This window comes from Myotis daubentonii, chromosome 2 (assembly GCF_963259705.1).
Source record: "Myotis daubentonii chromosome 2, mMyoDau2.1, whole genome shotgun sequence".
Lineage (NCBI taxonomy): Eukaryota > Metazoa > Chordata > Mammalia > Chiroptera > Vespertilionidae > Myotis > Myotis daubentonii.
The window spans coordinates 41830391-42118748 of record NC_081841.1 but is presented as its reverse complement, the minus strand read 5'-3'; the positions used below and the strand labels follow the sequence as shown (position 1 = coordinate 42118748).

General features: G+C 39.5%; 1 protein-coding gene, 1 long non-coding RNA gene and 1 other non-coding gene across 17 annotated transcripts; all 3 read left to right on the top strand.

Annotated features, from left to right (window-relative positions):
* Window positions 1-47957: 47957 nt before the first annotated feature.
* On the top strand, window positions 47958-195965 carry KIF21A (kinesin family member 21A). 15 transcript variants are annotated; one of them, XM_059682556.1, is made up of 38 exons: window positions 47958-48203; window positions 126002-126224; window positions 126354-126536; window positions 128306-128455; window positions 129157-129291; window positions 130100-130267; window positions 132320-132435; window positions 135649-135844; window positions 136425-136614; window positions 136989-137052; window positions 143125-143328; window positions 149188-149226; window positions 153751-153841; window positions 154256-154373; window positions 154751-154939; window positions 155357-155556; window positions 156994-157101; window positions 160598-160666; window positions 160762-160976; window positions 161127-161280; window positions 161771-161965; window positions 162394-162495; window positions 163448-163613; window positions 164106-164126; window positions 169567-169627; window positions 170261-170315; window positions 172755-172969; window positions 175714-175821; window positions 177555-177683; window positions 179781-179819; window positions 180497-180511; window positions 184105-184241; window positions 185878-186058; window positions 187787-187951; window positions 190567-190684; window positions 191994-192164; window positions 193892-194091; window positions 194681-195965. In XM_059682556.1, exons 1-38 carry the CDS (start codon window positions 48160-48162, stop codon window positions 194772-194774), a joined length of 5028 nt encoding a protein of 1675 aa, XP_059538539.1. In that variant the 5' UTR covers window positions 47958-48159; the 3' UTR covers window positions 194775-195965. The 15 variants fall into 15 exon arrangements, with proteins under 15 accessions (XP_059538539.1, XP_059538538.1, XP_059538549.1 ...); XM_059682555.1 differs by having other exon boundaries at window positions 180494-180511; XM_059682566.1 differs by lacking the exon at window positions 177555-177683.
* On the top strand, window positions 52251-56991 carry LOC132227451 (uncharacterized). Its single transcript, XR_009451183.1, has 3 exons — window positions 52251-56150; window positions 56304-56433; window positions 56517-56991. It is a non-coding gene; the product is annotated as an uncharacterized LOC132227451 (long non-coding RNA).
* A 49551-nt stretch (window positions 195966-245516) lies between the features above and the next one.
* Window positions 245517-245621, top strand: LOC132229073 (small nucleolar RNA U13). Its single transcript, XR_009451638.1, has one exon. It is a non-coding gene; the product is annotated as a small nucleolar RNA U13 (small nucleolar RNA).
* The last annotated feature ends 42737 nt before the right edge of the window (window positions 245622-288358 follow it).

Below are 288358 nucleotides of genomic sequence, written 5' to 3'. Positions count from 1 at the left end.
GAATCTTGCTAAGCAGACAGAGGATGGGCCAAAGAAACCCAAAATGGGACGTTGTGTTATTTATTTATTTATTTATATTTTCCTTTTACACTATTATCTGGCTCAAGAAAATACCAGAATGTTCCTTTCCTGGGATCTTGTAATCCCTGAAGTCATGTTGCTGATTGCTCTACTTTAGTCTTGGCAGAAGGTACCATACCCCTGCTCTACATGGTTTACAGTCAAACAAAGCCTTTTGTTTCCCCCACTCAGTTCTGAATAGGGAGGAACAATTGTTTTTTTGTGTTTTGTTTTTAATTTGAAGGAATCATTCTGAGCAGAAGTCAACACCCATCCCAGGCATGTAGAGTCAAGTGTTTTGGCCAGTCAATACGTCAATGGACAGGGGAAGGTAACATTGGGGTCAGGTATTAACCATGGAGAGGCATTCAGATATTTGACCAATTAGATCTGAAAAGGCTTATCTGTTGTGAAATACTTAAATATGGGGCCCGTGGAAAGAAGTGTGTAAATGTTTAGGTTGCCACCACTTCAAGTGGTTGCTCACAACACAACCGAGGTGTGGCCGTTGTACCACACAGGTCCTATCTTGCTGATTATTTATGGTAATTACACAGGAGGTGAACACACAGTGCAAGCTGGAAAAATAAAGAGAGATTGTCAGAGTGGAGGGAAGGGGAGGGGAGGGAAGGAATGGAAAGAGAAAGGAGTCATGAATAAAAAGGGTGTGGTGGATGTTCTGGTTCTGAAGGTCTGTCAACCATGCAGAAGATATACAACCTTTAGAGCATTAAAATCGCTAGAAATCCCATTTAAGCTTTTGTTCCTAACTATTGCTTTTGAAATGCAGTCCCCTTAAGTATACATCAGAATTGTAAAGAAACTATTTTTCAATTTAAAGCAAAAATAAACGAATTTGCCATTTCTCTTATCTGAATCTTTATGTGCTTATCAGAATGTCAAAAAATCATTATAATTGCTGGTATTTCTGACATGGTTATTTATTACTCTGCTATGCTGCTGAGTATTTTTTTCCATAACCATCTGATATTTTAAAAACATACATTTCAAAAAAGTGTTTTGTTTAAAGGATTTCAAAAACTTTTCATTTACAATATCATGATTTTTTTAAATGAACCTTGGTATGTTTTATATTCTGGTGTGTGTGTTTTTATGATTCATATTGGAATCTATACTTTAGCTTTAGAATGTATTTGGGAAATTTGGTAAGCTGTCTGAACTTCAGTTTTCTCAGCAGTAAAATGAGATTTGAATACTTTCTGAAGATTGTTGAAAGGACTAAGTGAGATAATGTAGATAAATCATCTAGCACAAACTCTGACAGTGGTAGTTTATTTAATTAGTAAATGTATATTATTATGCTGAAAAACACAGTTGAGACTTCAAAATGTTTATTATGTGGATAACAAATGGTCCAAAAGATAATTTATAGATATAAATTTAGAGCTCTTGAGAATTTCATTATTTAAAACTCTGCATCTATTCACATACTAGTAGTTCCCTGTGGTTAAGAAAGGCTTCCCAGTATATGTGGGTTAAAAGACGAGTAGGATGAATTAGAGAAGCTATAACTTGACAAGAATAAACAAAGTTGAGATAGGGATTGGATCAGGGAGAGAAAGTGAATACACAAAGATTTTCAAAGGCTCCCAAACTTGGCTGCATATTGGAATATATAGGGAGCTTAAAAACACTGATTCCAGGCCCCACCCCAGAGGTTCTGACTTAATTGGCCTGGGGTGACAAGGGTAGTAGGAGTTTTTAAAGCTCTCCAGGTGATTGCAATGTGCAGGCAAGGTTCAGAACTATTTCTCTAGAGCAGTGGTCGGCAAACTCACTAGTCAGCAGAGCCAAATATCAACAGTACAACGATTGAAATTTCTTTTGAGAGCCAATTTTTTTAAACTTAAACTATATAGGTAGGTACACTGTTATTAACTTAACTAGGGTACTCCTAAGGCTTAGGAAGAGCCACACTCAAGGGGCCAAAGAGCGGCATGTGGCTCGTGAGCCACAGTTTGCTGACCATGGCTCTAGAGCAGTGGTTCTCAACCTTGGCTGCACATTAGAATCACCTGGGAATCTTTTTAAAATCCTGATTCCTGGGCCTCATCCTCCAGAAATTCTGTTTCTTTTCTTTTTTTTTTTTTTATATATATTTTATTGATTTTCCACAGAGAGGAAGGGAGAGAGACAGAGAGTCAGAAACATCGATGAGAGAGAAACATCGATCAGCCGCCTCCTGCACACCCCTCAACGGGGATGTGCCCGCAACCAAGGTACATGCCCCCGACCGGAATCGAACCTGAGACCCTTCAGTCTGCAGGCCGACGCTCTATCCACTGAGCCAAACCGGTTTCAGCTTCTGTTTCTTTGTTACTAATGTTGTGGCCCCACCCCATAATAAAGAAACAGAATTTCCGGAGGATGAGGCCCCGAAATCAGGATTTTAAAAAGATTCCCAGGTGATTGTAATGTGCAGCCAAGGTTGAGAACCACTGCTCTAGAGGCAAGAAATTAGAGAGCTACAGGAAATAGAGAGAAAGAGTAATAAGGAAGGAGTATAGAGAGGCTAAGATGGAAGAAGCAGGCAGTTTAGAAAATGCTTTGCAGGTTGTGCAATGCTATTCTATGCTGAGCGACGCTAAGGACTTTAGGCTTTTCTCTGAAAAGAGAATAGCTGCAAGAAAAGTTTGTGCTCTCACAGGCTGCAGGGTTGTGAACTGATTGTAGGGAGCAAGACCAGAGGTAGACGAGTTAGATGAGTGAGTTAGAGATGGCAATTGTCCAGGCTAGAGACGATGGTAGGCTAAACTAGAGCAGTGGCAACGGACTAGAGAAAAGTGGAGTGATCTGAGAAATCTTAAAGCAGTGGTTCTCAACCTTCCTAATGCCGCGACCCTTTAATACAGTTCCTCATGTTGTGGTGACCCCCAACCATAAAATTATTTTCGTTGCTACTTCATAACTGTAATTTTGCTACTGTTATGAATCATAATGTAAATATCTGATATGCAGGATGTAATTTCATTGTTACAAATTGAACATAATTAAAGCATAGTGATTAATCACAAAACAATATGCAATTATATTTGTGTTTTCTGATGGTCTTAGGCGACCCCTGTGAAAGGGTCGTTCGACCCACAGGTTGAGAACCGCTGCCTTAAAGGAAGATCTGACAGGAGCTGATCACTGATTAGAAAGCAAGGGTGAGGAAGGAGTTGGCTGCAGGTGCTATTGAGTTAACCCAGAACAAGTAGAGACGTCTGTGAGAAGAGGATACATTTAGTGTTGAAATTCTGAATTGAAGCGCCCATTGGATGTTTAGGTGGAGGTGTTGGTAAGCAGTCAGACATGTAGGTGGAGCTAGAAAAAAACAAGGAGGGGTGAGTGTATTGAATACACAACGCAGGGCTCTGTGACTTGGGTCTGACACAAACTTCCTCCCCCTCCCTCATTGCAGCGCCACAGGGTTGGCCCACTCCGGACCTGAACTTCAGGGCCTGTCACACAAATAATCTTTAAATTTAGCCTGTAGTACTAATAAAACACTGAGGTAAAGGGGAAAACAAGAGGAGAAATCATTTACAGAGAACTACTTTGTCACAACTCCTTCAATGGCGATGGTAAGACATTGCTAAGACCAGAAAGGCAGAATCAAATAAGAGATGGGCTCTGCATCCTACCTCAGGTGCTGGTTCTTAACAACCATATTTTTATCTTTGTGACCCTGTTTCTTGGTCAAACCTTATTGGACCAAGTGTAGCAACTGCCTCCAGTTGGAACAATCTGATACCCTTCGGGAGTCTGAACTGAAAGACACATTCATCACACAGCTCTGGAAGGAAAGCCAAAGGATTTCTGCCTCAGAGTTTGCCTTAGTTCCTTCATTCTTGCTGATAGTTAGACTTTCCTTGGATTCTGCACAATAGACTACACTGGTATTCCCAGTATTATGTCCATAGTTTCACATTTAAAATTGCAAACATCCTAAATGTCCATCCATCAATATAATGCAGCCAATAGAAGGTGAGGAAGCTCTTAACTCTTGAATACTGCCATGGAAAGTTTTCCATTAATTGGAAAGAAACACTGAAAGAGCCAATATGGATAGCATTTGTCTATGTGAAGAAAAATTGTCCATGTAGACATGTATAAAATCTGCAATGATGCACAGTCAAATTTTAATAGTAGTTACTTTTGGATTTGAAATATCTTTTTAGTTTTTTTTTTTAATTCATTTTCTCTTAACCTTAGTTTGAATTGATTTTTCTATCTTGTAACCAAAAGAGTCTTCACACAACAGTTGACAGCATGGAGGTACAAAATGTCCTGCAGCTCAATATTCATCACCTCTACAGTGGGAGAACAGAGGAGCAGGGCATAAAGTTGAAGGGCATATTAAGAAGGGTAGTTGGGCTCCAGGTCATGGTGGGTCTGATATATATCCAGGTTCACCTCCTTATGAAAAACAACCTCAGGTTCTAGAAATAATTGAGCGAGACTCATTCTTCTTGCTGTACAGGCATCTGTTGATAAAATCTCTAAAGCATCCCAATTTATAATAGCAAGAGACTGTTTTGAATATTTGAAGCATTTTCAACTGAAACGCTTGAACCTAGTCTGGATTTAGTGGTAGTAGGTTTAGTAGAAGAATGTTTGTGCTAACTTGTCCTTAGTAAATGCTTCCAACTGATCAGTATCAACTTCTAAGTCTACAGATGCCTCCATCAATCTTTTCTTTAACATGACATCCAGAAGAAAACGATAGCAAGTCAGCAAAGATATTTAAAACATCTAGCCACTTATAGAATAAAAATATGCCATTTAGTTTATATAAACCCCCAGGGAATAAGGAAGCGATCTTATTTTTGTTTAAGTATGTCTACCATAATAGACTGCCAACATTTTTTTTTCCAAACTGCCAACATTTTTAAATTAAGGATTTCCTCTCATCACTAAAAGGTAACACTCCAACTTGCATACTCAAAATCTGTACACTCATATCTAGATTCATGCAGTTATGAGTAATCTCTCAGTTGTATCAGTTTTAAAATGATTTCATATTTTCAAAGCAGACAATTTTAATTAACTGTGATAGTGGTTTTTAGCCTGTTTTTATTGCAAACTGTAGTTTATAAAAACATGCAGATGTGGCCCAGCCGGTGTGGCTCAGTGGTTGAGCATTGACCCAGGAACAAGAGATCGTGGTTCAATTCCTGGGCACAGCACATGCCTGGGTTGCAGGCTTGATCTCCAGAAGGGGGCGTGCAGGAGGCAGCTGATTAATGTTTCTCATTGATGTTTCTATCTCTCTATCCCTCTCTCTTCCTCTCTCTCTAAAAATCAATAAAAATGTATTTTTCAAAATGCAGATGTTACCACCACACAGGTTAGGGAATGGAACAACCCTGGCAACTGAGTAGCCTGCTTCTGTATGCCTTCTGGTGTGTATCCGCCTCCCACCCCTCTAGACAGAAATCATCATGATACTCACTTCCTTGATTTTGTTATAGTTTCTTTTACCAACCTATGTATGTATCCCTTTTCCTGAATTTTATGTAAATGTATGCATACTAATATTTTCCTTTTTTAAGTAGAATTTTTAAATATTTATTTTATTTTTTTATTGATTGATTTCAGAGAGGAAAAGAGAGAAAAAGAGAGACAAACATCAATGATGAGAGAGAATCATTGATTGGCTGCCTCCTGCACAGCCCCCTCTGAGATCAAGCCCAAAACCCAGTCATGTGCCGTGACTGGGAATCAAACATGACCTCCTGGTTCATAGGTCGACACTCAAACACTGAGTCTAATAATTTTCTTTTGTATCTTAAATATTTTGCTCAACATTATGGTTATGAGTTATATCCATGTTTGTGTGTATCTGTAATTTGTTCATTTTCATTGCTGAGTAATATTCCAGAGTAAGAACATACTATTTTTTGTTGTTGTTGTTCTACTTTTGATACACAGAAAAGTATAAAGACTCTTTAAGGCCTAAGGTAAAATATAACTTAGTGTGAACTTAATAACTGTATCCAAAACTTTATTTAAAACAACAACAAAAGAGCATGATACATTTACCAACAGAAGAGAGGTTTAAATGTTAAGTGTACAAAGCAATTAATATGGTGAAAGTTGAGAGTAATATAAAATTTAGATCAATGAGTTTGCTTATTAATAGCAAGTTATACAGAAAATGTGATTGGGAAAACAGAGTTACTGGCTAAAATGTGATTTCTAAAACTCAGTATCTCTACTGATATGAGTAGCCAAGAATTCTCTGTACCTATAAATTTACATCTCATCTTAGTAGAGGGGTTTCATAAGATTGATAGCATAAATGGCAATTTAAATTCAAAGTCCAAGTTCTGTTGGTATAAAGATACAAAGTATGAAAAAGGTAAAATAATAATAATAGCATATAGACAGACATAAACACTTTTAATTTATAAGGAAAGAGCCCACTGCTGTATAGTTAGGTATCTGGTGAGTCTTACAACCTGGGCCTTAATTCCACTAAAACAGTTGGAAATGGTTGCCACTGAGCTGGCCAATTCCCCTTGCAGAGGATGAATAGAACCATCGCAGCTCTAACTGAGCACAAAGATTTCCAAAACAGGAAACAATCTGCCTGGCACATATCAACACCTGACACAGCAATTTCCTTTTCTGAATGCATGTATTTGTATGAAACTGGGAGCCATTTCTGAACCTGGTGTACTGGCTAGAAAAGCATGCTCTTGAGTAACGTTTTCGCAGTTTGCTGGCATTGAATGAGAGCAAACATGACGGTGAAGAACTCAGCTTCAACTGGATCCATTTTTTCACCCTCAACGTTTATGACTAATCAAGAAAAATATTTGCGGTACACTCTATCTTGAATTTCATTGCAAAGGATAAACAGCCACAGGAATTCTGCAGGTTTTTTAAAAATTAAATATATACCGATATTATGAATTGAACTTGATTGTATATTAGGATAGATAATTCAGAACCTCCAAATGGCTGACCATGAACTATTCTTTTTAGATTAAATTCTTTTTATTCCAACACTGCAGATAAACACACTAGAGTGAAGGATTTTGTAAAGCTAAGGTGCTCCTCAAGGTGAAGAGTTGAGGTAATAATCAATGATGGTTAACCAGTACAATCTGTGGTTTATTTATTTATTTTTGTTTATCGCCTCCATTTTTAAGATACATACTTAACAACTGAGGTTATATTGGGAGGGAAAATATTTTAAATTACTGAAGAGCCTAAATTCAAAATGCCATGTGATAACTTCATAAGCAGCCTAAATCATAGGATTAAATTTTGCTTTAGTTCAAAATTTACCTCAAGGTATTTTACATACACACACACACACACACACACACACACACACACACACTCCAACTAATAGTCATATGTATATTTATAATACTTGCTAGTTTTGAGAATTTTTCTTTAATTTTTTCTCATCCTGATTAATCACATAGAATTCATAATTTCAGAGCTTGGTTTATAAGGGATAATTCATTCTGGGCTTTGGCACAAAACTGTATTATCAAAGTACAAAAGCATTCATCAGTAGAAGGATATATTTTCTCTTCCCTTCAGCCTCCAGAAGAAAAAAAAAAATCACTGTGTACTGAAGAATATGGAGACATTTTCATTTATGTGCCAAAGAGCAGTACCTTGACATTTGAGCCTGATTATGCATTACATTAATGATCTGGAAAAATAGACAAAATCCAGGTATCTGATAAAACGAAATTAATTTGGATAAAAGTTAGCTAGTTATCTCAAAGCAGGAAAACCACACCATAAGTATTCAATGATTCAGCAAAATAGACAATGAGCTATTCCTGTAGAAAAGCTAGGAGTATGTGCAATTGTTTGTTAGGTTGACTTGCCCTTCTTAAGCAGTGGGCCCGCCTTCCCTTGTCTAGAGGTACAGTCAACGGGGAATTGTCTGTGGGTGTGGGGATGCATTGCAGCGCAGGACAGGAAGGTGCTCCTGTCTCCAGGCAGATGCTCACTAAGGTACTGTTAGGAAATCAGTCAATGGAAGGGTTCTTTCAGTGTCACAAAGAGCCGGTAATCTAGCTTGTTGGCGCCCACATCCAGATCCTCCACGGATTTGTCCTGTGATAAAACGCTCAGCCCTCAGTTCAGTCGTCTAAAATAAAGGCAGCTTTGCAGCAGGAATGGCACCGGTTTAATTAATCTTCCTAGGGATCTCTGAAATCCCTGGCCAGGTGGCTCAGGGAAAAGTACATAATGAAGGGCCTGCTATTCCAGAGGGAAGCACTAGGCCGCAAAGGCTTGCTGTAATGAAGAGCACGTGCCAGAACTGTGATAACTACGGGCTGCAAACCTTCATAAAAAAGGAAGTTGGAAAGGAAGGTAAATTAGCCTAGAAAGTAATACTGAGAGAATATGACCACCTAATGATCGGCATTAGTTTTGGTCAGTGGAAATGTGAGGATCTGTGAGTACCCGACTAATTGGAAAGCAGGAGTGACTTTTTGTTTGAAGGGCAATACTATGATTTGTGCCATTTATTCAGAACTGGAGGAGTTTATAAATATAACTTTATTTAATCCTTACAACACACTTGAGAGGTAGGAATTATTTTCTCAACATATGAGCAAATGGGGGCACTGTGAGATTCCTCACTTTGCCCAAGGTGACACAGCGTTTAAACCCAGGTGTATTCTGACTCCAAGCCATATTTAGTGGTCACTCAAGGCTACTGAGGGATGAGGTAGTCTGGGTCTTAATACTATTCCAAGAAGAGGACTTGCTTGATAGGCTCTGTACAAAGAAGACAATTCCCTGGAAGCTTTATTCAATGAGATTTTGTCTCTTGGGTTAAGTAGTCAGATGCTGTTCAAAAAGGAAGAGCTCCAGAGAATTCTAAGAGAAACAGAGTCATTTCAGGGGCTGTGCTCCCCGAAGCAGTTAAGGTCATGTGCCCTTCACAAATTCTATGCCATGACAAAATATTGGACTCTATATGAACACTCTTAAAGTAGAATATAGTAACTCATTTAATGGCTAAGGCTGCACAAACTACTTAAGAAGAATTAAATTATAATTTCAAATTATATTTGCATTATTGATATAGTTATTGGAAAAAGATAGGGTTGCTAGTTTGCTGCACAATGAAACAGTTTCCCGTAATGTTCTTTTTTAAAACTGTTGACATTTTTACAGATGTCCTCCATCTCCTCTCCCCCTTTGCTCCCCTCCACACATTTTATGTCTAAGTGTTACTTTAACATATGGGTCTTAAGCTATACTCCCAAAATGAGTAGCTGACATTTCACTGAGTGGCACTAATTTCACTTAGTTTCAGTATTTTTAAAAACTTAAATGTAATAAATTTTACCAAATGACAATTTCTTTGAAAGAGAGAAATTCTAAATGTTATATATATATTTTTTTTTATATATATTATATATGCATTTATATATATTTATTTATATATATTTTTATATATTTTTTTTTAAAAAAAACTAGATAGATACTGTAACGCCAAAAACATAAATGTAACATTGAAGAACTTTCTGGCATGAGAAAAATTGCTTATAAAATTCATTCTTAATTATATTGCAGAAGGAACAGATGAGTGCTCTTAAAGTAAAATCACTTATTTTTACCTTAAATAATTAAGAATCAGTATCAGGCAGTGAAAAAAACAGGAGACCTGGGTTTTAGTTCCAATTCTTCCACCTACTAGAAGTTGGACAAATGTTTTGTGTGGCTCAAAGATTCAATATGTCTAAATTTCCTAAGAGCAAGATGAGTAGCTTACAAAACATTTTCTCAGCAAGGGTAGAATCCTTACCATTCGAGTCATTGAAATGTTCACGGGACAAGCTACTCATGGAGTGACTATATGAGATAGCTTAGTGGTTCGGTTGGTACAGAATGATGTAATGTTTTAATAGGCCCCACCTTAGTCCCGTGAGATCACTTTATCAGTTGAGCTCTGTGCTGACAGCTCTGAGAGAAGGACTAAAGTGAACTGTGGATGAAATTCAAAGTCTTTTTATTATGCTTCATGAGGAATTCGGAAAAACCAACATTCCAATGTATTGAGAACAATAACTGTCATTATCTATCCCCACCTATGGCACTAACTATGGCAGGGTCTGGGCTGTGTAAAACATGCTGTTGGGCAGATAAAGGTTACTTAGCAATGATTTCACAATTAGTGAGGGGATCTTACAGTTCTTACCAGCATGCATTTACACAGTGAGTTTCTTTAAGGAAACCTTCTTGAAACTTTTTCCAAATAATGTGGAAAGACTGGCATTCAGCCACGGCTGAAGAATTACCAAAGTTGTCTATGCAGGTGGAGCAAATTGCTTTGCTACAAGGTCAACTGGAATATTCCCTCAACATAGTAATAGGGTGAAATAAAGTAAATAAACTTCACATTTCTCCTTCTCCCTAGTCATATCTTTCTTTATCTGTATTGCTTTTAAAACCAAAAAGCATATGCAAGGAATAACAGACCATAGACATGCAATTATGCTTGCTTAGCTTTTGCTCGTTTCAATGTTCTCTTTTAAGTTAGAAGACAATTTCTCCTGCCTTTAAAGAGTTGGGCAGCTAATTTTTGGAACTATGGTTTGGAAATATAGATCAGGCAATCAGCCTTTATGATTCATAGTCCAAGTATACTGTTTCTTCCCTACCCACCTCTAAGAAATCAGGAAAAATGAAGAACATTTATGTTTTTTATTTCTCTCGGTAGATCATAAACATAGTTCTGTTCAACAAACATTTACCAAAAATTATGCTAGGTACTAGAGGTACAAAGCTTGAAAAATGATTACTGCTCTCAAGGAGCTTATAGTAAAATAGAAATATAATTCTAGTAGTAGTAATAATGATAATCCCTGGCATTTATCACATGATTCCTATGATGCCAAGCAGCAGTAAATTTTTTAGACAAATTATCTCATTTAATCATCCTTATAACCCTCTGGAATATGGATCATTATTATACCTATTTTACAGCTGAGGTAATTGTATGTTGGGAGACGTTTAGTAACTTGTCCAAGGTCACACTTGTAATGAATGACAAAACTTGGTTCGAATTTTGGTCTGTCAACTCTAGAACCTCATCCTCTTAATCAGTACCCCAAGCCTTCCGGAGCACATCTAATGAGAAAGGAAATGGAAGGGCCCTGCAGTAAGTAACCTATGGCTCTAGAGATGTCCTGTTAATTCTATGAAAGAGGCAGTGAAAGAAGGTAGACGCAGTCTATAAATTTTAGACCTTCATACCTAATCAGAATAAGCTTTGATCAAAAATTAATGTATTCTTTCCCTTCATTTCATTCTCTAACTCAAGTTTTACAGAGCAAGAAAGCACATGGATGTTGTCCCCATAGAACTTAAATCTAACAATACTTACATGCCGAGGCTGACCGGCAGACTCTGAACGACAGATGAATGATTATTTTGACATATGTTTCTGTGAAAGAGAAGCTAAGGGGCTAGTTGGTATCAGGAGCCAAAAAAGACTCACGTGTCTGTCTTGTTAGCCTTTTATTGTCACAACTAGTGACCCGGTACACAGATTTGTGCACATTGAAAGGAAATTAATTAGAAGGTGGCTGGCAGGGCAGGACTGAGCGAGATGGTCCAGACACACCCTGGCGCTAACCTCCCTCGGTCCCTCGCCAGCCAGCCGCACCTGGAGTGGTGCCATGGCTCAAAGGGTGTCTGCAAAGTGAGCAGGGTCCCTCCAACAGGTGGGGTCCCTTGGCCTAGCCCGCAGGGATCAGGCAGAAAGTGGTTCTCTGACATCCCCTGAAGGGTCTGAGAGTGAGAGGGCACTCTGAAAAATTGCTGTCATACAAGGTGTGGAACGCAAATGCGAGTGTGCAGTAAACCAGATTCGGGGCTGACAGTGCCCCAGCAACAACATAACCCATGGCCAAAGGTGGAATCACATGGCCCCGAGAGGAATCAGGCTCCCTCCTCTCTGGTTTGGGGTGTGTCACCCAAGAATTGCCGCTACCAAGTCATTGCAGCTCGGCAACTTCTGCATTGAGCGTCTTCTTCCTGGTGGTCAGTGCGTGTCATAGCAACCGGTTGGACAGTCGGACACTTAGCATATTAGCCTTTTATATATATAGATAGATAGCTTGAACTAAAATTAACCTTTTGATATAATCAGCAGGGTAAGTATCCTTGAGAAAGCACATACTTCTACAAGGTCAGGTCTAAAAGACTAAACAGAGATTTTAGCAAAACACCCGGGGGTTTGGACTTGTTTGGAAAAGTCAAGATAGGGGCTGCTGCCTTCGGCAAGATCCCTTCAAAGGCCCCGACCTTTCGGAGAATCCTCCTTACAGACATACCAACCAAGTCCTGTGCTTCCCCGCATCTCCCTCCTTTCTGTTTTGCTGGCTGCAGAAGACAGAGGGAGGCAGGGAGCTTTCTGCTTTGGAAGGGTGGGGTCCATGGAGCACGTTTACTGCTCGAGTTCCAATTCTGTAGACTATAAGAAAAACAGAGAATTATAATGACAGCAATGGTTAGTCTAATGAAGAAGACAGGATGTCTTCTAGTAAGGTGTAGGGGACAGGATTATAAAGGGGAATGGGCTGTAGTTACATGCAGGCCTGGGATTTGTAGACCTTGTTAGGCGATGAGAGGATGTTGATTCCTGGTAGGTCGGTCTGACCATGTTTATTGGTTTTGCTTCCTGGATTCATGGTTGAGTCACGTTCCTAATTATTTTGTATAGGCCTTGAAAATAAAATTTTAAGAAATTAAAATGTTCAAGTTAAAGTTAACTAAATCATTTTAAAACAGTGTAACTAGAGAGAAGAGATAGATTAGGTTAACACACTTTGAAAACGTTGCAAGTGGGAATACCACACTACCATATTTTCTATTAATTCCTTCTATTTTTGGAATGTCTTAAAGATTTATTCTTTTATTCTTTTAAAAAATTTTTTTTTTCAGAGACATAGAAGAATTGAAAAACTGTCAAACCTCAGAAGGATGGCAGGGGAGGGTGGGCAGGGTTGGGGGTAGAGATCAACCAAAGAACTTGTATGCATATAAGCATAACCAATGGATGTAGACAATAGGCCTGGGCTGGGGGGTAGGGGCAAGCTGGGAAAGGTCAATGGGGGTAAAAGGGACATATGTAATACTTTCAACAATAAATTGATTGAAAGAGAGGAAGGGAGAGGAAGAGAGAAATAGAAACATCAATGTTGAGAGAGAATCATTGATCAGCTGGGGATGGAGCCCACAACCCAGGCATGTGCCCTGACCGGGAATCAAACCATGACCTCCTGGTTCATAGGGCAAGGTTCAACCACTGAGACACACTGGCTGGGCTATTTATTTATTCTTGGTATTTCATATATGAGTTTGCCTATGTCTAACATACTACTTGTTTACTCATTATCTATAGTTACATCCTATATCACAGTACCTAAATTCCTTATGCAATCCCTTAAGCCCATATCCTGTGAGCTTCAACTATATAAGTTTCACCATTTTTCTTGTATTTGATAGCATAGTTTAATATTCTCAAACAATTTCCACATTACAACATTAGAAAGATAATCACAACTTTTGTAAATGCAAAGATCAACCTTAAGGAAAAAAAGTAGTTATAAGAGTAGAGTTTTAATGTTCTCACCACAACAATATCAAAATGATAAATTATGTGAGGTAAAGGCTTTTAACTAACCTTATTGTGGTAAACATTTCACCCTATATATGTGTGTATCAAATCATTGTACACCTAAAAGGTTTTGATCACTCAGTACCATCAGTGGGTGTGAGCAGTGGCTGGTGGCCCTGATTTCCCCTGAGGACTCTCTACCTCCCCCTGCTCCTGAGGGGCAATTGGGACAGCAGCCACTGCTAGCACCCACTGCTGGCACCAGCTGCAGGGACTGGAAGCCATGGTGGGAGAGGCCTGGTGGGGACACAGAGGATGGGCCAAGACCCGCCCCTGTGCCCACTGCAGCTTCACGGCCTACAGTTCTTTTCAAGGTGCACAAATTCATGCACTGGGCCCCTAGTATGTGTATATTTGAATTCTCATGAATTAATGATACTTCAAATTCTCATGGATTAATGAGATGAATTCTCACGGATTAACCCAATTTCATATATATATATATATATATATATATATATATATATATATATATATATATATTCTAGAGGCCTGGTGCACAAAAATTTGTGCACTCAGTGGGGAGGGGGCTCCCTCAGCCCGGCCTGTGCCCTCTCACAGTCTGGGAACCTCGGGAGATAACGACCTGCTGGCTTAGGCCTGCTCCCAGGTGGCAGAGGACAGGCCCAATCCCTAGGTGCAGCCCCTGGTCGGGTTCAGAGCAGGGCTGATTGGGGAGTTGGGGCGCCGCCCCCTGTCATGCACAGAGCAGGGCGGATTGGGAGGTTGCGATGCCACCCTCAGTCCCGCTCAGGGTAGGGCCGATTGGGGGGTTGGGGCACCACCCCCTGTCACACTCAAGGCAGGGTCAATGGGGAAGTTGCGGCACCATCCCCTGTCACGCACAGAGCAGGGTCGATAGGGGAATAGGGGCACCGCCCCCTGTCACACACATAGCAGGGCGGATCAGGGAGTTGGGGCACCACCCTCTATCATCCACAGAGCAGGGCCGATCAGGGGGTTGGGGTGCCGCCACTCTCACACTCAGGGCAGGGCCGATGGGGAGGTTATGGCTCTACTCCCTCTATCACCCACAGAGCAGGGCCGATCAGGGGGTTGGGGTGCCGCACCCTGTCACACACAGAGCCGCATGGCGACCATGGGGTTGGGGAGCTCCCCCTATCAGGCACAGAGCAGGGCTGATCAGGGGGTTGGGGCGCCTTCCCCTGTCACGAACAGAGCAGGGCAGATAGGGAGGTTGTGGCCCCGCCCCCTGTCACACACAGAGCCGCAGGGCGATCAGGGGGTTTGGGCGCTGCCCCCTGTCACGCTGATCCCGGTGCCGGAAGGCCTGTCAGCTCCGCTGATCCCAGTGCTGGGAGGCATATTACCCTTTTACTATATAGGATAGAGGTCTGGTACACGGGTTGGGGCCGGCTGGTTTGCCCTGAAGGGTGTCCTGGATCAGGGTGGGGGTCCCCACTGGGGTGCCTGGCCAGCCTGGGTGAGGGGATGATGGCTGTTTGCAGCTGGTCACACACCCTTCAGGGTGAGGGTCCCCACTGGGGTGCCTGGCCAGTCTGGGTGAGGGGCTGAGGGCTGTTTTCAGGCTGGCGAGTGACTGAAGCTCCCAACCGCTCCTTTTTTTCTTTTTCTTTTTTATTCTGGGCCAGTTTTAGCTTTGAGGCTTGGCTCCAGCTCTTAGGCCTCCGCTGCTGAAAGCAGGTTTCTGGCCTTTGTTTACCTTCTGTATTTGAAACAATGTTGCGATCCTGCTGGCTGAAGCCCGATGGACTAAAGCAGGTTTCTGGGGTTTTGTTTAGCTTCTATATTTGTAACATAGTTGCTTAGAGTTGCAGCTCAGAGGCTGGCAGCGGCAGGCGGGGAACGTTGGAGTTCTCCGTCACTGAAGCAAACAAGCCTCATGTTCACTTTAAGCTGCCTGGCTGCTGGACGCCATCTTGGCTGGCAGTTAATTTGCATATTGCTCTGATTAGCCAATGGGAAGGGTAGCAGTCGTACATTAATTACCATGTTTCTCTTTTATTAGATAGGATTATTGATTTCAGAGAGGGGAAGAGAGGGAGAGAGAGAAAGAAACATCAATGATAAGAGAATCATTGATCGTCTGCCTCCTGCACACCCCCCACTGAGGATCAAGTCCACAACCTGGGTATGTGCCCCAACTGGGAATCAAATTGTGACCTCCTGGTTCATAGGTTGATGCTCAATCACTGAGCCACACCAGCCAGGCTCATATATATAGTTTAAAGTGTAGCATTATGACTATTAATACAGAGCTCTTTCTATCATATGACTTGGGTTCAAAACCAATGCAAATATAAACATGAATATGATGTGGTCTCTGAGTTTGAGTAGTTTAAGTAGAGGAAAAGAAAGAGTAATTATTACCAGAATAAAAATGTCACAAAAATAATGGAAGAGAGAATGCTATCTCTAATAGCATAGCAAAAACCTTCTTACAAGAGCCAAAAAAGTTGGATTTGTTGAATACAAGTTTGCAAGATGGTTAGTTAAGAAGAAAACAGACAAACCATGCAGAAAAGATAGGGAGACATAAAAGAACATAGCACAGGAAAATTTGGAATGGCTGGAGTATAGCCTTTCTTCAGGTTGCATTATGAATAGAACAGTAAGATAACTAGTGTCCACAATATAAAAGGCCTCATAAGACTTTGTTAGGAGATTTGGACTTTATTTTTAGACAGTGAGGAATTATAAAAGATGTTTAAACATGGGTGTGAATTAATCAGATCTGTCTTGACAGCCATCGTCCAGTTTGGGTCTGACAGCTCAGATTCAGATCTTGGTTTCAACCTTGAGTAGCCATTGTTTCCCGCCAGCCTCTAGCGCTCTGTCCAACAAGCACCCTTGATGTGCCAACACCTTTTTATAATCCCCAGTCAACCTCCTCTCCTCCAAACACACACAGAGAAGCACGCTTTGTCTTTATTGATTATACCGTGGGCTGACGTTTCTCTTGTATTTTTCTATATGTGCAAATCTCCAGTATCCCTTTACATAGCCTGAGTCCTATTCTTTCTATAAGGTCCTCTTGAATTTAAAAAGAAAAATTGTAAAGCATGGGCTTCGAAGTCAACCAGTCCTACTTCCTCATTCCCTTCTACGCTGATTTCCTATAAGAATCTTGAAAATGTTTCATATTATTTAGTTCTTAGTTGTATATCCTTATGCACGGTCCCCTTGTAATTTCATTTGTAAGTCTTATTGCCATAAAGATTTTTTAATAACTATATGCCTTTAATATATTTATTTACTTTTAAAAGCAAAACTCTGAGAAGTAATATCATTAACTTCCTAGGCAGCTCAAAATATCATTATTAATCATCAAAATTCAAAGTATGTACATTCATAAGAGTAATTCCAAGAGTTTAGATATTTGGTCAGGAATACAGAACAATGGCTGTCTTCAATTATTCTTGTCACAATTGTTGAAGATATGGCTTGGAACACAGAACAAGAAAGAGTGTTAGTAGAGTCCTGGTAACAGGTGAAATTAATTGTACTCCAAATAGAAGGTACTTCTGTTCATTTCTGAAAGGGCTCTCTATTTAATCTCCAGCCTGAACACATTAAAAGTCTCCTTTTGTTGTGAATGACATGTATTCAGGTGTCACTCAGAATTGGGAAACACCCCTTTTGACTAGTGCCTGGGAACCTTTAGGGCTTCTGGAATGAACAAAAGGGTTCTCTCCAAATACAAAGGCTCAAATGTCTGTTGTTATCTCTGGGCCCCTCAAGAAGCAACTACTGTTCTACCAATGATTAAAATAACAGAAACAAAAACAAAAAGCAAAACAAAAACCTTTGAACTTTGTTAGTAAAATGGCAAGAGAATTTGTTGGCTTAAAATTTTATTTTACATTCGCTTTATTCACTAGTAAAATGTGCCAAATCAATTTTGATTTTAAACTTTGAATTTAAAAAGGGACTTATTTAGACAACCTCAAATGGAAAAGTGTAGAATTTGAACATAAATTTGAAAGTGTTATTTAATATTTACTCAATGGGCTTAAGGACATGGAACTATTGTAGGCAATCTATAAAGCTGTTTTCAAAGAATTGTGTGCAGTAGTTTTTATAATTAAATCAAGAAAAGGAACAGCCAGAACTGACTGTGAAACTTCAAAATTTGAATTATAGGGAAAAATGAATAAAAAGAATTTTCCAAATTTCATAAGAAAAAATATTGATAAATTCAACTACAAAATCATCTTAAACTGTACAACAAAAAGTCCATAGGGAAAGTAAAAAGAAAATAAAAAATATTTACAATATACATATCTGAGAAAAAGCAAATTTTGTTAGCATACAATGGGCTCTTAAAATTTAATAAAAGGACAAAGACTCCATGGAAAAATGGACAAAGGTTATGAAGAAATACTATACAAATGGAAATATAAATGTCCAATAATCATATAAAAGATAGTCAACCTCAAGCAAAATTAAAGAGAGGCAAAACAAAATGAGATTTTTTTTACTTATCAACTGGTAAGGATAAAAAGTTTGATCACAGCCTGTGTTTGCAAGACATTCTCAAACACTATTAGAGGATAATATATATATCATCACTAGAGATAATTTGGCAGATACTCTTTAACCCAATACTCCCACAATTAGAAATGTATAAGTATATTCACATGTGCATATAAAAATATATTCCCAAGAATGTTTGCTGTGGCTCTATAAGAGCACTAAATTGTAAAAACCTAAATATCTATTAATGGAGAATTTGTAATTTACCTCTATAAAATGATATACTATGCAACCATAAAAGGATATATAAGTACAGATACATAGATGATAGATAGATAGATAGATAGATAGATAGATAGATAGATAGATAGAAAGATACAGAAATGTAGAAATGTGGAAAGATGCCAAAGAATTATTAAGAAAAAGCATGTTGAAGAACCATGGATATAGCATGATTGCATTTGCGTTAAAAAAAAAAAAGGTGGAGACACAAGTTTAAGCAACAAGAGAAAAACTAGAGGCTGAACTTCATCAAAATTAAAAAATTGTGTGTTTCAAAGGACATCATAATGAAAGTGAAAATACAATCCACAGAATGGGCGAATAAATGTGCAAGTCATATATGTAATAAGAGATTTATATTCAGAATATATAAAAACTCTTTCAATTCAACAACAAAAGGACAAATAACTCAATAGAAAATGGGCAAAGGATTTAAATAGACATGTTCCCAAAGAAGATATACAAATGGCTAATGAATACATGAGAACATGTTCAACATGGTTAGTCTTTAGGGAAATGAAAATCAAAACCACGATGAGATACCATTTTACTTCTACTATAATGTCACAAATAAAAGACAGGCAACAAGTGTTAGGAGATGCGGCATTGGAACCCGCATACATTGCTGCTGAGGTTGTAAAATCATTCACTCATGTGGAAAATATTAAATGGCAGCCCTAGCTGGTTTGGCTCAGTAGTTGGAGTGTTGGCCCACGGACTGAAGGGTAATGGGTTCGACTCTGGTCTAGGGCATGTACCTCAGTTGCAGGCCCGATCCCTGCCCCAGTCGATGTGTATCACATTGATGTTTCTCTCTCCTCAGTCTCTCCCCCTCCCTTCCACTTTCTCTAAAAACCAATGGAAAAATATCCTCAGGTGAGGATTAACAACAATAACAACAACAAAATGTTAAACACAGAGTTTACCGTTATCTCCTGCAATTCCACTCTTACGTTTATGCCCAAGAGAATTGAGAGCAGATGTTTACACAAAACCTTACACATGAATGTTCATAGCAACATTATTCACAATAGCCAAAAAGTGGAAACTGAAATGTCTATCTACTGATGAATGAATAAACAAAATATGGATTAGCCACACAATGGAATACTATACCAGGTATAGTTGTAGAAAAGATGGAACATGATGTATATTCTACAACATGGATGAACCTTTAAAACACTGTGCCAAGTAAAAGAAGCCAGACACAAAAGGCCATATTTTACATGATTCCATTTATGTAAAATATCCAGAATAGAAAAATCCATAGAGATAGAAACTAGATTAGGAGTTGCCATGGGCAGGGGGAAAAGGGGTGATATGTATAGGGTCTCTTTTTGGGTGATCAAATGTTCTGGAATTAGATAGTGAAGATGGCTTTATAACCTTGTGAATATACTAAATATCCCTGAATTGTAAAGTTTACAAGTTTTAATATTAAAGTATTTGAATCACATCACAGTTCAGCTGTTATTTTTAAAAGGTAAGGAGCTAGATAGACTTATGTATAACCTGGATTTGTTAGTTTATTGAACTTGGTGAAGTGCAAGCAGGAAACTACTCATTCTCCTCACTGGGCTTCAGACAAGCTCTGTATAATCTTCCATTTTGGACAAAATCTCAGGCAGATCCCTTTAACTTTTCCCTGTCACTCTCTGAATGAACAAAAAGCCTCATTTACAGGCATCAAAAAGTCCAATCCAGTCTAATATCAAGGATTTAATCTTATCTAGCTCAAAGCTTCTCTCCGCCTCCTTCATTCTTCACTATTCATCTATCTTCCCCTACCCATTCAACTCCTCTGCCTTTAACTCTACCTCCTAAAACAGGTGTAGTCGCCATCTGGTAGATGTTCAGATACTGGCTCTTCTCTCTCCGGCTGCTTTTGTGAGCTCTCTGGACACCTCTTCCCATTCTCGCCCTCAATGACACTGTGCTTTCTCAGGCAGGCCGGGTTTTCTCAGACCCAACCCACACACCATCGTCTGTTTGGGTCTTCTCACCCTGGGTGGCTGTCATCTTAGGTAGGTTCCTTACAAGGCAATTTAGCCCACTTCTCTTATCTGGTACATGCTTCGCTCACAGAAAACTTCTGGAGGTGCAGGGACTCTGCTCAGGGTTCAGAGGCCAGCCTTTCTCTTTTATCCTTTTTTTTTTTAACATTTTTAAAAATATATTTTATTGATTCTTTACAGAGAGGAAGGGAGAAAGATACTTAGAAACATCGATCAGCTGCCTCCTGCACACCCCCTACTGGGGATGTGCCCGCAACCAAGGTACATGCCCTTGACCGGAATCAAACCTGGGACCCCTGAGTCTGCAGGCCACATGCTCTATCCACGGAGCCAAACCGATTAGGGCTCTTTTAACCTTTTTATACCTTGAGAAATGTAATACCAAGAAAGATTGTATGTAATGGATATGTGCACTACAAAGAACAACAATAGAAATAATAAAATTAACATCCATAGCCCTTGTCGCTGTGGCCCAATTGGTTGGGCATTGTCCCGTGCACCAAAAGATTGCCGATTTGATTCCTGGCCAAGGGCACATGTCCCGGTTTTGGGCTCTATCCCTTGTGGCTGACTGATATTTCTCTCTCTCTCTCAAAATCAATAAAAATATACTTTCAAAAATTAATATCCATATACATACCTCCCATATGCTCTCTTAAGGAGAACATTGCTGAAAGATCCCATCACAAGGAAAAAAAAAACAATTTTTTTTCTTTCCTTTTTTTGGTATCTCTATGAGATGACAGATGTTAATTAAACTTATTGTGGTAATCATTTCACAACATATGTGAGAAGTCATTATGCTGTATACCTTAAGCTGTGTGTCAATTACATCTGGATAAAACAGTGAGGGGAGGAGGAGAGGACATGGCCAGTTTCTTTGAATTCTCTGTCTTTCCCTCCCAGGTTGCATTTCTTTCCCACCCCTACCAGAGATAATTGTGAATTTTGTGTTAATTTTATTATTTTTTACATTTTTAAAATAGATTTTGCCACATATATATTTCTAAGCAATACATTGTTACCTGTGCCTGCTTTTGAATTTTATATAAATGGAATCATACTCTGGACCCTGGAGCCAGATTACCTGGATTCAAATCCGTCCCCTCCCCACTGTTAGACATGAAACCTTGGGCAGTTATTTAACCTTTCTGTGCCTCGGTTTCTGCGTCTGTAGGCCAAACGCAATAATAGTAGTTGTGTCATTGAATTGTTTAGAATACTGAGTGAATCAATAACTATAAAATATCTGGTCCAACCCTACTAATTGTATGCTAAATGTTGGTTAAATAAAATACATTCTATGTATATTATTCTATAACATTAATTTTTTTCTTTAACATAATTTTTAAAATATTTACATATTCAAGGTTGTGTGTGTGTGTGTTTAAATCCTCACCGAGGATATTTTTTCTTTTTTTTTTAAATATATTTTTTATTGATTAAGATATTACATATGTGTCCTTATCCCCACGTTACCCCCTACCCACTCCCCCCCCCCCGTTCATGCCCTCACCCCCCCCGTTGTCCATGTCCATTGGTTAGGCCTATATGCTTGAATATAAGTCCTTTGGTTGATCTTTCCCCCTCACCGCCACCCTCCTCTACCTTCCCTCCAAGGCCCAACAGTCCAATCAATGCCTCTCCGTCTCTGGATCAGTCCTTGTTCATCAGTTTATGTTGTTCATTATATTCCACAAATGAGTGAGATCATGTGGTATTTATCCACTTTCCAGTTCCATCCATGCTGTGGCAAATGGTAAGAGTTCCTTTTTCCTCTTCCTCTTCTTAAAGAATACCTTTCAGCATTTCATATAATGCTGGTTTGGTGGTAATGAACTCCTTTAGCTTTTTCTTATCTGTGAAGCTCTTTATCTGACCTTCTATTCTGAATGATAGCTTTGCTGGATAAAGTAATCTTGGTTGCAGGTTCTTGCTATTCATCACTTTGAATATTTCTTGCCACTCTCTTCTGGCCTGCATGGTTTCTGTTGAGAAATCAGCTGACAGTCGTATGGGTACTCCCTTGTAGGTAACTGACTTTCTTTCTCTTGCTGCTTTTAAGATTCTCTCTTTGTCTTTTGCTCTTGGCATTTTAATTATGATGTGTCTTGGTGTGGTCCTCTTTGGGTTCCTTTTGTTTGGGGTTCTCTGCGCTTCCTGGACTTGTAAGTCTATTTCTTTCACCAGGTAGGGGAAGTTTTCTGTCATTATTTCTTCAAATAGGTTTTCAATATCTTGCCCTCTCTCTTCTTCTGGTATCCCTATAATTCTGATGTTGGTACGCTTGAAGTTGTCCCAGAGGCTCCTTACACTATCTTCATATTTTTGGAATCTTTTTTCTTTTTCTTTTTCGAATGGGTATTTTTTGTTTCTTTGTATTTCAAATCTTTGACTTGATTCTTGGGAACCTCTGGTCTGCTGTTGGGTGTCTGTATAATATTCTTTATTTCAAGGGACTGGTATAAAAATAAGAAATAAAAAGCTCAGAAAGAAAACAGCCACACAAAAAAAGAAATGGCTACAAACAAGTACCTTTCAATAATAACTTTAAACGTAAACGGACTAAATGCTCCAACCAAAAGACATCGAGTGGCTGAATGGATAAAAAAACATGACCCATACATCTGCTGTCTACAAGAAACCCACCTCATTAGAAGGGACTCACACAGACTGAAAGTGAAAGGATGGAAAAATATCTTTCAGGCAAATGGAAAGGAAAAGAAAGCTGGGGTAGCAATACTTATATCGGACAAAATAGACCTCAAAGTGAAGGCCTTAACAAGAGATAAGGAAGGCCACTTCATAATACTAAAGGGATCAATACAACAAGAAGATATAACCCTGGTAAACATATATGCACCCAATGTAGGAGCACCCAAATTCATAAAAAAACTCCTGGAAAATATCAAAGGAGAGATCGACAACAATACAATCATAGTAGGGGACTTTAATACACCATTGACAGCACTGGATAAGTCCTATAGACAAACAACCAGCAAAGATACAGCAATCCTAAATGACTCACTAGATCAGATGGACTTAATAGACATCTTCAGAACACTTCACCCCAAAGCCAGAGAATATACGTTCTTCTCAGGTGCTCATGGGACATATTCAAAAATAGACCACATATTGGGTCACAAGCAAAGTATCCCCAAATTCAAGAAGATTGAAATCATAAAAAGCGTCTTCGCAGACCACGATGGCATAATATTAGAAATAAACTACAATAAAAACAACCCAAAATACTCAAACACCTGGAAGCTGAATAGCATGCTATTAAATATTGATTGGGTTACCAATGAGATCAAAGAAGAAATTAAAAACATCCTGGAAACTAATGACAATGAAAACACAACAATCCAAAACCTATGGGACACATTGAAAGCAGTCCTGAGAGGGAAGTTTATAGCTCTACAGGCCTATCTCAAAAAACAAGAAAAAATGGTAGTAAATCATCTAACTCTACAACTCAAAGAATTAGAAAGAGAGCAACAAGAAAACCCCAGAGTGAGCAGAAGGAAGGAGATAATAAAGATTAGAGCAGAAATAAATGACATAGAGACCAAAAAAACAATACAGAAAATCAATGAAACCAAGAGCTGGTTCTTTGAAAGGATAAACAAGATTGATAAACCTCTAGCCAGACTCACCAAGAAGCAGAGAGAGAGGACCCAAATAAATAAAATCAGAAACGATAGAGGCGAAATAACAACAGACCCCACAGAAATACAAATGATTGTTAAAAAATACTATGGACAGCTTTACTCCAACAAACTAGACAACCTGGAGGAAATGGACAAATTCCTAGAAAAATACAGCATTCCAAAACTCAATCAGGAAGAATCTAAAAATCTCAACAGGCCAATAACTATGGAAGAAATTGAAGCAGTCATCAAAAAGCTTCCATCAAACAAAAGCCCAGGACCAGACGGCTTCACAGGGGAGTTTTACCAAACGTTCAAGGAAGAACTAAAACCTATCCTCCTCAGACTACTACAAAAAATTCAAGAGGAAGGAACACTTCCAAGCTCATTCTATGAAGCCAGCATCACCCTAATACCAAAACCAGGTAAAGACAACACAATGAAAGAGAATTACAGGCCAATATCCCTCATGAACATAGATGCCAAAATCCTCAACAAAATCTTAGCAAATCGGATCCAGCAGTACATCAGAAAGATCATACACCATGACCAAGTAGGATTTATCCCAGGGATGCAAGGATGGTACAATATCCGCAAATCAATAAACGTGATACATCACATAAACAAATTGAAAGAAAAAAACCACATGGTCATATCAATTGATGCAGAAAAAGCATTTGACAAAATTCAACACCCATTTTTGATAAAAACTCTCAGCAAGGTGGGAGTAGAAGGATCATACCTCAACATAATAAAAGCCATATATGACAGGCCCACAGCCAACATCATACTCAACGGACAAAAACTAACACCATTTCCCCTAAGAACAGGAACAAGACAGGGATGCCCCCTCTCACCACTCCTGTTCAACATAGTACTGGAAGTGTTAGCCATTGCAATTCGGCAAGAAGAAGAAATAAAAGGCATCCAAATTGGAAAAGAGGAAGTAAAACTGTCCTTATTTGCAGACGACATGATATTATACATACAAAACCCTAGAGATTCCATCAAAAAGCTACTAGACTTAATACATGAATTTGGCAATGTAGCAGGATACAAAATTAACCCCAAGAAATCTGAGGCATTTCTATACACCAATAGTGAACTTTCAGAAAGAGAGATTATAAAAACAATCCCGTTTACCATTGCACCGAAAAAACTAAGCTACCTAGGAATAAACTTAACTAAAGAGGTAAAAGACCTCTACTCAGAAAACTACAGGACGTTGAAAAAAGACATAGAGGAAGACATAAACAGATGGAAGAACATACCGTGTTCATGGATTGGTAGAATCAACATCATTAAAATGTCCATACTACCCAAAGCAATCTATAAATTCAACGCACTTCCCATTAAAGTACCAACAGCATACTTCAGAGATCTAGAACGAACTTTCCAAAAATTCATCTGGAATAAAAAAAGACCCCGAATAGCTGCAGCAATCCTGAAAAAGAACAAAGTAGGTGGGATCTCAATACCAGATATCAAGTTGTATTACAAAGCCACTGTTCTCAAAACTGCCTGGTACTGGCACAAGAATAGGCATATAGATCAATGGAATAGAATAGAGACCCCAGAAATCGGCCCGAACCAATATGCTCAATTAATATTTGACAAAGGAGGCAAGAACATACAATGGAGCCAAGATAGTCTCTTCAATAAATGGTGTTGGGAAAATTGGACAGATATATGCAAGAAAATGAAACTAGACCACCAACTTACACCATACACAAAAATAAACTCAAAATGGATAAAGGACTTAAATGTACGACAGGATACCATAAAAATTCTAGAAGAATCCAAAGGCAAGAAAATCTCAGACATATGCCGAAGCAATTTCTTCACTGATACAGCTCCTAGGGCACTTGAAACTAAAGAAAAAATGAACAAATGGGACTACATCAAAACAAAAAGCTTCTGCACAGCAAAAGAAACCATCAACAAAACAACGAGAAAACCCACTGTGTGGGAAAACATATTTGCCAATGACATATCTGATAAGGGCCTAATCTCCAAAATTTATAGGGAACTCATACAACTTAACAAAAGGAAGATAAACAATCCAATCAAAAAATGGGCAAAGGACCTAAATAGACACCTTTCAAAAGAGGACATTCAGAAAGCCAAGAGACATATGAAAACATGCTCAAAGTCACTAATCATCCGAGAGATGCAAATCAAAACAGCAATGAGGTACCATCTCACACCTGTCAGACTGGCTATCATCAACAAATCAACAAACGACAAGTGCTGGAGAGGATGTGGAGAAAAAGGAACACTTGTGCACTGCTGGTGGGAATGCAGACTGGTGCAGCCACTATGGAAGACAGTATGGAGTTTCCTTAAAAAACTGAAAATGGAACTCCCATTTGACCCTGTGATCCCACTTCTAGGAATATATCCCAAGAAACCAGAAACACCAATCAGAAAGGATATATGCACCCCTATGTTCATAGCAGCACAATTCACCATAGCTAAGATCTGGAAACAGCCTAAGTGCCCATCAGTAGATGAATGGATTAGAAAACTGTGGTACATCTACACGATGGAATACTATGCTGCTGTAAAAAGGAAGGAACTCTTACCATTTGCAACGTCATGGATGGAACTGGAGAGCATTATGCTAAGTGAAATAAGCCAGTCAATAAAGGAAAAGTACCACATGATCTCACTCATTCGTGGACAATAGAGACCATTATAAACTTTTGAACAATAATAGATACAGAGGCAGAGCTGCCTCAAACAGATTGTTGAGCTGCAGCGGGAAGGCCGGGGAGGGTTGGGGGGCAGGAGGGAGGGGGGTAAGAGATCAACGAAAGGACTTGTATGCATGCATATAAGCATAACCAATGGACATAAGACACTGGGTGATAGGGGAGGCTAGGGGACTGTCTAGGGCGGGGGGATAAAATGGATACATATGTAATACCCTTTGTAATACTTTAAGCAATAAAAAAAAATCAATAAAAAAAAATATTCTTTATTTCAGTCAGTGTATGCTTAATTTCTAGTTGGTCCTTTTTCATATCCTCGAGGGTCTCACTAGATTTCTTGAGGGTCTCACTAAATTTATCAGCGGTTTCCATAAAATTCTTGAAAAACCTTATAAACGTGGTTTTGAACTCTATATCCAGTCGTTTGCTTTCCTCCATTTCTGTCATTTGTAACCTGTTTCTTTGTCTCCGCATTTTTTATGCTTCCCTGTGTTGGTAGAGTGGTTTTGTGTGCTAGGTGTCCTGTAGGGCCCAGTGGCTCAGCCTCCCCAGTTACCTGAGGTGGACACTCTTGGTGCACCCCCTTGTGGGCTTTGTGCACAGTCTTGTTGTAGTTAAGCCTTGATTGTTGTAGGATCACTGGGAGGAATTGACCTCCAGGCCAATTGGCTGTGAGAATCAGCTGTGTCTGCAGTGGGAGAACTTCTGTGCTAGAGACATCCTTCTGGGGCAAGACTTGCTTCAGTGGGGCTTTGGTGCTCACTGAGTCTGCCCCCTGGGTGTGTCCCTTATGGATCTGAGGAGTTGTAATCCGGATGGTCCCCCTCTGACCACTGGGTACACTGGATCTTGGAGGTTGCCTAGCAGGAGCTATGAAGAGAACTGCAGATTCCCCTTCCTTTTTTGGAGTTTGGAGGTGCCCTGATGAGGCCCAGCTGTGAAGCAATGCAAGCTGCTGTGGGACCTTGGGCCTTCTCTTGGAAGTGCTGGGTCTGTGGCCCAGCTGCAATTTGTTAGGTAATTTTCAGGTTGCAAAGGGCCAGGGCATTCATATGCAAAAGCCTCTGCCTGGGTGGGGCGGGGTCTCAGGGAATCAAAGGGCGGAGCAAGGAACTATGGCGGATTCTCAGCCCTGCCCTAAGGGGCCGCGCGCATCTCAGTGTCCCGACAATCCAATTGCTGCAAGCACTTCTGAGAGAAAGCCGCCCTCGAGTTCTGAGTTCTGCCCACTGCCAGACAGTCCAATTTCTCCCCGTATGAGTCCTGGGTCCCCAGAGACTTCCCGGAACCGGAGTTCAGAGCAGTCAGGAGCTTGTGACTCCCTTCCGATTCAAAAAGACAGCCGCGTCCTCAGGTACCAGCCCCTTTCCGCGCACTCTCGAGCCTCTGTACCTTTGCACTTTACTTCCGCAGCTCCTGACCCTCAATGTGCTTTTCTCCTTCCTTCTAGCTATAGAATTTCCACTCCACCAGCCCTCCTGTAAGTTCTGGCTGATGTCCGTTTTGTCTGTTTATTGTGATTTGAAGTTGTTGTAGGAGGCAGCAATTTCAGTGTTTCCCTATGCCGCCATCTTAGTTTCTCACCGAGGATATTTTTTCATTGATTTTTTTAGAGATAGTGGAAGGGAAGGGGAGAGACAGAGAAAGAGAAATATCAATGCGAGAGAGATATTGATTGGTTGCCTCCTATATGCACCCCAGAAGGCAGAGATCAAGCCTGCAGCCTAGGTACTTGCCTTTGACCGGAATCTAACCTGGGGCCTTTCAGTCCAAAGGTAGGAGCTCTATCCACTGAGTCAAACCGGCTAGGGCAAGGCTGTGTTTTTTAAATGTCTCTAAAACATTCCAGTGTACCATAATTTTTTTTGTCTATTCTACTTTCCATTGATATTTGAGATATTTTCAGATTGAGGCTATTTAAAAGTTGTTCATATCTTTTGATCATTTTTTTCTATTTATTATATTCTGGCTTTTTCAAAGTAAATTGTAGCTATACCTTATATACTCTGCATTTAATCCATTGTCAGTTTTATGTAAGCAAATACATTTTCATAGAATTGTACCTTCACTCTTTTGATAGTATTTATTTAATTCAGCAAAATTTTTAACATTTTATTTTGAGATAATTGCAGATTCACTGATGGTGTGTTTTGACAGAGAAGTCCTTAATTTTAACATAGTCAAATTTATCTCTTTGCTTTATGATTAGTGCTTTTTGCATCTTAAGAAAGTCTTCGCTATCTGAGGTCATGAATACGATCTCCTACGTTATCTAATGAAATGTTTATAATTTTGCATTTTATATTAAGATCTTTAAAGCACCTGGATTAATTTTTATTATTTTTAGTATGACATGGGATAGTGGTCCACTTTCATATTTTTTCTTATTCAGAATTTCCTGGTGTCATTTATGGGAAGGTTCCTCCTTCCTCCATATCTCCAGTGCCATCTCTGCCACAGATCAAATGTCTACAGATTGTGGGGGCTTTCTCTGAGGTTTGAAATCATATCTTTCTCTTTAATAAAAAATTGTATTGATTTGTTGCTGGGATACAGGGATACTATTGACTTTTTAATAATGATTTCTAGCTGGCAACCTTGTAAATATTAATAATTTGTCCATGGGTTATTTTATGTTTTCAATGCCAACAATCAGCTGCAAATAGTTACAGTTTTATTTCTTTTTTTCCAATCTTGAAACATTCTTTCTGATCTGGCCTGACTGCAGTGGTGAGAGCGCCCAGGACAATGTCCAAAAGAAGAGCCATAATGGACAGGCATCCTTTCTTGTTCCTGATTTTAAAGGGAATGCTTCTAATGCATCACTATTAAGTACAATACTTGCTATATTTTGTTTGTGTGTATATATGTAGATATCTTTTATAAAATAAAATTCCTTTCTTTTCCTATTTTACTAAGAGCTTTTATCAAGAATAGTTGTTAAATGTTATGCAATGATTTTTCTGCACCTATTGCAATAATAGTGTTTCTGCATTAAAATTTTAATAAAGATAATATTTTAATATTGAACAAACCTATTCCTATAATAAAACCAACTTGAACTTGATATTTCACCTTAATAATGCATTGTAAGGCTTAATTTGCTAATATCTCATTTAGGGCTATAATTTCCTTTTTAAAAATATATATGTTTATTGATTTCAGAGAGGAAGGGAGAGGGAGAGAGAGATAGAAACACAATGATGAGAGATAATCATTGATTGGATGCCTCCTGCAAGCCCCACACTGGGGATCGAGCCTGAAACCCAGGTATATGCCCTAATAGGGAATTGAACTGTGACCTCCTGGTTCATAGGTTGATACTCAAGATGGCTGGGCTAATTTCCTTTTTTTGATGTTGTTTTTCTTTGCATTCTTGTCTGAATTTGGCATCAAGCTCATATCATTTTGCCTCTTGTTCCTGTCCAAGGAACTATCTGATGGGCAGACAGATGTAAGGCAAATGCCATTCACAGTTCTCTTACTCACATAGACTCACACTTTTGTTGTTTCTGGCCTCAGCTCACTCATGTATTTAAAATTTTTTAATACACATTTTGTTTTAAAGACTTTTCCCCCCTAGAGCAATTTTTGGTTTATGGCAAAATTGAGCAGAAGGTACAGAGATTTCCCATGTACCCCCTGCCTCCATACATGTATAGCCTCTTCCATTATCAATATTACTCACCGGAATGGTACATTTGTTACAGTTGATTATCCTACAGTGACACATTATAGTAACTCAAAGTCCACAGTTTATATTAGGTGTGTACAGTCTATGGCTTTAGACACATGTATAATGACATATACCCATCATTTGAGTATCATAAGAGTTTTTTCACTGCCATAAAAATTCTCTGTGCTCTGCCTGTTCATCCTTTTTTCTCTCCCCTCTACCCCCCGCCTCCCAACCCCTGGAAACCACTGATCTTTATACTTTCTCCATACTATTGCCTTTTCCAGAATATCATCTACACTAATAAAAGAGAAAAATGGTAATTGGTGTACGACGCTACCCTTTTCATTGGCTAATCAGGGCTATATGCAAATTAACTGCCAACTAAGATTGGCAGTTAACTGCCAACAAGATGGCGGTTAATTTGCATATGTAGGCACAATGCAGGGAGGTGAAAGGGAAAGCAGGAAGAAGCCCCCTGCCACTGACAGTGATTGGAAACCCAGGGCGGAGCTAAGAGCTGGGGGGCAGGGCAAAGGCGGCCCTGGGGCCGCCTTTGCCCTGCCCCCCAGCCATGATTGGAGAATCAGGTGCCTTTTCCGCCCTGGCCAGTTATAGCAGGAAGTAGGGGTGGAGCCAGCGATGGGAGCTGGGCACGGTTGAAGCTGGCGGTCCCAGGAGCTAGGGGTCCCTTGCCTGGGCCCAAAGCGAAGCCCATGATCGCGGGGCCGCTGCAGCTGCCAGTCCCTGCTGCCCGGGCCGGACGCCTAGGCCAGAGGCGTCCTGCAGGGGCAGGGGCTGAGCCCGCGCGATCGTGGCGCTCCCCCGCTGCCACTGCAGGTCCCCGCTGCCCGGGCCAGACGCCTAGGCCAGAGGCGTTAGGCCTGGGCAGGGGCGGAGCCTGCAACCGCGGGGAGCTGGGGGTCCCCTGCCCAGGCCTGACACCTCTGCCGGAGGCCTCAGGCCTGGTCAAGGGGCCGATCCAGTGATTGGTGATCGGAGGGTGATGAGGGTCAACTCCTCTGGCTGAGGCATCAGGCCTGGGCGGGGGGCTGGGGGTGTCCCCCGCCCAGGCCTGATGCCTGGGCCAGAGGCATCAGGCCTGGGTGGGGGGCGGAGCCAGGGATTGGGGGGATATGATGGTCCCCTTGCCCAGGCCTGAAGCCTGGGCCAGAGGCGTCAGGCTTGGGCGGGGGGTGGAGCAAGCAATCAGAGGGAGATGGGGGTCCCCTGCCCAGGCATGATTCCTGGGCCAGAGGCCTCAGGCCTGGGCGGGGGCCAGAGCCAATGATCGGGGGGAGATGGGGGTCCCCTGTCCAAGCCTGACACCTCTGGGGGAGGCGTCAGGCCTGGGCAAGGGGCCGATCCTGCGATTGGAGGGTGATGAGGGTCAATGCCTGAGGGCTCCCAGTATGTGAGAGGGGGCAGGCTGGGCTGAGGGACACTTCCCCCCACCCCCCACACCCAGTGCACGAATTTCGTGCACCGGGCCCCTAGTCTACAATAATAAGAGAGAAACATGCAAATTGGTGTCACTCCACTATGCCCACCAGCCAATCAGGATGAGTATGCAAATTAACCCAATAAAGATGGTGGTTAATTTGCAAACACAGGTGTGAAGTGAAGACTGAAGGCTCTGCCGGAGTGAAGACCGAAGACTGAAGACTGAAAATTGAAGAGGCTTGGCTTCTCCGCTGCGGCCAGACCAAAGGCCTGGGTCCTGGGTGCTGGAGGTAAACCAGTGATGGCAGCCAGGGGAAGGAAGGCCTATTGCACGAATCTTGTGCAACAGGCTTCTAGTATAATTAGAATCATATAGTATGTCAGCGATTTTCAACTGGTGTGCCACAAGGATTTTTTAAAATTGATTTCAGAGGAGAAGAGAGAAGGAGTGAGAAATAGAAACATTAATGATGAGAGAGAATCATTAATTGGCTGCCTCCTGCATGCTCTACACTGGGGATCGATCCCAAAACCTAGGCATGTGCCATGACTGGGAATCGAACCATGAACCTTCTGGTTACTAGGTCAACGCTCAACCACTGAGCCACACGGCTGGGCCTGCAAAGATTTTTAAAGCATGCAACACCAGACTATTTGGTTAAAGGCACTAATCTCTTTTCCCTTAGATTCAAAAAAGAAAAAAAGACAACCACCAACACAATAGCTGTCTGGTGTAAATGAATTAAAATTATACTTTTTTTTTGGTCAGATCAGCAAAAAATATAAAATATTTTTTGGTGTGCTACAAAATTTTAGTAACTAGTTTATATGTGCCATGAGATAAAAAGGTTGAAAATCGCTACAATTTATAGCCATTTCAGATTGGCTTCTTTTACTTAGTAATATGCATTTAAGTTTCTTTTATGTCTTTTCATAACCTGATAGCTCATTTCCTTTTAACACTGGATCTAACACAATTATGGTTATTCATTCACCTACTGAAAGACATCTTGGTTGCATCCAAGTTTGGGCTATTCTGAATAAAGCTGCTGTAAACACCCATACACAGATTTTTTGAGTGCACATGGAAGTTTTCAACTCCTTTAGGTCTATACCAAGCAGCACAGTTGCTGGATCATAAGTATGGTAACAGTATGTTTAGTTTTGTAAAAAAGCACCAAGCTGTTTTCCTTACCATTTTGCATTCTGAGTAGCAAAGAACAAGAGTTCCTGTTGCCCCACATTCTTGCCATCATTTGGTGTTATCAGTGTTCTAGATTTGGGCCATTCTAATAGGAGTGTAGAAATACCTCATTGTTGTTGTAATTTGGATTTTCCTGTTGACATAGTATGTGGAACATCTTTTCATATGCTTATTTGCCAACGGCATGTCATCTTTGGTGAAGTGTCCTTTAAGGTGTTTGGCCCATTTATTAATTGGGTTGTTTGTTTTCTTATTATAGAGTTCTTTGTATATTTTGAATAACAGTTGTTTATTATATGTGTGATTTGCAAATATTTTCTCTTGGTTTGTGACTTGTCTTCTCATTTTCTTAACTCTGTCTTTTGCAGAGGTGCAGGTTTTTATTTTTTAACTTTAATGAAGCCCCGCTTATCAAAATAATTTCTTTCATGGATTATGCCTTTGGCTGAAAAGTTTTTATCCAGAATGTGTGATGATTTGTACCAGGAGGGTGTTCACTGAACCTCAAGTATGCCATGCAATTGGAAGCAGAAATTCTCATTGGCTTTTTCTAGGTAAGAATTAAGCACTTACTTCTGTCTACATTATTCCCAGTGGACATCAGGTAACTTCTTCCATGTTTTGTCACCAGCTCCACTTCTGTCCTGCAACACTCAGTCAGCAAGTTCTGCAGCCCATGTAGGTAAGCAGGGTGGGGAGAAAAGGGGAAAAAAAAAAGACTGTAGGACATAGGTCTCCCACATGGCAGACCACCCCTATTTTCTTTTGCTTTTTAAAACAATTTATTTATTTTGTTGTTTAAGGTATTACAAATAGTAGTACATACGTCTCCTCCCCCCCCTCCATTGGCCTACCCCCTGGCCTCCCCTCCCCCCCCCTCCCTGCGCTTGCCCTCACTCCCCCTCCCCCTGCCTTCCAGTGACCACCCCTACTTTCAGTAAGTACATTTCTTGGTGCTCTTCTCATTCAGATTGTTGTAAGAGAGAAGTATACACTGTAATACTGCTCTTATAACGTAGTTTTACTTCCCAGTGTCTCTGGGCAGTGGGAGATGGCTACAGAACTAAGCAGAGTCTCCAGAAGGCATCTCGTTAGATCAAAGGAGTACTAATATTGTTCATCTATGGTTTTCAACTCTGGGGCCGTAGCAGAAACACCTAAGTTCTATTTAACTTCCTGTTAAATACAGATGCATTAGCACATGAGTAGGAATATATATGCCTAGCAAGTTTCTGAAAGGAGAAACATAAAACAGATCATTGTGGCTATCGCTGGGAAATGGGAATCATGAGTTGGTGGGGAAGGGTTGTTGTTTTCCTTTATATTATTTTATATTGTTTATTTTTTAACCATAAGCATATTTCAAATTTATTGTTTAAAATGTTTTGAAAAAAACACACCCTGATTTTTAAAATTTAATGATCATAAAGAAGTAAGTTTGAGAATGATTGAGAGGTAAAGGAGCAAAAGGAAACTTTTTTACATGTTTTGTTTATAAATGTTCATTGAGCAGACATCTATTGTCCATTCATTTGCGTGGTAAGCACTGGGAAATGTAGAGGTAACCTTTAGTCTACTGGGGGAAATGAACACTAACATAAATAATTCAAGGGAGTAGACGAAGGTGTGGAAAATGGGAACAATTGTGAGTGTGTCTGAGATTTCAAATTGGAAACTATGTCTGCTCTGCACCAAATATTCTATTCCACCAGTACACCTTCCATACCATAAAGATGTTGAAAGTCTTTCCAAAACAAAAGAAAATCTTCCCACTGATGGCTTAGATTTTCTGTAACTATTCGTCAAGCCCTTCTCTCTCATCTGTGTGCCACACTGATGTGAATACTTGCTTTGTATTCTGCACATGAGTAATTTTGCTCAGTGCTATTCACATCGATGATTTCATTCAACCATGTGATGATACTGATATTAACTGACATCTACCTTTGTTATTTATAAAATACTTTCCAGTAGCTCAGTACTTCCCATAAATGATTTTGTAGGTTTCTCAGCCATGGTGTGATTTATACCAGTAAATATTTTGCTTTAAAAAAGGCAACTTTATGGAAAAGGCAAAACTTTAGAGACAGTTTTAAAAGATAAGTGGTTGCCAGGAGTTCATGGGGAAGAAGGAAAGGGTAAACAGGTGAAGCATGAGATGTTTAGGGCAGTTAAACTACACTGTATGATACTGTAATGTGGACACATCATTATACATTTATCAAAATCCATAGAGCATATAATACAAAGAGCATACCCTAATGTAAACTCCAGGCTTTGGTTGATAACAATGTATTGATATTGGCTCATCAATTGTAACAAATGTATTACACTAATGCAAGATGTTAATGCAGTACATTTGTTACAAAATAAGAAACTTAGGTGGGTTGGAGGAGGCATACAGAACTCTCTTTACACTCAAAAAAGAATCAATGTTGCTTTTTTTTCTGGGCAAACCTTTTTTTGTAATCAAAGGAGGTGCTATTCTTTTTTGAAAGTGTGACCAATTTTTTAGCAGTTTGTGCTCTGTTATCTAATGCAAATAACTAGCTGGAGCAGCATAATCTAATCTTCACATATTTATCGTCAAAGTGCCTATTATCATATTTAAATTTTGGCTGCTGGCGTGGTCGCTACATTCCCCGATTCATTTATCCCAGCACGTAAGATTCCCATTCTAAAAGAAAATATTTTGGAAGATATCCTTTCTAGTCTTTCTCTCTTAAAATCTGTTTAAAACACATTTCTTCTTTAAAAAAACAAAAACAAAGAAGAATAACAACAAGAAACTTCTGACACTGCACATTACTACACTACAAAAACTTGTGAATCACTCAGATTTTCCGAAGAGTGCTCACTCTTCAATTTTTATTTCTGTCTTCTCGTTGCATCTAGCGATAATTGCATCAACACTTCATGCCAGATGGTGTGTGTGCTCAGCACTTACATCTATTCAATCTCCAAGATAACCCTTCTTAGGAGGTGGTGTGATTTCCATTTTAGTAAAACTGAAGAGAATTGGCTTCAGTTTTATTTTATTATACATTAGGCCTTGTCGGACACCAAATAGCCTTCTGGTTTCAAGGACTTTACTGTGTTTTTGTGTTTGGTTTGCACTATTTTAATGTGAGCCCTCTTACACATTGCTGCACTATTTTGTGTCTAAGTTATTGTCCGTGTGCAGGCTGTGTAGCCAAAGGGAAAGGGTAAACTCTGGAGGGAAAGCACTGAGTCCTTTTTCCTGTTTCAATGAATTCTTAGTCTGGGACAGGGGTGGGCAACCTTTTTGTGAGTGCGTGCCAAAACCAACAAAATCTCTGACTCAAAATTCTTCTGCGTGCCAACCCTAATTTTTTGAGAACATGTTACGCCTACTTGATATCTCTTAAGGTGTACGTTGTGAAGAACCTTGAAGAAATAATAAAATTCACTCGGGCGACAAAAACACAGTATATGATGATGAAAAATACATTTATTTTTTAATGCATACATGTACACTGATAGTCCGACAGAAAACTTTATGACTCCATTTGATATTATCAGTGGGATTTTGCTGCTGCATCACTGATGACAGAGATTTTACATCAGGTTTATATTTCGTGACCTTCAAAGATATGCACGAACTACTACTTTCATCCGTCAGGCTACTCCTATTACGAGACTTAACAAAATTCATCACGAGAACAAAGATTCACAAGCGTATGTGGATGAAAACATGGAGAGTAATGCTGTTGCAAAGGTTTTTAAACAGAAAAAATTTTCTGGAAAATTTTTATATATATTCTGAATAATAATCCTTTGTAGTAAATATATGTGTTTTTCTTTAGTTGTTGCATATCTTTTTTACATTCAATTTTTCTTTTTTGTTGCAGTTTTAATTTTTATCTACTCAAGTCTATCAAGCTTTTCCTTTATGGTTTTTATTTATGTTATATAGTTTACAATTTATTCTAATATTTATATAGTTTTTGTTTTTATATGTGGGTATTTAATATCCAAGAAATTTATTTTTGTGTATGAAGTGAGGTGAGGTTTTCCTGCCCTGCCCCCACACAAATGAGTAGGCATCTCCACATGAATAATTTAGAATTTAATTATTGTTCAGTCTTGAGCACTTGTACAAATCTACTTTCTTGTTGCGATAATGACTTTTTTAATAAAAAGAAAAAGGGATATGAATAGTCTGATCAACTCTTTCTGGGCCTTGATTTTCCGCCCTGAATCCAGAAGTTGACCATGGGGAGAGACATGGGCTGAGTACCACTGAGAAGTGGCTTGAGATGGGAAGGTGGCAATTCAGCCTGCAAGCAGATCTTAAAGGTCGCTCTTTTACTTAGCTTGGCTGCGAAAACAAAACAAAATGCCATCGACTAGGAAGCTTAAACAACAGAAATTTATTTCTCATAGTCCGGTAGCTTGTAAGACCAAGATGAAGGAGCCAGCCAATTCAGGTGCTTGGTGAGAACTCTCTTCCCGGCTTGCACATGGCTCCCTTGGTGCTGTGTGCTCACCTGACTCTTCTTTGTGCACACTGGGAGAAAGCAGCTCTCTGGTACCTCTTCTTATAAGGGCACTAATCACATCTTGTGGGGCCCACCCCCATGACCTCATCTAAACCTTACTATCTTCCAAGGCCCTATTTCTGTATACTGTCACATTGGGTGCTAGGACTTGAACACAGAATTTTGGGGAGACACAAACATTTGGTCCATAATAGTCACAATCACAGGGCAGTGATTGGTCATGTTTTCCATCCCAGACAGCCTTCAGAACTGAGATTCAAAAGAGGGAATAAAAATCTTCCTGACACTTCCCAGCAACCTCACACAGACTGCCATCATCATCTGCCACTCTGAGATTAGCCCATAGGAAAGCAGAATCTGTGCCACTTCAGTGTGCCCACAGCTGCTGGTCCAGTTGAAGCAGTGGCACCCCAGTGGGTTTGAGCATAACACTCTGCTCCACTCTCCAGCAGAAATGGCAGGTAGTACACATTATGGCTGGGATAGAAAGAAGCATTATAACCATTGTTATTCACGGTCACCAGCTGGATTCCCCTCTCCAAGTCCATCTCCTCCAGCATCTGATGCATGCTGTATGTACCACACTCTGGCAACAGCAATAGGGGCTCATGCATATGGCCTGGGCACTGCCTTGGCCTCCACATCAGGGCTGGAGTCCCACATGGGAGATGGTGGTGGTGGGGCAGCTGGTAGAGACATAGCATTTTTAAAGCACTCCACCCACAGGTAAAAACAAAACAAAATAATTTGGTACTTAGATTAATTAAGAAATTAAAATAATTAGAAAATGTTATTATCCATGTATGATTTTGCCAAAGAAAAGCATCAGATATGCATTAATGAGGAGTATGCGAAGGTGTGGGAAGCAACGAAAAATAATAACACATTATAGTTCACAGATCAGTACTTTTTTCTGTGCAAATGCATAAAATCTTATTTATATTTAGCATTTGCTTCTAAGTCTAAACTCTTAGTCCAGAATATGGTAGCTGGTGTGATGAAACTTCCTATCTCTTCTTTGCATGTTATCCTGAGCTGTTTCCCTATCATTTCTCTCCCAGATTTAAAAACAGCAGCATCAAAAGAAAACCCCTGGGCCCATCTATATACCCTGTATGTGCAGTAAAAGGTGCTGCAGTTTTATTGATGAAACTGTACCCACAAGGAGTAGCTAGTGTTTCTTTAACTGAAGTTCACGTTAGTTAACATTTGGACTTGCAGAAAGTCCTGCTCATTCATCCTTTTGTTCAGTAAATATTTCTTGAACATCTACTTGTGTCATTGTGTCATAGCAGACACTGGGCACAAAGTAGTGAAGAAGACATCTGATCCAAGCCTATTGGAGGTTACTGTCAGGTGAGTGAAGTTTTCAGCCAAAGAGGAAAGAGAAAACAGACTATATTAAGATACAGATTTGATAAAGAACAAGGATTATGAATGTGATGTAAATTGAGGTAAGTTTGAGCAGGAGGCCTAAACTGTTAGATAAATTCTGAAAAGGACATGGAAAGCTTTAGGTATGGAGATGGCAAATACAGTGTCTCAGAAACATAGACATCAAACTATTCTTTGATTTTAACTTGGAAACCAAACTATTCTGTAGAATCCTTATCAGGTTAAAATAAATATTTTAAAAAAAACTGATTGTTTTTGGAAGTTGTAGCAAAACACATCTTCTTTGTTGTGGTGTATGCACAAGAAAGTGTGTTTAGGTGTTGCTATTATTGTCTTGTTGGTCATTTACTGCACATTGACATCTTATTGTGTCCATAGCTCTGTTTTTACCTTTGCTGTCAAAATCAGAAGCGGGAAGAAGTCCCTTAAGTAATAATTTTGATAGATAATTGAACTAAAAAGGGAATTTAAGGATTTTTCTATCAGAAATGGTTTTTCCCTTTGCACTTCTGCAAAAATTGGAGGATTGACTTGGGATCATAAAATAAATACAAATGTCACCAGTTTCTCCTGTCAGGGAAGCCTTTTTTGGTGGTCTACTGAGAAATAACTGTTCTCAGGTCAGAGTAAATGAATGAGAGATAAGTTGTATACTGATATAGGTAAAGCATCTTACAAACATAAGCTATGTGTTTTTTGCTCAAAAAGCACTGATTCTACCACATGGGTATCTCTATAAGAAGAATTAGGGATCTAGATGTTAGGGCTTTGTATTCTGTTTTTTACTGTAGCTTTGGGCGGGGGCAGTAAATCTAAGCACATGTGCATTGTGGAAGCTGGTGAAATAGTTATTGCAAGGAATATTAGAGACAGGACAGGCAGGTAGAGAAAAGGTGATGGTGGGGGCGGTCCATGGGAGAGGAAGGCATATGCGATGGGCAGACAGCTACAAGCCATAATGCTTATTTCACAGAGGATAGAGAAATGTTATAAAATAAGGGGAAGGGGAAGGGGAAGGCATACATTCACAGAGGATAGAGGAATGTTACAAGATTAGGGGAAGAGGAGGAGCAGGGCACCAGGTGGGCTTTGAACTCTGAAACTCATACCAACTAGGAGAGTGACCAATTAGGAAAGTACGGGCGGGCTCATACATTAAGGAAGGGTCCAATTAGAAAGGCTCATGTTCAGACAAAGAGCTGCCAGCCTTTATAAACCCTTACATAAAGAAACTCAGAAACTGAACTAGATTTTTCCCATTAGAGAGAGAGAGGGAGAGAGAGAGCGAGCAGGTTTTTCCATTTAGGGACCCCTCCAGGAGACCCCTCCCCAGTGGGAGTTTGTATATGCCTACAATAAACTTCCACATTTTTATTTAAAGTCTTTTAGTCTGCGAATTTTAGTCTTCAAACTTTGTAGGACAAGAACCCACAGGCAGAGCCCGAACACCCCAAACTCCACATATCAATATTATAAATTATAATTAATTTCATAATATTAATTGTTATAGGTTTTCTGAAATTAAGTAAGAATGAAAAAAGCCCAGAGCTTTATTAATTTTTTGGTTCCAGGGTATCAGGAGCCATCAGAATTTGAAAAATATTCTTTGCAGGAACAAGAAAAGAAGAAGATTAGAAAAGTGAAAATGAAGGCAAGAACTTTAATCAACATATGGAAAAAGAATGGTGGTATTGATGAATAAATAAAAGAGGAGGGATAGTAAATGGTGAAATGTTCTAAATTAAAATAATAAAATTATTTTTCGGTGATTCAGTTCTATAACATTCCAAACACACACACACACACACACACACACACACACACACACACACACACACACTGAAGTTCTAATGAATGAGTGTTCCAACTGTTTATCAAGTTCAGTCCTGCACAGTTAGAAAAAAACCAAAAAAAAAAAAAAAACACCACACTCCTCTTACAAACTTGGCTCAAGTCTTTGGCACAAGACCAGTGTGACTTAATAGCTGTAATTTGCATTTGAATGCAATTAACTGGGCCAGTACTTTGGGGTAATCAAGCTGTGAGCTATACCCATATGCTACAAACTCGACTGGAGAGAAGGTCTTTATTCTTTGAATTTCCCGTAGATTTGTAACTCAGGTCCAGGACTCTACATGTAATTTTTCATTTCAAACTCTGATTTTAATGATGAAGCATGAAATGTAACTTTTATCTAATTGTTTACTCTTAATTTAGAAAAGTAGAACTACTTGCCATTTTTTCCTGAGAAGAAAATTTTCCTTGTTTTTATAAAAGTGATTTATATACATATTTTTAAATCAAGCAATATAAAAACATACAAAAAAAGAAAAAAGAAAATTCCTCAAACCCTAAATTTACACCCAGAAGTAACTCCCACCTATATTCAAAATAATCATAAATGAGAAAATGTGTATATCATTAAAAGTTTGGTTTTCTAGTAATGTTCTCAGTCATTAAAAAATCTACATGCTGTTAACAAACTGCTTTTACTATAAGGTAAACTGCTACTGCTATGATAAGTATCTCAGCTTGCCTTCTGTTCCTTCTCAGTATATATTCTTCATAAGCAAGTACTTGCAGTGTAGGCTGACATTTTCTAAAGCCCAAAGAATAAAATGTTTTGTAAAGTTAACAGTGAAGAACAAAGAGCCTTGAACACGGAGTCAAGATCCTAGATTTTAATTTAGCTGTGCCACTGATTGACTGTGGATGTAAATATGTGTGTGCATGTATGTGCTGGGCAGATACCTGGTGCTGGTGGTCAAGTCCCCTCTTAGGAACTCTGTCCTTATGTGTCAAATGAAAAGGATGGACTACAATTGTATTATGTCTGCCATCTCTAGAATTTTGGGAGATTTGCTTACATTTTCTGTTTTACAGAATCTCGGGTGCTTTGGTTTTCCTTCCTGATACTTTGAACACCACCTTTCATAGACACTATGGTAAAGAAACAGTCTCTCTGAGAGCTATAACCAGGGGGAACAGGTTACCTACAATGAAAATTTATTTTGGGTTGAAATCTAAGCATAGCATGGCCTTCTTTTGGGAATCACTGATTTATTCAGTAAGCAAATATTGACTGCACTCCTTCATTTTCCACCAATTCTGCTTTTTAGGAATATATAATCCACTTAAGTAAAAAAAATGATCATTACAACAATAACAAAGATATAAATAAAATGTAACAGAGATTTGGCAGAAGAAAAATTACATATCTGAAATCAGGAAAGGGTTAAAGAAAGAGGTGATTTTTGAGTTGGACCTGAAATATAGAAATGATTTTAACAGATAGAGGTTGTTGGGAAGGCTTCTGTTTTTTCAGATGTAAAACAAATAATAGAAATTGTACCCACCTTAGAGTCATTGAGAGAAAGAATTAAGTGAAACAATGCATGTTAGCATATTGCACTGGCGTCATAGAAGAGCCCTAAAAATGCCTTTCATTGTTATTAATGAGGAAAATGTATAAAACAAAAAGAATCACTGAAGGAAAATTGATATTTCTGATTGAGGTAAGACGGGTTAGTTTCCTAATGATTTTTTTTTCCCAGAAAGATTTCTGAGGAGATGTTTGTCGAGGCATGCTCTTCCAAAGCCAGTTGTTTGCACATGGAGTTGTAATCAGAACTTTTTCTTTTAATCTTTTTGCTGGCAGCAAAAAGGAAGAGGCAAGTAAGTTTTAATGACTGATTAGAATGTGGAGAGCAGAAAGCACAGCGTAGATTGCCTGGAGGGAAAAACTGGTGAGATAGTTGCCCTAATGCATGCTGTAGCTTCTTTTTGGCTGCCTGTTTAGGGTGTGCTAGAATGTACCTTTCTTCCAAATGTACCTCAGACAGGTGCAGCTATGGCATGAGTAACTGTTTTTTAAAACACTTTGTACTTACAGACATATTGATAATAAAATTAGCTAATTATACTGTGTACTTATTGCGAGTTAGTGCTGTGATTAACATTTGATAAGCAAAGCTCTTTTAAGCATCAAAACAATTCTATAAGGTAGAAGATACATTTCTTACATATAAGGACTGAGATTTAGGTCTCATATCTTGCCCAAAGTCACATAGTCATTCAGGTAATATTTAATGATCCATCTATGCGTCTGATACTCTTGTGGGACCTACAGATTTATGTTAGTGAATGAAACAAAAAAGATCCCTGCTATCTTGGAACTCACATTCAAATGAAAGGAGGCGAACAATAAACAAAAAAACAAGAGAATATCAGCTAGGAACAGGACTGGGATGAGATAAAATAGTGCTCTGGCCGGTGTGGCTCAGTTGGTTGGATGTTCTCCAGTGCACCAAAAGGTTGCTGATTCCATTCCTGGTCAGGGCATATGCCTGGGTTACGGGCTTGATCCCCATTAAGTTCTGCTCTCACATCAGTGTTTCTCTTTCTCTCTCTCTCTTCCTTCCTCTCTCTCTAAAAGTCAATAAAAATATTTAAAAAATAAAAGTGATGGGATCGTGAGTAACTGGGAATATAGTGGGTGAGTTGTCAGTACAGTCACAGCCCTCTGTGCTTACAGGGACTTACTCTTGATTTAATACTCTGTTATCACTGTCTTGAAACTCTCAATACATTTATCTTTAGATTTGTGTTTTGTAAGCAGGTCTGATAGAACACTGGAGCATGTGGGTAAGCTGAGGACACACGTCCTCCATTCTTTGTCACACCGTTTTAATATGGCTTTCTTGATGTTGAAGCATAGTAACCTCCATCTTGGGTAAAAATGCTATTTAAAATTTTAACCCTGCTATTCTGGCTTCTGTAAACGTTTGCTTTCTTAAATAATAGGGAAAAATAAGACTACTCCCATTCCAGAGAGGCCATAAACTATGCCCCAGAGTTGTCAGTGCTGATGCCAGGCCAGGCCTTGAGATATGGTCTCACGGCCCTGTCCCAGCACACAGGACTTTTTCTCAGAAGGTCCGGAAGTCTCGTTCCAAATTTGGAAAACAAAGAGTTAAAAAATGTATAAATAGGAAAGACTTCCACCATGTTGGGCTCCAGAATTTGAGAAGCAATATTTCCTCTGGGCCCGCTAGCGCTAGCGAAATGAAAAGACTCCAAATTAATTTGGCTTATTGATTAAGGCGTCTTCTGATTTACAGTATAACAATGTCCTATGAGCACAGCATCCTGGTTGCCTCATGATGTGCGGGAGTGAAGTGCGATTCAAAGCCAGTACAAGAACTGGGTAAATGTGTGATGTCTACAGCTAGCTAAGCAGGGATGCCGACAACTTGAGAGGCCATGTTTCCCTCAAACCAGAACTTGATTTCAAATGCGAAGAGAAGGCAACAACATTTTAAGAAACACAATGACCCAAGAACCTTATCTTATCCTTTCTTACTCATTACTGCCCTGCAGCTGCCAACTACTTACTCTAAGAATGATGACTTAGAAAGAAGGCAAAGACAGGAAGCGGTAGTTCCTCTTCCTTTCAGTTCTTCCTGACTCATCTATAAGCCAAAGGTAGAAAGTGTTAGTAGAATGTAGGTGTACCAAGAAGTGAAATAAAAACAATTGAGTTAGTTTTGTGCAATGTCTTTACAGTTCAGTTAAGAACGGAATTCACAGGTGTGTATGAAGTACACAATAGGGAATTGTATAATTATGATAATTCCGCATATGAATCAAATGCTCTTCTATACATACTTAAAACTGGCATTGCACAATATGAAGATGAATGGTAAAATCATGCTAATAGTTAACATTTCTCATTTTTCTTTATGGAAAACGACATTAAATAGCAAATAAGAAAACACCGTGACAAGCTGAACAAGAGAGCTCAGAAGAAAGAAAAAAGCTTTACAGATCAGTATCGTTTTTATGTTACTTTTCTAACAAGACACTGCATTTTCCTTTTGCACTGAGCCATGCGAATCATGTGGGGGTGCTATTTTAGATCGATTAGGAGAGGTCTCTCCAAGGAGATAGCACTTAAGCTGACACCTAACAGACCAAGAGGAGCTAGACTTGGGGAAATCTGGGGAAAGAACATTTAGGTAGAAGGAATGGCTAGTTCAAAGGTCCTGAGGCAGAAAAGAACTTTGTGTTCAAGGAATAGGAAGAAGGGCAGTGTCACCAAAAAACCGTGGTTAAGACTTGGCGTGGCAAAAGATAGATTAGAGGCTGGAGCGGCCAGAGTGTGAAGGGCCTGCAAATCTGGAAGAATGTATTCTATTTCTGTTAGGTGGCCTTTGGAAGGCTTCAGGTGGGAGAATGGCACAAATGACATGTTTTAAAAAGTCACCGTTACTGCAGTGTAGAGGCAAGAGTGGTTTCAGGGAGATCATTCTGAGTGGTCTATACCTGAAGAATTCTGCACCTTTCCCTATGGAATTAATCATACTCTTGTCATAAATTCTGTTACTGCAACTATAGATTTTCAAAAATTTCTCCCTCAACTAGACTGAAATCACCTTGTAGACACTGACAGACTTTTTAAAAATATATATATATTTTTATTGATTTCAGAAAGAAAGGGAGAGAGAGAGAGATCATCAATGATGAGAGAGAATCATTAATCAGCTGCCTCCTACACTGGGGGTTGAGCCTGCAACCAGGCATGTGCCTGACCAGGAATCTAACTGCATAGGTCAATGCTCAACTAGTGAGCCACCCTGGCCGGGCTGACACCGACAGTCTTAATCCTCTTCATATCACCACAGTGTGCAGCACTGTCTGCATATGGCAGTTGCTTATGAAATATTGAGTGAATAATTGAAATCGGATTTAAACCCCTCTTGTGGTAAGAGGTTTTCCCTTGGAGTTTCTTTCAATTTCAGATACTTATTAGATGAACCATAAGGAAAAGAATTATAGCAGCTATAAAGGAATCTAAAGTAAATACAAAAATAGATAATTAATTTACAAAGTTTGAAATTTGGAAGAAAATTACTGGCTCGGTCATCAATGGGAATTTTCATTTTTATACTTCCTCTTCCTGAACCTATGTGTAATGTACTCAAAGACACAGCTGTAGTGGTGCCAATGTTTTGGTCAGAAGTTCCAGCCTGATGTCTTGGGACTGAAGTGGGCCCCAGACATATTTTGATTGGTTTGCCTGGTATATAAATATGGTGCTGAATTAGTTATTGATGTTTATTTAAAAAATCGAAGGAGTTTTCACATAAAGGTCTGATTTTTCTCTATCTCCTGAGAAGTAACAAACACGCAAGCAAACAAAAGCTTGGCAACAACGGGCCTGCATCCCAGCAGTCAGAGCTGGGGGTGGCCACCTGCAGAAGGGGCCTGTGTTTTCTGTTCCACTTTGGTCCTCACCCTCCTGCTCCACTCACTAAAGTTACCAGTCAGGCTCCTGGCGGCATTTGTGTTCGTAAGGGCTCCTACTGAGATATTTATGTACTAGTGCTATTTGAAATGAGGTATTTTTAAAAAGAAAGTTCTTAAATTATACAAATCTCTCTTTCATTTTCTTGCTAAATTTGCTCGGCTTTACTTACCTTTGTTGCAGTTTTTATCATTCCAAGAAGCAAGGTGGCCAGTCCAGATCCACCCAGCTGTCGGACTACCAGGGCAGGAGGAAACGGGCTGGAATTTGTTGATAGATAAATACAAAAAGGCAGCCAGAGGAGAACTTCGCTACCAATTTGTTCAGCAGACGGATACTCACCATCACTGCTCTCTCTACTTCCCAGTTATGTTATACGTTAAGACTCAGGGGTATCAAAGTGAAGGGACAGAGAAAGTTTAAACCTACCTATAATTATACATCACGTGGACATTCACTTAAGAAAACACTTCTCCTTTGTCCCTGAGTATGCTGCCGTATCTCTGCTGGGTAGGATATTAGGTGTGCGATTTTCGATTGTAGGTACCAGGCATAGTGCCTTTGTTTGGATGGTGACATCTAATCTGTCCTGTTTTGTGTGTCCCCGCATGTCTATGTAGAGAACTGTATGGACAGTTCACAAAAGGTACTAATACAGGGCCGTTTCCCCAGAGCTATCCGAAGGCATGTGGGAGCACAATAGTCAAAAGCAGAACCCACAATGGGTCAATGTGGATAGAACCCTGGGTTTGGGAGGAGCTTTCGAAGGCCAGAAGGAAAGAAAGTCAGTTTGGATATTCAGTTCTGGGAACACTTGGCAGTACCAGGGTGCAGTTCACTCACCAGGGCGCAAGTGATAGAACAGAAACGCAGTCAGAGTCTCAAGAGCCCATCATTCCCACATCCCACCACGGCTGGCACATGGGCGCTGCGGCACAGGCCAGCTGCCCAGAGACAGTGGCCAAAGCGGGAGCCAGTTTAGCCCGAGTGACCGATTCCCGGGAGGGCGGGCATTCGGCGGGGGCGGGGAGAGGGGGTCAAAGTCCAGGCCGGAGAGGGGACGATAAGGCCAAGGGTGGAAACAAAGCCGAACGAACAGCCGCGCGGATGGCTGATTCCCCGCGTTCCGTTGGTGAACGAGCTTTGCTTTTAGCAAAGACTCGGGCCACGGGGCGAGCGCCGCTGCTGCGTTCTCCCCGCAGAGCCTGGAAGGGCGCGCAGGCTGGTGGCCCCGGGGCGCGGGCAGCGGCGGCCGGGCACCCTCCCCCGCGCCTCCCGCCCAGCAGCGCCAGGCAGTGCCAGCCGAGGGCCGGGGGCGGGCGCCGAGGGGCCGGCCGCCGCTGACGCCGTGCGGGCCACCAGCCCCGATCGCCCGGGCGGCGGGAGGGCGCCGGGCCCCCGCAGGCCGCGTCCGCGGGGGCAGGGCGCGCGCACACCGCCGTCTGGAGGCCGCGGGCGGCCTGCAGGCTCCGCCGCCGCGCTCGCCATTCAAGCGCGCCGTGTCCCCGCCCCAGATCCCGGGGGGTGAGCGGGGGAGGGGGCGGGCGCCCGGCCGCTGAATCACCTCCCCTCCGCGCCCGCCCCAGCGCCGCCGCCACCTTTCCATTCAGTCGCCAACATGGCTGGAGCGCGGCGGAGGTGAGCCGGCCGCCCTGCCGCTCCAGCCCCTGCGCCCAGCGCCCCAGCGCCTCGGGCAGCGCCTCCGCTCCGCGGTGCCGAGGCCCCGGGGCCCGGCTGTCGCCCGCCGCCAGCATGTGGGGCGCCCCGGACGAGAGCTCGGTGCGGGTGGCTGTCAGGTGAGGACGGACGCGGCGGCGGCGGGAGGGCTGCGGGCTGCGGGCGCGGCCGGGACCTGCTGGGGTTGCGGGCACCTGAGGGGCGCCCCGGCGGGGGAAACTGAGGCAGCGGGTCCCCGCCGGCTTGGCACGCACGGCCGGACGCTAGCGGGGAGACCCCGGCGGTCCCCACGCCGTCGGCGTTTGCAGGTGGCTGGCGGCTGCGCGGCGCCAGGTCCCCGGGGGCGCTGACTCCGCCGGGTCTCGCACCCGCCCGGGGCGATCGATGGCCCGTGGGGCTTTGCCTGCAGGAGCACCCTCTCTGCTGGGCTGGGTGCTTTTAAAAAATTTATTTCGAGAGCGTCTGTCAACGTGTCCATGCAACCCTGGCCTCCTGAGGCAGGAGACAAAGCATCGGACTGACAGCGTTTCCACCAGCAGCTTGGGGATGTCTCTGCAAATGGGAGCCGCCTTAAGCATCACTGCGAAGTGGATAATGGCACGAGCGTGTGCGTGTAGGAGACACATCTGGCCTCCAAGGCATTGGAATGGGAATTATTTTTAAGATAAAAATCACCGGGGGTGCGGGGGGGGGGGGCGGGTAGGTCCGCAGAAGGAAGGAAACCCTTCAGCAAGTGGAAGGGTTTAGGATGCATCCCAAGGTTGAGCAGGGTGGATGCAGAATGACATTAGACATGCCTGGGTGCGAGTTTGGAAACACGGGACGCCTCAGAGCTGCATTTTGGTCAATGACAGACACACGAGTGTTGAATGTAATTTAGACCGTTTTGATACGTGTCAAGAAGCAGAGCCCTGACAGTTGCTCATGGAAAATTGCAACATCATCCCTGAAATATTAATGAAGCATTCATGGTGGAGTAAGTGCGTTGCTTACACAGCTCGGATAGACTGCTACTGTGAATCCACTTCTCTTTATGGGTACTTTCAGGATTATAAAAATAACCTGTTTTCCGAGAAATTATACTTTAAAATCCTCCCCTCTGTGGTCTTTCTGGAAAGCCATTTTGCAAACCCTGTCATGTCTGCATTTCTAAGTTATTTTAGTGACAAATCTTGGTTAGGCATAGAAATGGTAGTTTTATATATATATTGTATCTTTAAGCAACTTAAAGACTAAAATGAATTTTAAAGATCTTTTTACATGCCCTTTAAAGACCAGGAAATGACCACCCATGGAAGTGACAGTTTTATGACTTAGAATCACCTGTTATAAAGCTTTTGAAGTTTGAATTTGGCCTTGGTGGTTATTCTACACCTACTTATCCAATTGTTGGATTAGTTTGTTTCTCCTATTTACTGCTACTATGTCTCTTTGGGTCTTTTAATACTTACTGGTGATGGTACCCTGGCAGAGGAAGGGAAAGGGAAAAGACAGGGAAAGATAATTTACTTAGTTAGCTGATCTGGTCAAGCAACATGACGAAGGAGCATAAAATAAGTAATGGAAACATAAAATTTGGCTGGGAGAGAAGCCATTGTTACAGATTTAAGATTTTTATCTGTGAATTCTCTAGAACCATCATGGGGCCATGTATTGGCCATCCTATTAAATCGGATGCTGCTTTGCAGTGGAGGTGAGCAGAGCCATGGGTCACCCTGAAGTGGTTTTGACATGCATAATAGCATTTTGCAAGTGAATAAACGTGGTTCTGATTGTTGGTAAAGGCTTTATAAAACATTAGCAATTTCGTAAGCCACATTGTGAAGATTTGTGGGTTTTTTTCTTCATTAAATACATTGAATAGATCCACTCTCTAAACTTATTTTGCATAGAATCGAAATAGCTTATATAGCACTTTGGTATTAATAAAGTGCTTGGCCATATATTTTTATTTACAACAAATATTTATTCAGCATATATTCCCATCTCTATTATCAAGGCTTCAGAGCTAAAAATAGCAATAATTGTTGGACACATTCCATGTTCTAGGATCAGTGCTGTGTGTTCCGATGTTTTATATCCTGTGAAATCTCATTTATTCCTCATAATAATCTTTGACTTAGGTCCAGACCTGTTATTATTATAGCCATTTTACAGATGAGACGCAGAAAGATTAAGTAACCTGAGAGCAAGTGGCAGAACAAGAGTTCCAACCCAGACAGCTTGACTCTATCTGGCCCGAATGGTTAACCATTAAGCCTACAGAGGTGAGAGGCAAAGACATGCTTTGCAAAGCTTTACTTAGCATAAGGTCAGTTACCTCTTCCTGGTTCTGTACTAGTTCAACTACAAATGAATGGCTCTCACAGGTTATGCATACCTAGATGCTGCTAGAAAAGATAGAGATCAGAAAGAGAGGACCTGAACTTAAGGCTAAAATATTTCTTCCAAGTCTTTGATCTTTCCAGTGTCCTCCTAGCCTACCTCCGGTTTGTGATAAGCTTCCCCAGCAGGGTAAATAAATCAACAAATGGACCCACACCAGCAGGGCATTTAACCTGCTTTCCCCCTTCAATGTATAATGTAATAACAGGTAATAAGTAGAGTTGACTCTACCTGTGTAAGTAAACAAAAATGTCCTAGAGAGTCTTGTGTTTTATTAGATGGAGAGACTTACCAGTATGCCAAAGCGAATGACTCTATTTTAGGTTTCTCAGAATAAGCGCATGGGTCATATAAAGCTTTGGGGAACAGAAGGTGAACAGAGTGTTTCTCATTTAGGGAGAACATTTTAAATTCAATATCTGAAAATACCTTTTGACAGAGTATATCCGAGGTGTTCTGCAAGGTATCTTTCATTGTGGTAGATGTGGATTCAGGTGACAGCTGGCACCTCATGTTGCTGATGAGCCCTTAAAGTGTGATTAATGCTACTGAGGAACTAAATTCTAAAGGATTCTAAAAGTTGGTCCTTGATTTAGTTTTTGGAAATATTTTATGTATGCTTGGAACAACTTGGTATGTGGATCTACTTTTTGACTGTCAAGTTGATGAAATCTAAAAACTGATGTAGTATTTCTGATGAATAGTTAGTGTGCTAATTGACATGTATGTAAGTGTAATATATGCATTGGATTGCAAAGACTTATGAAAAAGTATGAAAAGAATGTAAATATATCAATAATCTTTGTATTGATTACATATTAGAATGATAATATTTTAATATATGGAGTTAAATAAAATATTCCTAAGGCCGACTGGTGTTGCTCAGTTGGTTGAGCATCAGCCCATGAACCAGGAGGTCATGGGTAGGGCACATGCCTGGATTTTGGGCTTGATCCCCAGTAGGGGGCATGCAGGAGGCAGCTGATTGATGTTTCTCTCTCATAGATGTTTCTATCTTTCTGTCCCTCTCCCTTCCTCTCTCTAAACTCAATAAAATATATTTTGAAAAATATTGTTAAAATTAATTTCATCTTTTTTTATTTTGCTTTTTAAAAATGTGGCTACCAGAAATTTTAAAATCAAATGTAGTGTTGTTCACATTATATTTCTATTGGATAGTGCTGCTCTATAATTTAAACAAGGTGAATAAATATAGAATAAAACTGTTCAAGCCATCCTATCATAGACTAAGATCAAGAAAATACCAAAATATTAGGCGCCTGTTTTTAGAGTGGATACACACACATACACACACACACACAGGATTTGATTTATTAGCAACATTTTTTTCCTCCCAGTGCAGAAAAGTTAGTGTAGAAAGTTACTAACTATGGGCTCCATACGGTAGCTGATTCTAAATCTAAGACATCATGAGATGGCGTGTCCTTGTCCTTTCCTTGTTGTAATGCTAACATAACATTTGAAACTTTTTTCCTTTACAAGAACTTTAGCTCGCAAAAGATATCAAGAGCTGAATGAAAATGGAGACACACAGCCAAAACCGGTTTGGCTCAGTGGATGGAGCGTCGGCCTGTGGACTGAAGGGTCCCGGGTTCGATTCCGGTCGGGGGCATGTACCTGGGTTGCGGGCAAATCCCTGGTAGGAGATGTGCAGGAGGCAGCTGATCGATGTTTCTCTCTCATCGGTGTTTCTAACTCTGTCTCTCTCCCTTCCTCTCTGTGAAAAATCAATAAAATATATTTTAAAAAAAAGAAAAGAAAATGGAGACACAGAACTATCATGTTTTCACATCATTGTTAATAGACAATATGTCAGTGATTTTCAACTAGTGTGCTGCAAGAATTGTTAAAACATGCAATTCCTATTTAGTCAGGGGCACTGACCTCTTTTCCCTTAAATTGTCAAATTAAAAAATGACAGCAACCAACACAAGCCATCCAATGTGAATGAATAAAAATTATACCTGTTGTGTTTTTTTTTGGTCAGATTGGCAAAACATATATTTTTTTGTTGTGCTGCAGAATTGTAGTAATCACTACATGTGTCACAAGATGAAAAAGGTTGAAAATCATTGGCCTGTGTGGATTTGAGCTAAAATTTCTTGGCTTGGCTTTGGCAGAGAACAGTACATACCCTTGGCAGTGAGTTTGGATGTTGTCTAATTTACTGTGTTTCACCTTACTGGAGCACTTTTTAAGAAGTAGCATTGCTCAGCAGGCTTGAGGGCTCATTGGACAGTCAAAGCTTTGTTACTAGGCCTGTCCCTGGCACTGATTTGCAAAGTGAACTCCCTGAACTCTTCTCTTTCCTCATGCTGAGGTGGCCATGTAATGGCATTAAGGGTTGCACAAACTTTCCATATTCAGTCTATTAAATATGTGATTTTTGTTGTTGTTAGTCGTACTGTTGACACAAATGGTGCCTCCCTATTGACAGGAAGGCACTATTTTACCATTTCAATCTTGACTTTTCCAACAATATGTTTGCTCTGGGTGCTCTGGTTATTAATAGGAAACACTTAGGCTTTTGCGGTCTCTTTGTTTCATCCTGGTTATAATATAAATGTATTATATTTTATTTAATCTACATAAAGACCCTATGAGGTAGGCTGGACAGATGAATAAACTATTATACAGATGAATAAAATGAGTCCCAGGCACACTGGCAACCCCTTTAAGATTTCTCAGCTGCTGTGTATGAGAACTGGCACTCAAACTCAGGTTTCTGATATCTATTTCTGTATTTCTAAACATATTTCCACATGTTTTCGAGACATTTCACATACTAATTTCAATGTAATAAAGATCTTTCAAGCTGACACACGAATATACATCTGGGGAAAATTATCTGAAACAATTTAACGCTTAGAAAATGTGGAGGTAGCTAAGCAAGGCTCTCAGAAATATTTACTTTATAGAAATAGATGGGTTATCTGGTGTTTGGTCATTTGTTTATTCCTTCCTTAATGCAACAAATATTTATAAAGTGCCTACTATGTGTTGGATGTTGATGCTTTCCTACCACTGAGGATACACACACGTTACAGCATGATGCCTGCCTGATGGAGCTTAGCCCTAGCCAATATGAAGCTTTTCCAATGCACAGACTATGTTGGCACTAACAAAATATAGTCAGCAGCACCAACTAGACATGAACAACAATTGTTGCAGTTTAGTTTTTATTTCTCCCTTATTTTTTCAATAGCGTATATTAGTTCATACGTTTCTCAAGAACAGTGCGTTAAGAATGAAAGGGTGTCCTGCTTCCAAACATATTTCACATAAAAATTGAACTCCAAAGCTTATGCAGTAGGATTTTATTTATATCATGTCCCACTTGATATAAGATACATGCCCTACTTGTATTTATTTACTTTTGGATCAGGAAGTAAAGGAAAGAGAGGAGTAAAAACTAGCGGATGATGTGAGCTGAAAAACAATGAAATTATTTTATTTACCAAATGAGTTGATACGTTTTCTTCAGGTGTATTAAGTTTGTGGAGTATGATAGACCTGTTTGTTTTGAACTCCTTAGAAGTTCAGATTTCATGTCTAATTATCACTACCCCTTGAGCTCTTACCTCTTTCCTGCTAATTGGTTAATATTTTGATGCATGATTATGGGGTAGTGAATGATGCACTAGAAATTCCGGTTTAGTGAAGCCATGGAAGCAGAAATTATCTTGGCAGTTAATTCCATAATCTGCCTAATCTTCCAATTCACGTCAATTTCTCCTCAAAGAAGGGGACTTGGAATTTTCATTATTATGGATGTTTTCCCCCAAGACAAGTTATAACTCACCTGTGAGACTCTGACTTATAAATGGTTGTTTTCTGTCAACATTAGACATGACCTTTATCTGAGTTTTAGATCAGGAAGAAAAAACACAACAATGAAAACGCCTGCCAAATAATAGAAAGTATTTGTATGCAGTATATCATTAGAATAATTTTACGCAAAATAAAAAAAAAATGTTTGCTATTTTCAATGCTTGTCTCTGGGAAGCGGATTTGTGAATTCTTTGTTTCAACATGGTTTCCCAGTGGATTAACTATTTAATCTTCTCAGAGTGTTAAAATAGTTTTCCTCTGGCTGAGGCTTTATTTGAAGCAAATGACAGCTAAGCCAAAGGGGTAATTTTCATGATACCTCACAATTATTATGTAGTCTTTCTGAATGTTTAAGAATTATATCTGAGGTTCCTTTGTCCTTCGTTTCTTTTGAAATTATTAGCCATTTTATATATAGAACATAATTTTTAGTACTTCTATAATTATTGACAAAATTGATTTTAAAACTTGAAGGGGACCTTGATGGGGCCAGCTGGTTGAAACTTTTTTTTTTTTTAAGGCAGTTGAGGCAATAGCGGCCCAGACAAGTTGAGAGAATTGCTTGAGGACCCACAACTAGCAGCTCAAGTCTTCTTTGTGCTGTGGATTTCGCTGGCAGACATCCCAGAAATAAAATAAACTTAAAAAACTGCAGTTTTAATCCCTTAAGCCCTCCCTATAAAAGTTCATTTTGACATTTTGGTGAGTTCTTCCATCTCAGTGCCCATTATTTTGGCTTCTAGAAACTAGACCAGTGATTCTAGTGAGCAGGGGACCCTGGAGTAGCTATCCAACTTTATATTCCTGGTATATTCAAATGTGAAGAAATTGCCAAAACTGAGTAATAAACATAATATAGACAGTTTTCAACATTGGCATGTAACACATGGATGCTCTAACAGCAGCTACAGAAGGACAATGTGGGAGCAGTCTAATTTTGAAATAATGATAAATATGTACTGGTAAACAGCAGGATTTTGTAAATGCTCAGCCTGGAATGTGTGGCCTCTCCTCCTCCCCTCACCTCGATTCTTACAACTTTCCCTCTCCTCCTGTAGACTTGAGGATTGTACCACATTGCAGCAAAAATGGCAGCCGCACTACAAAGGAGGTGGCTGGAGGGTGGGGTTGAGGTAGAGGTCAGATGGGGTGAGGTGAGTTGTATTTATTGGGATCTGGAATTGGAGACTGAGGTAGAAATCTGAGTGGTTTAAAAAGACCCCTTTTGAGTATTACTTAACTAGATAGATGGTTCTAAACTTCTAAATAATATATCAGCCCTTCCCATCCTTATTTTAAAAGGAAATAAAGAATAAAACACAATTTGATCATAATGGAGACCCATCATCCAAAAAAATATCCTAAATCTCACCTCTTCACAAAATCTTTCTAGACTGCTCCCACGCAGGGACATTTCTGCCTTTTGATGGGATTGGTCTTCTTTGTATGATTCTTCTTCCACTCTCTCTAAAATCCCAATGGGAGGGGTACACACAATGTAGTGGTTTTCACTGTTTGGCTTAAAATGTTCCCCAAACTCAGAGAACATTTAATGCTTTTTTGTTGTTGTTCATTTTTTGTAGAAGATGCTAACAGTATTCACAGCATTATTACAATAGAATATTTGAAGGGCATTGGGGTTATTGAATCGAAACAAGCTGATATCTGTAAATCTAGTTTGGAATGGAGGTCATTCAGGATTTAATCCCAGGATCATTTAATTTGTGTAACTGTCCTCCATGTGCTTCTTCAGTAAGAGCAAGAAAGAAAAAAAAAGTCACACTTGGTTGTGGAGAGGTGGGCAGCATGTGCCCAGGGACTGAAACAAGGTCAGCTCAAGGTTTATCCCCTACTCTTTGGATCGCTTAGTGTATAGTAACATTTTAGTTTTTGAAATTATTCTCAACTTTGGGAAGCTGTGTCTGTCCCTTAGGCACGACAATATCAGTTCTCTAAATATGATAAATTATATATTTTTTCAGAGTAGATATTCACATTCTTTGACACAGCTGCACAGTCAGTTTGGAGTTCTAAAGAAGAGACTTTTTCTTTCAGCAAGCAGGAACAAGAAACCTTGGAGAGGGTCAAGCTGTAGTTATTCATTACGATGCGGTATGTTGATCACATGGTGTACTAATGAGGCACAGGGCATTTCTACCCTCAATTGTATTCTAATTTTATTTACTTATTTTTAGACAATTTTTTTTTGTTTATCACATAATTGTTGAATGTCCACTGTGCCCTGGAATCACAGAAGTTGGAGGCATTAAAGCAATGGGAGGTGCATGATTGAATGAACATTGGATGGTTAAAAAACTTTTTTGGTCTGGACTCTTACCAATGATAAACTTTGAGTAGGAGTTATCCACTTAACCTCAGTGGACTTTGGAAAGGATTAAAAGAAATAACCATGTGAAAGCATTTGGAAAACAGTTTTTACACAAACATAGGCAGTAATATTATTAGAGATGAGTTTGAGATAACCAGGAATGGGCATGTTGGTTATATTCCAAACTCTAGCAATTGGATTAGTCATTCTCTAATATGTAACCCATAACTTGAATTTGCAAAGTGCTTGTAGCTGTTTGTATTTTTTTGTTTTTGAGTGTCTATTACTTGCATCACTATGAATGAAACAAAAATGTGTATAAATACTTTTAAAAAACCTTACCTTTTCTAGTCTCCTCTGCTTTTTTTTCAATATGTAAATCACATGCCTTGTTGCTCTATCTTACCAAATTCCTTCTTTTATAATTTAGTAAAATCCGCTATTTTTATTCCTACCTTTCTCTTTCCACAAAGACTTTCAGTTGTTATGGTTTTTAGTGTTTAGTAAAGTTACTACCTTATACTTTGTGAGATTAACAATAGGATTGAGTTATATTTCCCACTAATGGCTTAACCTGTTGTAAGAGGAAGGTGATTAAATTGGTTAATAAAAATGTGAATTTTCCTTCTGAATTGGCTTGCACCAGATTTTTGAAAATGTTGCTAATGCTTTCCTTGCTTCCTCTCATCAAGTATGGCAATAATACACTAAACCAGGCTATAGATTAAAGAGAGCTGCAAGGAGTAAACTGAGTAAAAATACTAGAAATAATAGTAACATTGGATTGAAAAATAAATTTACATTTTTTATAAAAACTGTCTTCTAGCACCTGGAGCTAATGGGGCAATGTGCCTGTAGTATTCATTGGTGGCGCTAAGGGAAGACTTAGCTGAAAGCATTTTAAAAGAAGATTGATACTTAGAAGCAGGAAATATATCTTTCAAGCCTGGTTTCAAAATCAGCTTTTAATTTCATTTTATTTTTATTTGATTTATTTTCTACTATTGAAATAATGTAATCAGATTAGTAAAAGTACCCAGGAAAAGATGAGAAAAATATCATAGTTCATCACCATGATATAATTACTATATATCTGTTTCAACGCATATCTACATTTTTAAAATTGTTATAATCTGGATACACTTTTATAGCCTGATATTTACAGTTTAGAGCAAGCATATCAAACTCGTAGCCAGTGGGCCGCGTGCTGCATGCAGCCCATCAGATGCGAGTTTGACATGCTTGCTTTAGAGTATAGTGTATGAACTTTTCTATGTCTTTATATTAAAGAAGGGCATCTTTTAAATATATTTTTTATTGATTAAGATATTACATATGTGTCCTTGTCCCCACGTTATCCTCTACCCCCCTCCCCCCGCTCATGCCCTCACTCCCCCCCCCCCCCCCCCGTTGTCCGTGTCCATTGGTTAGGCCTATATGCTTGCATATAAGTCCTTTGGTTGATCTTTCCCCCTTACCCCTACCCTCCCCTACCTTCCCTCCAAGGCCTGACAGTCCAATCAATGCCTCTCCGTCTCTGGATCAGTCCTTGTTCATCAGTTTATGTTGTTCATTATATTCCACAAATGAGTGAGATCCTGTGGTATTTATCCACTCTCCAGTTCCATCCATGCTGTGGCAAATGGTAAGAGTTCCTTTTTCTTCTTCCTCTTCTTAAAGAATACCTTTCAGCATTTCATATAATGCTGGTTTGGTGGTGATGAACTCCTTTAGCTTTTTCTTATCCGTGAAGCTCTTTATCTGACCTTAAATTCTGAATGATAGCTTTGCTGGATAAAGTAATCTTGGTTGCAGGTTCTTGCTATTCATCACTTTGAATATTTCTTGCCACTCTCTTCTGGCCTGCATGGTTTCTGTTGAGAAATCAGCTGACAGTTGTATGGGTACTCCCTTGTAGGTAGCTGACTGTCTTTCTCTTGCTGCTTTTAAGATTCTCTCTTTATCTTTTGCTCTTGGCATTTTAATTATGATGTGTCTTTGTGTGGTCCTCTTTGGATTCCTTTTGTTTGGGGTTCTCTGCGCTTCCTGGACTTGTAAGTCCATTTCTTTCACCAGGTAGGGGAAGTTTTCTGTCATTATTTCTTCAAAAAGGTTTTCAATATAGAAGGGCATTTTTGAATAACATGTTAAATATACATTATCTGCTTTACTTGAATAATTCAATTCAATATATATTAAATTCCATATATCAAACGAATTTAATCGACAAGCCTTTATTGTCTAATAAGGACATTAACTTCATTTTTCTAAGAGCTGTGCTGTGTCCTATGATTCTTGGTAATGTTTTCATTTCCACTGATGAGCGCAGACTCTACAAATGACTATTTCCCGGAACTGAAGTCTCTAAATAAGAGCTTTTTTGCTCTCAGCAAGCTGGAACAAGAAACCTTGGGAAAGAGTCAAGCGTAGTTATTCATTATGATGTGGTGTATATTGATCAGAAGGGGGAGGAGAGTGCCATTCACCAGAATATATGATTAAATGTTTCAGCATCTTCAGTACCATAACATTAAGCTAGATATATAGCAAGATATAATGTGTTAAGAGAATACACACATTTGCTCAGCACATTAGTCTTAAGCTACTGGTGGTAAACCAAACACAGGTTCATAACCATGCCACGTTCCTTGAAAATCAGTGCATTTCTGCCCTAACCGGTTTGGCTCAGTGGATAGAGCATCAGCCTGAGGACTCAAGCGTCCCAAGTTCGATTCCGGTCAAGGGCATGTACCTTGGTTGTGGGCACATCCCCAGTAGGGAGTGTGCAGGAGGCAGCTGATCGATGTTTCTCTCTCATCGATGTTTCTAACTCTCTATCCCTCTCCCTTCCACTCTATAAAAAAATCAATAAAATATATTTTAAAATAAAGAAAATCAGTGCATTTCTAAGACATTTATTTGTGTTCACCTCAGTTCAACACAAAATATTTTTGTTTGAGCGGCCTATTGGCCACCCAGTCTGCTTCTGTTCTGTCCTAAAATGGAAGTTGTCAACTGCTGATTGATTAAACATGAGAGTACAGATTTCATTCCTCATTATTTGACCTCCCATTTAAGGTTCCTTAATCCAAATGTGACATCTGTGACATTTTCAGGTCTCCATTTAGGCAGTACAAATGATGCTTTTGAATTTTAGTTGGCCAACTTGGCCTTAAATTGACAACACATTCTCTCTGTCCTTGATTATGTTCTTATCTGTTTTGTTTCATAAGTGTAACTGGACCTTGTGTTACCCTTGTAGCAGATTTGGTTCTTGTTTTTGAGTATAGGGTTTCTTTAGTTATCTTTGATTCTGAATTTTGTATTAACTTGGTATCACTCGACATAACTTTTCATTTCTCTTCTTCAAGTGTTCTATGACTGCAGTTCTCAACATAGAGTAACCCAGACTTGATGATTTCACAAATCTAAATTTGAGCATGTTTTGACATCAATTGTGTGGTCTCATTTTATATATTTCAATGTTAGGATTCTACCTTATTCTATTTTAAAATAGGCATAAAGAGATTATGTGGTATTGAGTGCTGTGGGTATTGGTGATTTTTAAGTCCAGTATGATGCTTAATAATAAAGCCAAGATTATGAGTTTGATCCCTGGATGGACTTGGGAGCTTTGCTGCTGTTTTAATGTAACCTTTGCAATCACAACACATACTGTTGTTTGAAGCAGCGACTGGATATTAGTAAGGATGAATCAATACAAATCAGTCAACACTGGTGTAAACATCTCCAACCATGTTTTAGAATTCTCATTCCCTTTATTAGATCATTATGCATGAAAATACTTTTAAACTCAAAGTTTACAGGGGGCTCAACTAGAGAAAAAGATACCTACCTCAGATGTTTGTTGTGAAATTAAGATAATGTACATAAACCCTTATCATAGTACTAGCATTAGTAAATGTTTTATAGTTGCGTCCAGCCAGTGTGGCTCAGTGGATTGAGCATCGTCCCATGCACCAAGAGGTTTGATTCCTGGTCAGGGCATATGCCTGGGTTGTGGGCTCCATCTCCAGTAGGGGGTGTGCAGGAGGCAGCGGGTCTATGTTTCTCTATCATTGATGTTTCTATCTTCTCTCCCTCTCCCTTCCTCTCTTTATAAAAAATCAATAAAAACACATTAAAAAAAAAAGAATAGTTGCTACTGAGGGGTAGGAGGAAGTAAAGAGGGCATAGGGGGAACAGATGGTGATGGAAGGAGACTTGACTTGGGGTGGTAAACACAAAATACAATATATGGATGATGTATTATAGAATTGTATACCTGAAACCTATATAATTTCATTAACCAACGTCACCCCAATCGATTCAATTAAAAAATAAGAAAAAAGAATAGTTGCTGCTTTCATTTTGTTATCATTACTAGAGGCCCAATGCATGAAATCGTGCACGGGTGGGGTCCAGCCAGCCAGACCCCAGTTGGCAGATCAGGGCCAGGCCAGCTGAGGGAAAGGGCTGCGGGTGATTGGCTGGTGGGCCCCACCCCTGATTGGGGGGGGGGGGGCTGATTGTGGGCGGGGCAGGCTATGGGGAGGGGCTGTGGGTAGTGTGCCAGCCAGCTTTGCCCCCAGATGGGGCTGGGGGGCCGTGGGAGGTTTGCCAGCCAGCCCCACCCCCAATTGGTGTGTGTGGGGGCAGATAGGGGGCGGAGCTGGCTGGGGGGAAGGGCCGCAGGTGGTTGGCCAGCTGGCCCTGCCCCCTGTTGGGGTAGAGAGAGTGATCAAAGGCGGGGCCAGCTGCAGGGAGGGGCTGTGGTCCAATCGGGGTGGTGGGGGCCCATTGTGGGTGTAGCCGGAGGCCAACCTCCCTCGGCCCCTCCTCCTGGCCAGCCCTTCCTCCTGTTGAGATAGGCTGCGCAATTGGGAGCAGGCCACACCCACAATTGGGCCAGTTCACTGGCTGCAGTGGGTGTCATAGCCACCGATCATTTCGGTTGTTTCGGCATTCCGGTCGCTGGCTTTTTTTTATATATAGAAGATTTTTGTCTGCTTCCTGCCTCTGAGTTCCTGGGTCAGTCCTAAATAAAGTCACTAGTAAATCAGAGCACTGTTGTTTGCCTTGCCAGCCCATTAGTCTGAAATTTGTTTTGCTGCTTCAAACTTACATGCATATGCTTTTAGGATCACAGCTTTTCCTGTCACTTCCTATCACTTGCCTTCTGTCTTGGTTTCCTGATATATAGCCCCACCATCTTGAATACAAATCCACTTGCTTAAGTGAAATTATTGGAAGTCCCTTTTCTGTGGAGGAGGAAACTTATCCCCTTATTTTTCCAACTGGGATCTCCTTCAACTCATGTGGGCCACTCAGAACTGGAAGCTGCCCGGCTGGTGTGGTTCAGTGGTTGAGCATTGACCTGTGAACCAATCGTAGGTGTGGCCTGCTCCCAGTTGCCCTCCCCCCCCAACCTCAACAGGGGGAGGGGCTGGCCAGGGGAAGGGGCCGAGGGAGGTTGGCCTCCGGCTACACCCACAATGGGTCCCCACCACCCCGATTGGCCCACAGCCCCTCCCTGCAATGATTCAATTCTTGATCAGGGCACATGCCTAGGTTGCGGGCTCCATCCCTAGTGCGGGGTGTGTAGGAGGCAGGTGATCAATGATTCTTGAATCCTTATCACTGATGTTTCTATTTCTCTCTCCCTCCCTCTATGAAATCCATAAAAAATAAAAAGAACTGGAAGCTGCCATCAGATTGAATCCACTTGCACACGTGTTGGCACTGACCAAATCTGGGTTACTCTGGACCTCCCTTCACTTCCACATCATCCAGGCCTCTGGCCAGACTAGTTTTCAGTCCAGCTTTCTTCCTTAATTCATGCCAGCTTGGAGACCCCACTATGTTTTGAGAAAGATTTTACCTGAGATCAAGACACTGTGATTTACATATGGGATTAACATGAAATACGTGTGTATACGGGTGCACACGCACAAAAAAGGAGTAGATGAATCTGGACAGTATGGTATAAAATATATTAATGTAAATAGCCCAGTCAGTATGGCTCAGTGGTTGAGTGTTGACCTATGAACCAGGAGGTCATGAACCAGGAGATCATGAACCTGGAGGTTCAATTTCCAGTCAGAGCACATGCCTGGGTTGCGGGCTTGATCCCTACTAAGAGGCAGATCATTGATGACTCTCTCATCATTGATGTTCCTATCTCTCCCTCTCCCTTTCTCTCTGAAATATATATATTTTAATTAAAGCATGGACTTTAGGGTCACATAGATTTGAGTTCAAAATTTTAGGACAGTTTCTTAAACTTTATGGATCTTAGTTTTCTTATCTGTAAATGGAGTTAATACCTATCTTATAGGATTGTTAAGATTATATGAATGTTGTAAATGCCTCGCATTTAGAAGTGTTTGAGAAATGTTAGATTCTTTTATCTTTTTTAGTTTTCCCTTTCTCTTCCTCCCCTTCTTCCTATTACCCCCTTTTCCCTCTCCATTTATCTCTATCTTTTTAAAATTTGTATTTTCCCTCTTCTAGGTAAGACTTGCAGTGACTAACCATACTTCTTTTTTCCTAATCACGTCAAGGTAGGGATAATTTCTTTGGTGAGTTTTTTTTTTTTTTTTAATAAAATTTCACCATCTTGGATTTGTCTATGAGGTTAAGATAAAGAGAACTAATCTCATAGGATTGTCATGAGAATTAATTGGTATATTTATAAAGCACTCAACATAATGCTTAACATATAGCAGTCCTCAATAAATGTTTGTTGTAGTCATTAACTTGTAAACGTTTATTTTTAAACAAGGATTCTCTCAAGTCTTCCCTTGAGGCCCCTTTTTACAATTTACTATTTATGTCTCTAATGATGAAGAAGAGGGAAGATGGTGGATGGGAGAAGTAGGAAGAGATTGATAAAAGGGTATAAACTTTCAGGTATAACAGGAACATAGTTTGAGGATCTAATGAATAATATAGTGACCATATATAGTTAATAACACAGTATTGTGTAATTGAAATTTGCTGAGAGTAGGAATTAAAATGTTCTCATTAAAGAAAAAAGAAGAAAAATATGTGAGGTGAAGGATTTGTTAATTAACTTGGAGAGGAGAATCCTTTCACAATGTATATTATAAGAAATCATCACAGTGTACACTTTAAATACCACATAATTTTATTTGCCAGGTATATCTCAATAAAGTTGAAAAGAAGAATGATAATAGTGCATTTTATATTGGGTAATATATGACCATGATATTACCAAAGTTATCAGTATTGTATTTATGTGATAAAATGGATGTCTTGGTTTGTCCATATAAATACAAGTTGTGAAAGTCAAGATTGAGAAAATAATGCTTTCTTGACCACATTGAATAACATTTTTTAAATCTTTGTCCTCTGTTAGTATGTATACTAATGTTATTACATTCCTTCCTGTGTATCTTTAAGGGCATGGGAAAACTTATTGATTTGCAACTGCTTACCTAGCAGGGTGAGCTGACTGACATGTTAATCCTTAAACCTCTTAAGTATATTGCTTGGTGTATCATTAACCTGGGCACACTTCTACTTATACCAACAGAGTTTTTAACCAAGACTACAGAAATGATCTGAAACACACACACACTCACACTCACACACAATTTTCATGATCAACATGAAGAAATTAAAAGATTTGAAAGAGTTGAGTTTTTCGCTAACTTAGAAAAGTCATCTGGTTAATTTTGTCCTTTTTGTAGTTCATATGTCATTTTGCATATTTTTAAAATTGATTACCATGATTAAATAAAAAACAAATTTGTGACTTTTTTTTCATAAGACCGTACTCAATAATTAGGTCTTCCTTGTTTATACAATAGTAGCTGCTGAAATCTTTGACTAGATGACTAGTTTTACTTGCATTGAAAAACAAGTTTCTGAGTGATATGGCATCAATAAAGTCTGAAACTGAAATTATTCTGAAAAAAAATTACTTTTTAAACCTGTTTAGAAAACAAACTTGATTGAACTGGTGAAAGAAACACTTTTAGTGTCCTTCACAAATTGGTTTACAGTGAAATGAAACACCATGAAGACAGATCAATTTAGAAAATATGTGATAGAAAATTAAGTGGACTGTTCAAGATGCCTAACACAGTGCTACTTGCTGTCTATTACAAGCAGAAGAACGCTCCCATATTAGCTATTAAACTAATAAACACCGTGGTAGAAATAAAGTAATATAACTATGACTATCCTTCAAAATCAATCATCAGATTCCCTCTCCTCATACCTAAAAAACAGATGCTTATATATCTGCGTTGTTTTCTGTATATTTTGATGAGAACCAGATACATTTTTCAATATCTGTTTACTTGAAAAACGAATACAATAACAGGAACACGTGATTCAAAACCCGTCATCTTTGTACTTTTTTTTTTTTACTATCAAATATGTTTATTTTCACAATCAAATATGTTTATTTTCACATTACATACTTTTTCTTTTATGATTGCATATTTAAAAAATGAACGTTGATGGTGAAAGTAGTGCTTTTGGACTCTGAGTGCAGCTCTCTTCTGTTTCGCTGACTCACTTTGGGGTGGCGATGGTATAAAAGTAAGCCTGTGGAAAATAACGTGACACCGCTCTATGACTCAAGTCCTTCTACATGGAAAGTGGGTTACACTTCTGCTGAGGACTTTATAGCCTCTTTGTAAAGGGCTGTCAAGGTGTAAAAAGAAAGCAAAAGTTACATAAATAGGTAACTTTTAGATATTTTGGTCTCTTATGTAAATGGAGTTAAAATAAAAATGAATTTGTGAGGACAATAAGTAGGTCTTATCCCTGACCATTGCAATTCACCTTGGCTCAGATCAATTTAATATATTTCAATTTAATTCAATTCCATTTATTAGTTATTGAGGCCCTCTAAAATCAAGTGCTCTCCAAACACTTTGCTCGGCATTGGGAAATGCAAGATGAATAGATATGGCTCTTGCCCTTGAGGAACTCAGTCCATTTGGGAGAGTCGTTCAGTGTCCTTGCAGGACCTGATAGCTGTCCCATGAAATATGCTATAAATGTAATGTGAACACATATGTACATATTATTGGAATAGTCTACCACTATAGCCATTGTAATCATATTAGCCCACTTTTAAAGAAAGAATAATGACTCCTTATTTTCCAAGATAGTAATGTAAACTGTTCTTAATGATTTGTCTCATGACACCTAATCTTTCCAATCTCCTCATCTATAACATAGCTCTATTGGTTTATTTGCTTTTATTCTTTTCCTCTATACTCATCCTCTCCTGATTTTCATGCTCATTCTATGAAAAAACAATCCCTGTCCATAAATTTCATTCTATTTTCATCAGATGTTATTTGCAAAGATTTATTGACAACTGCTCATTCACTCATATAAGGACATGAGTATATACACATAAATACATATGTGAGCACAATTAAAGACATATTCTTTTCCGACATCATTAATAACATTCCTACAGGATGGCCAGCTTGGATCTGAGTGAGTCAGGAAGCTTCCATGGAAAGTTCTCTAAAATATTCCATTTCTAAGAATAGTTTGAATAAAATGTAAAATCCTTTTGTTAACTGCATATCTATTTCTTATATCTGCTTCATCAATCCCAAGGTCCTGTGGGTAATACGCTGTGTTTTTTCTCAGGAGACTAATGATCTGTTCTATCTTCCAAGCCCCAAAAGCCCGTAGGCACTTTGAACATGTGATATTGGTAGAGTTTATGAGCTTCTAGATGTCCTTGACAGCTTCGTTTGTGATTATCCAAACTTTTGATAGATAGACCTTTCAAAGTATCCAGGTTTGGTTATAAAGAAATGGCAGAAATGATTTCCTAAGAGGAAAATGGGCTTTGACATCAAGAGAGTTGTTTGAACCTGACTTCTAGTTTTTAACCTTGGGTGAATTGTTTAAGGTGGCTAAGCCTCAATTTCCTTATCTCTAAAAAGTATTGTAATAGGTACTTCATAGATTATTCTCTCCTAACGGTGCCTTTCCTGATTAATTCTATCATGTTCACATGTGTAAGTATAATTTAGAGTATATGGCAATGCTTTGTAAGTAGTTGTCTTTAGTGTCTTGGGTTTATGTTATTTTTTGTCTTCCTCAATTAATTTTTAATTATTTAAGAGCACAGGTAGACTTTTATTTCTTCTTTGTCCTTCTCTGTGAAGTGATCAATATATCAGTAAGCATGTCAGATCTGGTTCTCCACACCAGAGGAGAAAATATAGTATACTCCTGATTATTCTTATGGAGACTTTAATCAACCTGTCAAAAAGTATTTGATGACTACTGATGTTGCAGGAAGGGTGTTTAGGGTCTGGAGGATATAGATGTGAGCAAGATAAGATTTTTCACTTTCAAAGAGCTAACATTGGGTAAGGATAGAGAGCGTAAACATAAAATAATAATTTTAGGTGTTGATAAGTACTATGGAGAAGATGTAGCTAGCAATATGCTTGAGAGTAATTGGTTCTGGCTGGGAGGAGACATTTCAGTTGAGACCTGAACCATGAGAAGATCTCAGAGGAGGGCATTCTAAACAAAAGCAAGTGCAAAAGCCATGAAAATAAGCTAGCCTGTTAGTGGAATGGTATGAAGAGCAGTACAGCCAAGTATAGCAAATAAAAGGTAGGATGGAGGTAAAAACAAAGGTAGGCAGGAGCCAGATCATTTAGGGCCTTTTAGTCTAGAATGGAAATTTTTTACTTTCATTTCAATGGGAAGGATTTTAGGGAGCTTTAAGTGGGGGTATGACATGATCTGATTTACATCTTAAAATGATAACTGGTTGCTTGCTATACAGAAGATGAACTGTGTTATAAGAGTTCAAAACAGAGGTGGGAGGCCACTGAGAATTCTATTATTGTGTTCCAGAAAAGAGATGGGGGAGCCTGGGACTAAATAATAGCAGTACAGATGGTGAACAGAAGGTTTTGGAGATAGAGCTGTTAGGACTTGCTGATAAAGCATGTGATGACAAGAGAAGAATCAAGTAGATACTCAGTTTTAAGCATTGAGAAGAACTTGATTTTTTGGAGAAAGGGGATCTATAGTTCTACTTTGTGTTGTGATTGCTATACTTTTTGGGCATCCTACTAAAGATGTCAAGTTGGGTATTGTATATATGAGTTTGGATCACAGGGAATATATCTGGGCTGAAGATAAACTTTTGAGAGGCAACAACATTTATGTGATTGAAGAATGGGACTGTATGAGGTCACCCATGAAGGAAAACATTTAAAGAAGACTTGTGCGGAGAAAGCCCTGGGACACTAAAATTTAGAGGCCAATAAAAGAAAAAGATTCACCCAATGAGATTGGACAAAAGTATTTAGTGAAGTTAGAAAAAATCAGGGGGATTATGTTGTCTTAGAAGCTGGTCAACTGTTTTAAATGTTGCTGGGAAGTCAAGTGAGATGTGAACAAAAATTGACCATTTGCTTTGGTGAGAGTGTATTGGTGGCTCAGATTTGAGCTGTTTCAGTGGAGTGGTCATTTGGTGTGGATTAAGGAAAGACTGTGAGATGAGCAAGTGGAGACAGTGAAATCAATAATGCTTTTATTTTATTTTATTATTATTATTATTTTTTTTTTTTATCAATAATGCTTTTAGAAGATTTTGCTGTGAAGAGGAGCAGAGAAATGAGATGAAGAAGAACAAGGTTAGGGGAGATTGTTTTAATAGGTGATCATGAGCAATACTTTTGCCTGACTGGAATGATCCAGGACAGGGAGAAATTGATGGTGATAAAGAGGAGATAGTTGTAGGACTGAACCTTCAGAAGGAGACTAGGGGTCAGTGAAGAGAGAAAGTGGAGGGAAGTAGCCTTAAGTATAAGCAAGGAGACTTCTGATTTAACAAGATTCAGATAATTTTTTGGTGTAGATGCATGTGGTTTGGAACTGGGAGTATAAAAAATGAAGTAGTTCTCATCTGCTTACATTTGAAAAAACAAACCAAAAATAAGAATGTTTCTTGAGGTCAAACTGTGAGATAATGGTGTTGGGTGTATCACCGAAGGGATTTGAAGTTGCCAAAAAATGATAATAGAAGTTGTGGTGAAGCGGATACTGTGAGATCAATGTATGAGGCAGTGTGAGGAGGACAGCAATAAAGGACATTGAAGGTGGTGAGGTATGATGATGTATGCTTCAAATAAGATGGAATCTTTGGAAGAAGAATGAGGAAAGACAAGTTGAAAAGTGCACTAAGGAGCAAGAAGGAAACTAACCTCCAGGCAATGACTTATATGTGATAAGAAAGAAAAAAAAAATAGCCTTACTCAAGATTACTTCAGTAAAAGCCATGTCCTCAGGGAATGGGCTGGTCACATTTTAGGTTGAGGGAATAGGTGAATTTCTAATCAGAATAAATGAAATATCAACATTCAGTTTATAGCAGAAGCAAAAGTTCTAACTCTAAGCACCACAAAGGTTCGGGTCCTACAGCAGAAGCAAAAGTTCTAAACTCTAAATCATATAGTAACTCACACAATTCTTACAATCGTATATAATAAAAGGGTAATATGCAAATTGACCCCAACAGCAGAACGACCAGAACAACCTCTCAACCAGTCACTGTGAGGCGCATTGACCACCTCTTGGTCCCTTCCCCTAGCCGGCAGGCTCCCTTTGCCTGATGGCAAATGGGGAATCGGGGATGGGTGTCGGGGGATGCAGGCAGTGCCAGGCCAAGGCCCCTGGCCCGCTGGTTGCCCCACACACAGAGAGTGACCCATGACGGGGGCAGGGTCAGTGAGCAGGTGGGAATGGCTGACCTCTCAGTCCTTCCCCCCCTCCCCCCAGCCAGCAGGCTCTGATCACCTGATGGCAAATGGGGAACCGTGGGGGGGGGGGGGTGGTTGTGGCAGGGGGCAGAGCCAGCTGGCAGTAGCCGGGGAAGATGGCCCTGATCTCAGGCCAGGCCTAGGGACCATACCCGCGCATGAATTTCGTACGCTAGGCCTCTAGTCAACACTAATAAAAGAGAAAAATAGTAATTGGCATACGAGCTACCCTTTTCATTGGCTAATCAGGGCTATATGCAAATTAACTGCCAACTAAGATTGGCAGTTAACTGCCAACAAGATGGCAGTTAATTTGCATATGTAGGCACAATGCAGGGAGGCGAAAGGGAAAGCAGGAAGAAGCCCCCTGCCACTGACAGTGATCGGAAACCCAGGAGGGAGCTAAGAGCTGGGGGGCAGGGCAAAGGCGGCCCTGGGGCCGCCTTTGCCCTGCCCCCCAGCCATGATCGGAGAATCAGGTGCCTTTTCCGCCCTGGCCAGTGATAGCAGGAAGTAGGGGTGGAGCCAGCGATGGGAGCTGGACACGGTTGAAGCTGGCAGTCCTGGGAGCTAGGGGTCCCTTGCCTGGGCCTAAAGCGAAGCCCACGATCACGGGGCCGCTGCAGCTGTGGGTCCCCGCTGCCCGGGCGGACGCCTAGGCCAGAGGCATCAGGCCTGGGCTGGGGGCCGATCCTGCAATTGGAAGGTCATGGGGGTCAATGCCTGAGGGCTCCCAGTATGTGAGAGGGGGCAGGCTGGGCTGAGGGACACTCCCCTCCACACACCCCCAGTGCACGAATTTCGTGCACCGGGCCCCTAGTAATCCTATAATATAGGAACAGTAATGTGCTGCATAATGACATTTCAGTCAACGATGGACCACATATATGACCATGGTCCCATGTATTATAATGGAGCTGAAGAATTCCTGTTGCCTAGTAACATTGTCATGCTGTAGCACAGTGCATTTACTCACATATTTTTGGTGATGCTAGTGATGCTGATGTAGGTTATAAACAAACCTAATCTGCTGCTAGTAATATAAAAGTATTGCACATAGAACTATGTCCAGCATATAATACTTGATAATGACAACAAATGACTGTGTACTGGTTGATGTATTTATTATACTATACTTTGAATCATTACTTTAGAGTGTATTCTTTCTACTTACTAAAAAAAAAAATAAGTTTGCCATAAAACAGTATGCCGTGTTATGCTGGTAGCAGCCTCGTACATCTCATGTTTACTGCATCTCTTCATTGCATACTTTTCTCTTGTGCTTGATTTAATCTCATCTTGTTTGGTACAGTAACATGCTGTACAGGCTTGTAACCTAGAAGCAAAGGTTCTGCCGTATAGCCTATGTGTGTAGTAACCTACACCATTGAGGTTTGTGAAAGCCCCCCCAACGACACATTCCTCAGAATGTATCTCTGTTGTTAAGCGGCATGACTATACTACTGTTAGTCCCACTTTATGAATGAGGAAATTGAGAAGTTAAGCAATTTTCTTGGGCTCACACCTACATCTATAAGTGAAAGGGCTGGATTTGAATTCTGGCAAATTTGGTTCCAGCCAGTGTTCCAAGTTGAACCACTTGTCTATCCTTCTGCTTTTGGACCACAGTTTCTAAGTGACAGTAGAGAGTGTTTAGGAAGGAAGTGAGAAATAGATGATGGGGCCAAGTTTGAGGCTATCTAGAGAGTAGTAGTGAATGAATATTTTTTTTTGAGTGAATATTTTTATTTTAAAGGATGATCTGGGAAGTTTGGACTTCTGATGGTGACTTTGGTGAACAGGAGTTTGATGAGCTTTTTCTATATTTTAAACCAAAGAGCAACTTGAAGATCTTAGATGGCTGGTTTTGCTGGGGGCTGGAGATGTTCTGCTAACTGGGAGAAAGTGGGGAATGAAAGTTTTGAGGTGGAGGGTGACATTACTGAGAGGAGGTAGAAGGGTGATTGATCTAAATTCAGGTAGCAGTTCCCTGCCATGTTATCATCTTTATAGAGAACTCATTTGACAGTTCTGAGTGAACATTTTATTGACCAGTTTATTTTTCTGGCCCTGAAACTCAAGCATGTTGTAGTTCTCATCATCTGATATTATGAAGGAAATTTCTTTTAGTTGCAAGATTTGGAACAATATTAATGACACTAAAAAGAAGACAGAAGTTGATTCAATGTAAGAGTTAAAATTTTCATATTTTTGTCACAACTTGTGACAGCCCAGTTGCTAATGCAAAGAAAAAAATTTTAGTAGTGTATTTTTTCTGATTATAAAAGTGTTAACTGTTCATTTAAAAAATTAATAAGAATTTCACACCAGATAAGTAGAAACATTGTATTTCTGTCTAATATATATTAACATAATCTCATTTATGTAGTATAATAAAAAAATTGAATCCTATTGCATATACAGATTTCCATTATGTTTTTTTCCACTTTACATTTTTTATTTCATAAGTATTTCCCTCGGTCATTAAGGTGTCCTCTCAGATATGATCCCTAAAAATTATATAACTGGTTGAGTGGGCTGAATTTGGTAGCTTACATCTAGCTAAGCTTTATCAGAATTTGTCTAGTTTTTCTTTTCAAACTCTTGGGTAGGTCTCATTACTTTCAGCTGTAAGAATGACTTCATTTTTAGGAATTAAAGTACGGCCCAATTTAAATCTAAGACATTCAATTCATTGTTCTCTTCCCATCCAGCTCAGTCCTGACCTCTTTTTATTTCTCCTTCTAGGCCCACTCTACCTCTGCTGGGTTTTCCAGAGGGCGTGGGGAGACATTTAAGGAAGCAGAGCCAAATTTCTTTTTACTGCATGTTCTTTGTTTACTTGGTGCTCTTTCGCAGTTCTCTCTTGGCTCTTACTAGCTGGTGTTGGATTCTTTGAAGAGCCTCCTGAGGCTTGCTGCATCTGTAGGAGTGGCGCTCTCTGCTGACCTCTTGGGAACGCTCTAGCTCCTTTTCCCTCTGCCGGGGTCCAGCCCCAGCAGGTCCAGGGGTCCCCAAAGGTGTGGACGGAGTCGGCAAAGAAGGAATGACACGGAGACAGCGTTCAGTTGATCAGCAGCCTAGCCAGGATCTCCAGCCAAGTTCTGGTCTTGATCTCCAGAGAGGCTCTGCTTAGGATCTCCAGGACAGAGTCGGCAAAGAGGGAGAGACTCGGAGGCAGTGTTCAGTTGATCAGCATGGTTGGGTTCTCTTGCCTGGTTTTATTGCCAGGTTCTGTAGGTTCTCCAGCCAGGTTCAGTCTGAGATCTCAGTCCCTGTCCAGGATCCTCCAGCATGCTCTCGCCAGCGAAGTTCTTCTGTCTCTAGAGAATGTTCTGTGTAGGTTCTGTGCCTAGGCTCTGTCTCTCTTGGTCCTGTCTTCCAAGCCCTGTCTCCTGAGTTCTGTGTTCTGAGTTCTGTGTTCTTAGTTCTGAGTGAGTCTGTCTTGTTACAACTGTATTTATACCAGTTGATTCAATCCTATCAATCTCTATTACAAAGGTTAGGGCGTTTCTTATCTCCATTCCAGGGAGAAAAGATTATGTAGTTTAAGCATGATTGTTCATAGTTAAAGGGATTAATTACCCGCCTGGCACTTGGTTGAGGGGTTTTATTCCCTCCCTAACTTCAGGGGAAAATCCCTACCTGGGGATTCAACCTTTCTCGGAGAGGTGACCTTGGTTAAAACACAGTGCCAAGAAGGTGAGCAAACATATTAAGAACAGTATTCCATATATGCCAGGTCCCTTGAAACAGCAAGGAAGGACCGGCTCCCTGCAAATTCCCCCTTTTTTATTTTTTAAAAGCAGGCATTAAAAAGAAAAACCTCAAATGCTCTCTTATATCCATTTTAAGAGTAGGATTGGCGCTTTCTGCTATTACCTGAGTCCTGATCTATCACCCCAGGGAGAGCTTGCCAATCCTGCACTTTCCCGGGGTGGAAAGGCTGCAGTGGGGTTAAGGATAAGGCTCCTTGGGCCTACCTTCTCCCATGCCTCTACATTTACCTTTCTGGCACCTTTCCTTCCTCAGAAAAGCATGGACGTATTTCTTGTATAAAATGTTCTGTCTGACTGGGAGTAACCTTAATTCCTCTGCTAGCAAGCATATGTGTTAAAAGATCAATACAGAGCCTTATTTCTTTAGACTCAGTATGGCACATCTTCTTAATCTAAAGATCAATACAGAGTCTTCTTTCTTTGGACTCAGTATGGCACATCTTCTCAATCTAAGAATCAATACAGAGTCTTCTTTCTTTGGACTCAGTATGGCACATCTTCTCAATCTAAGTTCTGTACTATCCACCTTCTTACCCTACTTATCCTCTATAGGGGGGTCTGTAGCACCCTGGTGGAGTCCTATCCGTCCCGAGTGTGGGGTTCTCAATGGGGGGGGCTTACCTAAGGGAATCCTGTTCCAGGGGTTCCCAAAGGTGTGGACGGATTCGGCGAAGACTATCCACCCTCTTCCTACGGTGGAGTCTGATCCGTCCCGAGTGTGGGGGTTCTCAATGGGGGAGGGGGGCTTACTTAGGGGAATCCTGTTCCAGGGGTTCCCAAAGGTGTGGACGGAGTCGGCGAAGACTATCCACCTTCTTCTTACGGTGGAGTCCGATCCATCCCGAGTGCGGGGCGCTTACCTAGGGGTCCCTGTTCGGGCGCCAGATGCCGGGGTCCAGCCCCAGCAGGTCCAGGGGTCCCCAAAGGTGTGGACGGAGTCGGCAAAGAAGGAATGACACGGAGACAGCGTTCAGTTGATCAGCAGCCTAGCCAGGATCTCCAGCCAAGTTCTGGTCTTGATCTCCAGAGAGGCTCTGCTTAGGATCTCCAGGACAGAGTCGGCAAAGAGGGAGAGACTCGGAGGCAGTGTTCAGTTGATCAGCATGGTTGGGTTCTCTTGCCTGGTTTTATTGCCAGGTTCTGTAGGTTCTCCAGCCAGGTTCAGTCTGAGATCTCAGTCCCTGTCCAGGATCCTCCAGCATGCTCTCGCCAGCGAAGTTCTTCTGTCTCTAGAGAATGTTCTGTGTAGGTTCTGTGCCTAGGCTCTGTCTCTCTTGGTCCTGTCTTCCAAGCCCTGTCTCCTGAGTTCTGTGTTCTGAGTTCTGTGTTCTTAGTTCTGAGTGAGTCTGTCTTGTTACAACTGTATTTATACCAGTTGATTCAATCCTATCAATCTCTATTACAAAGGTTAGGGCGTTTCTTATCTCCATTCCAGGGAGAAAAGATTATGTAGTTTAAGCATGATTGTTCATAGTTAAAGGGATTAATTACCCGCCTGGCACTTAGTTGAGGGGTTTTATTCCCTCCCTAACTTCAGGGGAAAATCCCTACCTGGGGATTCAACCTTTCTCGGAGAGGTGACCTTGGTTAAAACACAGTGCCAAGAAGGTGAGCAAACATATTAAGAACAGTATTCCATATATGCCAGGTCCCTTGAAACAGCAAGGAAGGACCGGCTCCCTGCATCCCTCCTTACCCTCCTCACAAGTTCTGTAGCCTCTCACAGTGACTGTCCATTTACCCCGATGGTAGTTAACTTTCCTTGCCCAGATTCCTATGAAATGGCTTATTGTCTGGCCACTCTTATCTTTGTGCGCTTGGACAACGAGAAACATCACATATATGTGACTTGTGAAACTTCAAAAGTGCAGCTTGCTTGCTCAGTTAATTGCCCTCTAACTTTTTTTTTTTTTACTTCCTATCTTCAGACTTTTCCAAGGGTATATATATACTGGACTCCAGAAAGCATGTCATGTTTTCCCAGGGAGGGGTGAGACACTCTGAGCTGGGCCTGTCCTCTGTGAAATGGTCATTTTGAGATGGGACACTGTGTTCTGCGGAACACAATCTCCTTCTTAAAGCTCTTCAATCTTTAAAGTAAAGAAACAGCCCTAGCCGGTTTGGCTCAGTGAATAAGAGCATTGGCCTGCGGACTGAAGGTCCCTTGGTTGCAGGCTCCTCCCTGGCCCAGGTCCTGGTCTGGTCGTGTGCAGGAGGCAACCAATTGATGTGTTTCTCTCACATTGATATTTCTCTCGGTCTTTCCCTCTCTCTTTAAAAATCAATGGAAAAATATCCTTGGATGAGGATTTAAAAAGGAAAAAAAAAAGAAAGAAAACCTTAGATCAATCCCTCACTTTGCTTGATAGAGGAGAGACATTTTACTTCCTTATACTTTGCAGAGGATAAGATAAAGAGAAAAAAAAGTCTGCTTTATGCCTATGAATTATCTTCAAAGTATCCCCAATGTGAAATTTTAGCCTTATCTGTTATAGCCTGAAGATGAGAGATAAGGATTGATAGTTGAAGAGCCAGTTTGGCCAACTCTTGGTAAATGTGGGGATGTGTCTAGAAACTTCTCTTGAGGCTTGTAGTTAAATTAAAAGGCAGTAAGAAAAGTCCCATTCCTTAATCTTGCTATAACTGCTAATATTTTATTATATGAATTATTAGTTCAAATGATTTCCTAGCAAACATTGCTGGTCAATATGGCCCCTTCACAGCGGTGCCCCATCAGTCCCCAAAGGAGTGGCAAAAAAGAGGAACTCTCAGAATAGAGCCAGTGCCATATCATAGTAGGCCATTTCATTCTTTTCCAGGTCACGCCATTCATTTCTTTTCATTTTTTTCTTCATCAGTTGATTTATTTAACAAATGCGACTCTGTTTACTCTCATGCATCCATGCACCAATTTCACATACAAGGTAGGTAATGTACTTTTTTCTCTAAATAGAGGAGAAATAATCACAGTTTGAGCAAATAGTAAATAAAATAATAGATGCAGCTTCTAAGTATAGTTTCTGGTACACAATAGTTGCTTAATAAGTACAATAGGCAATTAAGGCAGTTGAACATATCCTGGGGACTCCACTAATTGTGCCATGTTATTGCTAAATTCTTGGTGATTTGTGGGTATACTAAGTACTTTATTAATAAACATAATTATGTTACATCATCATCATCATGACAGGCATTTAACAATTTGCTCTTGTTGCAATACCAAATTGTTCTTTTACAGGCATACCTCGTTTATTGAGCTCTGCTTTATTGTGCTCTGGAGATATTGTTTTTTACAAATTGTGGCAACCCTATGAGGAGCAAATCGATTGGAATTGCTCACTTTATGTTCTATGTCATATTTTAGTAATTCTTGAAATATTTAAGACTTTTTTATTATACTTGTTATGATAATCTATTAGCAGTCTTTGTTGATATTACTATTGTAATTGTGTGTTTTTTTTTTTTGGAGGGGGGTGCCATGAACCATGTAAGATGTCCATGTACGATGGTGAACCTAATTAATAAATAAATGTTGAATGTTATTGCTCCACTGACCAGCTATGTCCATCTCTCTCTCTCTCCTTGGATCTCCCTAATTCCTGAGACACAAGAATATAGGCCAATTAATAACCCTACAATGGTCTGTAAGTGTTCAGGTAAAAGGAAGAATCACATTTATATCAAATGTTAGAAATGGTTAAGCTTAGTGTGGAAGGCATGTCAAGAGCTGAAAGAGGCTGAAAAATAGCCTATTTGTTGATAGCCAAGTGGCTAATACAAAGGGAAAGTTCTTGAAAGTCATTAAAAGTGCTACTCTAGTGAACATTTTATACAAATGATAAGAAAGTGAAACAGCCTTCTTGCTGACATGGAGAAAGATTTAGTGGTCTGAATAGAAAAATCAAAGCAGACAAAACATTCCCGTAAGCCAAAGCCCAACCCAGAGCAAGGCCCTAACCCTTTTCAATTTTATGAGAACTGAGAGAGATGAGAAAGCTATAGAGGAAAAGTTTGAAGCTAGCAGAGGTTGTTGGTTCATGAAGTTTAGGGAAAGAAGTCATTTCCATAACATAAAAATGTGAGATGGAGCAGCAAGTGCTAATGTAGAAGTTATCCAGAAGATCTAGCTAATACAATGAATGAAGTTGGCTGTACTAAACAACAGACTTTTAATGTAGATGAAACGGCCTTCTATTGGAGTAAGATGCAATCTTGGACTTTTATAGCTAGAAAGGAGAAGCCACTTCTTGGCTGCAAAGCTTCAGGTGACGGGCTGATTCTCTTGTTAGGAGCTAATGTGGCTGGTGATTTTTAAGTTGAAGTCAATGCTCATTTACTCTGCCCCAAATCCAAGGGCCCTTAAAAATTATGCTAAGTCTACTCTGCCTGTGCTTTATAGCTGGGAGAATAAAGCCTGAATGACAGTACCCCTGTTATACTGAATATTTTAAGCCCGTCATTGATACCTACTGCTCAGAAAAGAAGGTTCCTTTCAAAATATTTGTGGTAATTGACAATGCACCTGGTCATCCAAGGGCTCTGGTGGAGATGCACACTTAATAGACTGTAATGAAAACATACTTTTTATTTACATTGGGAAATAAAAAAGATGTGAAACTTGCTGTATTGTGATAATTGCTTTATTGGAGTGATCTGGAACTGAACCTGAAATGTCTTTGAGGTATACCTGAATGTATTGAGTAATTCTCACTGATGCTACTATAGATGCTTGAGTATTCATTGCTCATTGAAGAACATTCTGATTTAAATGGCTTTGGTTCATCAATTCTGTTGCCTCTGTAGATTAACAGTATTTTCCAAGCACTGATGTTATGTGTTCGGGTGAGGTATCATAATAAGGTATTAGGATCAACAGGTAATGAACTCATAGAGGACTCCAGGAAACCCTATATTGTTTTCATATATCAGATGTCCACGTGAAGAAGCATTTGGATTGTTGGAGAAGACTGATCAACAATATGTGCTATGTTTTTTATCAATATGTTACTTTATATGTGGATCATTCCTACTGAATTACCAACGAGGCAGGCCTCAAAACATACTAATCATCTTTGTCCAGATATAGACTAGACTAGACTAGACCAATGTTTTCTGGATACTATTTCGTCTACGGCTTATCCTTTGATCATTTCAATGACAGAATTAGAACTTGCTCAGAAAAGGAGCCATTTGGATTCCCACCAGTATAATTGAGGTGGTAGAACCCTTGTTCCATATTCATGTAGGGAGGTGTTTTTGTGACTGTCTTTTGTGTCTACACTATTTTTTCCCCATTTCTTTTGCCACCTCCCTAGTTCAAGTTTTAAATTATTTGATGCCTGAACAATTACAATAGTGTTTTAATTGATGATGTGGACCAGTATGATATGACATTTGCAAAACCTTCCTCCAGGATGAGCAAATCTAGAGTCACTAAGGGTTGGTTTTGTTGGCTGTAGCCTTTACGGAACTCCACAGGTGACACGATGAAGGAAGCAATACCTTTTCCTTGTCTACATTTGCAAAGTAATACAAAGAAGCTTCACAGCACTTTTCCTTTACAAGTTCAAAGTAACCAGCTGATACTTAAAAAATTATTTGTCTGTTTCATAATATAAGCAGAGAAAACTTTATTAAAATCTGAAAAACTGCAATTGCCAGTATTGTTGATATTTGAAAGTATAATAATGACTGAACAAAGTTGTACCCACTTGAGCATTTTATACCATCTTTACATGGATTTGGTACTATTAGATGTCATGCTTAATTTTTTTTCACAATTCAATACTCTAATATTTTTTTTATCATTCTCTCCCATAACACTTTTCCTGGTACTTATGTTTTTAAAATTTCTCTCTCTCTCTCTCTCTCTCTCTCTCTCTCTCTCTCTTTACTTACCCCTAGTTGTTGCCAAATCCAGTTGCTTCTTTCTTCCAAATGTCTTTTATATTGTATTTTTCTCCGGGCCTGGAACCTGATAATTCACACTGACTTCACTCTAGTTCTGGTGTTTACTATTTAATGACTGACCTTTTGCTGTAGTCTCTTTACTAATAATAGTAATAACTCACATTTGTATGGCTCCTTGAAGATCAGTGAATCCTCATGTTTTCTTACTTGAGCCTCTTAATCCAATTGTTGTTATTCCAATTTTAAAGGTGACAAAGCATAGACTCTGAAAGTATCAGAAAGTGTTAAGAGCAGGGACTCAAACCAAATTTTCTGACTTCAAATCCCATGCTCTTTCTGTTATGCTTTCTGCCTTATTTTAGGTCTCTCTCCAATCTCTCTGTTTCATTGTCATCAGATGAGTTTTCCCTAAAGCATTGCTCTGAACTCATCTGTACTGATCTCTTTGTCTTCTTGCCACTGCATATCTCTACCCTTTGAAGTGAGTCTACGTAACACTTGCAGATCTGTCTTGAACCCAGACTCAGACAGATACTGTTCTTAAACACTAGTCTACTCTGAGCTCCAGTGGCTCAGAGGTCAGTTTTGTCTTGTCTCTTTTATTTTTTCATTTATAATTCTCAGTAGAGACACAACATTTTTTTTTTTTTGCTAAATGAATTCAACCTCCATTACTGGGCCTTTAATAGCTTAATTCTAGGAACTGAACTTTTGGCCCTGCCTTGTATTACTATTCCAATAATTTGTTCTCTGTCTTGTTGCTCCATGAGCCTTAGTTACTGCCTTTGTTTACTGCTTAGTTCATCATTAAACTTTCCCGTGAACTAACATCAACAACAAAAACAACACTTGTAGTCACAGACCCTTGTAAATAGTAAATAACCTTCTTTGTTTTATTCATAATTGGATTGCTGGAATCTAGAACAGTGATTAATTCAGAAGAGACTTTCAATAAATATCTGTTGATTGACTATACATTTCTGTTATCAAGTAAATCATTGTTATTAAGTTTCTCATACCTGCCAACATACTCTCCCTGATACCGATTATATCTGCGTAGACATCTGCCTCCTGCTCAAGCATTCCTGATGTTGTTTTCTGCCTTCTGGTAGGCATACCTATTGTCACCTCCTACATGCATGGGTTTCTTCCTATTGCATAATACCCCCTGATTGTCACTCAAGACCCGATGAGTCTATTTGGTCTTTAGATCTTACATTTAGCCTGCGTAGAATTCTTTAAGAGCTGTTTAAAGCTTTTAAATTAATTTTAAAAAAGGATTTTCTAACTGTATTTGCAGTACATAGTTGTCAACCAAATATCAGCTAAGTCTTGTGACAGTAAAGTACCAGAGACAGTGATGTAACAGCAGTTACTGGCCTCATAGTGATCACGTTTGGTCTGCTTTCTGTCCAGCCGCACTTCTGTTATTGAATAAATTGTGGGGTGACCTCTAAATTTTTGAGTGAAACGTATTAAGTATATACAATGATTTAGAATGTTTCTACTAATATATAAAGAAAAAGAAAATATCAAGTCAGTTTGTTATATATAGCAAGTTAGTGTTCTTTTAAGTTTCTTATATGGTAGAGATTTATTTATTTTAGAGTATATCTGAACCTTTGCGAAATCAAAGCATTTCTGCCCATTTTGTGGGTGTTGGTGCAGTACTTTTATTAGCTCCAACAAAATACTTTTAGTAATTAGCTTTAACAAATAGGTTTATTTTTGTTGTCTGGCATTTTGTTGATCATACGTGTCAGACTGTCAAATATTACATTTGTCCCATGGGAAAATAATTTTGCTAAATATATTTATAGATTTTTTATTTTATGTTATCTATATGGTATTTTTAGTTCCTATTTCACAACCAGTTTTTTAAAAAAAATATATTTTTATTGATTCAGAGAGGAAGGGAGAGGGAGAGAGAGATAGAAACATCAATGATGACAGAGAATCATTGATTGGCTGCCTCCTGCACGCCCTCTACTTGGGATCGAGCCGGCAACCAGGCACATGCCCTTGACCAGAATCGAACCTGGGACCCTTCAGTCCTCAGGCTGATGCTTTATCCACTGAGCCAAACCAGCTAGGCCAGGCAACAACCAGTTTTGAAGTAATTCAAATTAATGATTTCTTATAGGACTTCAAAGTTATTCATCAGGACTGCTTTTGTTCTCTTAGAACAAAGAAGTGAGGTGTGACAATGGGCATCTGTCTGTACACATTTTCTTATTTTCCCTGAGGAACCCCTTGTGAGTATTCTGCCTGGTTAGAGGGACTCAAGGATTAGATGTTGATGTTTTGCTTAATTGGAATAGCATTAAATAGGTAGAATCAGGAAGAATCAACCAATTGTTTCTAAATGGGGGTAAGAAACTAGGCATGCAATGTAAGCTACTAATTTATTTGTTTATACTAGAAACTGATTTTTAGATACCACAGTGTCAATAAAATTTTACTTTCTTTATGGTATCTTTTCAGGTGCCATATTAATTTTTTTCAAGAAATTCAGATAGGTCAAGATTGATATTTGCCCTGATAAATAGAGAAGGTATCTCTAAAAGATTTGCCATATTAGGAGTCTCAAAACAAAGGACTACAATATATGAATGCTTCCAAATTTAAATTTCAAAACCATTATGTAGGTTCTCTAAAATGACAGAAAGAGAAATTCATATTTGTTTGTTTTACATGATATATTAATTTTTCTCATTTAGTAAATGTATTAGAGTTTTCAGCACCCTGGTAGAGAGATTCAGGATTGTTTCTTATTTTTTATGTCATTGATCCTTGTATTAGTTTTCTACTGCTGCTATAACAAGTTGCCACAATTCAAAACAACACAAATTTATTATCCCCCTGTTGTGTAGGTCAAAAGTCCAAAATGGGTTTCACGGAGCTGAAACCAAGGTACTGCAGAGGATCCAGGGGAAAATCTCTTTCCTTGCCTTTTCTAGCTTCTACTACTATAGTCCTTTCTTCCTTGGCTCTTGATCCTTCCTCCACCTTCAAAGCCACCAGAGTGCGTCTTTAATCTCTCGGTTTTCATCTTCACAATGCCTTTTCCCTTATACAGACCTTTGCGATTAAATCATATATCTAATGTAGATACCTGATATCTGATAATGCAGGATGATCCTCCAACTCAGGATTCTTCATTCACATTTGCAAATTCTCTTTTGCCATATCAGGTGACATTTTCACAAGTTTTAGGAATTAGGACATGGACATCTTGGGGTAGGAATAATTCTGTCATTATTCTGTTATCATTATGAAATATTCCTCTGTATCTTTAGTAATACTTTTTGCCATAAACTCAATTTTATTTGCTTATCGGGTTCACTGAGTTTATGTCTTTCAGCAGGCTTGGAAGTTTCTCGCGCATTATTTTTTCAAAGTGCTTCTACCTCATTTTCTGCTCTTTTCCTGAGACTCCGATTACTCGTATGTTGTATGGTGAGAGTGTCCCACTTCTCCCTCTTTCTCTTCTCATTATTTTTTCTTCTTGTACTTCAAATGGATATTTTCCATTGATCTTTTTGAGCCAAACATGTCTTTTTCGTCTAAGCTATTGTTAAACCTATTCAACTAGTTCTTAATTCAGATATTGTATTTTTCAGTTCTAGAATATACATTTTTCTAGATTCAAATTAAAATTCTTGTTTTATCCATTTGTTCATCTTTTCTTTAATATATTATAATAGTTACTTTATAACTTTGCTAACTCCAATATCTTGATCATCTGTGGATTTGTTTCAATTATCTGCTGCTGGTTTTTTTTTTTTCCTTCTTAATGACAGATTACATTTTCCTTCTTCTATTACATATGTCTTCACTTCACTGATTTTATGCCAGATATAATGTGTAAATGATCAATAGAGGGATTTTTTTTTTCGGGGGGAGGGATGAGGCATGGGTTAAAAGAGATTGGGAATCATTCTGAATAGAATAGTAGAGACATAACCTCTACTTAACCTCTTGTTGCTTGTGAAGGAACTGGGAAACCGATTTGATACAATGATTGGTAGAGTAGAGCCAAATTACAGGATTTTCTCTAGAACTTGCTGAGAGATTAAGTAAGTTGTGTGATTTTTATTTTTTATTTAAATTATTTATTTTTAATGTCAATATTTTATTTATAGCCCAAACAGAACTTATCTTCTTTTTTAAAAAATTTATTTTTTAATTACAGTTGACATTCAGCATTATTTTATATTAGTTTTAGGCATATAGCATTGTGGTTCGACAATAGTTAAGTTGTGTGATCTTGAGCAAGTTATTTAACTTCTTGTTATCTAAGTTTCTTCTTTAAAATGAGATAATTATAGTATCTATTCCATAGAGTTACCATGAAGATTAAGAGATTATGTTGGGCAGCATAGGAAGCATTCAATATGTATTATCTATTTGAGGATAGTCCATTAGTGGTCTTTGTCAGGTGGGTATTTAGAGTTTGGTGATGACAAACCTGAGTGGAGGAGGTTCAGGAGAGAATAAGGAATTGGAGAGAGGAAGAATAGGCCACTATTTTGACATAGCTATAACAGGTATTAGAAAGAAAATGTGTAGCCAGAGGGGGTCATGAGGTTAAGTGATGGATTTAAAACATGATAATAATTATAATTATAGTAATCTTCACAGCAACTCTGTAAAGTAGGTGCTATTTTTACCCCCACTGTAAAAAACGAGGAATCTGAGGCATAAAGAGAGGAATGCAATTATAAAATGTTTGTACACTGAGAATGGTCTAGCAGGGAGGGAAGAATGCAGTAGCTGAGGGATAATGCCGGGAGTAAAGTTTCAAGTGGGTGAGAAATGATGGAATGCAGCCACAAGTGGAGGATCAGGGAATGTGTATTCATTTTAACCTTATTGAAAGCAAAGTATAGGAGTAGAATTAAAGTGGGGGAAAAAAGTTTTATTCTGATAGTTTGTCCTTTCTCACTGAAGTAAGAAGCAAGGGTGTCAGTTGGGAGTGGGGTTAGAGATGCTAGAAAAGAAGCAGTGAAATCATTGTTTTGGAGAGTAAAACAACCTGGGATATGGAAGAGCTTTTTGGTACTGCTAAGGGCTCATTTGAAGATTGTGATAATAAATTTAAAGTGGGGGTTACTGAGGCTCAGTGTCTTTGAGAAGGAATAAAAGATGAATTAATATGGAAAAGTTAAGAAAGGAATAAAAACAGTCTTTGCCCTTGAAAATCTTAAAGTCTACCGGCCATGTAAAGTGGTGCTCACCTAAAAGGGTACATTAGTAAGCAAATGATAGATGCCGATTGAATCACCTAACCACAGACTTTGTCCCTTCAAAGGAGAGAGTGAACACTTTGGGCAACATGGGTGGCTTACGTCAAACATGAGCATTGATTGGGCAATAAAGTGTTTGTAGATGCCAAAAGGATAATCATTTAGCATCTCTTTGGTGATATATATGTTTATTACATATGTCGTTTGTGTAATTTTTTTTACACACTATGTTCTATAACTTCAAATTTCTGTTAGAATTTACAGAAGTTTTTTTTTAAGTATTCTGAGCTTTCTTGGCTTGAACATGAAAAGTGGCCAGGAAAAGAAATATATAAAAACATGCTTTACATATGAGCTAAAGGAGAGATTTTTTTTGTATACAATATAACATGCTAATTTGTCACATAATTGATATAATGATGTGTTTGTAACCGTTCTGTTACTATTTTGTTCATTATTGAGTGAATTTATTATTTTTTCTTATTGCATATTTTTTTTCTTATGGCCTAGTTAAGTGTGACCAACTCCGTGTTTTCAGTCCTTTCAGGGAACAGGCGGCCTTCTGTTTCAAACAGAGAAACGTCTGTTAGTAAGAAACATTCAACAATAATGTGGGGCTTTTCTCAGTAGTTTGTTTTGGAACTTTATATACACTTTTATAAAGCAGCTGCGAGGAAAAGTGTGTGTAGGTTTCTGTTTCTTAAATGTTAATGTAAGGAATGTTTACAGAACTGTATGAAGCTTTTCAACAGTCCTTTTTATGACTGTTACTCTTTATTTATTTATTTTTTTGCATTTCAGTTTTATTAGATGGCTGTAATTTTACGTAAGACCCTAGATATTTTTATTACCTAAACAAATATATTTTTACATAGATATTCTCTAAAATGTTGCAGTTATTTTGGTAAAGATACCTTTGGATAATGAATTCTGTATATTTTTAAATTAATTTTTTACTTTTTAAAATAGCATTTAATATTAAAGACAATTTAAAAGTAAATTCTCAACTATAACGTTATCACATAAATAGCTTTACATTTTCCATTAAATGTTTTAATAGCATTCATTATATATTTTTTAACTCAAGAAAAAAAGGCTTATGAAAATTTAATCTACATAGGTATAATTTGTTTAATAGTGTGCATTTGAAATTGTTGCAGAACTATTGACTATGTATTTTTATATTATCTGTATTATGAAACATGGTGGCAGTATCACATTGCAAGGAATAGGAGACATTTATGCCAAGTTGTGTTATCCAAGAGAGAAGAGAATTTTTGGATTAATGGCTCAAAATGCTTATTGCATATTTCCCAACTGCTTTTGGATGTGTTTGTTAGTTATGACAAAGAATAACAACTTAGATTATTTTTAGCACTACATAGGGTAGTGAAACTAATATCTAGAACATTTTATCCTTTCTTAATTTAAAAATATTTTAAAGGAGCTAGAAAATGCAGTAAAAATTCTATGAGATCTTTTATTTTCTAATCAAGACATTTTTTCTTGATCTTATTTGCTAGTAAGGTCAGAAGAATGAGGTGATCGTTTGCCATAGGTTATTGCTCTTAGATTTATTATGTGTAAAAGTCTCCTGGGTGTTTGATAAATTGGCAAATATCCAAACACAGCCCTCCAGAAATTCAAATTTACAAGTCAGCATGTTTAACAGGCTCCTAGGTGATTAGGTAGAGCTGGTCTACTGAGGAACTGGGCAGGTGACTATTCAACATTAACGCTCACTAATATTAATTCAATGTTAATTTCAACATTATGTCAATTTTTATTTAAATTATCAACAGTAGTATATATATATATATATATATATATATATATATATATATTTGATTTTTTACAGAGAGGAAGGGAGAGGAATAGAGAGTTAGAAACATCTATGAGAGAGAAACATCGATCAGCTGCCTCCTGCACACCTCCTACTGGGGATATGCCCACAACCAAGGTACATGCCCTTGACTGGAATCGAACCTGGGAACCTTCAGTCCGCAGGCCGACGCTCTATCCACTGAGCCAAACCGGTTAGGGCAACACTAGTCTTAAAAGGAGTAAGCCTTTGCAGTTGAGCTGAACTTGTTTCAAAAACATGGAAGTGTTTTAGCTACTTTAATAGCTTTAGAAGTTAAAATAAGTTCTCATGTTTCGGGTTGTAATAACATTGTATATTGGTAGACGTCTACAATTTAACATCACTATTACATCTTTCTGCCACTTTATCTCCATAATAAGCCTGTGACACTATTACATCTTTCTGCCACTTTATCTCCATAATAAGCCGGTGAAGTAGGTAAAACAGGTATTATTATCTTCATTTTATGCCTTGGGAAATAGGCTAATGAAAGTTAAGTGACCTGCCCTGTGTCACGTAGCTAATAAGTAGCAGAACTTGACTAGAATGTAAGTCTTCACTCCTAGACCAGTGCTTTTCCTATGGTATCACAGCATATAAGCTATCTAAAAATTAAGTTAAAAAAGTATGTGTGTGTATATATATATAGTCACAGACATCTACACCATCAGACACGAGTCAAATTTTCCAATGAGAAAAGTTAGCATGCTTGATTAGATTTTAGTATATTTTTAGGTAGTAAATATGCTTTATCTTTCAAACTCTAGACTGTGAGTTGTGTAAGGGCATGGGTTGTGTGTTATAAATCTGTGTTCTAATTGCCTAGCAGCCTAGTCTTTTGCACAGTATACCCAGGTAGTCCACAACTGTGTGATGCATGAGCAAATGGATAAATGAACGACCTTTAGGCTTTTGTGTCAACAGGGAGCGTTTGCAGTTTTTTGATGTGTATTCTTGTCTTAAAATGGGAAAGGCTCACTATTGGGCTCTTCATATTTAAATGGGGATGACACATTCCTGGATCCTGAATATACATGTAGTGCCAGTTCTCACAAGCAGATGCCAAATAGTGCTTTGCACAACAATGATAAGAAGGGTGTTGTTGTTTCTTGTAATGCATTGTAGACTATTTTATAGGTCTAGGTCCTATACACACTCCCTCCCCCCAGTAATATAATGTATGTTACCATGGTAGAACTAAATTCTCAGGAGAGATGAAAGAGGTTCCATTTGTTTTCGAAATATATCAGAACCCCTTAGAGAACATCTAAAGAAAGTATTTCTAAGCCTAACAAACCTTTAAACTGCCATTATAACTTCTTCCTTGCCTGTCCAGAAAGACATTGACCCACCTTCTGCTCTACTAAATTGGTTTTGGTAGTTCAGGAAGATTTCTCATATTGAGGTATATATCTCGTAGAGCTCTTCTTGTGTTGTACAAAATAAAATGTCTTTAGTGTCTCTTCCTAAGTGTGTATAATCTCCTAAAAGGCACAGTCACCTTTCTTTTTCTAGGACCAGATTATTTGTTATGCCAATTATTCAGAATGTCCAAATAGGCAGTGTTTGTGGGCCGCTAGTTTTGATTTTGTTTTATTAATATACTAGAGGCCCAATGCATGAAAATTCGTGCAAAAGTAGGCCTTCCTCCGGCCGCCAGCAGGTACCTGGGACCCGAGCTGGCTTCCCTCTAGCCCGGGCTTTGTCAGGAAGGACGTCCGGTTTAATTAGCATATTACCCTTGTATTATTATAGATATACTTTTCTGTTTATAGGAGTAGTAGGAAGGATGAAAGAATCAAATGTATTCAGTGTATTTCTCTGCATAGTTGCATATTTGCAATTCATAACCAGCTTGGCAAGGAAGTATACTGAGTCAGTGGTTTTAAAAGACAGTTTGGATAAACTGTGGTTTTCATGTATTTCTACAGGTCCTATTTTAAAACATTACATATAATTAATAAGTACATTCATTTGTTACTAATCCTGACATCCCATTCCTAAAAGGTGTCTACCAAAATATCTTTCTTGGAAAAAAAAAGTGTGGAGAATGTAAGAAGAGGAAACACTTGAAACAGGCCGCATGAAGACATGCTTTTGATTGATATTCTGGGCACTGGTTTTGATTCAGTGTTTGGCGCCTCGCCAGGTGTTCCTCCCATGCACTCTCAAGTTCTTTGAGTTGCCTCAGTAAGTATCTGTAGAATCATGGGAACTTGGCCTTTACTGTTGTTGATAGCATTTTACAGTGAACACCCTTTAATCCTTGGTATACTGAACTTTTATCTAAAGCATTTTTGTTTTCAGTGTAAGAAATGCTTTTCAAAACTTGTCTTTACAAATAAGGCAATTGGGCAAAGGATTTACTTTGAAAATTTTGCATTTTAAGCACTCTACTTTCCCATCTGTTACTGTGTTGTTTTTTTTCGCCTAGAAAGAAGTTTATTTTCCAATATAATTCTTTCATTCTTTAGCTCTTCTGAAAATTACAGCTCCCTATTGTAGCAACTATTCCTTACAAATGTTCTGTTTCTCCTTCCATGCTATACTTTCTGATGTGTTCCTGATTTCCTTTTGACAGTGGCTCCCTTTGGGTTCCCAGAGCATTTTTTTTTTGGTATTCCCTTGTGCAGCACTTATTTTATCCTGTATTTTTTCTTTTAAGGAACATGTCTGAATTCTTTGAAATGCAAGTTTTGTGAGGGTAAACTATTCTCTTAATCATCTTTGTCACCTGTGCCAAACATAGAGATTTTCAAGAAGTGCCAGCTCAATAAATATTTATTCTTATAAATTAAATTAATCTTTTAGTCTGGTTCCCATGAATGTAATGCTATAAAAACCACATGTCTCCAGGAGCCTCTGACAATGTAGGCAGCAGATGGTTTTCTCCTTTGGTGTAAGTAGCCATTTTCATTTAGATTTGTTGGTTCTGACTTCAGATACACCATCAGAACTACATACCTTTGGTGGTACCTTGTTTTCCTTAGGGATAGGATAGCCTCAGAGCTCCATTCTGAACCATCATTTCTCTATTTGTGTACCTAGTTAATACTGCCTGATACTATTAGCAAACCGCAGTGATGAGCAAGAAAGTAGCAGCATTTGGAGACCCTCCCCTTGTAGCATTAAAAAGATCCTGCACTCTCCTCTCCTTCTACATCACTGAAAGTAGGGCTGAGCATTCAGCCATGGGTAAGGAAAGCTGCGAACAGTGGGAGATAGTTTTAAAGCCTTGGGTTGGGGCTTTTCACTACAATCAAGCCATCAGGAAAAGCACTTTGCTGTATCACATTAACTCTGCTTTGTTTCTATACTGCTGTTTTCACTTATTCGCTTTAAGCCAGTACTGTAGACAGGAAGCATAAATAGTAAATGCAATATATACAGAAGTGATAAGTGCTGCTATTCATGCCTATTCTTTGCCTTCGATGCCAGTAAGATTTGGAATAAGTTAATTGGGGTGGAGTCACATAAGAGCATATCTAAAATCCTTTAACTTCCACTAAATCAATGCTTTTTACTTTCGGTTGTCAGATGTGAAATCCATCTTTCAGAAGAGCCAATTAGTGACTTATAGATAATCGTTAAGAACAACAGTGTGCTTCCTCTGCCTTCTATACATCAATCATCTCAACCTAATTCTGTCCTAATGGGAAATTTGATTTTCATTGCTGAAGTCATCACAATTTTCAAGAAGTATATTTCTACATTGCAGACGATATACTTGCTGGCCAGATGACCCGGGATAAATGGCCTCTCAGAGCTTCTGTTTTCTCATTAGTTAGTTGGGGGCACCCAGCTCAAGGTCCTTATAGGACCTGCCTTCTTTTCCTGGCCTAGATTAGTAATTTCCTTCTTGCTTGGCTCCAGCGATGCCTCCAAGTTTTCTGTGTATCTTGTCCCATCCCCCTCCTGTCCAGAGCAGGTTGGGATTAAAGCATCCTGTGGTTGCTAAGCTCCCCTGGAGCTCTCCTATGGAGCCTCTGCTCCTTATTAGAGCCAGAATTAGGACTGAGCCTGGCTGCCTTTGCAGCTGAGGGTCTCAATATCCCTCATTTTCCGCCCTTGCTTTGTACATTGCCTCAGGATGCTCCTGGTCTAGGGCCCCGGATCTAAGCCTTCTTTATAGTGAATATGCACATGTAACTAATCCTCTTGACAACCATAGAAGGTAGGTACCTTTATCCTTATTTTAGGAACAAGGAAACAGAGGCACAGGGAGATTCTATTATTTGCCCAAGCGCACTGAACTATGGCGTGGCAGAGCCACATTTCAAGTTCTGATTATTTAATCTGATACCAGGGTCCAAGTTCTTTACCACTTCCCTATACCAACATTTTCTATACACAGAGCTCGTGTCTTCTTTTGTGCAGGCAAGTCTGTATATGGGTTTCCAGTGGCTTTTCCTCACCTCCTGATTACGTAACCTAATGCATATCAATACCTGAATTTTGATTGAATCGCTAGTATTTCTTGAGAGACTGCCCAAGGACCTAATTACCTTCAGAGAGAGCAATCTCATAATTGTAGGGTTTTCTCCTGTCCTGACTTTAAGTCCTTATCTTTTCTGTGGTTATTGAGGCATATCATCTGGAGTTTGAGGCCAAGATGCCCATCAATTTTAGTTTTAAGGAATATAGAATATATACAAAAATGTATAATTCTATTCTCTCCTTAAAACTTGTTATCATATGTATTTAGAACCTTAAGAAAAATATATGAAATTAAAAAAGAAGATAAAAAGTGTATATATTCCAGCCCAGGACTACTACTTGTTAATACGGTATGTACTTTCTTTAGACTTTAGACAAATACACACACACACACACACACATATATATATATGCCATGTACATAATTTCTATTCCATATTTTTAATTCATTGAGGGTAATTAAGTAGTTATACTATTTTATACTGTTTTTATTTTTTTAAATATATTTTTATTGATTTCAGAGAGGAAGGGAGAGAGAGAGAGAGATAGAAACATTAATGATGAGAGAGAATCATTGACTGGCTGTCTCCTGCACACCCACCCATGGGGACTGAACCTGCAACCTGGGCATGTGGCTTACCACGGAATTGAACTGTGACCTCCTGGTTCATAGGTCAACACTCAACCACTAAGCCACACTAGTCAGGCTATGCTTTTCTTTTAAAAAGAGGGTAATTCCATTTACATGGACAGTATCGTAAATAGATTTGATAGCTTATTATTGGTGGTGTCGTGACTCAGACCAAATTTCCCTGTTTAGTCTTTATGACATGTGTCTTTCCATTCCTTCTACTCACTAGTTGCTTAGGCCACTCATCCTGGATTTTCTGAACTTTACAAGTCTGCTATTTATACAGTGATACTTTTAAGAGAGACCTTAGAGCATCTGACTCTTCTGCTCAAAACACTACCATAGCTGCCCATCTTACTGAGGGTGAAAAGTCAAAGTGTTTACAATAGCTTACAAGGCACTACCCGAGGCAGTCTTTAAAGATTTGAATTCCTATTCTCTCCTTTTCTCTCTCTTACTCTGTCCATGCCCCACTGACACCCAGACTGTTCTTTTAACCTGCTAGGAGTGCTCTGCCTGAGGGCCTGTTGTGTGGGAAATGGTAGTCTCCAAGGGTCTTACCAGGCAGCCTATCACAGAGGTCATGGGAGAGGACTCCTAGGGCGAATTAAGATACTCAAACACATGCTTTATTAAATATATAGGGTGAGGCGAACGTAGGTTTACAGTTGTTTGTATGGAAAATTATGCAATAATTAATAAATAATAATACAAGAGTAGACTGTTTCGCTACTCACAACTGTAAACCAACTTTCACCCTACCCTGTATATATTTAAAACACACTGAGAGGGAGGGGAAAGAAATGGGGTAAAGTTAACACTTAGGAGAGGATGTAAGAGAGTGAAGGACCATGATCCAGGAATCTTGGGTTACACTGTTTTCATGTTTTTCTCTCTGCTTTGGCAGAGAGGACCAGAATTGCAGTGAGAGGCCCTGATAGAAGATGCCTGGTAATACCAGCGACACAGAGTTGCTCTATCAGAGAAACACAGGGGCAAGTAAGCCTGGCCTTTCCTGTAGCTTGTCAGTTAGCTTGCTGAGCAGCTATGGGTTTTGTTTGTGTTTCTTGAGCAGAGAACATGTGGGATAACTAGCTTAAGATCTCATACAGAGAGAGTGCCTCATATGTCTCATGTTTATTTAGTGTTCATGAATATTTAATGTATCAAGTGTCTTATGTTTACAGCGTGTTGAATATTAGGTGCCTCTTGAATTTAGGTTTCTCTTGGCCCTTCCATTCCTATCTGCTCAGTGGCATATGCTTTTCTTACTAACTTCTTCCATGTATATGTTTAATATGTCTTATGAATTCTGCGTATGTCTGACAAACTACTCACTTGCTGCTTTTCTATGCTTAGCGCATCTTAAAAGTTTCACCTGTGTCTTATTAGCTACCCACTTGTCCAGCTTCTTTTGCAGAATTAAATATTCTGAAAAGCAAATGCACATTATTGGAGCTTTACACTTGCCGTTGCCACTTTTGTCTGTGGCACTCCTCCACATAGCTGCATGACTTCTTTCTTCAAACCCGTGGCTCAAATGTTATTTCAGAGACCATACCATTGATACTGAGACCTTCTCTGACCACCTCATATAAAATAGCAACCTGCTTGTTCCCTCAGCCCTGACACTCTGCTCCCCTTTCTGCTTAGTTTTCTCCGTTGCTTTTATCGCCATTGAACATATTATACACTGACGTCTTCCTCAGGGCAATAATAACTTTCTTAAAGTTTATCTGAGAGCAGAAGGATGGTTAACTTTGGTTACCATTTTTGAACCTGTGGTTCCATGATAAATTAACTAAAAAGAAATTTTTACAATAATTGGCATGCCTTTTGACAAATATTTATGGAATATATGCTCTTTCCGAACAAGTACAAAGAGTGGATTTTGGGATTAAAGATGTTACCTTCTATATGGGAAAACAGATACATTCAAGAAACAGGAAAGGGTAATGTATGGCAAGCTAAGATTTAGCTAAAATGAGTCAGAGCCAATTAAAGAGTCAGGAGTTCAGAGAACGAAAAGGCCAATCAGTGTTGGTTAGAATGCTAGGGAGGTCACCATCTGGGCCTTGGAAGCTGGACTGGATTTGTAGGTAGGGGAAATCTATACCTGGTGGCAGTAAGGAAAACAAAATGCTGAAGGCTTATATAACGTGACCGCAAGAATTTGAATCAAAAGTTTTAAAATTAGCGGGTAACAAGATCAGATAAATATTTTAGAAAAACAAAATTTGTGTTGTACGGAGAATGCATAAGGGCAGAGATGGTGGCTCCCGCAAGAATGCAATGAAGGAAAATAGCGAAGGCTGTTGTAGTAATTCAAGAGAGATGATGGTGGTCTGAACTCAAGTAGAGTCAAGTGGGGTTTTTGTTGTTGTTACCTTTTTTTTTAATATTGTTTGTGCAACTTATTACTCTCTCCTTCTTACCAAGGTTGTGACGACCTACATATCGGTTTTGGTTATTTTACATAATACACAATATTGAAATTATTTATTTTCATGCTTCTCTCCTCTGCTACTTCATAGTCATCTTGTGTCCCAGACATGTAGTTCACTGTTCACAAAATATAGGACATGTACATGAGTTTAGTGAACTCCTAAGCTGTTGGGGATGCATGGGATGCATCTAAGCTGTTAACTTCTTAAATTTAGCTCTCAGAACGTTTAAAGATTCCAGTCTTACATTGGGGGATGGTCAAAGGCTGTTCACATAAATACATTAAAGTAGTTCAGGTGGTTGGCACAAAATTTAAAAAATTTGCGTCTGACAGTGCCTATAAAAGACATATTCCCCACATTTCAGCTCCCTCAAGCATTCTGTTCTCCTTTTTACTCTTATAGTTTATGTATGCACTAGAGGCCCAGTGCATGAAATTCGTGTACTCAGGGGCGGGGGCGGGAGGGGCAGTCCCACAGCTCGATTGCGAGAGGGCGCAGGCCAGGATGATGGACCCCACTGATGCGCGATTGGAGCTGGGGGGGGGGACACGGGAGGTTGGCCAGCCAGGGAGGGACCGCCGGAGGGATCCAGGTTGTGTCTGACCCACCTCGCTCAGTCTCAATTGGCAGGACCCCAACAGCAAGCTAACCTACAGGTCAGAGCGTCTGCTCCCTGGTGGTCAGTGCACATCATAGCAACTAGTCAACCGGTCAACTGTCTGCCCCCTGGTGGTCAGTGCACATCATAGTGAGTGGTTGAGTGACCTTAGCATATCATTAGCATATTATACTTTGATTGGTTGAACGGAAGACTGGATGAGTGGACCCTTAGCATATTAGGCTTTTATTATATAGGATGATTCCATTTCTTGGTTATCAAATTAAATGAAAACATTCATATATAGGGAGTGCTAAGATGAGCAACACATTAGATTTAACCCCTTGAGTCCCGGGTAGCGTGATTGCGCTCCTCCTGTCTTTCGCCAAAAGTGCCGGGAGCACTATCAAAGCTTTGAAATGGCGTCCAGTTCTAAGTCTGCTTTTATTAGTGATGATGATATTGCTAAATATGTCAATGTAGTAAAGGTTTCCTTAAGTTTTTGAATATGTAACTTCATTTATTTGTGATTCATAATATTTTTCCTAAACTGCTGTAAAATCAGGAAAAATGCCTTGTCAATTTTAGCATAGTTCCTAGGAAATTGGTTGGCACGCAAAGGATTAAAGTTTAAATATAATGGAATAAAGGTAAGCATCTTGCAGAGAGAAAAAATACTTTTTAAAAAAATATATTTTATTGATTTTCTACAGAGAGGAAGGGAGAGGGACAGAGAGTTAGAAACATCAATGAGAGAGAAACATCGATCAGCTGCCCCCTGACCCCCCCCCCCCCCACTGGGGATGTGCCCGCAACCAAGGTACATGACCTTGACCCGAATCGAACCAGGGACCTTTCAGTCCGCAGGCCGATGCTCTATCCACTGAGCCAAACTGGTTATGGTGAGAAAAAAAACTTTTTAGTGTATATATATTATTTTGGGCTCTTTAAGTACCTTTTAATGATCTTTTTCCCCCAGCCTCATTACAACCTGAGTTGATAAGCAGATTAGATGCTGTTTATTTCCATTTGACAGATGAGAAAATGTGGTGTTATCTCCCATCAGCAACCTGTTTTTCCTTATTTCCTATGTCTCTGTGCATGATCTCTTGTAAAAGAGCCTCTTCATGAACTACCATTTGATACCAAACATAGCTACATTAACCAAAATTCATGACCTCTCCTTATGATGGTTTTTTAAATGTAGAGTGTAAATTTCCCAAAACAGTCTAAAGTGCATATTTTGAATAGAGTGTATAGCATCATTGGCACCAGAGATAAGAATATGTCAGTTATTTTGAGTTTGCAGTGAACATTTCAGTTAGAAGAATCCCTTTTGGTTGTTAATTTGAACCTATGGTTACATAAAAGCCCCTTGGGATTCAATTTAAAAGTCTGGCTAAGAGTATTGTGTTAGATTTGTGTGGGTGGCTGTGGTTGAGGCAAAACTTTGTTATGTCATACTCAAAATCTGAGGAATTTGATCCTCACTTCATCTAACATTGTGCTAAGTCTGTAAGCTCAGCATACAGCTATTTATATCTCTGTGGACAGTGCTTGCCATTAGACTATTTTTGCTCCCACTCAAGTTGCTATGGCCATGTGTGAAGGGCTGTGGGCCAGTGGATCCTACATGTTAACTTGCCATTATTTGGGAGAACTGGTGAATATGTAGATTCCAGGGCCCCACTCCAAGGGTCTATTTGGTAGATCTGCAGTCAGGCCCAGGAACCTAAATTTCACTCATTCAGTAAATATTTGAGTATCAGGAACTCTTCTAGGTTATGGGGTTATGTCAATATATTCTCCCTTGGAGCCTTCTTGCTATTGTACATGTATGTGTGTGGGAGTGCGGGGATCACAGCTGGAAAAATGCAATAACATAATAAATAAGTTAATTATATGGTGTGTTAGAGGGTGATAAAACACTGGAAAAATGGAGTTGGTAGAGATGGATTAGCAGTGTAGGGAGTGGTGTGTGTGGGGGTTAGGGGTTGGAGATGGAGGTGGGAGTGCAGTTTTGCAGGCTCTCAATATTATTTTGATTATGTGGTTTGACCACACTTTGAGAAACACTACTGTTGACATTATAATTTAAAATGGTAATTTATTATGATTTCTCATCAATGTGGGACTTCAAATTAAAAAAAAAACAACAACTTAATATTGCCCTACCTGGTTTGGCTCAGTGGATAGAGCATCAGCCTGCCAACTGAAGGGTCTTGAGTTGATTCTGATCAAGGGCATATAACTCGGTTGCAGGCTCGATCCCTGCCCTGGTCCGGGTGCATGCTGGAGGCAACCAATTGATGTGTCTCTCTCACATTGATGTTCCTCTTTCACTCTCTCTCTGTTATCTATTCCCCCTTCCATTTCACTCTCTAAAAAAAAATCAATGGAAAAATATGCTTGGGTGAGGATTAACAAAACACACACACACACACACACACACACACACACACACACACACACAAACAAACCATCTTAATATTAATCCCAAACATTATGTTGTGAATTATAAAGAACTGAAGGAAACATTGCCTACAGTTTTGTGAGTGTTTAGTTCAGTTAATTTTAGTGTATTTATGCAGTTGCACAACTAGCACCACAATACAGTTTTAAAAGACTTCTGTTATTCCAAATCTTTCTGTGCTTTTTTGGTGTCACTCTCTCTTCCTGTTCCCAGTCTCAGGCAGTCAGTATCTGCTTTCTGCCTCAATAGTTTGCCTTTTCTAGAGAATTTTTAAATAAATGGAATCATATAATATTGTCTTTTGAGTCTGATGTCTTTCACCTAGTATTATGTTTTTGATATTCATCCAAGTGGTTTATTTCTCTTTATTGCAGAGTAGTATTGCGTTGTCTGGGTATACTGCACTTTATCTCTTCACCAGTTGGGGAATATTTGGATTGTTCCTAGGTTTTGGCTCTTTGAAGTAATGCTGCTCTGAACTTTTGCACACATTTCTTTGTGTGCACATTGCTTGCATTTCTGTTGGGTAGATATGTAGGAGTGGATTTACTAGGTCTATGGTAACTGCTGTTTAACTTTTTAAAGACAGTGTCAGTTTCCCAAAGTATTTGTACCACTTAGTATTCTCCCTGTGAGGTTCCAGTTACTCCACATCCTTGCCAACAGTTGGTAATATTAGTCTTTTTTATTATAGCCATGCTTTTTGATATGTAATGGTATATGTTTGTGGTCTTAATTTGGGTTTCCCCAATGAGCAAGGATGTTGAGCATCCTTTCATGTGCTATTGACCATTTGTATTTCTTCTTTGGAAAATATCTATTCAGATTCTTTTCTTATTTTTAAATTGATTTATTTGTTTATTATTGAGTTGTGTTTTTAATATATCCTGGATATGAGACCTTTTTCTGATATATGGTTTACAAATATTTTATCCCATTCTGTAGGCTTTCTCCTTACCTTCTTTATAATGTCCTTTGATGTGCAAAAGTTTTCAATTTTGATCAAGTCCAATTTATCTATATTTTTCTTTTGTTGCTTGTGCTTTTTGGTATCATATCTAAGAATCCATTGTCAAGTCTGAAGTTATAAAGATTTACCCTTATGTTCTTATTATCAGGACTGACCTCCTAAAGGAAATGGTGCTGGTCAAGAAGGGAGTGGGTAGGATGGGTGGGCTGAAGGTGGACATTTCAGGCAGAGGACAGAACATCCCTAAAGCAACAGAGAGGAAGAGAGCCGGAAGTGTTTGAGGGTAGAAACTAGGTAGCCCAGCTTTGAAGGTGATGGGGGCTATTAAGAGATTTTAAATAGAAAAATTAGCATTTTTACACTGATGTTTTTAAAAGACATGTGTGTCGAAAGAGTTTAAAGTGGTGAAAGGTAGAGTCCAGGGAGATGGGCAGACTGGAGGTAGTGAGAACAGTGAGAAGACTGTTGCTTTTGACCAGGTGAGAAATGACATGGATTTGAACAGTGGCAGAAACAGTTAGAATGGAGAAGATGGTTTTGCTGCCAGAGGGTTGGTGGGTGGAATTCCTCCGTCACTAGTGGGAGTGGGGTTTTTGCGATATCTTCAGAAAAGGAATTTTCTAAGACTCACACAGGAGAATGAATGGTTTTTATTTGCCTGGAATTATATTTATCAGTTTGCAAAGTCTCATGGCCTTAAACCAGTCCTGGAAAATATGCAGCTGGGGGTTCAGTAGAGCTAAAAGCAAGGCCGGTGTCCAGAATTTCTATTCCATGGTGTAGTTGAGTCTGATGTAGCAGCAGGCTAGATTCAGTCCATTAGTTCATTGTGTGGGTCATCACATGGCTTTGGGCCACTTTGGCAAGTACAGAGCATGCGAGGCCTGCAAGGCTGACTCACAACCCAGGAGTCAAGCGCGAGTAGAGAGAGAGCTAGAGGTTGAGAGAGAGGCAGACAGAGATGCTTTGTTCAGGAGTTAAGTATTTCAGATTTCACACCCTTGCAGTAGCCATGTCTATTCTAGCCACTGAATTGCTCCCAGGTGTGACTGACAAGTAAGCATCTTCCCACATCACCCAAACCTTACTGGCAAGCATCTAACAGTAAACTGCCTTTGTCCAGTCCATTTCCCCATCGATCTGCAGGGAATAGACTTGGAGACTATTAAACTGTAGTATAAATGGCATACCTATATTATGTAGTCTTTTCTTTACTCTTTTCCTATTAATAATAACCAGGTTATTAATGGTATCAGTTTAAGAGATTTTACCCAGACCAAATGAACAGATCTTGATAGTGGATTAGATGTGAGATGAGTGAGAGAGAAGGAGTCTAGGATGACTGGGATTTTTCACTAATAGAACTTGGGATTGGTGTGAGAAAAGAAAAGCAAAGGTATGCTAAAAAGACAGTATGATTAGAATTGGGCATGTTGAGTTTGAGATGACTATAGGACTAGGAAGGAGATTAGGATAGAGATGAAGACTTGGGAACTGCAACTATACATAAGGTAATTGCAAGTATCAAAGGAAATGACATCTGAAAGTGCCATACAAATATTACCTAATTAATTACCTGATGACTATATGGTAGACCAAGCTCTCCTGAACTTCAGCATGTGACTTATTCTTCTCAATAAAGTATATTACCATTACAATATAATGGAGGATGTTTAAGTAGTAGTTGGGGGTTGAATTTACATGAAATATCTATGTCTATCTATCTATCATTTTTTCAAAACTAATTTATTGATTTGAGAGAGAGAGAGAGGAAGGGAGAGGGAGAGAGAGAAACATCAATTTCTTGCTCCATTCACCCATGCATTCACTGGTGGACTCCTATATGTGTCCTGGCTGGGGGTTGAACCCACAATTTTGGCGTATGGGGACACTGCTCTAATTAACTGAGCTACCAGCCAGGACAAACTTACAAAATCTTTACGTTTTTGAGTTTTCTAAGTTCTAGGATTGAATGAGTTAACAATGCAGAGGCAATAAAACAGTGTCTGGCACATAATATGTGTTGCATAAGTGTTTGTGGTTATTCTGTAAATCTGTACAATCTTTGTGGTTTCTGTTCATTTGGATACGAGTACTGTTTAGGTACTAGAGGCCTGATGCACAAAATTCGTGTAAGAGTAGGCCTTCCTTCCCCCAGCTGCTGGCACCAGAAGGAAGATGGTGGGACCCGGGCTTCCCTGGTAGCCATAGCCCTGGCTTCGTCTGGAAGGTCATCCGGAAGGACATCTGGTCTAATTAGCATATTACACTTTTATTATAGGTATCAATACTGTTTGATTGTAAAATGTCTACAGAAATAGCAAAATTAACAAAAATGCAATCCAGTGTTTTATTTATGTCTAATCATTTGTAAATAGATTTGCCAAAAGCCATAAGGGTGATTGCTTGGCTAGAACCACATGCAGTTTCTGTAATGACCTGGAAAATGAAAGAAAATTAAGTTTGCATTAGCTGAAATTCAATAGGTTTTCTGTTTTCAAAAAGGCAAATAGACAAAGACTGTGACAGTTGACTGGAAGATGGCATCCGTATTGAATACTCTTCCCAGTTTACAGAAGCATCAGCTTAGGAAAAAGTGTTTTCCGGCTGCCCTCGGGCTTTGATTAGCATCTGAATGGAGCAATGAAAAAGATGAAATCAAGCATTCAGAAATAGGAGGAAAGAACTAACGGATTTCCTGCAGATTGGTTCATTATTGTAGGTACTCAAGTTCTGGAATATGCCTGCCCTGATCTGGCTGACTGCTACACTGAATCCCAGCTGTTATGCTCGTATTGCAGTGCTGAGCTCAGTATTATACATGTTAAAAGCTTAACCACTTTTTCTCTATTTCCTTGTTTTTTCTTGATAAATTAGGATGGTTTATTGTGAGGGCTAAGGGAGATTAAATGAAATAACAACAACAAAAACCCCAGTACAGTGCCAGGCATACTATAAATGCTAACCCTGTGTTAGCCCTTGTTCTCCTCACTCCACTGCAAGCACTGTGATGCTTAAAACCTATTCTTTCTCTCTGATTCCTGTGGGGAAGGTGTTACTGGTGGGGAGAGGTCCTCATGCCCACCTGTTGCTTGTGGGAGTGGAATTCTTGTGACACCCCAAGAAAAAGAATTTTCTGAAACTCGCATGGGAGAATGACATATTGTAGAAAGCCTTATTTTTGTGTGGAATCAACTCCCTGAGCTGCCAAGATCCCATTTCCATTGCCCCTCTTCCCCCCAAGGAAGAAGTTTCATTTTGCCTTTAACAGGGCTAACATCACAGCCAGTGTCCAGAGCTCCCACTCCATGCTGGAGCAGTCCCATGCAGCGTCAGGCTAGCTCAGTTTTTGTTTCCAGCTGCAGTCCATCCGTCCATTTCAGGTGGGGTTCGCAGGGCCACATGGTTATGGTGGGAACATGGGCAAATGCAAGGAAGCAGAACAAGAGAGCCAACTCCTTTGTTTGGGGGATTATGTGTTCCCCAAATTTTGGCCAGCCTGCTATGGCCCTGCCTACTTTAGCCAATCCATGGTTCCCCAGGCTTACCGACTGGCACTTTCCCTAGTCATTCTGACTCACTGCGCATGCGTTCATCTCCCCTTGGTTGGACCCTTCCCCCAGGATCTGCAGGGAATGGGCCGGTGGTTCCCTGGGGAGTGTGATATTACAGCTTCCTGTTGAAACTGCCCAAGTGATATGCCTATAATGTCTGGCCTCCCTTTTGCTCTTTTTCCGTTATTAATAACTAGCTAATTACAATGACATTCCTTTGGGGAAAGGATCAAAAAGTTCCCTCAGTTAGTTTAATACTGACTATTTTAGCCTGGGTTTCCTAGACAACAGAGCCTGAGGCAAAGCCAAGGAGCCAATGCTATACCAGGAGTGCAATCCTAGAGCAGCAAAGTGAGGGGGAAATGAAGCCGGGCGGAGAAGATGGGATAGCAAACACAAAGTGCACATCATTGAGTTGTAAACACAGCACTGTCTCTAGGATGTCTCTGGACAAGCCATATGGAAGCACTCATTTCAGAACAGTCTGTTGGAGGGAGGAAAGGGGGATAATTTGTGTGTTTTTTCCTCTTCGTATCTCTTGTCTTTCAGTGGTCAGTGTGTACCCCTGGCCTACTGTGTTCTGCTGCTCAGCCTTTTGGGCAGCTGCAGGGAAGCCAGATTTTGCCACCTATGGAGCAGCCCTTCATTTGAGTCTGGAAGCAGTGTAAGTTGCCAGGGCCTCTGAGTCTAGTCAGACCAGGTCTGGTGCCAAGTTGCTGCAGGCAGTCCCCGTGCAGCACGAGGAGCCCAGCCCTCTCTGCAAGGAAGCCTGAGACAGCTGACAGTGCAAGGAGGTGATGCAGGTGTGGCTGAGATATCTGCAGACCATCAAACTGGCTTCAGTACACAGCAGGCTCTCTATAATGCTACTGTTCTGGAAACATCTCCCTTTAAAATGTTATTTTTTTGTATGTAACATTTAGTACATTTTCTGATAATCTGAATTTTATTTTACACTAGAGGCCCGGTGCACAAAATTCATGCAGGGGGTGGGGGGCGTCCCCTCAGCCTAGCCTGAACCCCCTCTAATGTGGGACCCCTTGGGGGAATGTCCAATTGCCAGTTTAGGCCCGATCCCCGGCAGTCGGACATCCCTCTCACAATTCTGGACCACTCGCTCCTAATTGCTCACCTACCTGCCTGCTTGGTTGCCCCTAACTGCCCCCCCGCCGGCCTGGTTGCTCCCAACTGCCCCTCCCCCCCGCCCCCCCCGATGTTGGCCTGGTTGCCCCCAACTGCTCCCCCTGCTGGCCTAGTTGCCGCTCACTGCCTCCCCTGCTGGCCTGGTTGCCCCTAACTGCCCCCAACCCCCCTGCTGGCCTGGTCGCCCCTCACGGGCCCCCCCCCCCACTGGCCTGGTCACCCCACGTAGCCTGTTTGTTCAGTCATTTGGTCGTCCCTCACTAACTCCCCCTGCCAGCCTGGTCATAGGCAGCCATCTTGTGAGGGTGTGAGGGTTAATTTGCATATTACCTCTTTATTATATAGGATTATTACCATCAAGAGCCAGGACGGCAGGTGGTGTTGAATTTTTACACTGCACAATACTACAAATGCTCTCAGCTGAGGTGAGCACCAATTGCCTCCTCGAGCTGAGGGAGTTCTGCCAAATGTAACGCACTTCACTTTGTTCTGTCCACTGACGTGGCCAACTTGATTTACCAAAGGTGTGAAAGTGCTGGGTCTTCCACAAAGAAACAAAGGACTAACCATTGGATTGTAAATGCAGGTGATCCATGAGAGACACTTCAAAGAAATGCTAAGCAAATGGAGGGTAACCTCCTTTTCCATCTACACTAATAAAAGAGAAAAATGGTAATTGGCGTACGACGATACCCTTTTCATTGGCTAATCAGGGCTATATGCAAATTAACTGCCAACTAAGATTGGCAGTTAACTGCCAACTAAGATTGGCAGTTAACTGCCAACAAGATGGTGGTTAATTTGCGTATGTAGGCACAATGCAGGGAGGTGAAAGGGAAAGCAGGAAGAAGCCCCCTGCCACTGACAGTGATCAGAAACCCAGGGGGGAGCTAAGAGCTGGGGGGCAGGGCAAAGGCGGCCCTGGGGCCGCCTTTGCCCTGCCCCCCAGCCATGATCGGAGAATCAGGTGCCTTTGCCGCCCTGGCCAGTGATAGCAGGGAGTAGGGGTGGAGCCAGTGATGGGAGCTGGGCACGGTCAAAGCTGGCAGTCCCGGGAGCTAGGGGTCCCTTGCCTGGGCCTAAAGCCAAGCCCACGATCGCGGGGCCGCTGCAGCTGTGGGTCCCCGCTGCCCGGGCCGGACGCCTCAGCCAGAGGCGTTAGGCCTGGGCAGGGGCCGATCCTGCGATTGGAGGGTGATGGGGGTCAACACCTGAGGGCTCCCAGTATGTGAGAGGGGGCAGGCTGGGCTGAGGGACACTCCCCCCACCACACACACACCCAGTGCACGAATTTCGTGCACCGGGCCCCTAGTTATTAATAACTACCATCATACACACTTGCCACTGGAGGACTGGCCAGCAGCTGTGTGAACAGGAGCTGGGAGAGTGGTGATAGAGGCAACATGAAAAGCCAGGCCTATGTATGTCAGACTGTTCTCTTCACTCTTCTTTGAATACACGCTATTAATTCCCATATCCTAATTCATGACTCTCCCCTTTGGCTGGAAGTATCCTGTTTTTTTTTTTTTTTAATGCCCAGATCCTGCCAATTCTTCCTTTCCTCCCACAATAAGAGCTATTGTATCTTAGCCCCTGACTTGTGCTTTTGTGATTATCATCTTTATCAATCTTTGCTTTTGAAATTATTGCTCTTCTACCATTTGATTTAGATTTTACTTTGTACATTATTTTAGACTTGACATTTACTTACATACACACAGGTGTGACAGACTTATTTCTCCAACTAGATTATAATGCCTTGCCTTGTGCATCAGAGTTCATGTTTAAGCTGCCTCTGTTTGCCCCACTGCATTTAGTGCAGGACCCATAGTAAGCAGACCGGAAACCTATTCCGAAGGCTTCTCCTGTCAACTGACCTCTAGCTACCTGAACTCAGGAACTGAAATAATTCTGAAAAATTTTGAATGAATCCTTTAGTATTCACACTGTTGCTATTTGCCATCCCAAACTTAAGAACCACATAGATATGTAATTTCTTCTTATCAGTGTTTGCAATCAGAACTCTTTCTACCCAAGCTCAGGAACCAAATGGACTTAGATAGCAGAGGATACCTGTCCTTCTGGATTCATGTTGTGTTTCAGTGATGGGATCAGCAGTTATACTGAGACTCTAGCTACCGCTTCTTCTACCATGACTACAGTACACAAATATAATAATCATATTGTTATTGTTATGGGGGCTGTGACCAGGAAGGAATATGCATAGCTTTTGCCTTGAATTTTGGTTCTGGCACTTAATTCTCTATGCACTACTCTTCTCACCTGTAACATGGTAAAAATTATATGTATTTTTTAGTATTCTTATGCAGAATAAAAATTATGTGTGTAAAGTGATTGGTATTTATAGTAGGCTGTTGCTGAATCACAGATATCTTGCTTTGTCCATATTATTAATCATCTCAGTCAATCCTGACATATTGCTTTTTTCTCTTCTTTAAAGCAACCAGTCAGCTAATATGTATTGAATAACTTCTGCGTTAGACACTAAAATGTTCTGACTTTACAAATGATCTTATCGTTTTGATACTCTTTTTATGTAGGTTGGTGTAAGATAAATAAAATTATACCAACATTTTGTGGTTGAACAAAATGTACAAGGTGTACATCTTGGGTCTTCTTTGTCTTTAATTTTTTAAAATTTGAATAAACTAGTCTTTTAACTAAAGGGTACCTTTAAGAAAAGTAAACCTAGTGTGTAGTAATCCTGCCTATCCCCAGTTTTTCTCAGAAACTTGAGTCTTTACCTTCTTCCTTGTTAGCATATGTTGTCTGCTTTTGTCTGATTAAACCAGAATTTTCTTGGCTATTACAAATTCTTATTAAATCATTCACTCATAGGAAAATGTAGTAGGAATGACTGAATGCCCATAATGTGTAAAAGTCTTACAGTGAGTGGACCGCACGGCTGGGAGAGAGCTCGGGTGATTTTTTGTTTTGCTACCATTTTGAATTGTTTCCTAAGTCTCTCTCCCACTAAGACTCTGCCAGATGGAAAGCATAGTGTTAAATGGGAGAAGAGATACAAAGAGATGAATCAGAGAAGTTTTTACAGCCCCCTAAAACACAATGTGAGTGGCAGCGTGTGTGGGAGAGAGACAGATGTCCCATGTACAGGTGAGGTGTGTAGTGGGAGTGGGCGTGGCAGAGAGGAGAAAGGTGTTAAGCCTTCCAATCTCAGCATGACATCCCAGCAAATCTAGGGACAGAGAGATAGGCTGTGTGCTGCAAACTACTCACAGATCTCTACAACATGTAGTGAGTAATGGAAATGGAAATAATTTATTGAAACAGCTGTGAATTAAATATTTAAGGGATTTTCATCTTCCTAACAATAGATACCTGAGAAAAGAAGTGCCCTGCACTCCAAGAGAGTAATCATAGGTACGGGTGCATTGGGAATGATCTGCTCCTAGCAGAGGGTGCTCATTCTCCCAGTTGCCCCAGAACCTGGGCATGGCCTGAAGACTAAGGTAAGACACCTCTGATTATGGTAAACTCGTCTTCCCTAAAGCTCTTTCACGGTTTAAATCCTTACAGACGTTATTTAGCTTATGAGGATTCTCACTGTGGCAATGTGAAGCAGACCCCATAGACAAGAAATCCGTGGGGAGCTAATATTTTAGTTGCCAATTAGGGCATCCAGCTAGTGTGCCATGGAAGTCATTCTTTATCAAGTTATGTCACAATTTCTCTTTTGAAGGCTGTGTTATGGATGATACAATACTGTATCTTTTTATTTATATCTAACTTTTGAATGAAAAAATTTCTATATGTGAAGATACATGAAAATCATGTGAACAACATTAAGCACAGGTTATTACCTATTTTGTTCTCGGACTTTCAGGATATATATTTAGTAACTACATGTTGAATTAATATTAAGTTAATATTAACCTGTATGATAGATTTTTTTATTTGAAATTACTTTTTTAAAAATTGGAGAAAACAAACTGATGAACTCTTAATTCTAAACAACTCTATAACACATATATGCTAATACAAAGTTTACATTTTAAGAAATGCCACCTTCACAAATGAGTTTAAACCCAAATTTTGTAATTCAAGGCATTCTTGCTGTGTTTACAAGTTTCTTCTACAAGAATGCCTTTCATTTCAGTATGCTTAGTGGTTTCCTAAATTTTTTTTTAATAAGTGGTAATTTAGCACCGTGTTTTAACTACTATTATTATCTTGTAGCAAATGGTTTTATAAAACACAGGATTACCATAGTGAGTCACAATCCAAATGAGCAGTTTAGTTGGAATAGGGTTCTTAAGCCATTTGCTGTGTCTCTACATATATCTCTTCATTAGATTGAAAAGTTCCCTGACATATTTTTGTAAGCATGTGTAAGTTATGATGTAGGCTTGGCTGCTACATTCATTAGCCACCAGTGATGGAATATCAAGCCCTGATATTACTTGTTGGCTATAACAGAGATTTAAAACACCAGTTACTTAGATAAGATAGAAATTATAATGCTAATCCCGGGTTAATAAGGACTCTGACAGTGTTGGGAACCCAGGCTCCTTTTACCTTTTGGCTTAGCTGTCGGGATATTGATCTCATGTGTGAATGGAGACCACCATGTTTATATCTCAGCAAAAAGCTCCCCCTTTCTTTTAAGAGACTGACCTAAAAGTAGCACACATCACTTTTCTTGCATATTTTTATTCAGAACTCAATCATCTCACTATATGTAGTAACAAAGGAGGCTAAGAAATGTAGGACGCCATTTACCTGGCTAAAATTCCTATTACTGTAAAAGAAGGAGAACATGGAGTTGGGAAGACATTCAACAATTTCTGCCATGTGCAGTCTGTCTCCCAACCATGACACATGCCCATTCCCTCTCCAAGGTTTTATTCATCTCGTAGTTTATTGTACCTGGGTGCTACGAAGTCAATTCTTTCTCTCAAGTCCTGACATTACTTATTATGTCTGACACATTCGATCTGAAAGACAGTTGATCTGCCATCTGCTCACCCCCAAGTCCCCTACATGCACATCTAATGCACAATGGTAAGGCTGAGGCAGGTAACACATCCAAAAGGCAGTGGTAGAGGGGAAGCTGGTCAAGACACTCCCATTTGGAAAAGGGGACGAAAGGAAACCCAATCGTCACTCAGCAACGGCCAAATCCTGTGTGTAGGAATCATGAAGATCTTTATCCTGGAAGTAGAAAAAGTTCTTTGTTGTCCCTCCTGGCAAGCCTGCCCCCTTGCCCTCAGGGAGGAAATCACCTGTGCTCCCTGGTTCCTGGCTGTGTCCTTTGGGAGCTTCTGTATTGTTTATTATATTCTGTGGCCAGATCTAAGGTGGATGTTGGAGATATACCCCTTTCTTGTGGGGAGAGAGCCTTCAAAGCTGGCCTCCTGCTGCAGCAGGTAAAGGAGCCAGAGGGGGTTGTCTTTGAGTTGAGCATGTATAAGCTTTCACAGTCCCCACGTGTGTAATGCAGGAATTTAGTGGATTTCCTGAGTATTTTCACTAATTAGTTCCACGTGCAAGGAAACATAGCCAAACATTAATCGAGACATAGTTTCGTGGGGTTTATGGTTGGCCTCTGTGCTCTAAATCCTTCGGTTTCTAAATCAAGGATAGTTACCTTGATGGGTACAGGAGTTTACCTTTGTATAAACCATTTATGTTCTGTGAAATCAGAGTTGCTGTCTACATTTCATAAGGATTCTGAGTATTCAAATATTTTAAGAAGGAATATTAAGAATAGCTTTGTTCTGCGCTGTGGGGGAAAGTCAGTGGGTATTGTTTTAGGCTCCTGAGTTTATAATAAAGTGTTACCCAGCAACAGAAAATGAAAATCTACCTTCTACATCCTTCCACATGGGTGTGGCTGTCAACATTTGGGGCAGCCTTGTCCAAGGGTGTTGGGGTCGGACATACAATCCAGGGTCAGCTTTATGGGCTGTTGAGCTTTCTTGTTGAGCTTGTCCTGTGAACTATCACGTACAACACCATAGTGCTAAGCTGCTGGACTGTGCAATGTCTAGAGCCCTTAGTTATTAGGAATGGCATTGTAACAGAATTCTGTCCATTATGTTTCTACAGGCAATAGAAGATAGCTCTTTTAAAATAATAGAAGTAATAATAATTATTAGAATTTATCTTAAGTGAAAGCACACTGTTAGTAAAAAAGCACGTTTTTTTGTTTGTTTTACATTTTATTTCTTTTTCCACAAAACCCTACTTCAGAGGCCTCTGAAACATCAACTTCCCTTCCTGTCGTGACTGTAGTTTCTTCCTTTTACTAATGTAGCGTGATGTCTTCCATCTCAGCATCACCTGTAGGCTTACAGACATGCAGCACCTCAGCTCTTACTCAGACCCTCAGGATCAGATTCTGCATCCTTATAAGCTCCCTATCTAATTCATATGGACATTAAAGTTTGAGAAGTCCTGTTCTAAACCTCTTTGATGCTGTTTACTAATATATCTTGTTGAATTACAGTTATTTTTGTGTTGGCCGTATTTCCTGCATTGGATGATAAATTCTCAGGAGTCAGAGTGTTAAATTTTATTCATCTTTATTTCTCCAGCTGTGTCTAGCATTGTATCTTACATATAAGGGTATAAAAAATAATTTACACAATAAATTATTTATTAAATTGATTTGACCGTAGGACGATTCCTATTTTCTTTCATTCTTATAATTAACCTAAAATGTCTGTTACTTAGGACTTCATTTTGTTGTTGGTAATGCAGGAACCGTCATAATCCACTTCTGGATATTAGGCATTTGCCAGAAAGGGAAAGCTAATGGCCTGGCGAGCTCTTTGAGGCTCAGAAATCTCGAATGACATTTTTATTCAATTCCTGACACTCAGCTTGTTTTCTCAGAATGTACAAATGTGGTTCCTAACTCTTTTAGTATCCACACTAATGGATGAGATTTATCTATTTCCTCTGACCTTCAATTCAAGAAGAGGATTAAAGTGCATTCTGTGCATGTATCAATGATACTTTGTTCTCCAATGTTTCTTTATTACATTGACAGCCTAAAACGTTTCAGCCACAGCCAGCTTTCTGTGATATCTGCCCATGCCCACTTGTCAGGGATCTTTTCACTTCCTTCTGGCCTTGTTCTTTTTCAATCATTTGTTCTTTTTCTTCTCAAAATTTTTATATAAAAAAACCCCACACACGTTAAGGGAATAGGCTAAATACAACTGATGAGAATTTTATGGGGAATTCTAATTTTTATGTTCCATTCCTGTTTCTTCCTGAACTACTATAAAGCTGCCTGGATGATATCTGGGGACCTTCTAAAATATAAATAAACTGTAAAAAATGAAGCAAGGGTGGAAGTTTAACTATTAGAAAAACAACTTCATTGATGGTTAATTTCACTCCACATGCTGTACTGTGTGTGTGTGTGTGTGTGTTTAGAAAAATATGGCTTGTTAATTGTACATTTGGAGAGGCTGCCAAGATTCGTTTTTTTGTTTGTTTTTTTAACGAATCTGTATCCTGAATCCCACTGAGACTCATTCACGGCCAGTCCTGCCTCACAGCACTTAGCAGGCATGACTGTGTAAGATAGCAGAGTTGTCTCATAGAGTAAACCCCAAAACAGTGTTTTAGTCAGCTCAGGCTGCTATAACAAAATACCGTAGATGGGTGGTTTAAACAGCAGACATTTATACCTCACAATTCTGGAGGCTGGAAAGTCAAAGATCCAGGTGCTGGCAGATCCAGTTTGTGGTGAGGGCCCGCGTCCTGGCTTGCAGACGGCAGCCTTCTCTCTGTGTTGTCACAGGATTGGGAGAGAGGAAGAGAGTGAGCTCTGGCCTCTCTTCCTTTTATGAGGACACTAATCACATCATGGAAGGCCCACCCTCCGAGCCCATCTAATCCCAATCACCTCTCAAAGGCCCCACATCAAAACGCCATCACATTGAGAGGCAGGGCTTCAGCATTTGGAAGAATGCATTCAGTCTATAGATATGAAAGTAATTTTTAAAAATCAAGGTCTGCTGAATCTGTTACATACCCCCTTGGAGTGAAATCTTTTTTATTACCTAAAGTTGACCTGGGAAGTTAAGAGACATGGGCAGCTCTGCCCTCTGAAACAAGATCCATGTTTTTATTTTATTGGCAATCATATTACCTGCAGTTGTTCTTAAAATCATCACAATAGGAAGTTTTTAGAATTTTACAGCTGATGTGTAAGGGGATTTTAGGATCATCTAGTTCATCTCTTATCATATGCAGGAATTTACTTGATAAAAATGGTTTTCAGACTTTTATGAAGTCCAAATTGTCTCCTTTTAAAAATAAAATCCTACAAGTAAATAAGGGGCTGAATCTGCCATGCTTTAAAGGGACTGATGAAAAACGAATAGGTTCTTCACCCTTCACCTGCACCTCAACCTGAAGTATCCTCAGGCAGAAGAACTGAACACTGAAGAAAGGTAATATTATAAAGGTGGATGACAAGGCCCAACTTATGTTAATTGAGACAAACGCCAAATACATAAATTTTAAAAACAGTAGCTTCTCTGGGTAGTTACAGTAAACTGTGGCCATCCTGAAGATGCCTACTTGCAATGATGGAGGCATGGTTTTCATAGGCCTATCCTCTGAGGGGCCCTGGGTTTCACAGGGGAGCCCAAGGGGCTACTGGGGGCAGAGAGTCCAGTGGTGTGGGATTCCTGGGGTACCTCCAGTAGAAGTGACTTCAATTTTATATTTTTTGCAGATTGTGTTTGGGAGAGAAACGGGTTGTAGAAGTAGCGGCATTATTATATGTACGTGTGTATGAGGACCCTAAGGTGGTAGGGTCCATTACCAAAATAAAGTGCAAATATCACTGCTCATCACTGAGCTGGCACTGTGTTAGAATCACTTGGAGAACTAATTAAACATACATATTCTGCCTCTCTTTCTCCCCACCCCCTAGAAATTCTGATTCAGTTTGTCTGGGGATATGAATTAAAAACAACGAAACAAAATCAATACACTGAAACATATGAGGTGATTCTCCATGCAGCTTGGTTTGAGATTTTGTCCCATGTTATCTGTTGTCAGTAGCCAGCCATTGTAGGTACCTGCCTACCTCCTAAAGCAATCCATCTTCTTCTTCTTCTTCTTCTTCTTCTTTTTTTTTTTTGATGGATTAATTGTTTAAAAACGTTTCCCTCATTTTGAGCTGAAATACACATCTTTACAATTTGGTTGAATTCTCTGCTATGCATGCACCATGAGTAAGCTGATCCCAGTTTTCTGGGGACAGCCCTAATTCTGACTGTTGTCCTGGGATGGTTATTAAGTGTACCCCTTTCACTTTCAAAAGTATCCTGGTTTGTACAGTGTGCCAAGCCAGCACGGCCATGGCATACTCGGCCCCACGTTGGGCGCTATATGTACTGCGCCAGCTCAGCCAGGTTCGGTAAGCCTGAGAGGGGGCGGTGAAGGAATGAGAAAACAGACAAGAGAAAAAAGCTGGGTCTGGATGGGACGCTGTCCTTTTCTGACGGAGAGCTAGGGACAACGCCACAAGACTACAAGCCGAGTCTTTATTTATTTATTTTTTTTAATATATTTTATTGATTTTTTTCAGAGAGGAAGGGAGAGAGATAGAGAGTTAGAAACATCGATGAGAGAGGAACATCGATCAGCTGCCTCCTGCACATCCCCTACTGGGGATGTGCCCGCAACCCAGGTACATGCCCTTGACCGGAATCGAACCTGGGACCTTTCGGTCCACAGGCCGACGCTCTATCCACTGAGCCAAACCGGTTTTGGCGAGTCTTTATTTTTATAGCCAGATTCCACGAGGCAAAGTAAGGGCATGGTTACAACATTCTCGTGAGTTTCGAATCTACTCAATTACATGCACCTGATCAAGCTTTGTTTACTTGCTGCACCTCCCGCAGCTATATCACTTAGTCACGTGGGGTTACAGGTTCGGACCATAGGTCAAGCTTACAACCATAGCCTTTGGCTATAATTGTGCTGGGAGGGCTTTGCCCTGGAAGCTAGGACTTGCACGTGGCTTTGCCACGAGAGGACTGTGCCCTCTCATTATTCCGAGGCTTGAACCTGTCCAAACACTGTAGCCGCTCTCTACAGTACAGTAAGTTTTTTGGTCATGAATTCTCTGCTCAGGTCTCTCAAGGCTGTAACTGAAGTGTCAGTTGGAACTGTGGTTCTCATCTGGGCCTCAATGCCTATTTTCTAAGCTCATTCAGTTTGGTGGCAGAATTCGGCTCCTTGTGGTGGTATGACTGAGACCCCGTTTTCATACTAACTGTTGTCTGGAGACATCTCTGGTGTCCCGAAGGCATCCTTTGAGGTATGCAGCTAATGACATGGTTGTTCTCTTCCTGCAGTCCAGCAGGAGCAAGTCTCTTGATACTTGACCTTCTTTTAAAAGCTCACCTGCCTGGTTAGGTCAGGCCAACCCAGATTGATTTCCTTTTTTTAAAACATCAAACCAACTGGTCAGTAATTGAATTGGAAGTGATATTCTGTCATATGCACAGGTTTCATCACACTGAAAGGGGCAAGAACTAGTATATCGGTGTCGGTAACTGGGGATCATCTTAAAATTTGACCTACTACGCTTTCCTTAAAAAAATGTGCTCCCTGCCTTTGCTTTGACCTGTCACTTTGGGTTTATTGGGAGATGACAGAATCATGGCTTATTTTAGTGTTTGTGGTAGAAATGATATTTTCTTGATGGTAAACGTTGGTATCAATAACTTGTGTTCATTAGTTTAGAACCAGATCTTAGTCTGCACAATATCATCCATACTTATAAATATTACTTTCATTTCTAAGAAATAGCTGAAATGATAGGTCTTTCCCCTTCTATGGAATGTTGTAACATAGATAATGTACATCTGTGATCAAGGATGTGGAACTGTTATTATATATAGTCATAATGTCAGTTTTTCTCATGATAAAATAATTTAAGCATTATTAAGCATAGAAAGAGATCCCTTTATTTCTCCCAGGAAGACATGTGGTTGCATTTAGAAGGGGCTTTATGTGAATATTTTTGAAAAATTTGTATATAAATGGGATGGAGTATAATAATAAAAAAGGTATTAGAAACATTGATTTTGGAATGGGAGTCGAAATATCATCTAGTTATAAATTCTCATTCTGAGATTACTTCTCTCTTTACTCCTTCTCTCTTAAATCTTCTTTCACCTTTTCTTTAAGTTTGGAAAACAAAACTGAAGTGTTAATTTTTTTTATTGAAAGAATTTAGAAAACTAATTCTCTTGACAAATAAAGAGGATGCCTTTTAATCTTTGTGTTATCACATATTTAACAATAAAATCCAGTACATGTACCTCAAACTCCAGCCCTTCCCAGGAAACAGAATGGCTCAATGGCTTGCTTGTGAAGGGCTAGAGAATTGGAGGGACTTTGGTGGCTCTGTATTCTTGGTCAGTATTGATACCAGAAATGGGGTGGTGACAATGGTAGTGCTAAAAAAGGCTTGTTGTCATTTTCTGAGACTAACCCTGATTCTGTCAGGATCATGAACAGGTAGCAGATGGTACATTCAGACAGGATGACTGGGGAGAGTATGGTAGAGGATGGGCAGCATTAAGGGAAACTCCAAGGGATGAGGCAGTACTGTGGTGTTAGTGCTCTACTGTTGGAGATGTCCTGATACAGCTGTGGCCCCCAGTAGAGGGACACAGCCCACAAAAGGACCTGGTGGGGAAGGAACCAGGAAAATCATCCCACTTCTATCTTACAATGTTCTGAAAGCGGAGGGCAAGAACCCCACTGGAAGCTGTAGGGATCCCACTGTAGCCAATGAAGGTCAGTCTACTAGGGAACAGGGTAAGGTGAAGATGAGTGAAGAATTGATCTAGAGAGGAAAACAAAAAAATATTTGGCAGAGATCTCTAGTATGGCTCTTGTATGCCTTTTGGTTGCATCTTTCATTTTGCAGAGACCAGGATGTTTTTATTTTTATTAATTTATTTTTTATTGATTTTAGAGAGAGAGAAGAAGGGAGAGGGAGAGAAAGAGAGAGAAACATCAATGTGAGATAGAAACATTGATCAGTTGCCTCCCACACACCCCAACCTGCGACCCTTAGGTGCATGGAGTGATGCTCCAACCAACTGAGCCACACTGGTCAGGGCACCAGGGTGTATATTTTAGAGAATAATGTCTTAGGTAGGATGCCTACTTAGGTGATATCACATCCCTAAAATTTTAACAACTCTTGCTATCCTGGTGCTTCTGCCCCAAAGAACTATGTTGCAATCAGGAACAAATACACTTCAGGTATCTTTGCCTGTTTTGCCTGAACTGACCTTTTCTCCCTGCCCATTCTGGGGAATTCTAATCACCTTTCCACATCTAGATTACATTTCCCATTTAAGGTTTTTCTGTACCAATGCCATTTTCCTCTGACTAATCATTATTCCATTTCTCCTTTGTACATAATATTCTTTTGAGCACATGTTTAATTTTCTTCTAGCTCCCCTCTCTTCCCTTCCATCCCCTCCTCACCCCCACCTCCCATGGCTACCCTACTCAAGATTTTTGTTTTGGCTTTTTAGGTCCTACACTGTTTGACATTTAGTAGGTGTGCCATAGGAATTTGTTGACTCAAGTTTTCTGATGGCCTTGAGTTATAGATAAGCCACCACATACAGCCACCAGCAACAGTAGACATTTTCTGAGCACTTACTTAGGACAATAGGCGAATAGGTCATGTTGTCACTTAAAGTTCCCTGTTCCCTAATCCCTTTTTGTTTGTTTGTTTGTTTGTTTTCTTTTCTTCTTCTTCTTCTTTTTTTTTTTTTTTTTTTTGAGTGGAAGCTCTTGATTTTCTGTAGAGAAAGGTTAAAGAAGAAAGCCCCAGAGTTTCCAAAAAGGTTGATTAGTGACGCTGAGAATTGCACTTTTCTCTAAATCCAGAATTTGGCTTCTTTTTATTTTTTATTTATTTTTGGCAACTTTCTTCTTTATTTTGTCAACTTGTGTGTACTATTTCATTGTAGTTTTCTGAACTTCCGGTATTCAACAGAGAGAGTGACACGATGCTACCCTCAATGAGAGATACTAGTGTCCTCACCTAAGAGAGAGCTTCTCTCACTGTGCTGCAGCTCAGGTGGGCCACGGGGATCACAAGGTCTGAGACATGAGAGTGGATGTCAGAGGAAGGTGGCGCCGTGGCCTTCATCTTCTTACCCCCACTTCCTTTCCTTGTTGCCAGCACGGAACTGCACTTGAGGAGAACAGATTTTTTTGCAAGTGGAGTTGCAAACCAGAGACTGAGTAGCTTAGTCTAGAATCACAGCCCCAAATTTTAACAGCGCACACTGTAAATGAAATGTTTTAATTGAAAATAGGTATGACTATGAATATCTTTTGGTGATCCTGGGTTAGAATAAACTTGAATCAGGTGGACCATACAGAGATGAGGCAGTATATCATTGGTTTTACAGATTAGGATACGATTTTGGGGTAATTTTAAAAAAGTGATTCATTATTAATGGATTCAGAAGTGAAGTTCTCCTCTCCATCTCTGTTATTCATAGACGTATATGCTTCCTGATCCCTGGTATACAGTGCTGTGCTTTACTTATTTATTTTTTAAATATTTTTATTGGTTTCAGAGAGGAAGGGAGAGGGAGAGAGATAGAAACATCAATGATGAGAAAGAACCCTTGATAAGCTGCCTCCTACGCCTCACACTGGGGATCAAGCTGCAACCTGGGCATGTGCCCTGACTGGGAATCAAACCTTGGCCTCCTGGTTCATAGGTCGACACTCAACCACTGAGCCACGCCGGCCAGGCTGCTGTGCTTTATTGTTCTCAGGCTTTTTACAGACTTAATGGAGTTACTGAGATTCCCCTTGAATGTCTTGAAGAAATACCTTTCTGTCCATCAATCATCCTTGTAATTAAAGATCCATTTCTGGGAGGGGGGTTTCTTTTTGTGGACCTGTGTTACTTATGCAGTGTCCGGTCTCTTAGGAAAACAATTCAGTAAGTCCACACATGGTCTAGCCAGTTCCTGTGGGGCATCAGAAACGTTGTTCTAGAGCAGAAGGTGGAGAGGGTTAAGTAGGGCAGATCCTTACTTAACGTGTGTCTACTAACTGGAGTGAACTAGGAGAGGATCAAAACAGGGACCTGAAACTCCAGTGGCTCAGTGATAGGGACAAAATGATAGCTGTCCTATTTTGTAAGAAATGGAAGGGAGGAAATTAGTAAGATAAAATTAACATGAAGATATCAAATTGGACACCAGTAAGTAGCATCCAATATAATGACCATCCAAAAACGGTGACAAATGAGAAAGGCAAAGGATCTTTGCAGGGGATGGATTTATTGGTGTCTGTGTAGGAAGAACAAAGGTGTTAGCAGGGTGCCAAGTGGGCTAGTTACAGATAGCTGTCAGTAAGAGCCACACAAAGTGGGAATCAGGTCAGAATATTGAGTGAACTGGAGAACTACAACCATCGCGTGGGGATGAGGTCAGAATAACTCAAGCAATAAAAAGAAGAGACAGTGTACAGCGACTTTGAGGTAATGGAAAAATTTGTCACATTTATGAACCATAGATTAAGGACAACAGTGTTTTCTAACAGGGCAAGTAATTAGCAATGACCTGCAGCAAAAAGGAAGATATTTTGTAAGTTATTCCTCTTCTCTTTGTGGGGAAAAATAAAAATAACTTGTCCAATCCGTTAGCAAGAGGCTTTATCCCTTGTGAAGCTTTTAATGAAATGGGGAACAATAGGGGAGTTGAGGGTGAGTGAGAAAGCCTGGGAGGTACTACGAAACTACGTGTTTAAAAATATGTGTGACTAGCAGCATCCTTGGATTTAGGTTAATGAGTGATGCTAGTGCTACTCTTCTAGTTTGGTGGGGGAGAGGGGTGTACAAGTCTTGAGAGGTTATAAATTACAATGCATGTAGTTATTTATGTTTCTGAAGTCAGCATCTTTTCAATAACTACAAATCATTGATTAGTCATTTGTCAACATTCTAGTCATTAGTATTTAATCAAATTTAATTCAGTATAAGGAAAAATTGTACTATAACAATTTAATTCCCTTTTAAAAGAATCTGTTACTCAGGAACTTGGTCCTCCATTCGAACGAAATTTCTTTACTGGCTATATGGAGATAGTGAACATAGTAATATTGAAAGAATCCCACTTCGGCTTTTATAATATTCACTTCTGATATGAATAGCAGGATGAATGAGGGTTTGTTATTTATTACTATTAAAAGGTTAACTTTAGGATTATGACTTCTCATTGAAAATGGAGGTATAATATCATTCAGTTTGATTATCTTTGCACAGCAACATAGGTGTGCATATTCATATGTACACATATATCCGAATAACAATGTTCACTATTGTGTTATCCTTCTATTCCTGACAAAATAGTTTTACCTTTACTTGCTTTAAAGGTTCAGGGCATCCAAAGGCATTTTGAAAAACATGGCTATAGTGTGGGGAAGGCAAAGAGTAAATTATGCATTCCTTAACGTGGTGGAAGGCCCAAATGAATTTAAGGTGTTAAGGTGCCTCACGAAAGAAGTGATTTGGAGAATTTTCAAGTGGTGCTGAAACAACAACACTTTATACCTACATAGGCTTTTATTGCCACACATTTTCTCATTTGTCCAAGATGCTGTGATTCGGATGTGGCAGAAATCACATTACCATTGTACATATGGTAAACAGGATGAGTGACTTGCTGAAGGACAGTTAGTCCATGTTAGGTGAGACTGTGAGGAACCTGAGATTTTACACAAGCGAGCTTGTTACTGTTTCATGTATAGTGGCAGAAACAGACTCCTGAGTAAGAGGTGAAGGACTTTTCTTACTCACAGTACGATAAGCATTGTGAACTTCATGTTGATTTAACAGCTTTCCCCCTCAATCCAATAGAGGCAGTGCAAGTAGACCAATCCTTGTATGGATGCTGTGCAGGCAGTGGGATATGAAGAAACACTTAGCTTGGGAGGTCACTGTTTGTATGGAAAGCAGAAGCAAGCCAACTCTTGGTCAAGTGGAAGGTGTTCTCTCTAAAGTTGCTGGCTGCAAATGTAACCTTGAGAAAGGTTCCATGAAGAGAGCTGTCAGGGGCTTGCATTCTTTTTTTTTAAAAAATATATATATATATATTTTTATTGATTTCAGAGAGGAAGGGAGAGGGAGAGAGAGATAGAAACATCAATAATGAGAGAGAATCATTGATTGGCCCACTGCTGCATGCCCCACTCTGGGGATTGAACCGGGACCTCCTTGTTCATAGGTCAATGCTCAAACATCGAGCCACGCTGGCTGGGTAGGGTCCTGCATTCTTGGGATGCACAGCAAGAATGTGCAGGAATGCTCAGGTCTCTTCCAACAATTAAAGGTTAAATGCAGTTTTGCTGACTTTTGTGACTAAAACTCTAGCTGAAAGGGTAGCAAGTATAAGCCATTCCCCCTAAAAAATGTTTAGCTTCATATTTCTCTGTCCTATCGAGGACATCTTGAAAGTAATCCTTTGGCTTATTTGATATTCTTGATCACTAAAACCAGTTATGGTTATGAAGAAGGTGGAGAACAGAAAAGAGGCCCCAATTTAAGGACTGGTCTCAGTCCCAGAATCTACTCTAACCTTTGCAGCTACTGCCACTGCAAGGAGCCCAGATAATGTTTTCACCAGTGAAGTTTCTTGTGCTTCTGGCCACAGGAACATTTACTATAAAAATTGGAGCACATAATAAGAACCACGGAGAAATAAAGAACAAGTGATTTCACTAATAGTAGATATACAGTATGAAGGAAAAAAAGGTCATTATTGATGCTTCTTTTAAGTCAGGATTTAGCTGTTCTTAAAAGAATAATTATAATATAATTTGAAGTTAGAAAGAACCTTACTAGTAGGAACCTTAAGAATGTTAAATCCAGGCTCCTTATCTTATCGATTAGAAAATTGAGACATAGAATGGTTAAATGATTGCTCAAGATCAAGTTTCTAGTAACAGAGTAAAGTGATGGAGCACAAGTTACATTATTGTGATGACTGCATACTTGGTATTGGAATGTCACCCCATTTAACTAGAGCAGGTTATAAGATTCAGTCAATAAAAATTTGTTGAATTACTTTGTCTTATAAATGAATAAATATGTTCTCTGTCTTCAAAGAATTTAGTTAATAATGTAACAGCAAGAATTCAAGTTGATATATACTATTCTAAAATCATGTGTAAATTGCCTAGATTAATTCAAGCTTGGGGAAAGGAGGCAGCACTTTAGAAAAGTATGTAGAGACTAGAGGCTCAGTACATGAAAATTCGTGCACTCAGGGGGAGGGACGGGGGATCCCTCAGCCCAGCCTGCACCCTCTCACAGTCCGGGAGCCCTCAGGGGATGTCCTACTGGCAGCTTAAGCCACAGTCTGGCCTCCCTCTGCGGGAGGTTACCAGGCGGGCCGATCAGGGGATGGCGCCACCCCCATCACCTTGCCGCTGCTGCTGCTGCTGCTGGCCTCCCTCTGCGGGGGGCAACTGGGCAACTGATCAGGGGATGGCACCAGTGGGCACAGCACCGCCCCACACCCCATCACCCCTTGGCCGCTGCTGGTCGCTGCCGCCTCCCCCACCCCTATCGCTGTCCCCTCCCTCTGCCTGCTGGCACCACCTGCTCGCCAGCTCCGCCCCCCTGCCGACTGGTTGTTCCGCCATTCGGTCGATTTGCACATTAGGTTTTTATTATATAGGATGTTTGAGCTAAGTCTTAAAGAATTACAAAGAGGTTTCTAGAAAGAGAAATGGAGGGAGAGCATTCCAAGCAGAGAGAAAACCACTGGCATGATGGATGATATGTACAAGTTGACCAAGACATGGTCAGTGGTTTGGTGTAGCTTGGTGTGACTAGACTTGAGAATGGGCTAATAGGTAGAATTCTAATTAGGAAAATCTTAGAGACCATGCTAAACAATAGGAGCATTTTGGGGTGAAATAGACATTTTAAGGTAAATTGGCATATGAGGTATAAGGGGAAAAGATGGGCTCATAAATCAGAATCAGTTAAAAAAAGGGATGTCACAAAAACCATCTTGTTATAAAGAATTGAGAAATAAGATGTTTGAAGGGCAGCAGTATATGCCATCCCCAGGTATGCCACTTTGAAATATTTTCAGTGAAAGGCAATTAAAAAGCAGCAACAAGAAAATATCTGTCCTCCCCCTATTTGCCTAAAAGCAGGACATGTATTTGTAAAGGTGTTAACCCTCCCCCCTCTCTCTGGAAGCACAGAAGTTAATCACTGGATATGGCATCAGAAGAACCTACCTAACAAACTCTAACTAGCCCTGATCTTCCATTAGTTTCTCTCTATATTTATGTATTTTCCCACAATTTGCTGTCCTAGAAACTCAGTCCTTTTCCCTTTTGTTAAGATGTTATAAAAAATCCAAGTTCTAACCACCCTCTGAGTTGCTCATCACTCATTCCCATGTGTATGCGTGTTAATAAACTTCATATTGATCAACCTCAATTTGTTTTTTGTTTGTTAATCTTCTGTCAGTCTAATTTACAGGAGAGCCTGGGAGGGTAGAGGGAAACGTTTTTTCTCCTTTACAAGTTGTAAATAGGATCAGTGCTTAGGAGAGATCAGGTAGGATGAAGCCTAAAAAGGGTCTACTCTATTTGGAGATAGAGAGGTCGTTGGTGCCTTCTGCCTGAGCAGTTTCACTGGAGTGAGAGAGCAGGCGGAATGGGTGCTATAGTCTGAGGGAACGATTCAGATGTGAGAAAATGGACACAACCTTGGTTCATCTCCTCTCATCATAAAACTGAATAATTGACAGCTCAAGTCATGTTCTGTTTCAAACTTCTAACCTTCACAGACTGTTTTAACAGATTTTTTTCCCTCTATGGCTTTCCATGGGCTTTTCCTTTCAGATGCCATGCCATTGCTCGATGGCCCACAAAGGATAAAAGGTTCCATACCTCATGCTAATAAAAAAAACACATTCTCTAGCAAAACTGTCACTATTTTCCATCACAGCCTCACCCTGCCTACATTCATTTCCAATGTGTCATTTTTCAAAAACCCATCTCCATTAGCAAGTTCATATGATAGATAGAACCCCCATTGTTGTTGTCCTTTATAATATAATTTTAAAAAATATATTTTTATCAATTCTTAAAGAGAAAGAAAGGGAGAGGGGGGAGAGAGAGATATAGAAACATCAATCGACTGCCTCCTGTACACTCCCTGCTGGGGATTGAGCCTGCAACCCAGGCATGTACTCTGACCAAGAATCAAACCAGTGACCTACTGGTGCATGGGTCAATGCTCAACCACTGAACAACACTGGTCAGGTGATAATGTAATTTTTCTATATAATATTAGAATGTTATCCTAAATATTTATGACATAAGTTTTATGAATGATTGTTTTTTTCAAGAAGCAGTCAAATATACCTAGTTGTATGATTACACATTTAAAAAGCCTTCAAGGATTTTTCTTTATTGCTTGGTGTTGATGCTAGCCAAAATGTTAAACTGATTATTTCTTAGTGTTGGGATTAGGTGTTTTTAATGTTCTTATTTTTATGTAAAAATATTAAGAAAGAGTGTATCTCAAAGTATTTAGAGGAATACATGTCTGATTCAATTTTTAGTCTTCTCTTTCTGAGAAGCGTTGGTGTATTTTGTCTGCACATAAGCTCAAATTATAGTTTTGAAATTGAGGTTTGTAGCTGTACAAACTCCTTACATTATTAAAACAGGTGATTTGGGTTGGATTAGAATTTCATCTGAGAATTCTTGACTGGAGTATAAATGTAGGTATTTGGAGAGTTTAACATGCTAATTTTTGAAGGGGAATTGAAAAAGTGAATATAGTCCTAAACTTTGAAGTATAGTCAGCTTCCAATTATATACATGTAGGGGAGACCATCCCCTCTAGGTGGGAGTGTGTCAGACCTGCTGGGCAACTGCCATTGCCTGGTTGCGGTAGAAAAGGATTCTGCCCACCTTGTTGGTTTTTAAAGCCATTCTCTCTCTCTGCCCATGCAAATGAATGGAACTGCACATCATCGCTTCAAATGCAAACTCCTCCCCATTAGCAAGGATTATAAATCAGATGAATGGAGGTTAGGAGATTAAGTTCTGAATGACATTGGAATTCTAAATTGGCTATTATATCTGCAGTTCAAGTGGCAACTATTCTTTGTTCTGTTGAAATGAAATTGAAAGTATCTCAGCCAAACCCTGGCCGGTGTGCTCAGTGGTTAGTGTGGTGGCCAGCACACCAAAGGGTCTCAGGTTTGATTCCTGGTCAAGGGGACACGTACCTGGGTTGCAGGTTCCATCCTGGCCCCAGTCAAGTGGGGGAGGCAGCCAATCAATGTATCTCTCTCTCATCAATGTTTCCCTCTCTCTTTCCTTCCTTTCTTTTCCTCTTCCTCTTTCCCTCTCTCCCTTCCATGCTCTCTACAATTCAATGGAAAAAAAATATCCTCAGGTGATAATTTAGCAACAACAAAAAAGAAAGTATCTTAGTCAAATAAGTTAGCCTATGGTTATAACTACTTATAATTAATACAGAACTGATTTCAAACTTTTCATTTAGATAGTGTATTTATTTTTATCTGTCTTATTACATGGGATTTATTAAGCTTCATAGTAAAGCTATTGGTCAAGCAGGGAGAAAGCAGAATCCTGGGGTAAATGTGGTAGCTTTCAGGAAAGAGAACAGCCTGGGCTCAGATATGACTTTATGTTGGAATGCAAACCATTCGTGGCATCTTCTGAAAGAAGTGAAATCTAAACAGAGATTGTGAACATGAGATGTTCAGGCTGGAGAAGGAGTTGGGAACTGAGAGGGTGGAGAAGAGTAAGCCAGGAACAGAGAACAGCATATTTTAAGACATAGAGGCCAAAGAGGGCATACCTTGTTAGTGAAACTGGTTTAAAAGAAATCATCTCCACCAAAAATCCTTTCATGAAAGCATGGAGCATGGCAAAAGGAGAGGCTGCAGAGAGATTTAGGGACTTACTGAAGGGTTTTAAGTAAGGTAGCTACCTGATCAACTTCATATTTTATAAATATCACTAATATCACAGGGTGTGGAACAGGTCAGGGGGCCAAGACTAGATGACTACTGAGGAGACTTTTGCAATAATCCAAGTAAGAGATAATGGTAGCTTTGATAAGGATGGTGCTGGTGAGGAAGGAGAGAAATGTGTGGGCTCGAGAGCGATTTCAGAGATAATTAATAATAGCTCCTGCAGACAGATTAGATAGATGGAGCAGGAGAGGGAGTCATTGAGGTTGACTCTCCTGTTTCTGACTTGGCAACAGTCGGAACAGTGATTCCCCTAGGAGATGGGGTTTGTTTGGGTTTCCTCCCCTTGGCTGGGTGAAGTGAGATAGGAGCAGAGGAGTTTGGAAAGAAGAGAATATTAATTTTGAGAAAGACAGGAAATGTGGAATCAGAAAGCTCAAGTTGCTACTACAATGGGCTGTTTTTATAGTTCACAACGTAGCTCCTTATAAGAAACCCTTTGTTTTGTATATATATATTTAAATATTTAATCTGTGTAACAGTGCATAAATATTATTTTTCTCTCTCTCCTTTTTATAATAAACTATACTGCAGTCAAATCATGTTATATCTAAAAGGAACCTTGGAAATGACCCTTTCTCTCCACAAGTGAGGAGACTGGAACTCTGAGAGAAGACCATGTGTTATGCAGTGGTTCTCAACCTTCTGGCCCTTTAAATACAGTTCCTCATGTTGTGACCCAACCATAAAATTATTTTCGTTGCTACTTCATAACTGTAATGTTGCTACTGTTATGAATCGTAATGTAAATATCTGATATGCAGGATGGTCTTAGGTGACCCTTGTGAAAGGGTCGTTTGACTGCCAAAGGGGTCGCGACCCACAGGTTGAGAACCACTGCTTTAGAGGAACAGAAGTAACAGAACCCAGGTCTGCTAGCGGCCACTCCATTGCTCTTTCCATTGTACCTAGCTAGCTCCACAATGAGCATTGCAACCCATTACAACAAATACACGAAGTTAAAGACTTTATACTAGTAAAAGAAAAACACCATTATCCTTGAGGAAAGGGAAAATTGCATTAACAAATATACTCATTTTTTTGGCAGTATCGAATACTGTTTTAGATAACCAGGGTTGCAGATGCCTAGTCCCTTTTAAGTATTGTCTTTCCTCTCCTTCCATTGACCATTCATCCTGATGAAGAGGAAGGGGCTGAAACTCAGGAGATCTGGGTGTAGGTTTGACTTTAACTCTGAAAAATAGGTGAACTGGTTCTACTTCCATAGGCCTGTTTCCATATCTGAAAAAATTAAAATGTGGGACCAGAATCCTTTAAAATACTTTCTTTGCTCTGTCTTTATCATTTCATATTTTCCATCACTGGTTGTCTTTCCTTTTCTTCCTCAAACTGCTTCTCCTCCGTGGCAAATAGAAACTTCTTAAAAACCCAGGTACAAGAAGTCAGTGATGGGAGTGTTCAGGACGGTCCTGTTTACAGCATGAATAGAAGAGGGCCAGATTTTGGGTTATTATGTTCACATGTCATTGTATTTACTGTCCTTCTTTGAAAATAAAAATAGGCCTTGGCATTAGGAAGAGAGGCAGAAGAAGACGCTGGAGTAGATCGGGGTGGGGGTTGGGTGCTATGTTCTTCCAAGTGCAGTCAGGAAGCCCGAGGAGCTGTACCTGGTGATTCATGGGTTTTGGAGAGAAAATACTGTATTTATTTTGTAGTAAATTTGAGAAATTTGTTTTTATTTTTAATTTTAAGTAAAATCTGCTTTTTGTGTATGCCATACTATATGGCAACTCAATATCGTACATGCATATCATTTGCAAATGAATACACATACACATATGTTGTGGGAATATGCGTAAACACGTTAAGCTGACAGAAGGATGTGTTCAAACAAGCTTGGAAACCACTGGTGAAGAGACCTTGCTTGGGGCGATGGGTGCACGGAACAGTGCGCAGATGGGGTTTTGTTGAGATGTACACTTGAAACCTGTTTGGTTTTGTGAACCAATGTCATGAATTCAGTTAAAAAAAAACACACAGGCGAGTAAAGGGCATCAAGGTATCATCCATCTTGGAAATAAGAAAAATAACTCTAAAAAAAAAAAACCAGCAACAAAGAGTATTTTGGTAGCAGAATTATTTAACTGAGTCTTTTATCTCTTACAGAGTTGAGGAAACATATTCACCCACAAAATATGTTAATTTAATTTACTCTTGTTCCTGATTTTTGGTATTGCTAAGTAACTGACACTGAAATGGACTCAGTATAATTTATTTAAACTTTTCAACAGAAGAAGCAGGCATGGATTACATTAGTGTTTTTTTAAAAAAATTGGCCAGGATTTTTTGTCCTATTTCTTAGTTTTTTTTTTCCCCCTTCAATTTATTATATCTTCTTTTATTTTTTCTTGACTATTTCTCACAGAATAAGACCACAACTTGCCAAAGAAAAGATTGAAGGATGCCATATTTGTACATCGGTCACACCGGGAGAACCACAGGTCTTCCTAGGGAAAGACAAAGCCTTTACTTTTGATTATGTGTTTGACATTGACTCCCAGCAAGAACAGATCTACACTCATTGCATAGAGAAACTAATTGAAGGTTGTTTTGAAGGATACAATGCTACAGTCTTTGCTTACGGACAAGTAAGTACCAAATTATTTTCATAGAGTTGTAACTGTTCAGAAGTGTCAATTCAGTTGCACTTTCATTTTTGTTCTTTGAGGTTATGTTATTATGAGCAAGCACATATTTTTCTCGATTGCTTTATTCAGACTGGAGCTGGTAAAACATACACCATGGGAACAGGATTTGATGTGAACATCATCGAGGAAGAACAGGGTATTATTTCTCGTGCTGTTAAACACCTTTTCAAGAGCATTGAAGAAAAAAAACACACCGCAATGAAAAATGGGCTTCCTCCTCCAGATTTTAAAGTGAATGCACAATTCTTAGAGGTAAAGGACTAATTGTGTCATTCGTTTACTTTAAATTTTGTCCTTGAGACCATAGACTTTATGATTTTATGCTTCTGGCTTCTGGTACAGTGTTTTGCACAGAGTGCTCAATAAATGTTTGAGTAAATGAACATTAGGTCATAGGTAGCAGGAAGAATAGACAATAGATAAGTATTCCTTACTTGTTGGCTCTTAAGATTATAAACACTTGGCCAGTGTCCACAGAGTAAAAGAATTAATATGGTTTATTTCAGAATCTCTCTGGCCCCTACCTATAATTACTGTTATAATGTAGGTAGGCTCACAAAGTGCTGGAAACTTCAGTGATTAAGACTGAAAGGGAGGGAGAGAACATGGGGAATAATAGGACTAAGGCTGCAGCACTAGTCTGGCTGCAGAAGCTGGTATTCCGCAAGGACAGGCAGATGTTTTGATGCAAAGTCCAAAGGTTGGGGCAGGTTTGGATTCATTTAGATCAGTGTAGTCTGGTGCGAGGGACATGACAATCAGATATGAGCAATATTGCAGTTAGGTGAATGGTGGGTGACATTATAATTCTGGGTGCTTCATTCAAAGAATGTTCTAGTTTAATTCTAGTCTGGATAACCTGAACTAATATTTGGTCATTGATGAAACATTTTATTTGACATTATACAGCACAAAATAGAAAACAATTCAAATTAACAGCAGTTACCTTACTGCTGATTTTAATAGCCATCCCAGTTTAGTAAAAACCAAAGCAAGATAAGTAACTGATGGGAAAAGAAAACAAAAAAGTTCTTCCATCTTCCCTTTTACTCTCCAAAATGCTGTTGGGCATTGAGACTTTAAAGCATACTGATAGAAAAATGATGTGTGCATCCTCTTCCAAGGAGTAGCTCAATCTTGTCAGCCTCTATTGACACAGAAACACTAATATCATTGCCCACCTTGCAAAACATTAAGTATTAATTTTTAGATACATTAAGAAAGGCTGTAGGGCAATAAGAAATATATTTTTAGCTTAAGTAGTAAAACCTCTTAAAATCTTAATTAGGATTTGTCTACATTTGGTACATATTTCCTAGAGTTTGCTTATATTTATAAACTAGAGGCTCAGTGCATGAATTCGTGCACAGGTGGGGTCCGGCTGGCCCAGCCCCAATTGGAGTGGATAGGGGCCGGGCCTGTTGGGAGGAGGAGACGGAGGGAGGTTGGCTGGCCGGCCTGCCCTGATGGGGGCCCGATCAGGGCCAGGCTGGCTGGGGGGAGGGGCCGAAGGCGATTGGCTGGTGGGCCCTACCCCCGATTAGTGTGTGGGGGCCGATTGGGAGTGGAGCTGGCTGGGGGGGAGGGGCAGCAGATCTGGGGTGGGGCTTCCAGGGGGAGGGGCTACAGGAGGTTGGCTGGCCGCCCCCACCCCTCAATCAGGCCGGCTTACTGGCCACAGTGGGCATCATAATGACTGGTCATTACAACATTTCGGTCACTGGCTTTTTATATATATAGATATTTATCACTTGCAAAGGATTAATAGATCATTTTAGCTAGCTCTCAACTTATCAGTCATGATTACATTCTTTACTGTTCTTACTCTTATAAAGAAACCTGACATTCATTTGAATTTGTAATAATAATTGCCTCATTTATTTTTTACCTATTTTGAAGAAATATATGTCATTTTGAAGAACTTTGAAGATATATTTGAAAGATAACATTATGCGCTACAGGTTGTTAAGCCATGAGGCAATTTCTTCTAAATGTAAACCTGCAATATTTCTTTTTGATAGCTGTACAATGAAGAGGTCCTTGACTTATTTGATACCACACGTGATATTGATGCAAAAAATAAAAAATCAAATATAAGAATTCATGAAGATTCAACTGGAGGAATTTATACTGTGGGAGTTACAACACGTACTGTGAATACAGAATCAGAGGTGACATTCATATTATAGTTAAAATAGGGCATTTTTGGCTTTATTTAATATTCAGCTTTGCTTATAGTTTGCTTAAGATCAAATTCTTAAATTTGTATTTTTAGGTGTAACATCTTGTAAAAATGTTGCCTTTTTCCCTCATATATTTTATATCAGGATTTTATTCTTAAAAATGTCACAGCTATGATAAAGCCAATTCATTTATTGTAGCATCAAAAGAGTCCAAGGCAATGTATATATAGTTTTCTTTCACAGCTAGGAAAAGAGAGTTCTGTCATTAAAGGTGAAGGCTGGGACCACAATCCTTTTGCACCTTTTGCCTTCACATATATAGGATTTTACCATGGCTCCTAAAGGGAGACTGTTAAGAAAAGTTATAAAAATATTTTGACAGACGATTCAGAGTAGCCTGAGTAATTCAAGATTTTGCTCAGTTTGTTCCCAAGTGTTCCACTGTAACAGTTTGGAATAAAAGCTGCAAATGTCAGCAAAAGGCAAACAATGGAATCTCAGTGTTTTCTCCTATTTAAAAGATAATACGCTATTATACTGAGAAGTTCAGCTCAAAAAGTGCATGTAACTAAAATAATATGAAATTCCACATCCTTTACATCCCTCAACATAGTGGGTTTTAGCGTTAGCGCAGACTTCCGATTGCATGGTATCTTGCTTAAACATTGTTCTTTCTTCCCCTTTTCCAGATGATGCAGTGTTTGAAGCTGGGTGCTTTATCCCGGACCACAGCTAGCACGCAGATGAATGTTCAGAGCTCTCGCTCACATGCCATTTTTACCATCCACTTGTGTCAAACCAGAATGTGTCCCCAAATAGATGCTGTGAGTTACTAGTTCTGATTTCTTTCTTTAAAAAATATATTTTATTGATTTTTTACAGAGAGGGAGGGAGAGGAAGAGAGAGCTAGAAACATCGATGAGAGAGAAACATCGATCGGCTGCCTCCTGCACACCCCCGACTGGAGATGTGCCCGCAACCAAGGCACATGCACTTGACCAGAATCGAACCCGGGACCCTTCAGTCCTCAGGCCGATGCTCTATCCACTGAGCCAAACCAGTTAGGGCACTAGTTCTGATTTCTTAAACTTTCAGTCATCTTTTCCCTAAAATCACATAAATCCCAGGAGAAGAGTACATTTGAACCACATTTAGTTTGTTTAATTATTTCCTTTCCCAATGAGATGTCTCTGGTCCTGTTAAAGCTGAAGCCGGATAACTGTGTAAGGTTTGAAGTAAACATTTGGATATGTGTCTACGGCAGCCGGAAGCAAGCTGCGGCCATGTGGTGATGGAGGCAGTCACCCGAGATGCCTTGCTTTTGAGGACTGTGTGCTATAGGGGTTCTTTTATTAATATCAGCAGCATCTTAGTTCATAACACCTGCGTTCTGACTGTCAAGTTTCTTTCTGACTTTGTTGTAAGCGTCTAATGCCAGCCGACATTTTTACATTTATGATTATTTGGCTCTATGCCTCTGTGTGCGTGCGTGTGTGCATGTCTGCGTATGTGTGTATATGTGTGTGTGTGTGTGTGTGTGTGTGTGTGTGTGTGTGTGTGTGTGGAAAGGGGTTAGAAGATATTTAGTGTCACTTTAATAAAAATATTTTCAATTATTGTCCTCAATTGCAGGAAAATGCTACTGATAACAAGGTGATTTCTGAATCATCGCAGATGAATGAATTTGAAACCCTGACTGCAAAGTTCCATTTTGTTGATCTGGCAGGATCAGAAAGACTGAAGCGAACTGGAGCCACAGGCGAGAGGGCAAAAGAAGGCATTTCCATCAACTGTGGACTCGTAAGACTAAGACTGAGGCTGTGTGCTGAGAATACATCAGAGATGTTCCATTTTTCTTTTCTCTTTTGTAATACTTAATACCCAAGTGGAAAGTCTTCATGCACTAAGTTGAGAAATGAGAGTTACAATAAACTCGTAAGCTTAGGCATAATGCACTGAATTTTGATCTCCTCATGATTTTTTAGTCTTTCACATTTCAAATTCTCTTCATGTATGTAAATTTAGTTGGATTAATATTTATGATATGTTCAGAAAATAGTATATACTGTTGAAGGGAGTTACAAAATTCCACATTTAAAAACATTTCATCAGTATCAACATTTAATTTTTATTATGGCACAGGATGACTTTCAAAGTAACATTTTTTGCTCACATTTTGTGACAGTCACTTTATTTTGGGAATTATAATCAAAGTTTTTTAGGAGATTTTTTCAAAATGAGAACTTCTTAGATGTTAATAGGAATTAACTTTAATACCCTGCCACCTAGTGGTGCTTTTTATTGGAAAACACCTTGTGTTTATTAGCGTAAAGTTTCTGTTATATGCAAGGAAAGGAGAGGAGGAAAGGAAAGGGGCCTTCTGGCACGCCCCCTACTGGGGATGGAGCCTGCAACCCCGGCACGTGCCCTGACTGGGAATCAACCATCAACGGGCAATCTTTTGATGCATGGGATGACGCTCAACGACTGAGCCACACTGGCCAGGGTTGGAAGAAAAAATGTTTAGAGTAACTTTTTGTGTAATAAATCTTTTCTTCTTAGTGACTTCATTGTAAAATTGAACATTTGTTCCTACATAAATGTAATGACATACTTCTGTGATGCTCACAGCATCAGGGCAAGTGTTTTCAGCTTTGCTTCCCTCCCTAGAGCTGGGGCCTCCAATCACATGTCCCTATTTTGCCGTTGCCCAATATTTGCTCCTGGATGATGACAACCCTTCTGTGGGGGAATTGACAATTGAGGCTGATTAGACAGAGCCAGACCTCCCAACTCCGTCTTGATACCCATCTTGATGCTCCCATCATATGGTTGGATTTTGTGTTTAAGGGAGTGACCTGGGTCCTGAATTTTGTGTTTTGTTCTGAATTTTTTAGGAGATAAAATAATGGTGGTATTTACATTTGTTCTATCAGGAAAAGACAAAAGCCACTGGTCTGTTTTCTGGTTAGGCTATTGAAGCATGTTCAGCCATATCTGGTCAAGTTTCAGTGCGGCCAGTAGTTCAAACTGTAGCCTCTCTGGGAGAGAGGGGCAAGGAGACAGTGTGATGTGGATGCCATGCTCCGTTGGCCCTAACAAAGACATGGGTAGAGATGTTTGCATCACTGAAGGGAAGTGTGACCCACATTTAGGCTAATGCTTATGCTGTGGGGGCTAGTTCAGTGACAGCAAGAAAGGCAGTAGGGGTGGCAGGAGGAGTGACTAAAGAGTTCTGTGATTTGACATACTTCCTTTCAATATTGGATGCTTAGCTCGTAGAGTCATTGTATTTCTAAAGACAGCCGTACTTACATTAGGAATACCTTTTTCAGAGGAATCATAGTGATATGTTTATATTGGTTAAAGGAGCATTTGTTTCCCCACAGGTAGCTGTATTTCAACAAGATACTGTTATGAAACTGTTGAACTACTTAAACGTTTTATGTCTTCATTGAGTGGAGGAGAAGAATTTGCAACATGAATTGACAGTTTTCTGGGGACACAACCTGATGGTCTGATAGTTCTAGGGATGGTTAAAAGTCACCAATCTTTATTTATTTCTAAAGAAAATTTCTGAATAGAAGTTTAAGTATTTGTGAATTATGAATATATAGAATACTAAATTTTGAGTCAGTTTTAGTCAAATTTCATGTCAGTTTTTAATAGTTAATAAGGAAAACTTTGAGGTTTAGGTCATACTTCAAAATATAAATGTAAAAAAAACCACACAAACCCAGACCTGAATGTTTTCAATTCTGTCCTGTCTCCATACTATTCTCTATAAGCCTTGGTTATTTAAAAGTGTTATAATTAGTACATTTTTATCATTTTCCTGTCTTTCTCTTTTAGTTGGCACTTGGCAATGTAATAAGTGCATTGGGAGACAAGAGCAAGAGGGCCACCCATGTCCCCTACAGAGACTCTAAGCTGACAAGACTGCTCCAGGATTCCCTCGGAGGTAACAGGTATGCATACGTGATTATCAGTATTTGTGAATTTCAGTTATCCATTATTATTAATGTAAGTTTGTAAAGCAACTTATGAAAACTGGTTTTATTATAAAGCAAATTGATAGGATGAGGAACTAATAATTATTAACTACCTAAAATGTGTGAGGCTTTCTGTGTTGTTCTGCACATAGTCCTTACAACCTCCCTTGAACTAGGTATTATTATTCCTATTTTGTAGATAAGAAAATTGAAATTCAGAGAGTCATTGATTCACAGTCACTTAGCTTGTAAATGAAGTCCATAGCACGTGCTCTTTCTACTTTATCATTGTTTCTGCTTCAGTGCTTGTCACGTAGCATATGCCTAATACAATTTTGTTGGAAAACAAATGCTGTCTAAGTAAACACAAAGTAATCTAAATATGCTTTATACTATTTTACAAAGTCTCCTAAAAATTAAACTTTTTTTTTGCATGTGGAAAAACTTTTAAAAATGTCAGTTGAATGAAATATAGGGTATTTGCTGTTTATGAACTTTGTCAGCATCACTGATATTCCCTCCCTTTTCATATTTTGAATTATTCTGATATTTCATCAGCTAAACACATTATTTTGTAATGCATTCCTTTTTATAAACATCAACACATTGGCTTTATGAGTAGAAACATTTTTGGCATTTAAATTCAAACAGTACAATTCAGCAAGTTATAGATAGCCGTTACATTTTTATTTATTCTTTTACAGTTAACAGAGTCTATTTCAGTGTTTTCAAGCTAAAGAATCTCAGCTTCTCCTCATCCATTTCCTTACTAGCTGGTAACTCTTCAAACAAGAAGACCTCTTTAGCGAGCATCAATTCCTGCTTAAAATTCTAAGACTGAACTCAACTTAAAAACATTGCACTTTGTATAAGCTTTGGGGAATAGAAGACCTTCATTTTGTGACATTAGTATAAATTATCTCAAAAGAAAAATTAGATCAAAGATATTTTTGGACACAAGCTGCATATATTTTTATGCACAATCTGGTGACTTTTATTTTTAAAAGTGAAGCTGGATTTTATATATGTATAAAGTTATAACAAGATTATAGCAAAAATTCTGAAAAGTGCAGAAAAATATAAAGCATGAGAAAAATCAGTTATATTTCTATTACTTACAAGTAACTACTGTTAACATTGCAGTGCCTTTCCTCCCTAATGTATAATATAATATGGTATATGATATAATAATATATGATATATAACATAATAATATAAATGGTATGGTTTCGTTTAAGACAGATATGTGGCTTTATGTAAACTTTAAAAGGAAACAACTTTAATGTTTCCTTTTGAGCTTTTCATAAACACAACCATTTTTGAATATGTAACTTTTGGATTTTATTTAATGACCATTTCCCTGTATAATAGATCTTGCACCTCTCATTCTTGACTTTCTCCATTCTCCTTAAGCACTTGATCCCAATGCTTTTCAAGGACAAGTTCTTTTCCTCTTCCACCCCAAATTTGTGGCGGGTTAATATTGTGCATGACTGTACTCAGCTTGCTCCATTTGTGACTTACTATGTGAATTCAGAAACACTGGAACTGATCTATACTCTATTCAGTGAGTTCATTGATTATAGCAATCTCAAAGGTTGCAAAATTTTAAGACACTTATTTTTCATTTCTATACTTATTATGAACTGTTTTCAAATAGTTTGCAGACTGGCATTGGACTGGGGTCTATACTTTGAGTATTCCTGTTCTCTAAACAGTGTCTATAACCATTACTCTTACTTGATTACCTTATCTTCTTCATCAAAAGAGAGCTAGAGGTGCATGAATTATCTTAACTTTCAGATGTCCAATAAATAAAAATTATGTGCACATGACATACTCCACAAACAATTATTAATGGCCTAGTATGTTCCAAATATTGTGCTATGCAAAATATACTGATAAATAAAAGTTGATGATTCTTGACCCCTAGAGTTTAGGGTGTAAGAGCTGGCATCTATAAAATTTCAAAATAATAATAATAATATAACCAATAAAAAAGAGATATGCAAGGGGTATGAGGAAGCAGAGAGAAAAAGTACAGTCAGATGAGGGTTGGATTCTTGGATGAGATGATACCTGAGTTGAGCCTTGAATAATAATAAGAGTGAGGATAAATAAGGATGAGCAACAGTCAATAAAGGGAAAAAGATGGGTGGAATGGGAGGTCTTTTAAAAGGGTTACTAGCATGCTGTGTTGAAATTATTGGGGGAAGGCAGAAGGCCAGAGTGGAAGCAGGAGACTAGGAGGTGACTGATTGGAATTGATGGGCATGAATTCCCTCCTGGGGTGGGTAAATTCGCTCTTTCGGCGTCAGTGCCCATTAGAATGTCCTTGTCTGTTTCATTGACAGACATAATAGCTGGGGCATACTAAGCATTTTACTGTTCTATTCTTTGGTTGGTAAAGCAATTCATCATTACAGTAGAGTAATGTTTCCCATCTCTCCTGTGTAATCTGGCCTGCACTTTGACCAATCAATCACAAATGATGTTTCTTATAGCATATGGATATACTATACCAGGGGTCCTCAAACTTTTTAAACAGGGGGCCAGCTCACTGTCCCTCAGACCGTTGGAGGGCCGGACTATAGTTTAAAAAAACTATGAACAAATTCCTGTGCACACTGCGCATATCTTATTTTGAAGTAAAAAAACAAAACGGGAACAAATACAACATTTGTATTTGCATGTGGCCCGCGGGCCGTAGTTTGAGGACCCCTGTACTATATACTTGTTCAGGTGATAGGATTTCAGTGCGAAATTTTTGCTGACAACAAAAATCAGGTTACAAGTGATTAAATAAAAAGAAAAAAGTTTAAATCCTCAAATATTAAGTAGATAATGAAAGAAATGATTTTTGAATTTCAATTTGGAACATAGGTAGATTAAGTTTTAGAATTATTCTGTGTGCATTGCCTCAACTCTTTTTTTTGTAAAGAGGTGAGAAATAAATATATGTACTTATTATACTTTCTCAAAACATTGTGGGTCAAAGAAGGATAATATAAATTCATTTTCTTTAAGATAGTCGTAAAGCATAGGGGCTTTTACATTTGCTTTTATTTTTAAGTTATCAGTCTCAATATTTTGGTATCTCAACGAGAAGATATTATTCAAAAGGCAGGAATTTAAAAAGTGTTTTATTTGCTTTTATCTGTAAACCTAATTCTTCTTTGTCACTTTCAGCCAAACAATCATGATAGCATGCGTCAGCCCTTCAGACAGAGATTTTATGGAAACTTTAAATACCCTCAAATACGCCAATCGAGCTAGAAATATCAAGAACAAGGTGATGGTCAATCAGGACAGAGCTAGTCAGCAGATCAATGCACTCCGCAGTGAGATCACACGGCTTCAGATGGAGCTCATGGAGTACAAAACCGTAAGCTACTGGGTCTGACTTTGCATTTTGTGATACGTTTTGTGAACACAGCGATGCCTTTTGTGTTGCCTTGCACACGTGTTTCTCTGGAGCCTCCTGTCTGTCATGATAGTGGTCTCCTTCCTTTTGATGGTCGAATTCTCTAGTTTTCCTTGTGGGTAGCCTTTAATGATGGTTAGCCTATCTATCGACCTGTTTCAAAAGGCTTCCTATTTAATCAATCAATTTATTATTTTTTTTAAAGTTGATTTTAGAGAGGGAAGAAGGGGGAGAAACATCCATCGGTTGCCCCCTGAACAGGCCTGACTGCAACCGAGGCATTTGCCCGGACTGGGAATGGAACCCACAACCCCAAAGAACACTCCAACCAACTGAGCCACACCGGCCAGTGCTCAATCAGTTTCTTCAGTGACAGAACTGCCACGGAGGGGTGCTGTAGAGCAAAAGGATCGCTTGCCTTGAGGCTGTTGAGACAAAGGGCTCTTGGTTGTAGAACTGCGTAGTCCTGTGATAGCCTTAAACAAATCTCTTGTGTATTTAAGGCTCCTCAACCAACAGGGACATCTTTTTTCTTTTCTAGGGTAAAAGAATAATTGATGAGGAGGGAGTGGAAAGCATCAATGACATGTTTCATGAGAATGCTATGCTACAGACTGAGAATAACAACCTGCGTGTCAGAATTAAAGCCATGCAGGAGACGGTTGATGCCCTGAGGACCAGAATCACCCAGCTTGTCAGTGATCAGGCCAACCAGGTTCTTGCCAGAGCAGGTAAGCCTGTAGGGTGGGACGAGTAAGGGGTTCACCGCGGGAGAGCAGGGCACATTCTTTGTGTTTATTCATTATCTCGAGCATTTGAAGTAGTAATGTCAATCTGTGTACAACGAAGTAGAAATATACAATCCATGATGTTCAGTTAAATGCTTAATTTGTAAATAATACATTCTTACAGGAACAAGATGTGCCCTTTACTTTGCTATTTTATCTTGCTGTCTGCTTGTGTAGTGAAGGGTGGAAAATTGGCTATAGGACTTGTGTTTTAAAGCATTATTATTTTGTTTCTGTAACTTAGTGTTTTTCTCCCATTCTGTTTTGTTGAAGTTTTAATTTAAAGGAAATTCTGAACTTCATGTTTTATCTTGCAGGGGAAGGGAATGAGGAGATTAGTAATATGATTCACAGTTATATCAAAGAAATTGAAGATCTCAGGTACAGTTCATGGTCTGTAAGATTTAATGCACATTTTGGGGTTTTCAGTGCAGTAATATTGCTAGTTGTTGGGTTTGTTGTGTAGTCATTGTTCACGGTGATATTTCTGCCCTTTGGTCAGGTTAACTTTAGGGGAATAGGTATTTGCCTTTCCATAATGTCACTTCCCGAACAACTTTCCTTCCATCTCTTCCCATACTATGTCCCCATGTTATCTTCCTGCTCTGGTTGTCACACCCTCATGGGAACTTACCTAACCTGACACACAGGACAGGCATGTGGATGTGGTGACCTTTAGTGCCTTCCCTCACCATCATCATCAATGAGTCATCTCTAATTTTTTATTGTTATTGTTAATCCTCACCCAAGGATATTTATTCATTGATTTTTTTTATGATTTTGTTTTTTTTAGAGAGGGTGGAAAGGAGGGAGAGAGGTACATGCTCTTGATCAGAATCGAACCCGGGACCCTTTAATCTGCGGGCTGACCTCTATCCACTGAACCAAATTGGCTAGGGCTCATCTCTAATTTAAAAAAATCTCTGATCACTCCGGTTCCCTTTTGCTTTTCCAGCTACACCTTATGTGTGAATCATTGCATCCCTACCACTTTGCCTGCCTCTCTGGTACAGAGGCTCATTCATCATCACGTTTCACACACATGCTACAAATGCTCACTATACTATGTATCAGGCACCAGGCCATGGCTGAGCAAGTGACATAAACAAGGAGTTCCCAGTCTAGGTGGAGAACTTACATGTAAATGGACTGATAGAAATCAGTAAAAGGAATGTCATTGCCTGAGCCCAGGCTGCGGGAAAAGGGATTGAAAAGAAGGTCAGGGACACTAATCGTCTCTATAGTATGTTCAGGTTCCGTGGTTTGTCCTGATGGCTCAGCTACTTTCTCTTGCAGTAAAACCACGGTCAGCTCCATGGGGAGCATCTAAGTCGCTCGGATCTCATTTCTGTACACATTTGCAGAAAATAACCAAGCGGGAAATGTTTCACAGCTACCCTAACACGTCTCCATCTTGTATTTGTGTTCGCTTTCCCTTTCTCTTCCTCTGACTATTCTAGAGATTTTTTTTAACTTTAAAAAATATATTTTTTAATTGATTTCACAGAGGCAGGGAGAGGGAGAGAAAGATAGAAACTTCAGTGATGAGAGAGAATCACCAATTGGCTGCCTCCTATACGCCCTCTACTGGGGATGGAGCCCACAACCTGGGCATGTGCCCTGACTAGGCATCGAGCTGTGACCCCCCTCGTGCATAGGTCGATGTTCAACCACTGTGCCGTACTGGCTGGGCTATTCTAACAATTCTTAAACAGAGAAGAGTAATGTTTCCACTGTTCTTGCTTCTACTAGGCACATTGGATCCCTTAAGTGTTTCAAAAGCAAAAAACAAACAAATGAGCAGACATCTGATGTGGCAATAGAGTGACTCTATTAACTGTTACTTTTTTTCTGTAGACATGTCTCCAAGCTTTACCTTTTTGGCAGGGACCGTTGGGCCACTGGGTACTGGTTCTGGTCAGCCCCCAAGCTGGGCCTGCATTTCCATCCTGTGTTGGCAGTGCTCATTCCTGCCTACTGCCCAAAACGTGTCTTTCTTCACCCTGTAGCACCCATCTTATCCCCTGAGACACACCTGATATCTGCCTTTCAGTTCCTGGGGATTCTCCTCCTGCTCCTAGCCTGCTTTTCTTTCATTTCCTCGGCACCGGCCTACAATGAAGGCTGGTCCCCTGCTCTGGTTATTGTGCTCTGTTCCCTCTCTTCCACGCTGTTATTCTAGCCCAGGGGTCCGCACACTATGGCCCGCGGGCCACATGCAAATACAAATATTGTATTTGTTCCCATTTTGTTTTTTTACTCAAAATAAGATATGTGCAGTGTGCATAGGAATTTGTTCATAGTTTTTTTTTAAACTATAGTCCGGCCCTCCAAAGGTCTGAGGGACAGTGAACTGGCCCCCTGTTTAAAAAGTTTGAGGACCCCTGTTCTAAGGCCTTACCTAAGCTTGATCTCTCCATTGGACAAATGGCTTCACTAGTGGTACTATTTCCTAGAAGACTGATGCGGTCATTTCCACTCCTCCCAGTGACTGAAGCAGCATTAAATATCTTCCTTCTAGTTCTCGAGTTAGGACCATTCTTTGTTTTTTGTTAATCCTCACCTGAGGATGTTTTTTCCATTGAGTTTTAGAGAGAGTGGAAGGGAGTGGGAGAGACAGAGAGAGAGAGAGAAACATCGATGTGAGAGAGACACATGGATTGGCTCCCAGACCAGGTACCTGCCCTCAACCAGAATCAAACCCAGGACCTTTCAGTCTGGGAGCCAATGCGCTAACCACTGAGAAAACCGGCTAGGGCAAGACCATTCTTTAAGCCATTTAGCGAACAGAGATCAATCAGTGATCAAATCTTTCTTGGTGTAGGTGAGCAGCTTGTTCCACTTTCCCAACTTTTCTTTGATGGTTCTTTAATTAGGTGTGTCCCACTCCTGAGGAGTAGTCCTGTAGAGTCCCAGCACTGTAATTTACAACATAAACGTGATTTACACATGGGATAAGCATAAATGAGCTTTGGATTTAAATTGGATTCCTTGGTTTGAAACGTAAGCTGCTATTTCTTAAGAAGAGTGTGTCCTTGGGAAAGTTACCTAACATCTCTGAGCTTTAATTCATCTGTAAGAATGAGGTCATACCTGCTAGTTTCAAAGAGCTATTATGGGGCTCAAATAAAAGCACGGGATATAAAAGTTCTTAAATTCAAAAGTACTCTAAGGATCTGACATGTGATCATTTATGTCCAAGTCCGCACATTCTGCTTTTATTTACCAAACCCTGCTCCAATTCATACTTCTATCAAAAGTTGGTCTTAGGAAGACATTTATTCACAGCTTCTTAACACAAATTTATATATTGTCACTTGGAAATGTATATATTTCAAGTCCTATCATTCTAATTATAAAATAATGCCAGTTATCTTTTAATAACTTACATGTCATATTATTTTTGTGCAAAATAATAATAGTCACTAATTAATCAACTCTTATTTTGGTGGGATTTATATTTTTTGTAGAAATTTCTGAAAATATAAGACAGTATAAACAAAATTAAAACCACATTCCTACCATTTCTATAACTGAGGTTAACATTCGATGTATCTCTTCAATATTTTTTCAACATATGCTTTAGCAAATTGACATCAGGGTATATATATTGCTTTGCTATCTATTCTTTGAAATTTGACTAGCTATTATGAGCATTTAAAAAATGTTACTGTTTTTCTAACATGATTTTTGCATGGTTTTGTATAGTACTCTCTTCTGTTTTTAATTGATTTAACGAATCCTCTGTGTTAGATGATTATATTGTTAGCAACTTTTTGATAAAATAGTTATTTGTTAAATGCATTATCAGTCAGGTGAGTTTTAAATTCATTGTATCATTGATCCTCACAATAATTCTAGGGAAGTATATATTTTTCATCTCCATTTTACGGAGGAAACAGTGGAGGCTTTTAGAGATGAATGGTCCAAGATTTAGTGAATAACAGAGCTGAGAGGCAGGCCCTCAGCCAGCTCCTTCCCAGGGAAGTCTGGGTACTTCCTTTCATGCCTCACTGCTTAGTCTCCTGTTAAATGAAATGCAGGCAGCAACTAGTGGATGGGTGGGTGAGTGTGAAGGGAAAGAGGCTGTCTCTCTACAGCCCATGAAAAAGAAATCAGGTTCTGCTGATGTAGCATGGGATTTGTAGAGATGAGCCCTAAAGGTTTTAGCCTTAATCAGCACCAAGATTGAAGAAGCATTGACTATGCCCCTACCAAATGCAAACTTTCTATAAAGCCTAATATGCTAAGTGTCTGGTCATCCAATCGTTCGTTCAACCAATCAAAGCGTAATATGCTAATGATATGCTAAGGCCACTCAACCACTCGCTATGACATGCACTGACCAACAGGGGGCAGACACTCCGACCGGTAGGTTAGCTTGCTGCTGGGGTTCGGCTGATCAGGACTGAGAGAAACAGGCCGGACATGCCCTGGAACCCTCTCGCAATCTCTCCCTGGCTGGCCAACCGTCTGCATCCCTCCCCGGCCCCAATCGTGCACCAGTGGGGTCCCTCAGTTTGGCCTGCACCCTCTCGCAATCCAGGCTGAGTGACTGACCACCCCCCCCCCCCGAGTGCATGAATTTCGTGCACTGAGCCTCTAGTTTAAAATAAAAACACAAGTTGTCTGACTATTATATAAATCAGCCAATTAAAATACAGATCATTATTGACAGTTCATTTATTATATTTTCATTTATTATAAATATTCATCATTATGCACCCAATCTTTGTGATAGATATTGAAAATACAGAAAAGTATAAATTTTGACTTTGAGTTATTATAGTTAAGCTGAGTTTTTATACTTTGGTTGCCTTCTGTTTTTGTATTTTCTTGTCAATCCTTACCTGAGGATATTCTGTTCATTGATTTTTAGAAAGATTGTTTAGAGAGAGTGAAAAGTGAGGGAGAGAGAAACATTGATGTGAGAAAGACACATTGATTGGTTGACTCCCACACATGCCCCAACTGAGGCTGGGAGATTGAACCTGCAACCCAGGTATGTGCCATTGACTGGAAATCAAACCCACGACCTTTTGATGTGTAAGTCGATGATCTAACCACTTAGCATACCAGTCAGGACTTCAGTTGCCTTCTTATTTTAAAAGTGACATTATTATATTATGACTTTAAAATAATTTTGAAGTCACTTAACCTATAAGTTTGTACATAGCTATTTAACCAGTTAAAAATATTATAATTATTTTCTGCTCACATATGACACCAGATATATAATTAAATAATTTCATTAAAAATTAGTAGGACACTAACTTGAAACATATTCATTCATTTCTTTACACTCTATCTCTAGCCGGTTTCAACAGTGTCATGAATAATTTTGGTAGGTAATGAAAAAAACACTGAGCTGACTATGCCTTTGAGAGCTTTAATAGTTGCAAATAATTTAGCATTTTTCTCTGAAATATTTGTACTTATGGCAAAAATGCTTAGTATTACAGTTTTGAGGTAGAGTGTAGTAAGTAGCATTTTCTTTTTACAACCCTCTCTCAGTCACCTTTGCCAATTGTCCTTGGAAATGTATTATATTGAAGTAGAGAACTGTGTTCTTGATGGTTTCTATCAAATCAAAATAAAGGAACTGGCCTGGAGGACTCTCTGAATCTCTTTTAGTCTTAAATCCAGGATCATTCTGTAGTTTTGCATATTACTGACAGGACATTCATTATTCTCCTGTCATTAGTAGAATGACTTGAGCAAACAAAAGAATTCTTTCAATTATCAGACTCAGGTTTCCTTGGAGATATCATCTTTTCCCATGACATATTCAGGAGCCAGATGTCTCTCAGACAGTTAGGGGCAACTTTGACTAACTGTTCTTTGCAAAGATTTGGGAATGCTATTATAGCTTGATGAATGAGGAACTGAAAGGTTGGGAACCATGCTGCTTGCGTAGGTTAAGTTTAAAGGATGGCTTTGCAAAGCAAGGATAACTAATGCCTAGTGGCCAGAATGCAAGCAATCTAATTGCTCTTGGCACTTTTGAGCATGAAGAGTGTGATTTCAAATTTGTAATCATACAACCAGGGAATTAAAAAATATCCTACACATTAATGTTTGTGGACACAATTATTTAAAAATAAAACCTACCTTGTAGCAATGTTGAAAGACATTTTGGAAATATTTTTTTAGCATGCAAAACAACTCATTTAAAATGCCTATGTATTCCTGCTGTAGTCAACTTTGTGGAGGCAGAAAGTAGAATGGTGGCTGCCAGGGACTGGGAAGACAGGGGAATGAGGGGTTCGTGCTGCATGGGTACAGAGTTTCAGTTGGAGAAGATGAAGTTCTGGAGATAGATAATGACAGTGGTTGTAACAACAGTGTTAATATACTTGGTGGTGCAGAACTGGTTAGGGTGGAAAATTTTATGTGATGTATTTTTGCCACAATAAAAAATGTTTCCTATTTAAATATGTTTTTATTCACTAGGGCAAAATTATTAGAAAGTGAAGCGGTAAATGAGAACCTTCGGAAGAGCTTGACAAGAGCCACAGCAAGATCACCGTATTTCAGTGGACCATCATCTTTCTCTCCTGCTATACTCTCCTCAGACAAGGAGACCATCGAAATTATAGACCTAGCTAAGAAAGATTTAGAGAAGCTGAAAAGGAAAGAAAAGAAGAAGAAAAAAAGGTAGTGTTTTAAAATCACTGGTCTATGGATCCCTATTTTTTATTTATTTTTTTACTTTCCAGGACATTTTAATTTGTGATTGCAGTGAGTATACATTGTCTCATAAGTATATTAGTAAATAAAGTGCCATTTAAATTAGCTGACAATTATAATTATGCTTCTAATAGTTTATCTCTACTTGTATGTAAAAAAGTTAAATTATGATATTATGGTAATGAATTTTATTTAGACTACGACAAGGTAAAGTTACTATTAGAGACTATTTTATTATTTCTTCAGATAGCTGCTTTTGCATTCCATTCATCTTTCTTTTCTGCAAAGCTTGCTGTACCATTATGACTCAGTGTTTTCATTTTCCCCCCCATTTTCTAATGCAATTAAATAGTCTCATGGATACATTGTAGTTCCTGTCTAGATTAGTTTAACTAAAGGCTAAACTCATCCATCAGGCTGTCATTTAATATTATTTGGTTTCTTAAATATTTTCTTTCGGGCTTCCAATTTATTATGTGACAGTTATTTATTACCTAAATCTTCCAATAAGGAATTATTTACCTTTCACCACTGTTCTAGGTTTTCTTTTCCTTGCATCCTGATAATATTCCCTTCTGAAATCAACTGGGTGCAAAGAAGAGGAGAAAAATAAAAATTTGACCATTGGTAGTGTGTGCGTGGTTAAATACTCATAAATTCTTGACATGTTTGCATATGGATTCTATGGTGCAGTCAAATATATTTTGAACTTGCCAGTCAAAATAATTTTAAGCATTTTTGGCTAGATATTCAAAAGGAAGTACAGCTATCTTGTTTATCAAATGTTTGTTACAGGGGATGCACTTTGTAGAATTATTATTGACATATAGGCTACCTACTGCTTTGCTCAGTTTGTTTAGAAATTTATTTAGGCAACCAGCATTTCTTCCATGAAAAAAACAGTTAGTCAAAGTTATTGGAGGTAAAATTCTTCATATTAATTCTGCTTGTGTCCTTGAGTTAAACAGGAATTATTAAAATAATTAAAGCAAGGAGTTACACATCTGTAGTTAGAAGGCATTGCAGTTGAAGTTGCATTCTTAAGATACTGATGTCTTAGCAGGTGTTTTTCATGGAGGCTGATTATGGCAGCATTAAGAAATATATAATAATGCCCTAGCTGGTGTGGCTCAGTGGATAGATCATCAGCCTGCGGACTGAAGGGTCCCAGGTTCAATTCCAGTGAAGGGCACATGCCCTGACTATGGCTCATAACCCAGTAGGGGGTGTTCAGGAGGCAGCCAACCAATGATCTCTCTCATCATTGCTGTTTCTATCTCTCCCTCTCTCTTCCTCTCTGAAATCAATTAAAAAAAAAAAAAATATATATATATATAATGACTCCCTCTTATGCAGAGCAATTAATAATGATCATAGAATTATCAAAAACACTGTGACCCAACAAAATGAGACTTATGCACATGCCTTACAATTTACTTATAAAATCTAATTCTGTTGTTGGTCACAATGTCAAAGGTTATGATTTATTTTTAAAGGATTAGGTGGTTTGTGTTCATGAATAATAAGTACAACCATGGGTACATTTCTCAAGGTTCTCTTCTGTTCTTTTGAGTTAAATTTAGAAATGTTACTGTATCACCTGTTGGATATAAATAAATGAAAAGAGACAGGGATCCCAATAGAAACATAGGCTTTTTTGACATTCTTGTAGTGATCATAGATAATCCCAAATCAATACCTCTGATGCAGGTCATTTTTGTGACAACGCAGAGTTGTAAGCATTTTGACTGGTAAATAATATTAAAGGAAAAACATTTTATTATTAAGATTTGTCTCTGTTGCTTTACTATGGAACTCGTAACTACTTCAAGATAAAAGTTATTTAATAACTTCAGTGATTCTTTTAGATATAATAATTATTAAGGTAAAAATAATAGCAGATTTAATACTAGGAAGAACTCACCAAACAACTGGATTTAAACATAAAAATACAAGTGGGGGGGAAAAAGTTATTTCCTAACAAAAGTGGTATGATATTTAAAAAAATTTTTGAGGAGAAAAATAAGCCAGATAAATGGAGAGATATTATTTTAATCTGTGAAAAAAGGGGAAGATAGCTTAGAATTAGAACAACAAATGAATACTTACTAAAATTAATAACTCCTATAAGTGTTTTTCAAAATGCTTTATAAAGCATTTTCACACACATGTTAGTGTGTCTTTGTAGTGGGCACCCAGAAAAATTTTTCTTGTGTACCACAGACTGTATAACTGTAAAAGCCTTTGGAACCAGTTTATGGATTTCCTTTACCACAAATATAAATTTGTTAAATTTAATAGAATTTTTGTTGTTTGTGTTTTTTACCACACGATTCAAACATTGCTGTGGATTAAAAAATGAAAACCAGTACTATTTTACTAGGTTTGATAAAGATTTTGTTCACCATCAATAACTTTTAGCTATAGAACCAAATAACTTTTAGCTGCATGTAATCTTCCTATTTTTAAAATGCAGGTAAGCCCTCATTTTAGTCAAAGGGTTTGCTACAGGTTAAAACAAGTAATAAACAGAGATTTCCAGAAATGTTGAGAAGGACGTCAGGTTTACTGAAGTGAGTGACAGTCTTCAGTAGGAACTTGATGGAGGCGTTGATTGGATATGTTGATTTTGTTCGAGTTGAGTTACATGCCTCAGGTTTATTTTACTTATCAGAGAGACATTACAAAATTTGGGTTCTGCCTCAGTCTTACATATACAGTAAATTCAGTTAAAAATTGTTTGGAACTGGACTAATTTTTCTCCAGAAAGTGTTATAAATACATAGTGTCCAGGTTTCCTAACTCACACAAAATGATTTTTACCCATTTTATAGTGTGGCAAAAGCAAGTCAGAGGGAATAGGAAAAGACAAGAGGGGAAAGAAACTTTCACTTTCATGGGTGTAGCCAACCTTTGGCTGGGGAGGAGCTGGGGGGGTGGAAGGGGGAATGTGGATTTCTGCCTTAGTTGTTTTTTCTTATTCCCATCCACTGACTTTCTGTGTCCTCCTGCTGCCTCAATCCCTGCTTCCATTACACAGTCAGTTCTCATGTAAGTCTCCAAACGACTCCCAATTCAAAAATCATCTGTTTTCTTCTCATTTCTTTAAATTCATACTTGGGAGCGAAGCCAGCTGACAAAAGGAATCCATGCCAGTGGAAATGACTTATCACCAGTAAGTTTCTTTTCTAGGGATGTCTGTAATTTTGCAAGAGGAAACGTTAATCCAAACACTAGAATTCGGGGCAGCAACCCCATCAAGGAAAAAAACACACCCAGTCATGTAGGAAAGAATTGTTTTATTACCACCTTTTGGCTGAGAGCTCCCAAACCTGCCCGGGGCCCAACCTTTGGGTTCGCATAGCTGCTTTCTTCCCTCCCCACTGAATCCACACTTTCTTTAGAAGCTCCGTGTCTTTTAATTTACTTTGTTTTGTGCTGTTAGTTTTTGCTTTCAGTGGCTGCTCTGACATTGTAAGTGTTGGTAGGAAGAGCAGCAACTGGGCCATTTTTAGGTGAGCGGCATTTGTGTTCAAGGTAGACATCCTACGTCCCGTTTTACACGCAAGTTTCACCCTCTTCGGCATCAGAGTCTTTGTCAAAGCTACAACCAATAGTTGATATGTGGCGTTTTAAGGATTGCTCTTCTGCCTTTGGGTTGATCTGTAAAATAGGTGAAGATAGTAAGAAAATAAGGGCATATAAGAAAATAAGGGAGCCCTAGTCGGTTTGGCTCAGTGGATACAGTGTTGGCCTGTGGACATCCTGGGTTCGATTCCAGTCAAGGACACATGTCTGGGTTGCGGGCTCGATCCCCAGTAGGTAGGGGTTGTATAGGAGGCAGCCAATCAATGATTCTCTCTCATCATTGATGTTTCTATCTCTCTCCCTCTCCCTTCCTCTTTAAAATCAATAAAAACATACTCTAAAAAAGAAAAAGAAAAGAAAAGAAGGAAGAATAATTGAATAGACTATATTGCCTGCTTTTCAGTTACATAGACATTTTAGAATGGTTAATGAGATTTGTACCTGCCTCTCTGCCTGCCCCACCGCCCACTCATATAGAAATATTGTAATGGAACTAAATAAAATAAAATCGAAATTCCTTTAAGTTATGGAGAAGTGTCAGATTACTAGTTTATTCTCTGACCCTCCATTGCCTTTTTGAACTGTTGATTGCAAAGCTTTTCTAAAAAGGCAATTGGGAAGGCATCTAAAGTTTAACTCCTTCTTAGCTCATTTCATCCGTAGATTTTAAATATAACTCTCTTGTGTAAGGCAAACGAAAATTCTTCGTATTGCAAATAGAAAATTTGGTCTGTTTGCCAATGAACCCTATCTTTTGAGCCATTATAGCTCATTATCATCAGTATAAGCCTAGATTGGAAATGAAGTATTTTTGCATTTTTTATGTATATGGATAAAGAAAGTCTGTGATTCACACATTTATCCCCATGTTTTTGGATATCTAGCTTTAAATGACTTGCACTGTAAAAGAACCAAAAACTTCATTTACTCATCAGACTGTATTATATTTGCATTTCGTGGTGTCAGGTTGAAATTCTAGAAACACAGATTTCTTAGGCGATGGCTTTCCTTTTCTACTTTAGCCATCATACTGGACCTTTGAACCCTGGTGACTACCACTCTGTTGATGTATTTTTCTCAGAAAGATTGCTAGTCTATTCTTGTAATAGCAGTAATATAAGTATATAAGCAAAACAATCACAGGCCAAAGATCAAAAATCACATGTAAGCACCACGTATGTTACAAAATTAAAACGAGAACTGGCTTGGTAATTCATATCTAAGACTCAGTCTCCTTATTGTAAAATATTGATGACTCTGGAAGATACTTTTGGAATTCTGGGCAGAAGGGGGATGTATCAAAGTTGCTATATGCTTCTGCAGAGCCTAGTACATCTATCCTTTTGTCTACATGACAAATACTGGTATTCAGTACATTCCATTGAGTAAAGATGCCCAATTCTGCATATTCAATATTCTTTACATTTATTTCAAAGCCTTTAAGTACATACATATAGTTTTTTTTATAGTTTTCTTATTAAAATATAATCTTACTAATGGAAAGTACTACATTTCTCATTTTATTGCCACCTTTGCATTAGGCGTCCTTTTGTAGTTAGTTTTTAATAATTAGTACAGTGAGATTATGAGATTTAATTTTAATTAATAAAATTAAAATTTTTCACTAATATCATAACAATCATTCATTTGACCATAATACCATTTCATGTATAATTTTGAAATAGAATTTTTTTGGATGTAGTGATATTCACATGTAGTATATTAAAATAGAAAACAAGTTTTAAAAGTAGTATTCTAGTGTGTAGTATTAATGGTAATTTCATAATATGGTATAAAGGCATTACTTTTTGAAGTTTTTTAATGATGCCATAAAAAGTTCTTCTGTAAAGATTTAAAAGGCAGAGGATATCATTGAAAGTAGGCCTTTGTGGGAAACTGAGAAAATTGATTCATTTCAGATTTAAAAGAGCAATGGCATCGAAACACTCCTACTATTTATATAAATTGAGACTTTACATTTAATTGCTAAATAATTTCAACTGATAGTCTATATATTCTTCTTTGATATAATGCTGCTTGTTTTTCTACTTACTTTTTATTCTTACAAAATGTATTGCCTTTTTACTGTGTATTGTCCTTTGATGATATCTTTTAAAATTTATTTTAAAGTCTTCAAGCTCATGTTTCATTTTTACCTCCTTATCACTCTCGCTTTTTACTGTCTGGTTTGTCCTTCATTGGCTTGGCCTTCCAATACTGTGCCTCGTGGTTTTGAAGGCTACAGAAACTTGAGGAAAGCAATCGAGAAGAAAGAAGGTTGGAATATTTCCCAGGTTTTTTTTTTTAAATTAAAATGTCATTTAAATTCTTAGTTGCTGTTCAAAAGGAAATGTGTTATAGAATTATAAATTGTTTCAGACTAGATTAGCTTGGTGCTTCTAAAAATGATGTTGATTTTGTAAAATTAAAAATACCACATATATTTTTGAAAATACTTTTTAAGTATTTACATCAATTAAAATTCAGGCAATTTCATGTGATTTCAGAATAAACTATCATAATTATGAAGCAGACTTACTTTTTTAGGTTAAGAAATGATCCTCAAATCTCATTTGGCTTTCAGAATGTATCTTTTCAGAAACTTGTGAGCAGACTGGGAATTATTATTTGGGTGGGAATTGTCATTTTGTTGCAGCCCATGCTAAATCATGGGTGGGATCTCTTCCTTATTTGGTATAATCTTTGTTGAAAATATATTAAAATGTCAACAAAGCAAAAGGAAACGGTGGCCTTACAACAGATAAGATTTACAAAACAGTTTTAAGGTTGAATTAAGAAAACATGTTTTAAAATGTTCAAAATGTATTTGAAGTGAGCATCAAAGACAAGAAATCTCTGGGGTTTTTTCCATTTGGAATTTGAGCAACATTTAGAAGTGCATTTCTCTATGTAATAAACACTTGCATTTTAGCTCATTCAGAATTATGGTTATTTAAACCAAGGTCAAGTAGTTTTTTACTTCTTAGAAGAATTTCTCTTCATAGATTTTTCTAAACAAATCTTCAGACTATACAGTAAAAATGATTAAGAAAATAAACTGGTTTTAATAATATTTACGTATTTTAGAAGCACCACTCTAAAATGTCATCTCTTAAGCCTTTTGAGAACATTTGCTATGCAATAATGAGATGAACGAATATCTTACTTTAAACATGAGAGCTTAAAAATTATAATTCCTTGAAATTATTTGGTAATTTATGTCTCACCATTATATCCTACACATTATACAGTATTCTAACGTTTCTGTAATTCTATTCTATAATTTTGTAACTTATTTAAAGTATTCTAAAATGAGTCACACTAGAACTTACCTGATTAGTATATATATCTAGGACATTATGTTTACCATTGGAATTACACTAAGGGCTTAACAATGTCAAATTTCTTCTATTTTTGAAAATAAGTTGCATAGTTCAAGTAGTGCATGGAAGCATTTTCCCACCTGAAAATATTTAAGCCCTTTAAATGTACTTAGCGGAGTGTTTGCTTCCAACTTTTATATCATCCAAAGAGGAGAGCAAAAGCAGAGCAGTTTGATGCTCTAGGACAGACCTTCTCGAACATGCACATGCATACATCTGGGGAGTGTGATGAAATGAAGGTTCTGGTTCTGAGGACTGAGGTGGAGCTGAGATTCTGCATTTCTAAAGGCTCCTGGATGATGCTGATGCTTCCCCAACTGTGGACTGAACCTCGAGTGCAGGATCTAGAATACTGGCCTGGAGACTCAGCACCTGGTTCTGGTCTCCTTGAGTGGACTAGTTTACCCAGGCCACAATTCCTTCTTTGGTTGTCAATAAAAATGTTGACACTGGTTGCCAAATGTTAAAGGGGTTCAACCACATGAGCACTTGTGTTCCTTCTACTAGTAGCTCCAAGATTCTGATTCTGTGTAAAATGGAGACTTAAATATCTTTCGTTGCTGTTGAGATAGTTATTTTACGTACAATTTGCCCAGTTTATTGAGGAAAACTGGAATATTTGAAGTACAATAATTATAGAGCATCAACTTGTACTTTGAAAGTTTAATCCTTAAACGATTTATAAGGGTAAATTAATAATGTAAAGTTACAACGGATTTTTCTGCATCAGAATTGGCACAATCAGCGAATAATATGAGTTAACTTTATACTAAGTAAAAAGTAACATTTGTTCAACTGGATAGTGGAGGAAGGGAGAGGGTGTGTTGGGTCAAGAGTTTGGAATAAAGTGGTTTTATGGCTATACCTGAGGAAAAGATAATTTGGGTTAGAATTTGAAGTAATGAAGGAACCAACAATAACAATAATAACATAGGCTGCAACCGTTGTAGGTGAGGAAAGGAGACTGCATAGGTGAGAGAAAGGGGAATGCTGATGGGAAATATCTTTTGTAACACATTCTCCTTTTCTAGCCCTTAACTTTAGTCCTCTCTCTCAAGTATAACACAACAGTGTTATGGTACTGACCTTTGAATGGAATGACTGGATGAGTTTTTTTCCAGATTTTCAGCTTGAACTGCATGGTGGTCCTACTATACACTGAGTGGCCAGATTATTATGACCACCTGACATTTGCTAGGCAAGTTAGCTATAATTTCGTGCTGAAGTTGCTAGAGGGCCAGATCATTATAAATGTCTGAATAGCACAACATACCTAAGTATCGTTGCTGATCAAGTTCATCCGATCATGTTGATGGCGTATCCCAATGGAGATGGCTTCTTCCAATGCGCCATGCCATGGTGCTCGTATTGTGCAGGAGTGGTTTCAAGAACATGAGGGAGACTTTACCTTGCTTAGGTGGCCCCCACAATCACCAGATCTCAATCCAATTGAGCATTTGTGGGACGAAGTTAAAAGAGCCATCAGGCAGCTGGTTCCACAACCATCAAATCTCACAAAACTGGACAGTGCTATTCATCAGGCATGATGTCAGATTCCTCGCATCACCTTTCAACATCTCGTGGAGTCAATGCCAAGAAGAATTGCCACACTGAAGGCAAAAAGTGGCCCAACGAAGTACTGAGGGGGTGGTCATAATAATCTGGCCACTCAGTGTATATAGTAGAAGAGATGCAAGACAGGCATTCGGTATATTTCACTTTCCCTCTCACAAAATGGATTTAACAACATTCATGGGACCCTGTTATAATTTACTTGGTTCCTTTCCAGTTAAGATTGTTTTATTGACATGGCTACTGCTCGTTTCTTCTCATTCTAGACATCTGTCTTCCGTGCATCTCTATGCATCTTGCAGTTGCACTCTAAAATAGTGTGCGTGACCCTTAGGCAGAGGTGCAAAATGGAGGTGTTCATGCACAGTCATAGGATTAATGTATTTAACACTTACTGCACATTTATTATGTATATCCTCTAGGCACTGGGAATATAATACTGAGCCAAACATACATGATCCCTGCCCTCACGAGGCTTACAGTCTAGTGGAGAAGAGAGAAATTAAAGAGATAATCCATAAATAAGCAAATTAAGAACTCTGAAAAATGCATACAAAGGAAAAGTATTTATAATTTCTCTTGTCTGAGTACAAAAATATCAGTGAGAATTGGGATTTAGAGTTAGAAATTAGAGTTTAATGATAATAACAAAATCTAAATAAGATTAAAATTTTAATCTAGACTCTGAAAATAAATCCATGTATTAGGGCAACTATTTACTATAACAGAATACCTGAAAGAAATGCTAACTGTTATAAAGTTATTCTGATAGAGTTTTTAAGCTCATGCTAGGGGATATTTTATTTGGAGAATATTGCCTTATTCGAGTATTCTTTTCTTAATATTTGGAAAATGTTATTGTTGTACAAGAGGAAATTTTTCACATGTAGATTCACATAAAGTTCACTTTCTTCATATTACTTAGCTTGATTAAGTAATCAAGTCTAGTGTGCAGATGTGTAATGTCTGTGCATAATTGATTTTGATTGCTAAACCCCTAAAAGGGTGAAGTGATTTAAATGTGCAAAAACTTTGCCCACTATAGAGTCTCTCTTTTTCTCAGGGCTACCAGGGCTGACCTAGTTTAGTTATAACCATTAACTGACAGGAGTATGTAGTTAAGTGTGTAGTTAGTACTCAATGACTGAAGAGAAGGCTTCTATTTGTATTGCGCATCTTGTGGCAGACGCTGAAACTTTATGTTCACTCAGAGTTCAGGCTGGCCTTCAGACAATTTTGATGTGATAATCTGGGAGATTATCAGAAACAGACCTGTGCTGTAGGTATGGCCTTGGAAAAATAGCATCACGTGCTATGTTATGGGAGGAGACCTGAACGCTGATGGGTGCAGCCAGTGTAGACAAATTTACTGTGAGCAGATTTATTCTGGATCTTCAAATTTATTCTTAAATGTATTAGATAAATATGCAGCTTTTGTATCTTTGTATTTAGATGAGGAAAGTTGTATATGTTAAGGTGAGAGAACAAAAATATTTATTTCTATTTCCTTTTAATTTAAATTGCCTACCTTCTAGTTAAGTGGCTGTTCCTGTGACTAATTCTTAGCTGTTTCATCTGTTCTCGTGCTCCCAGGGTATGATCTGTTCCTCAGTGTTTCGGGAAAATAAGTTTCTCCTTCATTAATATTAATCACTGCACTATGGGTTGAATGGCAATTTCTATTTTCCTCTGAAGCATCAGACATGATAACTTTGGTCAGTAAAATGATCAATTCTTCTAGTATGTTTTCCCAAATAATTGATGATTTTTAAAAATCTGAAAGAAAAAAGTAAACCATTTTTCTCTCTACTTTAATACCATACCCTTTTATTCCTTTTTCCAAAAGTGTGGCTGGTAAAGAGGATAATGCAGACACCGACCAGGAGAAAAAAGAAGAAAAGGGTATTTCAGAAAGAGAAAACAATGAATTAGACATGGTAAGTATGGAAAAATGAACTTGTAAATTTTAGTCCCTGGATTAGGTTGTCCTTGGCTGCAGTAACTATACTAAATTACATGTGGAAAAGAGAGATGGTTATCGTGCATCCATTTTAAACTGTTTTTTTTTTTTTAGAACCTCCTTTCTTTAGATACATGAACTATAAATATTGGTAACTCTCATTTTTGTGCCTTGTGAAAACATTGTGTGTGGGGAGACAGAATACCATGAACAATGAAGTACTCTTTGATTTAACACAAAGTCGTTATGTAAATAACCTTAAAATGGTGCAATGATTTTTGAACTGATGAAAAGTGAAATTTTTGTACTTTTGCACTTTGTACTCCAGTAGTCTCTCTTAATGAGGTAATCAGTTTGCTTTGCCATATTGTGGTCACAAACCACATTTTAGGAAGAAAATCAAGAAGTGAGTGATCATGAGGATGAGGAAGAGGAGGAGGAGGAGGAAGAGGATGACATCGAAGGGGGTGAAAGCTCTGATGAATCAGATTCTGAGTCAGATGAAAAAGGTACTTGCCTCTTGGTACAAGGACAAAAATTCACTTGGGAACTTGATTAAAACATGACAAAAAAGTCTTAATTTTCTCAACTTCATTCTTGATGAAACAGCTTTTATGACTGTTGACCTATGTATGCCCTTTATGGCTCATGCTTCTCCCCTTATTGGGTTTAGTCATTGTGCGATTTCCATTCTTATTTAGTACAAATATATCTGTTGTCCCTGATCAGTGTGAACACTTTTTATTTGTTTTAGTTTTATCCAGAACCTGTTTTTTATAACTGCTAAGTGGATACCTGTGTATCATGGTTTTCACACTCTTGCTTGAAAGAGAATTATGATACATTGGTCTATCCCAGCATTTTTATTTTCTTCTTTTATAAATAGCCAATTATCAAGCAGACTTAGCAAACATTACTTGTGAAATTGCAATCAAGCAAAAGCTGATTGATGAACTAGAAAATAGCCAGAAAAGATTGCAGACACTGAAGAAGCAATATGAAGAGAAGCTAATGATGTTACAACATAAAATTCGGGACACTCAGCTTGAAAGAGACCAGGTGCTTCAAAACTTAGGTAAGAATTAAATCTGATTCAAATTAAAGTTCAAACTAAGTCATCAAAATGGATTTTTATCATCTCTTCCTTTAGAAAAGAAAATTATATTAGAAGCCACATAAAATATCCATGCTTCCCATAAGTTAAATATTTTTTATTTTGTTTATTTCCCTTTGGTACCTGTCTAGGCTACTTAATTATTTTGTCTGACGTTGTGGTTAATTGTTTTAATGTCTTTGATTTATTCTGGAAACATTTCTAAATTCAAAAGACTTCAATAATTGTTAAACAAGTTAAGAGTAGATAATAAAAGAGAAAGTGATTCAAAGACACCTGGTTGAGTTTGGCAGGATGTTCTTCTCTAAGGTCATGAGTTGTAAATCCGTGAGATAAAAATCTGCGACTCACAGATTCAGATATCCTTTGATCATTTAGGCTCAGTGGAATCTTACTCAGAAGAAAAGGCCAAAAAAGTTAGATCTGAATATGAAAAGAAACTCCAAGCTATGAATAAAGAATTGCAGAGACTTCAGACAGCCCAGAAAGAGCATGCAAGGTTGCTTAAAAACCAGTCTCAATATGAAAAGCAATTGAAGAAATTGCAGCAGGATGTGATGGAAATGAAAAAAACAAAGGTATTGATTATTTTTTGCATTAAAGTCTGATGTTGAAGATGCTTGTGTCATTTGGGACAGAAATATGATTGTGGTTCTTTCCATATTCAATAAAAGTTAACTATGTCTTCCAAATGATGCACTTCTTTGGGCAATTAGAAGTTGTTTCCTGTTGTCATCCATTACCAAGCCTTTCTTCAGAGTCGCTGGAAAGCATGTGGTCAACAGGGCTTCTGAGACCTTGTTGGATATTTCTCTTCTTAAAACCCTTACACAAGGTTGACAAGAATATAAAATATTTCAAACATTCAAAAAAGCATAGAGAACCTGGCTGGAGAACCTGGCTATGCTGATCAACTGAACACTGTCTCCGTGTCGTTCCTTCTTCGCTGACTCTGTCCACACCTTTGGGAACCCCTGGACCTGCTGGGCTGGACCCCAACAGATAAAGCGTCAGCCTGCAGACTCAAGGGTCCCAGGTTCGATTCCGGTCAAGGGCATGTACCTTGGTTGCGGGGCACATCCCCAGTAGGAGGTGTACAAGAGGCAGCTGATTGATGTTTCTAACTCTCTATCCTTCTCCCTTCCTCTCTGTAAAAAATCAATCAAATGTATATTTTTAAAAATCAATAAAAATATATTTTTTAAAAAAACAACAACAAAAAAGCATAGATAATAACACAATGAACATTATATCCACTGTCCTAGTTTAAGATATTAAACATTACAGATTTACACAAAGCTTCCTTTATATTAAGTTCCTGATCATGTTCTTTCCCTGAGAGGTAACAACTATCTTGAATCTGATGTTTATCATTCCCATGCATAGAAAAGTACAAACTGTCTTCCTTGACTGAAGAGAGTATTTGAATCCTGATCTGTTACCTGTTTTAGTTGTGGGATCAGTTATTAACATTTGGCATAACAATTAATGTTGTTTCTTTAAAATAGCAAATGTGGAAATGATTTAGGAAGTAGGTTATTATGTTGTGTATTTGCTGATGACAACAACAGTAGCTAAAATTATTGGGTGCTTATTATATGGCAGGCACTGTTATAAACTGTGCACAGATATTAACTCATTAAATTGTCTTAACGGTTCAGTGCCACAGAACTATTATCTCCCTTTTGTATGTGAGAAAACCAAAACCTAAAGAGGTTAAGTAACTGGCTCAAGGTGACACAGCTCCTAGTAATAAGTATCAAAAATTCATTCATATAGAAACTAAATATAAAACGCATAGAGCACTAAGCAGTTTGATATAAACATATTACCAATGTATTAGAAATAGAAATGTACTTCACTAAAGTAAGAATTGACCATTTGAAATGCAGCAAAACTCCACATTTCCATGTTAAATTTCTGAATTCTCAGTAATTTATTCCACACATGTGGTTTATTTAGTGAATGTTGTGATAGGGTAATTCCAATAGATATATCTTCCTATTTTTTTTTAGGTTCGCCTAATGAAACAAATGAAAGAGGAACAAGAAAAAGCCAGATTGACAGAGTCTAGAAGAAACAGAGAGATTGCTCAATTGAAAAAAGATCAGCGTAAAAGAGATGTGAGTGACTTCCTTATGTACGAATGTTGTGCATGGGACAAAATTGTTTAATAAATGGAAGAAAAGTTTTTCATAATTATAACTATTAAAGACAGGCTAAGGGCAGTAAACACTACTTATATTTGATGTTTATTATATAGTATGTGGATTATAGTTGTTTAATATTAAAGTTTATGAAAAATACTATAAATTTTATTGAAGGCTTATTTCCTACATGATGAGATGGAAGAAAATATCAAAGAACAGCTGGTGATCTCTGGGAGATCAGGGAACTATTATATAAGAGAACAATTTTAGGATGGTTCTAAAGATAGTTTCATCCCTACAGATTCTTAGAAAAGTTCTTGGAATAACAACCAGGTTTTACCAGAAAAGGCTTTATTAAGATATACAAAAATGTTCATATTCTTCTACTCAAGAATTTTTGTTCCATGTACAAAGACTAAGAAAATATTCTAAAATTAAAAAATTGCTGTATGTTACCATCTTCACTTTAAGGATATTTATAATAGTGAAAAAGCTAAAAACAACCAAAATGCTGACAGTAGGAGGAATATATAAATAAATTATAGCTCATCTAATTTAATAGGTTATTATTCATCCATTAATAATTAGGGTTTGGAAACCACATAGTAAAATGAAAAATGACTATGATTAAGTGTAAAATAACATTTCATATATGCGTGTCTGATTCAAATCATGGAAAATTTTGAAGGATATATACCAACATGCTAACTGTAATTGTATTAGGGTTATAAGTTATAGTTGATTGGGTTTTTCTTCTTTCCAAATTTTTTGGCAATATAGTTATTTTATTTATGAATTTTTTTCCTTAAAACAAGAGGTTATCACCTTCTTTTCCCTATTGTTGGTTAGTTTCAGCCTTTGGTCCTTTTTCTCTCTCTTAACATTTTCTAAATCATCCTTGGAGAAAACTGAGCATACAGCATATTTCAGAAAATAGAAATCTACTTTGGGAGATAAAAGGAAATTTAAGGAGGTAGAGACGACAGAATAATGAGGTTGAAAAGTAGATATTTGAGCCAGATGATTCCCATAATTATAGCTTTTTTAATTTCATTTATTTCTTTTTTTCTAACATATTAATGGATTTTAATAATCAGTATACTTTGTCACTTTCAATTCCTGGGCATTTTAGAACTTGTTTATACTATTATTTTATTACTAAAATCAAGTAGAAGGGCATGCTCATATTTTGCCTATTCCTTTGTTTCCCTATCTGGTACTTTTTTTAAAAAAAAATGAGTTAAATTCACTCTTTTAAACTGTATAATTCAAGTTTTAAATATATTCACAAAATTGTGCAACAATCATTACCATCTAATTCCAGAAATTTTTCACTTCAAAAAGAAACTTATGCCAATTAGCAGTCACTCTCCATTCTACCCTCTCCCTGGCCCTTGATAACTACTGATCCACTTTATTATCCTGATGGATTTGTCTATTTAGGACATTTCATCTAAATGGAATAATGCAATAGGTAGCCTTTTGTTTCTGGCTTCCATTTAGCATGATGCTTTCAAGGTTCTTTCCTGGTAAGCATGTATTAGTAGTTCATTTCTTTTCATGGCTGTATGGATAGAGCACATTTTGTTTACCCATTCCTCAACTGACAGACCTTTGTGTTGTTTACACTTTTTGACTATTTATTTTGTTTTTCATGAAAACTTTTGGACAGGAACACTTGCCTTACAATATTTGCTACTTATTTCTTTATTACCATTTCATATTAGGTATAGAGAGATCAGTATTGAACAATTAACTCTTGGGAATATTATCTGACACATATGATCATAAATGATATACTATCTATGTATATGAAAGCCCAGCAACTGAAACGGTCGAATGACTAGAACGACCGGTGGCTATGATGCGCACTGTGGCAGCCAACCAGCTTGACCCCTGATCAGCCTCCCACCCTGATCAGGGGCGGGGCTGGCCGGCCAACTGCCCACTGCCCCTCCACCCTGCTGGCCCGGCCATATCAATATGCATTTGCGGGTCCCCATCAGAGCAGCCTGGCCAGACCCAACCTGTGCACGAATTTGTGCACTGGGCCCGTAGTTCTATTATAAAGATGTGAGGCTGGCTAATCACATACAAAACTAACACTCAGACATCTTCTCCCTTTTTTATTGTTGCTTTGTGTATATATTGACCCCCTTTCTAAATTCTTTCTTGTCACATTGATCTCAGAACCTTTAGAGAATCAAGTACATTTGTACACCACGCAAAAAATATGGATGAGCTTGGAATTTGACTTTTAATAGGAAGAATTGTAATGTAATAACAAGTTTCAAACTATATGTAAATTTTAACTTTTGGTAATTTATTCATTTTAAAAAGATTTATTAACTTTGCTTCTATGTCAATCATTATAGTCAATAAAATATGCCTGGGGTAAGATAGAATCCTTTTCTCTAAAAATTCTTATCTGATGTCATAGGACTATGCCTAGCATGAGATGAATGACCTGTTTAAATTTGGGATCCAAAACATGAAGAGTTATTTTTTATATCACAAAATTTAAGTCCTAGAAGGAATGCTTTGTATCAAGTTTAATTCCTAAGCTTTGTCCAAGATCATAGAGTTGAATAAATGACGGAACCAGAATTAGGATCTATGTTTTTTTTAATCCAAAATTCTTCCCTAAATTATAGTCCTGTGAAATGGCTTAAAGTAGTCCATAATTAATTGTCTTTATTGTATAGAGCCATGGTTGGCAAACTGCGGCTCTCGAGCCACATGCAGCTCTTTGGCCCCTTGAGTGTGGCTCTTCCTAAGCCTTAGGAGTATCCTAATTAAGTTAATAACAATATACCTACCTATATAGTTTAAGTTTAAAAAATTTGGCTCTCAAAAGAAATTTCAATCGTTGTACTGTTGATATTTAGCTCTGTTGACTAATGAGTTTGCCAACCACTGGTATAGAGTATCTAGAAACAAATTGATAGGCAATAATAACATGTTTCATTGTCCATTTACTTTAAACAACATTTTTAAAAGTTATTATAAGGTGCTAATCCAATTAATTTATATTCCCCCCATATTTAAAACAGAGTTTGGAATTACTGTATATATTGTAAGGTACATCTATTTAAACTGGTCTAAACTGTGTTTCTTCGTGTGTGTGCCTCAGCCAGCAAAACAAAATGTCTAACAAAAAGGAAATGAGAATATTTGTGAAGCATTTAGAAAAGTACTTGTATATAGTAAGCACTATTTGAGTGTTTGTTAACTAAAAGTGTATGTCACAGAGATAGCCTTTCAGAGAGAGAGAGCCATATCAATATGCATTTGTGTTTATTGGAATAAAATACCTATATATACAATAATGGATGCAAGGTTGTTGTTAGCTCAGATTTTGCTAAGAACTCTTACAGTTCCCAGCAGGATGGGGAATATATTAATGTAGGATGAGGAAGTATTGTATTTCCCAGTTTACTATTTTAACTTATTCAATATTCTTTTATAGCATCAACTTAGACTTCTGGAAGCCCAAAAAAGAAACCAAGAAGTGGTTCTTCGTCGCAAAACTGAAGAGGCAAGTTGGCCATTTGGAGGAAACATTCTGGCTTTGAGATAAATGATGTATTTCTATCGACAAAGGGAATGAGTCAGTCTCTGTTGCTATTTCAGGTTACAGCTCTTCGTCGGCAAGTAAGACCCATGTCAGATAAAGTGGCTGGGAAAGTCACGCGGAAGCTGAGCTCATCTGACACCCCCGGTCAGGACACAGGTTCCAGTGTAGCTGCTGTAGAAACAGATGCGTCCAGGGCAGGAGCTCAGCAGAAAATGAGAATTCCTGTGGCAAGAGTCCAGGCCTTACCTACGCCTGCAACCAATGGAACAAGGTCAACACAATTCTTCTGTTCCTCCTAACATAATCTGTGTGGCATTATTACTGAACGTTGGACTTACATGAAAAATAGCATATTACGTGCTAGGGCACAATCCAATAAGCACATAAGTAATTATGTTTGTCTGTTTATATATGATTATAGAAAAATATATCAGAGAAAAGGGTTGACCGGCCGGGTGTTTACTTCCAAGACGGCACGCATGAAGTGGCAGCTTCTTGAACGTAGGGTCACGGACATCATCATGCAAAAGATGACCATTTCCAATATGGAGGCTGACATGAATAGACTCCTCAAGGTGTGGAAAATAGCAAGCAAATATGCTCTCCCTTAGCTGGCTGTGAATTTTCAGTTTTTCAAGTTTGTTCCGTGGGTAAATTTAATACTTACTAAGGATTTTCCCCCTAGTGAGCTTTGATTGCATTGTGTATGAATAAATGAACATCCTTTTAAAAAAATTGTGGTAAGAAAAGGTAACATGAGATCTGTACTTCACACAGTTTTATATGTATAGCATAGTATTGTTAACTATAAGCAGAGTGTTGTACAGATCTCTAGAACTTACTCGTCCTGTATAACTGAAACTTCATACCCATTGAATAGCAACTCCCCATTTCCCTCTTCCCCAGCCCCTGACAACCACCATTCTACTAGTACTTACTGCTTCTATGAGTTTGAATCTTTTACATACATCACATAAGTGGTACCCTTCAGTGACTCACTTATTTCACTTAGCATAAAGCCCTACATGAGCATAATTTCTTAAAATCCAACTCTTTTCTCAATAGCAACGGGAAGAACTCACAAAAAGAAGAGAGAAACTTTCCAGAAGAAGGGAAAAGATAGTCAAGGAGAGTGGAGAGGGAGATAAAAATGTGGTCAACATCAATGAGGAGATGGAGTCATTAACTGCGAATATAGATTACATCAATGACAGCATTTCTGATTGTCAAGCCAACATCATGCAGATGGAAGAAGCAAAGGTTTGTAATTTAAAAAAACGTGTAATGCCTTACTAAAAAAATTGTTTATTATTTTTAAAAGCATTTTTAATTTTTATGTGAAGGAATTATTTATTTATTTATTTATTTATTTATTTATTTATTTATTTATTTATTTATTTATTTATTTAACATGCTTCTTAGGTTTTGTATGTATACCACTCCCTGGCTGCTCTCCCGATAGCTCTGCTCATTTTGTAATATTTATTACTTGTAAAAGACATATATCATTTATTAATCTACCTTGTGCCTTATCTTTTCACCTGGACTGTGTACTTTTGGTGTGGGGATTATAGTTTACACTATTCTGAGGAGTCCCGGTGGTTAACCCAGCGAAGCAGGGGGCTTTGCCTTCTGTTTAAATGCAGTTAGCTCCCAGTAATGTTACATCATCTGCTGGTTTGACGTAGGAAGAAGGAGACACCCTGGATGTCACTGCCGTCATTAACGCTTGCACGCTCACCGAAGCCCGGTACCTGCTAGGTCACTTCTTGTCAATGGGCATCAATAAGGTAAGATCAGCACTGTTATTGGAAACCCACGTTTTGATTAATTCATTGTAGTTTTTATGTCTTTCTCCAGTGACCCCTTCCTTTGTTCTAAGGAAAAAGATTCTTTTTACTTTTATTTATTTTTTTTAAAATATATTTTTATTGATTTCAGAGAGGAAGGGAGAAGGAGAGAGACAGAAACATCAATGAGAGAGACACATCGGCTGCCTCCTGCACGCCCCCCACTGGGGATCAAGCCCGAAACCTGGGCATGTGCCCTGACTGGGAATTGAACCCGAGACCTCTTGGTCTACACTCAATCCACTGAGCTATATCAGCCAGGCCCTTTTACCTGTGTTTTAGAGTGATGAAGCATCAGCAATATGTAGATTAAATCCACCTATTGTGTTTGTGTATTAGAACAGATAAACAACTTAGGGAATAATTAATTCCTCGTTTGCTTTAGCAAAGGAAGAATGAAAAGAAAATCTCTTGGGTTGCAAACAAATTTGGTGTCATAACTTTGCTTGCATACTGATTCTTTACAACTCAAAAACATAAAATTAGAAAGGAAAAATATAGTTTCATTCCCATCCTCTTTGAATAGGAATGCATTACTCTGTCACCTGTAAAAAATGCTGAAGGTGATAATGATTTCTGACTCATTTTTCCCCCTCATGTTGCAGTTGTGCCTAGACCCTTTATGTTCTGTTCTCTTACTTAATTTTCACTAGTGCTAGGAAGTAGGTATTGTTCATATAACTTTGCATATGAGAAAACTGAGAATCAGGAAGATAAGGTACCCTGGTCAAGGGCACGAAGCTAGTAAGTGGAGGCCCGGAGATGAATCAAGGTAAGGTCTATTTGATGTCGAAATCCATGTGCACTTGCTATTTGATTCAGATCTTTGTTTGGTAGATTCTGTTTTGTGTGACCTAACATAATTTTATTAATCTTTTTGGTGGTGTTACAGGGTCTTCAGGCCGCCCAGAAAGAGGCTCAAATTAAAGTACTTGAAGGTCGGCTTAAGCAAACGGAAATAACCAGTGCTACACAAAACCAGCTCTTATTCCACATGTTGAAAGAGAAAGCAGAGTTAAATCCTGAGCTGGATGCTTTACTGGGCCATGCTTTACAAGGTAATCTAACTAAATTTTAGTTAAATAATTGCATGGGAGCTTTGCTCTTTGAGTATGCTATACTATACTCTTTCCCCTATAGCTTGACTGAATAGATGCTGTATTTACTTACATTTGTATTAGTTATTCCTTCTTTAATTTGCATGTATAAATTTGGGGGGATGTAATTCATTATTGTCATCCCAAGAAATGATTACCAACTTACTGGTAAAAAGGCTTACTTAACCTTATTAAGGAGTTAGTTTTCATGGATAAACAAGATCAACCAAGTTTCTGAATTGGTTATTTAAATTATTTATAATATTAACCAACTGTCATTTCTTGACTCTGCATATCTAACTGCCTTTAAAAAATTAATGTTTTTGTTATGGCATCTATTCTACATATCTTATAAATGGTACCATAATCTTGTTTTATGTGGGAGTTTTTAACATTGGATCTGTTTTGATTGGAGTATTGCTTTTTGTTTCCTTTTTGCTATTATTTACACAGATCTAGATAGCGTACCTTTAGGTAAGTATGTTTAGCTTTCTGTGTACCCTACAAGCTGCATGAATTACTAATTGTTCATGTGCACTAATTGTGGTACATCTTATTTTTAAAATGTTTATTGGCAACCACTGTTTTTTGCATGATCCTTTTTGAAATGTATCTACAACCACAAACATACTAAGTCTTTTGTCTTTCTCATACACGCTTGATTTTAAAATTCTTAAAATGTTTAAAGAAATATGCTTTAGTGAACTTTTTTCTTTTATTACCTGAACTGCAACTTTGGCTCCCGTTTTGTAAGCCCTTTTTTTTCTCTTTCTTGTAAAAGGCAAAAAAAAAAAAAAAAAAAAAAAGGAGTACATATTTCTTTTTAATTTTTAAATATATCTATTAACTTACATCTGTTGTTTTAACATCATAAATAACTTTCTTTGGTATATATCTTTGGTGTATATCTTTAGTATATGTTTGCTAGATTCTCAGCTATTCTTAATGTTTTGTAAAATTAAGCACATGTATTTTAATATTGTAAATTGAATAAAACTATCCAAGGATCTTATATGAACAAATTGAGACAATATTTAAGATCATAACATTTTTAAGTTAGAAGAGGCTTTAGTGATTATTGTGTACAGAGATTTTCAACCTTTTTCTGTTGCCACTACAGCATTCATATGAACTACCCCTACCTGTCAGTATTATTTTTATTCCTCTTGGTGATCATACACATGAAGAACCAGGAGTATCAGGGCAATTTTATTACTTGCAATTTTTCTAAATCTTATTTTGGAGCCATTTTTATTTAATCAAAATTATTTCACAACCTGGTCTGAACTTTCTTTTTTCTAATCATACAGTTGTCCAAGTTTTTAAAATGTTTTTACTTTAAGGAGAGGAATGTAACCAAAAGATTAAATGTAATTACCTCTGTGTGCCACTAGAATAAACATACTCTATGAATATGAATTTATTTCATTTTTATTTATTTTAAAATATATTTTTATTTATGTCAGAGAGAAAGGGAGAGAGAGAGAGAGAGAGAGAGAGAGAGAGAGAGAGAGAGAAACATCAATGATGAGAGAGAATCATTGAGCAGCTGCCTTGAGCCCGAAATGCGGGCATGTGCCCTGACTAGGAATCGAACCGTGACCTCCTGGTTCATAGGTGGATGCTCAACTACTGAGCCATGCCAGCCGGGCTTAACTTTATTTAAAATAATGTCACACAAATAAAATACATATGAGCTATATGGTTTTTGTAATGTTTATACTTCGTGTTAATCTCAAAGTAGTATTTCTTTGATATCAGCTGCTAGTACTTTTACATTGCTCATGCTATAACAAATAAAGGTAAAAAAAAAAAAGTAGGATTGGTTATATCCTAACCAAATTTCTGGATTATAATCAGAAAATTTGCAATTCCATGTGTTAGGGCATTTCTTTTCCTCCTTATATCCTTCTCTCTCTTTTCCTTCTTTTTGTTCTTTTTCTTAGGGGCTCAACTTATAACAATAAGTAAATTCTCATTAAGTCCATGATCTCTTTTACTTTGGAAGAAAAGTGCAATGCCCTCTTTGATATCCTTTTGTGCAGAAAATGTTAAGCTGCTAATTTCACGAGCAGTGTTACTTTTCCACAACTTTCAAACTACTTTCAGTTATCTGTAGCTGGAAGCAGAGTCAGAAGCAGAGAGTTGGAACCCATTTGACTGATGTAACTTATGTCTTATTGCAGAAATTTGCCCCAGGTATTGGGGCCATAAATGTAGCCCAGAGGTGCTTGGAGGAAAAGTATGGAAGAAGAAAAAAATGGGAGTGAAATCCACATAAGCTGGGCAGGGATATATACATCGCTAAAAACAAAACCACATTAGCACCAATGTTATTTCAAGCATTGGGTGTAGTGCTGGGATTCAAAGATGTATAGGACACAAAATTTTGCCCTTGTGATCTTGATGATGAGGTTGAAAGACCGTGAACAGATTGTGATACATTATAGTGAGGGCAGTAATTGACATATATGCAGTATGGGGATTATGAGAGGGCAGAATGGGGCCACCCAACAGGAACGGAGGAGTCCATGAAGGCTTTCCAGAGGAGGTGACATTTGAGCTGAGACATAAAGAAGGAAAAAGAGTTAGCCAGGTGGAAGAAAAAGAATTAGCCAGGCCAAAGACAAGCTGGAAGGGGGGCTGGGCAGAGTGAATCCAGGCAATGACTAAGCGAAAGCATAAGCGTTAGCCCCAATATTGTGTGCACAAGGTGTTCAAGCAGATCGGTGCCCTAGAGCAACAAGTACAATGGGGAACAAGGCTGGAGGGTGAGCCAAGGCCAGCACCTCATGCTAATAGGCTTGTAGTTTTTGAAGAACACCTTTGTTTTCCCTTCTCTTTCCCCGACCTACGTTAGAATCCCAACTTTGCATATTTGCCAGAAGACTCATGGGGCTCTCAGTATTGTATCCACAGCAAAGATTCACGAGACTAGGAAGGGTACACGGCTGTGTCTGAATGAGAGAAGACACAGAGAAGTCCATGTCCAGGCTTCCTTATGTTTCACCCTCCCACGAGAGATTGCACAGAATGTCCTTTTCTCCCTGGAATGAAAGCGCAGCGCCGTTTTGTGATGTTTCTACACAGGGAAATCCATTAGAGAGTCAGCGCCCGAGGTTTTTCCTGGGGACTTCTCACACAGATACCCTCTGTCTAGTTACAGTGATGGCGAACCTATGACACGCATGTCAGAGGTGACACGCGAACTCATTTTTTTTGGTTGATTTTTCTTTGTTAAATGGCATTTAAATATATAAAATAAATATCAAAACTGTAAGTCTTTGTTTTACTATGGTTGCAAATATAAAAAAATTTCTATATGTGACACGGCACCAGAGTTAAGTTAGGGTTTTTCAAAATGCTGACACGCCGAGCTCAAAAGGTTCGCCATCACTGGCTCTAATATATACCTGGATCCCAGACTCTCAGAGGAAAGCAGGAGTTTCGCTGAAGCCAGATTGTTTGTACAAATTCTAGGTACAATGAGCCACTCTCATTAGTTCATTGGTGACTGGGGCCCCTCTGCCAGCCAAGTTTCCAGATGCCAGACAAAGTTCGACCTTGCAAACAGGCCTGTCTAAGGATAGCAGTCTCTGGGCTGCCAGGCGAACTCTTTTCTGTACACTACTTTGAAAAAAAAGTTTTTATTGATCTTAGAGAGAGGAAGGGAGAGGGAGAGAGAGATTGAACATTGATCAGAGAGAAACATTGATTGGCTGCTTCCTGCATGTCCCCCACTGGGGGATCAAGCCTGCAACCCAGGCACGTTCCCTGACCAGAAATTGAACTGGCGACCTCCTGGTATATGGGACAATGCTCAACCACTAAGCAACACCAGCTGGGCTGTTTTATTATTTTATTATTTTAAAAATATATGTTTTTATTGATTTCATAGAGGAAGGGAGATGGAGAGATAGAAACATCAATGATGAGAAAGAATCATCTATTGGCTGCCTCCTACACACCCCACACTGGGGATGGAGCCTGCAACCCTGGCATGTGCCTTGACCGGGAATTGAACTATGACCCCCTGGTTCAGGTCAATGCTCAACCACTGAGCCGTGTTGGCTGGGCTGGGGCTGTTTTATATAACTTTAAAAAAATAGCTTAAAAATAACTTCACTAGTTAACTTCCAGTGAAGTGAGATTGTGCAACTTTGCACTTACATGAATGAACTTTAAGGTATTCAGGAGTAATAAATCTCTGCCCTTAGCTTTAATTCCACGGTGATGAGAAAAGAAGCTGACATTGGCTGGATTTATGTTCTCGGAGTTGAGAGTGTGACAGTGAGGTGATGGTGTGTCCTGCAGCTCATGTGACTGTAATGCTCTTACTGAGCTCAGTCCAGAAGAGCGGTCTGATTTGGTGACTGAATGGGCGGCACCTCTAACCTTTGGCTAGGTTCATTATGTCAAATATAATTATCTCTAGATAAGGCATACATGCATAGGCAGGAACTAAGTAGTTTTTACCAAGCACTCATACGATATTTACCATACTAACTGATTTCTCCCTACAAGAACACTAGCCAATCTTGGTCTGCTTTTATTCATGGGAAAATAAAGGCTAGTTTATCATTTCTTTTAACCCCATTTTCTACATTATCAATGAATTCAGTCACCTTAGTACTCAAGAATTGTGTTGTGAAGCAGGTCCTTGAGCCTCCCTCTAATGGTGAGCTTTGAGATACACATTGCCATGAAGACTACCGTTTTCTCCACTTCAGAAAGTAAACTCCCTTGTATGGTTCCCATATGGGCTTCTTTTTGTTTTTTAATATTTTTATTGGTTTCAGAGAAGAAGGGAGAGGGAGAGAAAGATAGAAACATCAATGATGGGAATCATTGATCGGCTGCCTCCTGCACACCCACATTGGGGATCGAGCCTTCAACCTGGGCATGTGCCCTGACTGGGAATGGAACCGAGACCTCCTGGTTCATAAGCCAACACTCTACCACTGAGCCACACTGGCCGGGCGATGAGCTCCTTTTTAGATAATACTATCAAATATCAAGTATTACTGAATATTCTATTGTACCTGCTAAACAGTGAAGAAAGAAAGGGAACATCAGAGAAAGAGATTAGTTGACTTATATACACAATCCACTTGTATTATATAAAATCGAAAGCTAAAAGGGGATGACTCATATATTTTATTAATATATGTTATTTATAATTCTGTCTTTAGTTTTGTGGAATGATTTTATAGTACAATGTGTATGTTTTTAAAACCTGAACCTATTGGGCTCACTGACATTTTAAATAGTTCACTTTTAGTGGCTGTTTTATTTACTGACTTTCTGAGAGTTTGTTTGCTTTTTCTTCTTCTTCTTTTTTTAATAGCCTGCTAGAGTTGTTCTGAAATAGCAGTGGTTTATTTGTGTTCATTTCTGAAACAATTGCATGCAAGCCTATTGTGTTTGTCTTCCATGTACACATGAATGAGCTGCATGCTGATGTATAATCTCTAGATACCTACACACACACATACTCTCTCTGCCTGAAAGCAAAAATAAAGGGCACTCATGAGCATTTTCTTTACTCTTATATTTTATTCAGTGGGGTTTCAAACATTTGGATGGCATGCGACAAATGCATACTACAAAAAAAAAATAATATAGTTACACATGCTCTGATAAGTACATGATTGCAGTTCTATCCTATAAATGTTGTTCTATGGTTTATCAAACCTGTGGTTTTCCTATTTTGAACATGTTTTTCCTCATCCTAGGACATGTAGTCAAAGCATTTTCTTAGATATGTTTTTCTATATTTCTATTTTGATTCAGTTACTAAAACCAAAGTGCCCATATTGAACCCTTGGGCTGATGTTTATTGTAGTATAGGGATTACAGTCACCATTCAAATTGCGACGTGGATAATACATTTTGGACATTTTTTATTTTATAGAAAATGTAGAGGATAGTACTGATGAGGATGCACCTTTAAACAGCCCGGGATCAGAAGGAAGGTAAGAGAACCTTTGGGAACTTAATAGATTTTACTTGTTTCTATAATATTTTTAATACTTTATCTTGATGCTTCAAACAATTACCCTTATAAAACAAATAATTTTGAATTTTATGGCTAAGTGAATAGCACTAGAAACAGTAGTATAAAAACCTAACTCAGTTATGCTTAATTACCACACAATTTAAAATAAAAATACTGGAATATTTAAATAAGGAAAATGAAAAAAATTTAAATTCGTTTATTTTCATTTTTTAAAAATATATTTTATTGATTTTTAGAGAGAAAGGGAGAGGGAGAGAGAGATAGAAACATCAATGATGAGAGAGAATCATTGATTGGCTGCTTCCTGCATGCCCCCCACTGGGGATTGAGCCCGTAACTCAGGTGTGTGCCCCTGGCCAGAATAGAACCTGGGACGCCCCTCCCCCCCGCCCCCCCACCCTCCAGTCTGCAGGCCGATGCTCTATCCATCGAGCCAAACCAGCCAGGCCTATTTTGATTTTAAATATTGTCTTTCTTTGTTTTCCATAGCTAGGCATATACAATTCTTTCCATAGTTGTAAACATAGAGGACATGTAGTTTTGTGTAGTAAGTTCACTTATAATCTTGTGGTTATATGTTTGCATGTAGCACACTGTCTTCAGACCTGATGAAGCTTTGTGGAGATGTGAAACCTAAAAACAAGGTATGGGGGATTGAAAACGCTGGGTGAATATTCTTTTTCCCTCTGTCCTTTGCTGTAACTATTAAACACAGCGGCGGCCTCAGGCTTGACCCCGGGTAGTTTATCAAGCAGGCATGCTTCTACCGAAGCTTCCATGTATCAGAAAATTAGTCTTTTATCATATTCCCCTTGACAAAAGTTCTATTGAAAATTTCTCTCTTGTGAAATTTGCATTTTACTGTATTCTCACACTTTTCTCACTAGATATCATTATGGAGACCAAATTTTTTTTCCATCCCTCCTCCCACCAGATTTCTCCTAAAGGTTTATTACCCATTAAGGAAGTTGTGTGTTACTCTATTAAAGTTGCCTAAATTTCCTAATAATATAGGAGATAGTCACAAATTACTAGACAATAGTAATTTAAAGCAGTTGGCTAATCAAGTTGTAGACCTGTAGTTGGCATCTAAAATAAATCATTTTGATTGGTGAAAGATTTTTGAAATTTTAACATTCTGGTATGTTTTTAAGTATTTCTTTCTTACTTTAACTATATCCTTAAGTGGTTTGAATAATAAGCCAACTCCTAATCGTTATCTTGTACTAAAAGCAAATATGCTACAATATATGTTTGTCAAGTTTTTCAAAAAATATAAATGATACATGCTGTTAAATGTGTAAGAAACACGTGGGACTTTTCAGATTGAGAGTTGGTAACATTTGATACTAGATGAATTAACTAAGCATCTTAAGATGTTTGAAAACAAAGAATTCTTAGTAAAGATTCGTTGAATGAATGGATAAAATCAGAACCACAAAGAATAATGCAAATGGACAGGACAGGTATAAGGCCCCAGGGGTTAGTCAGGTAAGGTCAATGAGTAATTTGGCTGGATGTGAAATAATGAGTCGGAGTCATTATGATTACCTAAAGAGGGCGTGCCCAATTAAAGCAAATAGCCAGCACTCAACTCTTGCTCATTTTTGCCATGATGGAATATGGGCCTACGGCTACCAGATCCTTCGGTTTTTTTAAGAAAAGCCTTGAATATGGATTTCTAGGTAGAATTTCCTTATCTTAAAAACATTGGGCAAACCGATCAAAAAACAACTTCAGGCTCTAGGTGTGGTCCTTGCGCCACATGTAGTTTGTGACTTATTATTCTAAGTGACTAAGCAGAAGTTACCAACACTCAAAACATACTAGTGTAGTTTGGATCCAGCCTTAAGCAGAGGCGAGAGTCTCTTAAGGTAACTTTCATCTTTCAGGCCCTGTGACAGCCTGGTTATCCCAGCTCTTAGGATACCAGAAAAGAGCTGTAAAGTAGTGGCCTAAAGGTCATCTCCTAACACATCCACTTTTGTTAGGAATTCCCAGCAAAGTGATTTCTCTCTGCCCTGGCCCCTCGGCTGTGCGGAGAATTGACAGTGGACAAAACTGGCTGCAGGCCTTTCTTTTCCTAAATTCTCTGAAGTGCTACCTGCTTTTCCCTTTGAACTGCAAAAATGCCTGGAGGAATCTCCAATCATTTATTTTTCCTCACTGAAAAAAATGAAGTTGACCTTGTATTTTAAATCGGTATGTACCAACGCTCTGTGAAGTTTGGGGATGTAAAATTGACTAAACAGGGTGCCTGCCCTTTAGAGGCTTACCGTCTGGTAGACACAACGATTATTTGTTAATTCCTCGTGATAACAGCGACTCTGAGCAACAACAGGATAGTCATTTGGTTTTTAAGAGTAAAGAAGGACATGCTTATGGTGAGTTTAGGCTCTAGGAAAATAATCTTCGCCTGCCTCACTAGGTTGCCAAAAACTGGTGCAAGCTGATGCTGAATTATCCAGCAGGTAGATTAAAAGCATCAAGGGAGCAGGGTAATACAAGTTGAGAAACATGTGTAAAAATTGATATTAAATAAAGCATCTCAGCAAGGGAAAATTTTTGAATTTAGTTGAGCTTCCCTAACAAAATTATATTTTGGTTTGATTTCTTTCTTTTTCTTCTTCTTTTTAAATTATATGCTGAGGGAGCTGGCCCTGAGTGCCAGGATAGCACAGTAATATTGGAGGCAGATTGCTTAGTGTTGAACCTTGGCTTTGCCACTTCCTAGCTGTGCGACTTTGGGCAAATTGCTTAGCTTCTCTGTGCTTCACTTATGAATTAGGATAATAATAGCACATGCTAAGATAGCAGAGTGTTTAGAACAATGCCTTGTCACATAATACGTACAATACAAATGTTGGTTACTACTATGTCCTGTAAAGATCTTATCTGGCTATAGCTCTGGCTTGTCACTCTCTTACTGCTACGTTTGACACACTTGCTAGGAAAAGACACACTAAATGTTTGTTTGTTTGTTTTGTTTTACCTATTTCAAACTAATATTAAATCTCTACTCTCTAATCATCTTCTGTACAAAAGTTGGCTCCTGATTGCGTTTCCTCCCATTTTCTGACTAGGCCCGAAGGAGGACCACCACTCAGATGGAATTGCTGTATGCAGATAGCAGTGAACTAGCTTCAGACACTAGTACAGGAGATGCTTCCTTGCCTGGCCCTCTTACAGCTGTTGCAGAAGGGCAAGAGAGTGGAATGAATACAGAGACAAGTGCTACTTCTGCTAGGGACAAAGAGCTCCCTCCCCCATCTGGCTTCCCTTCTAAGATAGGCAGCATGTAAGTCTGGCCCCGCTACACTAACTTCCTTTCTTTTGGCTTTTCTTTTTTAATATGCATGTTGCTAATTTCTTATTTCTATTTTTTTAAATTTATGTGAATAAGATCTCTGGTTTTCAATGTAATTTCTGTTAGGTATTATCTCACCTAAGTTTTGGGGCACTCAAAATGACTTGAGATGGGAAATGTTCTTTGTTGAATTGCATCATCTTGTTTCTCAGTTTTAGGGTCTTTCTTAGAGGATTATAATTTTTATAAAGACTGAGTTGTGAACTGCAGATAAAATTTATTTAGCAACTGCTAAATTAGGTTAATGCTATACCTATGAAACCATTATATAAAACAACAACCTGAAAGTCTCTTAAATTTAGCTCTAAATTATGTGTGTCCTAGTTCTAAGAGCCTGGTCAGGATACTAAACCTTGCTGACCTTTCTAAAGAAAAATGAAATATGACATACAAGCATAAAACACTTGGGGCTTTCCTAACTTTTTGCCTTAAAGCACATTACATGGCTGACATGAGTGTTTGCACAAAATATTTTTATTGATATTATTAAAGATTTGAAGGAAGACATATTCTCTCTCCCATCTATGTTGATCTGAACAAAAAAACATTCTCAAAACAAATCTTATTTAGAGATTTAAAAAATTATTTTCTGGAGGAAAAAGAAAGATTTCCTTATACAGGCCCATGTGTGTGTGTGTGTGTGTGTGTGTGTGTGTGTGTGTGTGTGTGTACATGGTGTGATTATGTGTGTTTTGAAAGTTATATTAAAATTAGACCAACCATTTACTGGTAAAGATTTAAATGATATTTTTCAAACGAAGCCTCACATATACTCTGGCAAATGATTTATGGGATGAATACATGCCAGCATTGAGATATACTGCCCAAAAAGCAGCACACTTCATATGACTCCGCAAATAATAAAATATAACAAACTTCCCCCCTTGAATATTTCTGTTTTCCATAACTTTATGCATTGTATGAAGATATTTTTGTTGTCTTACATTCAGTAAGCCCATCTGCAACCTTTAGTTCCAAAATTAATTTGAATGATGACAGAACTTCCTTGCATGTGCTTGAGGCCTATGTAATTAACTATCAGATTTGCTACTAGAGATTGCTAACCAGTAGATAGCTTATGGCTTCAGTGCTTTTTAATAAGATGATAGTAGCAGAAATGCTTTGGATGAAGGTAGTGAGATAGAAGTGATAAAGATGTTAGGAACCCACATGTGTTCAGCGTAGTCTGTCAGATGAGTAGAGACTTTTGGAACTTCAAGACTAAATCTATGACCTGGAATCCAGATTCAGGTAATACCTTCTTTTTGCCTTTCTTTTTTAAATGTTAAAAATGTATCCTTTGTAACAGGTGGTAGACAATATCTTTTGGAATCTCTCTTTTTGCATGATTTATTTTCACGTTTTCATGAATGCGGATGCTTGTGTAATCCTGCACAAATTTAAGAGCTGGTCGTGTGCTTGGTGCAGTAACTTTTATAAACCATTACTGCATGATTTTTATTACATAAACTAGAGGCCCGGTGCACGAAATTTGTACACAGGTGGGGTCCTTAGGCCTGGCTGGAGATCAGAGCCTATAGGGTCTGTCTTGCCCAGTCCCTATTGGAGCGGGGCCTGCCAGCTGCCAGCTGGGGCCTGTCAGCTTTGGCCTGCCAGATGGGGGGAGGGCCGGGGAGAGGGACTGCGGGAGGTTTGCCAGCTGGCGGGGAGGGGCCGGGGGAGGTTGGTTGGCTGTGGGAGGTTAGAGGGAGCAGCTCCTGCATTGAGCGTCTGCCCCTTGGTGGTCAGTGCACGCCATAGTGACTGGTCGACCGGCTGTTCTGGTTGTTCCAGTTGTTTAGTTGTATTGGTCACTTAGGCATATATATATATATATATATATATATATATATATATATATATATGAAATAATTTACTCTAGTGGCCCTTATGATTTAAAGGATGCAGAAGCTCTAAAAATTGATTTCCTCCAATTAGAAAAAAGTTTAATTATACTTAATTTTTGCTTTCAAATAGGAATCAATATCCCCTTTCTGGGGATATTGCTTTCTAATTATTTAGTGAATTTGTATTTTTTTTTATTAATATAACTAGCTAAGAATAGCAGAAATTCATTTTTTTCCATTAAAATGTATTGCATCATATAAAAAAGTCATAGTCTTACATAATTACTATTCAACATTTAAAATTTATAAGGCAAAAATATGTTAATTACAAACATTTCTGAGTTACAAATTAAGTACTATAGCTAATTTAAATAATTGTGCATTTTTGTGTGACTAAATATAATTAATTAAATCTCATTGTTTCTCATATTCTGATAGTGTAATATTTTTATTCTACAAAACTGTAATGAGAATTTTTCTTCAACCAAAGCAATTCTGATCAAACGTAAACACTTACGTTTAAAATAAAATATTTTATTTTGGAAATATAATATTGATTTTTTTATATTCAAAGATAATGGGTTTGCACATATTTGAAAGGGTTGCCAATTTAAAAATTAAATATATGCTTGTTAAACTTCCATTAACTAAAAATAACTCATAATATTTTCCTATCCTAGTTTTAGTTTTTATTTTTTGTTTCCAAGTAATCTTTTTTGAGTTCTAGTTATTAATCTATTAAAAAAATTTAGGTTAAATGTCTACCAAATAAAGTTATATGTACATATTTAAAATTAGATGACCACAGAATCTTTTTCTATTTTTTAGTACCAGATCGTCATCTCTATCAGAGAAAAAACTACCAGAGCCTTCCCCTGTAACCAGGAGAAAGGCATATGAGAAAGCAGAAAAATCAAAGGGCAAGGAACAAAAACAGTAAGTTAACTCATGCTTTTTATCTATTAGATTGTATAAAATGTCTGCTACACTTAGATGCTAAAGGACAATAGTGAAATTACTTCCCAGATTTTAGGCTGGTTCTGTGGTTATGACAGATTTGACTAATCATGACAATCAAGTCAGCTATTGGCTTGGCTAAATGGTCTTTAAATTCCTTGTTCACACACACCTGTAAAAATATTGAGCACTTGTGCCTGATCATGTGTACTCATATATTTTCCAATTATTTGTGCATATTATTATAAGAGTTAATATACATTTGAGGAGAGACTTATTAAATGTGAGTCCTCTAGAAAATTTTGAAATGACTCTTGGTTATCATCTGATAAAATTACATTGACTTCACCTCTTTAACAGGGTTGACAAAAAATTAGTGTTGGAGGGTGTGTGAGTTGTGCCATTTTCTTGCTGTTCTTTTATGTTTAAATTGGTGTTATCCCCAATTGTTTTTTTGTGGGGTTTTTTTGTTTGTTTTTTTTGCTAAAATCGTTTTGTTTGTTTGTTTGTGGAAAAGCAAGCAAGAATTTATTGACCACAGCCAAAATATACATAGGAGAGTGAAACAAGGAAGGACATATTTGAAGAAGCAATAGGAAAGCCTAGGCTGGGCTGCTTTGGCTCACTGGGAAGTCAGAGAAAAGGGGCCTTGGAGACAGGCCCTGGGTTAGCCCAGGACGAGCTGCCACTGCCCATTGCTCCTCTGGTTGCAAGGCTCACGGGGTCCCTTAGAGGTGAGGGGATAAGTGCCTGTGGTGGAAGGAGGAGCGGAAGGGAATAGCAGGCATGTGCTCCCTGGAGAGAGAGTGCCTGCTCACATCTTTTAAAAGCTGTTTGTGTGTTTTGTGAAGGTTAATTTACTGAACGATACATAATATAATCTGATGACCCACTGGGTAATGCAATGCCTCAACATGCAGAAAGGTGATGAATGGGTGAGAGTCCTGTCACCCTTCTACCTTGTGTGTGTGGCCTAATGCGCTGCAAGTGGCAGGTGGATCTATGACTCAGCCTTGAGTGAGAATATCAGTGCCAATCTACATTTAAATATTGGTAAAGCTAATTTCTTTACCATAAAAATAAATATGGTAATAAGTTTTTATATATTTTCTGTACCTGAGTGGACAGTGTTGTACCACCCCCTTCCCTGGACCAGCATGCACACGCTCGGCCTTGACCCCTGGCTTAGCTGACGTGAACGTCATGGAAATTATCCTTCTAATCATCCTTGCTTCCTGTGTTTAAAGATGTAATTTGTTGCTGCTGAATCAGACCTCTCAAGAATGATTGGGAGATGGGGGAATGGAGCAAATAAGTAATTTAAATATAAATGAATGGATCAATTGAGTAGGCAAATCACTCTTAAACTTTCTGGGTCTGTTTCCTTTTGTGTAAAATGAACATCTTGGTCTCAGTTATAAAACTGTATAGTTTTAAATTTGGCTTGCTTTATTTGTACCGACTTTAGAGTTCAGCAGACAGAACTCTTTCTTTAGTGCCATCTTGTGGCCAATGTAACAAAATTCAATGGGACAATTTTAAATTGTTCAGAGTGCATGTTATCTTACAATAAAGGAAAAGAGGAAGGAAGGGAGTGAAGAAGGAAGGATTTCACTAATGAAAAGCTTTTTTAGAAAAGCATGTTTCATATAACATTCCTAACAAAGCATAACCAATTAAAGCCACCTATTTAATGTTCTTTTTTCTTGTAGCTCAGATTCTGGAACCTCAGAGGCTAGTCTTTCACCTCCTTCTTCCCCACCAAGCCGGCCCCGTAACGAACTGAATGTGTTTAATCGTCTTACTGTTTCTCAGGGAAACACATCAGTTCAGCAGGATAAGTAAGTCATTATGGAAGAGAGCCCCAACGATTTATTACAATTTCTGAACCTGTCAATACTATCTGTAGAAAACACTTAGCCATCTCTTTGTATGGGAGATGGAGTCTGACTTGTGAACTCTTGCCATCTTTTGTGTGTTGTTCCAACAGGAAATGAGCCATAGAGGCAATATTACAGAAAATTATTTTCCTGCTGAACATTATTCCCTGCTGTAGATTTGCATCGCTATACTTTCAGCACTTGTCTTGCTCTTTCTTTTACAAGTACATTAGATTTGAAATATCTTTGAGACCACCTGAAGTTTAAATTTCTTGGGATTCTTCAGCTTCTGTGAGCATACAAAAATCTCTAATCCAGACTGCCTGGATTTTTTGAAATATGCAAATTATTTTACCTTGGGTGAATAGAACAGCTTACAAAGACCACTGTTATATGTGGAACATGTTATCATCACTTGGCTATTCTATACAAATCCACTAGTAAACTTCAATAATAGTTTTTGGAATAAAAAAGTAACTTTAAGGGTGAAGGGGGTAGGTTTGAGGGTGGGTTCTGGGGGAAGAGTGGTTGGAGGGATGTGGAAAATATTATTTTCATTAATTATTTATTGAAAAAGTATTCTCACATTGAGCCAGAATCTCTCTTGCAAGAATTCAATACTAACACTGCTGCCATAAGGTGTTTGTTAACTCTGACTTATCTGCTTTGATTTTGAATGATAGCATTGTATGTGTATGTACTTGATATCCAGTCTCCCACCCCAATTATTTGTTTTTTATGCTATAATTTCTCTGTATAATTCTACAATTTCTGAAATTTATAGGATTTTGTTTAAGATGTCTGGCATGTTTAGATCATGCTAAATGGCTCTGTAACTTAGAGAAACACTACCATTTTGAAATAACTTTAATCTACTTAATTTATGATACAATTCTTGATCATATTTTAATATGGTTTAATCAGCTGATGACATGTCTTTTAAATTGATCTAGATAGGCAACTATTATCTGTTACTGAAAAAGACTCTAATATTGTTATATCATATCTCTTATGTAACTGAGAATAGAGTAGAACATTAGGGATGCTTTTGGGAAGTCCATTTTCACTAGTGATATGACAAATTACTAAATCTTCTTTACCATGCATTCACAGTCATAAAATTTTCTGCCAATCTTTTGATGATCTTGACAATCTCATCATAGTTCCACATTTTGTACTGAAATTTTTATCAGTTACCAACAATTTGACTGTGTTGTCGTCTCTGAAAGTTGTCACTTAGAATAGACTTCTACACTTTCAAAAGCTCAGCCACCTTCTGGATCACTTTTTTGGGGGACTCCTTTTTGAGACTAGTGTGTTTCACCAGCTACATATTATTTCTGGTTACATTCCATGCCAGCAGCACTCACCCTCCCCTCATTCTCCCCAAACTTATTTTACAAGTAAATAGATTTTCATAATAGCCAGACTCACTGCCGGACTTGGAGGTTTTGGGATAGGGCTGACAGGAGTGGGTCATCTATTAGAAAAATCCTGCTAAAGTTCCCCAGCTATTAGCGAGGGACTCCCTAGTCAGAATTCCATATTGTTAAGATAAGTTAAAACAAAAAATTATTAAATTGAGTGATTTGCTCTCCTTTCAAACATGTAATATATTTTTGCAACAGCCACAGTAAAGAGTCCAAATCTAAAGTAATTATCAAGATGAATAAAATTCATGAATAGTTATTAAAATGGAAAACATTTCCTGGTACTAGTCCATTAAATAGAAAGAATCTTGAAGTGATGTATTTTACTTATTTGATACTGTTCCTCTTCAGGACCTAAATTTTAGAAGTAAGGATAGATAGACTCTATGGATCAGTAATAGAAATATTTCTCCCAAAGTCTTGGTAGAAAACATAAGAATCGAATAGCTTATCTGACTTAGCTAGACATTGAATTTGCTGTTATCCAGTACAAATAGAGAAGCAGGGCACAATAAAGGAAGTGTTTACTATATTTCAATAATACTGTTGATTTTCATTTCAATCTCAGTGTCTGTATCTATTGACATCTGTATTCTTTCTCCTCATAATTCTAACTCTTTCGCTGTAGGTCTGATGAAAGTGATTCCTCTCTGTCGGAGGTACACAGGTACTTTCTTTCCATCTTTTCTATATTCTGGCATTTCGTGGTGTTCTAAAATGCCTTCCTAGAAACTAAGCAAATCTCATTTTTGTTGCATGCATAACTTGTTGTAAACCATATAGATGCACTAATATTTTTTAACATATTCATTTTAATGATGCACCTTTTAGACAAAAGTAGTGGCACAGTTTTTTTGTATAATAACATAAAGACTTGTGATATTTGTTTTCTATTTGTAACCTAGATTTTAAAAAAAAGTAATTAAGTTCTATGAATACTGATTTCAAGAAATTTTGCTCCTCAGTGATTTTTTATTTCCATTAAAATTTGTGGGAGGTCAGTATGGTGATCTTTTCTTGTTTGTTTAGCATTTTAAAGAAAGAGTTTATGGGAGGTTTTGTGATTTTTTAAAAAAAGGTATGCTAGAAAAAGAAGGATACTATGGTACCAAAAAAGAGAGAAAGAAATAGAATGTAGAAGGGCTTTTAAAAACAATTTTTTTCTATTGATTGATGCTATTTTAAAAATAACAATGTTGCATTTTTTCATGTTAAGGATTTCTCTTTTTTTGGACCCTTAATTTCTCTTTCATCTTTGCTATCATTTCTTCTTCCCACTTATCATTTGTCTTCTCTCTTTTTGCACTCGTTTCCCCTGTTTATGGCCATTTTGCTGATCAGCAGTAGATCCTCCAAAAGGTAGGCAGGGGGAGGGAGATGAAATTAATCTCATTCACGGTATTACAGACTTTACTGGTTTGCATGGAACAACAATAAACTTGTTTCTCTCCTTCAAATCAGGTTTGTTTTACAAGTTTGCAACACTTAACCTTAACTTAAAGTAATTATTTTAAAGTTGATTCCTATATTTCAGAATGTGAATAGATTAATTCTAATAGAAAAAAATACCATGGATGTGTTTCCAATTTCTATTTTTTTCTATTATCTTTGGTGTTAAGGTAATATATATAAAGGTATATATGTATGTTATATATAATATATTAACTCTAATACTATGAATATCTGAGAGCATTTTTCAGTGTGTAATTAATAAAATGCTATGTTTAACATTGAGATTATGTTTCTTTGAAGTGTGACTAACCAATGATATTAACACACATAACAATGAAAGAGACTCCAGGAGCTGTGCCATACAGAAGTCACTGTCTAATGGTGGCAAATATTTACTGGATCCTTTTGTAATACTACAGCCTTTGACATGACAGAGTTGTATTGGGTGTTATATCATTCGGGAAGACTTAGTAAATTCTTAGGATAAAGCTGATAATTTGAAGGAAGGAAATCTTTTGGAGACATAGTGTCACATAATTGAGGCTACTGATTTTTTTCCTTAGGATGGTTTGTGTCATTAGATGCAAATCAGAAACAGCTCTTAGACTGTTCCCATGATTTTTTTTCTTTATACTCAGTTTGTTGGAATATATACACATATATTTTCTGTTTGAGATGTAACAGTAGCAGTTGACTGTGCGTTAGATCACATTTGTGAACGTGTGAAGCAATACTTTGATGGCGTCAGTTCATCGCTAATAACCTAACAGCCACAGGCCGATTCAAATGCCAGAGTCAGACGTTTGAGGAGGTATTGCTCCCATTTCAGTTTTAATCTGCATAAATTCTTACTTTACAAACAAGTTACTGAGCATTAGTTTAAAGAATCTCAGATTGACACATGTGTGCAATTAGTAGCATCAGACTGTGCACTTATATATCTAGCGATAACAATTCCTGGTATTACTTTTTTGGTGATGAGGTGCTTCTTTTATTTTTTGAAATCATTTTAACTAGACCCTAAAAATAAAGTTTTAAATAAATTCTGAGCCTAAATTTACCTCCTTTAAATTTCTATTCATTGGTTTTTCACCAGCCCGCCTGAGCTATACCAGAATTAGCCTAATAGCTCTTCTTCTGTGTATGTGACAGTTCTTTAAATATTCAGCCCTTCACTGTGCTATTGTGTCCTCTCCAGTGAATGTTCTTTTATCATCTGAATAGGCCTAGTTTCATCATCTGTTCCTTATGTGATAGTCTACAGACCCTTCATTCTGCTTCACTGTTTTGGAAAGCGTCCAGCTTTTCAATGTGCTAAAAATGTGTCATCTAGAACTCAACTCCATTCTAGACATGGCCTTGGTAGAATATAGCAGCTCTATTACTTTCTCCTGAAAATGTTGGGAGAGGAACCATTAATTGTCAACCCATTAATCATCTATTCAATAACTAAATCACTTACACCACTTTCCTACTTTGAATATTCTATTATATCTTTGACTTAGAGGCCCGATGCAGGAAATTTGTGCACTCAGGGGGGGGGGTCCCTCAGCCTGGCCTGTGCCCTCTTGCAGTTCGGGAGCCCTCGGGGGATGTTCGACTGATGACTTAGGCCCGATCCCTGTGTGGAGCGGGCCTAAGCCTGTAGTTAGACATCCTTAGTGCTGCCATTGAAGCGGGAGAGGCTCCCGTCACCACCACTGCGCTCCCCAGCCGTGAGCCTGGCTTCTGGCTGAGCGGCACTTTCCCTGTGGGAGGGTACTGACCACTAGAAGGCAGCTCCTGCATTGAGTGTCTGCCTCCTTGTGGTCAGTGTATGTCATAGCGGCCAGTCATTCCGCAGTTCAGTCAATTTGCATATTAGCCTTTTATTATATAGGATTTCATTCAGTGATTATTTTCATGCTAAATACATACTTAGTAATAAATGAATTTTGTTTCACTCATTTTTTTTCTAGGCAATACAACACAGTAGCCAACTTATTAATATTTCAGTTTAATAAACATACTATTTCTGTCTTTAGGGCTAGAAAAAAACATGACTAGATTTTGAAGACCTCCTTTTAGACTGACAGGATCATTGACTCATTAGGTGTGACTCCAAGTACCACTGAAACTACCTACTACAATAGTTTTGTGCTAACCCATGTCCACAAGGATTGCTTTTGAAAGGCTTATTAGAGTCAACGTATCTTGTGAATATGACTTTCCCCTATGTTGCTGCCTAGTAACCCCATAAATAACTTCCTTCATGAGATCAATGAGCTCGTTTGTCTATTATTGATGAGTCTTTATTTTTAAGTGTTTATAATAATTTTATTCATCTCTAATTTCTGAAATCTACTTTTCCTCTCCCTTCTGGAATTGGGTCTGCATGACTTGTCCCCTTTATTGATCTTTTTAGAGTACCAGTGGAGTTACTCTATTGATTTTTGTCCCACAGGCGTATACGTTGAAAAACCTATGATATAGTGATTTAAAAACCGAATTCATCAGATGTCTCCATTTGTTAGTTCTACTTAGTCTGGGCTTGTATTTCTTCTTGGTCATTTCTGCCGCTTGTATCTCTTGAAAATTGTTTTCTTTCATCAAAAAGTAGAAACAAACAGTATTGTTTTATCCCTGTATTTGTCCTAATATTATGCCATTTGTCTTATATAATGGACATACTTCAATATAATTTTTCTTCCTGCTTTAAACAAAGAAACTTCTGACTGATATATTTATCATGTCTTAATTCATTCTCATCTTTAGTCTTCCTGACACAATTATTTTAATTCAGATCCTGCATTAAACTCCTTTAGGATAGGAATGATGTTTTGATAATCTGTGCATTTCCATAGCACATAGACCAGTAGCATAAAGCAGAAACTCCAGAAACATTAGAACTCATGGGATAGACCCCTAAAGATTCTTACTGTTCTTTTAAATTCTCAGTCTTTTTATCTTGTTTGATATTGTTAGTGTTTTAAGTTTTTGGTATTTTTAAACCATTCACCCTTTAGAATTTCTGTCCATGCAATCTTGTCTTTTTTCAAATTTGTTTGAAATTTGCTTCCTCAGTATTTTAGGTGGTATGTGTTATACTTTCTCAAGAATGTCCTTTTTGACACAGAGTCACGTCTTCCAAGTGCTATCCTATATACTTTCTTATTTGTCAGAATTCACGACACTCAGCTCCCAATATTGCTTCATTAAACTCTGAAGAGATGAAATTGTTAATAAGAAAATCCAAATGTATCGTAGGCTTTGCTCTTTATAGAATGCAGCTGTTAGCTGATGCCTAATGAGTTGATGTATTCCATCGCTACTATTGCTACTTCACACGGTGTCTCTGTCCTTTGGCTTAAAAAAGAGATGAGGGAGCAGCCTGAATTTTATTACTAATTAGTTAGAAAGACTTCTTAAAGTCAGGGAACAACTAAAATTAGTCTCATGGTATAGCTACTGAAGTCAGTCTTATTTCTTTGTTTTTGTCCTCCCCCCACCCCCCAACTCAGGGGCATAATCAACCCATTTCCTGCTGCAAAAGGAATCAGAGCTTCTGCCCTTCAGTGCATTCACATAGCTGAAGGGCACACGAAAGCCGTGCTCTGTGTGGATTCCACTGATGACCTCCTCTTCACTGGATCAAAAGGTGCTAGTAGTGGTTTCATGGGGGTATTTAAGATTTTTAAAAATGACTGCGTTTTTAACAAGCTTTGACCAAAAATAGGTGAAACTGCTTAAGACCCATAAGGATATGAGAGAGAATCTAATTTAATCACTGAATTGTATAAACTATAACATCATCTCATAGTTGGGAAGAAAGTCAAACTCTTTGTTGAATTTATGTAAATAGAATATTGAGAGACTACATCTCTGTTTGGTAATTGAGTACCTAATGCATGCAGGGCCCTGAGCTTAGTAGTGCAGTTTATATGACAATGTACCAGAGGCCATTACAGTGTACAGTGTGGTAAAGAAAATAAGATGGGTGGCAACCACCATTTCTTGAATACTTACTATATTTCAGAGACTGTGCTAGACAATACAAAAGTTATATCTCATTTAATTCTCACTATAACCCCAATGAGATACATGTTACATCCTAATTTTACAAATGAAGAAATTGAGGATTCAAGCTATTAAATAATTTTCCCAGAAAAGCTTAGCTAGGAAGTGGAAGAGCCATAATTGGAAACCTAGGTCTAATCGTCTCCAGAACTGCAATCTTAACCCCTTTGGCACAATTGCAGGTAGCTAGAACTCAACTGCATATGCTTTGAAGTGTTGTTATACACCGAGAGTTTTGGGGGTTTCGAAAAAGGGAGAGATTTGGCAATCTGTGAGAAACAGGAAGGTTTTGACAAGGGGGCATTTAGAATGAACCTTATAGGATGGTTTACATATTGACAGGTAAGGATTGGCAACCAAGATTAGAGAACAACATGAGCAGAGACATGGAGGTAAAAGTGGGGTATGTTTGGAAACGAAATCCAGTTGGGTTGAATAGTAGAATATTCGTAAGAGAAGTAGTAGACAATGAGGCTAAGAACGTAAGAAGGAAGCCTGGTCAGGAATTTGGGGATCTAGTAAAAGTTATTTAGTATTTAGGGATATTATAAGATTCAGTTCAATCAGCAAACATTTGTTGCTCATTATCTACAAGTGACATATAAGAATCTTGCTAGAACTTATGAACTTTAATAATGGCGAACAGCTCCCATTTTAGAAATAATCTGCTCTGTGAAAATATACTTTCCTAATGATTCCAATTACCTTGATCTCTCCATGATAATTAGATGGTCATCATACCAAAACAAAAACAAAAACAAAGAAACAAAGAACACAAAATAAAATAGTTTTAGGCTTATGCTTGTGATTCAAAAATAAAATCCATCACACAGTGGCCCCTGGAAAAGAAAGGTGTTTGTGTTTACGCATTCGGTGTGTTGTGGGGAGGTAGAAATGTGATCAAAGTAGAATGTTTTGAAGAAGCTGATTTATTTGATATGACTTTCAAAGTTTTGTGGAATTATTTTTTAATACCCACATACTGCATACACCAGACATCCCTGACTCTCATCTAATCCTTTACTCCTACTTTGCCCTTGAACCTGCTGCAGGGTCAGGGATGGAGTCAGGGATGGAGGCAGATTAATGGGATAATTACTGTTTTCTTATCCCATTTCTGTCTCATAGGAGAGAAATTGTTTAAATAATTTTTGTTAAGAGAACCTAACTTAGTTAATATTGACAGTATTTCCCCTTGTTTAATTTGTTTGTTTTAGATCGTACTTGTAAAGTATGGAATCTGGTGACGGGACAGGAGATAATGTCACTGGGAGGCCATCCCAACAATGTCGTGTCTGTAAAATACTGTAATTACACAAGTCTGGTCTTCACTGTGTCAACATCTTATATTAAGGTGTGGGATATCAGAGATTCAGCAAAATGCGTCCGAACGCTGACGTAAGTAACTTAAAGATAACTAGAATAAGGGGCGACAGTTGCTGTTTACAAAATATAAGAAAAGATAGCACTATACATGCATTTTTATTTACTTATATCTGCCTGCTTCCAAAGGATGGTAAAATGTTTATAATAAGAACACAGATAAAGTAAAAGGAAAAATACTATTGAGAAAATAAAATATGATAGCCTAGTATTAAACAAGAAGGGGTAAATAATTTGATCTGTGACTAAGTACATGTTTTATAATTCCATGCTCCCAAATACCAAGATATCACATTTCATAGTGTTTACTGTGTGTTGTAGTTAATGGCTTACATTGCTTGCTTCAACTGAATAATGCTCCTTGGAAAATGGCATAAATCACCATTGTAGACAGTTAAGAAGTATTTGTAATCTTTAATTGGCATGTACTGATTAATTGACAGGTTTATTGGGTTGGGGAGGGACTTACAGTGCTTTGGTAGTTCATAACTGCAGGTTATAGTGGACAATTGGAGGATGGGATTGTTTTCTGTGTCTATCATATATGTCTATAAAATGTGGAGCAAATAACGATTTCTTTTTGCCATAAGATTGATTAACTGTTTTATAATTGGAATTGAGGATGAACTTTGATTATTTAAATAAGAGAAGGGAGCATAGGAAAGATTAATTTTTACTAAAATTAGGGATTTAGAGTAGGGGTTAATAATTTGTAGAGTTGGGATTATTAACCTTTAATTGCTAATTTGCATTTGGAGAACTACTAATTATTGCACTGAATACAAGTCTCTTAGGGAAATTTTATTTAAAAAGATGTTAGAAATTTACCAATCCAATTGACTCCCTAAAGTCAAATTTAAAAAGATTAATTATAACTTGATATTTTAGAGTTAGCTAAGAAAGAGTTTCAAATTTTTTTAAAAAATATGCTTACTCTTTGGAATTTACCAGAGGAAATAGAAATAAGTTATGTTTGAGTTTTTAGCGCATAGTAAACACTGCATGTATGAATGGGCTAAAGTAAACAAAAATAGAAAATAATTTTAAAAGTCCTCATAGGCTTTAATTCAAAAGGGCACATCCTATGGACGAAAGCAATATTGGTTGGCCTGGCCCTCAGGGGGCTTCTGGAAACTGCAGAAAAATGAATCACCTTTATGACACTCATTTGTTGAGGGATTTTTGTTTTTTGTTTGTTTGATTTTTTTAATTTTTGTCACCTAATCTTTTCTGAATGATATTTTTTTAAAAATGTATTGTATTGATTTTTTACAGAGGAAGGGAGAGGGATAGAGAGTTAGAAACATCGATGAGAGAGAAACATCGATCAGCTGCCTCCTGCACACTCCCTACTGGGTATGTGCCTGCAACCAAGGTACATGTCCTTGACCGGAATTGAACCTGGGACCTTTGAGTCCGCAGGCTGACGTTCTATCCACTGAGCCAAACCGGCCAGGGCTTCTGAATGATGTTTTAATCATTCTTGACTCAGGGCTTGTAATTATTAACTTAATAATAGAATAGCAACTTAAGAGTCTTAAGCCATGTCATCTTGTTTTATTCATTCAAAACATTTAAAGTGCCAATTATGTGTGTGTGTGCCGTGCTGGATTCTGTGCAAACGGGGACCAAAAAGGGCACCGATCTTGTTGCTTATAGCAGGTTCTCAAGAATTCATGGAACTTTAAGTTGAACTCATGGCAGAAATGGTGACTTTTTTTGTTTTATTCTGTCTCTGTTAAGATCTTCAGGTCAAGTTACTCTTGGAGATGCTTGTTCTGCCAGTACCAGCCGGACGGTAGCTATTCCTTCGGGAGAGAACCAGATCAATCAAATTGCGCTGAACCCAACTGGCACTTTCCTTTATGCGGCTTCTGGAAATGCTGTTAGAATGTGGGATCTTAAAAGGTAGGATGTATAAGAAAATGTACTTCTTATACATGGAAAATGCAACATTCAGACATTACTAGTGCCGGGGTCCAACCCCAGCGGGTCCAGGGGTTCCCAAAGGCGTAGACGGAGTCGGCGAAGAAGGAAGGACACGGAGACAGTGTTCAGTTGATCAGCAACCTAGCCAGGATCTCTAGCCCGGATCTCCAGAGAGGTTCTGCTTCGGATCTCCAGTGAGGTTCTGTAGCCATGTTCCCTCGCTAGGTTCTCCAGCCAGGTTCTGTCCAGGCTCTCCAGTCAGGTTCAGTGTCCAGGTTCCAGTCAGGTTCTCCTGCCAATCTCTGTAGTCAGGTTCAGTCCAGGATCCCTTGCCATGTTCTCCCGCTAGGCTCTGTCTCTAGGCTCCGAGGCCAGTCCCTCTCCAGGATCCTCTGGCATGCTCTCTCCAGCAAAGTTCTTCTGTCTCTAGGCTCCGTGTAGGTTCTGTCTTCTTGATTCTGTTCTAAGTTCTGAGTGTTTCTGTCTTGTTACAACTGTATTTGTACCAGTTGATTCAATCCTATCAATCTCTATTACAAAGGTTAGGGCGTTTCTTATCTCCATTCCAGGGAGAAAAGATTATGTAGTTTAAGCATGATTGTTCGTAGTTAAAGGGATTAATTACCCGCCTGGCACTTAGTTGAGGGGTTTTATTCCCTCCCTAACTTCAGGGGAAAATCCCTACCTGGGGATTCAACCTTTCTCGGAGAGGTGACCTTGGTTAAAACACAGCGCCAAGAAGGTGAGCAAACATATTAAGAACCGTATGCCATATATGCCAGGTCCCTTGAAACAGCAAGGATGGACTGGCTCCCGGCATACTAGTGCATCTGAAATCTAAATTTTATAACCCCAGAAGTTACTATGAAAATCATAGGATTTTCTGTTCCCCCCAACACCCTCAAAGGTCTCTTCTGTTCTCTTTACCAGACTCACAATTTTTTTTTCCTTTTAAGTTACATTGATGGGGAAAAAAAGTATATGAAGGAAAATAGGATTAAAACCTTAGCCTTTCTTAATATTTGTCTACAAATTGTGTTGTTTTCTAGGAAGAAGCCAGGATTCTCATCCTAGTTTTACCAGTACCTTTGAAAAAATTATGTTTTGCAATATTATTTAAACATTTTATATCTATAATTTTTCTGTTAATAGATGTAAATGAACAAATGTGGGCCTAAAACCTTAGAGGGTTTCTGTGAATATCAGGAAGAGAAAGTGGTTAAAAAGTAAAAAAAGATTGATAAATTGAAATGTAAGGCATTACATCTTTGATTTGATTTTCAGTTGCCATGAAATATGAGCTTTTATCCTTTAGTTGAGTGTTTATTTTCATTTCGTTTCTAATTATTAAAATGTTGGCAGCAAGAGAGCATTCACTTGTTAGTTAAATACTTACTCAACATCAGCTAAAGCAAGCAGTGCCCCAGCACTGTGTTGGGTCCTGGGAATAAAGATGACACCAAGCAAATGGGGCATCTGCCTTCGTAGAGCTCATGTTATAATGGAGGATAAAGGCCATCAAATAGGCTGTTATAGATGGATGATTGAGAAAGAAAGAGGGACACCACCATCCTCACTGCTGTTTTAGAAATAAAGTGCTGAAGAAAATTAAAAAAGTGAGGAGTTAGTTTATTCTTGAAGAGAGCACATTTGACTCATATTAGGAATACCAGAGAGGAAGATACACAAATCATGACATAAGGCAGGAAAGACGTCAGCTTTTGAAAATCTTCATACTTTTTATGTTGCTAAAGAGTTAGATCCTGTGAGACCTGGTTGATTTCAGCAACATGATTAAATATAGATTCATACTAATAAAGTAATGAACAGAATAGTTTTCGAGACACTGATATCCCAAAAGCCAAATACATGTCTGTATTCTGGCAGTGGGATTTAAGATATGACTATGAAATGAAGGTTTACGGTCACTCCTATTAATTGACATCATACATTTTCCTACCAACCCGATATATGTTCTGGTCATTTTCATGTCTTTATAATAACTGATAAAATGTACCAGCTATTTTCTGATGTACATATATACACAAATATGTGTGCATAGACATATGTATGTATGTATATATGTGTATATGTGAGTGTCTATCTATGTTTTTGTATATGTGAGAGTATTTGTGTGCCTGTTTAATAAAATAATCTTATTTTCTCTATATTGTTATTTATTAGACAAGTTATTTTAGTGATATAGTTGTTTTAATCAAATTTCAAATTGGATCTAATAACATCAGTAATATGTCTATTACATGTTTAGAAATTTAACAGATTAAGGTTTATCTGGACTTGGGTTGGGAGTTAAAATTAGTCATTAGCAATTTTTTGGACTTTTGCTGCCTTTTTGTTTTCTACCAGATGACATTAGTCAGCTTTTGAATACCTTCATTAAGATTCTTCCCATTTCTTTTGGCCATTTTTAAAAAACTAATTTGAACAGAGTTGAATAGAAGTGGAGCTAAAATAAAAAAATATATATTAGTGAACTATTTTATCAAAGAATATAGATTATTTATATTGAAGCTTAGCCTCAGCATGCTAAGACATATTTTCAAAAAAAATTTCTTTTTTCTTTCTTTTTAAAGGTTCCAATCTACAGGAAAGTTAACGGGACACCTAGGCCCCGTGATGTGCCTTACTGTCGATCAGATTTCCAATGGACAAGATCTAATCATCACTGGCTCCAAGGATCATTACATCAAAGTGTGTATAATAGAATTGTTGAATTGTAGTTTGAAGTATTAAAAATCATTCACCCTTTCTCTTAATCAATTTTCTTTTTTCCTATTTCTAGCCTTTGCTTTTTCTTCCTGATCTTTTCCTCACTCAGAATTCTTGATTTTATCATCTTATTTAATCATATCTTCCCATTTTTGATAGAAGATAGGTTGAGAGGGATTTTAAAGATTTTTAACTCAGTCATCCAACTAATACTTGAGTCTCATTGTCACCATCTTTTATACTGAGAATATTATGGTTTTCAGATTTTATAAAATTAGCAGATAAGCTGAAGAAAGATGTATAGTTTGATTCTGGAAATGTTAAATTTGAAGTACTAACAGAGGACATCCTCATGTAGGCCAGCCAACTATTAGAAAGGCAAGCCCAGAGTTTATGATGAGTTATAACTGGAGATGTAGTTTTGGGAGCCATTCAAATAGAAGCAGATGTTCAAGGAGTTTGAGTAGATGACATGGCCAAAGGAGAGGAGTTGACAGGACTCAGCCTTGGGAAATCTCTGTAAGAACCAATAGGAATAAAAAGAGGGTACAGTAAGAGAGAGTGTAGCTTTGAGTAAGAGACAAAAAATGGGTTAGTAACTTGAAAATCGAATGAATAAGGGGAGAGGATTTTTGTATTCAATAGACTTGAACATGTTTATATGCTTAGGAGATGGGCTTAGTGGAGAAGAAAAGTGTAAGGAGAAGAGTGAAGTGGCAATTGATGGAGGTGGTAGGAGGAGTTAGAATCAGATCAAAGATGTGAACCTTGGGAAAAAGTAAGTGTTTGAAGATAAAAGGAAACTTTGGGATGGAGGAAAGGGTCCAATAATATATTTTTGATCATGCTGGTCTTTTCAGGAAATCACAAGGTCAATTGCTTAGAGAGATAAGGGCAACTGAGGGGTATGAAAGGTTTTGAAATAAAGGGAAGGTTTTAAAATAAATGGTTAAGGGTATTTGAAATGGCCACCAGGACTGCAGAGCTTTCTAATAGTGTTTAAATAACAATTATGTTATTTATTTTACTTTCAACTGGATTACACATGAAAAAATTGATTGTATTTCTTAAAAGGCATGTAAGCATGTGACATGTAAGCAAAATAGTGTGAAAGTAGGACTCAGGTTCATCCTGAGTGGAACAGACCAGGTAATTTAGTTAACTTAGTAAGATATTCTAACAAAACAAATGTCTGATGAATATACGTGTGTATGCGTTTCTGTGAATGAACACATATGGCTGCTTATTTTAAGTTAAATATGATGACTGCTTTCTTTTTGCTATTTTTTAGATGTTTGATGTAACTGAAGGGGCTCTTGGAACTGTGAGTCCCACCCACAATTTTGAGCCCCCTCATTATGATGGCATTGAGGCGCTAACCATACAAGGGGATAACCTATTTAGTGGGTCCAGAGATAATGGAATCAAGAAATGGGACTTAGCGCAAAAAGACCTTCTGCAGGTAATGTAACACCTTTTCACGGAATGGAGTGGGTATTCAGAGCCACTCAGCAGTCTATATAAGAATCTGAAGAGCCTCTATGTAGATCTTCATTGCTTAGGAATGATATAAATAAGAGCTTCCTCTTAAAGGAGTTTCTCACCCACCTGAGTTACTAATTATGAGAAGGGCAACATTCAACATTTACTAAATACCTCATCAACAAGAGAACACTAGACACTAGAAGATCTGGGATTGTCTCATGTATGTGCTCATTGAATAAAATCAGTCTTGGTGTAGAGTTGTTATAGTTTCTCATTTTGTTTTGTTTTATGTACACATATTCCACAGAGTAATGTGTTTAGCTAAAGTCAAAGTAGTGTAAATGATTCCTCACCTTACAAGAACATCGCCATGCATCTGAAAGTGTTGGTTCTCTCATTTCCTATGGAACACTAGTTTGATTGAAATGTTGTGTCATTACAATCAAATATTGTTCTATTTCCCTAATTCCCAGGGGAAGAAATTAGCTAACAGATAAAATTGTTCTCAGTTTCAAGCTTTCTCCTGTACATGTACAGGTGTGTATGTATTGCAGTTGCTACTACTTTCCTGCCTGCGACTAGACAAAAACAAAATAAATAAGCATGAAATATTAATAGAAAAAAACAGTAACAGATGCATATATTGCATTCAAAAGCTCTTATAGACACACATTCATGGTGTGACATTTATATTGTGTATATAAAAATATTTATGCATAAAATATAGTCATATAGTCTGATCTTGTAACTGTTGTTTGCTTATAATATACTAGAGGCCTGGTACACGAAATTTGTGCACTTGTTGGGGGGGGGGGCGGTCCCTCAGCCTGGATTGCAAGAGGACACAGGCCAGCCCAAGGGACCCCACTGGTGCATGATCAGGGCCAGGGAGGGATGTGGGAGGTTCAGCAGGGGAGGGACCACAGGAGGGCTCCAGGGCATGTCAGCCCATCTCGCTCAGTTCTGATCAGCTAGACCCCAGCAGCAAGCTAACCTACAGATCGGAGTATCTACCCCTTGGTGATCAGGAGTATCTACCCCTTGGTGATCAGTGCATGTCATAGTGACTGGTCGGCCGGTCGATTGTCGGCCCCCTGGTTATTCGTGCACATCATAGCGACTGATCGATCAACTGCCTGCCCCCTGGTAGTCAGTGCATGTCATAGCAAGTGGTTGGGTGGCCTTAGCATATCATTAGCATTTTACGCTTTGATTGGTTGAATGGACGACCAGACGACAGGACGCTTAGCATATTAGGCTTTTATTATATAGGAAGGGTAGGTTAGCTCTGGTCTTCTACAAAAGTTTAAGTCAGTGATTTTATGAGACAGTCCTTAAAGTCTACATGCCAGGTTGTAGTTTTTAAATTTGTTTTATTAAATACATTTTGGGAAAGGTGAGATATTTACTGCCTATGAAGAGGATGTAATGTTTGACAAATTTTGTATACTTTCTAGGTCCTATAGATTCTATAGATTTTTAACATTATAAGCCTGTAATACTGATATTACTGATGATAATTAGTGAGGCAAATTATAAATTTCTTTAAGTCCCTAAGAGTGATTGCATAGAAAATGATTTTTACAGCTCCCAGGCCATTCAGCATTCCAAAAAGTGAGTTTTATCAATAAAAATGTTTGTAACTTTTTTGGGTGTGAAAATGTATGTCCTCTTAAGCTTCTGATTTCTCTTTTTTCCTCTCAGCAAGTTCCAAATGCACACAAGGATTGGGTCTGTGCCCTGGGAGTGGTGCCAGGCCATCCGGTTTTGCTCAGTGGCTGCAGAGGGGGCATTCTGAAACTCTGGAACGTGGATACCTTTGTGCCAGTTGGAGAGATGAAGGGTCATGATAGTCCTATCAATGCCATATGTGTTAATTCCACCCATATTTTTACTGCAGCTGAGTAAGTTTTTCCTATGCGATTTTTTTCTATGTTAGCTACTTGTGTTCAGATTTAATAAATACTGTAGGTTGTAAATATCTGGAAATGTAGAACATGAAAAACCTTGGACCTCAATTTGCTCATTAATAAAAAGGGAATAATAGCATTATCTACTTCTTATGTTACTTAAAGAGAATTAAATGCATTAATGTATTTAAAGGGCACATGTAACAATGCCTGGCACATACTCTTGATAATATGAGCTTTTTTTTTTTCCATTTTCTACTTAGCTTTTTTTATTTTATTCAAATTTTTTATTGTTTAAAGTACTACATAAGTCTTCTTTTTCCCCCATTGACCTCTCCCCAGCCACTTCCACCTCCCAGCACATGCCCTCACCCCTTTACTGTCTGTGTCCATTGAATATGAACTATTTTTAATATTATTATTATGATGCCCTATTAGATATACTTATGGCACAAGCTATATTTTTACTTACATCTATTAAAGATCTATTCATAAAATGTTTCCATGATAAGTAATTGTAAGAGCTATTTCTTTATCTTTCTGCCTCTTTTCTCATGTTCATTTTTAATTTATTATTTTGTAGTGATCGAACTGTGAGAATTTGGAAGGCTCGCAATTTGCAAGACGGTCAGATCTCCGACTCAGGAGATCTGGGGGAAGATATTGCCAGTAATTAAACATGAATGAAGATAGTCATAAACTGAATACTGTGATAATACTCTGTATATTCTTTATGGAAAATGTTACCCTACATATATTAGGCAAAAACTTATGAATGGGATTAACTGGAAACTATATATCTGAATCCAACTTCTGAATATAAATGTATTCTAGTATAATTGTGTACAATCCTGTGTGCTTAATAATAACATCTCTGAATACATATATGTCCTACTAATTAATAATACTGCTTGATTCGCACTTTTATTGTGGTTGGATTTTTGTGACTAGCTATTAAAAACACACATGCTTTCAAATTATTTGAATTATAAAATGTCTGCTTTTGTGACAGTCAGAAAATACACTTGGAATATTATGCAACCCACTGATGGTTTACTCATGTATAGTCCGTTCAGATGACTTACGTATTTAAATATATTGGAAATGTAGTCAAATTGTGGTCTGTTTGTCTGGCATTTATATCAGTCTACGGAGGGTTTCCAAATTTCAAAGTTCCCAAAAAGTAACATGAATAGTGTTGATGATTTTTCATAAGGTGGAATTGACCGTAATCTACTAACAAAGAATGTTAAACAGTTTGTGTTAAATGTTGACGTTTACTTGTATTGACCAAAGTTTTGCAGCTGTGCTATATATATATCCTGTGTTCAGGACTAAAATGCCGTTAATTGTTGTATTAGTGCTGTGCATACCTTCTGTGATGGGAAAAATTTTTGATGTCCTAACAGAAATATATTTTGATCTATTTTCCTATGGAGTTGTTTCTATGATTACCTTTTAATTTCATTTTTATTTAATAGTAGTACTTCCTCCCCCTTTATCTAATTTTTTATATGCTGCTAAATATATTTTAAATACACTATGTTTGCAAACTTGGTAGCTATGACGAAAACTGTATCATCTGTGGTGGGAAGAGCTATGTAAATAGGTAGAATGTAAAGAGAGAATGTCTTACATTGTAACTGTATGAATTTTTAAATGCTGTAGATTGGATTTTGCAAGAGGATGTATAATTTATGTCTGTTCAGAATATTAATTTGTAAATTCTGCAAGCTTAATTTTTATGTAGATGGTATAACATTTGAAAATATTGTCTTGTGAATCCCACCCTGTTCCCCCCACCCCCCGAAAATGTTTGCTTGTAAATGAAAGCTTAGCTAGGGCTTAAATAAATACATTGCTATGAATTATTTTTATTCTATTGTTTTTTCTAATTATACTAGAGGCTGGTGCACAAGATTTGTGCACTGGGGCGGGGGGGAGGGGCTCAGCCCAGCCAGTGCCCTCTCGCAGTCTGAGGGCCCTTGGGGTATGTCTAACTGACAGATTAGCGAGCAGTCAGACAACCTTAGCATTGCCGCAGAGGCGGGAGAGGCTCCCACCACCGCCGCTGTGCTTGCCAGCCGTGAGCCCAGCTTCTGGCTGAGCAGCACTCCCCCTGTGGGAGCACACTGACCACCAGAGGGCAGCTCCTGCGTTGGAGTGTCTGCCCCCTGGTTGTCAGTGCGCATCATAGCGACTGGTCGTTTTACCATTCAATCAATTTGCATATTAGCCTTTTATTATATAGGATGAAAATGGCCAATATTTGTAAAGGTTATTTTACCTGTGTGTGATATAAGAAAAGGCATTTTTTATTGTTGTTGTCTAGCACTTCATATGCATTCCTTACTTTGCTCACTAGACAAGACATATTCTTGAAAATTTAAGCCATAAATGAATCTTGATGAACCAAGGAAACTCACTATTTGAGGGAATTAAATCAAGCTATAGAATTTAGGCATTTGAACACAGACGGTAAAACAAATAAAAGTAATTCCCATAAATTTAGGACAGTAGTGACTTTGGTTACTTGAAGAAGTGGAGGGAATGGTAACTGGAGGTGTTGAGGAGGTGAGTTGGGGTGTTGAGGGGTGTGGAGGTACTCCTGGGGTCCCAGCAATGTTTAATGCTTGACCTGGGTAGGTGACTGAACCCAGTTAAGGCCTCAATATAAATTTTTAAGAATATGGCTGGCAGGGGCAGAGATCTACTTATCTTGCGATCACCTGAGACAAGACTCATGTAAGTTCCCGTGCTTATTAAGCTTGCCACCCACTGAAGGGACAGTGGTCTGTTCCTTTCTTCAGTCATTCCTTGCCCTACATGTGGGAGAAGGGACTAATTTACGAACCAACCAAATGTAGCCTTAACCCCTAAAGATCCCACTCAGGATGGTTAACAATAACTCAAAATAGTTAAAATAGTGCCTCTAAAACTTACAAATGGGTTATTCCACACTACGTATTAAACATACAGTATACCTTATCTGCCCAGAATAGCATCTTTTTTTTTGAAGATACATTTCTTCTTACAAATTTAAATCTCTGCATTTTATCTAAAGGTTTGTCAATTATTATGTCCATATTTATTTATTTAATTCCCAGCTGCTGTGGACTCTTTTATAAAAGTTTAAATGAATGTCAACATGTAACAAAGTTGTTTGATGCTGCTGTTAGTAATTTTCATTAAGCATTGACTATACCTTACCTCGAAATCATTTTAAATTCTGCCTTTAGCCTCAGAATAAATAGGTTGCATTCCTGCTATGTTGTTGAGGATTTCATTTGCCAACTACTGTGCAGATGCTGATAGCTGGAATTTTGTATTTGCAAATTACAGGCATAACAAAATGTACAGATTTCTAAATTTGAGCATTATGGTACAAAAGTAGGAGTTATCTTTCTGGTTTCTGACCATAAGGAGATGCTCAACCAATTTTAAACTGTAACAGCTGCCATTAAGCGCCCTCTTTTTTGACGAGGTTCTTAATTATAATAGCTAACATTTGCTGAACATTCACTCTCCCTTTTTGTTTTTGTCTCGACGCCCCCTGATATCGGGGAAATCTAAGGTGTCACCAATGGTCAGAAACACCCCATTTCAGTGATGTTTAAGTGTAAAAAGGAAGTGGCATCCTAGAATGGGTGAAATAGGTCCTAGAACTGGAAAAGTACAGTGTTGTGGGGAATTCTGCCAGAAGACAGTGACAAATGTCCACTACATCATATGTGACAGATGATATTACTCCAGGCCCTTCTACTATGTCATTGTGTGTGTTAGATTTAGGAAAAGTATGGTCCACCTTTTTCAGACTTGCTTTCAGCTTGGGTTCCACATTTAACCTGGTTTCCACCAAGCCTACGATCCCACAGGCTATAATTTGCCAACCCTTGTTCAAGATTGTTACATGGAAGAGAAAACTTCTTTTTTGAGCTATTACATTTTAAGATCCTTTGTTAGAGCAGTCTAATTAAATGATATCTATCCATGTAGTTAATGATTTAACAAAATATGTTCTAGAAAAGGCTTTCTGCAAAGAGAGAGTGGTTATCAGACAATTTTACATATTTATTCAAACAAGTTTAGGGTGCACGGCAGTAAATATCTTGTTCTTAAAAATATAAGAATATGCCGAAACCGGTTTGGCTCAGTGGATAGAGCGTCGGCCTGTGGACTGAAAGGTCCCAGGTTCGATTCCGGTCAAGGGCATGTACCTGGGTTGCGGGCACATCCCTAGTAGGAGATGTGCAGGAGGCAGCTGATCAATGTTTCTCTCTCATCGATGTTTCTAGCTCTCTATCTCTCTCCCTTCCTCTCTGTAAAAAATCAATAAAATATATTAAAAAAAATATATAAGAATACAATGATAATTTTCAACATATAGGAGCAAAAAGTGTATTCAGAAAGGCATTTTTTCTAATTTTTTTTAAAAAAACATGTTTAAATAGAGAGGAAGGAAGAGGGAGAGAGAGCGAAACATCAATGAGTGAGAGAAACATTGACTGGCTGCCTCTTGTACGCCCCCTACTGGGGATTGAGCCCACAACCCAGGCATGTGCCCCGGCAAGGCATGGAACCAGTGACCTCTTGGTGTATGGGATGATGCTCAACCAATTGAGCCACACTGGGCAGGGCGGCATGTTTTCCAATTTGAACAAGGATGCATCGGGGAGTAAAAGCCAGCCCTGTGGGTTGACTCTTTGATCTCCACTGCCCAAGATGAACACATTCTTCATTAAGTAAGGTCAGTTCAAAACCAATACATTTCTTTCCTTAAAAATGTTAGCTGTTCAGGAAATTCTGGCTGCCTGTAATTTTCATTAAAAATTCCAAATCTGAAGCACCGCAGTGTTTTCTGTCACATAGGCCTCTTAAATAAAAATGACAAAAAGTCAGCTATTTAAATGGAAGGATTTGGACAAGATGGCATATTAACTGTTTCTCTCAGATTAATAACTCATTAGTCTATGAATAACTGAACTTTCTGTAAATGACTGCTTCCTGGAGATTTTCTTATGTCATCTCTGAGGTGCAAGGGGGTAGCATGCAGCCATTGGGCAAGGCACTGAGGGTACTGCCTTCTATGATTTCCACTAAGACGGTGCGTAGTCCATAAGGGAGCACTTGGGCAGTGTGTACCTGCTGTGTTTGCCTCCTCCACCTACACCTGATGGTGAGAAAGTAGAATGGAAGACGAGTGTAAACTTTTAGAGGATCCTAAGTCTGGCTCTAGTAGGTATTTGCCACTCTTGGATTTCTTTGAAAAATTTTCTATGTTAGGAGTAGTCCCATCTTTTGAATAACACCTCTGTAGATGCTAGTTTCTCATTTCTGCACCTAGTCTTGTGGCCAAGGTGTCATGGGACTTAGATTTGGTCCATTAGAGCCACTGGCAACAGACTTTGAATTGGAAGTTAGGGACACAGAAATGTTGGCACTTCCTTGAATCCCTGTGATGGGGGTGGGAGCTAATGCCATTTCCATGGACGCAGTGGAAGAAGTTTGAGTTCAGTATAGGTGTACAAGCCGTGGAGGCTGTACCTAGTGCAGGAAAAAGCAACCAGTTGTGAAATACGATTCTGGACATTGTTCCTGGTTGCAGAGCCGCCAAATCTCTTTCTCTGGCCACTCCGGAAACTGTACACAGTTCCTGATAACCCTCCAGTAAAAATTTTTTTCTGTTTGACCTGGCAGAGTGTTATTTGTAGCTAAGAAGCACCGCTTATAAACTGGATCAAAGCTCAAGACAAATGAGGAAAATCTGTTAGAAATTGAGTTTCAGCAACAAATAACAATGACTGGAGACCATTTTCTTTTTCTGACATGTTCAGTTTAAACATCTCCTTGGATTAAAGTAACATTATCTATTTTACATTCCTATGAGAGACTCAGGAAAATCTCCAGAAGGGTCTGAAATTTCAGGTCCTTTCAAGGCATGTAAAGATCACTGTGTCCTTAGTAGGTGACTGCCTGCTTGGATTGAGTATAAATGCACCTGCAATATTGTGCTTAAAGTGCCTTTATTTGGTATTATTATTTCCTTGCTATATTTGATGTACAATTTTCCAGAAATGGGTCAGAAAAATCTTGGATGTTTTTGTATTCTAAGTAAGCCAAAGGTTGTAATTGGATTTTTTCCTGAGCCCATCCTTTCTGCCTCAGGGAGAGTATCCCATAGGCCGGGAACACTGCCTTTGTTTATGGGAACAGTCTGGTAGTTCCTTGCAGCGGCTAGCTGTAGGGTGGGGGTGAGAAGTGGTCGAGTGACCCCTCATTGTGTGAGCAATAACATCTTGGCAGGTCATTTGAATAATGAAAGATTCCCACCTTCAGGTAGGTAGCAAAAAACTAATAGCTAGAAAGGTGTTTTTTTGTTTGTTTGTTTGTTTTTTACATTGCATTTGATAAGGAATAACCAGTACATGAAAACTATTTGACTGGTCTCAGTGTTCTGAAAAGTTCATCTTATTACATACAATAAAAACGTATTAAAGTACAACCTAACTTAGAGAGGAGAGGTAGTCTCAAGTTGGGTAGACTCTAAGACACAGTATAATTCAGTTCATTCTACCCTTGCATAGTCCATGCGATTCAGGGAAACCCCATGAATTGTTCTGATTCCTCTAAGCCAGTGCTTCTCCATCAGCATGCAAGAGTCAGAACTACCTGGAGGGCTGGTCAAGGTGAGATTGCCTGGCCACACCCCTAGGCTTTCTGACTCCAAATAATTTGCATTTCTAACAAGTTCCCAGGTGATGCTGAGGCGGCTGGGGAAGAGCTCTGAGAAGCACAGACCTAAGCCGATCTATTCCCCTTTGTAGTGTGGGTCAGGAATCTGGTTTAAACGAAATCAAAACCAGGTGTTCACCTGGCAGTGATTATTGTCTAAGTAAGGTAGTTCCTGGGTCTGTTGAGGGAAGGATCACCATATACCAAGACTGGAGGAGCTCCTCAAACACTCCCTCTCCCCCCAGCAATAAATAAGCAAGCAATTTAGCAAGCAGTGACGCTGCAGGTGCTCCTGGAAGCCACCTATGCCCACAAAGGGATGACTACAGCAAGCACGTCAAACACTAGGCCCGTAGGCCGCATGCAGCCCACAACAAATATTTTTGCAGCCCAGCTGATCTAACGGTATGTAAGAAACGTTTTAATAAAAAGTTTGTAACTTAATTTTTACAATAGCCTGTTATACATAATTAGTAATAACGAACTACAACGTTTGCTAATGACTGATTACTACAAACGTGTTGCAGTCATTTCCCTTACGCGCAGGCGCACCATTTCTCTCCACTAATACTAGCAGCGAATGTTTCAGCAGTCGATTGCCACGTCATTAGTCTTGTGCTGACTTGTTTGGTGTGCGCAACAGGAAATATTTTGCTTTCGGAGAACAAGAAATACAGGTTTATTTGCATTACTTTTTATTAGTTTGTGCAGCTATTCAGTATCTGGTAAGTTAATGTTCAAGAAAAAATACTAATTTTAATCAAAATGTTCTATTTTTTTATGTTAACGATTACTCATTTATTTCAGCCCTTTGTATTCAGCATGTCTCTATCGCAATAAACCTACGTTTCTATGAAAATTGAAGCTTTTGGTTTTTTGCGGCCCACATAAATGTAAACCTTGTTTGTTTGGTCCGTGGTTGCCTTTGAGTTGGACATGCTTGGACTACAGTGACATGAACGGCGGAGCAGGCTGACCTGAGGTCTGCCGATATCGGGGATGCCCCCTCCCCGTTCTGTGAGATGCTACTTTTATTGATAAGCATGTCTGAGCTGGGGCTTCTTTTCCAGCCCTTGAAAATACCCTAATTGAAACGATGTTACCCAGGAGAGAGGTGCCTCTGTAGCATTAAGTAAGAGGCAGTTGGAAGGAATTTGAGGCGGGGTCAAGCTAAAAACTGTCTTGAAAGTACATTTGACCCTTGAACCACGCGGTTTTGACATGTGCGGGTCCACGTGTAAGGGATTTCCCCCGCAATAAATACAAGGCTTCCTGTCCACGGCTTTCGCACCCCAGGATGCAACTAACCACAGAGTGAAAACTGCTTTTGCATTGCCAATGTCAGATTCCCAGCCGCTCATCCAAAATGCTGTGTTCAGCCCGTGTTGCATCTGCAGATGCGAAGGGCCCTCTGCAAAGTCAAGGCGCGTGCAAGATGCTCCGGGAGGCAGTGGCGCCCAAGCTCCGAGGTGAGCGTCCGCTGTAACACCTCCAAACGCTGGGGACTGGCTTTGTTCTCCCTTTATCTCAGGTAAACAGAAAACTGCAGGTTGTTCTCTCTATTTCCCTGAGAGATGGTGCTTGAGTTTCAGTTGAGAGAGGCAGCGTTAGGAATAAAAATAGGAAGGAAGGGAGAGAAAGAGAATTCCGGAGAGCCCTGAGTGACAAAGCAGGGACAGCTCACAACAACCTCCAGTGCTGAGTTAAGGAGCTTGAACTGTGGCCCCCACGGTGAGGCCAACCAAGGCTTCTAAATATGGTAATAACAAATTACTCTGGATTACTTTTTATTTTTTTAATAAAGGGACCTCTGCCGGAGACCAATTACAGCATGTCATAATTTCAAGAGTTTCATCAAAAGGTTGATGAGACTTGGGGACTCAACAGGGTTGAGTCACACATGTAGTCACCTGCATCTGGGAATGGCTAAAGGCATTTCCCCAAACCTGAATGGGATACATTAAATTGATTGTGGCTGCCAGACAGCTAAAAGGCATCTTAATCTACATGTTATTGCCTCCTACTGGCCAAACACCTGAACAGCCGTAGGCTAATTCCCCCATTCTGACAATGGACTCTGTACTAAACCCTGACCCTTTGATGTGTATATCTCTGACTCGACCCAGGACAAATTGTTAATAAAAAGCATAGGGTCCTGGGGACGGGGAGAACCTAAGACCTTAGACTTAATATCTTGGATCTTAGCTCCTTTAGTTAAGCACTTCTGACCCCCAATGCCTTTCAAAATTATATCTCATCTCCGGACTCTTTATTAGTCTCTGGATTCCTATTAAATCTACGCACAGCCTTCTCCAGATTCCTGAACCTTTTTGATGCTGGGCCAAGAGCACCAACAATAGACCTCTATTTATTAAGTCCTGATATATGCCAGGCAGTGGAGCAACAGTAATACTTGATCCCCAAACTCGGGGAGAACCCTATCTTGTGGGGAAGATCGACATATAAAAATGAAGGCTATAGCTGATAAGTGCTAAAATAGACTGGCCAGGGCATGGAGAGAACCAAAGGACAGCACAGTGCGTCTATTGGCCATGAGATGGCGATAGAGGTAGGTCAGGATTTAAGGGGACAGGTGTTGTACACAGGAAAACTCCTGGGAGAGAGTGGGAGGAACCCAGGCGAGAGGTTTCAAGGCCATGAAGTGAGGCAGCAGCCTTGAACATAAAGAAGCTCATGAAAGTGAAAGATCAAGACCTCGATAAAGGACCATTGGGATGCTGGGTAAGAGAGAGGAAGGCTCCCATGGGCTCCTGGGGGTTGGTTGGATGGATGTGGTACCAGGATGGATGGAGGTCGAAGTCAAAGCCTAGAGGTCATCCTTGACCCCTCCTTCCTCCTCACCGGCCACTCAGCTCTTGCACCAAATCCCTCACATCTCTTAACCCTCCTCCAACCCTACTGTGGCTTCCTGCCGTCATTTCTCTGATCAGGGCCCCTGCCATATAGTGTATTTTTTTTAGTTTATGAATACAAACTTTTGCCTTGTTTGAAAGTGGGACCATCCTTGAAACCATCTGGTGATGAATTGTAGGTGCCTGAGGCTCTCTGGGTGATGGGGCTGATAGGTTAGGGAGGGGGAACAGGAAGTGGGACAACACAGTCACTGGGACCCCAGCTCATTTTTCATTTATTATTATCCTCACTGAGACGTGAGGATATTTTTTCATTGGTTTTTAGAGGTGGCGGGGTGAGAAAGAGGGGGGAGAGGGGGTGGAGAGAGGGAGAGCAAGAAACGTCAGTGTGAGAGACACATTGATTGGTTGCCTCCTACACTGGATTGAACCTGCAACCCAGGTACCTGGCCTTGACTGGAAATCGAACCCAGACCCTCTGGTGTGCAGGCTGAAGCTCTAATGACTGGGCCAGGCCAACCAGGACCCTGGATCTTTTAACTTGCAGGTTTTTCAAGTTAGTCTTTTCTTGATAATCTTGAAGAGTGTTCTTGTCCTGCAAATGTTTTAATCTTTATGTGAACATTTTCAGGAGCATTTTTTAGTGTTTCCACCAGGGGAGAGTAATGTCCTTTACAACGTTGGTGCTGTGAATAGGGAAAATTATCATTCTTTTTTTGGGCTTGAAGTGGGTGTGAGTGGGAAGAAATGATTAACTTTGGCTGCCAGTGGACATTAGTGTGGATTTGGAGCCAAATTCTAGCAGATGACAGAGCAGGGAAAGTTAAGTAGCCTCTACAGAGCTAGAGTCTTTTAAACCAGAGCAACCACTTGATTGAATCAGCTGCTGCAGTTGGTTAAATTGAGTAGCTATCTTAAGCCTGAAAATTCATAATTCTTCAGTCTCCTGTCTGGCAGCCTTAGGAAATTTGAGGACTTTGATTTGGCAAGAATTATACGTCCCATGAAACCATAAGAAACAAATATTGCCAAACAGAGAACAAGGGAGAATTGCTTCTGAAGAACTCACTCTTAATGAATTCTGGCTGTTTTGTCACTAATTCCACTTTAGCTTGTCAGAAGAGATTTGGCTGCTGGAAGAATAGAACTGTTTCCACTGGGTAAGTTTAATGGGCTTGGCCTTTAGCTAGATGGACGAGCCATCATGGTATTATGGTAGAAGGACTCCGAATCAAGGGAAGACATTTGAATCCTGTCGCTGCCCTTTCAATGAATGTGATGGGTGTGGATTAGGATCCTGTTATCTGGGCTTCCCCCCCCCCCCCAGCTCCGTCACTAACTCTGTGTCGTCTTAGCTAAGTCACTTGGCCCCGTTGGTCCTCACAGTCCACATCTGTAAAATGACTCAGTTGGTCCAGGTGAACTTTAGTATTCATCACAGCCACAACATTCCGTATTCTATGAAAACACAAATCCATTCTCACTGTAGGATTTAGCTACCATCTGGACAGTTCAGGGTAGTTCTATGGAAGAGGTTTTCAGAACGACATGGACAGGGCACCTTTAACCAACTTCATCCAGCAGCACAGAATTTGGACTTAGTTATATGAAACAAGGAGGCGCATGATTGTATTCAATGGGCAAAGAGCTGGGAGAAATGGATCCTATAAAGTTTCATCTAAAAGGCAGTACTTTTCCTTCCTCTCCATTACTTTACAAATGAGGAAGAGGAGATGTAGCAAGATCCTTCCAGAATCATTTATGCAGATACTGTTTTGGGTGGAGCTACAGAAGCAAAAGAAGCAGTCTCTGTTCTCTTGAGCTTAAGTTTCAGCTAGAGGAGCACCAACGGGCAGTGTCGTAGATGGTGATAAATGGTTAAGATTAAAGTGTAGTAAGAGGCAAAGGGCATGCCAGGGCTCCATTTCATTTAGCTTCTCTGGGAAGGCCTCTCAATGATAAGACATTTGAGCAGAGCCCTAGGGAAGATTTCTGGGAAAAAGATTGTTTCAGATAAAACAGTAAATGCAAAAGCTTAGAGGCAACCCAGAAATAATAGGCAGAACCAGGATTCACCTATTCACTGGTTCATTCATTCATTCAACTAATACACAGTGTTACTCTGTACTATGCACTGTTTCAGCTCTAGGGTTAGAATCTTGTTGAAATTCAAAGCATTTGTTTTCCACCACTTTAAATGATGCCTCCTTGTAGTGTCCTGTTGCTGAGCACTGTCTAGGCATCTCATTGAAATTAGTCTTCAAAAACAATTCAATGAGGTTGTTTCATGACAAATAAAGATAAGTGGTACTAAAAGATGAAGAAAAGTGAAACAATATTATTTATTCTAGTTCTTATAAAATTAGATGGAAAGACTCACTTCTTTGTCTTGTGAATAATTCGTTGTCTTGTAAGTTATCAGAGTGACTTCATTGATATTATTCATTTAATTCATGGGAACATTTATTGAGCTTTTATGTTGTGCCTGGTGTGGTGTTAGAAAGATGAATAAAGTACAAACTCACACAAAGAATTACAATAGTTGTGAAAAATTTTTTAAGTGTTAGGGAGAAGTCAGAATGAGCTAAGTGCCATTCTAGCTGGGGAAGTCATAAAAAGCTTTATAAATCAAGAAAGGCTGGGCAGGAAATTGGAAATTCAAGGTATTATGCCGAGGGTTATGGATACACACCATCAGCACTGCATGGAGCAGATATTTTAAAGCAGTGGTTCTCAACCTTCCTAATGCCACGACACTTTAATACAGTTTCTCATGTTGTGGTGACCCCCAACCATAAAATTATTTTCGTTGCTACTTCATAACTGTAATTTTGCTACTGTTATGAATCATAATGTAAATATCTGATATGCAGGATGTATTTTCATTGTTACAAGTTGAACATAATTAAAGCATAGTGATTAATCACAAAAACAATATGTAATTATATATGGTCTTAGGCGACCCCTGTGAAAGGGTTGTTCAACCCCCAAAGGAGTCGCAACCCACAGGTTGAGAACTGCTGTTTAAAGGGTATATTGGTGGTGGTGGTGGGGGGTGGACTTACAAGCAGAATTAATAGAGCACATGTAATAGGCTGTTCTTTTATTGACCCATTAGAGGACTGGTGCACAAATACATGCACAGGTGGGCGGGGGGGGGGGTCCCTCAGCCTGTACACCCTCTTGCAATCCAGAACCCCTCAGGGGAAGTCAGACTGCTGGCTTTGGCCCTGTGGGGATCAGGCCAAAACCGGCAGTCCATCATCCCCTGAGGGATGTAGCAGTGTGCGAAGTTGCAGGTGGACAGGGAGGAGCCCAAGCTGGGGCCGGATGCTGCTCCCACTCATCCTGGCCCCACTGTGCCTGCTGCTGCTACTGCTCAGCTTGGTAGCACTGCTATGGAGGCAGTAGAGGCTTGCACTACCACAGCTGCGCTCACCAGCAACAGCTGTGACCCCAGCTTCTGGCTGACCAGCGCTCTCGCTTGTGGGAGTGCACTGACCACCAGGGGGCAGCTCCTGCATTGAGTGTCTGGCCCCTGGTGGTCAGTGCATGTCATAGTAGCCGGTCGACCGGTCATTCACTAGACTGGTCGCTTAGGCTTTTATATATATAGACTAGGGGCCCGGTGCACTAAATTCGTGCACTGGGTGTGTGTGGGGAGGGGAGTGTCCCTCAGCCCAGCCTGCCCCCTCTCACATACTGGGAGCCCTCAGGCGTTGACCCCCATCACCCTCCAATCGCAGGATCGGCCCCTTGCCCAGGCCTGACGCCTCCGCCAGAGGTGTCAGGCTTGGACAGGGGACCCCCATCTCCCCCTGATCACTGGCTCTGGCCCCCGCCCAGGCCTGAGGCCTCTGGCCCAGGAATCATGCCTGGGCAGGGGACCCCCATCTCCCTCTGATCGCTTGCTCCACCCCCGCCCAAGCCTGACGCCTCTGACCCAGGCTTCAGGCCTGGGCAAGGGGACCATCATATCCCCCCAATCCCCGGCTCCGCCCCCCACCCAGGCCTGGTGCCTCGGCCAGAGGAGTTGACCCTCATCACCCTCCGATCACCAATCACCAGATCGGCCCCTTGACCAGGCCTGAGGCCTCCGGCAGAGGTGTCAGGCCTGGGCAGGGGACTCCCAGCTCCCCGCGGTTGCAGGCTCCGCCCCTGCCCAGGCCTAACGCCTCTGGCTGAGGCGCCCGGCCCGGGCAGCGGGGACCCGCAGCTGCAGTGGCCCCGCGATCGTGGGCTCCGCTTTAGGCCCAGGCAAGGGACCCCTAGCTCCCGGGACTGCCAGCTTCGACCGTGCCCAGCTCCCATCGCTGGCTCCACCCCTACTTCCTGCTATCACTGGCCAGGGCGGAAAAGGCACCTGATTCTCTGATCATGGCTGGGGGGCAGGGCAAAGGCGGCCCCAGGGCCACCTTTGCCCTGCCCCCCAGCTCTTAGCTCCCCCCTGGGTTTCCGATCACTGTCAGTGGCAGGGGGCTTCTTCCTGCTTTCCCTTTCGCCTCCCTGCATTGTGTCTACATATGCAAATTAACCGCCATCTTGTTGGCAGTTAACTGCCAATCTTAGTTGGCAGTTAACTGCCAATCATAGTTGGCAGTTAATTTGCATATAGCCCTGATTAGCCAATGAAAAGGGTATCGTCGTACGCCAATTACCATTTTTTTCTTTTATTAGATAGGACTAGAGGCCTGGTGCACAAAAATTTGTGCACGCAGGGGGGTCCCTCAGCCCGGCCTATGCCCTCTTGCAGTCTGGGACCCCTCAGAGGATGTCCACCTGCTGGCTTAGCCCACCCCCTGGGAGATCAGGCCCAAGCTGGCAGTCAGACATCCCTCTTGCAGCCTGGGAGTCCTTGGGGGTTGTCCACTTACCAGCAGGGAGCAGACCTAAGCTATAGTCGGACATCCTTAGTGCTGCTGAGGAGGCGGGAGAAGCTCCCGCCATCACCGCTGTGCTGGCAGCCATCAGCCTGACTTGTGACTGAGCAGAGCTCCCCCTGTGGGAGCGCACTGACCACCAGGGGACAGCTCCTGCATTGAGCATCTGCCCCCTGGTGGTCAGTGTGTGTCATAGTGACCAGTCATTCCCAGTCATTATGTTGTTAGGGTCAATTTGTATATTACCCTTTTATTATATAGGATAGAGGCCTGGTGCACGGGTGGGGGCTGGCAGGTTTGCCCTGAATGGTGTCCTGGATCAGGGTGGGGGTCCTGCTGGGGTGCCTGACCAGCCTAGGTGAGGGGCTGATGGGTGTTTGCAGGCTGGTCACACCCCCTTCAGGGTGGGAGTCCCCACTGGGGTGCCTGGCCAGCCTGGGTGAGGGGCTGAGGGCCGTTTTCAGGCTGGCCAAGCCCCCCAGTGATGGAAGCTCCCAGCCTCTCCTTTTTTTCTTTTAAATTCTGGGATTTATTTACCTTCTATAATTGAAACTTTGTTGCTTGGAGTGGAGCTCAGAGCCGCCACGGCAGGCGGGAAGCTTGGCTTCCTCCATCTTTGGGGCAACCAAGCCTCCTGCTTGCTCCAGCTCCGTGGATGCCGGCTGCCATCTTGGTTGGGTTAATTTGCATATAGTTGCTCTGATTGGCTGGTGGGTGTAGCCTAAGGCATAGCAAAGGTATGGTCAATTTGCATGCTTGTCTTTTATTAGTGTAGATAGTTTAGGCCAATGCTAGGCTACACATATTAAAGCCAATATTCCAGTTGAAAGGGGTTCCAATCCAATAACTCTACATATTTATCAGGTTAAAAGAACAGGGGCATGCCTGTGACTACGTAACAATAGGTAAGAAAATAATATTTTTAGTAAAGGACAGTTTCTGAAGCCTAGCAGCTGGTAGTTTTTTGTGCTGTTGAGCCAACTCCCTGCTATCTACCCAGATTTGGAGGAAATAAACCTATAGACACATCAAGATTTGTCTCTTCTTGCCTGGATGGTGTGGCTCAGTGGTTGAGCATTGACCTATGAACCAGGAGGTCATGGTTTGATTCCTGATCAGGGCACATGCCCAGGTTGTGGGCTCGATCCTCAGTGTGGGGTGTGCAGGAGGCAGCCATTAGGTGATTCTCTCTCATCATTGGTGTTTCTATCTTTCTCTTTCTCTCCCTTACTCTCTGAAATCAATACAAATATATACATAAATATTTGTCCAGATGAGTAGGAGTTTAAAGGGCAGTCCTTTATGGAAGGAACAGTGTGTGGAACTGGAGGGAAACTAGAGATCATGGTGTGTTTGGAGAACTGCAGCTCTTTTGTCATGATTAAAATATATATTGGGAGGCCAGGAGGAGGTAGGCATTAGAAGGTAAGAGGCTATTAGGAAGGAAAGATTTCAGAAAGGTCTCCCCATGGAAGCATATCCAGGCAGCTTTATTTGCCATGTTAAGGTACTTTAAGTTACCTTTTTGTCCAATAGATCCAGTCCGATAGTCTATGTGAACCATGTGAGCTGGGTAGACTGTGGTAAAATGGAGCTCAGGACATTCACAGTTCACAGGAAGTAGGTGGTATTCAGCTCTACACTGCTGCTACATGGAAATTTGTGCCCAGTGTTACCAGAGCTTTGGATTTTTTCAAGCAGATTTATACACAAAATATTTTAATTTTAAATGTTGGAAACAAATTCAAATGTGTGTAACACATGTATAGGCCAAACTAAACATAGACTGGACTGGCCTTTGGTTTCTGATCCTTGTGGAAGTTGAAAGGGGCCATGTGAAATCTTAATAGGATGGCCGATGGGGTCAGTTTTGCTTTTTAGGAGGATTATTCTGGAAGCAATGAACAGAATAAATTGAAGGAAGCCAGGATAGACTCAAGAAGAGTAATTATGAGGCTCTTGAAATAAAAATTGAGGCACTGGACTTAATACAAAGGTAGCAGGAATAAAGCTGAGGGGCATGTAGGAGAATGGCAAGACTTGGCAACCAAGGAGATACCAGTACTGCAGAAAAAGGAGTGTAGGGTGACTTATAGTTTTCTAATGTGGATGCCTAGGTAAATGGTCTTTCCAGTCACTGAAATAGGAAATGAGGGGCCGACACTGGTTTATAAAGCAATATCAAGAGTTCTTTTTGCATAGATTTAGTTTTAAGGTATCTGTGGGACATCTGAATGAAAACATAGTCAGTTCGATTAAATCTGAAGCTCAGGGAAGAAATCAGATTGACATTACATCAATGAGTGGCTCATATGCATTCTTTCAGCAAATGTAAATATTTTCCTTTGAGGGAAAGCAGAGTTTGCCACCACAAATTATGCCGTTTGGGGATATTGATTATTTTAAGCTGGTTATTTTTAAGAAATAGAAGACTCAAGAGGAGCCTTTTATCTCCCTATTACCTGCCTACAAGAATTCAGGTAGAAAAACTGGCTCCAGGAAGGAAAACCAGCTTAGCGTAATATGAACTAAGTATGGCAGACAGGGAGTAATCTAGCAATGTCTGTGGTTAGACCTCCCTCTGTGCCCCATTGTTTCTGTGTGGCCAGGCAAAAATTTGTTTACAAAATGTTTGCTTTTTCTCATCTATCTGTGAATTGTCTACTTTCACCTTGAAATACCCGATCCCTGCGTCCCTCTTCTTGGTCCAGAATGGCATTTAAACCTCAACTACCCCCTTTGTCCTTGGGCCCCATATTCTTATGGAACCCCTGCATGTACGTATGAAATAAATTAGGTTTTTTCTCCCCTGTTAATCTGTCTCATGTTAATTTGATTATTAGACCAACCAGAAGTTCTTCTGGCTACTTTCTCTAAAATTACAACCCCAAATGCTTAAACTCCTTATTTCACCTACCCTGCTTTATTTTTCTTTATCTAGTTATCATTTTCTAGTCTACTAAATTGTTTACTTATTTTTTCTATGTCCTCTTTATAATGTAAATTCCATGAGATATCGGATTGACTGTTTCATCTATTGTGGTGTCCCCAGAGCCAGTAAGAGTGCCTGGTACACCATAAGATCCTAATAATTATTTTTCAAATGAGTGACTACAGGGTTAGGGGACCAACAAAAGAGAAACCAGGTCAAGGGAAATTTAATTTCAAGGAGGGAATGGCTAATAATCCCAAATGAACAGAAACATCAAGTAAGATAAGGGCAAATATCTTGTATTTAGCCAGCAAGATGCTACTAGTAAGCTTAGTGAGAGCAGAAAGGGTGGAGGTTGTTGCACTACAATAACAGGATCAGGAAGAGAGGTGAGGAAATAGAAATATGACTTGCACACCTTGCCTGTGAAGCTGGTACATTAGGGCAATAGCTGGAGAGTTGCAGAGTAGAACAAGAGGACATGAGAGATGTGAGGTCTTAATGTTTCTTACGCTAACAAGATTGGTCTCTCAGCTTTGATTGTGCTGGACTGTATAATTGCCCATATTCTTTAACTTTTTACCATGGTAAGGTGATGTGGGGTGGAATTTTCTAGTGCTTTCAGGGCCCATGTCACTCCTGTCTCTTGCTAAGTATTTCAGAAATATGTCCCTAAGTCCCAGGCATTTTAAGGCTCAATTCTAGTCAATATGGTATTTTAGTCTTTAATTGTTCTCTGCTTTCATCAGCATATGAATATCATCTATATATATATAAAATGAAGGATAATATGCAAAGTGTCCCCTCAGGAGTTCAATCAGGAGACCGGGAGTTCGATCGCTAGCTATGACGTGCACTGACCACCAGGGGGAAGAGTGTAACAGGGCGGGCAACCTGCGGGGGTGGCGGGGGACTGAGGGAGCGAGGGGAGGAGGAGGTGGGGAGGTGGGGAACTTGATGGCCCTGATGGTCGGCCAGGCCTAGGGACCCTACCTGTCTATGAATTTCATGCACCGGGCCTCTAGTCGTCTCAATAACATTGTTAGCCTCCTAAACTCATTCTTATGCTCTTTCAGGATTTTCCCTGGTCAGGACTTGGTGAATTGCCTCTAGAGCTCTTCCTTGAACTGAAGAACTTAAGTTGGGTTGATTAAGAGCCTAAATTAAAAATAAATAAAATCCATTACTTACTGACAATTGCTTTTCAATCTCTTATGTCAGAGTACTTTCCCACCTCCCAGATTGGTCATTAAAAGTCATTTTCTAACCTTGAAAAACCAAGAGGTATATTAAAATAAGATCAGGCTGCTTTTATTATCTACGATATTTTCATTGCAGAGTTTAACTGACATGTTTTTTTTCTTGCTTATTCTTTTAATTTTTATGTCTAATACCCCATCTGCATGTGCTATGCTGTACTGCTTGATAATATGACTCTAGATAATAGAAATCCTTAACATCACTAACATATCCTCAAAGGAAATTTTTAAAAAAAATTGCTCTCCTAGGAATAGAGGGGAACCCAAGGAAGAATTCAATCTTTGTTAAGAATCAGCATGTATTTTTCTCCAAAGAAAGAAAGCAGAAAATGAATAAAAGGTAGAAAACTAGACCCCAGAATTATAGTTTCATGCTGCTGTGTAAAATGAACCCCGTATGGCAGAAGAAAGCCTGTCAGTAATCCTATGGAGCAGATGGATTTTGTTCTTTCAAGCGGAAAAGGAACCTGCATCTTTATTCCTAAAATATCTTGAAGTGGAAGTAAGCAAAGTTTATTTCCACCCTTATCATTTTCTATTTCAGACTGATATTTCTAACAATCACTAGAAATCAGCAGGAAACTCTTGAAGAAATTAGCGTTAAAAGGCAAACCTCTGTCATCCACTCCATAGGAAACACTTAATTGTTCGTTGTTTTGAAAGTGCATTTAACTCTTCATTTTCTCTTATTAATTTCTGTGTTTTTTTTCTTCTGACTAATTTAATTTTTAAAATTGATTTTTAGAGAGAGAGGGGGAGGGAGAGAAGGAGGAAAGGAGGGAGGGAGCAAGGGAGGAAGAAAGAAAATAGGGGAGGAGAGAGAGAGAGTTGTTGTTCTACTCATTGATTCTTGTAAATGCTCTGATTGGGGATTGGACCCACAACCTTGGTGTATAGGGATGATGCTCTAATCAACTGAGCTACCTAGCCAAAGTTAAATTTTTTAAAAAATTAATTTCTTATCGTATAATGAAAAGCAATAAACTCTTGTTTCACCCTGCCTATTCTCCAAACGTACACCAGGGGCAAACCCTTTGGATAATTCCTTTTTATCTTTTGGTGATTACTTCAGTAAACCAAAAAAATGTGATTATATTTTTGTTTTTACTTTATCAATAGATGGTTATCAATTTAGATAAAAATGTAAAATAGATAATGTTGAAGAGTCTCCACTGTGAACGATGGAGCTTTGGTTTCACTGGCCTTCTGGTCTTGCCCCCTCTTCCTCCTGTCTGTGTCCAATGGTTATATTTCTCGCAGTTCCTCTCCTTAACTTTGTAACTTTAAACAGCAACTTCAATCCCGTTTCTTGTTTATTACCTTCCATAGTGTGTCCTGGAGCCCCAATTATATAAGATGAAAACATCAGCATCCTCCTTTTGTCTGTTTTTCTTCTCTCCTCTTTGATCTACTTGATATAAAGTAGGGTTCTGCTTTTGTGCTATCAAGGTTACTAAAATTTGCTTTCTGTTTAGAACCTACACCCAAGTCTTTTGTGTTTTGTCCCCATATTAAATCTAATGCTGGACAATGACACAGAAAAGAATATTATTATAACAATATATAAATAAAATTCAGTTTATGTCTAGAGGATGCTAAGATTACATTTCTTCTCCTCTTGCAAAGTTATGGTCCAAATTATTTAAAATAATACTGCATTTTAATTTCATTTTTAATCTGGACATTGATATTTTTTGTAATGCCTCCCCCCACACCCCCTCCCTTCCTCCCTCCCTCCCCATTTTTCCTGTGTTTCTAAATATTCTTTCCCCCTTACATTTGCCTTCGTCATATGCTTAATTTTTTCTAGCTGCCCTCTTTTTCCCTAGATCCTTCCTCTCGGAACCCTATTTCCTCTCCAAAATAGACGGGTGGCTCTCTAGGCCTCGTCATCGCGGGACTTTCCTTCCCTAGTTTTGTCATCTAGTATTCTCTATATTTTCGTTCCCTGCTTTACTCTCTTCTTTGGCTATAGTTCATCCGCAAGAAACTTTTTAAAGAAAGATGGATTGAAGGAAACCTTCTGAGTCTATTCTAACTATGGCTATCAAGTATCATGACACTTGATTATTGAATTGACTTGGTATAGGACAGTGGTCGGCAAACTCATTAGTCAACAGAGCCAAATATCAACAGTACTTCTTAAAAATAGACTCGCCCAGGCCGAAGACTGACTTCTGCGCATGGGCCACGAAGTTTCAATCGCACTGTATGTGTGGGTGTACGTGGTATTTTGTGGAAGAGCCACACTTAAGGAGCCAAAGAGCTGCATGTGGCTCGCAAGCCGCAGTTTGCCAACCACGGGTATAGGATTTTTAGTAGAAAATACTTCTTTTCTCAAAAGTTTGAAAGTATTGTCTTAACTTTTCTCTATCATATTGTATTGGTGACAAGAAATATTAATGCCTCTCTACTTCTTGTTACTGGAGATAACTTGTATTTTCTTTGAAATGTTTACTTTATTATTGATGGTCTGAAATTTCTTTATCTATATTTATATCATCTATATCTATCTATCTATCTATCTATCTATCTATCTATCTATCTATCTATCTAAAACCTAAGCGACCGTTTAACTGTTTGACTGTTCGACTGGAAGCTATGATGCACACTGACCACCACAGGGCAGATGCTCAAAGCACAGGCATGGAAACATGGAACAGACTGATGAATCTCAGAGGGAACAGGGGAAGGGGGGGGGGGGAGAGATTATCCAAAGATCTTATATGCATACTAGAGGCCCAGTGCACAGATTTGTGCACTGGTGGAGTCCCTCAGCCTGGCCTGCAGGGATCGGGCCAAAACCAGCAGTCCAACATCCCCTGAGGGATCTTGGATTTTGAGAGGGCACAGGCCAGGCTGAGGGACGAATCCGTGCACTGGGCCTCTAGTACATATATAATCTTCCATGTCTTTTCAGAGGCTGTTTTAGTGTGAAGATGTTTACCTTCGTCACTGCTGGAATATCCCTTTTCTGTCATTCTTTGGAAAATATCTCCCCTTCATTTTGTGTTCTCTCTAGGACTTTCCTTAGTTTTGGGAACTTCTTGCCAAGCCCTGTATTTGTTTTTTTCATATTACTAGTCACTGTCTTTTTGCTATGTGTCTTGGAAAATTTCTTGGATTCTATTTTATAGTCTTTGTTTTGAAATTTTGTGTAACCGTATGCAACTTAACGGTATCCAGGAATTATAATCAGATGAATGTTAAAGAGGATAATAACACCAGTGACCACCTTCTCATCTCTCTCCCTTTCCAAACTGGGCTAACTCTCTCTCAAAACTCAGTGCTACTTGCAGAAACAGGGATAAGATGGATCTACTTTGAGAGAAAAGAAAAAAGCCTTTGAAGAAATTTGAACTTTGATACTTTAAGTATTTTTCTCAGAAGAGAGAGCATCCCCAAGTGATTATTTAAAAGCAGAAGAAACAGAAACAGAAATAACTTTGTCAATTTTTTATTGAAAATGAGGCTTGAGAACAAAGTGAACTCAGGTTTAGAAATAAACATAACTATAGTACTTCTTTTGCACATCTGAAACTCAGTGAATAAATTTTGACTCCATTATAATGACTTTGAGTATTTGAATATTTTAAAAAATTTACATACTTTTAAGGTGAGAGTAAATTAGTCTTTGGAGATGAGACCCAGACAGCAGTAACTTTTAAAGCTCCCCAGTGAGTGAGTCCAATGTGCAACCAGGTTTAAGAAGTAGTGAGCATGCATTATGGCAGAGGGAGAGTCTGCAAAGTGGTTTTATTTGCAGTATACTGCTCACTAGATATAATTACTCTAAGCCTATTCAAACCTTTGAGGGCAGAAAATAAACCTTGATTTTAAATAGCTTTGCTAAAACCCCCCTTGCATGAAATGTTACTTATAGGCTAGGTGAGTTAGATGTTTGAGGATAAACAACTGTACCAAGTTGATTGAAGAGTAATCCCAAATCTTCAGTTTGGGATTGAAGAGCAATGGGTTAATAATGGGGGAAAATCTTTATATATAAAAGCCTAAGCAACTGTTACGACCGGTCGACTGGTTGCTATGACACGCACTGACCACCAGGGGGAAAATACTAAATGTAGAAGCTTCCTCCTGGTGGTCAATGCACTCTCACAGCCAACCTCCTGTGGCCGGCCAACCTCCCGCGGCCCCTCCCCCTGAACTGGGCGAGATGGCCTAGATCAGCCTTGATCAAGGCCAGGCCGAGGGACCCCACCCGTGCACAAATTCGCGCACCAGGCCTGTAGTGGAGTAATAGTTTGATAAAGTGTTCCTGGAGGTCCAGTAAAGCTGTAACTTATATCTTTGCTTTGGAGGATAAAATTAAAATTTAACACTGGCATGAGGGAGCAGTAAGTGGTATTGAAACACTGTATTGAAAGTGACTGATGTGTTGGGCAGAGGTGAAATCAAGGGTTAATAGGGCAGTGATTTTTAGGGAAGCCGGCTTCTGGTGGCAAGCTCCTGCAACCACTGAGTTTTTTCCTATCTTTCTGTCCCCTTTCTACTAAGCATTTTACTTTATATTGGTTGGCAGGCTTAGGGAACTCTTTCTACTTTGGATTCTTTTTTTAAATGCATGAATAGTTTAGGGTCATGTGCTCTAAGCTTAATTCCCTTTTCTTGCTGCTGATCTTAGAGGGTACAGTTGATAGGGGAAGCCTTCTTCCAGAATTCTCTGTGGTCCTTATTAATAAGCCATGGGCCAGGAGAGGTTTTAACAGCTAACGCTCATTCAGCTCCTGGTATACGTGCTATACTATCTGATTCCTGTAGCTTTCTCTTTACTTATGCACTATTACCAACGACCTATGGACGATTCTCCAAGGTTGTCTTTTGAGTCCATTCCCAGCTTCTAGGCAGAAAAATATTTTTATACAGAAGTAATGATATCCTTGTGTGCAAAGGCAATTTCCATTGTAGTTTACAATTTAGAAACTATCTTAATGTTGTATTTCTGGTCAAGTTAACATAGAAAGAATTCTCATTTTTAGATATTGTAGATCATTTGAAAAAGTAACTGACAATACTATTTTAGTTCTTTTCTTTTTTTGTAGAGTAAGTTCTTGGCTTTCAAAATTATTGGCAACATCTCTGTTTGCAAGAGACTATAAGGAAAACCCTAAGGAAAAATATGGAGATATCTGATTACATAAAACAAATATTTTTGGAGGCAAAAGATTCCACAGACTCAAAAGACAAAACCTAGACTGGAAAAAATAACAAAGTTGTTATTATTTTTAATATACAAAAACATAAAGAAATGTGAGGAAGGAGACCCATCAAGCTGATAATTATTAGTTTCTCCACGGAGATGGAAATTGGGGATGGTGGTGGCATGAGGCTAGAGGCCAAAGATGATGGAAAATTACCTTATACATATTTGGACTTTTATTATAATGAATGTATAGTACTTTTGTAATAAAAACTTAAAAACTGTAACATGTTAAAATAGAAGTTTCAAATGTAGTATTAAGATATGATACAGCCTGGCCATGGTGGGTCAGTGGTTGAGCATTGACCTATGAACCAGGAGCTCACAGTTTTATTCCTGGTCAGGGTATATGCCCGGGTTGTGGGCTCGATCCCCAGTAGGGGGCTTGCAGGAGGCAGCCGATGGATGATTCTCTCTCATCTATAATAATAAAAGCATAATATGCTAATTAGACCTATGTCCTTCCGGATGTCCTTCCGGGAGTCCTTCCTTCTGGGCGTCCTTCCTTCTAGGCATCCTTCCTTCTGGGTGTCCTTCTTTCTGTCCTTCCTTCTTGTCAAAGCTGCAGTGGGTGGGGGCTGAAACAGAGGCGGCAGAGGCCTCTGGCTGCAGGGCGGTGGGTGGGGGCCGGGGCCAAGGCCCTTGCACAAATTTTGTGCATCGGGCCTCTAGTCATTGATGTTTCTGTCTCTCTCTCCCTCTCCCATCCTCTCTGAGATCAATAAAAATATATATTTTTTAAAAAAATTTTTAAAGAAATTATACATATCAGAGTCCAAAAGTTATTTAGAATATAGACTATGATGCAAAAATTTCAAGTAGATGTCTAGAAACGTAATAGATTACTTGAAAGCAAATTAAACGGTTGGAATGATGGATTTAGAGGAGATTTGAAGATTTCTTTGGAGAGAACTGCACTGGGGGTAGAGAATGTCCATCCTGCAAATCAAGTAGAAAGGGGGACTTCAGTGTGTGTGACCTTCCCGCCTTTTTATTAGAGCTCCTTAAATGTTGTGTGTCTGGGGATTCTCATGGCAAGAGAGAAGGCCTCTTTGGAGGCCAAGCAAAGAGTTCCTGCTCTCCCGGACTGCTGGGTGAAGGATGGGCGATGGAACTCCAGCAGGGAGCGTTCCATGGGGTGAACTGCGGGAAACTGAGGACTGGTAGGTGGGAAGCAAGACTGGAATTCATCAACAGCTTTACAGGATTTTCCGTTGGATAATTTTCCCAGAGAGTAAGAATTAGCATCAAACAGGATGCTCAGATTTTTGGAAAACCAAGCCGCCTTACATTTTAAATGACATAAGAACTTTCTTGCTACTCTTTCTCCCTTCCTCAGCAGCAACCATAACCATGGCCATGGGTCAGAAACCATGGCCAGCCACCTGGGCTGAGAAAGAGATATTAATTTCAAAACTAGTTTGGTGTTTCGATCCTTATCTGGAATTAGAGCATTATGTAAATGCATTGAGACTATGTTGGCAATTTGAACTTTCTATTATTTACCAGTGACTGTAAAACAGAGGGAGCCCGGTGGAGAAATAACCCACTAAGTAGGTGTAACTGGAAAATAGATAGAAATTAGTCATTTAATTGAGTCTCCTGTCCAAAAGTAATTAAGATGAGGCTGAATATATATTCCCTTAATCTGCTTAGCTTATTATTTGAAATCTTGCTGACAGAAAAAATACTGGTACATATTCATTAATGAACTACTCATGGTCATGAACTATAGTCTATTTCTGAGATTTTTAATTTGTTTTGATATTGGATAATCATTTAAGAGCTACTAAGTAATAACAGACATATCACTGAGCTGCAAGACATGGGATTTCCATGTCGAGGTTAAAAGCCAATGATGATAGAAAGGTGTGATCCCGAGTACTGTCTCATGGGTGATACACATGAGTCCGTACCTGCTCTTTCCTCTCTCCCTCTTGTGTTGAGTTTGGAAAACTGTCAGCATCTTCCACTGAAGCCACTGGTTCTATTGCTATACCTGGAGGGGAGAGGAAACTCAGAACTTTATTCCCCTTTGGGTTTCACAGAAGAGGGGGAAGTAATGCAGGAAGAACTGGGGAGAAGACCTGGGTTGCATGGCACCTGGAACATGGGGAACTTGGTTGTCTGAAACGCATGTCCTCCTCCTTCATTCTTTTAAATTCCAAGGACCAATTATTTCTGTAATGAGGTCAGTGCAGTACCAAAGGGCGCCTCTCTGCTTTCCCCAGTGATGCAGCTTCCTTCTGGAATCGTCAACTTTTATTTGCTTGGCGATTGCAAATAACTGGGAAGACAGACACAACACTCCGTACTCATACCCTGGGACTCCCACAGGGACCTGTGTACAGCACCTTTATGAACCTGCCTCCCTTTCCCCACCGCTGCATCACTTCTTATAGAGAAAAGAACAATATCCTTTCCACCAGGGATTACCAGTTGTTGCTTTAGATTGTATGTGATATTTTTGTCCTTTGGTCTCCATGGCAGCCAGCACTGACGCAGAGCCTCTCATCACCAAAAATTCCTTTGTTTATAGCAGAAACTTTTTTTATTGAAAAACTAAAACCTTTTCCAGAACAATTCAATATTTCAATAGAATCATGGGTCTAAAATAGAGCTATAAAACGACTCTACCACAATGCTGCTATAAATTATAAGTAATATATTAGTATTGATTAGTTTTTTTCTCTACCTAGTTTTAAAGTTCAGGTTGATTCCCTTTATAGAACAATATTGAATTGGAGAATGAGAAAAAAGCACTCTTGCCTGCCGTTTGAGAACAGCATCCGAATTGGGTTTCATGCACTGGAGGGAGAAGCCTCTGTTGCTTGACTGCACATGTTGGCATCAGAGAATTACAGAGAATTGGGGTCAGAGAGTTTCTTTAGAGAAGAGTTTCTTTAGAGATCATCTCTTCAACCCTGTAGGTTCACAGATAGAGACACCAAGCCCAGAAACACCAAGAGATCTTGTCCAGTGAACTGTTGAAACAAGTTCAGGATTCAAGCCTCCCAACTTTCAGTATTGAAACAACTTCCACTATGGCCTCCGCTGCTGCCTGACCTTTTGGAGAATGTCCTAGCGGAGCACCCCTGTGCTATTGTAGTCACCAGGTACTTCCCAGCTTCTTTTAGTTAAATGGAGCTTGAGTCATGTTTGTGTTGGTGTTCAGTGTTATGTGCTGTCATGTTCAGGAGCAAATGACAGTGACGTTTTATTTGATACAATTCCTTTCTGAATTATAAAACGTTACAGGCTTTCTCCTGTGTGTTTGATTGCTTGCTGGGTAGGTTAACAGACTCAGCTTTGGCCTTATTTAAGCCAGTTAGTTCATTTCTTTATTTAAAGGTCTGGTGAAATTGGTTTTATTATTTGATGGAGCAATCATATAATTTTGGATTTGTTAACAAACTCGAATACAAAGACCTTTGCCATTCTGTCTAGACATATGCAAGAAACACTGGTCTATCTAAAGCCTCCTTTGTGTATGTGATCAGGGTAGGGGAGTAGGGAGAAACCTAGGTTTGAATCCTTGCTTTGTTGTTGCTGATGACTTTGAATAAGTTACTTTAGGTTTCTGAGCCTTAGGTTTCTCCTCTATGTAAGAGATAATCCTATTTCAGTGGTTTATGGTGAGGATTAAGAGAGCACCAGATGCTAAGAGCCAATCACAGTTACTAGTGTTAGTAGGTGCTGACAGTACTAGTTTTCTACTCCCCTCTGATTATCCTGTCCAAAAAATTGAACCAAGGCTTGTCTTCTCAATGGTAAAACTTGACTATGTAAGTGTTTACTTGTTTGTGTAACAATACTCATTTTTGGGATCCACATGATGAATTTCTTATTATTTTGGTACTTGGTACATTTATTGGATGATTGGCTTTTTTTCCCCTAGGCATCTTGTAGAAATGATGAATCCTGTACCATTTACTCTTTTTATAAAAAATATGTTATTATTGATTTTAGAGAGAGAGGAAGGTGGAGGGAGGGAGGGAGAGCGAGAGAGAGAGAAACATCAATGTGTGAGAGAAACATTGATTGGCTGCCTCCCTTATGCACCCTGACTCGGGAGCAAACCCATAATCTGGGTATGTGACCTGACTAGAAATCCAACTGGTGACCTGGGATCAAACTGAAGACCTTTTGGTGCACAGGATGACGCTCAACCAACTGAGATGCACCAGCCCAAGCTGTACCATTTACTCTTATATTTGGATTCCATTAACATGAATGTTCATCATTTAAGCAACCCAAGGATTTTATTAGATGTAGAATTTTTCAGAGATTAATCACTAATGGTTATGTACTTAGTGGAGAGCTTCATGGTGGAACTCTACTTTTTAAATTATAGTTTTAACAAGAGCAAATATGGCACACACTGTTGGTTACTCACCCAACAGCACGAAGAGTTGAATCTTGTTTGAATGGTAATATGGCAGCCCCATGCCTCTTTGCCAGCGACTATTTGAGGTGAGGGCATGTGATCCTGTGTTAGACAGTACTCAGCCAGAAGAAGCCTACTAAGTGCTTCTGAGAATGATTTCCCTCCTCTTGTTCCCGATAAAGGCATAAGCTGTACAAGGACAAGCCCTCTTGCCCTGGCCTTGTCCCACCTGCCTGGGATGCTTTCCTTTGAGGACACTTTCTTGCTATGTTGAGTAGCCATTTGCCCTCACAGGGCAACAGCCAACAAATGAAAGAAACAGAGCAGGAAGAGAGAAAGAGCCAGTATTCCCTTAAGCCAAGGAATTGCCTCCAGAACCAACAACCTCCAGGTTTCTCATAAACAATAAAGGTACTTATGTAATTCCAACCGGCTTTGCTCAGTGTGCTCTCTCTTGATGGCAAAAGCCATACAAACTAACTGCATACAGTATGAGTGATAGAAATGTGTTTATATAAGGTGCCAGGAATTCAATGCCAGCAGGCATTTGTTAAGCTTTCATCAGCCTTGGTAAACATTTTGGAAAGTCCACTAATGTTTTCCACTGGTCTGTCCTTGACTCAGGCCACACAATTATGCTCTTCATGTTTGAGTAAAAGCTGGTATTCAAATAGATGCTTTCTATTTTTGGAATTGCTGCTAGATCTCATTTGTAAGCATGTTCAAATGATAATAAACCCTGAAATAATACAGTTGCTGAAGACATTTGGTAACTTTTCTATCATATGTACATGAGAGATATTTTAATGTATATGTGTTCTCTTCAACAGCAATAATACTGAGGGATATAATTGTCTTGTAAAAATGAAAAATAGCAAATTTCTGTTAATTATACTTTTCCCCCACCTATAATTTTTATTAACTATTGACATAGAAACTCAAAATTACTTAAAAGTTCATATTTCATCTTGAAAGGGAGACTTTTATAGTAAAATAGCTGAATGAAAGTAGCAACATATTACAAATGTTTTTCCTTTAAAAATAACCTATAAACCTGTAGCCAGGCTAACCAAGGAAAAAAAAGAAAGAAAACACAAATAATAATATCAGAAATGAAAGAGGCCCATTATTGCTAGTCCCATTGACATTAAAAGAATTTTATGAGCAACTCTAGGCCCACAGGATTGATGACTTAGATTAAATAAACCAGATCCTTAAAAATAACAAAAAAATTAGTACAAATAAAAGTGTCTTGAATATCCATATCTCTTCAGAATGCAATAGTTTGTCCCGATTTCGTGCCTAACCAGCAAGGGTTGTCATGGCACCCATTTGTGTTAATATAACATTTCAATTTGTAAAGTGAACAGAATAGGCCTCATATAATTTATTTCCTTTGTAGCTTTTCTTGCTTGTGCTAGACAGAGTGTTGCATAATTTGAAGCAATTAAAAAGATGAGGTTACAAATGGAGAAATCTGCAAGATGTACTGTTTACATGAAAAAAGCAAAATGAGGAACTGTATATATTTATTATTTCATTTGCACACTTTCAAGGGAATTTATACATGGAAAGAAAACTTCTGAAAGAATATATGACAAACTTAATTCAAGGTTACATTTGAGGAGGGCAGTGAGGTCCAGGGTAGGAGGGACACATTCTTTTATGGTATATCACAACATTTGTTTTAATCAAGAAACTCTTAAAATACACAGAGATGCATAGAGAACCTTATAAAGAAAGTGAACTCCTCAAAGATAGAAAGAGTTTGGGGGGCCATGTTTTCTGCAAATCTTTTCTTTTCCTGAACATATATTATGTTGATGAAGCAATTGAAACTTTTGTTTAACCCCTTTGTGATCCCATTTTCCAAAACTACCAGCATCCTGAGGTTGGTATAAATTTCCCCTATCCATATTTTTATAGGTTCATTGCTTAAGAAACCTTAACATATATGTTTAAAAATTTTATATGAATGGGATCACATATTTATTTTTAAAATTGTTTTCCACATGAGTCTATTGTTCTATTAATAAAATAAAAGAAGCATACCAAAGTCAACAAAATAGGTCTATCAAAACTGTGTGATACAGCTACGCTGTAGGAAGTGCACTGGGTCAGGATCAGAGAGCTATGTCCTTAAGGTAGGTCTCCTCTAAGCAGCTTGTGACATTGGGTGAGTCATTAGACCTCTCTGGGCAACAGTTTTCTAATATACAATCTAGATGCTCCTAGGTCCCTGTGTTACCTAACAGCCCAGTTATGAAATATATTAATACATATTTTCCTGTTCTCACTTTACAATTGACTAAGTCTTCAAACTCTCATTCAGATTCCAGCAAGCCAGCCAACACTGTGCATTGCAGTTTTTGCCACTTGGGTGTTGATTTGACTTCAAGATTTTGGCCGAAGATCTGACCTCTGAATTGATACCCATCAGGTGATAGACAGCGAGGAGGAGGAGGAGGAGGAGGAGGAGGAGGAGGAGGAGGAGGAAGTGGAGGAGGAGGAGGAGGAGGAGGAGCGACAAATGTGAGTGACAAATCCACCTGACAAAGGTGCAGGAGACATTGTCTCCCTCTCTATCCTATTTGTTCAATACCCACAGATGGAGTGTTTTTTCAGAAGTAGAGGCAGTGAGTGCTCTGTTTACCACCGTTTTATTGTTGCTATCACTGTCACTGTTGTGTTTTCTTGGCTTAAATATGTTGAGGGTGTGAGTCCTAGGGATGCAGTCACATACTCAGGGGAGCCTAATACTGGCTTTGGCTGGAGAGGGGAGAGAGAGATTAGAGGGTCAGCAGCGGCTCCCTCCCCACCTTGGAAGAATTTGTTGGAAAGGTGGAAAACTGAGAAATGTTCAAAGCCAAGATTACGAAATTAATAAAGGAGCTGAGTGAATGTTCTGAAGGGCAGTTTGAGATTTTGAAAAGGATTGATGGCATTTATTACTTTATGAAATGCAGATCTTATAGTAAATGTTGTCTGAAATATCAGCAATGGAAGAGAGATTATTTTATAATGAAAGAAGCAGGAAGATTTAGGCTTCTGTGTAAAATGGAAAAGTGAGACTCACAAGATGTATAGTATATTTTCTTGAGTAAAAGATTTAGCAGTAACACTCATTTTCATGAATACAATATATCTAGAAAATGTAGTCAACCTCTTTGCACAGAAATGTAAATTTGAGGATGCCAGAAACTTTTCCTCCTCCAGTTTTGATATAAAGGGAGTAAAATAATCGCATTTGCTATTTATTGCTGTAAAACACATTATCTCCAAACATTTATTACAACAGGCAGTTTCTAAGAATCACGAGTCTGGAAGAGGCATCTCTGTGTGGTCTGACTCAGCAGCTCTCACGAGGTTACAGTGAGGACATTGGCCAGCACTACAGTCTTCTGAAGCTTGGCTGGGCTTGATGGATTTACTTCCAAAATGGCTCAGTCACATGACTATGGGCAGGAAGCCCCAGTTCCTCACACCTGGACCCCTCTCTGGGATTGCCAGCATGTTCTCATGACATGGTAGCAGGCTTCCAGGAACAAGTGAACCAAAAGAGAGAGAGCAAGAGGGCACCACAATGCCTTTTGCTATTTAGCTTGCAAGCCACAGACAGTCACTTCTGCCACATTTCATTCAAAGAAGCCAGTCACTAAGTAAGCTAACATTTGAAGGGAGGAGTTCCAAAGAATTAAGGACAGATTTTTACCACAATAGTCAAATTAATTAAAGAACCACAATAGTCAAATTAATTCAAGTACCACAATAGTCAAATTAATTAAAGAGGTCTCAGTAATTAACATGAATTATAAGAGTGCAATGGAACACACATTTGTTAAGCAGTCCTTCAATTTATATAATTTTCATTTAAAAAAATCACTAATAACTAATATTTGTTTAACACTCCACATACTGTGCTTGGCCTTTCATATCGTCTATTTCATCCTCAGCACAATTCTGCAAGATAGATCCTCCTTTTACCACGTTTCATCAAAATTAAAATGCCATGAATTGTAACATGTACCATTAAGAAAGAAAGAACAATGCCCATTAAACCATAACACACCTTATTTATTAGAATGTGTACTTTGTACTAATTGAAAGTAAATATTCTAGGCTTATTTAGACCTTTTTTTTGGGGGGGGGGTCATATATTACTCTGTGTATACATAAAAAGGAACACATAGTTAAATAAATTGGGTTTCTAAAACATTTTTACATTCAGAGTCCAATTCTTCTGAATCATTGACCAGCCTTGCATTCCAGGTCCCATGCAGGCAGCTGACTGGTATAATTTAGGAGAAGTGGTCCTAACTCCAGCCTTAAAGTTGTAGCCATCATCTGGCAGTGGGATTTGGGGAATCATAATGGAAAAGAAAATATCATCGGAAGATCACTGTATTTCAGATAAGTGTAGGACTTTGTATTACATTTCCCATGTCCCGTTCAGTATTCCTAGGTTCTCAACCACACCTTCTTCTATCTTTTGAGTCATAAATCTTATGTAATTAGACCAACCTGTTCCATATTGGATAAAACCCCCACACATTTTTATTTAATCCAGTTGTTAAATGGGCTTTATTAAATGGGTTATCCTCAGATTGGTCCCTAAAATTGTATGAATAGCTGGATAGGAAAGTTTTATTTTCCCAGTGTATACTTATTTTTTGAATCGCTGACTCTTTTCTCCTAATCGACTACATTTTCTTTGCTCCAAATACCCGGACAAGGTAGCTTTACTTTCATTTTTGCTAAGATTGCTTTAAGAAAGAAAAGTCCCTTATTTGTATTCAATTTGGTTTCTTCGTGGTGGGCATGCTTCAATACATCCCTCTTGGATAAGGAATTGTTCTGTTTTGAGCAAAGGAGGTAGAGCAGGGAGTGAGCACTCTCAGTGTTATATTATAGACGACTCTCAGATGTTTAAACCTGTGTGATCGGCAATTACGCCAGTTAAGCTTCTTATTTCTCCAGGTTTTGCTATTTTCACAACTAATCAAATTCAGTGACAGTTACTGTAAGGTTTAAAAAGTTATGCTCATAGAATAAAGAAATGAAAATTTTTATGCAAATAAAAGGTTTCTCCTTGTGAAACTTTCCACCACTTGGTTTGAGTGATGATAGCGCTTTATTTACATTTCCTAAGCAATCACAGCCATTTGCATGTACAGTGATTCAGTTCCCACTGAACCATGATGACAAGGAAAACAAAACTGAAAAAGAACCAAACTAAAAATCTAAAAGTGGTGAGCCACCCTGTTTCTCTCAGGCTTTCGGGGGTGCTGGGAGGATGCTCATCCGTCCTTATCAGCTGATTCTGGGCAACAGGAAATGGGATATGAAAGCTCCTCTGTACTTTCCCAGAGGAAATCATGAGTCTGAGCGCCGAAGTGAGGGTGCGCAGAGATGGGAAGTCCACTTAACTGGGGGCCAAGTGCTTAAAGCCCCCTGGGAGCTGATGGAAGCCTACCAGGTACATTTGCTCTCTTCCAAGAAGCAGCTTCTAATCTAGTCGGAGGGTGGAGAGCAGGAAGGCTGGCACCGTGAGGATGATACTGTAGGGGCAGTGTGGCGTAAGAGGCACAGCACAGGCTTTGGAGACACACATACCTGGGTTAGGTTTTTGTCTGCCACTCCCCAGGTGTTTGAGGTAGAATAGGCCTTAACATTTAAGGTATACCCGGGGCCCTTGTAAAAATGCAGATTCTGACTCAGTAGTTCTGTGATGGGGCTCAAAATTTCACATTTCTAATAAGCTCCTAAAAATACCAGTGCTGCTGATCTGTGACCCACCCCCTTGAGAAACAAGGGACTAGCAGTGGTTCTCAACCTTCCTAATGCCGCGACCCTTAAATACAGTTCCTCATGTTGTGGTGACCCCCAACCATAAAATTATTTTCGTTGCTACTTCATAACTGTAATTTTGCTACTGTTATGAATCATAATGTAAATACCTGATATGCAGGATGTATTTCCATTGTTCGAGACCCACAGGTTGAGAACTGCTGGACTAGAGGAATCGACTTTATTTCCAAGTTTCAGTTACTTCCTCTGAAATTTACAAAAACAGAATCTAATTCTGTGATTGTGGCTTTGATAATAAATAATATATGTAAACAATCTAGCACAGTGCTTGGTACATCATAGGTATTTAATAAGTGGCATTATTGTTGAACAACATTTTCTTTAATTAGCTTCAAATGTTTTGCCAATTTAAGCCAGGGAGCAATGACACCAGTGACATTTCTATCAAGTGTGACATTGTTGGGCTGTCTAAGGAAGCTTGAATTTTCATTTACATTGTTGGGTTCATTTTTTAATGAGTTGACTGCTTTAGCTACCTAAAGATTTCTGTTTTTTGGGGGTTTTTTTCTGCTTGACTAATAGAGCATAACATAGAGTCAGAGAGAAAAAAAATGAAACAAACAAAAGTTAGGATTTTACGATTAATATCACCTTGGTCACTTTTTAAAACAAAGAAATAAAGCCAACTAGGGTTTCAGATGTGTTCTTCAACAACTTGATGTGCAGTGCATGAAGGAAATTGGCTTGCCGTGGGACTGAGTGGTGCTGACATGCTAAACAGCGGTTCTCAACCTGTGGGTCCCAACCATCGGAAAACACATATAGCATATCAGATATTTATATTACGATTCATAACAGTAGCAAAATTACAGTTATGAAGTAGCAACAAAAATAATTTTATGGTTGCGGGGGGGTCACCACAACATGAAGAACTGTATTAAAGGGTCGCGGCATTAGGAAGGTTGAGAACCACTGTGCTAAGAGTACCCAATGCAGCCACAGAGTACCAGCGTCTCAAGGCTATTTTTCTGTTGCAAAAAATTCTTTGTAGCTCTTTTACATTTCAACAGCCTAAGGTTTTACCACTTGGTGCAATTTCTTTGGTAACCATTTCTGATTTTATAAAGTTAGGCTTTTGACAAAATTAGAAGTTCTATTCTGGTGAAAGTACAGGAGTCCTGTAATTACCCAGCGCACTCCACAGTAATTATTGATGCTGGGCCTTTTCCCTGTGGCCAAGTAGGCCTGCCTTATTATGATACGGTAAGTGCTTAAAATGTTTTCTCAGGAGGAAGTGGCTATGAAGGGGCCTGCTCCCTTTCTCTGAGGAAGTAGGAGATTAATACAAAATGTCCAGATCACTCTGCCATTGTGTTTCATTTCTGTGCACATCCTGCAAGTGGCTTTCACTTGAAGATTTTGTGAACAGATGAAAATTGTAGTTAAAAAAGAGGCACATGCCCTGGCCAGTGTTGCTAAGAGGTTAGAGCATTGGCCTGCACACTGAAAGGTTATGGTTCAATCCTCAACCCCCATTTGGGACCAGTTTGGAAGGGAACCAATCTATGGGTCTCTCTCACATCGATGTTTCTCTCTCTTTCTCTCCCCCCCCCCATCCCCCGCCAAGTCTTCCTCTTTCCCTCTCCCTCCCCACCTTCTGAAAAGCAATGGAAAAAATATCCTCAGGTAAGGATTAATAGCAACAACTACAACAACAAAAAAAAGATGCATGTGGTAAAGTGATAAGGAGATGTTGCATGCATAAAAAATCTTCAGTTGCATTTCTTTCCTTGACTGGGTAGTTTTGAAAACCAAATGACCATGGGTTGAACTTTAACTTTTTATAGTTCATCTTAAAAATCTAACTAGGTTGAGCAACTCATTTTCTTTACAAATAATCTTGAAGTAGAATCGAAGTTTTCAATGAATATGACACGGCACTGCTTTCCTAAGTAGTTCAAAGCAATTTTGTATAAATGGGATGATTTGCCTCTAAAACATATTTGGCCCTAGCTGGTTTGGCTCTGTGGTTAGAGCATCAGCCTGTGGACTGAAGGGTCCCAGGTTTGATTCTGATCAAGGGCACATGCCCTGGTTGTGTGCTTGTTCCCCAGTGGGGGATGTGCAGGAGGCAGCCAAGCAATGATTCTCTCTCATCATTGATATTTCTTATCTCTCTCTCTCCCTCTCCCTTCCACTCTGAAATCAATAATATATATATAACATTTGGAATACAACTAGAGAAATGCCATTATTATCTTGGTTTTGAATATGTGGAAGAGAGAGAAAAGATTTACCCTGGCTGCAGATTCTGGATTAGTTTTAGATACATTTGTGTACTGGATCCTTTGGGTTGTCTCACCCTCTTGTCAATGAAGGATGTTGTTATAGCTAAAAGTGAGTTTTGTTTTTTCCCCAGAAGGCGTTAACTTCCTTGATTCTACAAGATGGTCAACAGGTTAAATTAATTAACCAGAAAATATTAAATAAACATCTTCCATGTGCCAGGCATTGGGATAAAACAGGCAAGCAGGAATACAACATGATTCTTATCCTCATGGACCTTGTGGTCCAGCAGGGCAAGAGATGCCAAATATAGACTGGGGCTTAGAGGCAAGGTGGGGCTGAGGACCTCAGTTTTGGGGGTTAATACAAATAGTAATTGAAGCTCTAGGTACCAAAGAGATTGACTAGAGCTGTATTCCTCAATCCTTAGTCACATATAAGAATAATGTAGGAAGCTTTAAACTATTCTGAAGCTTAGGCCCTATCTTAGACCAATAATTAACTCAGACCATCTCCAGGGGTGGGCCCTGATGTTGGTATTTCTTAAAAGCCCCCCAGGCAATGCGAATATGCAGCCAGAGTTGAGAACCACTGGTCTAGAAAGGTGAGAAAAAGGCGGATAAAAAAGAAGTTATGGGGAAGCCTAAATTGCCGTTATTAATGAGATTTTCAAAAAGCTATTCTAAAGAGGAGTCAGTATCTCAACTCCTTGGGGAAAATGATCTGGTCTGTGGGGTAAAGGAAGGGTTCTACTCTGCTTGTCTTCCACTTTGCATAAGGGTGTGATTGAGAATTTTGACGCTCTTCCTCAAGTATCAGAATAACAAACTAGAACCACATGATCCCAGAATCAGCATTCCTGAGATGGCTGTGGAGCTGGCACTGGGTATTGTTGAACTTGGATCTGTGTAAGGGTCAAAATAGCATTGGAAGCATCACAAGGGGTGGGGGAAGCGTGTATGGTGGCGGATATTAACTAGACTTATTATGGCGATCATTTAACAGTATATACAAAGAACAAATCCTGGTGTTGTACACTTGAAGTTAATATATGTTGGTTATCTCTCAATTTAAAAAAAAAAAAAAAAGCCCTGGAAAGACATTTCTGTGCTTGACTTCTGCTCTTCTACTACAAGAAGACATTTGGACTTGTACCTGTCTGATTAAAACACATCCTCTTCCCTGGTGTATTCCCTCCACTTCACATTTCAGATTTTATACCCATCCTGACTTTGCTAGTTTTCTAAATCTCAGGATTAATAGGCATTATTACCTGTGTACAAAATCCACAGCGGGACATGATTCATGTCTGAATTTAAAGAACTTCATGTTCAACTGGATAAGTATCTTTTATTCTGAGTGTTCAGCACTGTAACAAGTTCAGGAAGTGGAGAGCGAAGGAGGAGGGAAGGAACATGTGACTCCCCTCTCAAAGAGCTTACAGTACGTACTGATTAAATTGGAGTAAGTGCTGCCTGTTACCATGCATGTGAAGAGGGCGTTTCCCCTGTGCTGTGGAAGCAACCCAGGTCCGAAGGGCAGGACATGTTCACCCTTTACTCTGGGCATAGTGGAGTTCCTAAAGCTTCCTTTCATCCCCTAAATTAACAACCCGCTGTTTCTCCTCCTCTGTTGCCCGCTTTGCTTTATCTGATGATGAAGGACTCTCTGACTTTTGTCCTCTAGGATCTCATTATTTTTATAGTGTCTCAATGATTCTTTTACTTGAGATTCTACCTCACAGAAGTCTCAGAATGTCGAGTAAACCCATTCTGGTATTTATTTGTTCTTCTAAATCGCTTTTCTCCACAACAGGTCTTGACCTTTTTCTGACTCAGTGTGATCAGCAGCTCTGCTTTGAGATGTGAATGGCCAGATTGGCAGGCCAACTGTAGGACAGAGCCAGAGCCCTAACAGATTGCCAGGCGTGGCATTCAGAGGGCAAATGGGGTAGGAGAGTCTAGGAGAAGATGCTTACCTCCTTCCTCTTGTCTACCTTTCCTGGGTCATCCAAAGTGCTTACATACACTGTTTCATCACATCCTCTTATCTACCCCACAAAAACAGTTCTCCCATAAACTCCCCCTTCCACATGAGCAAGATAAAGATCATGAAGCATGAGGTCCCTTCACTTCTTCGTGGGCAGAGTCTAGATTCAGATCCACATCTGACTTTAGAATATGTCATGCAGCCTACAACCAAAATATATGTCAAGCCAATATCCAGGGATCTAGACTGGGTATAGGAAACAGGCTCTGTGGCTGGGATTTGTCTTGCAAAATCCAGCAGACATGGGCTGACAACTCTATGTAACTAGAGCATATCTATCTTCTAGGTAAGACAAAAATTTCTTTTCCCCTTAGACACTGAATACTTCTTTTGAATATTATCCTTTCACTCAAATATTGCAGGAAAAAGCAAGACAGACATAAGACTCCTGCTTAAGAAGTTAAGAAATCTCCTTGGTGAGTGGAATGGGGAAACTGAGACAGACAGCTGAACAAACTGGCCCAGCAATTTACAGCAAAGACAGAAGGTCAGCTCCCTAGAGATAACATCTAGTTCTCAGTTGTATTTCAGCTCCAGGCCCAGAAAAGCAGCAAAACCAGGTGGGCGACACCAGGACCAGTGGCAATGACTAATGACCCCCTGCCCTGGGGCTGACCAATCAGAGGAGAGCATGACCTTGAAAGGGCACAACTGGAAAACTAATGAATATTTTGCTGAAACCCTCCCCTGAGACCATCCCTGAGATTCCTTCCTACAAGAGAGAGATAAAAAACCCTCAAGACAAAGAACCCAGTGTGTCCCCCCCCCCCCTCCGCCAGGGAGAGCAAGCCCCATGCCTTTCCCTTCCTCTTCTTCCCCACAGACATGCATCTCCTAAACTCTAAGGGACCCCATGAGACTTGCAACCAGGGGAGCAATGGTCAGCGGAAGCTCTTTCCAGGCTAATCCCCTGACCTTGTCTCCAAGGCCCCCTTTTCTCTGACTTTCCAGTGAGCCAAAGCAGTCAGGCCTCAGCTCATTTCTTTCTTGTAACCTTTCTAGAGAGCCAAAGCAGCCCAGCCTAGGCTCTCCTGTTGCTGCTTCTTTGCTAAGCCCTTCCTTTGTTTCACTGTCCCCAGCTTTAATAAATGTCCCCTCATAGTCAGCCGGACTAGTGTGAAATCTTTTCTGCAGGAAGTCAGGAACCCACACACTACTGGCTGGCCCTCTGGTAACAGACCCACACATCCCGAGTACATGGCACTTGATCAAACAAGGTGTATTGGGGTAGGACTATGTATGGCTTGATGCAGAGAAAGAAAACAGTTTTCAAAATGCAATGAATCTCATCTCTAAATTTAAATAAAGAAGGATAAAAGGAGTTTCCTAAATAATTACTTTTGTGATTGCTTCAAGGAGCTCACTTATAGAAAGAATGCCTTTGCAATAATCAGCCAGCATTTTACTTCTCCTCAAATCTTGAGGATTTCTGTGACTATTTTAGTTTATTAAGTTTGCTTTGAACAATAAGCCAAACATGGCTATCTTCTTTGGCGGTGACTAGAGTATATTTATAATCAATAAACATTGCCTAGTTGAGTTGCAAAATGCTGGGACCTGTTAGGAATTAAGTTTCATGCAGGCAGAATGATTTGGGTTATTTCGGCCCTCATGGTCATGTCCTAGTTAGTGGGAAATACACTGAGTTCCATGAGAATATCCTTTAGAATATACTGCCTCCTTATGTGACAATTTCTGTTGTAAAGGTTTATTAGAAGAAAATGAATTAAAAGAAAGTAATTGATTAATTTTCTCTGTTTATGATTTAGTTCTATTGCCCACAATAACTTAGCAATTTTCTAGACCATTGCAAGCAATGCTTTCTAACATTCATGACTTTCTGGAGGTTTTTTTTGTTTTTTGTTTTTTTGTTTTGTTTTTGTTTGTTTTTTCATTTCTATCTGCCAAACCATGGAAGTGTGGGGGCTAGAAACATATACAGCTTTCTTCCTCCCAACTTCTCAGTTATTCTAGCTGAGCTAATAATTAGATTCAACAGAAGCAGATTAACAGGAGAAAATGTCTAGAGTTTATTTTATGAATGTACATTTTAGGGTGCTATACTAAGGCCCAAAGAGGCATTGGACAGTTGAGGTTCTGGACAAAGGAGAAGGAGGGCAGGGGTCCAGAATTTCAAAGGGGAAATAGGTAATTCAAACAGATTCCTGCTAAGCCACCCAGAAACAATAGGGAATGGAGGGGGTCAGGGGATCCAGAACAGGCTTCAGCATGGATCCTTTTTGTCTGCCAGGCGCTATTCAAAATGCTCAAGCGAATATGCTAAGATTCCCTCCCTGAAGTAGACCTTTCTTTCTTTCTTTTTTTTTTTTTAATATATTTTATTGATTTTTTTACAGGGAGGAAGGGAGAGGGATAGAGAGTTAGAAACATCGATGAGAGAGAAACATCGATCAGCTACCTCCTGCACACCCCCTACTGGGGATGTGCCCGCAACCAAGGTACATGCCCTTGACCAGAATCAAACCTGGGACCCTTGAGTCCACAGGCCAACGCTCTATCCACTGAGTCAAACCGGCTAGGGCTGAAGTAGACCTTTCTACCTGAATCCTTTTAGGCCGGAAAGGGGAGGGTCAAAGGTTCTTTCTTAATCTTTTTGTTTCTTAAAAGCCAGCTTAAAAGTAGTATCCTGAGAAGTATATTTTAGGGTGGCAGACCTTTGGTTCCCTTCAGAGGAACTGCAGACAGTATTGCTCTTGTCTGTTCTGTACATTGGCATTCCAGAGTGAGATTTTATTTGAGAAAAAAAGAAATCCACAGTAAGAAAATGCTGAAATTCACTGGTATACATCACATCTCCCAGATCATTATGGTATTTCATGGGGAACCCATTGAAAAATATATTGGCCACAGACAGATGACAGTAGTCATTTCCCAAGTACCTAGAAGTTTTAGCATTTGTCCTAAAAAAAAAAAAAAAGAGGCTATTGGCTCAATAATTAAATATCATGGATTATATGAAAGAAGTAAAAGTAGTGTTCCTATTCTTTAGGACTCTATGTACCAAAAGTGACAAATAATAAATTTTGCCCTAATATATGCTCCTAGTGTAAGGATCAGCATTTTTTCCTATAAAGAACCACATAGTAAATATTTTGGGCTTTGTGGGCCATATGGCTTACATCACAAAGCTCAGCTCTACCATAGTAGGAGGAAGAGAAAGCGGTTATTAGCCTACAGTAAGCAAATGGGCATGGCTGGAATTGGTCTGCGGGCAATCTCTATTCTAAAAAAGTCTGAATGGAGGCAAGTGGCCATATTGAGTGATAATACTTGTCAAAGAATGCTAGAAGACAGATTTTAATGAATACAGTCAGGATTTCAGAGAATAGCTTACTGTTAATGTTTGGTTACCTGGTGATTTCAGTTTATATGTTTTTAAGTGTTCAAAGATATTTTTTCATGTCTGCCTAATACTTTGCATGATAATTATCCATTTGAGGATCTAAAAATTGTTTTTAGAATGGGTATTCACTTTCATTTCATCCTTAGCTATGCCCTGGCTGGTGTGGCTCAGTGGTAGAGCATAGACCCACGCACTAAAGAGTGGTGGGTTTGATTCCTGGTCAAGGGCACATACCTGGGTTGCAGGTTTGATTCCCCAGCCTGGTTGGGGCACATGCAGGAGACAACCAATTGACGTGTCTCTCTCACATCATGTTCTTTCTCTCTCCCCCACCCTCTTCCTCCCCCACCTCCCCGTCTCCCTTCCATTTTCTCTAAAAATCAATGGAAGAAATATCCTCAGGTGAGGATTAACAAAAGAAAAAAAAGAACGTTTTTATGTTTCATAGACAGAACTATTTTCTAGAGAGTCGGCCTTACAATTCAGCTCAAATACACTTTGACTATATTTGTTTTATTTATTTATTTTAAAGTTATAGTTGACATACAGTATTAACCATTTTAATTATTTTAATACTTTTATTTAATGGTCGACAGAGAAGTGGTAATTTATTGCTTTTAAATAGATGTCCAATTTTTCTCAGTTTTCACGAGTTAAATTTACAAGGTCAAGGAAAATTATTTCTTATTCAGTGTTTTACTTTATTTACCATCTGTTGTACATATTGCCTGTGACTTTAAGTATTTTCAGCAACTAGCTGCAACATCTCAAAAACATATTAAAATGACCTTAGAAGAGGACTTAAAAGATTATCTATGATTACAGAAGCTTAAATCTTGCTTTTCAGCAAATGTCAGAATTATAGGGGAAAATTACACCAAGAAGTAAGATTATCAATGAACTCTTCAGTTATTAAAAAGCATTAAGCAGTGCTTGGAATATTAAAGAATACTGGTACTTACAAATTCTCAATATTATTCTGTGCCCCTTTCTGTAATACCATCAACTTCAAATAGAGCTACTTTCATGTACCAATAAATAACAGCTCATGCGATAGTCCTGATGGACAGTAATAAGGATGTTCTTACTGGGCATGATGCTTTTATTACGTGCCATACAGAGCAAGATTGAGGGATAATTGCTGCTCGAGGTTACACATCCTCAGAGACTGCTAAATCGGAAGCAGTGGGCTGCACGCGGCTGAAGATGGGTCTTGTTCTGCTTACGTAATGTTTTGTAAATTTGTTATGACTTAAATTAGATGATTAGAAAATCAGGTGATCTAAAAAGAGTGAATCTGATCTAGACGGCTTATATTTCTGCATGGCCAAAGTTTTGCTGAAAAGTTTTTGCTCTTTTTAGGTGGCACGTTTTCATAGTCCTGGTCATCCCGCCAGGGCATGCCTTCATTCCAACATCCATCCCTCCTAACCCATCAACTCTTCCAGCTGACCTGTAGCCATATACTTTTCAGCCTCTCAGCTAGATCCAAAGCAGAAATGACCTGGTTAGCTCATTATCAGCCTCTGAATTACCCAACTCCCAAAGTCCTCAGGGATCTATTTGTTGTGCTGCTTTCATTGAATGCTTACTGTGTCAGAACTGTGTAAGAACCTCATCCCAGTTCAAATAAGTGTTGTCTTTGCCCTCATTTTACAGAGGCAAACTGAGGGACACAGTGGCAAAGCACCTGCCCTGAGCTCACTGGGGAGGGCGTGGGGTTGCCAGCCCAGGCCTGAGCCCTGGAAAGTATTTCTTGTCTTTTGTTTTTGATAAATTTCTCCTCTTTTGTTTTCCTGTTCTGGAAGTCATATTGAGACATTGCCTCTCCTGGTATAATTTTCCGATTTCCCTTACTTTTCTCTTATTTATTGATGATTTTCTCTGTTGTTAATCTTCACATGAGGATATTTTTCCCCCGTTTCTTTTCTGAGAGAGTGGGAGGGAGTGGAGAAAGGAGAGGAAGAAAAAGAGGGGAACATTGATGTGAGAGAGATGCACGACTTGGTTGCAGGGGGGGTTGGGGCGGGGAGCAACCTAAGTACGTGCCCTTGACCGGGAATGGAACCTGTGGCCCTTCTGTGTGAGGGCTGATGCTCTAACCATCGAGGAACTCCAGTCAGGGTGTTTTTCTTGATCTTATATATTAATCTTTCTATTGAAATAGTTCTCTTATGATATTTTAAAGCCAGGGCTCTTTCTTGCCCAGGATTGGTTTCTTTCTGTTCATCCCTGTTTTGGTTTTATGGGCATGATATCTTCTCTTCTCCAAGGATATGATTATAGGTTTTTCTCTTTTTGAAATTTTCTTCTCCTTCATTTATTGTCATCATTTCGTTCAGGTCCTCCCCCCCCACCACCCCTCCGCCCCCGCCCCATCCCTCGCCTCTTTGTTTTGGCCTTTCTCCTTCAAGGTGGAAGCTCCTCCTCAAATGTCTGTCTGGCGGCTCCTTGGCTAACCATGCGTATTTAAGAGTGAAAGGCTCAAACGCGCCTCGGAAGACCTGTGAGTGGAGATGGGGCTTGTTAACGGGTGCACTTCACTCCAGGGTGATCAGGCAGCTTGCCCACCATGGGACTAGCACACATCTGAGATAGTTCAGTTTCTCCAAAAAAGAACTCTCCGGTCTCTTGCACACAGTTAGTCATTCTGGGAGCGGGTCTGGGAAGAAGGCTGAGATACTCACTGTTCATGAGGAAAATACTAGAGGCCCGTTGCATGGAACTCGTGCAAGGGGCTCAGCCCTTGAAGTCCCTTTCAGTCCCTTGCAGCCCCTCACAGCCCCGGCTTCGTCTGGAAGGTTGTCCAGACGGTTGTCCAGAATGTCCTCCGGACAGTCGTTCTGCTGTTTGGTCTAATTAGCATATTAGCTCTTTATTATATAGGATTCTCTCCATTCCTTTGTTTTCAGTTAGCTACCTCAGTCCAGTCCTAAATGTTCCCTGGAGCCCGAGGGCAACGAGATAGACTCCTGATCTCCCCTGAGGGCTGTGGGGATCAGATGGGGAAGGAGGGCGCTCCTCTAGCCTGGTGCGTTAGCAGGGCTGAATCTGTGATTGGTAGGTTCAGACAGTTTCATCTGGTCGCAAGGAACTACCATTACATTTTTAAATAGTTTTACATTTTATGTTGTTTCATCTGTTTGGCTTTGATTTACCTTGAGACGGAATGATCGTAAACTTTGACTAAACAATATTCTGACCAGTGAAAACAAAAAATGCTGCACATAGAAATAGACCTGTTGACTGTCCTTTTTCAGGGTGGAAATGATTTTATGTATTTGAGAGATTCACCACATGGAAATAAACGAATACTTTAAGCTACTCCCATAAGACATAAAAAAACCATGTCTCCCATAATTATTTCAAGAATTTTCCATTAATATTGCTGTCTCCCGTTTCACAATGGGGTGCAAGAATTCTATTCCTGGTTCCAGCTCAGCATTGAAAAACCTCCCTTTAGACACCACCACCCACATCTACGCTCTCCAAGAACTTGTTATTTGCATCTGAATTATGTTGCCAGTTGGAGTCCTTAAATAAGAACATGAAGCTTCTTTAGATATGTTTTAGATATGTGGTTTTTTTCAATGTGCAGAGATATAATTCTAAATCTTTTCATAACTTAGGAGTAAGAATAATATTACTTTCTCAATCTGACTTAATGAATTAAAACTATGAAAATTGCTGACTGGAACACATAAAAATTGGATCTACCTTTACAAGGCAACAGTGTACGTACCAAGTGTACTCATTTGCTAGGGCTGCCAAAGTACCACAGATGGGGTGGCTAAAGCAACAAAATTTTATTTCCTTGCTGTTATGGGATCAAGGTGTCTGCTGAGTTGTTTTTTTTTAGGTCTCTCTTCTTGGCTCACAGATGGCCGGCCACCTTCTCACTGGGTCTTCATGCTGTCTTCCCTGTGTCTAAGTTTTGTTTCTGTGTCCGAATTTCCTCTTCTAAGGATGCCAGTTGTATTGAATTAGGACTCACCCTAAGACTTCATTGTAACTTAATTACCTTTCCCACCTATCACCAAGTAAGGTTACATTCTGAGGTAGTGGGGGTTAGGACTTCAAAATATGAACTTTTGCTTATTTCAATTAATTCAAATGGGACATACAATTTCTTTTAAGGGACTCTTCTAGTTGAGAAAAGTAGACTATGTTATGTTGTATTCTATACTAGAGGCCCAGTGCATGAATTCATGCACATGTGGGGTCCAGCCGGCCTGGCCCCAATCAGGATGGATTGGGGCTGGGCCTGTTGGGAGGAGGAGATGGTGGAAGGTTGGCCGGCTGGCCTGCCTGGATTGAGACCCGATCAGGGCTGGCTGGGGAAAGGGGCTGCGGGTGATTGGCCGGCAGGCCCCGCCCCGATTGGGGTTGGGGGCCAATAGGAGTGGGGCCAGCCATGGGGAGGGGCTGTGAGTGGTGGGCCGGCCAGCCCTGCCCATGAATGGGGTGGGTGGGGGGTGCCTATCAAGGGCCAACTGGGGAGGGGCCATGGGTGGTTGGCCAGCCGGCCCTGCCCCTGATTGGGGGGAGGGGGCAATCTGGGGTGGGGCCAGGTGGGGGGAGGGGCTGTAGGAGATAGGTTGGCCAACCCCACCCCCTATTGAGATGGGGTGGTGATCAGGAGTGGGGCTAGCCATGGGGAGGGGCTGCAGCCCATTAGGGTGGTGGGGGCCCATCAGGGGCATGGCCAACCGGGGGGAGGGGCTGCAGGAGATTGGCAGGCCAGACCTGCCCCCTGTTGAGTTGGGGTGGCAATCAGGGGCAGGGCTGGCCAGGGGGAGGGGCTGCGTGCTTATTGTGGTGGGGCGGGCTGATCCGGGGTGTGGCTGATCCGGGGTGTGGGAGGAAGGGAGGGGGCATTTGGCCTGCAGGCTCCACTCATGATCGGGTGGGAGAGTCCGATCAGGGGCAGGCCAGCAGCGGGGAGGGGTAGTGAGGTTGGCCACCAGCCCTACCCCCTGATCTGGCCAGTTCACTGGCCACAGTGGGCATCATAGCGACCTGTTGTTAGGTTGTTATGGCCCTTACAGTAGCTGCCTTTTTGTATATATAGATTGTTTTCCATTATTCTGTAGGTGTAACTTCAGTAAATGTCAGTAGATGTAACTTCCAGGATAAAACCAAGGCCTATGGAATAATGAGATCTCATTATTAATGCCAATTTATTATTGATTAGATCATTACCAAAACATTTTTTGCACCTAATATAATTCTACCTTTTTGTACACTTGCCCTGCATTCTTGTTGAGCAGCATGAATAGTCTGCTTAAGAGGAACTGATTAAGATTATGTCTACAAATAATTTTATCCATTCTAATGATTTCTCACACTTAAAACTAGATTTATTTCAGATTCCCAGAGTTATGGAATAGATAAACATTCCTTTGGGGAAGAGACTAAGCATTAATTTAAAAAGAGGCAAATTCTGTACTTTTATGCTGCTATAATATGGCTTTATTATTTTTAGAACTATTTAAACTCAGCCCAGCCTGTGCCCTCTCACAGTCTGGGACCCCTCGGGAGATAACGCCCTGCTGGCTTAGGCCTGCTCCCGGGTGGCAGAGGGCAGGCCCAATCCCTAGGTGCAGCCCCTGGTCGGGCTCAGAGCAGGGCCAATTGGGAGGTTGCGGAGCCAGACCCTGTCACGCACAGAGCAGGCCCAATCAGGGGGTTGGGGCACTGCCCCCTGTCACACACAGAGCAGGGCCGATCAGGGGGTTGGGGCGCCACCCTCTATCACCCACAGAGCAGGGCCGATCAGGGGGCTGGGGTGCCGCCACTCTCACACTCAGGGCAGGGCCGATGGGGAGGTTATGGCTCTACCCCGTCACACACAGAGCAGGGCCCGTGGGGTGGGGGGGTTGGGGTGCCACACCCGGTCACACACAGAGCCGCAGGGTGATCAGGGGGTTGGGGAGCTCCCCCCTATCAGGCACAGAGCAGGGCCGATCAGGGGGTTTGGGCGCTGTCCCCTGTCACGCTGATCCTGTTGCCGGGAGGCCTCGCGGCTCCGCTGATCCTGGTGCTGGGAGGCATATTACCCTTTTACTATATAGAATAGAGGCCTGGTGCATGGGTGGGGGCTGGCTGGTTTGCCCTGAAAGGTGTCCTGGATCAGGGTGGGGGTCCCCACTGGGGTGCCTGGACAGCCTGGATGAGGGGATGATGGCTGTTTGCAGCTGGTCACACACCCTTCAGGGTGGGGGTCCCCACTGGGGTGCCTGGCCAGTCTGGGTGAGGGGCTGAGGGCTGTTTTCAGGCTGGGACTGAAGCTCCCAACTGCTCCTTTTTTTCTTTTTTTAAAATTTATTCTGGGCCAGCTTTAGCTCTGGCTCTAGCTCTGAGTCCTCAGCTGCTGAAAACAGGTATCTGGTTTGTTTGGGTTCTACAATCAAAACTCTGTATCAACTCCAGCTCTGAGATCCCAGCCGGCAGAAAGCTGGTTTCTGGGGTTTTGTTTAGCTTCTATATTTGTTACAGTGTTTCAAACTGCAAGCTTAGAGGCCGGCAAGGCAGGCGGGGAACGTTGGTTTCCTGAAGCAAGCAAGCCTTATGTTCAGTTTAAGCTGCCTGGCTGCCGGCCGCCATCTTGGCTGGCAGTTAATTTGCATATCACCCTGATTAGCCAATGGGAAGGGTAGCAGTCATACACTAATTACCATGTTTCTCTTAGATAGGATATATAGATGTTTTTAGAAGTCATATAATGGAAGTGACTGCTATTATCCTGGTCAGAAATGAAGAAGGCCTTTGTCCAGGCAATGAAGATGGAGTCCCATAGAATTATATAAGACTTATTTGAGAGGTATTAAGGAGGTAGAGTTAACATCTATAATAATAAAAGCCTAATATGCTAATAGACCGGACAGCTGAATGACCTCCAGACGGCATTCCGGACATCCTTCTGGACGAAGCTGCAGGGGCGGGGGCTGAGGTAGAGGCGATTAGGGGCAATCAGGCAGGCAGGCAAGTGGTTGGGGCGATCAGGCAGGTGGGGTGGTTAGGGCGATCAGGCAGGCAGGCAGAGTGGTTAGGGGTGATCAGGCAGGCAGGGAGAACCAGTAGGGGTGACCAGGCAGGTAGGGAGAGGCAGTAGGGGTGATGAGGCAGGCAGGCGAGTGGTTAGGGGTAATCTGGCAGGTAGGCAGGCAAGTGGTTAGGGGCGATCAAGAAGGCAGGCAGAGGGTTAGGGGTGATGAAGCAGGCTGGAGAATGGTTAGGGGCGATCAGGCAGGCTGGCAGGCAAGCGGTTAGGAGCCAGTGGTCCTGGATTGTGAGAGGGATGTCTGACTGCCAGTTTAGGCCTAATCCTGCAAGATTGCCCGATCCAGCAGTCGAACATCCCCCGAGGGGTCCCGGATTGTGAGAGGGTGCAGGCCGGGCTGAGGGACCCCCCCACGCCCCGTGCATAACTTTTGTGCACTGGGCCTCTAGTGTTTTGATAATTGCTATTGACTAAGTGGGGTAAGAGTAAAGGAAGGACCACAGTTAGCTCCCAGGTTTCTGTTTTGGGCAACTGGATGGATGATAATGTGTAATTCTCGAGGCTATGGAATGGGGATGAGACACCAGATCTGATGGGGAATAGGAGTTCAATTGTAAACATACTAAATTTAAAGGTGCATGAATATAGAACCACATACAATAGGTCCTCGGGTTATGTCAGAGTTCCGTTTCTATGGTGCAACGTAATGCAATTTTCACCGTAAGTCGAAACCCACCTACATAAGCACCTACATCACTCACATGGAGCACATACACAGCAGTAATGAAGTGAAACAGTAAAAAAAAATTAAAAGAAAGATAATAATTCATGACCTTTACTTGTGGCAAATAAATAATAAAAAGCATAAAGCACATATGTACATACGTCGAAATGATGGAACTTTTTTTTAGATATATAAATCTGTAAATGGGAGATGGCGACATAACCATGAAACGAAATACGGCGAGTCTGACATAACCTGGGGACTGCCTATACTATTTTCTACCCAGAGAATTCTTAATGCAGATCTGTTCATAGGAGGGAGACAGATTAGAGATTTAGATTCTATGGGTTCAGAAGAAAGTAGGTGGTTGAAACCGTGAGAATAAATTGGATAATAAAAGAACATACGGAATGAGAAACAAAAAGATCAGGAAAGAAGGCCAGGTGAAGTTCCTCTTTTTAAGTAAATATCATTACTGGTTAGAAAAGAAATGTCTGTTTTAATTTTTTAATCTCTTGAATGTTAGTTATTTTTCTGAAAAGCCCATTGACATTCTAAGAGTAATTTCTTGATTTGCCCTTTGTGGAAAAGCTTGATGAACTTTCTTAGAATGATTTACTAATTATTTAACTCTATAATGACATGTTGCTATTAAAAGTATAATTGAAATATATTTGGTAAATGTAAGCTTTCAATTAATTAATTACTCAATCCAAGCAGTTTAGAAATCCTGCTCTGTGCTTTATTTATTTATTAAAAATACTAGGGGCCCGGTGCACGAAATTCGTGCACTGGGTGGGGGGGGGGGCGGGGGGGAGTGTCCCTCAGCCCAGCCTGCCCCCTCTCACATATTGGGAAGCCCTCAGGCGTTGACCCCCATCACCCTCCAATCGCAGGATCGGCCCCTTTCCCAGGCCTGACGCCTCTGGCCTAGGCGTCCGGCCCGGGCAGCGGGGACCTGCAGTGGCAGCGGGGGGTGCCGCCATCGCGCGGGCTCCGCCCCTGGCCCTGCAGGAAGCCTCTGGCTGAGGCGTCCGGCCCGGGCAGCGGGGACCCACAGCTGCAGCCGCCCTGCGATCGTGGGCTTCGCTTTAGGCCCAGGCAAGGGACCCCTAGCTCCTGGGACTGCCAGCTTCGACCGTGCCCAGCTTCCATCGCTGGCTCCACCCCTACTTCCTGCTGTCACTGGCCAGGGCGGAAAAGGCACCTGATTCTCCAGTCATGGCTGGGGGGCAGGGCAAAGGCGGCCCCAGGGCCGCCTTTGCCCTGCCCCCCAGCTCTTAGCTCCCCCCTGGGTTTCCGATCACTGTCAGTGGCAGGGGGCTTCTTCCTGCTTTCCCTTTCACCTCCCTGCATTGTGCCTACATATGCAAATTAACCGCCATCTTGTTGGCAGTTAACTGCCAATCTTAGTTGGCAGTTAATTTGCATATAGCCCTGATTAGCCAATGAAAAGGGTATCGTCATACGCCAATTACCATTTTTCTCTTTTATTAGTATAGATATTTTTATTGACTTCAGAGAGGAAGGGAGAGGGAGAGAGAGATGGAAACATCAATGACGAAAGAGAATCATTGATCGGCTGCCTCCTGTACTCTCCCTACTGGAGATCGAGCCCGCAACCCTGGCATGTGCCCTTGACCGGAGTGGAACCCAGTCCCCAGGCTGATACTCTATCCACTGAGCCAAACCAGTTAGGACTCTGTGCTTTTTTTTTTTTTTAAAACACACTCTCATCTAATGTCTGACTGTTTAAAACTTGTCAGTCACCACTGAGTTTCATGTTTCCAAAGCCAATGAGTGCTCTTCTGTCATCATCTTCTTCAGTCTCTCAGCAGGACTGCCACTTTTCAACATTCCCTTCTTGAAACCCTTTCAAATGCATGTTTGTAAATTCAAGGTTTAGCTCTGGAGAAGGCGGCTTAAGAACCTGGTAATGGGTGTTCATGCTCTTGAGTTGTGCCTCCATTCGTACCTTGTTACAACATTGACACATTACCCATTTGATGTGAGAAAAAAAAGGAAGGAGGAGGAAAGGAGAGTGAGGAGAAGGAGGAGGAGAAGAAAGAAGAAAGAACAAGAAGAGAAAATGGTAACAATGGGTGACTTTGGATAGAGAAGCAGGAGGCAGGGGAATTAATTTTCACTGTAAAGTCTTACATCTTTTGCCTTTGGACCATCTATATTTTTCACTTATCAAAAAAGTAATGCAGTTTTATAAAAAGAGCAAAGGCCATGGAGATGTAGTTTTCTGAAACAACTTAGCTTAATTTCTATACAACATGTACTTTAGTCATTATATAGTAGAAATGGAATATAAATACAATTTGAAGATTCATTTGATGTTGTTCTTACCATGTTTTAAATGATTTTTCAGTTGTAATGGGTATAATAATTTAGATCTTCTCATTATAAGTGAATTTCTTTTTGTTTAGAGGGCCTTATTCTCTCAGTATTAGACCTTGTCTCACAAAACAAGAAGTCCTAAGACAGCTAGTCCAAGATTGATTTGGTGGCTCAACAATGGTATCATTGAGATGCCCAAGCTCTTTCTATGTTTCTATTCCAATAGGAAATGTTCCGTTACTGTGTTTGGTGCCTCACAGACAAAGCTGGCTGCTCCATCTCTAGGCCTTGTCTGCAGGAAGAGAGAGCAAATGGAGGCACCACTGACAGTTTAGAGTGCTCCTGATGGGGACATTTCTAATTGCCTGCTTTCTAACTGAAAAATGCCTCCATGTCCCCAATTACTTCTCTGCTGTAAACTGTATGATCTGTTGCACTTAATTTTTTCCTAGAAAGCACCCTTCTTGAGTAATTTATTGTCCTAAACCAATCTGAATCAGTGGCCCAGCTATGCCTGCCTTCTTAGGATTTAGGATTATGTTTCTGAACTGGATCCCAGCTTCCTTTAAAAAAAAAACTCTGTTGATGCCAGTTGTTTGTTTTTTTTGTGTTTTTTTTTTGTAAGAATTTAATTTTGTCTTTTAAAAAATTATCAATTTATCTTGATTCCAGATTAGGATAAGGTACTTTAGAGAAAGGAAACACAGTACTAAACATTGGCTTACCTGTAGATTTTGGAGAAAAGTCTATGGAAGCCTTTGCTGGTTGGTGTTACCCAGGAGGGAGGCATGTCCATTTATTTTTTCTTCATTAGAAAATGTGTTATTTATTTTACTTAATCAGCTAATTGCAAAATGGAACATCAATAAATAATTAATGATTTTGCACAGTATCTTTAGGTGCAATTTCCAAATGAAAACCATGTCTTAATTTTCCAGCTTATGATGTTCACATTCGGATCTCCACATTAAAAAGTCAGAAAAAAAGCTGCAGGATATTCATTTTCTAAAGTAATAAGGAGACACATTGAAAGAAAAGCTACTCTGCGCTCAGTTCCCATATGTAAGATAATTGTTTCAGTGGAGGCTTTTGTTATATATGAACGATATGGGCTTTCTCTAGACCAGTGACTATAAATATGAAAAGTAAAGATACATATTGGCCCATATTTGGAAGAAAATGAAAAAAAAATTTTTGAAAGTGTAGGAATGTAGTTTATGTTACTCATATACTACCAGCCTCGACTCTTTAAAACAAAGTTGTAGGTAATAATGGAGTGAATGAAAGGAATATATGTTCAGATACATTCTGTTTTAGCTTGATTAGACTAAGCCCCAACTAAGCCATCACCTGGGAAATTAGCACAGTCCCCTAAGTTTTGACATTGTTCTCCCAGCAGGCACCACTGCAGTCACTATTAAATTATCTTTTTAGCTTACTAACTCAGTGCGCCATTCATCATGACCTTCTCCAAAGTTGCTATGACAACAGCATGGTCCTTGTAACAATTGGCTAGTTAAGGCTAAAGCTAAGCCTATTAATAGTATAAAGCACTTGTGGAAGTATCATTATTTATTGAATTTGGAGAGCTTCTATCTGTTTACATAATTTTACTGAAACTTATTGAAATCGAGATTGCTTACAGGGTTGAATTATTTGAACTAAGGATATACATACCCTATAAATATAGTATAGAGAATCATTAGTATTCAAATTACTGATTATAGCTCAGTACCCTGTACTTTTATGGCACAGATTATGATATATTTTCACTGTGGTGAAGAAAGGAGAAAAGAGAAAAAACTAATACTTTAAACCTCTCAAAGAAGATAATCAGATTTTCCATAGAGAAATCAAGGCAATCTAAAGCTTCCTGTCACAACTCATTCTGTAATATAAATTATGAGCCTCTCTCTTTCCATCTCTATGTGTCCATCTCTTAGTTTGAGTAGAATGTAGGGTAATTCCTGGAGCCACTATTGCTGAATTACCAACACATTTACTCAGGTAATATTTACACAGTATTTCTGAAAAAGAAGATAAAATAGCCATTGAGTTGTCATTCTATCCGCGGAGAGCTCCTGATTTGGTTCTTTATTTTCCCCAGTTTATAAAAGAAAGCAGAGAAAAATAGGGTAGAAATAGAAGGATTTGTGGCAAAGACCAAGACTCTTATTGTAACTTCTCTGTTCAAGATCCTGATTCTAAGTGAAATTTTCCAGTTTCTGAATGGTTAAACCATTCATCTCTAGGATATGGCCCTACAATTGTGCCTTGAAATGTTAAAAACCACTTGGTATGTAGAATTGACGCTAAGTATACTTGTGTGAATGTATGCTGAGTTCCATGGGGAAGAAAAGAGGAAAAAAGATACCTTCATAATGGTGTTCTTGTTTACTAATAAATGACACAAACTAGTTCTACCATGTGTAATTAAATGCATCTACACTAATAAAAGAGAAACATGGTAATTGGCGTATGACCGCTACCCTTTTCATTGGTTAATCAGTGAGATATGCAAATTAACTGTCAGCCAAGATGGCAACCGGCAGCCAGGCAGCTTGAAACTAACATGAGGCTTGCTTGCCTCAGTGACGGAGGATCGTTGGAGGAAACCAACCTTCCCCGCCTGCCGCTGCAGGCCTTTGAGCCTGCAGTTTCAAACATTGTAACAAATACCGCCGGACTTCAGCCAGCAGATTCACAACATTGTATGCAAAGGCCAGAAACCTACTTTCAGGAGCGGAGGCCTAAGAGCTGGAGCCAAGCTTCAAGCTAAAGCTGGCCCAGAATAAAATAAAAAAAAAAAAAAGGAAAAAAGGAGCTTCAGGCACCCCCAGCCTAAAAACAGCCCTCAGCCCCTCACCCAGACTGGCCAGGCACCCCAGTGGGGACCCCCACCCTGATCCAGGACACCCTTCAGGGCAAATGAGCTGGCACCCACCAGTGCACCAGGCCTCTACCCTATATAGTAAAAGGGTAATATGCCTCCCGGCACCGGGATCAGCGGAGCCGAGAGGCCTCCTGGCACTGGGATCAGCGTGACAGTGGGCAGCACCCAAACCCCCTGATCGCCCTGCAGCTCTGTGTGTGACAGGGTGCAGCACCCCAACCCCCCCCCCCCACCCCCGGGCCCTGCTCTGTGTGTGACGGGGTAGAGCCATAACCTCCCCATCGGCCCTGCCCTGAGTGTGAGAGTGGCGGTGCCCCAACCCCCTGATCGGCCCTGCTCTGTGGGTGATAGAGGGTGGCACCCCAACCCCCTGGCCCCCCACGGACCCTGCTCTGTGTGTGACGGGGTAGAGCCATAACCTCCCCATCAGCCCTGCCCTGAGTGTGACAGTGGCGGCGCCCCAACCCCCTGATCAGCCCTGCTCTGAGCCCGACCAGGGGCTGCACCTAGGGATTGGGCCTGCCCTCTGCCACCTGGGAGCAGGCCTAAGCCAGCAGGTCGTTATCTCCCGAGGGGTCTCAGACTCCTAGAGGGCACAGGCTGGGCTGAGGGACCCCCCCCCCCAGTGCAAATTTTTGTGCACCGGGCCTCTAGTTTTACTATAATGATCATTTAAATTGGTGTCTATAAGAAATGCAGCATTTGACAAAGTCTCCAGGATAAAATCCTTTATAGATTACTTCTCACTTAAGGATTGTAGATGGTGCTTTCAGCATTTTCCCATTTCAAAGAACCTAAGGACAGTCACTTAATTTTCCTCCCTTCAAAAATTGACAATACTTAGTACAAACAATTCAAAAATTTGGAGCTTAAGTTGGAAGTGTCATAAGTGTCTTATGATCAGACCTATGCAGTGATTATTATATTATTAAGAATAATTATGATTTACAACTGAATAAAGATGTGACCAAGTCTTTATGGGAAACCTTTGGGTCATCCCCCCGCCCCTGTGACCACATTGAATCAGGAAATGGCACTTTGTCACAACGTGCAAAAGCAAATCCAGCTCCACAAGGCATTAGCAAGGAATGTGGATTTTATGGAGAATGTTATGGATAAATAGATGAGAAAGGGGTGCAATATCCTATACTAATAAAAGAGAAAAATGGTAATTGGCGTACAACCGATACCTTTTTCATTGGCTAATCAGCGAGATATGCAAATTAACTGTCAGCCAAGATGGCGGCTGGCAGCCAGGCAGCTGAGAATAGGAGGCTTGGTTGCCCCAGCGATGGAGAAAGTCAAGGATCCCCGCAGCTGCAGGGCTCTGAGCTCCTGAAGCAACAACTCCAAAAGATACAATGTTTTAATTATAGAAGCTAAAAGATGGCGGTTAATTTGCATACTCAGGCTCCAAGCAGAGCGAAGCCAAACAGCCCTGAGATCAGCGGATCCGAGAGGCCTCCCGGCCCCGGTGATCAGCGGAGTCGAGAGGCCTCCCAGCCCCAGTGATCAGCGGAGCCCAGAGGCCTCCCGGCCCCAGTGATCAGCGGAGCCGAGAGGCCTCCCGGCCCCAGTGATCAGCGGAGTCGAGAGGCCTCCCGGCCCTGGTGATCAGCGGAGTCGAGAGGCCTCCCAGCCCCGGTGATCAGCGGAGCCGAGAGGCCTCCCAGCCCCGGTGATCAGCGGAGTCGGAGGCCCTGCGATCAGCAGAGCCGAGAGGCCTCCCGGCCCCGGTGATCAGCGGAGCCGAGAGGCCTCCCGGCCCCGGTGATCAGCGGAGCCGAGAGGCCTCCCGGCCCCGGTGATCAGCGGAGTCGAGAGGCCTCCCGGCCCAGTGATCAGCGGAGTCCAGAGGCCTCCCGGCCCTGGTGATCAGCGGAGTCGAGAGGCCTCCCGGCCCCGGTGATCAGCGGAGCCGAGAGGCCTCCCAGCCCCGGTGATCAGCGGAGTCGGAGGCCCTGCGATCAGCAGAGCCGAGAGGCCTCCCGGCCCCGGTGATCAGCCGAGAGGCCTCCCAGCCCCGGTGATCAGCGGAGTCCAGAGGCCTCCCGGCCCGGTGATCAGCCGAGAGGCCTCCCAGCCCCGGTGATCAGCGGAGTCCAGAGGCCTCCCGGCCCTGGTGATCAGCGGAGTCCATAGGCCTCCCAGCCCCGGTGATCAGCGAAGCCGAGAGGCCTCCGGGCCAGGGATCAGGGGAGCCGAGAGGCGTCCTGGCCCTGGGATCAGCGGAGCAGGGAGGCTTCCCAGCCCCGGGATCAGTGTGACAGGGTGCGGAGCTCCAACCCTCTGATCGGCCCTGCTCTGTGCATGACAGGAGTGGCGCTGCAACCTCCCTATGGACCCTGCCTTGAGTGTGCCAGGGGGTGGTGCCCCAACCCCCCAATCAGCCCTACCCTGAGCATGACTGAGGGTTGCATCGCAACCTCCCAATCCGCCCTGCTCTGTGCATGAGAGGAGGCAGGGCCCCAACTCCCCAATGGGCCCTGCTCTGAGCCCGACCAGGGGTTACACCTAGGATTAGGCCTGCCCTCTGCCACCCGGGAGCAGGCCTAAACCAGCAGGTCCTTATCTCCTGATGGGTCCTAGACTGTGAGAGGGCACAGGCCAGGCTGAGGGACCTCCTCTCCCAACCCCGAGTGCACAAATTTTTGTGCACCGGGCCTCTAGTTGTATTATATTTAACAATGCTGGTCAAAATCCCATCCAACATTTCCAAACTCCTATAGCAATTCTTCTTTAGCCCAAATCCACCTTAACCACAGGTCTACCAATGGCCTCCTAGCCTCTCCTTCTTTGTTGCTTACAGCCATTTCTTTATTCCAAATGTGCTCCTGTGCCATCTCTCTTTAGGTTGTCCTCTCTGCATTTTTCTGTTTAACAACAGTTCAGCAAGCAAGGCATTCTATCCAGGGGCAACTCACTTTAGAAGAAAACAGGGGATTGCACCTCCAAATAAAAATACACAGGCATTTTGTTGTATTTTGAGAGATTACATCTATTCTCTTTTCTTGACATATTATCTAGAGAAATGTGAGCAGAAATGAAAATTACACAAAGATGACATCAATTGGAGTTATTTCTAGTCCCATTTCCTGTAATGCACGATATATTTCAAATGGTCTCTTCTGTGGCAAAAATATTTCAAGCCAATTTTCTTCGTTTGACTGGCAAGACAAAGCATGATCTACTTTGCTCCTGCGTACTGCTAATACAGAAAGCCACCACGCTTTAGTTTTCAAACCAATAAATACAAAATGACCCATTCATTTGAAGGTGACTGTTTCCAAGAGCCAGGGCACAGCTGTGGCGTGCACACTCTCTTTATTAGTAAGCACCGAAATCCGGCTCAAATGGGTTTTAGCAAAAATGGAAGATTGACTAGAATGCTACTGGGATAGCCCATGCTGTTGATGGGGGAGCCCCTGGAGCCTGGCAGCCCTGGGAAGACTCAGGACTGGAACGTTGGCATTGACCTCCAGAACTCTCACATTTTGTCCTTGGTTCATCCCTTTTCATGGATGGGACTATGACGCCTGTGTCCCAAGGAGAGGAGGTTCTATTTTGCGAATTCCACTTAGGAAAAGGCCAGAGATGGCTTCTGATTTGTCCACCTTGTTAGCAACCACACCTGAGCCACCCACTGCAGTAAAAAATACTTAGCCCAGGCACCTGCTCTCTTATGTAAGGAGGGAAGCAGAGCCCCGTTACAATCTAAGTAGTAGAGGCAAGTGCACGGGCTAGACAAGACCATCATTAGCAAAGCAGTCATACTTATATTTAGAATAATTATTCATATGTTTGTTAATGCCTTGAATAACATGGTTTCAATTTTAAAATGTGATGCAAGTCTAATATTTTTGTGGAAAATGTGGAGTTCAATTTTTTAACACAGTAGTTCTTTTACTTTACAACCCACACTGGGAAAGATTTGTGTACATTTTATACAATGCATGTTGAAATGATCCTGGTCAAATCACACCATTATTTGCCTTCTTGGCTCCATCTGTCTTTTCTTGCAGAGAATCTTGTTCAGATGAAAAGGGATCATTTCTCAAGGCTCTAATTATGTACAAACGGAAATACAGCTGTGAATTCATCATTGTCTTTGAATCCCCCAAGTATTGCTTTGAAAGTGCACAGTTACACAGTGTTGGCTGCCACACAGACACAATAGTCGTCAGCAGCCCTGACTTCTGTTATGATTGCCACTGGCAAAGATAAGTTTGTAGGTGACTGAGAGATATGCATATGTAGACAAATTTAGATTCATCTGAGCGTGATGATGACAACTCTGGAATCCTATACTTACACCATTTGCCAGAAGCCAGTGGGTATCTTGGATTTGACCTCTTTGTCCACAAAGAGGGATTGTTCCACTCCTATGGGAACTTACGCACAGGTGACCCAAGGCGCCTCATTTGGATATACCAATACAGACGTCAAAGGGTACTTACTATTAATTAATATGGCCGAGCTTAACCGAAAACTAAGAAGAGAGAAGACACAGGGAACAAACAATGCAAGAATCACACAGGTTTATTTACCAGAGCGCTGATGGGTTTCAGTCCTTGGCAGGCCACCCGGAGACACTCGCTGACAGAGACACACGGAGGCCGTCAAATACGCCGCGGCAGGAGCTCGGTCTCTTGACTCGAAGAGAGGCCTCTAACAGTCTGGGCTCAAAGGCAGAGCAGGAACGGCAGTTTCCAGAGGGGAAGAGAACGGCTTGTCTGTGGAGGTCAGACAGGCGTGTGACTGCCGCTGTGAGCGTCCTTCTTTTATACCCCATGGGTGGGCTTCTTCAGTGTCTCATATCAGTGTGCTCTGGTGGCCTCCTGGGCTTATCAGGATGCACACGCAGGGGTTGCAAGTTGTTTGTCAGGAGTTACAAGTTATTTATCAGGAGTTAACATGCAGGGCGTTACAGGTTGTTTACACGCAGGGAATTACAAGTTACTTATCAGGGTCACACACAAATTAAGTTCCTCTTCTAAGTAAAGTTTAAAATTCACTCTAATAAAAAATGAAATTTGATTATGCTATCTTATACTAACTAAACTTATTACTATAACAGGGATTTTACAAGGAATTCAAAGGATAAGAAAAATAATGCTGCCCTAGCTGGTTTGGCTCAGTGGATGAGTGTTGACCTGCAGACTGAAGGGTCCCCGGTCCAATTCCAGTCAAAGAAACTTGCCCAAGTTGCAGGCTCGATCCTCAGTAAGGGGGTGTGCAGGAGGCAGCCAATCAATGATTCTCATCATTGATGTTTCTATCTCTCTCCCTCTCCCTTCCTTTCTGAAATCAATAAAAATATATTTTTAAAAATAATGCTAAAAAATTAAAAAAATCTTATCTAGAAATAGTATATTTTATTTTTTCCTTAAAAAGAAGTAAATAAGTATATTAAAATTTCCCACAACTGAAATTCATTTAAATGGGAAAGAATTAGAGAATTTTTCACTGCTCTAAGAAAACATCATAAAAAGGATCATCTTTATGTTTTAAAAAATCACAATATTGCTTTAAATAATAGTCATAATAATTAGAACAGTGAATTAAAGGCAAAAGGCAGATAGGTCCATTTTATTTAACAACTTCTATATGCTATGTAGTCTGCTAGGTACTTACCTCAACTTCATATGTATCTGAGAGGTCTATTATCATTCCCCTTTCAAGGATATGGGAATGAAGGCTTCAGAGATAAAGTGATTAATCAAAGGAACACACCTATTTAGAGCCAATATTCAAACCTTATTTGCAAGTTACACATATATTTAGTGAACCAATATTTTTTCAGTATCAATAAGGGACCAGGTAGTAAGAGTATAAGAGCTAGAAATACAACAGGAAAAACAACAAAAGACTGGAGCCCTTGTGGAGCTTAAGTGAGAAGTCAGTTTTGATGTTTGTACAGATCAACCAGTGTGCCTGGCCCTCCATCACATCAGCCCCTTGGATGTCCCTGGATTAGCTCCAAACCAGGAAAGCACAGGCCCACATCTTATCCTCCACCATTGGTTGCTGGAACCCTTGCCTTTTACTTTAGTGCAATGATGGCGAACCTATGACATGCGTGTCAGAGGTGACATGTGAACTCACTTTTTTGTTTTTTTCTTTATTAAATGGCATTTAAATATATAAAATAAATATCAAAAATACAAATCAACAAACAACAAGTGTTGGAGAGGATGTGGAGAAAAAGGAACCCTTCTGCACTCCTGGTGGGAATGCAGACTGGTGCAGCCACTGTGGGGAACAGTATGGAGCTTCCTCAAAAAACTAAAAATGGAATTCCCATTTGATCCAGTGATCCCACTTCTAGGAATATATCCTAAGAAACCAGAAACACCAATCAGAAAGGATATATGCATCCCTATGTTCATAGCAGCACAATTCACCATAGCTAAGATTTGGAAACAACCTTAGTGCCCATGAGCAGATGAATGGATTAAAAAACTGTGGTACAGCTACACAATGGAATACTACACTGCGGTAAAAAAGAAGGAACTCTTGCCTTTTGCAACAGCATGGATGGAACTGGAGAGCATTATGCTAAGTGAAATAAGCCAGTCAGAGAAAGATAAATACCACATGATCTCACTCATTTGTGGACTATAGAGAACAACATAAACTGATGAACAGGGACAGATCCAAAGACAGAGAAACAGCAATCAGACAATTAATCCCCAGAGGGAAAGTAGGGGAGGGTCGGGGTAGGGGAAGAGATCAACCAAAGGACTTGTATGCATGCATATAAGCCAAACCAATGGACATGGACAACAGGGGGATGAGAACATGAGTTGGGGGGGGGGGAGGATAGGGATTAAAGGGGGGGGGATGAGGACACATTTGTAATTCCTTAACTAATAAAGAATTTAAAGATAAAAAAATATATAAGTCTTTGTTTTGCTATGGTTGCAAATATCAAAAAATTTCTATATGTGACGCGGCACCAGAGTTAAGTTAGGGTTTTTCAAAATGCTGACACGCCGAGCTCAAAAGGTTCGCCATCACTGCTTTGTGTCTGATTTGATCTCTGCCCTGTGCCCCAATAAGAAATGAGAGTGAAAACTGTCAGCCATCGATTTGGTCAGCCTAAATCATGTTTCTGCTTAATGTCTATTTCTTAATTCTGGTCTTCTGTTCGTTTGCAGTTTCAGTATGGTGAATTCTGGGATCCTAATTTTAGCTTCGACTTGAGTACATAATTCCTCTTTGATTGCATGGGCTAAACCTCAGAGGCGTTTAGCCTATTTTGAGAAGAGGCTGACCTTTCCTAAGGCAAACTGTGAGAAGAGGCCCTTTTAATCCTAGTTTATTTTTTTTTCCTCCTCAAGTTTAATGGAATCATACAGATGTGACCAAAAACTTGGGAAGGAATTATGGATGTGGATGAAATCTGAGATTGTTGACATATCCTGCTTTGGGGTGGAGGCAAAGTTTCCCAGGCCATGGAGTGGTTTAAGGGCATCCCAGGCAGAGGAGCCAGCTGAGCAGAACCAGACTCTGAACACTGAGGCTAGGGGACAAGTTGAATTTAAGGAACCAGATTTTGAGAGATTAAATTACTTGACTAGTTACTTGCAAAAACCCAGCTTGTGATTTAAAGTTCAGTGTTTTGCCCTAGCTGGTTTGGCTCAGTGGCTAGAGACCTGCGGACTGAATGGTCCAGGGTTTAATTCCTGCCAAGGGCACAAGCCCAGGTTGCAGGCTCAATCCCAGTAGGGGGCGTGCAGGAGGCAGCTGATCAGTGATTCTCTGTCATCACTGATGTTTCTATCTCTCTCTCTCTCTTCCTCTCTGAAATCAATAAAAATATATTAAAACAAATAAAAGTTCAGTGTTTTATTTCTGACAAATCATTCCTTTTATGTTTTTAATGTTTCAATTGTACTTCATTTATTCAATAGTGTCCTACTTTAATGGGTAAATAGTGCTTTTACTTGGCATCAATTATATGTTGGTTTTGAAACAATTCAGTATTACACCAGCTTTGATGATAACTGATCTCTCCATTTCTTTGGGTGACTCTGCCAAGAGGGGACTCTATACCCTATGAACAGCAACTTCCCATTCCTCCCCCAGCCCTGCAACCATCATCCTACTTTCTGCTTCTATAAGTTCTACTATTTTCAATATTTTATGTAATTTGATTCATGCAGTATTTGTCCGCTGTGACTGGCTTATTACCCTTAGCATAATATCCTCAAAGTTCACCTGTGTGGTAGCTTAAGACACAATTTCTTTCTTTTTTATGGCTGAAAAAAATATTCCATTGTATGTACATACCACAGTTTGTTTATCTTCTCATTCATTGGCAGACATTTAGGTTTCCACCTCTTGGCTATTATAAATAATGCTGTAATTAACATGGGGAGGGCCAAATACCTTTTCATGATCCTGATCTCAATTCTGTTGCATAAATACCATGAAATGGAATTGCTGGATCATATGGTGGTTATATTTTTAATTTTTTAAACCTCAATGTTGTTTCACATAGCAGATCTACCATTTTACATTTCCACCAGCAGTGAACATGGGTCCCAATTTCTTCACATCCTTGCCAACACTAATTTCCTTCCTTCCTTCTTTTTTCCTTCCTTTTCTCTCTCTCTCTCTCTCTCTCTCTCTCTCTCTCTCTCTCTCTCTCTCTCTCCCTTTTTTTGATGAGTATCTTAATAGGTGTGAGGTGATACCTCATTGTTGTTTTAATTATTTGCATTTCTATGATAATTGGGGATCTTGAGCATCTTTTCATATACCTGTTGGCCATTTGTATGTCTTTGGAGAAATGTTATTGAAATCATTTGCCTATTTTTAATTCAGATTATTATTATTGCTATTGAGTTGTATGGGTTTCTTATATATTTTAAAATATAATTTTATTGATTTCAAAGAGGAACGCAGAGGGAGAGAAACATCAATGATGAGAGAGAATCATTGATTGGCTGCTTCCTGCACATCCCTCACTGGGGATTAAGTCCACAATTGGGCATGTGCCTTGACTGGGAATCAAACTGCGACCTCCTGGTTCATAGGTCAATGCTCACAACTGAGCTATGCTGGCTGGGCAGTTTCTTATATTTTGGATATTAACCCCTTATCAGATAGATAGTTTGCAATAATTTGATCCATTCTATAGGTTGCCTTTTCATTTGTTGTTTCCTTTACTGTGAAAAAGGTTTTAGTTTGAAATAGTCCCACTTGTCTCCTTTTGCTTTTGTTACCTGTGTTTTTTGTCATATCCAAGAAATTATTGCCAAGATCAGTAATATACAGCAGTTCTCCTATGTTTTATTTTAGGAGTCTAATAGTTTCAGGACTTATGTTTAAGCCTTTGAGTATACTTTTGTGTATAGTGTAAGATAAGGGTCCAAGTGCATTCTTTTACCTGTGGATATTTAGTTTTCCCAACACCATATATTGAAGAGACTATCTTTTCCCCATTGTGTGGCTGTACTAGCTGTAGCCAGGTGTTCTCCACTCTTTATTTGTTCTCATTGGCCCCAGGCACCCAAACTATGTTAGTTTCACCAGTGGTCTCAATGAGCCAAGCCAGAAATCAGTCTCTTGCGAAGCCCTTTGAAAAGCCAAAATGTTGGATGCAAGCTTCACTCTCTAAATATGTCCCACCTAGAGAAGTTATAAATGGAGGTGTTCTCTCTCCATACTCCCTGCTCCAGAGAAGTCATGAGTAGAGGCATTCTTTCCTGATGCTGAGCTGTGAGCTGTGTTGGCATGTGAAGGGGCTGAAATTGCTCTCTTACCCATTTCAATGTGGATATTCTTGTCTTTGTACTAGTGTGGGGTGCTGTAACTTCTTAACTGAATTCTAGAAATCTCATAAAGATATTTTGGCTGGTATATGTTTGTTAAATAATTATTTCTATAGGGGAACAAAGGCTGAGACTTCCTATACCACTAATCTATGTTTTTAATGTTTAAATTATCTGGGAATTTCTATTATAATAAGATAAATATAGCCATTTCCTTATGTCCAATAGAGTTTCTCCAACTTAATCACAGAGCCATTCAATGAAGGGATTCTAAAATAATGTGTTAAATGGTCATTAAGTTACTATTAGATAATGGCAAATCACTTGAAGGTATTTTCTAACAGACTATTTAAAACTTATTTAAATAAAACTTTTCAGATAGAAGAAACTTTTTAATGTTCATAGAAGACCCCACCATATATGTTAAGAAGTATTTCTTATCACTTGTGCTAATTAAGTACAGGACTCTGCAAACAGGCTACCTGAATTTAAATCCTAGCTCTGACCCTTGTTAGAGTTTTGGCATTGGACAAGTAACTTAACCTGTCTCTTATTTTTTTCAGTTGAAAGTGATGATAGTAAATCTACTTATCTTACATGGTTTAGGGGAATATTAAATGAATTGATATGTATAAAAACTGAATAATGCATAGCATATAGTATATAGTAAATGCTTTGAGTGAATTATAATTATTATCAGATTTTAATTCTTTAAAAATACCTTTAGCTTTTTGTTTTGAGAAAAGTATGTCCAGAGTAACACATGCTTTTGCTATATTAAAACCTTTTTATAATTTATGAAAATATTTAAATAAATTTATGTGCATAAGTGAAGCATAATAAATGATACTCAAGATAATGAAGCAATTTAAAATGATGAAAACCTTAATCATTTGGAGGTAGAAAATTATCATTGAATCTGACAAAATTTAGTGTATTTAATGAATCAGCAATAAAGACCACGGATGGGAAAGCAATCACTGATTTAGAAGTATGGGCAAAGATTACTAAATTTCTGTACCTGAGTCTGTACCAGCGGAGACTTAAAGACTTCATTTGTCATTAAAATTCCTAAAATGTTTGATATTAATGTTTCCCCCATTTTGGTTTCTCAAATATTCCTGGTGCTGACTTACATGAGTGCTTCCTTTGGAGTTAAGAAATGTAGCAGACACTCTTGATTTCCTATGTAGCTATCACCTCTGTACTCAACCATCTTCCTTCTTAATGGAATCCTGTTGCATTTCAGGTACCAGGCAGTCATGTAAGGAATTGGGCTCCTTTTCACTTGAAGGGGTGAATCTGGATTAATGGAATATTTTCACGAGTCAAAACACCACAGTATATTTTTTTTTATTCATGAGTCTTTTTTTTTTGTTCTGTTCAGTACAGAAGGTAAATTTATTCAATAAAAGTGAACTCTATAAAAGATTTTCCATATCTGTTGAAATATTCCAATATATAAGTTCCAAATCAAATCTTCACACTACTTAAGCTATTATTGTGTACTTTGTTTAGTTCTTTGTTTTTAGGGAGACATTTTAAACTCTTATTGCAAGCTTTGGTTCTAAGAACTGAAAATCACCCAAAACTTCAGAAGCTAAAAGTTTTTAGTGCTCTTGTCAATGAATAATTGCATTAAAGATTTACAACTCATTGGAAATGCAATCAAAATTTAGAGGTTTATCATTATAGGACAGTTATATTGATTTTTTTCAAATGCTTAAAATAATCTACCTGATTGATGGAAGATATAGTGAGTATTTGCTATACTGAAGTATGGTTTTCAGTATTAACTTTGTCTAAAAAATATTGTAGTTCTGTTACTTTGTTTAAATAAAAATATTTACAAGTTTGACAATTACAGCTTCTACTTCAATTGTTAGAATGTCACAGCCTATTTCCATAATGCATTAATTGTGCACTACAGTAATTACCTTAAGTGTTTGACTGCTGAGCAGGACTTAAACAGTTTATACTCACACAACACTTTACTAATGGCTAGGGAAATAATGCATCAAGAGCAGGAGAGAATCTGCCTTGAAAGGTTCTGCAGCAATCTCAAGTTCAGGTTTCCTTGTCCTCACACTCCTGGATCACACAGGATGCTCTTTGTCTCCAGTTCTTGAACTGTCACCAGCATGTTTATGAAACTTTGAAAACCAGGAGGCCTGAAATCTGCTTGTGTTGTGGGTCTTTCATAGTGAGTTGGTTAAGTAGGTACATTTCTATTGTGAGATCATTTGTTACTGTGAATGTTATGCCCAGATTTCAAGATCCCCAAAAGACTACCACCAGGGAGCCAGCTGAGTCCAATGCAAAAGCAAAGAGTCTTTATTCAAATCCAGGTTTGGCTCTCAGCCTCTTTACCGACGCAGAGGCGAGATGAGAGAGATAGCCTGGTGGGAAGAGGGGTTTAATAGGGGGGTTGGAGTAAGGGGAGGAGAGATGACTGTGGGCCCTGCCGATTGGCCAGGTGCAAGTCGGGGTCTTGTTACATAGGATGTGGTTGTGTCTATGGTGAGTAAGATGGAGGGTGTAGCCCTCGCCCTTTCAGTGAAAACCTCTGGGCCGCCACAAAACCAAAGGGAAATCATAATCCAATGAAGTGCTAAATCTGTGACATACAAATGATTCCTTGTTTTGGGTACCTATTTAAAAAAACAGCTAAACCATCTTATAATTCCTACAGGTTTCCTCATGTTTTTATGTCAGTTAACATTTCTCTTACTACTCTTATCTACTGTAATTTAGACTCTGTGATAAGATTGAACAGATAGGTTTAACACCACAATTAACTGATTAATAATTAAAACGGACTCCTCTTCATGATAATTATCTTCCTTTGGGTTAAGTACTAAAGAGGTTTAAACTCAATTTCCAGGTACATTTGACCATTAGTATCTGTAGGTACTACAGATATTGCAAGTCTTATTGACAACTATGAAATTGACTTCCACCAATAATTTACAATATGATTACAGATATAGGAGATATTATAAAACAACTCATAAGTCGAGACTGGAGTATTTATTGCTTCCTCACTGCAGATATGATCCTTTCCCATACAAAATACGATGGTGTAGTGAGGTATAAACCAAAGCCATGTCTGGCTGAGTTTGGGATTCTACGTGTCCCAAACTCATAACAAGATACCTTCCTTCATCTCACAGGACTGAACTGAAATGGGCTTCCAATGGGATGGCCTTTTAAGATGGCCCATCAACTTCCTAGTAGGAGTGCACAAGTAAAATTTGAATCTATTTCCTATCCCCACAAATTGTACAGTTGAGTATGTCTTATTCTGCTCTGTTCGTGGTAGCAAAGCAATTAATGGGCACCAATATAAATTACATTCTCTGCTTAGAAGCTGCCACAGATTAAGGGGCCTAAATGTTTTCCAGGAATAGATTCCCTGGGACTTGGCAGCCAGTGTGGGCCTGAGCTACTTCAGCTTCCATTTGAAAAAATATCTCTAAAAGCCCAGCTTGAGTTAGAGCACAAGTCCTTCCCACGATCGTGTTTTCAGCATGTTGTCTTTTTTTTTTTTTAAATATATTTTATTGACTTTTTACAGAGAGGAAGGGAGAGGGATAGAGAGTTAGAAACATCGATGAGAGAGAAACATCGATCAGCTGCCTCCTGCACATCTCCCACTGGGGATGTGCCCGCAACCCAGGTACATGCCCTTGACCGGAATTGAACCTGGGACCCTTGAGTCTGCAGGCCGACACTCTATCCACTGAGCCAAACTGGTTTCGGCCAGCACGTTGTCTTAATGTTTGTTTTAGTTGATAACCCCATTCTCATCCCATGGAGCTCACGATCCTTTGCTGTGTTCTTGGACTACAATTCCCTCAAGACATCCTAATTCTTACATGAAGGTCTTTTTCCTTTGCATGTCTCTGTTCATTAATGGCAAATTATGTTTGTTGTAATGTTCCTGGGCCTGATCCGATTTCTTCTAAAACTTTCTTTGATCTTGTAGGCCAATATATATACATTTTTAAATCCACTGTATGTGCTGTTGCCACACTGCTAATTGCCTTGATGCATAGGAAAACATATTTTGTACCCAAAAAATGTGTTCCTGAAGAAAAAGTCACATAGGAAGTGATTACTCCTAATGTACCTTTGTTTGTGTGTGTGTCAGAGGGTCTGCCAAAGGCAACTTCTTTCGATTTCAGAGGCTTTGGAATCCAGTATATGAGCCATCCCACCATGTGATTCTCCATGGGTCCATTGATCTAAAAAACCCACATGTTCGTTCTTTCTTTCTTTCTTTCTTTCTTTCTTTCTTTCTTTCTTTCTTTCTTTCTTTCTTTTCTTTAGCCTTCCATTCACAAAAACAGGGCAAGAAACTGTCAATGTGAAATGCTGGGCAGGCATGGATGGCTTTTTACCTCTATAATTTGGTATTTTTTAAACACTTCAACATCAAATTCATAGTTACACTAGGATTTTTAGCTCCATTGCAGAACAGAATATTTGGGGGTTGAGCCAGAGGAAGAAATTTCTGTGGGTAACTCCCCAATTCAGGTCCCTGATAGCAAATGTAATCCTCAAATTGAGAGCCAACAGAGCCACATCAGAGCTGTTCCATTTAATTGCTATGAGGATTCCTTTGTTTCATTGAAGTATGTGCCACAAGTCACCCCTATAACCTGGTTCTCAGGCCTGCTGCCTCCCAGCTCATGGTATTTTGCTTTAGTAATAGCAGAGGCTTTGGCAGACAAAGTGCTTCACATTTATGGGCATCTGAGTGAATGCTAAGAGAGAAAAATTATTCTTTTGCTCTGAACTTCTCTCGAAGCACCAAAGTTATGCTTGATTTTCCATTTCTAACCTACTTAGAAGAGTATTTCACAAACTCCTATCTATTCCCATGAAAACACTTCTTCCTGTTGAGAAAATAAAAAATTTTAAAATTTAAACATTAAGCTTAGTTCAATATGCCTGTCTTCCTGAATTCCCATTGAGTCAGGAGCGTGAGGCCCCCAGAACTTCTGTAGCGTGTCATGGAATGCAGAACTAAGATGGCTGTGTTTCCAATTCACATCCTCTGTGACAGTCTCGCCAGGCGCCAAATATTCATGTTTTCAAAATAGAAGTACTTTACTTTATTAGGAAGAATGTTATTAATCATTACTTGACAGCAATTATATAAGGCACAATGAGTAGTGACATCCTCTATCACCATTTTGTATTAAGGGGAAGTCTTGGAAGAATTCAGTTGTTGTTTTTTTTAATGCAACTAGTAACAGTCTCAGTATAATGTTCCTGCACAGGTCAAGGAAGCTTAAAAGAGATGGGATCTTTTCTTATAAGCCAAAAACATTCATGTGAGCTCTCCTTGGAGTCTAAAACTCAGTAAGAAGTTAGTTAGATATTTAGACTTGAGCTGTATAGAGCACTGTTTTATGATCCTGCTGCTACCTGTTTTTCTTTCTGTTCTCTAGTTGCCTTTTGGCATTTATCTATCTAATTCTCTAACTTTTGATGAGAGTGACTTGGAAATGGGGAAAGAGTCTATTTAAAATTTAGAAATTTTCCCTGGCCGGTATGACTCGTTGGTTGGAGCATCATTTCATATACTTGAAAGGTCATGGGTTCAATTCCTAGGTTGCCAGCTCAATCCCTGGTAGGGGTGTGTAAAGGAGGCAACCAATCAATGTTTCTCTCTCACAGTGATGTTTCTCTCCCTCTCCCTTCCTCTCTCTAAAATCAATATAAAACATCCTCGGGCGAGGATGAAAAAAAAAAAGAGAGAGTATAGATTTACCTGCTAATCAAACTTTTTTAAAAAAATATTTTTATTGATTTTCTTTACAGAGAGGAAGGGAAAGGGATAGAGAGTTAGACACATCGATGAGAGAGAAACATCGATCAGCTGCCTCCTGCACACCCCCCACCAGGGATGTGCCCACAACCAAGGTACATGCCCTTGACCGGAATTGAACCTGGGACCCTTCAGTCCTCAGGCCGACACTCCATCCACTGAGCTAAACCAGTCAGGGCTCAACCTTTTTTTCCCCTCTAAGATGGGAGTTTCTGCTAATATGTTCATTGTCCCATTCATTCATTCAACAAAGAACTAGTGGACATTTATTCTGTCAGATATGGTCGTGGATGCGAAGGGTGGGAAAGGAACACTCAGATGAACAGAACAAGGTCTCTGGTCTCTGGAAGCTCACAGTGCAGTGGGGGTTAATGTAGAGCCAGCCCCTTGATGTGTGAAAGGCATTCTCACTCAGAGAAGCCTTCTGCTCCTTGCTGACTTGTGCTAATCTTATAAACAGGATTAAAGAAAGTCTGGTCTACCTTTAATGATTAGGGGAAAAGATGCAGTAAAAATACATTTATTGATTTCAGATATTGGAAATTCCAGACCAAGAATGGGCTGCACTTCCCACAGCCACAGCGTCCAGGACAGCAGGATGACAAGTTTGAACTGATTTTCCTTCTTCATTTGAAAGACTAATCAAGACTAACCCCCTCCTGCCTCACCATAGATCTAGCTTGATCATCTGGAGAAGTCTATGGCTCCTAGACCATCCATTCCCCCCAGAATATAATTTCTGTAAATTTCTGGGTACCCCTGTTCATAACTAAATCCCCAGCCCTCCTCTTCCACCTAAAATCCTTTCACTATCACCTCTTAATCTGTAGGGTGCAGGAACATAAAGTCTGTATTTGTCCTTTCCTGAAATCCCTCTGACCCCTTTCCTTATGAGAGCTTCTGATCCATTTCAAGCGAAGGAAGTTTTCTCTCTGAGAAACCTATGTAACTTGGGGCCAGGAAGCAGGAGAAATGTTCTACTTGTTTGCCATTGTCGGTTGAAATTCATAGCATGTCATGGGATCAGCTGTAAACATTCCTTATTGCTGCCACCCACAAACCACCACATCCCTTACATTCTTACACTGACATTTTTCTTCCCCTTCACCCCACCCCTATCGTATTCTGTGCCGGGAGCCAGTCAATCCTTGCTGTTTCAAGAGACCTGGCATATATGGCATACGGTTCTTAATATGTTTGCTCACCTTCTTGGCGCTGTGTTTTAACCAAGGTCACCTCTCTGAGAAAGGTTGAATCCCCAGGTAGGGATTTTCCCCTGAAGTTAGGGAGGGAATAAAACCTCTTAACTAAGTGCCAGGCGGGTAATTAATCACTTTAACTACGAACAATCATGCTTAAGCTTCATAATCTTTACTCCCTGGAATGGAGATAAGAAACGCCCTAACCTTTGTAATAGAGATTGATAGGATTAGAATCAACTGGTATAAATACAGATGTAACAAGTCAGCAAGAGACAGAACTCAGAATCTAGAGACAGAAGACAGAACTTAGAACACAGAACTTAGAAGTCAGAACTCAGAAGACAGAACCTACACAGAACCTACAGACAGAAGAACTTCGCTGGAGAGAACATGGCAAAAGATCCTGGACTGAACCTGACTACAGAAATATGGCAAGAGAACCTGACTAGAACCTGGTGACCGAACCTGGCTGGAGATCTCAGACAGAACCTGGCTGGAGAACCTAGCGAGGGAACATGGACACAGAACCTGGCTGGAGATCCAGACCAGAACTTCGCTGGAGATCCAGACCAGTACTTGGCTGGAGATCCTGGCTAGAGATCCTGGCTAGGCTGCTGATCAACTGAACGCTATCTCCGTGTCATTCCTTCATCGCCAACTCTGTCCACGCCTTTGGGGACCCCTGGACCTGCTGGGGCAGGACCCCGGCAATTCTGAGTGACTTTATTATCTTGTGAATGACTGATCGTGGATCCTGAATATATTGGCCAGAGAAGAGAATCTCCGCTAGGTCATTTAAGCAGAAGGAATTTATTCTAGGGTAACAAATAATTTGAAGAATCATTGGAAGGTCTGGAAATAAAAACAATTTATTAAACTTTCAACATTAACTACCAAAACTGGGCTGGCTGCAAAGGATCTGTTGTCCTCTGATTTGGAAAGTACCAGCTCCAGAATCACACCATCACCACCATGATTTAAAAAGCTGCTACTCTAAGAGGATCCCATAATTTAACAGCTGTGATTCACACCAGCAAAATGCGTACCGTGTTCTCCGTCTCTTGACACCACAAAGCTAGTGATTGGACACTGGGATCTGGCAAGCACTGCCTCTACAACCCTGCTGGCCAGGAGGGATAGAGGCGGCATCAAAAGCTTGTAATCTGCCTTGGTTTTGCCTTACAAAGATTTGGACAAACAAGAAGACATCAGAGGGGAGTTCCCTCATATTTCCAATGCAAAACCCATAAAGTTAAATACAATTTTACAAATCTTCTGAGCCTTTCTTCTTGTTAGATTGAAATAAGGGCCCCCGATTCTACTGAAATCAAGTTTCTCTACTTGTGGCCTGGATCCTATCAGGGGTTTCTGTTATCTACACTAGTCCCCACACCACCCCTGCAGTGAGTAATTCCCATCAGCACACAAGCATCCTACATCATCACCCATCTTAAAAAATAAAACTCTCCCCTGACTCCCACAATGCTGTCTGTTCTGTTCCTCAAAATTGTCAAACTCACTATACCCTCCAAGCATTTTATGTTCATCTATTTGAGCTTGGGATATTTACCTGAGTTCTGTGTGTGGTTGGCCTATTCTTGTAGCTAATGTCTCAGTTTACGTTAATCAGAGAGTCTTTCTCTGATCACCCTTTCTCCCGTGTCTACCTTCCTCAATCACACTATCACACCACACTGTTTGTTCTCTTCATAATTCTTAGCGAATTCTAAAATTGACTTATTTATGCATTTACATACTTTTTGGCTTGTTAACTTCACTACAATGGAAGCTAATAGAGCAGGTATATTTTCAACTTCGTTCACTTCTGTGCTCATGGTACATTGCTTGGCACAGAGGAGAGGTTTAATAATATATGTTCAATAAATGGATGGGTTATGTAGCAGGAGGAAGAAAATGGTGAGGATCATAAAGGGATGGAAAAACAAATTCTCCCACATTTCCTTCCCTAATCAAGGTTTTGAAGCCTTATAAAGATGGGTACCTCTGCTTCCCCTTTCCTGGGCTGGCCTCCCCGCAGTGAGTGGAAAGGGTTTCATATGTAACAGTGTCCTACATCTACCCCTGAGCCCCTGTAGCATGTCTTTGATTTATCATTTCAGAGAGGCTCTACTTTGTAATAGCTTTGATTTATGGAGAATCATTATTTGTAATGCCACCTGATTTATGAATTTATGAGATAATCTTTTTACTTTTAGCTGCCTATTCTCCCCTTTAAAACTTCAAACTTGTTTTTTCCTTCTTCATTTTTCTTTTGTAAGAGTTTTTGGTACAACCCCACATTGTTTCCTTCTGTTCAAATTACTATTACTTATCTTTGATGGGGGTTATTTTTCTTGGACCAATTATTTGCTTACTCCCTATTGCATATTCTTTCTGTCTGAACTGCATATTATTTTCTTAATGGAGAGTAAGAGCTTAATATCCTGTATTGCTTTGTCTCATTAAGTTCTGACTCATTGACTCATTTTCTGGTTCCATTTAAAATAATTAAGTGCTCCTGAAGGAAGGGGAAAAATGTTTTGTTTGTAAGACCATTTTGGTTAATAGAATCTTTCTGATCTCCAAATCATATAATTTCAGAATCAAATAAGGCTTAGATATCACTTACCACAAAACTGTACCATTGTATGCATCTCCTCTGGTATCCCATAGCAGTGTAAGCGCCACGAGGACAGAGTCCAGGCCCATTATGTTCAGGGTACTCACTGAACAATTTTTTGAATGGATAAATGAAAATCTTCTTTTGGGCAACATAATTTTCAAGTTCAGAAAATATGAACAGAAATTCTTTGAGGAACTTTTGGCCCAAGAAAACAAGCACAAAGATGTTCTCAGCCTTTTTCCTGAAAAGCAAAATACTATGGAAGCATCTAGTAGGAGAATGGATAAGTGTTAAATATTCATTGGGCAGAACCCTATATACAGTGGTCAAAGTGAATTAGTGATACATTCAACATGAATGAGCCTCCAAAATACAATTTTGAGGAAGGAAAACTAAGTCATAGAAGGAGAATAAGAAATTATTCTATTACATAAAGTTTAAAAGCTTGCCAAACTTATAAAATATATGCTTTGGGAGGCATAGACATGCGAAAGTATAAACAAATGCTTAATTATATGAATAAGAAATTCAAGGTGCTGATGGCAGTGAGTGGGTAAGAACCACCCAGGAAGGCTACACAGGGGCTTCATGGAAGTAATTTATTTCTTAAACTGGCTGCTGGGTACACATGGTCTTTGTCTTATTTTTCATATTCCTTTACATGCCTGAAATATTTCATAATAAATATGAAACCCCAATGGGCTGTAATAAAACTGAGCAAGAAGATATTCCTTCTTAAAGAAAGTGAATATGAGGCACAGGGAGACATTCATTGCATATTGAATAGATTCCCCAAAGATATAAAATGTAAATTTTATAGATAAAATGTGAAAAAAAATTGACATTGTCAATTAGTTTTCAACTAGTATAATTTGATATTCAGTGTTTTCCCCCAAAATTATTCATTCCAGTTATTGAAAACATCAGTAACCATCATGTTTAAGTTCTTGAAATTGCATTTTGAAAGGAAACAACACAAAAATTTATATGGCAAAATGTAAGTGTAGCTAGAAGTGTTTGTAAGAAGGCTGAGTTTCTGATAAATGTGCATAGAATCTGAGTGACAAAATCTATCTGGTTAAAAGGTAAAATTCTACATTGTATACATGTTTATACCTTTGATAGTAAATATTGTAAAGTGATTGCAAGTGTTAACTCATTTAGTCCTCATCAACAACTGTTACTTCCTCATTTTACAGAATAAATAATTGAGATGTAGAAAGTGAAGGGACTTGCCCAAGGTCACACCTCCCAAAAGAGGTGAAAGCACAATTGTAACCCCGATCACCCAGTGCCAGTGTCTATCCACTACCATTAGTTTCCACCCATCAGACATTATTCCTGTCCACCTCTAATAGACAATTTGGCAGTATAATAAAAAATAGTATTTTTAAAGCTCATTTCATTGTGGTACATTATAGTTTTATGAGGAGGTGAGCTCTGAGTTCATGCTATGTGCCAGGCAATTTTTGCTCTAACTAACTAAGCTCTAACTAAATCTTCATGACTCCCCTCTAAGGTAAGTACTGTTATTATCCATGTTGCCTAGATAAGAAAAATGAAGCACAGAGACTGGAAATATTTTCCTAGTTCCTCATGACCATTCTTAAGCTGTGCGCATCAGCACTTTTGTCACATAACAAATTTAAATAAGAAGCCTAAATTGGGGGAAATGGAGAGAAGTAGAAGAGGGTCTTATAGGTGGAGTAGCAAGTGGGACAGAAGTGAGTGTCTCTGAGTGGATTACAAATATTACGCTAGGCAGGGGTGGGCAAACTTTTTGACTCAAGGGCCACAGTGGGTTCTTAAACTGGACCGGAGGGCCGGAACAAAAGCATGGATGGAGTGTTTGTGTGAACTAATATAAATTCAAAGTAAACATCATTACATAAAAGGGTACGGTCTTTTTTTTTTTTTTTTTTTTTTTAGTTTTATTCATTTCAAACGGGCCGGATCCGGCCCTCGGGCCGTAGTTTGCCCACGGCTGCGCTAGAGCATACACTTTTATATTATTTTATTTTGTTAATCCTCACCCGGGGATATTTTCCCATTGATTTTTAGAGAGAGTGGAAGGGAGGGGGAGAGACACACAGAGAGAAGCATCGATGTGAGAGAGACACAGACACATCCATTGGTTGCCTCCCACTGGGGATCCAGCTGTATGTGCCTTTGACTGGAATCGAACAGGCAACCTTCAGTCCCAGGGCAGAGGCTCTATCCACTGGTCCAAACTGGCTAGGGCTAGGGCATAGACTTGTACAACTCTGGCCTTCAAATTTTGACAGTGCATTTCAAGCTGTAGTTTGAGAGCATTGGGTCAAGATGGTTGGAATATAATAGATGACCTCAGATACCTGGCATTAAAGCAGGTGCTGGAGGCAGCTGTAAGAAGGTGACACTTGTGGGCTGGGGACTGTTCTTAATGTGTGTCCTCCGCCCACCTGCGGACCAGGATCCGACCTCCCCTTGTGTTTCATCTGATCCCCTTGGTGCTGGGCCGTGTTTCCGGCCCTGAGACCTGGCGGTGGCGTGTGTGAGGCTTGGATGGGGGTTGGACAGGAGCAAGGCTGCAGGATGAGCTAGAGAAAGCTGTGGCACTCCCTCCATCCAGTCTGGTGGGGTCATCAGAGGGTATCTGACTCCAGCCCGCTCTGGACTCTAGGGCTGGGGATGGAGGTGGGTGGGTACTAGCTCCCTTCACTGAAGTTGGCTGATGCCTTTCTCTTCCACTCCAGCTTGAACAGAGTCCAGGCCTGGAGGGACAACAACAAACAAACCAGGAGCCCTTCCCCAGGACCTTGGTGGTGGGGGCCTTGCAGCTGGTGGGAAACAGTCCCCCAGGCTGTCCCCTGGGGTTAGGGGACTGGTTTGGTCACCTAGACCCACCTCTCCCCAGGTCCTGGGGGCCTGACAGCCCCAGGGTGGTGACACCTGACAGCCAGGGCACGAGGTGAGGTGCCGAGGTGAGGTGCCGGGGTCCTGGCTGCCTTCTCCTTACTGCTGTCCTCCCTACTCCTGTGTGCTTCCCACAGGGTGGGCAGGCAGATAGAGGGCTGCCCGTACCCCAACCCTCACCTCATGTCAGCTCAGGGCGTCCAACCCCCAGTAACTCTGCGGTGAGTGCGGACCCCACAGCTGCTGGCCCTCAGTTACTCAGACAAAAGCTGCTGGCCCTCAGTTACTCAGACAAAAGCCAGACCGATCTTGAGTGGATGCTCAGTTTTTGGACCCTGATAAAGTTCTCGAGAGCCTCACACAGTCCCTGGAACCTGCTATTCAACCTCCTCTCCAGCTCTTTGGATCCTCTTTTAAACTATCCCACATCTGGTGCTTAATGCTGAGTTGTACACCTAAAACATTTGTTAAGAGCAGTAGTTCTCAACCTTCCTAATGCTGCAACCCTTTAATACAGTTCCTCATGTTGTGGTGACCCCCAATTTCATTATTACAAATTTAACATAATTAAAGCATAGTGATTAATCACAAAACGATATGTAATTATATATGTGTTTTCTGATGGTCATAGGTGACCCCTGTGAAAAGGTTGTTTGACCCCCAAAGGGGTCGCGACCCACAGGTTAAGAACTGCTGGTTAAGAGGAAAAATCTCATTGGTAAGTATTCTTATCACAATGTAAGGATAAATATTTAAAGAGTTACATAACTTTCTCATCTCCAATATCATGGGTCTATATACTTCAAACCTTCCAATTAAAACATTATTCCTGGTGCATCTTCAAAGGTGTGTATGGACTCCCGGAGCCTTGCAATGACTTTCCAATGTTACAATCCATGGATGATGGGGTCAAAGATCCCTTTGCACAAAAGCAAATCTGGCTAAGAGGTACCATGGAAACGGATGAGCAGTACATGCTAGTGTGTAATTACAAAGACAAAAGGAATGACAGCAGGGAAGGAAGAGATTATGATGGATAGTGCCTTCTGGGAGTGTGCCAAAGAAACAGGGATGTGAACCTGGGGAGGGCAGGAGGAGGTGTGTGGAAACTGACCCCAGCATTGAGGAGCAGGCCCCAGAGGATGGCCTGTGCAGAAGGGAGGGATGGCCTTAAGCACTATGTCTGGGTGACTGTGAGGAGTTGGGTCAGAGTATTTTCTTGGAAGTGTAGTAGTGCAGATCCAGGTTCCTACTCATTCTTTCCACTCCTCCCCTCAATCACACTTTACATTCAATATTATTTTGTATTAGCTTGAGTTGTACAGCATAGTGGTTAGACACTAACATACTTTACAAAGTGGTCCTTCCTGATATTACAAGTACCCACCTGGCACCACATACTTATTACAATAGTATTGACTATATTCCCTGTGCTCTACTTTACAATCCCATGACTATTTTGTGACGACCAATTTGTACTTCTGAATTCCTTCACCTTTTTCAGCCAGCCCCCAACCTCCCTCCCCTCCTCCAGCCCCTGCCAGTCATCAGTCTGATCTCTGTATCTATGAGCCTGTTTATGTTTTGTTTGTTTATATTGTTCTTTAAATTACACATATAAGTGAAATCAGATGGTATTTGTCTTTCTCTGACTTATTTCACTTAGCATAGGTCCATCTATGATGTTGGAAATGGTAATATTTAATTCTATTTTATGGTCAAATAATATTCCATTATCTATATGTACCACAGTTTTCTTATCCATTAATCTATGAGTTGCTTCCATGTCTTGACAACCTTTTTTTTCTTTGGTGAACATTTTTGCTCTACTCATTTCTCTTAATGGCTATAATCTCTGCCCACAATCTATAGAAACTTTACATCAAATAATAATTACCTGTACTTTCTAGATTAAAAAAAGACAAGTGGCTTATCTTTACAATCTGCATTAATTTTTGATAAAGAAAATGAATGTAGAAAGTTGTGCATCTTAAGCAGAAGCATTTGTCAGTATTTCGCTAGGAAGTTGACTTTGGGAATTTCTTCCTCAGTATTTTCCCCTCCATATTCCTTACAGTAATGCTATGAGGAGATACAAGATAGAGTAGATTATTTCTTTGGAATAGCTTTTGATCAGTTTGTGGAAACATACACAAATAAAATAAATTGTAAAGCAGCATTATATATATATATATATATATATATATATATATATATATATATACACACACACACACACACACACACACACACACACGGTACAGTATTGATTGAAATGTTTAAGTGGCATGGAAAAGTAAAATAAATGAGTGAACAGAGAGAAATGGATTTCTGAATGCCAAACTAAGTTTGATATACTGCTTTCCTTTCTATAACATACATATGGGGTTTGACAGTGTGATGAATTAGAGGTAGTTTGTATCAGCAAAGTTTTGGGAATGGAGTTTCCTCCCTGCATCAGATCAGTAAAATCAATAACCTGACTTAGAGCTCAGCTGTTTTGTTTCATAGCTCTTGAGGCAGAAAACAGAGTAGTTGAAGCAGGGTTTCAAGGATACCAATCAATAATGTAGTGAACAAAGATTTTTTTCTTTGTGTTTGGTGCTCATCATTTTTGTTATAATATGTCTGGGCATGGATCTCTTTGAATTCATCCCATTTAATTTATTCATTGAACTTCATGGATATATGAATTAATGTTTCAATGTCTTTTGGGGGAATACTTTAGATATTATGCCTTCAGTTACTTTTTCTGCATTGTTCTTATATTTTTATCCTACTAACTATTCACTGACAAGTCACATATATAGCTATGAAAATCTGTACATCAACTAATGACATAGATCATATAGGAAAACTGTGCTGATTAAGACTTCAGGCAATATGTCATTCTAGATAGCCAAGATTTTCAAATAGCTTAAATCATTACCATTTTAAAACTTCAATCACTATGCATATGAAACTTTCTCAAATGTATTATATAATTCCAAGCTTTATAAAATGACTCATACTAAACTTGATTTACTTTAGGCTTAGGGGTTATATTACTAATAAAAAGTACTGTGGAATACTATGACACACTGGTATTCTTATTGAAAGGATTAAGGTGTTCGTTCCTTAGATGAGATAACTCTAGACAGTTTGGTACTTTGTAGACCTACAGCCCTCAAATATATCACAGAGATATTCTGTTTGGCTTACTCAAAAACAATTTGGGTACATTGTGTGCATTACAATTGGGGAGATTTCTGTCAAATCTAAATTTCTAACTTCTTTTAAACAATTAGAAGATCTAGATAGAACTTAGCTTTTACTTCCACTTGACTACAATTGGCTGATACTGAACAGTGGCTGCTGCTTTTAGATGGGGAACATGTTCTCTATTTTGTCACAATCTTCACCTCTCCTTACTGACTTATACAGGTTTCCACTCATTTACCTACATAACCCTAACCCCAATCCTAATCCTAACCCGTACCCTTTACTCTAAGTATTAGTTTTGGGCTTCTGACTTCCTATTTCAATTGGACATGGAATCCAGATAGCTACAGTTCTTTTGAAAAGCTATAAAAAGAGTTAATAATTTCTAAATGAGGCCTGAAAACTTGCCCTTTGTGTATATACATTTTACTAAATAGACTTAGTTCCATGTCATTTGGCCACTCAGAGGCCTTTAAAAATTACATGTAATATTTTCTTTCTACAAACTAGTTTCAGATCAATGAGATTTCTGGATAGTTGAGTCCTTTGGAAGTAATGTGTCCATAGAGGGATTTGATTGATAACTTTGAAAGTGTTAATGCTATTGATAAATTGGTTATAGTTTGTTCACTACTTTCTAACATCTTAACATATAAGAGTAATACATTTATTATGATAAGATAATTCACAGTAGTTATTCATGTAGCACAAGTTTGGCCCTTTCTGCATCCCCACTTCTTTCACCATGATGCAGGCCCCCAATTTTCTTGCTAAACGAATTCAGTAGCTTCCTAATTATTCTCCTTGCCTCTAGCTTTCCTTTCTCAAGTTATTTTTAATGCTTTGGTGGAGTTATATTTCTAAACCATAAATCTGACCAAGTTAACTCATGCTGTATTCTGCGGTTCCACAGCTTCAATAGCTACAATTACAACTCCTTAACATAACCTGTAAGACATGATGAGACTCCCTCTCAACCTCATCCTCCAATGGAAAAAGAGATCTCCAAGTAAGTTTCCTACTCTTTTCTTAAGTTGTCTTATTCAAAAACTTTCCATTAGTGCTCCAGGAAAGTCAATATGAATATTGAAGGGCAGATGTTTTGAGTAATTTTCATGGCATTATTCCTAGCTAAAATTTTATCTGCATTAATCAACAGAAACCTTTCAGACAGAGATATATGTTCAAATGTCTTATCTAACTAAGGATCTACTGTCACATTTTAAAATGACCTAATTATGTGTTACTTGTGAACATTTCACTGCATTCATCACCCATATTTTATCCTTAAGTCAGATGAAAGAAAGGTGGTTCTAGGTATGTACAAGCTCATTTGTCTGGAGACTATTATGGGATTTTATGTACAAGGTTGTCAAATGCCTTGGAGGGTAAGATTAAAATTCAAATGACTTTTGAAATTGAGGGAGGAACTTTAGAGATATCTGTGAGAAAGGGAGTGTTGTTCAACCAAAATCAGTATTAGAAATACTTGGTGATAAAAATAAACCCATGTAATAGTATCTGCTCAGTATCAGGTAAACAGAAAGGGCAGCCTACAGATCTTGTTTCTGGAACTGGTTGTGAGGTCTGAGTTGGGATGAATGACTCTCTGACCTTTTTTACTCCTTCTAACATTCCCCTTGACTTTATTAGGAGGGCAGCTGGACAGGGTTACTTACTTGAAATTCTCTAGTATAGAGTAGCTATAGACGCCCATTAATCTTTATCATCAGGCAAAGTTGTATGAGAAGAGCCCTTGGCTTGCTTTCACCTACACTATCCCTAGCTCTGACATGCATCTATCAGGGGTCCCAACTGAAATCTGTCCAGAGAGCAAGTAACATAAACAACATACATTGCATAGGGAATATGAACTTGGAAAAATATGCTTTGAAACCCTGTAAGAACTTGTCCCAGTTGGTTATGAGGATCAGGTAGTGCCTAGTTATGAAAATTATATATTGAGATACATTGTGTGTGTGTATGTGTGTTTGTGTGTGTATGTGTGTGTGTGTGTGTGTGTGTAAAAGTGTATTACTGTCTATGGCAGGTGAAAGCCAACCTTTACTGAAAATGTTTATTCAAAAGGGGCAATATGAATCCTGTATGTTTGTTCTTACATACCAATTGCTAGGCAATGTATTAATTTAAAGCAGTGTCTTAGTCTGTTCAGGCTGTTATAACAAAAATATTAGAGACTGGGTGGCTTATAAACAGCATACATTTATGAGAGTGACATCTGCAACATGGCTTAATAAGATGTCCCTTCATGATAAAAAAAAAAAGTTTCAACAAATTGATAATGAAAGGAATTTACCTAATGTAATAAAGGCCAAATATGACAAGCCTACAGCTAACATCTTACTCAATGGTGAAAAGCAGAAAGCTTTTCTTTTAATACCATAAACAAGATATGGGTGGCTGCTCTCACTTTTACTTAACATAGTATTGGAAATCCTAGTCAGATTATGTAGTAAAAATAAAATTAAAAAATTGTTTTTAAAATAAATAAATTCATCCAAATTGGAAAGGAAGAAGTAAACGTGTAACTATGTGCAAATGAGATATTATATGAAATGAAACCTAAGAACTCTAACAAAAATATTGTTAAAACTAATAAATTCAGTAAAGTTGTAGGATACAAAATCAGTATACAAAAATCTATTGCATTTCTACATATGAATAATAAATCGTCAGAAAGAGAAATTAAAAACCAATCCCACTTAGAATTGCTTCAAAAAGAATAAAATACTCAGAAATAAGATTAACTACTGAGTTGGAAGACCTGTACACTGAAAACTATAAGACATTAATGAAAGAAATACAAATAAATGGAAAGATATTTTGTGTTTATTGACTGGAAGAATTAATATTATTAAAACACCCATATAATCCAAAGCCATCTATAGATTTTAATGAAATCCCTATTAAAATACCAATGACATTTTTCACAGAAATAGAAAAAAAATCCTAAAATTCATATGGAATCACCAAAGTTTCCAAATACCCAAAGCAATTCTGAGAAAGGAGAGAAAAACTGGAGGCATCACACTTCTCTAATTTAAGCTATACTACAAAGTTATAGTAATGAAAACAGTATGGTATTGGCATAAAAATAGACACTAGACCAATGGGGCAGAATTAAGAGCCCACATGTAAATCCTCATATGTAAAGTCAACTGATATTTGACAAGGGAGCCAAGAACATACAATGGGAAAATGGATAACCACATGTAGTAGAATGAAATTGGACCCCTACTTTCCAACATTTACAAAAATTAATTCAAAATGGATTAATGAATTATTCATAAAACCTGAAACTACAAAGTCCTAGAAGTAAAGATAAAGAAAAAGCTCTTTGACATTGGTCTTGGCAATGATAATTTGAATATGGTATCAAAAACAAAAGGGACAAAAACAAAAATAAACAAGTGGCACTATGTTAAACTAAAATGTTTCTGCACAGCAAAATAGTTTACAAAATGAAAATGCAACCTCTGGAATGGAAGAAAATACTTAAAAATCATATAGCTGATAAAGGGTTAACATCCAAAATATGTGAGGAACTCATTCAACTCAATAGCAAAAAATACCCAAAAAAACAATTCAATTAGAAAATGGTCAAAGAAAGGACTGAAAAGTCATTTTCCCAAAGAGGACATACATATGGACAACAGGTACATGAAGAGATTATCAACATCACTAATTATAAGGGAAATGCAATCAAAACCACAATTGAGATATCACCTCACAACTGTTAGAATGGCTATCATCAAAAGACAAGTAATAACAAGTGAGGATGCAGGAAAAAGGGAACTTTTATGCCACATTGGTGGAAATGTAAAGTGATTGGTACAGCCACTATGGAAAACAGTATTGACATTCTTTAAACAATTAAAAATAGAACTACTGTATGATCCAGTGATCCAATTTCTGGGTATATACCCAAAAAAATGAAATCAGAATCTCAAAGAGATATTTGCACTCCCACTTTTATTGCAGCATTATTCACAGTAGCTAAGATATAAAAACAGTCTAACTGCCTATAAACAGATGAATGGGCAAAGAAGTTGTGATAATTATATATAGAGAATATATATATAGTAGAATATTATTCTGCCATGAAAAAGAAGAAAACCCGGCCCTTTGCGACAACATGAATGGAACTTGAGGGCATTATGCTAAGTGAGATAAGTCAGCCAGGAAAAGACATATACTGTATGATATCATTTATATATACAGTCTAAAAAAATGCAAATCTCGTGGTGGTTGCCAGAGACTAGGGAGTGGGAAAAATGGGAACATATCAGTCAAAGGGTATACTCTTTCAGTTATAAGATGATTACATTCTAGAGAGCTAAGGTGCAGCATGATGACTATTATTAACAACTAGAGGCCTATTGCATGAATATTTGCACAGGAGGCCTTCCTTCCCCTGGCTGCCGGCACCGGTTTTCCTCCAGCATCCAGGACCCAGGCCTTTGGTCTGGCCGCAGTGGAGAAGCCAAGCTTCTTCAGTCTTTAGTCGTCTTCAGTCTTCGCTCTGCGCCTGCGTATGCAAATTAACCGCCATCGTTGTTGGGTTAACTTGCATACTCACCCTGATTGGCTGGTGGGTGTAGTGGAGGGATGGTCAATTTGCATGTTTCCCTTTTATTAGTGTAGATGTTGTATTTTATATTTGAAAGTGCCTAATAGAGTAAATCTTAAATGTTCTCACCATAAAAAATAATGATAATTATGTGAGGTGATGTATGAGTTGACTAATCCTACTGTGCTATTCTCAATATGTAAGCGTATCAAATCATCATGTTGTACACCTTAAATGTACATAAAGTTATAGTCAATTATATCTCAATAAAACTGAAAAACAGCCGAAACCGGTTTGGCTCAGTGGATAGAGCGTCAGCCTGCGGACCGAAGGGTCCCGGGTTCGATTCCGGTCGAGGGCATGTACCTGGGTTGCGGGCACATCCCCGGTGGGAGATGTGCAGGAGGCAGCTGATCGATGTTTCTCTCTCATCAATGTTTCTAACTATCTATCTCTCTCCCTTCCTCTCTGTAAAAAATCAATAAAATTTATAAAAAAAACAAAAAAAACCCTGAAAAACAAACAAACAAACCAAAACAACAGAAATTTATTCCCCAGAGTTCCAGAGATTGGGAAGTCCAAGGTTAAGGTGCTGCCAGATTTGGTGTTCTGGTTCATAGATGGCTGTCTTCTCACTGTAACCTCACATAGGGGAAGAGGCAAGGTGCTCTCTGGAGTTTTATTTTTTTAATATGTTTTTATTGATTTTAGAGAGAGGAAGGGAGAGGGAGAGATAGAAACATCAATAATGAGCCTGCAACCTGGAACCGTGACCTCCTGGTTCATAGGTAGATGCTCAACCATTGAGCCATACCAGCTGGGCTGGAGTTTCTTCTATAAGGAAATTAATTCCATTCATGAGTGCCTCATCTCCATGATTTAATCATCTCCTGAAGGCTCTACCTCCTAGTACCATCATATGGGAGGTTAGGTTCCACATCTGAATTTTGGGGAGACACATTCAGTCTGCCGCTGGCAGTGAAAAGACCAAATTGGCAATTGGTGTTACAGCCTAATTTCACTTATGATAATTTGCTGCTGTTTTTCCACACCCATACATGTTCTGCATGTGCTAAAATGGATAATTAATGGAGCATATGACATAACTTACAATCCTGGGCATTTTTTAAGTTTTTATGATTGCATTAATTCTTTATAGTTCTCCAATTAATGTGGTTGTGTGGGCTTTTGTTCACTCTTGTGACAGGAAAAAGAATCGACAGTAGCTTTCATATAACTTTGTCTTTTATAATAGGTCTTACTCCAGGTCAGGGAGCCGATGTTGAAGTAGCATTAACTGCTGAAGATACCATTCAAACTTTACAATTAGTGAAAATTGGGTCTACTGTGAGGCAAAAATTAGTTTGGAATACTACTTGTCCTCCCTTCTAATGTGTGGCATACAGTGACACTACACATCCCCAAACATTAGTGTTATTTTAGAGCCTATATTCAATAACCCCTAAAAGAGTTTGGAATGTTTCCCGTTTTCTAAAACACAGTTACCCAGAATTAATGGCCATGCATTCCTGTGGAGAAGGTTAGGAGGAAGATTCAAGTGTACAAAAATGGTGCTAACTTGTGGTCTTCTCTCACTGTACCCCGTCCCTTTACTTAAGGGCCTCTGTGCCTGTGAATCGACTCGGGGCTTAGACTTGTTGGAGAAACAATGACATAAGCAGGGTAACTTTACCCTGCTGCTGTTCAGTAGGTTGTTTCTTTTGTAAAATATTGTTATTGATATTTAGCGAGAGAGGAAAAGAGGGAGAGAGAGACAGAAACATTGATATGAGAGTGAAGTATCAATTGGCTGCCTCCTACCAGGGATCGAGCCTGCAACCCAGGCATGTGCCCTGACAAAGAATCGAACTGGAAACATTTTAGTGCATGGGATGATGCCCAACCACTGAGCCACACCATCCAAGGCCGTTTCTGTGTGTGTGTTTTGTTTTTTTAATAAATTAAATACGACCTTAGTGATTGCTTATTGATTTCATTCCTAGAGCTTTCCACTTTAGCCAAAGTCAGAGATCTTGTGTTAATGTTTGCTGTCATCTGATTCCTGTACCTGTCCCACTGCCCATTATGTTGATGATGCCACCTGGTTTTAGTCATTTCAGGCTCCTGTGCAACTTGATGCTATTAGAAAATCCTTTTCATTTGCTGCACTTCTTGAATAGATTACTGGTCTAAATATCACAGCTAGTAATTAACATTTAAAAGACTGGTGTATTCTCCCCAATGTCTTTCTACAGCAAGAATGAATGGAGATTGATTTGGGTTCTAATGGACAAGGATTAAAGGGCAAATGGGTGAACTGCTCCATAAATCTAGCATTCCAGTCTTTGAAATAATTGAATTGCTTTTTCATTGCAACAAAATAAAATTCTGGTCTCTCTCTGTCACTTGGCATGAACCAGTTAGGCAAGTTGATAACACCAGACTCAATGCATTAGTTGGCAGATTGAGTGTAGCTGTGGGTACTTACATCAATATTAATGAATTCAGCTCTACCAGCTCAAAATTATATTTGGATTAAAATCAATCCAAAATTGTCAAGATCGTTTAAAAGCCATTATCACAAATATTCTCCAGATTAAAAATAAAAACAAAGTCCAAACCGTATCAGTTAGTGTAGCCCTTCAGCTCCTCCTAGGCATGAGTTTCTCTTCTTTCCTGTCTTTGTGAGTTTGTTGCCTCCTCATGTTGATGGACTGTGCGGTGTACTGGAGCAGTAGTGGAAGGAGGGACACAGTGGAATTTATAAATGTACGTCCCCTGAAAGAGTGTCAAGGTAACTTTAGGCAAAGAAAGCCCTGTGGTGTTTCTGAGGGATTTGTGATTTTGAAGTTCTCCATTTCTTCTGAATTTCTTTAGATGTGGTGTTAAAATCATTAGTATCTTCCTTCTCCTGATTAGTGCTCAAATGTTTACATAAGTGATCTGCTGAGATTGTGTTAGTTTACCTGGGGGCAGTCTGGAAATCTTCAGCATCTTTTATGTGTGTGTGTGTTTGGTTTTCTTTCACATTTAGAGGCAGTTGGTAAGAGACTTGCAGATTATGATAAGGCCCTGAATTCTATTCTGTGCCTCACGGGGAGGGTTTTAAGATCAGAACTTTTCATTTTCTTTTCTTTAAGTTGTTCAGGCCACCATTTCCCCTAGCAGTCTAAAACCTCCTTATGCCCTTTATTTTGGTTAATGGTAGAGCCATTTATTTTGATACAGCTTCATACTCACCGAGTCATTGTCTGAGATGAGTGCAATTGATACTTTGGTTGGTTGTTTTGCCACTTTGAAACAATGGCTATTTCCCCTTCATGGAATACAAAGTGGATTTTTACTTACATCTGGCCCACCTCAACCCAATAAGTAAATTCAGCTACTACATGCACCCCTCGGGTTCTTTTGCCTGAATTCTACACTGGTACCGATTTCTCTAACTTTGGATCCCTTAGTTGTAAAGAACAGAAATCAATTTTAGCTAACTTAGTCAAAAAGTAATTTGTTCAAATCATACTTGTTTCCTCATAGAATAAGAAGGAACTCTGAGCTGCCAGGGCAGTTTAAGGGATCAAACGGCAGAGATTTTTAAGCTATGTCCAGGGCATTTCCTTCAGTTGACTCAACTCCAGCTGCCTTTTGTCCTAATGAATCTTTGCTCAAGGTTGAACTCTGCCTTGATGGAGTCACATCCTCACCTCGTGATGGTTGGAGGATTGGAAGGAGAATGGTCCTGGGATGAGCAGTCTGCAGCCACACATGGTGTGGGGACAGGTCATGTCTCCAAAGAAGGGTTCTGAGGAGATCGAACAAAGAGACAAACACCCAGATTACCCATTAACAAATAAGTGATTTGGTCACTCCTATAGCTCTTCTTTTCTTATGTTTAAGCAGGCTACAATGGTTTTAGAATACGTATTTGTTACCAGCTGTGCTTATTTCCTAAATAGAATTGTTAGGATGTGCAGAGTATCTGGAAAAATAGCATCCGTGCATATGTAAAAGTCTCATAGTAATTATGGCTAATATTGTTATGACTTAAAACGATATAATTACATAAAGGAATGTGTGGTTCAACTAGCTTCTTTAATCTTTGGGGACGATAGAATAAGGTAAGTGAAAGTACGCATGAAAGCAAATGTTCTTGCATTGCTGGGGAAAGATGATTGTTAGACATATTTTAAAAAAATTACCCAGGTTATTAATGGAGAAGAAAGAAGCTGCTCAGCACGCAAATATTGAAAGTAATAATGATCTCAACATGGGTCTCAAAGGCATATAATTAGCTTATGGAAAAAAATTGTTTTGACCGCTAGCTTTCAACTCTGGCTGTGTATTGGAATCATCTTCTAAAAAGTGCTAAAGCTCCATCGCCATTCTTGTGTGGCCCAGTAGGACTGCTGGGATGCACAACCTCATGGCACTATAGTCACATCAAAATTATTCTCATGTGCCCCTTGGAGATGTGCAGTACAGCTAGAAGCAGTAGCCTGACCATCAGCATTTTTAAAAAGATCTCTAGGTGTGTGTGTGTGTGTGTGTGTGTGTGTGTGTGTGTGTGTGTTTTAAATGCAAGGCCAGACGTGTAACCGCTGAGTTGGATAGTCCCTTGTCTCCTATTTATACACCCAGCTTTATAGTGCCTTTTTGTGATTCCGCATGTTGGTTCTCTTTGTGTTGAATGTGATCTCACCTGTCCACAATTTAATGGCTGGAATTTGGAGCACTGAGCACACAGAATTATTTGCTTCAGTCTGAACCTCACATGGATGGCTTTGACCACTGCCTCTGATTCCAGGGCAAGTGTAGGAGGATCTATATTTAGGGCATGTCTGGTAACATTGAAATACTCAAATCTGTGAATGGTAAATGACTAACTTTGATTTATCTGCAGAAATAGTATATAGTAGAAGAAGTCATCAGTCTGTAGTTCATCTCTCTATCTAGAACAGTGATTTTCAACTGGTGTGCCACGGTACACTGGTGTTGCCACAAGAATTTTTAAAACATGCAATAGCTGATTATTTAGTCAGCGACACTGACTTCTTTTCTCTTAGATTGTCAAATAAAAAAAATGACAACAGCCAACACAACAATAGTTGTCTGGTGTGAATGAATCAAAATTATGTCTATTTTTTTTGTCAGGTTGGCAAAAATTACAAAATATTTTTTGGTGTGCTACAGAATTTTAGTAATCAGTTTATGTGTGTCATGAGATGCAAAAGGTTGAAAATTACTGGTCTATGATTATTACCCAATCAATGCTTATTACCTAATCATCTTCTTATTTGCTTTTCATTTTTGGGTGGTGGTAGGAATAGCATATGTACATTAACTTAGAAAAGCAATAAAGTATGAGAAAAGTCAGGTTTTACATAATCAGAAATTTAAAATAGAGATGATGGGGTTATTTTTCAATTTATCTTTTGAAATGTTTCGTTGTATCTTATGTACTAGAAATAAATGATTACTTATAATCATTTATTAAAATGATTGTAAAATATTGGGGATAATTCTCAGTCTAGAAATAAATTGTGTAAGTCATGGCTTTGTTGTGTTGATTTATTCCAAAAGTTACACTTTTATTTAATGTATAAAGCTTTCTTTTTGTGGGTTGGGATGTTTATGTAACTCTTGAACTTTCTTTAAAATGTTCCAGTTACTGAGATTGAATTTTTCTCAAATAAGATTTGCTTGTTTATCGGTGCTGCCTTTGACTTTATCATATGCTTATACTGAATCCCTTTTTTAAGAACAAGTATGGAAACTTTATTTAAAATGGTCAGAAAGCTGGCAGATACAATCACCATTTTCAAATATTGAATCCTTAATATCTTGTTTTATAAAGGACCAATGGTAAAAATTTGGAAAACTCGCCATTGTGAGATATCCAAGCCTCTGTCAAAGGAGGCACAAACAAAGATATTAATTAAACTCTAAAGGAAGTAGTCCTGACTGCTGTGATAATAGTCTATGTGTGTTGAGTAGGATTGGCTGTGTTTCTAGCAGGACTGAGGCAGCTCTCTGCTTATCTCTTCCAATGTGTGGAAGTCTGGTACTGATAAGGCAAGATAAGAAGGATATAGACTAGTTAGTGATTTATAATGTGCTGTTTAATGTTGAAAACAACCCTGGAAGCGTCTGGGCTGGCTTATCTATTCTGTTGAGGGATGAATTGATGACTTTACCTAGAGCAAACATTGCACAGCCTGGCTTAGCTATGTGACCAGCAGGGTATAAAAGATCCCATGGCAAACTTGGGCCTCAGCTCCCCTGACATCAAGTGATGTCCTGTGCTGATGAGAAAGGGCCCCTAGAGGGCTGTGCCTGCAGGTCTCTGATCCCTCGGTGACTGCTTGGGCCTGTGTCCCTTGCTTTACCTTTATTGAAGCCTTACATGAATACACTCTGTGGAGTGGGGGGAGGAAGACACTTTCCTTCTCTCTTCCTGGTTCTTCGGTCTGGTCTGAAAATCAAATAGACAGGAGACAGATTCACAAGAGATGATAACCACATTTAATTGCATACGTATGTATGGGAACCCCATTTATAGGAGAAAGTTGGAGATCTGACATTAGAAACCTGGAGACAGAAAGGGAAATTTAAGTATATATGACATTCAGAGCTAAGGATGAAGATGCCATGGGCTTCAGATGGGAGGAAGATAATGAGAAGAGTAGATGCTTAGCAATTAGAGCTATGCCCTGCACTATAGATAGGTCATAAGTTATTTCTGGTGATAACTCTTATTCAGGGCAAGGGCCCATAATTTAAATTCTTTAAGGGAGGAGGGAAGTGTTTCTTATGAGATTTCAGTGTCTCAATTGACTTCAGCTCAAAATAACTCATATGCCTAAGTGGCTATGTTGGAAGACCTGTTCTGCAACCTTCAGGAGTCTTGTGAATCCTTCAGTATTTGACCCTATGTACTTGATGCAAAGACGTCCGGCACTTGACTCTACTTATTAGGCTGTCATGAGTGAATAAATGAAAATATACCTAGCTATAGATAATAATCTAGTATACTTGTATACAACGCTAATCTCAATATGAATGTCTGGTTTTACATCTACATGTAACTCTTTGTATACTACTTCTCACTTTTTCTTTCATTTTTTAGACTATGTCTCAGTCTATCAAAAGCATCTTAAAATTTTTGATGTCTGCTTTTTGTGAAAAAAGACAAATGGAGTTCAATGAAAAGCACTGGAAGCTTTAAAAAAAAAGCTTGTTCAGATGATTTGCATATTATAATAGCTTGAGACTATTGATCAAAATGTAACCCACTTGTCTAGCATTTAAACCAACCTTAAATAGGTTTCTGATTCTGCAAGTTCCTTTTCATGTTATAATGACAAAATTGAGATAAGAAAGTGTTTGGGGGTGCAATGTTCTTAAAATGAAATATTGGCTTTAATCTTCTAGCAAAGACAACAATTTGTGGTAATGTTACTTTTTAACTTGTATTTTCAAACTTGTGCAGCTGCCTATATTCTGTGCTAATATTTTAGTAATTATGTAATTAATTTTAACTCTATGCGTGCCTTTAATGCTAAGAAAAATGTTAATGCCCTCACAGAAATATAGTTTAATCTTTCTTTCCAATGGAGTAATTTCTGTTTCACCTTTAACTTTTATTTTCATTTAATGGAGGGATGTACTTGCCTTTCTATTTAACTTATTCGTATGCTGTTTGACATATTTTAACAGGACTATATGTGTTAATCTTGGTAGAACTTTGTCACTAATAATGGAAAAAACTATATAATATGTAGATTATAGACAAGAGTATATTTTAAAATGGGATATTAAATTTTCCCACCTATTTTAGAATTTAAAAAAATTCCTGAAGATTAAATTTTATTAAACATTTGGAAATATTGCAATATTTTTATCTGAAATATTTTTTCTCGATGATATTGTATTATGGCTTAAAAACTATGTCAGTGTCTCTGATTTTACTTTAGTCCTGGTTATATGATCATGGCAAGAGCTTAGTCTGTAAAACATTGCTTTATCTGTGAATGACATAAGGAAAAACAAAGGTTCTTATCTTGCTCTTATCTAGCAATTCATAGGTCTTCTTCATGCTTATTTAAAATAGTCAAGTATTTCTGAAAAGTTTGAGTTAGCCAAGTATGTTAAATATCTGAGCAGAAACTACTATTCAAATGAATTAATAGTAATTAACTATAATAATAGTTTTATAAGATTAAAATATCATTTATAATGTAAATCTTCATTCCGAACATTCCCTGCTTATATATGAAGAACTTTAATGAGAGCATATCTAGTTGCTTTTGAAGTCACTGTACATATTTTGATTTCTGTCTATATTTCTCAAACTATAAAATGTGAATCATAGGGGAAGTTATGTATGTTAGGGACTATTCCCATAGAGTCAAAATTGAGAGGGGCAGTATGTTGGCAGACTGAAAAAGATAAATCTGAGAAAATAATTCCACTGTGCCCTTCAGGGAAATATTTAATTGCTAGTGACAGAAATCCAATCTGTACCAGCCTAAGGAAAACATAGATTTTTTTTAAAATATATTTTATTGATTTTTTACAGAGAGGAAGGGAGAGAGACAGAGAGTCAGAAACATCGATGAGAGAGAAACATCGATCAGCTGCCTCCTGCACATCTCCCACTGGGGATGTGCCCGCAACCAAGGTACATGCCCTTGACCGGAATCGAACCTGAGACCCTTCAGTCCGCAGGCCGACGCTCTTATCCACTGAGCCAAACCGGTTTCAGCAAAACATAGATTTTTAAAGAAGCACAGAGGCTGGCTCATAGAAAGGAAGGAAACCTTGCAGGAACCTGGATCTCAGCAACGTGAAGTGAGAACTGAAACATTACCTTTGTTACTGCTTTGATTTTCTTCCTGTTTGTGGGCTTTCCCACAGTGCGGGATTATGGTCCAGGAACTGCCTCAGCCCAGCCAGTTCCTGCGAAGGCTGGTGATCCACCCGAGCCGTGTGATTGGGTCTTAGGACTGCGCTGTGAGGGGACATGGACGAAGCATATGAGAAAGAGATGAGGGGCCAGGCTGGCTGCCTCCACAAGAGCAGTATGCTTGGGGCAGGGAAGAGGAGTTATTCCCAAATAAACGAGTAGAAATTACCACAAGTCAGTAGGAAGTGGTGACAGAGAAACCCATCACATGCAATTTTTATATACACTCTACATGGGTGCAATGTGGAAAATACTTCCAACTTAAGTTCATTTCCTTAGTGTTCACCAGGTGACAAAGGAGGGAATGACTCAGATAAATGTTGATTTCATCAAATTATTTGGCCCCAAGTCCACAATATCCTTGGGAATAAACTATGTATTACAGACTGAATGACAACATTTTTTGATAAAT

Excerpts from the sequence above, each read along its gene's own strand:
- KIF21A (XM_059682555.1), top strand. The coding sequence starts at position 48,160 with ATGTGGGGCGCCCCGGACGAGAGCTCGGTGCGGGTGGCTGTCAG. Across the intron at positions 137,053-143,124 it reads AAAGAAATTGAAGATCTCAG|GGCAAAATTATTAGAAAGTG; the intron begins GTACAGTTCATG and ends TTTATTCACTAG. Across the intron at positions 184,242-185,877 it reads CCTCTTCACTGGATCAAAAG|ATCGTACTTGTAAAGTATGG; the intron begins GTGCTAGTAGTG and ends TGTTTGTTTTAG.